Source organism: Leptinotarsa decemlineata, unplaced genomic scaffold, assembly GCF_025532065.1.
Source record: "Leptinotarsa decemlineata unplaced genomic scaffold, Ldec_3_MD MMD2_tig00002082_RagTag_RagTag, whole genome shotgun sequence".
In the NCBI taxonomy this organism is placed as follows: domain Eukaryota; kingdom Metazoa; phylum Arthropoda; class Insecta; order Coleoptera; family Chrysomelidae; genus Leptinotarsa; species Leptinotarsa decemlineata.
In genome coordinates, this window is record NW_027412573.1 from 7610521 (window position 1) to 7898878 (window position 288358).

Below are 288358 nucleotides of genomic sequence, written 5' to 3' on the forward strand. Positions count from 1 at the left end.
TTGTAGTCGATGCCAAAATGGATTTCCATCTCCATTATGAACATATCACTAGTAGAGCGATGAAAATGTTAGGCTTTATATGCAGACTAACAAAGGATTTCACAAATGTTAACTCCATAAAGGCATTGTACTTTTCATTGGTAAGATCAATTTTGGAATACTGCAGTTGTGTTCGGTCCCCGAAATATGAACAGTTATAACATAGAGAAAGTTCAGAATGAATTCCTGAAATATATTGCCTTCAAACTGAGCATGTCTCTGATCGATCACTCACTCTCAGACATCCGCTTCGAATCAGATATATCGATACTCAGTACTCGTAGAATTCATGCAGATATTATATTCCTCCATAAGTTGTTCAGTTCGAAAATTGATTGTTCAACTCTTCTTTCTGAAATTAAACTTCACGTTCCTCCTAGAAGGACACGGAACAATCAAATGTTTGCAATCGACTTCCACAGGTGTAATTATGGTAAAAATTCTCCACTTTCTAGAATAGTTTCTAATGGCAATAAGGTTGATCTTGACTTATTTTATATTCCTGAATGTTCTCTTAGAAATAGATTGAAAAATACAGGAATATGTGCTCAAATATTTCTATTTTTAGGTTATTAGTATAATTAAAGTTAGATTAGTATTAGTGTTTACTTCCTAAAATGTATTGAATTCGTGTATACAAATTGGGGTTACCCGTAGATAAATAAATAAATAAATAAATAAATAAATAAATAAATAATTAAATAAATAAATAAATAAATAACAAGATGAATCATTCATTTCATTTCAAGAGTTACGACTTTATCCAAATGTCAAAATCTTTTCTTATTGTTTTATAACTTGTTGTATAAAGCAATGACTTGAAAATCTCATAGAAAGTTGATGTTTTGTGCGCTATGAAGATATCGACTAGTCTATAAGATCTCTACACGTATACGCCATACGTCCTACATGAATAGAAACAACTCCCCGTTAATAGTAGTAAAATAGTGTACTAATTGTAAAATAACACTTCCTTATCCAACACGAAATCTAGCAGTACGAGATTTTTTCTCTCCCGATGGATACATCAACGCACTATCGGGGCACCAATCTTTATGTATTTAAGATTTATAAAGATAATTAAAAATGCTGCCTGATATAATTAAATGCAGATAGAAAGGTGAGATTGTTGTCGAGTCATCGAGTCATTTCGGCGCCTTCAATATCTTTTTGTTGTGTTACAAAAAAAATCTCGGCAAAATCATCGTCCGAACGTTAACGATGCGGAGTCCTCCGAAAAACTAGGCATTGAATTAATACAGGGCGTTTTTTGTGTGGTCGAATGATTAATCTCATTAGAGAGCGTGGGATTGGGAATATTAATTGAAAATGAAGTAAATTTACTGTTACAAAGATAAATGGACTGCGTTTACAGAGAAATCCAGTGAAAGGTACACATGAAGATGTTTTTAATGGGTTTAATAAATCAAATCTGAAGTGGCAAGTGTTCGGGTGACAGAAGTCAAAAGGAAGAGACAATCAATGGCAACAACTACCTACTTCAATAGAAAATTTACAGATGAGAACTTACAAGAACTTAGGACACAACTAAGTAATATTGTGTAAGTGGACTTACTACAAATAATCCATTTGAGGCCTTTATGAAGGAAGTGACTTGGTGTCTTGACGTATCATGTCCTAAAAATAATATAAATGTAAAACAAAAACAGAAAGTAAAACGAGAGACGAGAGAAGAGAGTAATGAGAGAAGTTAAGAATGAAAGCAGTCAGCACAAAAAATGATAGATGGAGAAGTGAGTGACGAGATTTACAGAGGGGGAAAAAAGAGAATATACAAATAGATTAAAAACAGAATATTACGCAAATCAAATAAAAACAGCTGAAAACAAAAAGAAAGCCACATGGGATATTGTAAATAGTTTCAGAGGGAAAACCAAAATTGACAATAAAAGAGAGATTCATCTTGAAGCAAATGGTATTCGGATCAATGATAAAACAGAAGTTGCCAATAATTTTGCTTGCCACTTTGCCAGAGCAGCCTCGGTAGCTCTGTTAAGACATGTAGGTCAGAACATGTCACTACCACATACGCTCTTGGAATTTAACGAAAACTCAATGTTTTTTGAAGAAGTACTAGAACCTGAACTAGTTTCAACAATGACCGAACTAAAAAATAAAAAATCGAGTGGCCTAGACGACATAACAATAAAAGTTCTAAAATATGTCATTCCATCTATATCTGAAATTCTATTGAATCTTGTAGATCACTCTATAATGGAAGGCGTATTTCCGAGTGTCTTCAAAACAGCCAAAGTTATTCCTATTCATAAAAAGGGTTCACATGAAGATATAGATAACTAGCGCCAAATATCATTACTGAGTATTCCATCTAAACTTATTGAAAAAATAGTAGCAAATAGAATTATTGCGTTTCTCGAAAAATACAAGATTCTAACCGATCATCAACATGGTTGTAGAAAAGCTAGATCAGTTGAGACTGCTATTGCTAGAAAATTCGAGTTTATTTATAATGAAATCGATAAGGGGAAGTACGTAGTTTCAATATTATTTGACTTGGCTAAGGCGTTTGATTCAGTAAATAGTGACATAATGGTTAGTAAGTTATATAACATTGGCATTAGAGGGTTCCTTCTGGAATGGATAAAATCTTCTATGGAAGATAGGAAAATGGTAGTGACTGTGAATGATGCAGTATCTGATATCCAAGATGTTATCCTTGGGGTCCCACAGGGGTCCATTTTAGGCCCACCGCTTTTCTCTATCTATATAAATGATCTTCCGAAGTATATAAAACAAGGTTACATTATCCTATTCGCAGATGACACTACCATAACAGTTTCCAGAAATACTGCGGAGGAGCTAGAAAACAACATTAATTCAGTCATGGATGATATTATTTCTTGGTGTGAAAGAAATCTACTAAAACTGAACCAAAGTAAAACAGTACATTTAAGCTTCGCCTTAAGGAAAACAGTGAAACTCAACAACATATAACTCTCGAAAACAGCCAAATTCCTTGGTATGTTTAAAGATAAAACCTTGTCTTGGGAGCCCCATATCGATCATGTCTGCAGAAAATGGAATCAAGCATCATTTGCAATACGACAGATCAAAGACGTGCTTAGTTTAGATGGTATCAGGTCTGTTTACTACTCATTGGCGTTCTCACATATGGCTCAAAATGTATTAATGTGGGGTTCTTCTGTGGGGGCAGAACGTGTTTTTATTGTTCCAAAAATAATAATTAGAACAATCTCTAATATGGCACCCAGGGATAGCTGTAGACCGCCTTTCTGCAAGCACAAGATGCTAACGTTACCGTGTATCTATACGTATATATAAAGCTCTGATCCATGTGAAAAATTATGTACCCAATCTGAGGAATGAATCAATAGTTCATAACTATGCAACACGAAATAGACATTTAATAACTATCCCAAAACATAAAACATCGACATTCAAGGATTCACTTGCATATAATGGCATAATATTATTCAATACGTTCCCTCAAGATATTGAAGATTTGCATATTATACCACTCAAAAAACAAATAAAGGAGCTATTAACTAATAAGGGATATTATAGCGAACAAGAATTCTTAGAACGGGATACACTGTTATGATGATTATTGCTTTCACTGCATTTCTTTCATCCTAAAGATTAATTTAATTTCATGTACTTTTATATATATATATATATATATATATATATATATATATATATATATATATATCTCTCTCTATATATATATATATATATATATAGAGAGAGAGAGATATATATATATATAGAGATATATATATATATATATATATATATATATATATATATATATAGATATATATATATATATATATATATATATATATATATATATATATATATATATATCTCTATATATATATATATATATATATATATATATATATATATATATATATATATATATGGTTGTTTCAAGTGTCCGATCTATGTTATACTGTGGACCGTTATTATTGTTTTATGTAATTTTCATATTTTTATTTATGACATGTCTTATATCATATAAATGATCGAAAAGAAGAATAAAGTTATTATTATTAAATTGTGTGAAATTTACACAAACAAAAGAACGGTCACAACTATCTGATTCGATTTCAAAATAGATAAGTACTCATTTACCTCAAAACAACATTCAAAAAATGCGACCGTAAAGCCCAGTTTTCCTAGCGACGCATTTCTTGCGTCACGTGCGACATGTTCCGCACAGCTTAATAGCACCATTTTCCTAAAGAGCGCAACACGTTCCACGCCGACGTGATGCGCTTATCGTGTTAGACCGGTTGCTTCGAGAGAAGTCTATTCCGTTTCACGCTGTGCAATATAGTCAGGTTTTCTCTGAGAACGTTTGTTTCAGTTAAGTATGATTGGTGTTATTAGTGACTTCTTAATGAGGATGGAGCCACAATCCTCACATGCTTCCCATTAATAGCTGCTACGCAGTTAGGCCTCTTTCACACGGGGAGCTTCACGTCTCTCGCTTCCGAGAGAGAGGAATCCTCTTAACGTCAAAATACAACGAGTCCAGTTGAGCTTCCAGAGAGAGAGCTGGAGCCACCACGTTTCGGGAGACCTCGAGCCGAGGAGCCACGTCTGCTCCTCGAAATGCAAAAGGATGATTGGGGGATTCCGCACAAAGGAGTGAAAACGACTCTCCCTGTTTTCCTAGTTATATTAAAATGTATCGTTCTATTTCAATGAAGTTCAATGCAGTTCCTTATGAACGAAAATTGAAAAAAAAATCTCATACAGTCTAAGTTATGTATAAAGCGTGGTAAAAGCTCCTTCCTCATCGTGTTTTTGGTTGATTCACATTCTTGATCGTTGGCATTTATGTCGTCTGTGTCGACGTTAGAGAAGGTATATGTCAATAGCTCGCGTGCGGTCAATTCTACGACTGACCTCAAGGAGCAAGGAGCCAGGAACTAAAAAGGCTGCTGCTGTGAATGGACGGTAGGTAGGAGTGATAAACGCTCCAATATAGGAGCGAGAGACGTGTGAAAGAGTACTTAGGGGAAACCCCAATGCTTCCAAAACTCCTTGGTTCTCTTTTCCCAGTCTATCTGGTTAGGAGGGGGCAAACAATAGGAACACACTTTTTTGAAGCACAGCCAACAGGTACTATCGTGCTTATAGCGGACGGCGATATGCGGTAACCAAAAGCCAGTGATCTGTACGACTCTCCCGTGACCAAAAACTAGAAACAAAATCAATAGTAAGGAGTTCGAACCATCATTCAAACATTACATTTATATATTTATACTTCTTTCCGGATTTATATAGAAGTATTTTGTGTGTAACAGGATATACGTGCAACGAACGGTGGAAAAGTGTCAGAAACCATTACAGATAAAAAAAAGAAGAATAAAATAATGATACAAAACTTTCAAAGCAAGCTTATATTCAAGTGCCCTAAAAATATCAAAATAAAATCTTAAATCACATCAACCACATTCATTTATGACTTTACAGAATTGAAATTATAATAAAAGCTTGTCGCGATAATTTCAATTTGTAATTGGAATTTTATAATTAGGTAGGCACCTGCTAAACTTGTAAGCAATTCATAATGTTTGTAATTAAATAAAAGTGCTTTGAATGCTTAAAATGTGGAACTTCAACATTGATTAACTTTTTTGCACACATAGGATTTCTCGGGTTTGAAATTTAAAATTTTATTTAAATTCCATCTGACTGAATATGTAGAGATTTCTTCTTCTAGGCATCGCGACTAGCTTTTATTATAATTTCAATTCTGTAAAGTCATAAATGAATGTGGTTAATGTGATTTAAAATTTTATTTTGATATTTTTAGAGCACTTAAATAAAAGCTTGTTTTAGAAGTTTTTTATCATTATTTTATTTTATATTTTTTAGTTTCAATCGATGGTTATCGATCAATACGAAAGTCCATCTATAAAACAGAAAAACTCAAGGAACGGGGAAAACTATTATCAGGATAAACTATATTCTATAGAAGTAGGTAGGTACCTACTTCTCCGGCATACCTTATAAAAGAATTGGCTTGTTATATTTCTTAGTCTGTTCAGTTCATTGCCGCCAACACCAGCGGGGGCGTCTCCCACTGTCCCATCGGGGGACTGTGTGGAGGCGCTTTTCTCTTCCGTGCGGAATTCTTGAGAGCGCAAATGTATCAGGGTCTCTTCCTGCCACTCCCTCTACCCCATTCACTACCCATCCCAATCCTTCCCACTGTCCCACTCCATTGGGGAAACCCTTGTGTACATTTTGTATATTTGTATATATATTTTTTCATTGTATATATTTTATAAACAACACAAAAAAAATACCTTAAAATTGTATGGAGAATAGTCAATAAAGAACATTTTGATTTTGATTTTGAGTTCATTGATAGCATCATTGTTACATGGTCGAATCCCAGCTAATTTTGAACAGTCTTATTCTTCTATCAGAAGGCCTTCTATTGATGTGACCCTAATACTTAAAGCCACGTACGCTTGGCCGGCAGCGAACAACTTTGAACCTAAGTATATAACAGCGTGGTCAACCGTACTACCCTGCATTTTGTGAACTGTACAAGCCTAGCATAAAACAATTGCCACCATTCTACGTTCAGCTGTACCAGGGCTGAAATTAGCCGGAAATTGCACATATTTCGGTTGAATAACGTAGATTCCATCTTTGCCGAAGTCGATACGGACTGATGAAATGTCCCTGTCATACATTTATGCTCTCCGGAAACAGGGTCATATAATTTACCGATGACACCATTCACTAGACCCTTAAACACATCAACATTGTATCGCAACATCACCTTGGCCCCCACAAATATTTCCAACTTTTTAGGCAACCCCCCAGTCTTGTTTATATCAGATTGAATTTTTTTTCCATAAATATATTTTTTAATTGTAGCCAACCATGGTGGGCTTACCAACTGCCTATCATGAACGAATGCGTATACAAAATTTCGTGTCTCTGCTATTTACCGCTGAGGAGATCTCTCGTACGGAGCTGATCCTGGCAGCAGCATCAGGTCACGTTTATGATTAACATGCATTGTTATCGGTTCTGGACCAACATATAAAATTTCAAGTCAATCAGATACCGGGAAGTGGATCTAATTAAACTTGCAAGATTTATTAACATACATACAAGTCAAGTTAAATAAAAGCTTTTGAAAAATCCACGCCTGAAACATATTATAGAGACTGCATAAGTCAAGTGACATAAAGAAGAAAATGAATCCACAGGAAGTGCCGCTGAAAAGAATAGGGGAACTTACTAGGAACGTTTGTAATTTTTGGATGGAAGATGAACGTAAGAGTTTCATGAACGTTTCATCATCCTCAAAAAATTAACAGCCAACTTTGACTGACTTGCGGAAGGCGATTTTTCTGATCCAGAAGTGATTGATGGAAGTGCTAAAAACCTATGAGAATGCGCATGAACCTGAAATTCGAGGGCTTGATGCTGCTCAATTTGCAGTCTCAAAATAAAAAACGGAAAGAAAATTCTTGTCTAAATCAATTTTTGAAAAAAAGAAAGACGGGGAAGTTTTTAAGAGATGCATTGATGAACTAGTGAAGCCACCACAAGAAGTCGATGACGACATGAGCTGTTTTTCAGATCCGTGGCAGCCACTGTTAACAAAATCCCACCAGACCTCGTCACTGGATATAGTATCTGACGCCTTGGTGCAAGCCTTCTATGACGAAGATGTTTCATAATGTAACTCAAAAAGTTAAAATGTTTATGTTAATGTTATTTAAAATGAATGTACTTTTTATTTTATTATTCTTTGAAGCTAAGGAAAATGAATAATATGGTTTCTTTCTTAATTTTATTGATTTTTCTACTCACCTCAGAGTTAAAGTCAGTTTTTTCTGCAGGTATTATAGGTAAACTGACTCTGCTACAGGAAGAAATTCTCAGTTTCTCTTCTACAACGTTCAGAACGTATGCGAACCTTTTACGGGACAGTCTATAATGCTTTCTGAACTTTTGTTCTTCATCAATGACATGGCTATTGATTGAAAGTTTGAAAAACCACTCGTTTTCCCGATTTTCATAAAAGTTATTTCTTCTCCAAATTTCGCGTGTTTCCAGAAAATATGATTCCCTCTTTATCATTTTTAATTTGTTCAAGGATGATCATTACAATAAATTTTTTCTTATTTGGGTTCGTTCCATGATGACACACCGCTGCTTAGGAAAACAAAATAGCGTGATAAGTTTCACGCCCCTGCCGTTGTCATTGGGACGTACCCGGTTCCTGCTGCGCGAAAAACACGTCGCTAGGAAAACAAACCTTAACCTTCAAGGTACAACCAACGCAATTACAATCTTTCGTCATCGCGCGTGTCGCATCGAATTGTCAGAGCGCTTGGATATCGCCCGATACTTCCAATTTTGTGATAGCTCCAAGACATAGAATTGACACAGTAACTAGTTCGGAGCTGAGTAAAAAGTTTGGACATCCGAAACAACTGCATGAAGTTCCTCATTTGAATTTTAATTTTTGCGGTTTGCCATGACTTTTGTTCGATGTAACATGTTCGAGAATTAAAATGATATACGATTTTACGTTCTTAGTCTCCGCCAATGGTTAGCACGCGATTTTGTAGACAAAGAATGCCGAAAGGCTCATTTGACGATTCGGACGACACTTAGGACTTGATAAAACAAGATATTTATTAGTAGCACTGTCAGTGTCCTCAGCGTTAATGGATTTGGTATGCAAAACGCACGTGACTTTTAATTTTTCTGGTGATCAGTATGTACGAAGCAAATTATGACAATTATCTTATCAGTGTAGTGGTAGTTAATGACGTCTAGAACATATTTTAGAGACAGCATAAGTCAGGAGGCATAAACTTTTCTAACAAAGGAGGAGCTAAGACGTACGACGTGGTGGTTTTTGTCCTCGAAATTTAGCAACATCTAGATTCACTTGAGTTGTTTTGATATATAATCCATTAATTGAAAATAAATCTGAATTTTTGTGTAGTTCTGCCCAAAAATTTAGATTTAGGTACTACTTACTTTCTACTTCAAAGTTAACCCAGTACCAGTACTTTGTGCTTCTACCCTGGGGCAAAATGCTACATTTTCTCGTTCATTTGTTCCATCAAGTTTTCATAATAATAATAAACGACTTTTATTGTTATTCGAGACAGTACATAAATGGTTCATTCAAAGACTGTTGGCTAAGTCTAGCCCAAAGCTATTTCACTTAAACAACAGAGGGACAGAGCCCAAAAAGAAAAAAAATTAAATAAATATATATCAACAAATCGACTGACAAACTTCAAATCAACAGAAAAACGTGAAAAAATACATTATGAATTGTAAATTATGGGTGCATGCATATCATGATGAATTTAAATGAAGTATGAGCTACAAATGCAGTAATTGAAGTAATTATTATGCCTCGTCGCATAAATATGCTTACTGCTCACCAAGAGAATGATGCTTCAATTTATATTCGAACTCATTTATATAAAATAATTTGAATTTATCCGGCAGTGTATTGTATATTTGGATGGCATTGAAGACGAAACACCTTTGAAAAAATTCAGTTTTGTGCTGAGACATGGTAAGGGTGTATTTGTGTCTGATATATTGTTAATGTATTTTGAATCAAGGAATTTTTTTTCTTTTATTTATTGATTTATTGAATTAGGATTCCCTAATATACAGGTTTGCTAACTTAAAATATAATATAATCAACAATTTATATAAATAATACAATTTTATATACATATATAATTTGAACTGAACAAAAAGGAATTTTTCAATTTTCATCATGAATATATTTCAACAGTTCGCTCATGAAAATCTTTAATGATAGAGTAGATTTAATTGAATCAGTTAAATCATTGAATTGGACAAAACCTTTAAAAAATAAACTGCTTATACTATTTCTTGTATTTGTTCTATTTATATGAATGTGACTGTTGTGCCTAATAGTAAGATGGTGATGAATGTCCTTATTGAAAGTTATTAAAGACAGCAAGTATGGTGGGACTATTTCATTTTATATTTTATAAATGAAAACCATGGAACAATAGAATAATCTTTTGGATACTGAGATCCATTGTAGAGCAGATAGCATGGTAGGAATTGGTGTACACCTATTACATTTTTAAATTATTTCCATTCATCGATTTTGTAGTTTTTGTATTAGTTGCACTAATTTAAAAAAGAATAAAATAGATGCACAGTAGTAAAAATGGGGTTGAATTATTGATTTATATACCATAAATTTTGTATCTGTTGATAAGTTATTGGCGATTCTTGAGAAGAAATATACTTTTCTTGCAATCTTTTTTTCAATATATTTGAAGTGATTGTCGAATGATAAGCAATTATCAAGTTGAAATTGCAAATACTTCACTGATGTCACTATTTCTATACGTTCATCTTCAATTTTTATATTTATGTTAATTGTATTTATTTGATTATATTTGAATTCAGTAGTGATTATATTTTTTTTCGTTGAGTTTCATTTTATTGGTTTTCAGATATTTTTCAACTTTCTCTAGAACTTTATTCATTCTGCCAACAGTTTCTTCTGAATTTATTCCAGTACAGGCCAATAAGGTATCATCTGCAAATAAGTTGATGAACTCACAGAATGTGAATAATTGAATATCATTCAGATACAGAATGAATAATTGGGGACCAAGTACACTACAACGTGGCACTCCTGTGTGATTTGTTATATATGATGAGAAATAATCGTTCACACGTACTCTCTGTTTCCTATTTGATAAATAATTACTTATCAATTTATAAACCATCCCCTCAAGCCCATATCTTCTCAGCTTCTGAAGTAAAATACTTCTATCAATCGTTTAAAAGGCCCTTTTGAAATCTAAAAAGACAGCTACAACATATTTACACTACCTCACCTGTCTGGTTCTTCTTGACTTTTGATACCTTAGATCATCACATTCTTAGCAAAAAGCTTCAATTTTTTTATTTTACATCTGCTTTTGTTAAATTGATAGAAGATTTCCCAACTGATCGCACACAAAGGGTAGTGATTAACAACGATAGATCTGAAGCATTGAATGTTACATATGTAGTACCACAGGGTTCAATCTTAGGTACCTTACTATTCAGTATTTATATATCGAATTTCTATGAATACATACAGAATAGTCAACCCCATCATTACGCCGACGACACATAAATATACTCCACTTTTGATTTGACGTCCATAACTCACTCCAGTCATTGTTGGACATATCTACGGTTCACAATCTGAAGCTCAGGATTTTGGGTAGTAAATCATCCAGAAATTCAGCCATTGGACAAACAAGAATTAAAATTGAAAAGGACTACCTCCTTCAGGTCAAGCAGTGCCGGAATCTAGGTTTGTATCTAGACAGTGAGCTGAGATTTTGAGGACATGTCAGTAACTTATGTGAGGTATCATAAAATACTCTCAGACAATTGAACCCAGATCGTGACCTTCTTACCAGAGAGATGAAGCTGACATTATACGAAAGTCTCATTTTTTCAAAGCTCTCATATTGTGATAGTGCTTATGGACCTTGCTTGCATAAGGTACTCTTACGGATGTCGCAAATTTGACCACAAAATGAAAATTCAGGTTGACTTTCAATGCAAAATATGAGAAAACTACACCTCCCACAAAACCATTCTAACACAAAAACCAGCTTATCTTTGTGATAGATTGAAGTTGTTTTCAAGCATATCCAACTCTCTCCACAGAATTTCAAGAAAAGATTGAAAGTCAAATTTAAAAAAAATCGGACTGACAATCTTGATAATCCTTATAGATTTCTGTTCTGCGATTACTCTTCTAGACACTCCCTTTATCATGGTAGGGATGGAAAATAGCTCAGGCTGAACCCCCCAATTCATCATTTATTGAAATAGTATCTTACTGTCAATGTAGCACGTATTCTATTGCATATTATGATGAATAAAGTCGATTTATTATTTTATTTGATTTTTTATTTTTTTCACCGTAGTGTGCGCTGGTCAGGCCCTATCCCCCGAAGCTCCGATACATTCGGGAGGGCGCGCCAGCATTATCAACCAATGACCACTCCCCACACCGTGGGGTAAGTGATCATTGGGTCCAAGAATCATGTGCCCTGAGCAAGCGCAGTGAGTCAAGAATGACAGCCTTCTGCATCTGTACGGCTAAGATTTCTGCCTTAGTGCGGCAAGCCGGTATGAATTTAAGATTCGAGAGTAGAGAGGACATCATTCCACTAAGGACTCCAATAATCAGAACAACCATCTTGGCAGAGTGATCTGGATAGAGTCTGCGGAGTTCGAAGAGGAAATCTCGATATTTTATCCGTTTTTCCTCCTCTTTTCTGACGATATTCGTCTCGCCAGGAGCTGAAAACTCCACGACAAATATCGTTTGGGTCTGGTGGTCGAGAAGGACTACATCAGGCTTATTAGCTTGTATGAGCCTGAGGGTGGGAACGAATAGTTCCAATAAATTCGGCACTTCTCGTTCCCTACAACGGATTCAATATCCCCCGGAGCGTAGGGCAACACCGGTGTCTCGTTAATACCGTAAGAGTGCCGTAGATGGTAATATAGCACTCTTAGGGCCGCGTTATGTCGATGGATATATGCCGAGACCGCAAATACTGGACATGCTGATAGCAAGTTCATTAGGGTCTCGGGCGCCTCGCGGCAGGCCCTGCACCATGTGTCAGGAACCTCTATTCCCATCACGCGACTGCGGTAGACTAAGGTGTTGAAGACACTATCCTGGCAAGCCATGATGAACCCCTCAATTTCCGACTTCAGCCCACGCGACCTGAGAAAAGCGAACGTCAGGCGCTTTGATAAGCCAAGGTCTTCAATATTATTGAAGACCCTATGCATTGGCTTATCCTTGTGTCTCCGCAGAAGTAAGGTGATCTCTGCGGCTTTTATCTGAGCTTTTTGCTGAACGGGTTCCAACTCGGTGACAGAGTTGTAGTCACCTCGTTCAGAGTCGAAAACTATACCGAGTTCATCAGCTGCTCGGGCAGCTGCCCTAAAGAAAAAAGCTCCAATTCCTGATCTCTCATGGTCACGGACCATGCAGAGAAGGGGATCCGAACTCCTAACGACTTTACAGGCTGTATCCAGGACCATTCTGTCATGTAGACACTCCAAACTCAAAAGTCCACGGCCTCCCTGTTATCGGGGAAGTAAAACCGTGAAACAGACGATTTGGCATGCAAACTGCTATAGAAATGCATCATTTTTCGTGTCTTTACGTCGAATTGATACAGTTTCTCCTGAGTTCACTTCACTACTCCAAACGAGTAGAGTAATATTGGAACGGCAAGCATATTTGTTGCAGCAACTTTGTTCTTCCCCGACAGTTCCGATGACCAGATCTGAGCAGGTTCTCTTTACATCCAGAGACTCCTCTCTTCGACCCTCTCTGCTTATATATCCGTTCGAACACTCGCTCAACTGCGGTGAGTATTCGTGTGTATAAGATGCTTGTAAAAAACTTATAACACGAATTCAAGCATGTTATCGGTCTGTAATTCTAACCGACAAATCTCCGCTTATTATTATTATTATTATTATTATTATTATTATTATTATTATTATTAATATGTCTTCTTTGAGTTGCTGTTCTGTGATTAATTGAAGAATTTTCAAATTCTTCAGCGCGTTACCGATTGCATGATCAATTGTTGACCTACCCTCGTACAGTTCGTTCGTGTTTCAAAGTAGCAGTTTGATGAATGCGCGGGTGTTGACGTAGACCCCCCGTCTGGGAGCCGAATTCTGCCCTAAACCATCGTCCGCCAACGCTGGGGCGTCTCCCGCGGCTTCTCGAACCCAAACACGAATTCGTCACGGCAAGACGTCTTCGGAACATGCATTTACATGTTGTCTAAAATATAAAGCGCATCAAAATCCAATATATTTTCCACCTCTGAAAGGGTTTGTGTGGGAACGGACAAGTCTTTTGTTACACTCGCGTCGTAGTTCTATTACTAGATCGTGGCGAGGTTGTTCAAAATTATGGAACGGAGATAAATAAGTGGTGCAGAGGATGAAGTCGTTGAAGAATTGGTTCGGACGGGAAATAGAATACAGGTTGCTGTAATTCCGGATCATTAGTCATGGGCACTTGCTACTGCTCTAAACAAAGAAGGTTCCAAGGTCTGCTTCTCTTAATGAAATACTTGACCTGGTGTAAAATAGCTATTTATGATATGAGTATTGAAAGTTCGTGAAATTGCTCAACTCGCTACGCACGTTCCGCAAACTTTTTCACTCACAAAATAAAACTTACTTTTAAAACAAATATCATACTACTATTTTCGGAATAATGGAGCCTGCCGGCGTGAACAGCTGTGCCATAATTAATAGAAGACTTTAAATTAATGGATGAATCATTGATTGTTCACATTCAAAATATAAAAAGGAAAATGTCGTTTTTTTTGCTTTGTTCAAAAAAACATTGACTATTTTGATAAACACGTTGGATTACGCTCTTCTGTTATCAATCATCAACGTTTTTTTCTGATATACTCAAATTATAAATCCAGTGTCAACCCAGTTGGTATAAACACGTTTGGGAAAATGCCCTCTACCATTGCTGAGTTTTTGAACTTCCCGGAACTAAAGGAATATACAGGTCACTGTTCCAGAAGGTCTTCCGCTTCTTTGCTAGCAGAGGCGCAGGCGCAAATATAACGAATATTAAGAAGCACGGAGGATGGAAGACTTCAATAGTAGGTGAGGGTTACATCGATCAATATATTTCTCATAAAAATGCTATTGCCTAAAGAATAATCCCTATACAGCTAGCTCCAGCGTTACAGCATCTCTCTTCACTTCAAGAATTAAATTTAATGCCCATGAAAGTGTCAACTAATAGTTGAAATATATTACAATACTCTTCAACATCGCAAGATATTAATATCAGCATTTGTTCTAATTCTTCTTTTCATATCAATGTTCATAAATAATTATAAAAAATTGGATTGAAGGGGTTATATTTTCAGGACTGAATAATTTTTGGGAATGAAAGTTTTTGGCTTTCTACCACTCTATCTTGATACATAAAAAATGTGGGAAACTTCCAAAGAAAGGAAGGAAGTAATCAATTTGAAAATGAGTAACTCCATACATGGATGTTTAGATTATGCAAAAGTGCAACTTTCAGACACAAACTGGAAGAAAGTCCTCCTGAAACAGCTGCTTTCATATAAACATTGAATTACACGAAAGAAAAAAAATATTTCGAAACAAATACTTTTACATGATAACTGAATTACACAGAAGATACTTGTCTCTACTCAGTTTGTATTCCGAACATTCGTTATGGAATTAAATTCAGCTATCATTTACAGGAGTTCTACTTCAAATGAATGGTAATAAATTGCACTTACATGGAATCACTGTCATCCTCACTGGTATACATCGATGATTCGCCATAAATTGATTACTTCCTTCCTTTCTTGGAAGTTTCCCACATTTTTTTTCGTATCAGGATGGAGTGGTAGAAAGCCAAAAACTTTCTTTCCCAAAAATTAATCACTCCTAAAAATATAACCTCTTCAATTCAAATAAGATTCCTCTTGGCTGAGATTTAATCAAATAGGTGAATGAATGTCATTACGATGTCATCGATGACATAAGTAGATCAAACTTATTCCGTGACATTAAAAATCGTAATTCATGAATAAATTGTGTGTATTTTCTATAATTATCCAATTTGGTACTGACGAGCCCTAAGGCAAGTGTCTTATGGCGAAACATCGATGTATACCAGTGAGGATGACAGTGTTTCATGTAAGTGCAATTTATTAACATTCATTTAAAGTAAAACTCCTGTGAATGATCTCTGAATTTCATTCCATAACGAATGTTTGGAATACAAACTGAGTAGAGAAAAGTATCTTCTGTGTAATTCAGTGTTCATGTAAAATTATTTGTTTCGAAAGAATTTTTTTCTTTCGTGTAATTCAATGTTCATATGAAAGTAGCTGTTTCAGGAAGGCTTTCTTTTAGTTTGTGTCTGAAAGTTGCTTCTTTGCATGATCTACACATCCATGTATACCTAGAGTTACTTATTTTCAAATTGATTACTTCCTTCCTTTCTTTGGAAGTTTCCCACACTTTTTTTGTATCAAGATGGAATTGTAGAAAGCCAAAAACATCCAAAAATTATAAAAATGTAATTAATGCATATAATACATTTGTAACAAAATTTGTATATTTATTGCTCATAATAAAACTTCCTTGAAAATTGAATAATTATGTTTTGTTTATTGCCATTTGGTCGAAAAAAATCTTATTAAAAATACTTTCAACATTAGTGTTGATCTCCACAAGTTTGTGTACATCAAATCGTAAGATGTAGTTTATGAAATTGAAAGAACCAAATTTAAATTGATGGATGTAGCCGTTACTACGTGGTAGGAAATCATAATGAAGAAAAGAGAATTGAAAATTTCTGTTTCAGTTTAATGTATAGGTTTGAAAATATCCTTATAGGACAGAACTGCAGTAACGTCACTTACAAATAAAATTGGCAAAAAACATAGAAAGTTTCATGTATCTCTCCTTTGAAACAAAATTTGGTTTTTTCATAAATCATACCCTTTCAATCATATGCCTGGTTAATTTCAACATTTTTCCCAGATTATAGGCTGCATTCAAGAACTAGACACATTTATTCCCTCCACACCGTTAGTCGAACCTCAAGTATCTCGCATCTCGTTTCTTTGTTGAAGTCGGCTATCAAAAGTTTTCGAAGCGCCACCGAAGCGTCGAAGAAAATATTGCGTGCTAATGTACAGGAGTGTTTCTCTCCCAGGAGCTTCTTTACGGGTTTGCCAGGGGGGTTTTTAATTGTCACCTGTCGTATCGCTGTGCCATGCTGTGCACTTAGTCCTGGAGACAGAACCGGCCTTAGATTGCTCTCCATGAAAACATTCAGTGGGAACTATGAAAATGTAGATGTCTGTGTAACGCAAATTGATACAATTCACTGTTAGATTTTTAATATAAGGGATCTTACACAAACGCGATTTGGTTTTGCCAAATAGTAGCTTGAGGAAGCCATTGTATAGCTATATACCTTTGTTCTGTTTGAAAGAGTCATAACTGGTGAGGAAAATTACGACACCAAAATCTAATGGTTTCAATGGAAGAGCCCAGGAGAGCCAAGACCAAGAAAAAAGCACGCTAAGTTCGATCAAATGTCAAGTTTGTTTGATTTCGATATTTCACAAAACTAATGCAAATCTTGAAACTAATCCGGCTACAAGAACCCTAGATCAAAGATGCCACACTTAACCTTGCAGCAAGATTATTGAATACCCTGCCAACTGATATTAAATATGAAATCAATAGCACAAAATTCTTCAGGACCAGAGTGAAAAACTATTTTTTTGGTTCAAATAGAATGGGAGCAAATGTAGAGGACTGTATGCAGGAGTTAGCTGATGTACTGGAATGAGTGTATTTGGAAACATCTACTGTGGTGTTAGTTGGTGATATTAATATTAATTTGTTAAACTGTGACTCTCGCGACACTCAACTATTCACTGCCCTAGTTTCTTATTTCGATATGAATCAAATTGTAGAAAATTCTACTCGGATTACAACAACTTCTGGATTTCTGATTGATGTCATTTGCATTAGTAAGGAAGTAATGGTAAGAAATTCTAATACACTTGATATGAATGGTATAACTTATCATCTGATGGTATTTTGCGATATTGATTTCGAAGGCAAAGATACTTATGATAACTTGATTTTTTATAGAAATTTCAAGAATTTCAATCATGAACTTTTTTCTCAAGATGCTGCTAACTTACCATGGGGTGATATTGTGACTATGCAAGATATTAATTCCAAAGTAAATTTTCTCAACGAATGCATCATTATGCTTCTTGACAAACATGCTCCAATTTGCACTGTAAACAGAAAACATAAAGCATCCCCGTATATAGCTTATAATATCAAATTGTTAATGAAAACCCGTGATAGAGCTCATGCCAAATATCTTAAAGAAAAGACAGTAGCTGCTAGACAGTACTATGTAACTCTAAGCAACTACGTCAATGACGCAGTAAAACGTGAAAAAACAGCATATATACAATTTGTTTTGAACAAAAATAAAAACAATTCAAAAATGACATGGAGAAATCTTGCAGATTGGGGTGTAACCACAAAATCATCCTCGCAAACCAATAGCCTGCCAATTGAACTACGAAGACCTGAAGAAATATATGACTATTTTTTAAACGTGGCTGGACATTCAATTGTAAATAATGACACTCTTTCATTCTGCAATAATAATAAATTGAACGCTCCTATGAACTTTTCCCTCACCGATATATGTGATGATGATATTTTGACTGCTATCAAAGAAATAATTTGTAATGCTCTTGGTATTGACAATATAAATATCAAGATGGTTTCTTTAGTGATACCACACTGTATTGATGAAGTTAAACATATTTTCAACGAGTCCTTCAGACAGGGTATTTTTCCAGATGTTTGGAAGGTTGCTAATATAATTCCAATTCCAAAAAAGAATGCACCTACCACATTCAGTGACCTACGCCCTATCAGCATTCTGCCCTGCCCTCATTCTCTAAAATATTCGAGAAAAATGTTTCCCGTCAAATAAGAGCTTTTCTTGAAGAAAATCGAATACTCCCGTACGAGCAGTCTGGGTTTCGCAAAAAACACGAAACACAGACTGCCCTCTTGAAAGTAATCGACGATCTTGCGAGAATCAGAGATCAATCGAAAGTCACCATTTTAGTACTGCTTGATCAAAGTAAAGCTTTCGATTTACACAATTTCGATTTACTCTTTAGCAAGCTCAAGTTCATAGGATTCGATGACATTTCTCTTAAATGGATGACCAGCTATCTCACAGGCCGATCACAGAGGGTCAAACTGAATGATTACTCATGGTCATACCTGAAAGAAATAATCTCAAGAAACAATTTTTGATTACCCCACTTCAATCAAGTGAATCCAAATAAAACTTTGGCCTTATGCATAGGGTCTCTAAGACAAATAGTAGAAACTCAGTGTAATTTTAGGCTCACTCTCGATAACTCAGACATTGACTGGGTAGACAGTGCTAAATATCTTGGCGTAACCATAGAGAGCTATTTGTCTTTCCATGAACATGTGATAAACATTTCCAGAGTATCATTCAAGTATCTGTTATCAGAAGAAATGAAACTCAGGTTAGTTAAAACTCTTATTTACCCCCATATCGAGTATTGCTGTTCGGTGTATTACAATTTTTTGCCGCAACATAACAAACAGAAGTTACAACGTATACAAAATGCTTGCATGCGATTCGTAAAAATTCGTAAAATAATGTTTTTGTTTGAGTTTTTCCAAACTAAAACACCTAGTTATTTATATAGTTTATTAAGCAGGCATTCTGATATACATATGGTCAATTTGTGAATTAACTCATTCAACATACCTAGGCACCGTACTTCCAAATTTTAGGGATGTTTTTCTTATATAGCCCCTTCTTATCTGAATGAAATTTTACCCCTTTCAAATCATAATATTCATTAATTTAAGAAAGAAATAAAATCACAGATACTTACTGCTCAGTGCTGATTTAAAAAATTCAAAATTCAATGTATGGTAGTGCAATGAAATTGTTAAATTGACCAAAATAATGTAAAGAATATTAAGAGTTATCAGCAACTATTTGATGTATTATTTTTTTCTCTTCTCTATTATTGTTATGATAATAAATAAGTATGTTTATAATTATTTTCTTATACTCACTGTATAATTTTTGGGAGGGGTTGAAAATAGCCTTTGGCTAACCCTTTTCCTTTTATGTATAAATGTATTTTTATGAATAATAAACGATATTATTATTATTATTATTATTATCATTATTCGTAATTTGATTGATCCGAATAATAGTTGAGTTAAAAGAATATGTTGCCTATTTTGTTAGGAAAAATATGTGGCTCAATTGACGAATTGAATATAACTTAAGAGAAGCATTTTTTAATGTCTATAATAGTAATAATAATAGTTTATTAGTTCTTTAGTTTATGTCTAGCATAATACAGAACAAGTCAGTATAGTACAGTATCAGTTATGAAAAAATAATTTCATTAAATTAATGTTAAAAACATTTTCCACAAATTGTAGTTAATATAACTAAGTGCATGAAAGCATATAAAAGGACTCAATATAATAGTAATGGTAGTTAATTATTTGTTATTGGGGTTCTTATTACTATTTCTTACATAATACAGAACAAGTCAAGTGTCAGGAATAGTTTGTCCACGCGAATTTTCGAAAATACAAATAAAAGACTCAAATTATAAACAGATTACAGATCATACATAAGAACATCTAGAAGCAATATAAAACAAGTGGTTTGATAAAATATAAAATATAAAAATATGCATTCATACATAACATATAAAATCAGTTGAAATCTATGTCAACCAAATACTCACTTATAGAGTAGGTAGTACGATTTTTTAATAAGATATTTTTGATTACTATTTTCAATTTATTCAAAGAAAGGTCTTTGTAGTAGTTTGGTAGATGATTAAACACAGTTATTGCCATATATTTTGGACAACGTTCTGTTTTTTGGAGACGGTGATGCGGCCTTTTCAGGATTGCTGCATTTCTTGTATGATATCTACTGTTTCCCAGAGCTCTGAATCAGGCCAGCTCTGTTTTGACATATATCAGTATATGCATGACATACAAAGAATGAAAAGTCTGGATTTTCAGCTGTACAAATATATTTTTACAGCCTATTCTCCTGGCCACTCCAACGATATTTCTAACTGCCCTTTTCTGGAGTTTGAGTACCCTATCGGCCTCCTGGGATACTCTCCATAACTATGATGTCATAGTAGTCAAAGATTCCGTATAAAATATCACTGATCTCAAACATTGTTATTGATTTCAGATTTTTTCAAAGACAGAACTCGTATCAATCTCCGAACTTATGTGAATTTTGCAATACGGTCCTGCTGACGAGTACTCATTCGCCTGATTTACATCGTGTTCGCGTGAGTTCTCATTAAATGTTCGCCATTTTTTTATGATTAGTGGTAAATTGTGATGTTGTTCTTTCGTTTATGCCAAGGCTGCATGGCATGGTTCGCATCTCGCGGGGTTTTCTTTTTCTTGCCAACCGCATCATGCCATATAAAAACTATTAAAAGTGCGTTTAAATCAATATTTATTATGAGCGCCGTCAAACTGGTAATGAAACGATTAATGGGACTCGGGGGTGGTTGATTAACCGAAGAAAAGGTTTGTCTTCGAGGTTTGTATGAATTTCCGAAAGAATGAATAAATATTTCACATACTTATATGTAGACCAGGGTCCATAATTTTTGAAACAAAAAAAAAATAATAATAGAATGAAACCCATCAGAAAAGGAGAAATAAAATATAAAAATGTAAGGAAAAATAAATTACGGGCGTAGTGGGAAGTGGAAGGGGGCTAAGAAATAGTTTATCTCGATTTCCGGCAAAATTACAAGTCCTGTGGAAAAAAAAGTTGTAGGTGATGAAAAGCTCTACAACTTTTGTACTCACAATTTTTTCACATAACCTCAAAATTTATGTGAAAAATTCAAATAACCCAGTTTTTGGTTTTCTAAGTTTATCTTTTTCAAAAGAAAGTTTTTTCCTACTAAATTTGGTGAAAACTTACCTTTCCACGTCCCAATATCATTGTGATTTATTTGATTTGAAATATTCATTTTTTTACCTTATTTTGACTTTTTATCAAAAAAGCACCCCAATTTTCAATTGAAAATTCTTGGGTCAAAAGATCAGTTTTTTCAAAAAGTTGGTGTGCTTTTCATTCGTTGAAATCTTCACTTCCTAATAGTGTGAACAAAAATATACATTACTATAGTAAATGTTCTCAGAAAATGCAGGAAATTTAAATAAAACTCGAATTCTATTTTTTTTTATCATCATGTACAATTTCATGATTGATGCAATTTCATTCAGCTACGTCAATCTTGTTATTTATAAATACTTCATCTTGAATTTTAATCACTTATCTGTCTCTGTTTAAAATCAGTTTTTCCGTTAATCAGCTGTCGCTCCCATACGAACGACAACTCTCAGAAGTTGAGAAACTTGTGCGAGCTAACGACTAACGAGGTCTTACCTTTTAACGTGTGACTCCTAACACTCAGTGTTATTTTTTCATTTTCACATTTATGAATAGTCTGATTCCGCCATTACTTGATGAAGATCCACTTATTAAAAAAAATTAAGACTATTAATTTTTTTTCAATCTAGGATAGTAGTTTCAGATTTTGTTGACAGAAAAAACACTTTGAATTCAATGTACATGATTACCATCATTATAATTAAGAAACCACACACTACATCGTTTCATTTATATTATATATTATATTGTGCTCCAATTATTGTGCCTTTTTTTACTAGTATATAGGTATGTATTAATATATTCATTTATTTGAAAGTTTTACTTTTATTCACATTGTATTTTACGTTGTGTAACTGAAATTTTCACTAACGATAGTTATATGTTAAACCTATATCCTTTTTACTATCGTTGATTTTATAGGTTTAACTTTGATATCTGTATATTATATCTGTTTTTTATCAAATTGTTGAAATTGCCCCTGTTATGCGAAGTAAGTGCTTTTGCACTTATCGCCATTTTTCTTCATTCAACTATTATCATGTTGTGTAAAACCTTCCAAAATAATGAATAAAGTTATTATTATTATTATTATTATCTCGCAGCGTTAAGGCCAAAAAATGTGTTTATTTACGACATTACATTAAAAACCTTCAAAATTATTAGTGTTTCTCTATTATATTATGCATGTTATATATACATATAAAACTTCCTTTTGAATCACTATATCTATTAAAAAACCCGCATCAAAATCCATTGCGTAGTTTTAAAGATCTAAACATACATAGGGACAGACAGCAGGAAGCGACTTTGTTTTATACTGTGTATAGTGATGAGCTAAATGAGAAATATGGCAAAATTTAAATTATCGCGCGAGAAAATGAATTCAAGCGGCCTCATGAACTGATGCGACTCGCATGATGAAGAAAGGTTGCAACTGCAATGATTTTGTTACCTTGTTCCATATTTTTCTCATTAGTTCTCAGTTGTTATAACTATTTCGAAACGATAATACAAAAAAATCTGGTGGTTATAGATAGATTTGATTCCGCTGAGAAAAATCATAAAAAGTATCGTGATTATCCATTTGAAGAACCCCAAAAATATCTTTGAAAACTCTATTATTTGGCATAATCGTTACTTTGGTTCGAAGATAGCACCACCTGGCCCAGGGTTCGTGCCCTTATAAAGAAAACTGCTGACGTAATAGAGGAATGTAATCCTAGGGACTAGGTCATCTGTAAGAGGGGAAGTCAAAATCAAAGCTGGAAGAAGCGTGGGAAGAATTTCGGTACGACAGGGATGATCTTTGTGGAAATACATCAGGAAGAGAAAGAATGAGGGTAAATAAATTCCAAAAAGATGTCAAATGGATAGAAAAGATGCAAGAGAAGGTGTCGACTCGTTTAGGTAAGATTCTGGTAAAGATAAACAAAAACCGAGATATATGCACAACTTTAGTGAACTGTATTCTATTGAGACGGTAATTTAAATATTTTCTTTACAATCATTTGAATATTTGTGGAATTCAAATCAATATGACAACAGTTAATTATAAGATACTAGCGAATGATTTTCTTTCAGTAGTCTTTTTGAGTCATGAACTGTTTCTGAATTGATTTATATAAAAAATTAGGTTAGTTTCTAGCTCGGTTCAGAAGAGGATAATAGTGAATATTACACCAAACCGTCATTTCAACACCTCGACACGTGTTTCGATCACCAAGTGATCATCTTCAAGATGTTTGATCTTCCTCTTGAAGATGATCACTTGGTGATCAAAACACGTGTTGAGGTGTTAAAATAACGGTTTGGTGTTGGGAAAAAACTCCAGTAATATTCATTACTACCATTACCAAAGGTTCCAAACAGTATATCACAAATGGATAATAGTGTTCAGTCAATTGACTAGGTCACAATAATTTTGGAAAAATGAGATCATTCTTTCATTTACAACTATCCGAACAAGCGAGATGATCTGAATATTCTTTATTGTCAAAATGTGTGATTTCAACAAAATTTAGAGTGAAGATTTTACCTATATTCATTATTAGCCACTTTCTCTTCAGAGAAGATAACTGCTATGTCATCTGCATATAGGTTCAAGATATTTCTTAATGGTCAACGAATTTGTATATATACTCAAATGATTTTCAACGTCTGTTATAATGTTATAGACTGTTATCACAAACAATACTGTTAAGGCACTACTACGCTATTACTTTCATAATCTCAATGTTTCAGGAATACATTCCAACGATCACTTGTCATACTATGTTTTATTCAACTTATCATTTTTATCCGACTATGAAAAGCTCATAAAATGATTATCCTGTCACTCTGGTTAATGTTATTTCGAGTCAGAAACATACCATTTGCAATAGGTTAGACTCAGAGAGCTGAACTCCAATTCGGTTATCAAATATCCACCTTTATGTTAATTGTCTAATGATTTATTAGTTACTCTGATAGTAAGGAATGTATTGTTGTATTTCTGTTTGTTGTATAGGTATAAGCAATTCGAGAATACTAAATTTCGAAGTTGTTCACTTCAGTTACTTGTCTATCAAACCGCATATGTGAACTTCAATTAGAAATACTACATGGAACTTCCACTGTAACACCCTTATATTTCAATAATATTTCAAACAGCAACTGACTAACGCACTACATTCAACGAACTGTACTCTTTCGAGGGACAAACATTAATGGATGAATAATCATAACCAATTTCCTGTCGCTACTAGTAATACGTTACATAACTCATAATTTTTCACCTCATCAAAATAAGCATTGTATCATCGAATTTCTCTCCACAGCCATCATTTGCCTCCATCGGCGCCGTCGGCAATAATGCCAGTTTACACATATTTCGGTATTTTTTTTGTTTTCAATGATCAAATTCGGTAAAAATGATCATAAAATGATTTGTAATAGAGTCATATTCAGTATCAAATAATATACGATATTATTATTATTATTTGTAATTAGTATTACCATTATCTGTATTACATTACAAATCAGGGGGTCTAATCTACTGCACTACATCATATTTGAACATTGTTCATTTCACATTACATTATAAAAAAATATAGACACCAACATAAAAATAACATTACACTTCCCCATTTCTATGCAAAATATAGTGATATTCCTACAAAGGAAGGAAGAAATCAATTAGGATCAAAATAAACTCTTCACAAAGATGTGAAAATCAATTTAAACCAGATTCCTACGGCTGGGAATGAATTAAATGAGCGTATGGATGTTATTACGTAGTGTCATCTTGACATGAGCCGATTTAACTACACATAAAGTCGTATAAATGAAATGAGTGATTCATCTTGTGAAACTATCCATGTAGGTAATGAGACAACTGACGTATTCCGAAACTTGGAAGTTCACCATTGAGGATGATAGTGTACATGTAAGTGAAATTTCATATCGGAACTCTTTCATATCATATCTGATTCATTTCCATTCTATTCAATGATCATATAAAAGTAGTCATGTCAAAAGTATACATTTTTTTGAGTTGTTCAATGTGCTTATGAAATTAGTTGTTTGGGGAGAGTTTTTTCTTCTAGTTTGTATCGAAAAGTAACTTCAATGCATGATCTACACAACTTTCTGATGGTGAGTTTATTTTAAACTTGATTAGTTTCTTCCGTCCTTTAGAAATTCTATCACAGTTTTTAATGAAGATGGAGAAGTTGAAGCCAAAAAGTATTTTTTCCAAAAATTATTTATCCAAGGAATATACCCGCGTTCAATTTTAAAACCATTACATCTACCAACTTTCTAGTAGGGTTCTTCTGAACCCTACAAAAATGTAACACGAAAACTTTATGTTTTGACAATTCTAACACCTTTTCTAATAGTTGCTACTAGGGGTAAGTACCACCTGGCTCAGGTTTCGTGCCCTCACAAAGAAAATTGTAGACGTTTGCGTAATGGGAAAGGGAACTACCTCGAGTGGCATCAACTATAAGAAGGGGAAGTAAGATCAAAGTAGGAAGTAGCGTGGGAAGGATGTGGGTTCCAGATCGAAGGCCTTTGTGGAAATACGTTACAAAAAGAAAGTATGAGGGTGAGGAATAAAGGTGTCCTACGAGGATATTAACCAAACTCTAAAAGTTTACGAGAGGGATGCTAGGCAGGTATGAGTATTCACTAGTCCCCTAGTTCCAGGTGGAATCGTAATAAAAGTGTGGATATTCTTCGATGGATTATTAGGATTTTTCATTTGATAACTCAGAGATTAATAACAGGAAGTTGTCCAGATTAATTTCTTTGTGGAATGATTTGAAAATTTAGTGAAAAAGGTGACAATGTGGACTTCCCTTAGAATTTTTATATTACTTTTCCTTCACTCAGTTAGGCTGGTCTTTTGAGGAGAGTTGAGTCTGAAAATGCATTTGTGGTTCAGCCTGGCACCACTATGGCGGGTCTAAACAGCGTTGTCTAGTATTGGATTATGAATACTTTGTTTTTGGGGTATAGTTTCAACTAGTTGCCTTGCAATAAAAATTGAAGCAATTGACACATAGATCCTTGTTCAGCGGTCGGTGTTGAACCTTGATTTTGCAGCAGACCGCCTTGAGGAGCCTCTTTTATCTTTGATAATCGTGGATTGAGTATTCTGTTGATCCCATAGATGTCATCGCCTTTACTTACTTAGATTGGTGGAAATTCAGTAATTTTTTTTGTTAGATTGGAAAAACATTATTTCCAAAGAAAAATTGAGAACCATTCGAAGATGTATTAGTATAATATCTGTTAACATCTGCAATAAAAAATATGTCTTGTGAGAGCGTTATTCGGAGTGGAATTTGAACATGGAGATCTGCAGTTTACAAAGCGATAAAAATAAATATACCCAGTAGGTTCTAACACTTTACATCATGGACTCAGCCACTCCAATTTGTGTTCGAAATGTGATGATATTAACAACATATCGCACATATTAAAAAACTCTCTAATTTCGAAGGTCACATGGCTATGGTGCTATATGAACATTTAAAAAAAGTTTATCCCGTGTTAGGAATCATACGTTAAAAGGTAAGACCCCGTTAATCCTTAGCTCGCACAAGTTCCGACTTCTGAGGGTTGTCGTTCGTAGGGGTGCGACAGCTCGTTAATGAAAAAACATATTTTTTTTAATGATAGTGGTGATTCAAACTTTCTTCAAGAAGGAAAAATATATAAATGTAAGGCTTTGGATATACAATTCAGAAAAACTCAGAAAGTTTCAAAGATTTGACTGATTTTATAGATTCAATTCGAAGAAGTAGATGGAATATGATATAAATGGTTAATATTGTTAATTTTTCTCATAAAATGTATTTCTTTTAATGAATTCTCATACTGTGATAATAGTTTAGTTTTCCTACTATCAATGTACTACTTTCATCAATTGAATAAAGTGTTGAAAAAATGATAATTTTATATTTATTCAACGAATTCTTTTCATTTGAACAACTCTAAAGACTTGTGAAATATCAGGTTATGATACTGTAGTTACTAAACATACAAAGATTCAGTCATCAATATATTCTGTTTCAATTAATCAACTGAAATGAGATCATCTTATAACTCAAATGAGTTTTATGTTTGAAACGTTGTGTTTGTAGAATGCGGTGGTATCATTATTATTATTTCAGACCTGAAAATCCAGGCTGTTTCATTATTTCCTATTGAAACTTGTTTCTTTCAAATGTCAGAAGGATTAAATTTTCCAGTTTGATTGAATGAAATCAATATGTGAAACTTTCAATAATATACAGTTAACTACTTTAGTGATCCAATAATTTTTCTGAAAAAAGGTCGGTTGTGTAACAGGATCAATTTTTTCTTGGAAATTTGCGTTGTTTGCAATGCTTTTTATTTTTTTAATATGTATCTGATATGCCTAATGGTTTCTAAAATAGTAATATTATCAACACAAAAAAACTACTTCTCGAGCCCTGAAGAAAAATTTAATTGATTTCGAAACGTTGGCAAGAATACAATTGTTTTTTTAAGAAAAAATTGATCCTGTTACCAAACCAACTTTTTTCAGATTTTCAATGATAATAAAGACTTTTCAATATGAATTTATTTCCAGAAATTGAATCCGTGAAAGAAATATTGGAATATTCAAATCATCTGAGCATCAATTTTTTTTCACGAATACACCTATCATGTTTGGATTACATAAAAATTCCCTGCCAAACGATTCGAAACGAATTTTTTTTTCACGCTAGAGTCAAAATTATGGTATATTTGAGTAAAGTTTCAGATTGTTCACTGAAAGTTCCACAACTCATAAAAATAATGTTGTCAACTATTCATTTCCACCAGTATTTTGTCTATGTGTGGGTTTTCAATAAATAAGTGATTAGATAGGTAGGGTTAGGTTAGGCCCAAAGTGAGTGGGTCTATTCAATCCTCCACCGCAATCCGCAAGGGTTTATTGTGGCTTACACCTATTCACACTCGACCAAATAAACCCAGCTTTTCAACGAAGCCAATAAGTTTGTATGTTGAGTGGTCTTTCAGGTCAGCTGATAAGCGTACGGCTCTGCCGATCTCCTAAAACCTGAATCGGTCTCCAGCGTGGCAGGTACAAAGTATATACTCTGCTCATTTTCCAAATAGAGGCGACTCACATTATTTTCCGACAGTCCGAGTCTCTGTATATGATGATTCAAATGAAACTGACCTGTAAAAAGGCCTGTTAGGCCTTCTGTTTGCCAGAAGTCCATCCAGGTGTTCAATCTTTGTTTGGCAAAGCCTAAAGCGATGCCAATGACAGGTTCTGGTTCGATGAAGCTGCTCGCAGCACCCTCCTTTGCAAGGGAGTCAGCAGCCTCATTGCCTTCCAGGCCAGTATGGCAAGGAAACCAGACTAGAAATAATCTGTTGAGTCTTCCTATCGAGAAGAGCAATTTGCTCCCATTTTAGATGTTGCTCGGTAGGAGCCAAGAGCTTCCAACGCCGCTGCTTGACTCTCTGAGAATATTTTTATTGACTTAAGTGAATAGATAACTGAACACAATAAATCAATGACACGTCGTTACTATCACACTACACTAATCTAATCTGTCCTACAGTTCAGAACTGTTTTGTAACTCACTTTCGAACATCCTTGTATATTCGCGATCTCATTTCAATATTTCTGCATTCTTTGCGAAACAAAATTCGACGCTTACATTGGTATGGATGTGAAGTCACGCACGATACGTTGTCAAAATTGTACCAGTAGCGGCTCGTTTGTTCGCTCCTCTCGAAATCCCTGCCATCGACGTAACATTAGATATGTTAAGCTTGATTTCAAAATAGACTCAACTGTGATAATAATGATTGATTTGTGTCATTTCTTCAACTTGTTCACAAGTGCTATGTCAGCACTTGTGAACAAGTTTTCCAGTTCATAATTTTATGAATGGTTGTTACCATTCTATTTAAATAGTACGAACTTCAATTTCAGAGAAACATTTTCCAGGTGTTTGCGTTATTCCACACTGCATTTAATGACGGCTATGACGCTTGCATTTCAAAGATAATTTCTCCCGTATGCTGTGGCAAAGAAGTTTTCAAATAACTCAACAAATAGTTCTACGACTACATCTGTATTCTGTTATTTTTTTGCTGATACCAATAAAGCATTTGGAATACAATCATTTTTTGTTCAAACATGTAATATTATAATGGGTTGTCTTTTGTTCAATGAAATTTAATTTTGTTCAAATAGCCCTTAATTTCTGTTACTAACATCGCTCAGTTATAAACTCAAACTGAAAAAAAAAGTAGCATTTTTGGGACAAAAACTGAATGAAAAAATTAACACGCGCTGCAGTCGAAGGCTTGACGAAGATGGTATATGATAAATTCGCGGCAAAATCTTCCGTTAAAAAATACAAAAGTAGAATAAACAACGTCTGGAGAAGATTGAAAGGACCCCTATAAGAATAGGGCACGTGGATGTAGGACACACATGAGGTATATAGAAGAAAGGTGCTGTATCACGTCGCACTAAAGGCACTTTGAAAAGGTAGAGCAAACGTTTATATGTAGGTACGAGAAAGTTTATAATTTTACTTTCGATGCAAGGACAATAAAATGGATTTTTCATCATTTGTAATGAAGCGAAAGTAAATATTCAATGATTAATTTTTACCAAAAACACTGTGGAACTTCAATTCTGTTCAATACTATTATTAGAACGATGGGAAGAAATTCCAAAAAACGACGACCTTCAACCAAAAAAAAAGTTACACTGAGAATGAGTATGAGTAAAATTGTTTTTTGTTTCTGGGGGCTATCAGTTTGAAATGAAAAAAAAATATTACTTTTGTGCTGAGTAGCAAAAATGTCAAATATTAATAGACGGAAGTGTTTTGGTACTTGATTCTTCCTTCTACAGATGACTGGAAATTATGCTAGTGAACATTAATTGATGAAAAAAGCTTTTTATAATGTTAATTTGTTTGGTAAGTCCTTCACGAGTAGTAGAAGACAAACCCAAGCGATAGGTATCGCTATAAAATTCTTGCTAATTATAATAGGGCCTTTCAATAACTACAGGAATTCAGGTAGGAATATGACTATAAATCTTGAGACTATCATACAATACAGAATTGTCAATTGAAGTAAAGTTAGGTATGGGAAGACTTTTTAGGGTCTGACGTGTGGCTTAGTGAGAGACAATTGAGGGAAGTTCTGTTCTAAGTTTATGAAACAAACTGTTCTTGAAATAAAAACCGCATACAGTGATACACGTCTTTTTTTGCGTCGAACAAAGGCCTACAAGAATCTCGCCGCCTGCTTGTACAGAGAAATCTCAACGCCATTTTCTGTAGGATAAAAAATGGCTCAAGTCGAGTTTGAGTACTTACACCCCAGAAAGGTATCCCATTAAACATAATATAATTTTATATTCAGCTCCACGGGATAACTCTGGAGAATGAATAACAAATAAGGTGTTCTATTTGAAAAGACCAATGAACACCTCATTACTCGAAAAAACTTTTTTTTTATATACTTTATTCAAAGTCGCATCAACCTCCAGGGTTATTAGCGACTGAACAATGAATCAGCTGCACGGGTATTATACAAAGTTGAACAAGTTGACATTTTCTAAAAATTTTACAAATATTTTCACTATTACACTTAGGTCCTAATGCGTTGTTAATTGAAGGCGGAATGCCATGAGTTAGTCTTTCGTTGGAATATAGCGCACACTTCGTAAAGATATGGTTACAGTATATGTAACAATCAGCAATGTCACTTCGCTTGGCGGGAGAATCGAATTATATACTATTGATATATTCGTGTCTGCACCCCAAGATTTCAAAGCAATGGTTCTCATGAGGTTCAAACCATTCTGGCATGACATTTTGAGGAAATGGATATGTTGTTTTCAGTTCAGCTTTAGATCGAATAGTAAAAAATATGGCCTGGTTAACGTAGACGCCTTGTTATAACCAAAAAAAGCACCTAAATTGGTTCAACAAAAATCTGAAAGAAATGAGAAACTTACTAGATGCTGTAAATATTGTAAAAAAATGCCATCCATCACAAGAAATATCTGGTATTTACAAGAGAATGAAATCAAACTATAAAAAAGAAATAGATAGAGCAAAACGCAATGCAAATAAAGAATTTATTGAAAACTCGACAAATAAATCCAAAGCAATCTGGACACTGATAAAGTCTCAAGTAGGCAAATCTGAAAGGAATGATTACAGCATTTCAGCTGACAATTTCAATAAATTTTGTGTCAATGTCGGAAAGAATATTCTAAACTTACTGCCCAAAGGTGATATGGATTCTATACAATCCCTGAAAAATACCCATAGTTCCCCATTACACCCATTACTGAGGATGAAATTAAGAGCATTGTGAGAAACTTGAAAAATTCCAACAGTAGGGATATTTATGATATAAATATTACAGTACTTAAAAATATAGATGATGAACTGGCACCTTTAGTATGCTACATTTTCAATAAGTGTCTGGAACAAAGAATATTTCCAGATGAACTGAAGATTGCCAAAGTGGTTCCCATTCCCAAAACCAATAATAAAACTGATGTGAATATATTCAGACCAATTTCAGTACTACCAGTCTTTTCGAAAATCTTGGAACAACTGCTTAAAAACAGAGTCGTTTCTTATTTCGAGGGTAAACAACTATTTGCTGAAGAGCAGTACGGTTACCGTACAAATAAATCAGCGACTAAAGCACTGATATCCATTCTTGAAAAAATCACAACGTCAATAGACGATAATAAACTTTTTTCTGCTACCATGCTTGACTTATCTAAAGCATTCGATTGTGTAACACATGATTATCTCCTGAATAAATTAGATTTTTATGGAATCAGAGGTGAAGCTCTTGAGCTCTTCTCCTCTTATTTGAGTCGGAGACAGCAAAGAGTTGTTTTACCCTCGGGCGAAAAATCAGAATTATTGCCTTTAGATATCAGAATTCCTCAAGGGTCTGCCCTAGGACCAATATTTTTCATTGTTTTTATAAACGATCTACCAAAATACCTGAACGCAGATGCAGCTATTTTATATGCGGATGACACGACCATTCTGAATGTAGCCCAAGAGGTCGAGGAATTAACTGTAAAAAAAATCTGAAACAGTAGCGAGAGCCACCAATTGGTTTACAGCAAACAATTTTAAACTAAATACTGAAAAAACAAATGAGTTACTATTCGGAAAATCTGATCAACAAAATAGCGTGAAATTATTAGGCATCCATATTGGCACTAACTTGAATTGGAAAAAACATATTGAGCAATTAGCAGCAAAATTGAATAAAGTAGTTTATCAAATCAGAAAACTTACAGAATTCACCACTTTTGACACGAAACTAACATACTACTACAGTAACTTCTATTCGGTCTTTTCTTACGGCCTTTTAATTTGGGGTAACTCTTCAGATAGTGAGAGAATATTCAAATTGCAGAAAATTGCATACGAATAATAGCTCAAGCTGGTTTCAAGGACCACTGCAGACCATCATTTAAAAAATTAAATATATTAACTCCACCATCAGTTTTTATATTACAATGCGTGATGTACATTGAAGAAAATGAGAATCCACTATCTCTAAATTCATCATATCAGTACTACAACACCAGAAATAAAAATTTATTGAGTATTCCCTACCATAGAATGAAAAGAACTCAGCAGCCAACAAATTATACTGCTCTGAAACTTTTCAATAAATTACCAAATGGACTAAAAAATGCTCCGATAAAAAGATTTAAAGCTGCAGTTATGGAAATTTTACTGTATAATGCTTTCTACAATCTCGACGAATTTTTTGACTTCTCTTTTGATGAAATACAACCATAATCCACTGAAATTGTTAATAATTTTGTTGAAAGTTTCTCAGATACTGTAAATGCCATGTACTGTTTGTCACTAAACTATATGTCGTTTACTTTTCTATGTTTTACACTGAATCTACGTTCTATACATATACCTCTGTTATGACAACCTTAAATGTACTTTACACATACTTGGGCTAATAAATTATGATTATGATTATGATTATGGTTATACATCCGTCGCCATGGTTTGGAGAAATGCATACTTTTCGTCTTCTCCAATGATATTTGTAGCCCGGAGCTTGAGAACCATTTTTGTAACTGGACTAGAAAATGTTGAAGGTAATCATTAACAGTCTTTAGGTTTTTACCCCTACCAATCACAACCAGATCGTCCGAATAGAGTCTTGTTTTCAGGGGGACCTCATAGTCATTAGTTATATTATAAATGGGATATCAAGAATTGGATGACACTTGGTGAACAGCCCTGAGGAACTCCGTTTTCTTGAAATATGTTTGAAGCTAGGGCTCTATTCGCACGGACTCGAAAACTTCGGTATTACAAAAAATTTGTGATAAATATCAGGATATATCCATGAAATTACCACTTGCGGAGTATGTTGATAATTGTATGTCTCCATACGAAAAAACTTCATCTTGTCTTTCAAATTTTTAATTATATTGATAATAATAATCAATTTATGCTTGAAATCATGGAGGCATTGTATATAATTCAAATACTTTGTTATTTTAAATTCTTGAACTGATCACTTGATTAATATTTTTTTTCCTAACTAATCGAGTTTATGTTTTTTGTACTTCTGATCCCTATGTTGTGCAGTTGCCATATATATGCATTTATTTTGGTACAATAATTTTTATAACTACAATACATAATTTGCTTATGTTGGATGCGACTGAAAACATTGGGGAACAAAAAAGTAACGAGAAAGAAATAATATGAGTAAAAGTTCAATATATCGTCTCACAATTTACCATTAGCAACTACATGTCTTAAACGCGTTACCTTTCTTATTTTCTATGCCTCCACACCACCGATTCGTTTACCAAAGAAAGCACATAGTCCCAGCCCTCGAGGATATCTTATTATGTTATTGTGCAGCTTTAAGGTTATTTGTACATATGAAAAACGTTACAATCGACAATTTTATCAAATCGGTTTAGATTTCCGACCATTCAGTGGTATTAGAAACACCCTCACTTGAAACTTTATACCTTTTCAGAAAAAAATATTCTTGGATTTCGAGGTGACTGCAATCAAATTTAATAAGATATTTTGAGTTTCAACAGGGAGCTTTGTATTTCTATATAGAATATGACAGTAAGATGAGATTGACATTTACATTGAGAGATTCTCAACTTCTATCAGTAGTAGGTATTTCAATGTTGGGGAAGGAAGGTTTTGGCTTTCTACATCTTCATACGAAAAAAATGAGAATCTTACAAAGAAAAGAAAGAAGTAACTAATTTCAAATCAAACTCTTCAGAAAGATTTGTAGTTCATGCAAAGAAGTAACTTTCACAAGGAATTTTTTCTTTCGTGTAATTCAATGTTTACTCGTATAAGAAAGTAGTTGTTTCTAGAGGACTTTTTTTCTTCCGATTTGTGTGCGAAAATTACTTCTTTGCATGATCTACATAACTCTGTAAAGAGTTTAGTTTGGAATTAATTGCTTTCTTCCTTTCACTGGAAGATTCCCACATTTTGTCTATGAAGATGATCGGAAAGCCGAACCCTTTGTTTCCCAAAAATTATCTCTCCTGAAAATATACCGCTTCAATTTATTTGATGGAAAAAGTAGATCATCCAAAATAAGATAATGAATTTTCTTTCAACACTTTCAAGAAACCCAATACGAAAAATTTCAAGGAAATGAACTTTTGAAACACAACTTGATTACCCATAAATATATTGTGTGGTTTTTCCTGCAACTATTTAGTTCAGAAACATTTTATTTGTTTATTGATTTTTATTTCGTATTATAACTTTGTGTTACAAAATTACCTTTTAATAACTGCATTACCGAGCAGTCGTCCAAAATATCCATCTGCTTGGGTTTTTCATGTTAATATTTTATTTAAATTTTTACTTATCATTTTTGTATTTCCTCATCGCATATCATTGGAAAGCTCTCTTCTCTCTAAACCAAAGTTTATTGCCGAAAAACAGATGAATATTTAGAACGATCGACACCACTTGGGATGTTTCGAGTAAGTGTTCATTGTTTTATGGATTAATACAAGGAATTCCGGCACAAGTGGTTGACCCTTCTCTACTATATTCATGACCCCGACAATTGTCAGTGAGAAAGTTACTTCGAACACATTTTTTCAGCCGATGTATTCATGATTCTGTTCTGAGATTTAGACCGAGAATTATTTTTTGTTCTGGGGTTTCCGCCGAGAACTAAACCCGCTCTACAGTCTCCTCGCTGATCAAGAAAAGACTTAGCGTTAGTTCCTCGAGGTTACCCTGCAATTTTCTGTTTCGTATTATGTTTGTTGTTAATAAATTTTGTTGTTGACAAACGCTGCGTTTGTCTAAATAATAATTTACGTATCACCAGTCCAGACAATATAATGAATACCAACACCAATAATAATCTCCATGATTTTCAACAGGCTCTGTGTTCCCTGTATTCGGAAAGATTCAATAATTCAATGTGTAGGTAGTTCAGTATACTGAAAATGATGCGTCGAACGATCCTAAAAAAATATAATTTTTTATTATTGATAAAAATGAGAACTTGAAAATTCCGTGAATGATGATGAACGATGACGAAGGTTCCAGTGAAACCCAGGATACTGTCAATATTTCTGCTGATAACTATCTTTAAGTTATCATCATAAATATTCCGCATAATTCATGAGCACAAATGAATCAGAACTTCATGAAAAAAATTAGGAGAAAAAAAAATTGAAATCAATTAGTATTTAGTATAACTAACTGAATTCTGATGAACTGAACTCCATGATGATAGTTAATCTTCTGTTTCTCTATGTTTTGAGTGTATAATTTTGTGCAATCTGAAAAAGGCCAACTTTTATTTACATTTTCAGTGTCAGAAATGTTTATGAAAAGTTTTCAGATCGTTTTTTTATGTACACGGTCGAACTATTGAAAAACCGTTGTCTAGAAGTATCGTCGTGCTAGGAATCACTCATTAGAAAGTAAGGCCTCGTTAATCCTCAGCTCGCACAAGATTCAACTTCTGAGGGTTGACGATCGCAGGGGGTGACTGCTGGTTAACGGAAAAACAGAGTTTCAACAGATTTTTGAAGATTAACATATTGGAAACTGAAACCTAGGAAAATCTATCAAGTAGAAAGTTTAGATGGGTGTCACCAATGCATTGGTGAAACCCAGAAAGTTTCACTTTGAAAAGTCTTGGAAGGCATTGAGAGAACAAACATTCTGAAGTTACACAAAGGAAAATAGTGGGGTTAATCTGTATGCGAAAAATTCTTCAGATGTGTTAGCCTGAGGTGATGACGTAGCCTTCATACCGCGCCATCCACTATCTCTTCATCTCAAATGCCGATAACTTCAAATATTGATTTATCTGGGAAGATCCAAATTATTTCTGCTTGGTTCAGCTTTCACTGTACGATATTTTCAGCGGATATTATAAATCAAGATAGACATTAAAAAATTAACTCGGACCCCGTTTGAAAGATTAGAATCGAACTATTTAAAAAGGCGTAATATTTCGTTATTAGCTCCCGATTTCTGTTCGCTTTCAATGCATTAATATAAAATAATTGCCATTTACACAAAACCGCACCCGAATATTATTATAAACTTCAGATATATTACATCTAATCTCTAGTATTTAATAGTCCACCAAAGGTTTGAAACATTCAATCTAAATTACCGGGCTAGTTGCAGTCAGGACAGTATCAAGCCGATTTGAGAATCAGATATTATAGGCCCATAATAGATAAAGTGAAGGTTAAGTTAGGTTAGCTCCAAAGTGAGTGAGTGAGTCTATTCGACTCTCCACCGCAATCCGCAAGGGGTTATTGTGGCTCACACCTATTCACACTCGACCAAATAAAACCAGCTTCCCAACGAAGCCGATCAGTTTGTATGGTGAGTGGTCTCTCAGGTCAGATGGTAAGAGCATGGCTCTGCTGAATTCTAAAAACCTGATTCGGTCTCCAGCGGGGCAGGCAAAAAGTATGTGCTCTGTTGTTCCATCATTTTCCAAACAGAGGCGACACACACTGTCTTACGACAGACCAAGTCTCTGCATATGATGATTCAAATGATAGTGACCTGTATGAAGGCCTGTTAGACATCGTAGTTCATCCCTACTGTAGTCCAACAACTGTTTGGTAACGAGTTTCGAAGGGTGAATAAACGCCATGAGGTGAGCCAATCCTGGAAGATTCTGCGAGAAGTCCATACATCTTCTTGCCATCCCGGTGTTCAATCTTTGTTTGGCAAAGCCTAAAGCAATGCCAATGATAGATTCTGGTCCAATGAAGCTGCTTTCAGCACTCTCCTTTGCAAGGGAGTCAGCAGCCTAATTGCCTTCCAGTCCAGTATGGCCAGGAATCCAGAGCAGAGACAATCTGTTGTCTTCCTATCAAGGAGAGTCGTTTTTGGCAATTTGCTACCAATTTAGACTCGGTAGGAGCTCGGTAGGAGCCAAGAGCTTCTAACGCTGCTTGACTGTCACAGAATATTTTTAGTGACTTGTGGATGAGTTTGGATTCTTTCACACGCTCACAATTCAATAGCGTCTGTCCTGGGTCTGCGACTGAAAACAGCTGCACCAGAACCGGTAATAAAGGAATCTAAACACTGATTCGAACTCGAAGGAGAAAATAAATGAAAACGCTAAAGAAAAATGTGAAAATCAATAATAACGTCATATTAAAGATATTGAGTTGAACAAGCTCAAAATTTCGAATCCATTCAATTTCATCAATCAATTATTTTCAGCAAAACACCTCAGTATTTGGCCTGAATATATAAAAGCAGGGTACTCAGCAGTCGGAATCAAGAGAACCATAATTTTATGTTAATTTCAAGGCAACAAGTGCTTTGTACTTATCCTTAATCACTTGATCACTCCATGCAATTGTACTATTCATATATTGTTTTTTTTTACTGTGAATAAAGTGTCCATTATTATTATTATCATTATTATAAGGGTTGGTAAACGATCGACAAATTATTTTCTTAAAATACCAGATACCAATATCAATATCAGATACCAGTAGTACAAAAAATTGAATATGCCGATTATTATATAAAAGCAGTAACAAAACGAAATTATTCATCAATTTAGTTTTTTTCATAGTGGACTTTTCATAAATTGTACCTACCTATTTTCTGGTAAAAAAATGAAGTACATTATAATTGAACAGCTGTCTTGAATTTTGTACAGTCACCATATTTATTACTTTTGGGTTGCGAAAACCATATTGTCAGTCGCTCAAGTTGCTAAAGCATCCCAAATATTAATGAAACAATTAGATCCTATGGATGACGTCTTCATCACCTTAGCACCACTACTGATTGATACCTATGTCGCTGTAACATGTGAAGAAAGTGGACAATAATCTAACTCCTCTTCTACTTCCAACTGAAATCTGCTTATGAACAGGTTAGCTACAAAGGGGTGCCTTTGGATCCGATATGTGATTGAACCAGGGCCTAGAGATTTATGTTTATAGGAAAAACATTAGGTATATTCCAAATAGATTACTTCAATATCCATGACACACGACACACCAAATAAACGATACTGAGAAAATCATCAAAGACAAAGCTGAAAGCAACGAATATTTTTCAGTTGATTGGAATACGTATATTTAGCGATAATCTAGTCAATTCTCAATGTTTTCAAAAATACACTCACTCAGAGTTCATTGTTATTCAGTAATAACCAATATGAATAAATAATCAGATTGCTTTTTTTTGAGAAGTTGATCGTGAAAGAAACCTTCAAAACAGCTTGGTCACTTGTTCAAGAGGAAGAGGAAGAGGAGGATATATGAAATGAGAAGTGGGGACTGTAACAAAAAAATATGTATCAGTCAGACTAAACTATTAGTCATACGAGTAGAACATATCCGATTTCGAAGATCATATAAGTCTATGTGTTGCTTAACACGGCCATGGAATAAATGAACAGTGTCTAGAACTGACGAAAGTGGTATAATATGACAGTAGAGTTTTGAATGATTGGACCCATTTGATATAGCCCATTGTTCACATTCATATAAATCACTCTGTTGAAAATTATCGTGAACTCTTACTGGAAAATTTCTCGATAACATCTACCTAACTTGTATGGTTGATCTCCTGATGACGCAAATTCGTTTGGTGAAACGCGTGTTGAGGAGAGTGTATACGCCAGAGGTTCAAGTTCTACTTTTCGTTTAGTATTATTCAGACTCGATTACCTTTCTCCAGAACGTTATAAGAAAATAGTTTTCATTACATTGAAAATCAGTAATTTTCATTATTTTGCTCGCCACTGAAGTTATATCGACTTGTTCGTGTTATATGCTATACATTTCTCGAAGATGCTATTCATAACAAGTCACGTTTTCCAACTTATTACAATTTTATGTGGAAAATTTCACTATGAAAAAGTTTCAATTTTTGACATTTAATTATATACGTTAGTTCAAAATGGACTCACGAAATGTGGACTTGAATAGGCACTCCATCTCTTCTCAGAATTTTCGGAAAGGCCTCAACATTTTTTTCTCATACTTCCAAGTCCGGCTCTGTGCCAAGTGCTGAGGCAACAAATCAAATTTTTTTGCCACCGCATACGCGCAGCACCAGCACCTTTAGGCCATATAATTGAACTGGTCTTTAATAACGGTCCAGATTTACGTTGTGCGTTTTGTTGATTTGTTTTCGAAACGCTTTGGTATTTTGCTTTCCTTTTCTTTTTTCACCATCGGCAACTCCGCAGTTGTTTAGAGAGTTTTCATTTCAGATTCCAGATTGTGAAATTGACAGTGGGTGCAAAAGTTTAATTTTTCACTTCCAATGGTTGAAAGACAAGTTGAGTGTTGGGCATTACTATTTTCAACGAATTTTTTTTTTCGGATAGGTAACCTGATTTATGAAAATAGTTGTAGGCCAGATGAAGATATATTCCTTATGAACTGTTGGTTAAATATCAATTGAAACAAAATTAAAATTCAAACAGCATACAACCAGAAAGGTAAAAAATGCCTATTGTTTTTGAAGATGATTTTCTCACAATGTAGAATGTAGCCCCGCTACTGAAAAAATGATTCCCTTGTTCTCCCACATTTTACTCATTGTGATATACAGTGAGCACCATATGTAAAGGATAAATTCATTTTTTACGTTAGTAGCCATTTTCAAAAAAAACACTGAAACACGTCGAATCATGTATTCGAAAAGACACTCTGTAATATCAAAAAATCCCGTCTCCTTCACCTTCCTCAACGTAACAGCCACCAATTTTTTTAAATGCAAAAGGGGGTCAAGTGATACCTCATTTTGAAGGGTATTCAGCCATATCTTTATTTTTTCATTTCTTGCATGCGTCATAATGAAACAAAAAATTCAAACTGTTGAAAGGTATCACGTAGGTATTCCATTGAATCCGTCCGCTGTACAATATGCCATGCACCTTCAATTTTTCGTTTGTTTTTACCAACCGTTGTTTGTCAGCCGTGACAGTTGAGTAAAAAATTGTATGTTTTCTGTGAACTTGCTGAAGAGAAACAGTTTTGCAGTTGTTGTTTATGTTTCTTGTTCAGTATTACTTTCAGAAAATAGGCTAAAAGTTCTAGTAATGTCTCATTTGACTGAACGTCAAAGAGTAGAAGTGTTAAGTCTACTAGGATGTGGGGACAAAACTAGAATCCAGAAGAATGTAAGTGAAATGTTCAATAACAAATATCCTGATCATCACATTTCTCAATCTACCGTTAGTAGAATAGAGAAATTGTAAACAGGAGTGTATTGATTGACGGTGGGAAGAAATTGGATATTTTGGTTGACATCGAGGAGAATCCACATAAACCTACCCGACAACTTGCCGCCGATTACGACTTAAGTCAAAGTTCGATATTGCGTGTTTTTAAAAGTGAAAAGTGTCACCCTTATAAACTACAATTGGTATATGAACTCAACGAAGACGATCCAGATCGCAGAACTGAGTTTTGCTAAATAATAGAAGCCCAGATGTTAGCGGGACCCTTCGTTTAAGAAAAATATATTGTTTTTCGACTAGTCAACTTTTTTTTTAATGGAACCATCAACAGACAGAACTGTCGATATTGGAGCCGAAAAAATCCCCATTGAATGAGGGAGGCCCACACTCAATATCCCAGAAAAGTAAATGTTTGGACAAGGATTATAAATAATCCCATAATTGGACCATATTTTTTCAACGAAACATCAACCGGTAAACGTTACTTGAAGTTTTTGACTAATTTCTCAGTTCCAACGCTGAAAAGACTTTTTCCAGATGATGATAATCTGAATTAAATAGATAGGAGCATCTGGTATCAGCAAGATGGTGCTCCACCACATTTTGGAGCTGACGTTCGTGCATATCTGAATGAAGTTTTTCCCAACAGATGGATTGGTAGACGAAGTGCCATAGAGTGGCCAGCCCGTTCTCCCGACATGACATCGTTTGACTACTTTCTATGGGGTTACCTAAAATCCAAAGTATACGTCAGTAGACTATTGAAAGTTTGCGAATCAGAATTAGAGAAGAAATAGAATGTATCACTCCCGAACCATTCAAGATGTTGTTGATAACTTTCAGCAACGCCATTATTATTGTCAAGAAACAAATGGCTGTCAGTTTGAACATTTGATCTGAAGACTTCTATTAGTTGCACATTGATTGCTACCGCTTCAAATAAATGATTTAGATAACACAATTTATTCAATTGTTTTTTTATGCATGCATGAAATTAAAAAATAAAGATATGACTATGCAGAAAATTGAATTCCCTTCAAAATGAGGAATCACTTGACCCCCTTTTGCATTTGAAAAATTTGGAGGGATGGCTGTCACGTTGAGGGAGGTGAAGGAGGGGGTATTTTTTTATGTCTTGACATGAGACCACAGAGTCGGCACCCGAGTCACCTGACTTATTTCACGCGGCTAGATGTATTCACTGTACGTCGCGTATTCTTTTCGATTTCAATGAAATTGCTACTATTCAGAAAAATATGTCTTATTGTACTCATGGGTTTCTATTATTTTTCTATCTGTTCATTATGTTGGTGAGTTTTATTTACTTCACATATCAATTTCAATATTCTCTGTGAAGTTAGGGTCTAGTCATTGTCATAATTATAATACCAATTGAATCTGTGCATTTCTGTTAAAACATTTGATGCATAATTTTGATATATAGGTAATAGTATATTTGAAGATTCGATTCCATTGGTTTAATTTAAAATTATTATTGCATAACCAGGCCTTTAGACCCACGTATGAGTCAAGAATCTATGTAAGAATAACGAAAGACACATGGATTCCGAGGGCCAAAAAAATGACACATAGCTGTTAGTTTCATGGCTGTTACTTTCATGGATGTCAGTTTTATAGCTGTTGGAAAAAAAGTTTTGCCATTTTAACTTTTTATCGTTGTGAAACTTTGCTTTGGTGGTGTAGCCTTCAATTTTTTCATCATTTTATCGGTTTATAGGAAATAATCGAGAACTTTGCCTTCTCTACACCTTTATGAAAATTTGTTTTCTTTGGCAAGTGAAAGAGAAAACTAACAAAAAAGTTGATACGAAATCCTTCACAAAAATGTTTTTTGTTCAATTATGGTGTATGCTCCACTGCTCTGATACAAGCCATTTTTCAATTAATTTTATTAAGTGGTTTCATTATGGATTTTCATCCAGTGTCGAATGATTCTAACCTATTTTGTTGTTATTGAAAACTTTTTTCTCAACAAACATGCAGAGGACAACTCTCATATTGAGGAATTGGAATTACTTCATTCCAAATCCAAAACTGTACTGGTAAGAAAACGTCGCAGACTATAAAACAGAACAATTAATTCTAGAAGGTTACACAAATGCAAGCCGCTGACTCCGATACCAAATACAAACACGAAACATATGTTCCTCTAGCCATAAATTATTTTTTATGCAGTTTACGCGCGTGCCTACAATCTTTAGAAAATTCACAATGGTTCCAGATACCCTCGGTCTCTTGGAAATGAGCAGTTGTTGTTGATGCCAGGATTTATTCGAGACAATCAATGGACCAGAAGCATCCCCGGACTGATCGATCCTCGAGATGCTCGACGAATTTTATGGTCCGCTGCATTGGATGTGCTTCCTTGTTCTTATAGCCCAGCGGCCAACTGATCGGCCAAAGTATTGCACGCACATTGGAATATACAGTGCATTTCAGTTAAAAAGCACCACCCTGAATGAGTAATTTAATTCTGAGACTGAAAAAAAAACGTGAAACACATCATCTTCAGTTGACATCCTTTTGAAGAAGACTGATAATTCTGTATCCACTGTATCTGTATCACTATAAAAATACAATTTGAACGGACAAAAAAAGCAACTTTCAGTATAAAAGTGAATAGGCAGAGTATCAGCCAAAGCTGTTTATCAACTCAACCTGGGGATAGCAATAATTAAATAGTAATAACAAAAAAAAGTCGAGTTAACAGTGATACGGTGATGACAAGATCAGGAAATTGATTAATGCAAGCGCTGTAGAAAATTCCCTTTTGTATTGCCACGGTCGGGGACAAACAAGAGACTAGACAGTTGAGTAAGTCTTTGGTATTTTTTTTTTAAGTATCCAATTTCATAATATCAAAACTCACTGTGTACTTGATCGTAATGTTTAGGTGCATTATACGAGAAGCAGGGTGTGAAAATTGAAGATTAGTATTTGGGGATGACGAAACTATCATTTGTTGGGAATGTCCTAAGCTTCTAAGTAATCAGATTGACGCGATATGAAAACTTCATGTGTGTTTCTGTATTGGTATTTAGATTGAGTCATGTGCATGACTGGGGATATATGGTCATAGTTGTGAAATTGGCCGCGGTGGTAGTGCGCCCGACTCACGATTGGAAGACCGTGCGTTCGATTCCTGCCTCGACCAGATATTTTTCTCGAGAGAATTTATCTGGTTGAAGCTGGGATGATTCTGTATCCGTATTAGGAATCACACGTTGAAAAGTAAGACCTCGTTAGTCCTTAGCTCGCACAAATATTTCCGGATACCAAACGAGAAACATAGACAGCTATTCCGGGTTAGGAATCACACGTTAAAAGGTAGGACCTCGTTAATCCTTAGCTCGCACAAGTTTCGACTTCTGAGGGTTGTCGTTCGTAGGAGTACGACAGCTGGTTAACGGAAAAACAGATTTTAAACAGATTCTGGTCCATAAACACTGTCGATATAGGAAATTTCTTTACATGCTCAGTGACTCGCATAGTCGAAGTTTTAAGTTTGTGTTGAGTAAAACACTACTTGGAAACAGTTGCCTGAGAACGTCACTAGAAGTTTGGTTCAGATAGCTGACATGTTTAGTGAAGCGAAACCCTGGATCAAACCACAATCCTAAATTTCTAACCTCGGTCACGGAGGGAAGTATTTCATTTTCGATGCGGACTTGGAAAGTGGAGTTGATGATCTCTATGTTTTTCTTAGGTCCAAAGATCATTATTGCGGATTTATCAAAATTGAGCTTAATAAGCTTATCGGCTATAGAAATGTCAAAGATATATACATCACTGAGCATAGTGATGTATATTGTATATTTTACAATCACATAAAAATCACAGGTATACATACTAAAAAGCAAGGGCCCAAAGCTACATCCTTGTGGTATTCCCTTTGATACTGATAGATCATCCGATACAACTTTAACCACAACTTTTTGAGTACGATTCTTCAGATAGTTTCCTAAGAGTAACTCTGCTGTCCGAGAAAAACGGAAGGTGACAAGTTTGTTACAAAATATCTGGTTAACAAAAGTGAAACAAAATTAAATGCTTATATAATGTTCGGACTGAGCACCATCAACTTGCATACAAAGGTATAAACGAGCCTCTATTTTCTCCCTTCTGAACCAGGTAATTTCTTCCCATAAATTATCTACAGAAGCTTGCGTCTCTTAGACTTTCGATTCCAACCATCCCCATAGAAGAAATACCGGTGGAATCCAGTCGGAGTATCCGACAAGTTATTCGATGGATTTGGTTGATACTTGATGAAAATCCATAACTTACTCAATTCAAACTCAAAATGAAAAAAAAGCTTGAGGGAGCTATTTTATAGCGAAACATAAGTTGTGGTTTTGTAAACTGTACAGTGAAAATCTCACAGAAAAATGTTTCTGGAATACGAAAAGTTTTATAGGGGAACTGTAGGATTGGTACTATGCAATGAGGAGCATCTCCAGTTGGGGATGGAGTTGTTAATGCCTGACCCAACTTGCGAATTAAAATATCATTCACCATTCAGGTTTAAGTTCATGAAGAAGGGTCCTATAATATTATTGGGTGTGAATTTTGCAAGCCATATAAGATTTGAATCACTCAAATTTCGAAATTTTTGACAATACATCTTTCTCTCTGTATAAAAGGTACATTTATGCAGTGAACATGTGCTATACAACATAGCTCGATTTCGGTTGACGGGAATCTCATAAACTTGTCGAAATAACCTTTGCTCAATTCATAGACCAGTTTCATTTCTAAGGTTAGAGTTAATTGTACGAGTCACTCCTAATGACTGGCACAAATGTATCACAGGTAACACGACTCAGAACTGTGACATTACTGGATAGTAAGGGAACCAAAAAAAAAATCCTTGCGAAACATCAGAGTTTCATATGAATCCTACAAACTTAAAAGAATGTAATTGCATGTAATTGAATTGCATGTAATGGCAATGGGCATTACATGCAATACTTCGTTATTCATCGTTACAGTTCATCGAGGCAGCCAATGCGGTAAAAAAAACTTAAGAATATAGATCGTTGAATGATGACCAACCTTAGTGACATACGTGTATAGCATCATATAAAACAATTTGAAAAACTTAAACTGAAAGTACACGTAATTACAGTTGCCATATATTTCTCAACTATGAATTCTTCAATATATTTTGATGCCAGGGCAAAATTCCAGACATTGTGGAAACATAATTTAGAGAAAGTTCAACTGAAAATAATTATTGACGAAGGTTTTGCGGAAAAAAAGGTAAAATGCTATCAGGGTAGATGTCCTTCTAGATTTTCATTTACTTCAAGTCTTGAGTTACTCAAAATGCTTCAAGAACGCACAAGGTTAGCATATCAGAGTTCGTTACATCATTCTGAAAATAACAGGATGGAGTATTAGAAGTAGATTCTAAAAACAATGAGAAGGCACTGGTAATGGTGGTCACATCTATTTTTTTTACATTTCACAACAGATTTATACCATGAAATTTTCAACCTTTTCAAATTCAACAAGAAACATTGTAAATCACATTCGAACAAATGTGTGTTTCGTAAAGCGAATTTCACATTCCGAATTAAAGCTATTCACACGAAATTCTCTGTATGCTCCTGGCCTATAACTTCGGCCATATATCTAATATGGTAAGAAATTACCGTAGTTCCTTGTAACTTTTTCTCGTAATGGTTACTGGCCACCGGTCAATCTGTACGTGTATTTAGCACCCTTGTTTGCAAGCTGTTTTGATCATTATGCCAATGTTTAGGTGTTTCGCCCACCGTTGTATGCCGCCTACGACAGGGGGTATAAATCTTACCCTCTTTCATCGATAAATCTCTGCAATAAAGAGGTATTGTTGCGTTATTGATTCCCCTTGTCTTGTACGCTTAGGGTACGATACTATTTAATTCTTTCCTCCGAACTCCTTTTTGGATAAGTTTTGAAATATTTTTATCACCAAAAATTAAAGTTGGAGATGGTGTTCAATAACTCTGAGTAGATTTTTTGATTGAGTATATACAGTATCATGAAAGTAACGTATGAATTAAGTTCCTGTCCTTAAGAAAATTTCATGGAAAAGCCTAGGTTGCGTACATAAGTTATTAGTCATCATCATACTCCGACAGTTATGATATATTACAAACTGAATTCGTCTAAGTGAAAAAATAATTTTTTATGATCTGTTTTTCATGAGTTTTGAAAAAAAATCTACTAAATATTGGCACACAGTCACGATTCCAGTGGCTGTAACTTTAGGAGGAACACTTTTCTTTAGCATAGTATATACTAATATTAATTTGGGTAATTGATGACTTGTTTATTGTGTAGAAATTCATGATCACTTTAATGAAATGAATGAAGAGTGTTGTGTCTAGTTCTCACTAGTTATTTTATTTTTACGATCGATTCAGCTTTTATCCCATTATCAAGTATAAAAATTAATTGATACATTTGAAATCTGAAAACGTGGTTATATAGGGAGTTTGTAGTTGAGCTGGATGGGGAGGTAATTGAGTGAACAGCGATGCTAACTATAAAATTCAACAATGGAGATTATAGAAACTACCGGGGTTGTCAAAGTTATAAATTCAAGAGTGGAGACCTACATAGATTGAGTTGCTCGCCTTGAATATATAAGTTTGACAACCCCAGTAATTTCTATGATCTCCAGTGTTGAATTTTATACTTTTATACTTTATATAGGTGCCACTGGGTCCTAAAATTCCAAAATTCCAGCCGCTTCTTTGGCTCAAGAGTCGCCAATGCGATTACCTCTACTCCTGTATTGCCCTTTAACCCACCTCAGGATAATGTTATCATCTACCGAGGCTTTGGCTAAATCTTGGTGGCACTCTAGTACTAGCCCTGAGGTAACACGTTGTCTAATAGGGCTTGTCTGCTATCAGTGCAGATTGTTATGTTATTGCCAGACATTCCTTTTCTGGTTATTTCTTTTTCGCCATACGCTCAGCCTCAATTGACCTATTCCTACTTCGAGGTTTACACCAGCCGTGCGCAATGCTAACATGGTCCAGAGGGGTCAGGCTAGTAATTATTTCCAGCAACATACAATAATTACTTTTTATAGTCTCATTAATAAATTTTCAGTATATACAGAGTACAAATGGAAACAATCACAATATTGCCAATTATGAATTAGAAATAGTTACACCAATGAAATGAATTGACATAATTCTCAGAATGAAAAATATTCTTTTATCGACCTTGGGTATTTTGAACTTCCACAGTATGAATAATATGAAAATTGTAATAAAATGAAATGTTTTTTCACTGAATTATGACACACAGTCACGATTTCAGCTACTGCAGCTTGAAGAGAAACACTTTACTACAATAGAATACTGTTGTGAACCAACCCTCGAAAAAAATAACGTCGACCGCCGCTGGTGTTCGTCAATCGATTGTGACTTGGTAGAGGTCGCGCTCAACTCGACTTGTACTTCGCTTCGGCTTCCAGAAACTTCCATTATTACGATATATAAAGACTTCAAACACCCAGATCGGGGAAGCTTAGTTGAATGTGCGGTATGAAGTGATCTATTAAGGCGATATACATTGGTCCGAAGTTTTAGTCGAAGTGTTTGTGTTATATTGTTAGTGTAGCAGTAAAGTAAAGTGAAGTTTAATTGTACAATGTACTCAATTATTGTCAAACCCACGGGAAATCCATAACAATACTAAAACTATTCTAGTCTATGTTCTCATCAGGTGTTTGAACTTGGAGCATTATAGACTTGTATCATTGAGACTGAGACACTACATTTCATGAGTATATAGAAAATTAAGTTCAGTTTCCTGGCTGTGAGATTGCAATGGTTTTTTCATCTGAGACCCCAAAAAAGTTGTTGACTGGATATTCTCCAGTCAAGATGAGTTCAGCTGTATTTTGAATCTACTGGAAATTTTTCGGCGATAAAGAAACTGTATCATCTGTGTTTCCGAACTGGTAAAATACAAAGAGTTTGTGCTACACCTAACCTAACCTACACCATGCAGACAGATTAGTCAAATTTTTGTAACATATCTCACATGATTCCTCATCATTTCCACTGATAATTATTGATGTTTCATCGGTATACTCCATAAAGGTTTCACTCTTCCTAATTTCATCCTAATCATTGGTATAGAGCAGAAGCAATATTGGTCCTAAAAGGGATCCTTGCGGAACTCTTATATCAACAAGAGATTGTTCAGACTTCTACGGTTTGTACATGAGTTCATACTTTATGTTATCTGACGAATTGTTATCGAATAGAAATGAATGATTCATCTCATTCTCCCCATACTCAATTATCCAACAGATTAACTGAAAAACAGATTTTAAACAGATTTTTTTCAAACAGATTTGAATTTTATGAACAGAACTTTTGGAGCAAACGTAAAAGCAGTCGGCGATACTGAGAAAGACCAATACTAACAATTCACACAGAAGTAGTTTTATACCCGTTGTTTAAAGATACCTGGCTACATATAATGTTTTCAGAACTAGATAAGATCTCTGAACAAGATTTTGTATATGTTTCTCCATTCCTAAATCACAGTCCATCTCCATAACAAAGTTTTTTGTAGATTCAAAATCTAGTTGGTGACCATCGATAGTGATTTTGAAATGTTGAGAAGGGAGTCAGTTGATTTTTGAAATAAATATAATTATGTTCACTTATCTGAAGAAAATGGTTTGATGGTTTTTGTAGAAATTTGTAAAGATATTTGCTGAACTGGCCACACTATCTCAATTAGGAATAATCGACAGCTTAGTTTGTTTCTAAAACACTTTTACCAATCGATTAGGGCTAAAAATTGACACTTCAAACTGTCGACAATTCCATCTGTCGGTTATGTTTAATCACCAGTTTGAACTGTCGAATTTGGACAATTGACAATGAAAATTGTCGTCATTTCAGGCTGATGATAACAATTAACCGACAGTAGAAATTGTTGATTACAGATAATCAACAGAACAAGATGATAATATGATCAACAGATGAATCGAACTGTCGAATATGGCTACTCGACAATTCAAACTATCGACAGTTCAGACGATTATGGTTGACCGACACTTCAAACTGTCGATTATAGTTCAAACTATCGATTACAAATAATCGACAGTTGAAACCATCGAATATGGCAAGTAAAACTGTCTGATACATCCAATCGACAGTTCATAATGCCGACAGTATGATCGATCAACAATTTGAAGTGTGGATTATAGATAATCAAAAGTTCAAACTGTCAAATATGGCTGATTGATAATCCAAACTGTCGAAAGTAGAAACTGTCGATAATAGATGAAAAACAGTTATGGATAATCGACAGTTTAATCTGTAGAATATAGCTAATCGGCAGTTCAAACTGTTGATTATAGATATTCAATAGTACAAAATATTGAACACGGCTAATCGAAAACTTGCTCTGATCAAACTGTTGATTAAGGCCTGATGGTAAACTGTGTGAACTGTTGATTAGGTATAGATAGTCAACATTGTGAACTGCCTAATATAGGTAACCGTCACTTCTATCTGTCGAATATGGCTAATCGTCTTTTTGAGCTGTCGAATATAATAAATCGATAGTTTGAACTGCTTGAACTGTCCATTAAGGCCCTATAAAGGAAAATTTAAACTGTCAGTATAGATAATTGACACTTTAAGTCGTCTACCTGTCAGTTTATATTGTCTAATATGATCACTCGACAGCTTGAACTGCTTGAACTGTCGACTACTGCTGAATAATGTATACACTAAACTGCCAGTTATAGATAACTGACACTTTCAGCAGTCTGATATATGTATCCGTCAATTCATACTATCGAATATGGCTAATCAACTGTTTAAAGTATCGAATATGACTAATAGATAGTTTGAACCGCTTGAACTGTCCATTATGGCCCAATAATGAAAAGAATGAACAGTTATTTATAGATAATTGACACTATGAGTTGCCTAATTTTGGTAACCGTCAGTTTATATTTTCGAATATGATTACTCGACAGTTTGAACTGCTTGAAATGTCGACTACCGTCAAATAATGTATACTCTGAACTGCCAGTTATAGATAACTAACACTTTGAACGGTCTGATATACGTATCCTTCAATTCATATTATCTAATATGGCTAATCAACTGTTAAAAGTATGCAAAATGACTAATCGATAGTTTAAACTGCTTGAACTGTCCATTATGGACAAATAATGAAAAGATTGATCTATCAATTATAGATAATTGACACTATGAGTTATCTAATTTTGGTAACCGTCAGTTTATATTTTCGAATATGGTTACTCTACAGATTGAACTGCCCAATAATGGACAGTCTAAACTGTACGTTATAGATAACTGGCACTTTGAACGGTTCAATAATTCCTACGGTCAAATAAGGATAATTAACAGTTAGAACTATTAAAAAATACCAATCGATAGTATGTACTGCTTGAACTGTCGATCATATCCAAATAATGACCAGCCCAAACTGTGCATTATAGATATAATTGACACTTCAAATATCCTAACTTTGGTAACCGTCAGTTAACGAGGTCCCACTGTTACTACCTTCAATGAATAAACATTTTGTAAACCATGTTGTTGACTCTGTTTGAAGACACCACCCCGTAGATTTGCTCACTGAGGTTCCACTTTGACTCGGCAATCAACACCGATCGATGTTGATTCAATTTGCGATAATAAAAATCGTGATTTGTTAAAGTGTACAACGGCAAATAAACGAGTCACACCAATTAATTACTGTGTAGTAACCTCGGCATTATCAATTTCTTTTGTTGCGTCGATCTCTGAGCTCGAATGAATACTGATGCGAGGAAAGCACATAACGCAAATGGGCATTGATCTGTTCGAAATGATATCTCAATATAGACCATATCCTTGGGCGGTTATGAATCGACCTGGGTAGCTGTAAAATAGTTCACATCATAATCGACTAAATAAAGAGTTGATCGTAGGGCCTTCTGAATGAACCAAGAGAAAATAAGCGGTGAAGCAAGGCAAGAAATAATTTTTTATCAGTATTTCTCCTGAGTACTAATAAGAAGTAGGAAAGTGAATCTGAAAATAAAAATACACACAAGTGTTATCCTGCATCATAATACCAGGTTAAACAAAATTACCACGTGTATACAAAGGAAAATTCCATTGTAAGTGAATATCTCGGCTAGAAAAAACGCACTGGATGAAGGATAGCGCACTATTTCGCCAAAGGTCAATTTCGGATTGTTGAAGAGAGATGAATGAGAGTGAGCAACTATCAAATAATGAATCATTTTCTAAACTACTGGATGCACTGAAGGTTGAAAGTGGAAAAATCAAGCAAGAAATAATGAAACATATAGACAGTGAGAATGAGAAATTGATGAGTGTGATTAGGGAGCAAGATAGTAGAATAGAGAAAGAAAACACCATTTTGGAAAGAAAGTTTAGGAAAAATAATATCGTCGTATTTGGCTTTGAAGTGGAAAATAACGGAAACCTCGCCTCTATCGTAATGGATAAATTGAGTCTTCTGGAACTCAATCTGTCTGAGCAAGATCTAAGCGATATATCCTTTCTGAAGGCTGGTAATAAACCCAAAATAAAAATCGAGTTCAGATTACATATAATAAAAAAATCGATATTTAAGAACGTCCACAAATTAAAGGGAAGTTCCGTTACAATTCCACATGATATGAGTTATGAGGATCGACTGAATAATAAAATACTTGTCAAGCATTTGAAGGAAGCCAAATCAAAGAATAAGCCCGCACAAATCAAAAATCATAAACTCGTGCTTAACGGTCAAATTTATACAGCTGAACAATTGGAGAGAAGTGGTGAAACCGAGGAAGGAATTCTGGAAAATTCCATATGCGAGCAATCGAAAAAAAGATATTGGAATCTAGACAGTGCTCCTACAACGCCTGGACCATCTGACGATATTCCCAAATTTCAGGAGAAATATGTGGAAGGAACAAAGAAGATTGAACCCCAATTGAAGAAAATCAAGAAACAGATATTGAAAAGAACAGAGATCACTGAAAGGAGAACTCGTCAAGATAGTGGTTCCTTAAACTAGAGACAACTCCATGAAACGATTACAACCTATGTAACTTCGTAGCTGAGTATGCAAAGTATTATTTCATTGAATGGTTACTTCATCGTTTCTGTAAAGTTCATAGACTCTCATACAGGGTCAGTAAAAAAATCATGAGTTTGGAAATTTGTCATCATATAAATAATACCCTGTATGATATATTGGGCTGACACTTGGAATCCAGGTGTTTCAAATATGCACAAATCGAATGCCTAAAATGCGATAAAAAATGCCTAATGGTCCTTCCTGAAATTTCGACCCATTTTGCAGCCAGGTCATAGTAAGCCTTGAAGATGATAATAATAATTCTTATCTGTCGACATATTTGGATAGAGCTCGTCGAGTAACATAATTTGAAATCGTCATTTTTGAAAATCGGTTCGTCTTCCTTCTATGTTCAATTGATTGTGGATTGGTGATAAAAAATTGCATTGTAGGCGTAAATGTTACTAATTATTTTGATAATAATTATTTTGATTATCATCTTGCATTGGATATTACAATCAATATAAATATTGATAGACATGAACAAAAGCAAAACCTAAAGGAATTCAAATACAATTACAAAAAAGCTGAATTTTATAGACTCTGCAAAATGGTGAGAGACACCGACGGTCTAATGTGACAACAGAAAAAAATGTTAATGTGGTAGTTGAAAATTTTTATGGTATATGGAATAAGATAATAGATGAATGTGTACCAAAGTACAATGTGTATGAAAAAATCAAAGAAATATAAGGTTTGGTTTACAAAGGAAATTAAAGAGTTGCTGAAGGAGAAAGAGAGGTTTAGGAAATTAAGATTTGTATCTGATTATTATGCAGTACAGTTCAACAGTATGAGAGAAGATTGAGACACTAATAAGATAAGAGGAAAGATTATTCATTGGGTTGGGTACAGATATTAATGATTTTTGGAATTGGGTGAATGACAGAAAAAATAAAAATGATAGTATAGGGAACTATGAATATAAAAAAAATTGAAGACAATGAAACAGCGGAAGCATTTGCAACGTTTTTTGCCTCTGTTTATTCAAAAAGAAAGTCATCGTATCAATCATACTCTGACTGTGTGAGTGGTATTTCAGTAACAAATGATACGTTCAACATGCAATCAGTTACACAGTCTGAATATGAAGAAGCAATCAAAAAACTGAAACCTAAGAAGGCAGCTGGAATAGATGGTATTCCACCCTATATACTGAAAGGTGTAAATGAATGGTTGGCAACACCTCTGCTACATATCTTTAATTTATTCTTGATAACAAATGAATTTCCGGGTTTATGTAAAACGGCTGTAGTTACTCCCATTTTCAAATCAGGTGACAAGATGGACATTGAAAATTTCAGGCCTATATCAATAATTCCGGCACCTTCTGAATTATTTGAACAGATTATATATTCAAGATTATATGGTTGAGAATAGTAAAATGCCTCAGCAATATGGCTTCGTTTCCAAAAAATCTGTTAATACAAATTTATTCAGCTATGTTTCTACAGGGTATGAAACACTTGAGAGTAAGTCACAACTTGATGTAATATTTACTGATTTTAAAGAGGCTTTTGACGAAGTCGATCACGATGTACTATTAACAGAGATGAATGAGTTTGGACTCTCTGATAGCACACTCAAAATGTTCGGAAGTTATCTTGAAAATAGATTTTTAGTAGTTAAGCATAATGGAAATGACACGGGGAAATATGAAGCTAATTCTGGAGTACCACAAGGATCCAATTTAGGACCCTTGCTCTTTGTTACCTATGTTTATTAATGACTTGCCCTCAGTTCTCAGGTATTCAAGATGTTTGTTATTTGCAGATGATCTCAAAATTTTTGAAAAAATTGAAACTGTCAGAGACAGTGTTATGTTGCAGCATCACTTGCAATATGTTAGCGAATGGAGTTGTAAAAATAAACTATTTTTCAGTCTAAAAAAAATACAGTGTTATGAGAATAACAAGGTTAAGAGATCCGATAATATGTGATTACATGATGCAAGGAGAGGTGTTAAAAAGCGTTATGGAAATGAAAGATCTGGGTATTACATGTGATGATAAACTATCCTTTTCAAACCATGTAAAAAATATAATTAAATCAGCAAACCGTATGTTAGGCTTCATAGTAAAACAAACATCATATTTTTCCAATATAGAAGCTATAAAGCTATAAAGATTTTGTACTACACATTAGTCAGATCGAAACTTGAATTCGGATCAGAAATTTGGTTAGGAGAATATCAAACTACACTTTTCGAAGTAGAAAAAATTTAAAAAATTTTTTTAAGATTTTTGTACTACAAAAAATATCGTATCTATCCTGACTACAGATTAGTTGGAACAGCACAATTGAGAAATTAATTCAGAATATTGTCTCTGGACAATAGAAGAAACCAGAATATATTGATATTGCTATTCAAAATACTGAATCATGAAGTCAACTCTCCTGAACTCCTTACACGGATAAGATTCAATGTGCCTGCAAGAAGAACGAGAAATTCTCTTATGTTCAATTTACCTTTAGTTTGTACTACTAGGTAGGTAACCGCTCATAATCATTTTGCAACTAGCCAATACATTCAACTTACTGATGGATATAGATTGGACAGTTTCATTCAGCGCTTTCAACAAACTCGTTACACAGTTCATAAAAAACTTCAATTCAATAAATTAGGTATTAGAATATTTAAAAAAAAATTTATTCTTGTAATAACGCCTTGTAGGCCTGTTTGAATAATAAATAACCACGTAGAGGCTTAGCCTATGTGGGTTTTTGTTTATTCATTTGCCTAACTGATAAATCTACTGATCATTCTGTTATAAATCCTTAAATGTTTTTAAACATTGCACATTTCATTGAATGGTAAATAAATATTATTATTATTATGCATTTACGGGTGTCAGAAACCATCCAATGCCAGGCATTTTGCAATATTTCCCGTTTCTTTTCCAGTTTTCCTGCACTGAAATTGCTAGCACCAGAAGTGAAGCCTCCAAAAACAATTGCTTCTTTTCTTAATTCCTGGACCCATTAGTTTCGTTCCTGCTCTGTGCTTTCCGACTACGAGCGTCGCAGTCTGAAAGCTGGCGAAACACACTCCACGTATTATGTGGACACACCGGCGTAAGTGCAATCGCCTCTTGGTGCAAAGTGGGAGGTGGGGGTCAAAAAGGCCGCGGAGGCAGAACTGCCACTAGCGAATCAACGCGGGCGACCCACCACTCCGGCAGTGGGTGCCAGCATTTCCGAAACTTTAGTCGGAAACGAACCATCGTTGGGTGAGAACGTGTCCGCAGTAGGCCATTCCCATTGATACCGCGTGGATTGTAGTGTTAGACAGTGATGTGACACTCTTTAGTGGGCTCGTTTTTAGTTTTTGTTTTGTTGCGATAGTGTTAGAACTGTTGAAGATCGTCTCTTGTTGGGTTTTTATCTACGAAAGTTTTTCGCTGGTGAGTACCACGCATTCTCGAACATTATGTGGATTTGCTCAGTTCAGTTGAAGACCCAGTGTGTGACATGCTTTTTTCATCATTTTGAGCACGAAAAATATTTTCGTCAAACCAGAATTGAATTGTATAAAAAATTGCAAAAAAACAAATTAAATCACGTCGAATAGCAGCATAACAAGTATATATCACATTTTGAAATACCTCAAATTCAATAAATCCTAACCTCATTGTGGAAATTACAAGTGTTACAATCAAACATCCAATACAATGGCATATACTTAAAAATATTTCGAATTAGTCTGATACATTATTAACAGAATTTTCAAGAAAGCTGTCACAGAAATTATAAATGAAAAATTAAAATCCATCATATACTGCCCCAACAATCAACTGTTCAGTATTTTGAGTGCGGGATTTAAATTGTTGAATTGTAATAAAACGTAGTTAAATTGAAGTTCTAATTAATTAGGTACATCAAATTATGTAGTTAGGTTTATTTGTATTCATCAAATAGCTATTTGATTCTAAAAACCAATATTTTTGATTGAAACAACCATCATTGAGTCTTGTAATTATCTGAAAATTGCTAGAGGCAATTGAACATTTTTTTAATGGAATTATAATCCAGTTGAATATTTTTATAAATGAGTTATCAATGTGACTTTTGACAAGTCAAATGTTGCAATAATTCTGCTTCAAATATATTCACTGCCTCCAAATGACTGATTTCAGGTTTATTCATCTAGGCATATTTTTTTATGGATACAAAATGAAGATAAAAAAATTGACTGAAGACATAATCAAAGTTAATAAATGTTAAATTCTTTGCGGAAACCAATTCCGCAAGTCCAATTCAAACGATCAATATGTTGACTAATATAAACCTAAATATTACTGGAGTTTCATCTCAACACCAAACCGTTATTTTATCACCTCGACACGTGTTTCGATCACCAAGTGATCATCTTCAAGAGGAACTTTAATCTTCCTCTTCCTCCAGTTATATTCATTACCACACCAAAGGTTCCAAACAGTGCAACAGTGCAAGTAATATAAACCTTTCGAATCAGTAAGAATATTTTTTTCCAAGTTATCAATGATACTATTGTCAATAACAAGTGAATAAGTGTTTTTTTATTCAATCCTTTCAGATTATCAAGTTCAAAATCTGTTTAATTATTGAAATATCTGAAATAATTTTGATCTATAGAATCTATACGGTATACGAGTATATAGTAATTTTAGTAAAGGCCCCCGTAGGATAATTTCAACATCTACTAATTTCCTTGAAACAATTTTTTATCAAAACGGTTGGAAAAGCAAAAATCATCACTTATTTCTTTATTTTTCTATACACTATCCAAATAATCAACTGTTCAGTATTTCCGAAACGAATAACTTTTTCAATGAATCATAATTGTTTTGGATTGTAGAAAAACATAATTCGTTTCAACTGCAGGTTTATTTCAATTTTCAATTAAATGTTTATTTGATGCTAAGAACAATTCAAACAATCGACAGCTTGACACATGTAAATCTTTGGAATTATTTTGCAACATTAGAAATTCTGAAATTTTTCGCAAACCTATTTTCTGTGGCATATATCAGTATTTTATTGGATAAGTAGTTGCTACATAGGTTAGATTTGAAACAAAAACACATCAAATCCCGGTGAAAAATTCCATAAACCATTGTTTGTTGTGTAGAATAAATATGGAATAGAATTTTAAGAAGAAACACCCAAAAATTTTTCGTGATTTGAGTTGAATAGTAAAATTCTAATTCCGATGATATCAACTTGCTTGTCGAAACGTCAGGAGAGATGAAAGATCATTAGACTCAGAAGTTCATTCAATTATCTATAACACCTAATTCAGTTTCGGATTCGATAGTGATGATAATCAATTTCAACTAACAGTCTGTGTATAAATCCATTCATTATTTCTATAAACAAACTAATTAAGTAAGCTTCATAAGCGTATCTTTCCAATCAAGAACACAACAAACACATCGCTTCTACTACGGAAACTGTTACAACATCCTGCAACCTGTTGATCGTCCTGAGACAGAGTTCATGATGAAGGTCATAGTGGATCAATAATCGAGTTGTCTGAAGTCCTGAAATGTTGCTGAAAATTTCAGGAGCTCGCGTCGGCACTTTCAGGAATGCAATTTTTCAGTACTTGATTAGAGCCTCTAGCTGAAGATGAAACACATTTATTCTAATATCTGTGGTTTATATGTAAATAGGTACCCAAATCCAATTCGAAAAAAAAATTTGAAATTAAGAATTTGAATATGCTTGTCTAACAATTATTTTTTGCCTGACGAACAGTGTACAAATAACATTTCAAGCCAACTATAATACAGAAATTTCATTGAACTTCAAAATTATTCATATTCATTTATTTTCATAATAGATACTTTTTTCATATTCATATCAATGATAATGACAATGACCTCATGAGATTTTCAATATACGAGTAATACGAGTAATTATTATCAGAATTAATATTTTCACGGAAGTAAGCGAGATATATACTAGTAGGTATTATGTTATATAGAGACGCAATGAAGTTTTTTTTCAATTTTTTTAAGATATTGGTGCAGATATTGAAATATTTAATATGGTATTACAAACATGTGAAGTGTAGTAAAATTATAGCGTTAAAACCCAATTAGGTGTACCTAATAGAGATTTTACTTGAACTTTATGCAACCCTGCCAACAAAACTATATATTTCATACATTTCTTCATTCAATAACTCCAAAAACTTTCAATTTATATCGACTAAACTGTTTTCAATGAAACAAGAAAAGGAATTTTTCTAAACGACTGCCTATTTCATAATATAAATTCAATTTCAAATTTCGAAAAGTTTTTGTGTGACTGAAAAATTACCAATAATTTTGCAGTTAAACGTCTGATCTTTTCAGTTATTCAAAATAGACTATACAGTATATTTTTAATGTATTTTTAACGACATAAGAGTATAAATTCTTATTTGGAATTCAGATTAAAGTAGTTACGACCGCTTTGGATGAAAACTACTTCACTTTCCGTCAGTTTCAGTAGATTTGAATCTTCTGATCCAAAAACTGGCAAAAACATTTGAAGAATTCCCTTATGTATTAATTAATCAGTTGATTGTTTTTATGAATGATTTATCCATGCCTCACAAGTTATATTTTGCAATACTTAACCTACATATGTCTTAACTGATTTTGTATAAAGAGTTAGTAACTGAAAACAGCAATAAAAAGTATTTACAAAGATGTTTTCTTCAAATCAAGAAGATTAAAGTTTTTCGTGTGAGTACAATTTTATATTACATGTTCTAATCTCAGTTTTTTCTCAAATCAGAAGTGAAAATTGTCAAAATTTATCGTACATGGTCACAAACATACGGACAAAATAAATAAATTTAAAGAAACATTTCAACCAACAATATGGTGGTGTCACAAAATTTTCAAATATAAATTTTGTATCAATTGTTTCACACTTTTCGAAAAGACTATTTTTCAAAACTTCAGAGTCTCGGCCACCATTTTAAACACGATAATGGCGCTGAAATATCTGCATTGAGCAGCTGGATAGAAACACGAAAAACTGTATGGGCAATCGTCAATATCAATCGTGTTCAAATAAGTTTATCTCGCCCTTACACGGTTTTGTATAATTTTGCCAGAAAAGATTGATGCCATATTCAGTCGTGAACTGTGGATAGAATCGCCCAGATGAAGGTAGATACTCTAAATATATTCTTTTGTGAAGTGCCGGTCATAGAGAAATATTTGTTTTGGGATTTTTCTCACCAAAAAGCCTCCAGTGTGAATGTGTTTTTCGGTGACGGTAAGGGATTATGTTTATTATTTATTAAATCGTAGCTTTATTAATCTCGATGATCGATTATCGATATGGCGGCTCTAAATTTCTGACAGATGACAGAACAACACATTGAGATTTCAATAAAATGAAATAACTTCTACCGAGAGTCCTATTCAACTGATGTTGAAATTTTTTTGAAAGTCCTGAAAATAATCGGACTGTAATATTCGGTGAAAGCAAAAGTAATCTCAAAGTAAAGAAAAATGAATAGCAAAAATTGTAAGAACGCTAATTCATAAAGAAAAACAGTTAGTGTGACCTGAAATGAAATTGAATCGATAAGTGAATTGTGAAATATATGCAAACAATAAAAAAGCAGAATGGAAGTACGTACAATACATTTTCTTAGTACAATCAGAAATCAGAAATACTTGAGTTTGAGAATGGATTTTGTAGTATTCTTGGTAATATATGTTGTTGAGTGAGGTTAACTTATACCCAAATACACTGTATGCCTGAATGTCTCTAAAAATTGTATTAAACTATTGTTTCATCAGTCATAATGAAGTTGTGCTCAAAAAGTTCAACTTGCGGAACAAGGATATCAATCTAGAATACGTCTGAATCTCGAAATCACAGAATGATCAATCACGAATTGTAAAAATAAACACAAGACGATAACAATGTATTCACTTTAATCAAACCACGCTGTTGAGTAATTAGTTTTTTAGTAGGGTTTTTAATTGGGCCCCTTATTTTATTCAAAGGCAATATAATGCCTATTGAAGAGAACACAAATGAACACAGGTGGTCTGTTTCTTTGACTTGAATTATGATACGCAGGACCGTATCAACATCAACCATTACTTTGCAATTGCTACTTGATACTATTTTTCAAATGGACTGTATCGCAATAATTTCACTGGAGTTTTTGGCCAAACATAAATACATTTTTTTTCAGATGAAATATCTTTACAATTAATAAAATGTAAACATGCCTATTTTGGTGTGTCTTAGGTTTTTCAGGGTTATAAAACTGAATTTAGGTATTCTGCGTGAAATCATCATTGGGGAATTATTAGACATGCTTAGGAATTTTGAATATATCAATACAAAATTGCAAAAGTCTGAAAACCAATCATGCCATGTTTATGAGAGAAATAATAAATGTTTCCCTACACGTTCATTAATAACGCATTACAATGAATAATATTTTAACCATTCCCAATTGTTGCTTGTGAAACCTTAGGTAATAGGTTATAGATAGGTTAACAAAATTATCGACTATATTTTTGATTGATTAACAAATAATTAAAAAAATCAAGCGTCTGGAATACTTTCGAGCAAGTAGCACACATTTTCGGGTTCTGATTAGCATCAAAAATAGCTGAAATAATGTTCAGAATTTTTTCATCCCTCCAGTGAAAAATGACATGAAAGATTTTTGTTTGATTCTGTAAAATCGATAGTAACCAAAATAAACCACTGAGCTAGGCAAATGAAGACGAATATAGATCTAAAATCAATGAACAATAATGTTACAATAACAGTTACTATAACTATCAAATCATATGGCAAAGATCCATTCATTATCAATCTGCATTACTTTATTTACTTGACGTCTGATTCCAATAATACCACCATGATGATTTCAATTGATACATTTCTTCGATGTTATTGTGTATTTATTCTTTTCATTGGTCAAATTCTCAGATAGATGTTTTCCCTTGCATATACTTCTTGGGGGACGGAAAAATAACACGCTGTATAAATTACTATTGGCCACTTTTACAGTAATTTTCTATGTGGCACTTAGTTCAACAAATTACAAACTAACGATGAGATTGGAACCTTTGGTGTGAAAGTTGAATAACTTTTTTCGAGATCAATTGCCCTAACACCAAACTGATATGTTTGCACTCGTCGCGCGTTTCGCCAACAAAGTTAGCATCCTCAGGAGAAGAAAATTGATACCTAGTCTAGTCTGATTAATCCTTATATACTAAAATTTGTTACCTGAGGTTGTATACCTGAAGTCCAATATGGAATTTCTCGGTAATTAATTACCTGCAAGTTCTTAGTAATTATTCTCTTCCTAACAGAAGATTAAAAAGCGGGCTAAACGGGATGGGTCCCTTATCGCCATTCATGCTGTTCTTACATTTTGCTATTTCTAGACTCTCACATGCATCGAGTAGCCTGATGTCATGCACATGCTTAATCAGTTTTAGATTGTTTTCACCAATTCTGTGGTACTTGTCTAGAGCATGTTGGGAGACCCTGGATTTTTCTATCCTTCCGTATTTCATGTGTGCACAATGCTCCTTGAAGCGGGTTTTAATCGCTCGTCGGCTCTGGCCGATGTATTTGCTGTCAAGATTGCAACAGCAAATACATCGGCCAGAGCCGACGAGCGATTTAAACCCGAAAAACAATTTTCTTCTCCTGAGGATACTAACTTTGTAGGCGAAACGCGCGTCGAGTGCAAAAATATCAGTTTGGTGTTAGGGCAATTGATCTCGAAAAAAGTTATTCAAACTACAAACTGTTTGAGATGTTCTTAAAATTGTGTATTGAAATATTCATCCTGCACTCAGACCTGTCGGATATAATCGAACGCCCTTCGTGGTATTACCCAGGGGAGTAGTTGAGACTGGCTTGAACGAATGGTTTCTTCCAGATGATTTGATTTATAGCCATTCTTCAAGTATGCCTATACCGACTATTTGTGAAAAACACATGATTGCTACACAATATAATGTATGAAAAATTTCCATTTCAATTACATGGAACACTGTCATCCTGTGTTTGAATTTTGTTCATCACAGATTTTATTTCCATTGATAACATAAGTGGATTTTTTTGGAATAGTTGCCAAAATTGGTCGGCGAACTTTGGATATCTTTGTGATCTACATTCAGAGTAAGGCTAATATCATGAAGGCTGACAGTAACCACTGCATTCTTTTGAGACTAAAATATCTTGATTGGAGAGGTTGGCCATAAACCAGTACCGTAGTTCAGATCAAAATGAAAAGGTGAATGGTACTATGTTAATACAATATTCTGCAGTCACCGCAAGGAAAATATTTAAGAAGAAAGATTTTTATATGATTGCTTAGTATATGATTTCCAGTTCAACTTATTATCAGTAAAGAAAGTCATTAAAATCACCGAAGTATACTATAATTCCAAAAAAGTAGGCACTAAATTCTCAAAAATGACTAACGTTTTTGCCTTGATTTGCTTGATCTGTCTGCAGTGCCGTACGGCATTGCAAGATAAAATATATAGAATCACAAATGTCAACAATGTTTTCATAATAATATTACTGAGAAGTTACTGCCTACTATTATGGAATTGTACCTACATACCCAACATATAATTATTGCTGGTAGAAAAAATGGGTTTTTGCATTTTATCTCGATTAATTTGAATTATTTGTAGTAAATCACGTACCTATTTGCTTTAGCTTCACCAACATGGTTGAGAACTCGTTTCAACAAATAATTCGATTTGATAATATTCCAATTTCGTTCAATCGAGAGCTAATTCAATTGTTTGATAAACGTCATTTGTAATTAGCATCCTGAAGATATAAAATTGTGTCATGTAATTCTCGAAAATTCCGAAAATGTTGGAAAAAAGTATAACATGAATTTGAAAAAAAAAACGTTTGACAATTTTGACATTCATGGTCATGGCATTCTCATATACTGGTTCCAAAGCAAGTTTTCGTGACGTTTATTTCCAGTTTTTGCTTGGCCTACTCTGCATCGTTCGATACCAATTACCTCACTCCGACCCTAGACGATTTTCCTAATGATAAATACGTCATCTTCGAACAAAGAGGTTATTAGTATATAACGAGTATCCGATAAAGGACCGGTAGCCCGATTGTATCTGTACTCGGACCATTCTAAAAGATCATTGACATACCTTTCGCGGCAAAGAATTCGATTTGTATGACCGACTGAAATGGCCACTTACTTTTTACTCCCACATTCAAAGAACTCACTGTATCTTTCGTTTTCGCTGCTGCAATTAGCATCGTGTTTTTTGCTTTTGATGAACATAATGCAGATAGGAGACTATTTTATTCGCGGTCCCTCTACTTACCGAGTGGACCATGTTAATTGATCTGATATAAGCCGATTGGGAAAAGCAGCTTGGATTTTGATTTGATTTTCCTTTGATATAAAAAGTTTATACCACTTTATAACCTACCAAGAACAACTAAATGATACTATCCATCATGATAATTATATAATACCACTTCATAAATTTTAATCAACACGCTATAGTTTCATTAGTTGCACTAGTATATACCTCAAACTATTCTAGGTACAATTTTTGTTATATAACAGTAGGTGGGTACAAAAATTAATTAGATAAATAAATAATTCTCAATAAATCATGAATATATATCAATTATTGCCATTCAATGCCAAAACTTATTTGGATGAATGAATAATTGGGGTAAAACAGGTAGATTTTGAAAAAAGAATTACAATATTTCTTTTGAAAAAATAGGTAAATCATAACTATTTATTTGCATTCAATGCCAAAAGTCATTCAGATAATTGAATGATTTGAGTAAAACAGGTAGATTTTGAAAAACTAATTACAACATATCTTTTGAAAAAACAGATAAATCATAAATATGTTCATTATTCGCATTCAATGGCAGAACTTATTCAGATAAATGAATAATTTGGAACTTTTGTTGTGTTGAGTTGCCAAAGCTCTGAATAAAAAAAAGTAGATTTTGAAAAAATCTAGATAAACAGGTGAATCATAAATATGGTAATTATTGGGATTCAGCGCCAAAACTTATCAAGATGAATGATTAATTCGGGTATATCATGTAAATGTTGAAAAAACAATTACAATACTTCTTAAAAAAACGTGTAAATCATAAATTTGTTGATTATTGGCATTCATTGCCAAAACTGAATGAGATAAATGATCAATTATGGTAAAACAAAGGGATTTTGAAAAAACAATTACAATGCAATGTTAAGCTGAGTCCAGGAATGTAGTTGTCGGTAAGCCTAACACCACTGCATTTATTCTTTGTCCTTCATTTTCTGTATGTAAGAAAAATCAAAATTGAAAGCTGAGGGGAAAAGACACCAGAAGAAAAAACAAAAAGAAGAGGAAAGGAAGAAAGAAGCAATCAAAACCGTTAAACAGAAAACGACAGAAATGAAAGGAACTTTTCAAAAAGTAAGGACACTATTGAAAGCAGGAGATGAAATTGATATTAGTTCAGGCACAGATGACGGATAGAATTGAAACAGACCTTGCAACAAAATATCTAAAAGGTTTGTAAACTCTTTAGGTCATGTTATGAGATAGGGTTGAAAAACTAGGAGGGAATCCGAATACTCTCCTGGAAAATAGGGACAAACAGGACATTGATGAAAGGAAAAGGGTTATGCTGGGCTGGTTAGTGTCTAACTTGAAGAAGTAGGAAGCTAGTTGAAGTGGTTGTAATTAACAGGTAGGGAGACGAGCATTTTCTATGTTTCTTCTCAACATGTGTGTCCCTATTCCTGAAATCAGTTGACATTTCCACAAAAGTTGTTTGCTTTGCGGACTTGAGCAAAAAATGCTGATTGAATGGTTGATGTGAATTTACTTTGATTTTCTCAAGACTAATCAGTTACCGCAATAACGTACAATTCCGACAAAAAGCTCATTGATATATTTTTATATGTGTGTTGTATTCTGATTATCGCTCACGCTAGTTTGTCAGCTGGGAACTCTGTGGTTCATCAAAAGCTGAGATTATGTCGTATCTCAATTGTTTTTCTAAACATTTCATGTTCCGAAAGAATTACCAAACTATATTACGTACGCTTTGTTTCCCCCCGAACGTCATCTTTTATAAATATGCGAGAGACTATAAAGAAGGAATCGGAACAGCAGCTATTAATAAGTCATATTATTCAACTTCCAACGTAAATTTCCGAGACTTATCTAAAAATAAATATAAACAATAATTTTATTTCCAGATACTAATAACGCACTTCGGCAAATTAATTCGTGCATTTGCGCAAATTCGCTTTAGACGTAATGTACAAGCGATAATCATTATCTGCTGATGTACAGGGCGGATAGAATTGGGAAAAGATCTTCATCATTTTCTTCTTTCGAATCTCTACACAAAAAATGTGGAAAACTTCCTAAGGAAGAATGGTGTCTGGTTCCGAAACTTCGAAGTACACTATTGAGGGTGATAGTGTACCATGTATGTAAAATTTACATCAAAACAGTAAAACATGTTATTTCAAGATACTGCTTGTCATGTGAGACCTTTTTGACAATAACTGATGAGGCATTACGAATGTAACCAAAAATATTACATATATGATGGAATTGGCCGATACTTGATGAAAATCCATAACTTACCTAGGTACCTGATCTAAAAACACTATTGTGAGATTTTCACTAAACAGTTTTTACAAAAACTCAACACGTGTTTCGTCATACAACGGCTTCTTCGGACGTGTCTTTACTGCCGTGAAGACACGTTTACTTCCGTAAAGACACGTGTTGCGTTGTTATAAAAACTATTTAGTGTAAAGTGTTTTTTGAATACGTCAAAGGTATTACATTTTTCATGCGACCTCTGCCAGAAATTGGTTAGCAACGATCAGTAAATGATTATTTTTGGAAAATATTTGATCATATTGAAATAATAATTCAAATTAGAATCTGCATTGGAGTAACAAGGTCATAACATATTTTATGTCATCATCACTTCTACATCTCTATTACTCTATTCCCTGAGGGCGTCAGCTGATCAACGCAGTTGAGAGTTCTATCAATAATAATAATAATAATGGTCGTAGGAATTGGCGCATCTCTCTTCAGGGCAGCTGGTGAACTCGGTTCAGTTTTGATACTGAACGAGGTCCCTGAGTTGGAACATGTTTAGCAAAAGGCCCATATGAAAGCCGGAAAGATATCTTCACTCCTGCGGCAATACAAGGATAAGCCAATGCATGGAGTCTTTTTCAACCATATTGAAGACCTTGGCTCATCGAAACGCCTGACCTTCGCTTCCCTTACGTCGAGTGGCCTGAAGTCGGGAATCGAGGCGTTCATCATGGCCTGCCAGGATGATGTCTTCAACATCTTAGTCTACTGTAGTCGCGTGATGGGTATAGAGATTCCTGACATTCGCGGCAGGGCTTGCCGCGAAGCGTCTAAAAGCCTGAAACGAGAAATGCTGAATCTATTTGAACTATTTGTTTTCAACCGTCAGGTTCATACAACCTAATAAGCCTGATGTAGTCCTCCTCGACCACTAGAACAAGACGATATTTGTCGTATAGTTTTCAGCTCCTGGCAAGACGAAAATCGTCAGAAAAGAGAAAAAAATTAATAAAACCACTTTGTTAAAATGTTGTTCTGATTATTGGATTCCTTGGATCTCAAAACCATGCAAATGAAGAAGGCTGCCATTCTTGGCTCACTGCGCCTAGTCAGGGCACATAATTCTCGAAACCTGCAACCTGTAACCAGAAAAAAAATTAGTTCGTATTGAGAAAATTTAAACGCATACTATTCAAAAGATTACAGTCGATATATCAAAATACAATATTAATAACATTAATTGTCAACTACTATCAGTTTTTGGAAATGGGGATAGAAATATAAGCTTACGGAAGTGACTAGGGTAACTTTCTTTCAAGTAAGTCAGCATTCAGTTTATTCTTGAACAAAGTAGTAATTCCATTGAGTGGGGGTAGTCGGTTATAGAGCCGGGGGATGTGAGAAAAAGAGCCACAATCAGGCTTTTTCTAGACAGCAATCTCAATTTTCTTCAACACTGGGATAATCTCATTAATATACTCAATAAGCAATGTTATCTGTTAAGAAACTTGAAGGAAATTCTAGCCAACTCTGGTCTACTTTCATATTACCACGGGCAGATACAATCATAAAATTGAAAATTTTGCCTTTGCCTGGTCTCTACATCCCGCAAGTTTTAATGTACATTCATAAAAATAAAGAAGTTTTTGAAAAAAGCCAATCTTTTCATGAATGTAATACTCTCATCAGAAATTATTTTCACATACCCGAAACACTTTTATCTCTACGTCTGAACTCGTTTGAGGTTTTGGGGCTGAGATTATATAATGCACCGGAGTTTTTCAAAATTATAACCAAGGAATAAGTATGCAAACATAAAACCAAACAACTACTTTTTGAAACTAGCCTCTATACAATCGATGAGTGTTGATTGTTTTAATACCTCTTGTTATTTATGAATGTGCCTGTTATACAGTGTGTAAAAGCCAAATGGAATAAATTCATGACTTTGGTTACGGTACATATTTTAAAAAACATTCCATAGCAATGTTCTTTTTAGATGGTATCCTTTAAAATACTGTAAATAATTTCCGTGGCAACGTTACTTTGAAACGCCTTGTCAACTTGTTTAGTATGTTACAATATTAGTTGTCAGTATTTCAATTCAAGTTAAAAGTTCGTTAACTTCAAGTCTGACGAATTGTTAGATTAACGGAAATGCAAAAATTACCGTTTTACATTCAACCCCCATTCGAAGGGGGTTGAAGGTAGGGGTGGCATTATTAAGTTGTAGGTAGAATGTAAAATTATAATTTACATTCGATGTGTTTCGGGATTTTTTTTTCAAATATGTACAGTAACCGAAATAATGAATTTATTCCATTTGGTTTTTACACACTGTATTATTTGTATTTTATATATTCTGTATTTGATATATACAGACTTATACCGTCGCTTCTTTAACCTCATTTCAATGCATCTATAAACAAACAAAAAAAAAACGAAAGCGATTTTTTATAAACTGGGGGTTTCTGTCAGAGCAAATTTTGTTTATCGAGCTGAATAATGATACTTATTTTTCATGGAAAAACCCAAACACTACTATTTTCACACATATCCTCTTTTTTCGTCAAATTCCTTGGAGATTATTGTGAATTTCGGGAGTATTCTACACTAATTCCGTTTTCAAGTTCTCTCTTTGGGTTGCGGCTCTATGCATCAAGCCGTGAGGTTAAATTATACCGAGAGGATAATCGATTCATCAATCACAAACCCATCAAGTGAGTCACGAAGTAACCTAGTAGAATCGATCACCCTGTTTATGTGCCTCGCTACTGATACCACAACTCTCACCCACTTGATTGTTGTCGAATGGTGATCTGATAACGACGAAAGCGGCTTGAAAGATGAAATTACGGCTGTTTTTATTCATTTTTTTTTCTAAACGAAGAAGCAGACATTGCGTGCTACGTATAACAGGTTCTTGTACCAGACTATCTATAACATTAAAGAGAGATTACTTTGAACGGTAAATAGCAGGTATAAACGATATTTTTCCGCCCGTAATTATAACGTTAATATTCGAAATATACGTATAATCAGCCGCAGCTTCGTTACGATGCGTTTTAATTGAGGAAAAATCACCAGAATCAGTGCAAGGTCTTCCTGCGCCAAATTGGTCCTGCTTCTCTGCATAATTTCGCTCTGCTGATTGCCTGCTTCCTTATTTAACCAACAGTTAAATTAAAGATCATCGGATTACCGAGAATCGAGGGATATTATTCAATGGAAGAATGTCGCGGCGGTACTGTCAAAGATAAGGGGGCAGAAGCATCGGAAAAAATGAAGATGCTTCGCAGTTGTTGAAACAAATACTTTATTTATGAGAAAATAATCCTCCAACAGTGTTATATTTAGAGGTTGATTACTCTTGGAACTCGTTTTTTTAATAACTACATTGATATTTCATAGAAAAAAATTCTTTCAGCGATCATTTTTAAAAGCCGCAAACAAAATATTCTTTGAATTTTTTTTCTGGTTGATTCGGCCGTTAATTTCAAAAACCTGTGGTTGCTATTGACCGAATCGACTATGTCTTGAATTTAGGAAATTTTGAAATGCTGAAACGTGATCAAACTAATTCTTTCCAAAGACAAGTGAAAGATGTTTTTGAAAAATTCAAACATACTCTTTACTCAAAGGGAAAAGTTCAAATGAACCTCCAAATTCGTAAATTATATTCACTTATAAAACTACACAGAGTTATCCAATTAGACCAGTAGTTTCTTTTGTCACTGCACCATCAGTGAAATTATCAGAAAGGCTGATCAATATCATCTTGAACCATTGTAACTTCCAACCAAAATTCAGTCTGCGGAATTCATATGACTTAATCAATAAAATAGAAAACATACCTCTACCATACAACACAAAATTATTATCCTTCAATGTGCAGAATGTATTTCCCAGCATACCTCCTGATGATACTATTACTTTAGTAATAGAATTATTAGAGAAAAATAAAGTGAACACAGTCATAAAACGAGAAATAATTGTCGATCTGTCGTTATGTCTCGAACAAAATTATTTTCAATTTAACAATAATATTTATTCCTCCTCAAAAGACCCTTACTTGCAGAAATTTTCATGGATAATCTAGAGAAGTCGATTCTTTGATTAACAATTTCTTTTATTGGCATAGATATGTGAGTGACGTTTTGTTATGTTTTACAGGCACTAAGACGCAATAAGATTCTTTTCATGAGGATATTAACAAAATTCTGAAAACATTAAATTCACTATTGAATTAGAAGCAGGCGACTCAATTTCTTGGACTTAACAATTAGTAGAATGAACAACAAACATGATTTTTCAATTTATCTCAAACCGTCTTATACGGATATTACTATAAATTAAGATTCTGCTCATCCTTATCAACACAAAGTAGCAGCTTATAAAACCATGATTCACAGATAAGTCAATGTTCTTCTCTCAATAGATAATTTCAATGAAGAACTTAATATCATCAAGCACATTGCGGTAAACAATGGGTTTAAAGCCGAATTAATAAACAAAATTCTTTCCTAAAAAGTCTACGCAAAAGCGATTTGAGACGTTTTTTCTATTGATAAGGTAGATAATCGAAATTATACAGCTTTAACGTATTTTGGACAAAACAGAAAAAGTGGCTTCATTTTTGAGGAAACGAGATATTAAAATTGCATATAGAACAAGTAATACGTTGGGAAATTTAGTTAAAAATAATAAAGACAGAACATCAAAATTTGAGAAATCAGGAGTATATAAATTGAAGTGTGGAACGTGTCCTAAAGTATATATTGGTCAAACTGGCAGAACATTTAGGAAGAATTCAGGAACATATGTAAATAAGAAAATAATTTCAACATATTCAAATCATCTTCCAGAAGAAAATTATATCTTTAACAAAGAGTTTGAAATTTTGTACATAGAAAATAAAGGTTTAAAACTGAATCATTTGGAAGCAATGGAAATTAATAAACTTAAAAATTCAAATTATTCTGATGAATGATCAACTTGATTTAAATAGATCACCATTATTGAACTTGTTTTCTTTAAAAAACCGAGAAAGAATTATTATTGATGTAGAAGTGAGGTAATAGGCTTCAGGTGATCATAATTGAAGATGTACTTCAGGTAAAGGTTTAGGTAATTTGTTGGAGGTAATCTCAATTATGGTTACTTCTAGTAGGTATATGAATATTAGTGAAGCAACTTGGAGAATGCAAATCACTAACCCTACTGTTTGTGGGGATCAAATCTTGAGGTGTAGTTTTTGAAATTTTTAGAATAGTCCAAGAAATAGTTCCTTGAATTTTTGCCGCATGTTTAATAAACACCTTGTATTTGAATCTATGCACTAATTATGAAATATTATTCCAGTTCCAATCCCACCTTCTCATTACTTTTCCCACACTTCTAAAACAGTGAAGCAATCCCAGTCAAAGCATGACAATTATGAAATATTAATTTTAATTTCGATAACCATCGTCATAATCTTGTAGTTTATCTATTATGTCATAGATGAAATTCCTGGCAGGGAATTAATCAACGCTTACCATCTAGATAGCGGGTTTTTATACATCGACGTTCATTTGTCATCAGAGCTTCAGCGAAGCGAATGCAAAAGATCTAGACAGCAGAGAGTATGTCTTGAGAAAGCACATTTTTATGGAGAAATGAGTAGGCGGGTCAATCAGATAAGATAGAATAAGAAATTTGTCACATATGGTCATCTCGAACGGTGTCCAAAGTCTATGTGAAACAGGTCAATGAAGAATATGCATTATTTCATGAGTATCTAGAGACAGTTCAAGCTTATTAGCACATTACCTTGTGAGCGGAGACACTTCAATCGAATTGTATATATTTGACAATGATTCAAATCGAAAGCTGAAATTGAATTTCAGAAGGAACTATTTTCTGGATGCTCATTACGGAGAATATTTGAACAGAAGCATTTTTATTGAACCCATACCTAATCTAAATAAATATTTTCTTTTCAACTAACTCAGTTTTTCAACTCAATAGTACCGAAAGTAAATGAAGCAGATGCCTCTAAAACTGAAGCTTATAAATCAACAATGAATAGAAGTAACAATTATTGGTCCGAAGAAGCGAGTGTTTTTTAAAAGGGTTATTATAAATGATAGTATATTAATTCACAAAAATGAATATAACACTTCATGAAGTTTTATCGACATTCTTTGGGTATTTTCACCTTAAATGATCTGTAAAAATATGAGAACTGTGATGGAAAACTTTATATACTTGTAGAAAAGGCAAGCGTCTCAGTTTAACCCAAAAAGTTACTGCGAAAATTCAACATCTTGAGCGATCATCAATATGGCTTTCGAAAACAAAGATCAACAGGCGAATTTGTATCGTATGTCACCAATCTTTGGAATAACGCAATCGTTAATCTAGTTTAATCTTCCTCTTGAAGATGACCACTTGGTGATCAAACCACGTGTCAAGATGTTGAAATAACGGTTTGGTGTTGGGAAAAAATATTGAACTAGTTGATTCTTCCTCTTGAATATGATCACTTGGTGATCGAAACACGTGTCCAGGTGTTGAAAGATTAAACCAGTTTAATTTTCCTCTTGAAGGTGATCACTTGGTGATCAAAATACATGTCGAGGTATTAGAAGATGAAACCAGTTTAATGTTCCTCTTGAAGATGATCCCTTGGTGATCAAAACACGTGTCGAGGTGTTGAAATAACAATAAGAATGATCACTTGTCAATGTGTTGAAATAACGGTTTGGTGTTGGGAAAAAAGAATAAACCAGTAAATTCTTTCTCTTGAAGATGATCACTTGGTGATCAAAACACGTGTCGAGGTGTAAAAAGATCAAGCCAGTTCCATCTTCCTCTTGAAGGTGACCACTTGATGATCAAAATACGTGTCGAGGTGTTAGAAGATTAAACCAGTTCAATGTTCTTCTTGAAGATGATCACTTGGTGATCAAAACACGTGTCGATGTGTTGAAATAACGGTTTGGTGTTGGGAAAAAAGATCAAACCAGTAAATTCTTCCTCTTGAAGATGATCTCTTGGTGATCGAAACACGTGTCGACGTGTAAAAAGATTAAGCCAGTTCAATCTTTCTCTTGAAGGTGATCACTTTGTGATCAAAATACGTATCGAGGTGTTAGAAGATTAAACCAGTTTAAGGTTCCTCATGAAGATGATCACTTGGTGATCAAAACACGATGTGTAGGTGTTGAAATAACGGTTTGGTTTTGGGAAAAAAAAGATAAGCCAGTAAATTCTTCCTCTTGAAGAAGATCACTGGGTGATCGAAACACGTGTCGAGGTGTAAAAAGATTAAGTCAGTTCAATCTCCCTCTTGAAGGTGATCACTTGGTGATCAAAATACGTGTCGAGGTGTTACAATATTGAACCAGTTTAATGTTCCTCTTGAAGATGATCACTTGGTGATCAAAACACGTGTCGAGGTGTTAAAATAGCGGTTTGGTGTTGGAAAGAAAGATCAAACCTGTAAATTCTTCCTTTTGAAGATAATCACTTCGTGATCGAAACACGTGTCGAAGTGTTAAAATAAAGGTTTGGTGTTAGGAAAAAATTACAGTAATATTCATTACTACACCAAAGGTTCCAAACAATTCATCACACGTTTCATTTATATGTTTTAAAAACAATAAATCAAACCCATACATATAGACATACAGTTTTTTTGGAGAAATGCTCATGTCAGGATCAAGTTACAACTTTGTATTCTTGTTTATCTATGGAGAAAAATCTCGCGACAAGTTCTTAATCATCTTATAAATTACGTCATTGAATAAATTCATCTGTTTATTATTTGAAGTTTATTTTCTTTGCGTGTTTTCAAAAAAGTTCCTCTACGGTTCATTTATGTTTAATTCTTCAGTTATTTATTGCAGGGAACGTTCCTTACTCCTTTCATTTCATTGAATGCGTCATTATTGCATGGCCGTTTGCTTGTTAATTCAGTACAGTTTAGTTCTTCAATAAGGAAACCAGCTCAGTTATTTGTGATTTGTTAGCCATCTCAAATCCATCATCTTGAAAGTTTTTTCCGACAGTAGGCCCTAGTTGAACTCTACATTTGTTCGAACACCACTGAACTATCCCTAACCTTTGGCGGCCAATTTGTTTTCCGCCATTTTTATGTTTCCCCTTTAAACTCTTTCAATCAATATAAATATCACTCGGATTCATGAATACAGTCCACCATATTTGGGACTCCGCTATGGAAGATTCTTTGTGACGCCATTTTATTTTTCATTATATCAGCAAACTCCTCCATTTTAGGTGAGTGCTTACAATAACAGTCCGCCATATTGTATTGACAATGACGTCATTATATGATTTGTATCATTTTCAGAAATACTATATCCAAAATATTGGATGTAGAATGACGTCAGTTTGCTTATCAAACATTGTCATCCAAATCAATCATTTAGGCACAATTTCAGCATAATAATTTGAGGATAACTGCCGGAAAATTTAGTTGCAAGAGTTGATAAATGAAAAAAATTATGAAATGATGGTGGAAAGCTTATGATGTTTCAAAGCCCCTATCTTTCTCGTTTTCAGACATTGGAAAATGATTGTATTGAACATTTATATCGAATTTGTTCGATTCATGACCTGTATATTGTGTAGAAATCTATATTGAATATAAGTTAAACAAAATACTTTTGGCTCTACTGAGTTTATTATTTGTTGCGTCCGGTAGAAGTATCATATATTTACATTGAAATACTGATTTTTGACAATACTTGTTTTTATTTCCTCAGATAGGTTTATTATTTCTTTAGGAAAATGACAATTTTAGCCATTTCATTTCGGAGAAAGCCACATAAATAAGAAAATCCCTGATCTTGAAATCGTAGAATGATGAATTTTGTGCTCGTAATTGAAAGAAGAAAGGCTTTCCTACATTACTAAATGTACCAAATTATTTTTAGTTGATTGTACAAACGTAATGAACTGAAATTTCTTGCTAGATTGATGGATTCATTAACTTACCATCTCGAGAGTAGTGTTGAACAACAGTTCTTCAACATTAACATGTGGTTTTGATTACAATAATTAGTAGTTGCAGATTAATTAAGTGGAAAGTCGGCGGGTAGCCGTGAACGCTTTTACACGAAATAATGATTTATTGTGATCAACGAGCACTTGTCTATTAGATCGGAGATTATGAAACGTGGAAAACAAAATAAAACCGTAAAGCGGATGATGATGTGATGATGACAAATTGGTTCGTTAAGTCTACCTTGCCAAGTAAATGAACCTTAGTGGAGAAACTTTGTGAAAACTATTCAGGAAAATAGAAAACTAGTGTCAAGGCCATCTTTTGTACAACATTCATGAAAATTTTCACAAAAAACTTTTTTTGGCTATCTATTTCTCAATCATTACATATAAAGTGAGGAAATTTCAAAGGAAGGAATACAAAATTGAATTCATTAATAAAAATACATAAAAGTAAAAAAAAAACTAAAAAACACGCTTTTAAAGAACATTGTCACAAAGTCCCCACGCTTTTTTCACAATAAAACTAGTATTTTTCGTTCGTTATTGTTTTAAGCTTATTTAAAAATATATTTTTAACTTTTTAATTCGATGTTTTTTAAAGCGTGTTTTTTAGTTTTTCAAACTACATTTATTTTTTAATTTCAGTTTTATATGCTATAAAAGCATGTTTTTTAGTTTTTTTACTTTTTAGTTTTTTCACTTTTTAGTCCAATTCATTGTCAAATAAAAACAAATCTTCAACAGACGGCGCACGAATGTAAAATTCCTCTCAAACAACAATAACTGCAGGTAGTATAGTAAATTTCCAACAGAGGGCGGACAGTTGTAAAATTTGTTTCGAAGTAAACAGAAATTTTGCAGTAATAATTTTAAATATCGTCGTTATATCAAGAAGGTTACCTACAGCGCCATTTGCCCGCGAATAGATCAAGCAATAATGTCGATATATCAAGGAGGTTGCGTACAGCGCCATCTGTCCGCGAATAGATCAAGCAATAATGTCGATAATTCTGTCAAATACAGATCCCGAGCTTGAGAGTTAAAAACAACAAACAGACAAATATACAGGTGAAACTAATATAAAGCGTGTAAAAAAATAATCACAAAGATATGCATATCATGCAAAATGTTTTTTTAGTTGGGTTTATTGATTCAAACCGAGATTCAAACTAATCTTCCGATATTTTGGCTGCTTGAAGGCTAGCTGAGATGCTCATTTTCACCAAGTCTTTGAAAATACTGCAGCTTCATAATTTTCTTTGTCTCTTTCTGTGATACTCATTCCAACAATTATGCTTCCTGTCCCAGTTAGTACAAATGATGATAATGATAAAAATGATGATTCTCTATTTCCTAGGATTTAGATTATTGAAGAGTCAGTGTTCAAAGAGTGGAAGAACTTTTGTTCAAAAAGTGCTTATAGAAAAGTTATTGTATATGTGTTCACAGGTATTCCTTATGATTTTCATTGACCCATGCACTGACTTGGTACCGTACAAAATATCCAGCCTTACAGCTGGTTTAGGTTTCTTCAATTTGGGTTTAAATTTCATTATGTATCATCATTCACCAATCCAAGAGGATAATTGATTCATCAATCACTAACCTATCAAGTGAGTTACAAAGTAACCACGTAGAATGGATCACCCTGTCTATGTATTCCTTATGTTTTTCATTAACCCATTCGTGTGTTAGGAATCACACGTTAATAGGTAAGACCTCGTTAATCCTTAGCTCGTACAAGTTTCGACTTCTGAGGGTTGTCGTTCGAAGGGGTGATACAGCTGGTTAACGGAAAAACAGATTTTAAACAGATTCAGTGACTTGGTTCCGTACAAAATATCTTGCTACCCCTACAGCTGGTTGAGGATATGGAGTTCCCTCAATTTAGATTCAGCTATCATTATTTATAATCATTCATCAATGCAGATTCTAGCACCCATATTTCTTTATAACTGCCTCAAGCTAGCATCAGTGTCACTTCTTTCACCCTGTATGAGTATTGGAATAGAGTATCACCCTTAGATATTGAGCTATCTTTGACAATTGTATCTCTTTGTCGAAGTTTCATAGACCTCTGTCTTGGTTCTCTTGGTGATTGCTAGTATGGTCGATTAGGATGAGTCTATGTTGAGACATTGTGTTGTTGTAATGTCTAGGACCTTATTATACGAACTAGACTGACTGAGTTATCTGCATAATCTTATACTTCATGTCAATATTGTAGTAACTTTTGTAGTAACTTATACTTCACAAGGTTCTCTAACGACCCAACTACTGTTTTAGTTATAATCTTCCTACATGTAGATGAACTATCCACCTGAAGCTTGTACTGCCGATTTTCCTTGTTTTAGAAGGCTGGATGATTGATTTTGTGGCTTCTGAAATAGTGTCGTAGAGGTAAATGGCACAAATTCACTGAAACCTGCACACCTTGACAATCTTGTCTGTTGTCAAGGGATTCGAAAACTCCTAGAATTAATGGGTATTCCTGAATATTTTTCAGACGATTTGAGACTATTTGCTGCCAGTTCTGACCGAAGATTGAAGTGATGGGAGAGTTCATCCACTCAGCTTAATCAGCAAATTGACTCTGAAGATATTTTCCAAAAAATTCGCGTTAACCTACTGCTGGAAGTCGGTCGTCTTAAACCGAGAATGGAATTTTTTCGAGCAGCGTCCTTCACAAAACCAACATATTCGAAAGGAAAACCAAACTAACTGTACCCTGCACATAAAAATCCGGACTCCCACACAAAGTTTACACACTTGACTGTACGTCGACTCATTAGAATGCTAAACGTTACTATGCTTTTACCATAAACGTTTATGTGTTATGTTTGCTTAGGTGCCGTGGTATTTCTTATTCTCCTCTGGCCTCAGAAGGTTGTGTTAAGCTAAAGAGCAGCACGACTCTCGAGGGAAACAAATATTAAAAAGTAGTAGTAATAAATCCGACATAATTGCTATTGACAGTGTTTGTCCATTCACCGAACTGTCAAGAATGTTAGCGGGATGGTTCAGGTGATCCTATATAAGATATAAGAATTTCTTCTTCTGATTGTTAATGTCTTTCATGTGTTGAATTCTAGTATTGAATACATGGCGTGTGAACAAAAACAAAAAACAAAGTTTGAATATGTTTATTACAGTTTTGAGTACCTACCACTCTCTAGAATCATTACATTCGATGGTATCAGTATAAATCAACGGTTCAATGATATTGTGATCAATATTTAATAACTTTAACTTCTGAAGTTCATCTGTGATAAATTGATGGACGTAGCCGTTACAAGGAGATCACCATGAAAAATGAGAACACAAAAAAACAGAAAGTTTTATTTCTCATTCGTCTGTGATTTTTTATTCAACAAATAAATAATTCTCCCATTAGTTTCAATAATATTTTTAGATTCAGTTTGCAGCAACCTACCAAGTGAACCGTTATCTTAATGACGAATTGCTCAATTATTTTTGACAGCTCACCATTTGTTTCGCATTATCTCAAGATGACTATCAGTTATTATTTGCCGATACAGCTGAAAAACCACAAACTATAATCTCAAGTCTTTTCGAAAAGAGTGGTTCTTATAGAGGAAATCGATTTAATAATCAATTACGGTTAGGATTTAGCAACATTTTATAATGGAATACGAATAAAGATATCTTTGGAATGGATCACTTGATGGTTTTATTGAGTTCAATCTAAATGTTGCCGATCTGCAAGAATGTTGTCTTTTATGTAACAGTAATGGCTATGATACGAAAAAAAATTCAAAATGCAATTCATTCCTATGAGACTATTTTACAATTCTATAATATATATACTAGCTGACCCGGCCAGAACGTTGTTCTGCCACATATATTATACTTACAAATAATGTTTATCCTTTGAGTGTCTACAGTGTGTACAATATTTTTGTTAGTACATGTTTAGCTTACACAAACTGTATGGTTTACCCACTCCAGAGCGTGCCACATATAATTGTCCGTGTGGAAACCAGGATGTGCTCAAATCCAAGCCACAAACAGACATTGTTTGCTTTCGAGACTCATTAATAGTAATTGCGAACGCAAATCTAATCCGAAATTGCAGTCGTTGAAAATGAATTGGCACACCTGTAGGTGTAATAGTTATTCGTGGTATTAATATATTTTCACCTCAGAAGTCGCCATTTAAAATGCTGGCTTAGACAGTGATGACTAATCTTGTGCTGTTGCACAGCCGTGGTGGATCCAACCTTCAGTTCTGAATTATGCGGAGGCAAGCCTGGCAATCCCAATGAGTTCAAAACCTCTTTTAGATAATTCACAGCTTCGGTGGCATCGCAAACTGTATCTACTCTCGATGGATAAACAGTAACAGTGGCCGAAAACTGTGAGGGGAGTGGAAGAGGGCTTATTGTTTGAGAGAGAAAGGAGTCTGGCTTCATTATCCCTACTCCGAACTGTTTATTGAGTGAGATGTGAGACCGTTAGACCCCTGGCGAGAATAACTTATCTATGATCAGGATTAAAAATGATCAAATTACTGTTGAAAAACTGAGGTTGGTGGTAGAAGATTGAAAATTGATTCAAATTTCGAATTTATTGATGTTCTTAACGTTCCATATTTTTGGTTTCTTTTCGTGATTCTTACTTTTATTTCTTCTTGATCATTTTCTCTCATTTTTCTTTGATTTACTGAAAAATGCAAGCTTATCCCTCTCATTTCTTTACTTTGAATTAAATTTTTTGTCATGTCCCGTTATCTTGTATTTTGTTGCTTCTTTTTCTCTGAATCAAATACTTTCGTTTCTTTCGTAATTTTTTACGACTTTTTTCGGCTCTTTGATTGCCCGAAACATTATTTTTTATTCATCTAGTCATATGCTTGTTCAAAATTTACAAAAAAGTTATATATTCAACTTTCTGTTTATGTTCTGGATAGAAAATTTTTCTTGTTTTTCTGTGAGGATAATAATTTTCGAAAGTAGTCTTTCCAACTTTCTAGTAACTTCTTTGTTTCACTCAAAATGTTTCCTCCTTTCAACTTACGATGCCCCTGATTTCATTTTCGTTTTGACATAATTTTTCCTGCCTTCCTTCACTCTTTTCCGTTCTTTATCATTCTAGCTGTGCAGTTCTATACTTACAGATCTGTATTGCATTTGGCTATGTCTTTCTAAGATACCATTATTATTATTATAGATTTCTCGTTTCACATTACATATGTTCCTATTTATCTTAAATCTAATGCAAGACTTTTAACTAATTTCAATATCATTTTTATCATTTCAACGTGACATATTTATGATACTAAACGTTGTGTGAATGATTAAAAATACTTCAATGTTCAAAGTGTCTGTGTTTACTATTCATACATTCTCTTAGTGGTTCAATAAAACAACTAACAAATATGGATGAATGAAATTCCGACACAATGGAAAGAAGCAATGACAATGGGAATCGTATTAACATAATTTAGTAAACAATAACCCATTTTAAAAAAGGAAATTAACTCCTTCGCTTATGATAATCACCATAGGATGCATACTGATGTTATTTCAGAAATAATTTTTATTGAATAGTGGAATTGCCAGTATATTGAACTTCAAAAGTGTAGGACTTTCTGAAATATGATACGAATAAAATAACCTTCAGTGAAGTTTGTGCTTTCAGACTTCTTGATACTGGATGTTATTTATGAAAAATACTAAGTTATGAAATGAGGAATTAGAACTGTTTCGTAAACTTCAATTAGACTCTGCTTGCTACTTGGGATATGAACAAATTTGTTAGAATAAACTTCTTCGTGAATACTTGCTCTATTAACTCTTCATGAAAAGTCAATCTATCCAAAATTGCGAGTAAACTAATGCTCCTCACACAATATTGAAAAAATTGACATTGTTATTGTCAAAAATAATTGATAAAACTGAGTTGAGAAGTTGAATCTGATACAACCTCTAAAAGGATAATTTAAGAGTCATATGGACATTTTTATATTCTGTTCGTGTAGTGGCAATTTGAAAGAGCCTTTGAAATTGAGAAGTTATGCACGATGTATGAAAAATTGCCGTTTTTGATTTCAGGGTGGATGTTGAATCCATTTTACCTGTCTTCAAATTCATTCTTCAGTTTGGGTTGTTCAAGTTATATATTTCACATTCTAGATGACCCTATAAAAAATTAGAAGGTGGGTTAGATCTGGATATCTTGCAGGCTAATTCCATTACATAAGTCATAATAAATTGTTGAATTATTATATGACAGGACCATAATAGTGCAGTGGGGTATTAGCATTGGTAAAAAAAATCCATTGTAATCTTCAGTAAAATAATAATGGTTCATATTATTGTCAGGGGTGAGTGAATATATGAAAAATCTATACAGAATGCAGACGAAGTATGTTAACCTAACAACATAACAAATAGCAGAATGAAAATTCAGATTCAGTCACTTGTGACATCTAGAAAAGTCTTCCATTCAACCAGATATCATTAAATCAATTTCTTCCCCTGAATAAAGAACTCTTTCATGTATCCCATGTTATCGTTAATCATATTTCAAACTCATTTTAGTAAAATGGGTCTGGTGAACCCTTTTACACTCTATCACACCCTAGACAGACTTCAGTTTTCATTACAATAAATATCCTGTGTTACATTAATCCCTTTTCCTCGATATCCGCCTACACTTGCATTTCTCATTTCACTAACCCACTAACCCAATTTCACCTCACCCTTTCTATACCGAACATTCTTCCACAAGCAACAGTTGTTTGCATGCAATGTTGTCAGATTTGAAACAATGCAATCAACCACATTGTCTTTTACTCTACATTACTCAACAGGAGAATGAAACATGTCATAAATAGGACACTAATACTGAGTAATATCAGTGTGGCATCCAGTAAAACAATTTTCATCACCCATTCCACGTGGACTGCAGAATTGGCGGTTCGATTGGATAATTTTACTAACCGAGTTTTATGACTGGCTGAAGAGTCAGAATTTGGGAATGCGAGGATGGTTATCGTCGTCGTGTTCACTTCAGGAACTGATCGCGATTTGAGTGTTGAAATTCAATATTGGTTGAGCTAATATTTACGAGGAATGGTTTGAAAACACATTGATTCCAAGTTTGGATTCGAATAGTGTAATAGTTCTTGACAATTGTTTCTTTCGTTCGCGACAGCTCATCAAAGTACTGAATGAAAATTCGAGTAAAGATGAAATACAAATACAAAGGATAACAATTTTTTTTTTGAAGATTACTATACCAAAAATCAACTACTTGAAGTTTTACAGACAAAATCATTTGAAAAAGTGTATGCCCTTCAGAGTATTGCTGAAAAGTATGGGCCGTACTGAGATTTCCTCTCTATTTTTGTGTTTTCAATCCCATCGAATTGATTTGGGAAAAATTCAAACAAAGCATCAGGCGTAAAAATAATTTTTCAAAATTTGATAGGAAGATCATAGAGCTAATTAAAGAAGAAGCATTTAAGATTATCGAAGAAGACTGGCAGAAAAGATTCAAAAAACCAATTTTGGTTGAAAAAGACTAAATGGAGATTGGACACTTCTATATTAGTGGTGGAAATATCATTGATTTAAATGAAGACAGTAATAGTGAAACAGAGAATATGGAAGAGGAATTATCAGAAGCTTTCGAAGAAAGTTAGTGAAGTGTTTCTGAAGCGATCGATTGTATATATGTGTGAGTAAGTAGTATTCAGAAGTATTTTCAATTATCACCCTGTTATTTAAATCCCTACTTTCCCACTCACTTATTTAAACAAAACATTCATCATATCGATTGAAAACATCAGCAACCTTTCGTGAGAGCAAATCATTCTGCTTATGGGAAATGTACTAGACGTATATTTCAATATAATCGTTCAGTATATAACGCAGTTCAAATGCATTATGGAGGTCTCTGAGGACATGTCGGAGAACTAACACTGCTGTCGTCAGAATGTCATATAACATATTGTTCTTGTGAAATTGTTATATCACAATTCATTTGCATTTCTGTTATGGTAAAAAAAGCGACATCTAGGAAAGATTCAAAATATCCACGTAGTCATTGTCATGCAAGTTTCTCAGTGTCGTTACTGCTCTACCAAAACTGATTCGAATTTTGGCGAAGGCGGTCGTTTTATACAGGTCGAAGGAAGTATAACATTTTAGTTTATTCAATTTGCAACATTGTTACATATAACGACAATAACATGTTTTTGATCGAAATCGACAATTTCATAGCAAAATTTATTTAATTTTTCAAATCATCATACACGTTTCAAAACTAAACGTGATCCAGACTCTTGTAGATTGTGAACTGTTGGTATTTGAAGTTTTTATCATCATTTTTTGCTACTTTGATCTAGATTTCCTGAATTTGGACAGTTCCATTGAAAATTATTTGAAAATAAGTAATTTGTTGTTAAGATGCTGAAATGTGGCTACCTTTGGTATTCACGATAGAAAACAGGTATTTTAATGTTCACCAATTGAGGTTTAAAACCAGCAGTGGTGAATTCAGAATGTTTTCCTGGAGGGCAAATAAAGAAGAATCCTATAATATATGAACAATTCATGTGCGTTATACGAAATGAAAATAGCCTGAGGCGCAGTCAATGATGGATAAAAATCAGTTTGAATTTTTTTTCTTGTTTTCGACTATTTCCTGGAGGGAGGAAATTTTCCCCCTTTGCCGCTTTTGATCCGAATTCGGAAGATTTCCAGAAAATACTACCAAACTGGCAACACTGCTAAAAGGATTGCCCTCGTCCCTATGAGAGGGAAGTTGTGACGTGGCGGTCGTTACCTCCCCATCGATCGTATCGACACGAGAATGAAGGTGAAGGTCACGAGAGCGCCGGGACGCATCGCTACTGGAAGCTTCCTTGTCCCTGTATACAGTGTTGACACATGTTTTGAATTTCGGAAGTAATAGGACTTTTCTGTTTTCATATCTTTGAATTTTTTCTGTGGTAACTCACAATATGCACATCATGTGGTTGAATGTGCTGAAAGAGCGTTCAGTAGTAGTAGTAATTGTAGATAATGAATATCTAGCGATTATCGAACACAATGCTCCCATAGTTCACCAATGAAGGGAGTGAAGTTTTTGAGCTGGTGACGCCAAAATTTGTCAAGGGAAATATCGTAACCTATGGATTCCAATTTTGAGAGGTTGTTTTGAGATGAATTTAATCAAATGCGAAGCTAAACGAAGCTAAAATGTAGCTAAAAATCTTTTCTCAACTTCTGTGAACTATGTTGTGGCAACAATGTTTGTCTTCCGAACTTGTGTACCTCCTGATATGGGGAATCAAGTAGAAATAATTATTCTTTCATCAGAAATTTACGAAATAAAAAGTAATTGATAATTAAGTTTCTTTCAGAAATGAATATAACGCAAAATCATGTTATAATAATTTCATATATACAAGAAATAAATCAAAAATAAATAAATGACCTCTAAATTGTGTACTCAATTTTCTATACCTCTATACAAAAGTTGAAAGCAGTTTGGATCGAATTATTTTAAGTTGAAAGGAGCCTTAAAAACTTATTTCTCACGTCAACAAATGTTAGGTAACTCTAAAGGCTATCTATCTAGCTATTAAAACAGGCTTCAAAGGACACGTAGCACGTATCCGATTTCGTGGACCACAAAAATTTAGTATCACTCTCTTAGATCTGGAGAACAGTCAAAGAATAAATAAAAACTGTCTAAAATTGTTGAGAACAGTAGATTTTTAAACTTTTTTGAAAGTTCAAAAATAACAAAGTGTTACATGAGAACTATGATGATAAAGTGATAACGGTGATAAAGGTCTTATTCAAAACAGCCTATTGCTTATCGTTATATGAATCGATCTGTCAAAATGAGTGTAAATTTTCAAACGAAAACATTTCCCACGAATTTCTATTCGAAATAATTCTGTGTTCGAAAGTGTAATTGAAAGTGAGCCCTGTTAGATAGAGACCAGTTTTAGAGTTAGGAGGTAGTCTTCTTCTTCTCCTGAAGACGCGAACTTGGTTGGCGGAACTTGCGTCGAGTAAAGTGTTTTAGTTCTGTTGTTGATTCTTTAAAGTTGATTGAATGTTCTTCAAATTATTTTTCTCAATTGATATACCATAATTTTTGTTTCTTTGTTGAGAATAATTTTTTGTGGGTGGATTTCAATCATATTAGAGAGTGATCGTGAATTATCTCTGAGGAGAATGCTTTGCATTATCATTATACAGAGAAATAATGCTTTCTGTATCGGTTTGCTAGCCTAGCGTGCTCAAGGAACAATTCAATAATTAATATTTCTTTCATTTCCACTTGGAATCATTGCGGACGCGCAAATAACTAAAATAATCGCCAATTAAATATCGTAAGATCTTTGTAATAAGTTATTTGAATTTTTATGCTGAGTAATCCCATAAACCAATTACCTGCGTCGAAGTGCACGCTCAATTCGATTATTACTTACATTTATCGGTGATCATTATCGGAAGGGAATGGATATTGATTGAGATCGGAAATTGAAGGAAGCATTTTTTGCTCGTTTGCCATCATATTTTCGAAATTATTAATTTGAGAATGTGCTATACTTATACTGGAAGAAAAATACCATGTATGCACTGTGTATAGAACCACATGCATAAGACGTGACTGGTGAAAAATAAGAACTGTTCATCAACTCAGAATACATATAATTTGGAAAAGCCCCTAGATACAGATTGCTACTTTTTTCAACACACAGATAGAAGATTCAGTAATTATTTAATTTTTTGTTCTATGTTTTGCCAGCAAAAAGTAATCATGAGTTTGATGAACGTTTGTTATAATTTATTTCAAATCCGACCCTTTATGAATACTCTTAACTATTTTTAATATTTATGACTTTGTATATGTGATGGAATTGACCGATACTTGATACAAATCCATAATGTATTCAAGAAAGACTTTATTGTGGGATTTTCACTATAGAGTTCCACAAAAAACGCAATACGTGTTTCGCTATACATATTTTTTTTTAGGCGTGTGTTGACACGCCTGTAGAAGCTATCGTATATCTTGTCTATATACGCCTGATGAAGATATTGTATATTGAGTCTATACACTCCTGAAGAAGCTATTGTATATCGTATCTGTATACGCCTGATTAAGCAATTGTATATCGTATATGTATAAGCCTGATGGAGCTATTGTATATTGTATCTATACACGCCTGAAGAAGCTATTGTATATAGTTTCTGAATACGCCTGATGAAGCTATTGTATATTGTGTCTATACACGACTGAAGAAGCTATTGTATATCGTGTCTATATACGCCTGTCTATACAGGTGTATATAGACACTCCTGAAGAAGCTATTGTATGTTGTGTCCATACACGCCTGAAGAAGCTATTGTATATTGTGTATATACACGCCTGAAGAAGCTATTGTATGTCGTGTCTATACAACCCTGAAAAAGCCATTATATGGCGCAATCACCACAGATAGTGAACTGGATACCTAAAAATAATGATATCTATTATTCTAGACTGCAAACAATGAAAATTTCATAATTGATTGTATCATCTTCCATTTATGGTGAAATTATATAATTAGGGTCACTTAGATATAATAACCATTGGGACTAATTTTCAAATATATTGATCATAATAATATTGAACTGAAATGATCTCAAACAAAAATGTCCTGAAGTAACTATAGTCTGAAAACCATAGCTTTGGCATATATCGTGAAAAAAATCATCTAATACCTATGTATATGCTACCAACAGATTTCAGAACGGAAGACAAATCAAAGAGAAGGCATCAAACTCAAGTAGTAATCAAAACAAGGAGATATTTACCTATAGAAGGTATTTACCATGTTCTATCATTTACAACGCTGATGTAATCCCACAATCAACCTGTTCTATTGCATATAAGAAAGAGAGAGGAAGAGAGAGAGAAAATCACTTCTTTTCTGTTCCTCTCTTCCAGGACAAAAGCGATAAATTGAGAAGGAGTCAGAAGCCAAGAATAAGCATTCTCCGACCTAAAAACAGCATAACACAACCCTGAAGTGCTTCATTACCATTGTTGGCACTGTTGGAATATCGTCAAAAAGAGCAGTGAAAATGAATGCCTCATTGAGATTTTCTCGTCAAACACCACGAATCACTGTGTGAAAATAGTTGTCTCATTATTGGAGTACTTGGTGAAATGATGGTGTGAGGAGTTGGGGAGAGGTCATAGGCTAATCATTCCAGCTCGTTTTCTGAAGGTGTCAGAGCTTCAGAGGAAAGACCTGACCAGCGTAACGATGATAATAATGAAAGTTTTTGATATTGATGACCTTACTTCAAGCCTCTGAGGGAAAATATCTCCATCAATCCTAAAGGGTGGTGGAAGATCAGACATATGCTAACGGTATGAGATTCCAAACTGTGAAATGGTTCATCACAAAAAAGGACCATCTGGCTGCTTGAAAAATTTCATAACTTCTATGTGGAACAACGCTATTCACTTTCCCTTTAGGGGAGAATTCTGTCCCCGGCAAGTAACAGCACAAACTCCGACGGATCTGGTCTGGGAAGAATGAAGCTTTCACTAATATGATTGTCATTCCAGTCCTACTAAAAACTTTTAGAATAATGAAGGGAGCTTGGGATCATCTCTACCAACTTGACGTGAACTTGAAAAATGATGCAACCCCATAGCAGGTTGCATCCCAAAACGTTTGTTCCACGGTAATACTTCCTCCGTCAACAGGGAAGCCATAATCCGGAATAGGCCGCGTCCACGATAGAGCAGAGGTCGAACCATTTCCTTCAAAGGCAACTGCCCGAGTGACTGTTGATCTTAGTTCAGTTTTCGACATTGAACGGGGTGACCAAGCTAATGAGCCCAATGAAGTCATTCGTTAGTCGAAAATAGATCATGAACACATAGGTGAATAGAACTGATAATATTTCTAGATCTTTGGGAAAAAAGTCCAGACGCCACCACTTTGGCAAATGATAATAACAGTAATAACGATAAGTACCTCGGGGCATATGATTCTCATATTTGGATCCAGTAATCGCTCACTTCACGGTATAGTAAGTGACCATTGGTATGGCTATCCAAATTTGTCGAGGCTTGGAGACCTGCAAACAAAATCTCTACGGTAAAAATAATAACAATGATTTGTTTTCTCCAAATGATATTTGTTTCTCTTCCCAGTGTGGTTATTTGGTGAACGTAGTCATTAGGAAAAGGCGATTTCTACAAAGATTTCTTTCAAATGGTGTCAGAATTGTTTTCTAGCTCTTTTCTTTTTGACTGAATTTGGGTACACAACAACACCTTTAGTGATTACAAAACAGTTGACATAAAAATGTCGCCATAGCACACTTTGAAAAGAAAAAGCTGCTGTTCTCGCCGTTTGCCTGCCAGATGTCGCATTTACAACTACGCGCGTAGGCGTTGAGTGTAACCACAGAGTTATTATTTGATGTGTGTGATATATCAGCATCTAGGAAAAGTCTGACGCAAATATTTTACGTAACGTGTCACAACTACACCTGGTGGGATGGAAGGAATCGCCACACATTCTCGTAAAAGTAATTTTAGTACAGACAGAGACTCAAATAACTGCGGTTGACCGACTGCCACGTGAAAAATAGCCCATCAGCTGTGAATGCGCTCGAAAACAACGAGAAATAAATTATGAGTTTCGCGGTATCAGGGTCGGTCTGCTTTGGATTTGTGGTAGAGAATTCTGAATTTCATGCTGTGAATGATGTATAGAAATAACCTGATATACTCTAAATACACTACGTAGAAGCTGAAGAGTTTGAAAAATCTCGACACGTAAATTCTGCTACTGCTATACACATAAACTGATTTATTACTTCAAAATTTTCAAAAACCATCACTGATAACTGATAACCAACAATCAAATGATGACTGGATAGGAGTTTCAATTAATTCAACTTAAATGATTTTTGACTACACTTGAATATCAATACTGTTAATAATGCGACCACGCTGTATTTTTTTATTTTATAAACTTTGGTGTAGGCGTACTGACAATTTATTTATTTATTTATTCATTCATTTATTCATTTATTCGTTTATTTATTCAACGGCAAAGCCAATTTACAGAAACATATTTAACAAAGTATTTTCGAATGCTCATGTCTGATGTCTACATTACAATTCTCAATTTTACAAAACATTCAGCGAAGTGTGAAATACAAAATAAATCCTTATGTCTAGTGACTAAATTACTTAAAGATCAAACAATTCTGGAACTTAAAAAGAAAAATATGTAACAAATCTGGTACTTACAAAGAAAATGATAGGGTACTGGAAAGCGTCAAAAACAATATAGCCTTTTCTATTGATTTTCAAAGACCTGAACTGATACATTAAACAAGTCTTCAACAATTTGATTCATTCTATCCATTTCACTCCTGAATTAGTGCTTGGAAAAATGAACACATTAGACGTCAATAAAGGTGCAGGAATCGACGGCTATCCATCGTATTTTGTTAAAAACTGTGCAGTCAGTTTATGCCACCCACTCTGTAAACTTTTCAATAAATCCATTCAGTCTGGTATCTTCCCAAAGATTTGGAAAACGGCTCTTCTCGTCCAGATTTATAAAAACTCAGGCAGTAGAAATCTAGTCAATAACTATCGGGGTATAAGTAAACTCTCTATTTTCAGTCAAGTATTTGAAAGCATAGTTTATGATTCACTATTTTATAGTTTAAAGACCTCACTCTGTGACATTCAACATGGTTTCTTCGCTAAACGTTCCATCGAAACAAATTTAGACATTTACACCGAATATATCTCGAGTGCACTGGACAGCCGTGAACAAGTTGATTCACTGTATACTGATTTCAGCAAGACTTTTGACAAGGTTGATCATAACATACTCATGTCGAAACGTGCTGGAATTGGTGTACAGGGCGATCTTCTTAGGTGGCTGTCCTCTTATGTATTTAATCGTAGTCAACTTGTTAGCATCAATGGATTCAAGTCGACGCTCTTTGTGATTACCTCAGGGGTACCTCAGGGCTCACACCTGGGTCCACTGTTGTTTTTAGTATTCATAAAATGACATACAGTCTTGTTTGCTTTATTCTAATATTTTGTTATATGCGGATGACTTGAAAATATTTAAAAAAATTACTTCCATAAGAGACTGTTTAAAAATTCAAGAAGACCTTGCTAGATTTGTAATATATTGTGATATGAATAAGCTGAAACTCAACGTGGAAAAATGTACATGTATTTCGTTTTATAGAAATCATTCACCCATATTGTTTCAGTATTTGTTGAATAGTATTGCATTGAATATAGTAGAATATATCAAGGACCTTGGAGTATACTTTGACACAAAATTGAATTTCAATCGTCATGTTGAATATGTCATAAATAGAAGCAACAGAACACTGGGTTTCTTCAATAGAATGTGCAGAGACTTCAACAACGAAGCCGCTATTAAAACTATCTATTATGCATTTGTTTATAGCAAGTTGAATTCCGCTAGCATTATATGGAATCCTTGCTATAATACATTCAAATTGCGTTTAGAACGACTGCAAAATAGGTTTGTTAGACATCTTCACTACCGAATCACTAATGTCTATGTAACTCACGGTATTAATCAAATCCGTAACTATTATAACATTCAGCCTCTAGAACAACGGAGAATCACTCCGGATCTAGTGTTTGGCTATAAAATTTTAATGAATCTTATTGACTCGCCTGAGTTGATAGCAATGATGTCCTTTCATGTACCCCAGAGAAACACAAGGAATAAATATTTATTAGCTACTTCCACATATAACACTAATGTGGGGAAAAACTCTCCAATAAATAGAATTACAGACTCATTCAACAGATACTGTTCCAATTTGGACGTTTTCTCCATGTCCTTACAAATGTATAAATGTAACATAACGAAAATATTTAATTTTTAATCATTTATGTTTTAGATTAAGCATTTAGATCATTTACCTGTTGAACGCCAGTTTTGTTAGCACAATCTGTATTTTAGTGGATACTTGTTTGGGTTCTTTCACCTGTATGTGTCCCGAATTTAGAATAAATAAATAAATAAATAAAAATAAAGTCTTAGTTATTATGATATGATTTCCCAACTTTAAAATACGAGGAATCGGACTGTTCAAAGCATAATTGGTACGGAAACAATTTATAAGAAAAATGTCGGGATTTCTCGTATCTTTTTATTTGATATGGAAAGTTATTAGTTGAAGTAGTTCTGAGCAGTTTAACTCACTTTCGAAACTGCATTGAAGTGTTTTGGTTATGTTTGCAACAAAAATAAAAAGGGTTTTTAGGTTTTTTGATACTTCTAGTTTCATTTTTTCAAGTCTATTATGATTTTGATGCAATTTGTTATATTATTCATAAGCTATTCATTTTACGAAAATCACGTAAAATACTTCCTTCATGGGTCCGGTGATGTTTTTAATTGATTTGAATTTCAAATTTGGAAATAGCAGGGATTCTCCTGGGCCAACCCTGTGTTAGACACAACGTAATTCCCGTAGATTAATGCTTTATTTTGACGTGGGAGATGTCTGTAAAAATGTTCGCTTTAATCTACATTTCTCCAATAAATTTCACGGAATCCAACACCGGGCTTTAATTCCCATTGGGTGATTTACTGCCAAAATAAAACAGATCACCAAAGACGTACACTTTGATCTCGCCACATCGAAGTTCTAAACTCCCTCGGGGCTCATAAAACATTGTAATCTCCTTTTGAATGTGACATTTCGTTTTGCATCTTATTTGCTATTTGGGTTCAATACACCTACACTGGAGTTATTCCTTTGAAACAGATTATTCAAGATTCCCGTTATTTTGAGCTTATTTCAAATGAATTCGAACTCTCAAATTTCAAATATGACACTTATTTTCAACTGGTGTTTCAAATTTCAATTATACATTGTCGATAACAACAATCCGACTGATAACATATAAGAAAAATGAAGAAAAATCGAAATGGTGGAATGAAGACACCAAGAAAATTCAAGATAAAAAAAAAACAATTCGAAAAAATTCACAGAAACGAAAAAGAAACAAGATCAAGGCCACATATACAAATAAAAAGTGAAGTAAGGAAGAAATCAAAAGTAGAAAGGCTGTACAAATTTGGTGAAGATTTATAAGACACAAAAATCAATACAGAAAATTCTGGAGTAATATACAAGCTATGCGAAAGAACAACAATAGGTAGAAGACAGTGAAGATTACTAAAAAAAGTATGAAATAAATAGGTGAAGCTACAAGTTAGGTTAGAAGTTCAATGAAAATGAAAATGATCACTTGGTGATCTAAACACGTGCCCTAGAAAAAATTTTCCCTGCTTTTTCAAGTTTTTCTTTTTCCATATTAACAGAGGGGTGGAAAGTCTGGAATGTTTTTCACAAAAATAATTTCAAAGAGAATTTTATAATTCTTTGTGAGGGAGCTGGCCGAAAGTTGATGAATATCCATAGGTGATACTTTATTGTGTGACATTTCCACTGAAGAGTTTACAAAACCGCAAAACGTGTTTTATCATACAATATTCTTCATGCATGTCCAATGTGGTGTTATTTGAGATATCTGTTACGTACCTATTGATGAACCTCATTTCAACTCGTGAAGAAATTCAGGAAAAAATATTGGAAACAATTTTTATTAGTAACGTCCTTGAATGCTTGACGACATGACGCTAGTGTCACTTCTCATTCGCTCGTCGCACAAATTATTGCGATTTCATGAGATGACTTTATTTTCAACACCCATGCGCCAAAATAATTACTGAGTAGGTTTATCTAATACGAATAGTCTGGATCTCAGATTCTATTCTTGAAACGGTCGCTGTTTGGAATTATCATTTTCATACACGTGTCACAATGATGTAATTCAAAATTAGGCCTCATATGAAGTACAATGTAGATTGCTTCCACATTTGTCTTATCGTTGCATAAATCTTTTGTTTCACGATATTTTTTTAAAAATTTTTTCTTAATCATAAATAGAGAGCAAATGGATATCAGATTTCAAACGTGACAGTGTGAATAGCATTATACAAACACAATAATTATAAAATCAGTCAATTCGTATTCTTTATTCGTAAAAATGCTCCTTTCATCCCTGATATTTGATTTGAATCGATATTGTTTCATATGCAGCTAATACTTTCCAAATTACGCGCCAAATTCAAGTTGGCAACAGTTATATCGGTACTACCGGAATATTTCTTAGAAAGATAATGATAATAATAATAATAACTTTATTCACAACGTATACAGATTAGAGTACAATTAAAACAAAATATGTGAACAAAGTGGTTTGGCGCAGTCTCCATAATTGTCAATTGTCATCAGTGTAAATAAGTTTTGGGCAGTTCATCATTTTCGCCAGGTCATCAATGAAAAGCAGAAATAAAAGATGCCCCAAGTTCGAGCCTTGTGGTACCCCTGAGCTGGGTGTGTACAAAAAGGACTGAAAACCTTCATGTTCTACGTATTGTTTCCTGTCAAAGAGATAGCTTGTGAACTTCCACAAAAGCCAAACGATGATAGTCGCTGAATGTAATCAATTTGGTCAAACGCTTTTTGCATGTCCGTATAAACTACGTCAACTTGTTGCTTTTGGTCTAAAGCATCTGAAACATGTTGTCAAAGGCATGCAAGATTAGTCACACATGACTTTTGTTCCACGAACCCATGTTGATCGTCCGATATTATATTTCTTATCGAGTGGTAGATAAAACCGTATAGAATTATCTCGAAAAGTTTCGAGAAATTGCTTAATATAGAAGTGGACCTGTAATTTTTTATAACAGTTGCGCCCCCTTTCTTCAAGATAGGACATACTCATGCTGTTTTCCAAATCTCCGGAAACGTAGATGTTTTCAGTGAAAGGTTGAAGATGTGAAGCAAAGGGCGTAATAAAGGGTGGATACAATCTTTTACTAGAAAACTCGGTATGTGGTCTGGTCCAACAACTAGTTTGTTTTTCAATTATTTAGTGGCCTTAATAATATCTATCTCATCAATATGTTCGATATTTATGCGTATTTCCATGACGCATCTGACGCATTTCTATGTTTATTTGTATAAACCTGGAGAAATAAAAAAAATACTACTATTATTCATGAACGATTGCTAGTGGAAAAATAGCTTTCCAGTGAGTTCTACATTTGACATATTGATGAATATGAGAAACACCTATTTTATTTAAATTATTTTCTTTCGTGTAATTCAATGCTTATTTGAAAGTAGCTGTTTCAGGAGGACTTTCTTTCAGTTTGTGTCTGAAAGTTACTTCTTTGTATGATCTACACATTCATGTGTGGAGTTTCAAATTGATTACTTCCTTCCTTTCTTTGGAAGATTCTCTCATCCCTTTTTTTGTATCAGATGGAGTAGTAGAAAGCCAAAAACTTTCTTTCCCAAAAAAACCTATTTTATATTATTCTTCTTCAAAATCAAGAGTTTTATGTTCATTTTCATATTCCAAAAACTGAGTTTCATTCGTTTATTGCTCCCATAGAGATTTTCAATTGTTTCATTCATCAGTTTTCAAAACGTATGTATTTTAACATCAAGAAAATGTTCCAAAAATAAAACTCAACGAAAAAATTACAAGTGGAAAATTTCAAAGGGAGCCGAATAAAGTGTGAGGAAATTTCTCTACCATATTGGGGATTTTGACAAATCCATATTGGCAACACTGATTGTGCCCTTCATCCACGGACGTCGCAACCCAGACCACCTTCTGAACGCTCCACCTCTCCCACCCTCATCCAGGACGCATCCCGCCACGCGGCAACAAACAGGTGGAAGCACTGGAGCGGGCAAGGAAAGTGATCGGTCAGATAAGTGCACTCTCTCGTCGCTTCATCGATCCCCGAACCATCATCGGGTCTGGGTCGACCGCGTGCTGTAGTGTCAAGGTCACGAGGGTGCCCTGCCGCCGGCACGTGTCAACAACCCAGAGCTGGATCCGCTCGGGGCCGGCCTTGCACCCGGCCTGCGACCTTCGCAGGGGGTGGTTTCGGCCAGGAAGGAGGATACGCGGGAGTGAAGCGTGCTAGGAGGGTGGACGGCTGATGTTGACGGGTGAAGCGATAGAGGATGAGTGCGCTACTTACGCACGGTTGGATTGTGTTCGTGTTGGTTTTCAAGTGGAACATGACTGTTTTCATATGGAAAGAGCTTTTTGGCTTTCTACTTTTCCATCATTTAACAAAAATAGGAGAAACTTCCAAGGAAATGAAGAAATGAATACTCTTCATGAAGATACGTGGATAATGCACAAACATTTCTAATTCTTATACAGGGCTATTCAAATTCGTTTCTGTACATGGAAATCTCGTAAACGATAAGAGATAGACTGTCAGTTGAATTGCAGCAAAGAAAGTTGTGTATTTTAGAGACCTATTCAATGATGTCAAAAAATCTAATATAGCTCTTTTGGTTCTGGAGGTATACAGGAAAAACCAGTAAATCCCAAATTATTTTTTTGCCTATATCTTTTTTATTCGCAGACATATTGAAAATCAGTCCACATTTTGCTATTGGCAAAATGGGCTCTCAGAATATATCCATAAATCTTTCATACAGGGTGTCATCTGACTTGGGCCACCCCCATCTTCGAATTATTCCCTTTCAAATTACTGCCCTGGAAATTGACTGAGTTGCATAAAAACATAATAGCAACTTTCACGTCTCCCTATGTATCGTAGAGTTTTTCGATGCATGTGATGGAAATTCTTGTGTTTATTTATTTTATTCAATTGTTCAGTTTTTGTTCTTGGACAATTCATTTTATTATATATGCATGTATTTTATCTTCAATGTGGGAAAGGTAAATACATGGTTTTCCTCCAATGGGTTGTGTAGTGTAAATTTTCTAACCTCTGGATTCCTCTTCACTCTACTGTTGTGAATGCTTCAAGCATTGAACTTGGACTGGATCTGGCTTATACAGTTTGGTTTTTACTATTTTTGTATTTAATTACTATTATTCAATATAATTATATATTATTTTCTAACTTTTCTATTGAATTTCATTTAATTTCCGGAGACAAAATTTTTGTGTGGCGTTCACCTTCGTCGCCTTAAGATGAATCCTCTTGTTGATAAAAAAGTTGGAAATCTCCCACCTTCCTTACTATAAATTCTCATAACTTAAAATTTTCAACTTTGATATCATAAAAACTATCTATTCTACAATTTTGCTACATGTTCCTAAATTCAAATACATCTTCACTTAACAATTATCTAAATAGATGGTTAACCTCACCTATGTCTAAATATAATTTTTTTTTACAAGCATCATCCGATGTCCGTAACTAGGGAAATGGTTTACAACAATAATATTCAAACTTTTCATCATTTTTGAATATTTACAAGTTTATGATGTCTCTTTCAATTTTATTTAACATATATCATTTTGTTTTCATTTGACATTAATTTACAACCTCTGCCGGTTGTCTGTTTTATGAAAATTAATAAAATTTGGGACACAAATTTTGAATTTTAAATTTTCCACTCTTTTTTACTTGTTTCCTGTCAAGTCTGCGGATTTCTAGACATGTACATGTTTCTAGACCTCGCTGTACTTCTTCATCTGAAATTTTTGAGATGTTGTGAATATCTCCATCCATTGTTGTTATTGAATCTTTTTATAACAATATTCAATTTTCAATTTATAAACTCAGATTACTTCATCCTGACGAAGTCTCTATTCATAGACGAAAGCTTGGCGATTTATGAAATGGAGTTAGTTTGTTTTTTGAACGTGTTTGAGTGAAAATCCCGTTAGTCCCTATCTAAATATAAAACGCCAATGACACTTATCATTCTCAATGGTGACGATAGTGTACTTTGAAGTTTCGGGACACGAAACTCATCTCATCACGTCATTACAAGACGAATCACTCATTTCGTTCACAATATTATCACTTTATGTCATATGAATTTCATTTGAATTGAAAAGGAAACATTTTTACTTCTCCATCATTATACTAAGAAAAGTAGGGAAAAAATACAATAAAATCTTCTTATGAAAAAGTTTTTGTCATATACAAACTGGAAGGAAAACCCTCTCAGAACAACTGCTTTCACATAAAAATTGGAATATATGAGTTACATTGAAGTACCTACTAAAAGGTGAGATTCAATGATTCTTGATAGAATGAAGAGTAGAAAAAGATTATGGCTTTCTGCTTTTCCATCTTGTGATGTTATCTAGATTAGTGCTGATGAAGCAATAAGACAAGTGTTTCATTCCGAAACATCGATGTCTACCATTGAAGATGACAGTGCTCCTGTTGATGACACCTGATTCAATTCCATAGCTAATGTTTGAAGTAGAAACTGAAAAGGAAAAGTTGTTTTTTTATGATTCAATGTACATACAGTGATTTTGAAAGTATTTCATTTCCGTTTGATTTAATGTTTTTAAGAAAATTTGTTTCGAAAGGACTTTCCCGTCCAGTTTGCAAGTAATTTATTATACACGATCTACACCAATTTGTAAATAGTTCATTGCGAAAGTAGTTTCTCTCTATGAAAAGCCAAAAACCTTTTTTTTCGAAAATTAATCTTTCCGAAAATTAATCTCTCCTAAAATATGCCTCTTTCATTTATCAAAAAACAATATTCCGATTCACTGAAAAAAATGCTAAATCATTCATTCATCCTTAATTGAGTTCTGGTTACAGAAAATAAAGTCTAGTAAAAATATATGTTTCGAAACCTAGTCGAGGCAAACAAGCCGGAGAAAAACAACAGTTGTTTCGTATAACGCCAAGCTCTGCGAATACTAAATCCGATTGATTCCATGCCAATTTTTCGACTCGCCTTTACTCTACAATTTTTCAGAAATCGATATCCTACGGCATTCGAAGAAAAATGACACTCGACCTGTCCGCGAGACCAGTTTCATAATAAGCCAATTATTGTCGTCATTATCCAGTGAAGAAATTGAGGACGTTCGGTTGCAATAGCAAGAAAATATAATTGAAGTATCTACAATAATGACGGTAATAATAAGGTTCGCCCTAATTATTGAGGAATATTTATAGATTTAATTTTTAACAGCAATTGCGTATGTTGTTTTTCAATAGGGCAATACCAAGTGATCCAAAATGAACATTGTGTTATGAGAATTGAAACACCAGTTGGCATGGATGTAGATTATCACCCAATAGAATGAATAGAATTTAATTTACTTCCGTCTCAGTGAATCTCACTGGATATAAGAAAGTAATATACACTGAGAAACAAACGTTCAAGGTGAAATTACGTAACTTCATATTTGCATCGATGTCTTCCCTAGTGTTCCTTTAGACAACAAAAAGGGGTCTCTTTTACATGAAAGCAATAAGTAGTAAACAAGGCCAAAGTCACAGGAAACTGTATATACAATCTATCGTGAGATAATCTTAAATGAATATCTGAAATTTAATTGAAGTCACAATTGAACAAAGAGGAGAATTGGAGCATTAGAATTGCCATACAATACGGTACTGTTGTTTGGAAATATCCAGGTGTCCAGACTCCCCAGAAAAATTGTTTGTTTTCCTTAAGTTTTGTTATATTTATTTCAGTACACTTCTATAGAACGGTATGACGAAAATCAACCAGAATATTTTGCAAAGTTCTCGAGAATTCGCTTCTCGAAAATGTATTCTCAACTCCGTTACGGAACTTTACAGAATGTTCGATTCAGTACTGTTCAGTTCCGGATATACTCAATTGTTTTTTCATTATTTTACAAAATGAAGTGTTGCCTATTCTCAGATGAACTCAATATTTCTGAGGCAGTTGACCGTGTGTGGCATGAGGGTTTGCTGGCCAAACTTCAATGCTATGGCTTCTTGGATCATTTTTGTGTATGGCTCTCCAGCTTTCTGAAAGAACGTTCCCTGTGCCCGTCGATGAATATCTCTCGAATACTTTCACCATCAACGCTGGTGTTCCTCAGGGATCCATATTTTCTCCAATCCTGTTTTTATTGTATACCAACAACTTGTTGGAAAAAACCAAGAATCCAATATGTTGCTTTGCTGACGACAGCACACTTGTCTCGTCATTCCATTTGGATTCCAGGACATCGACTGCGGATGCACGTCTTCACCAGCAGCAGGATGTTGCATATCTTGATGGGGATCTAGAGGTAATTTCCAAATAGGGGGGAAGTAACCAGGTTTGATTCAATGCCAGAAAAATCCAGGCATCCGTTTTCTCCAAAAAGATAAATGTCTCCGAACCAGATATAATGATGTCAGGGCAGACAATTCTGTTTTCTGCTTCGATAAGTTTGTTGGGGGTTAAAATGGACAGTAATATGTCTTGGCACAATCATGTCGCTGCATTACAATGGCTGCTTCTCGAAAGCTTGGAACACTCTTCCGAACCATATAACTGTGCACACTTCAGCAGATTTTGATGCTTCATAGAGCTCAGATCAGACCTTCTTTGGAGTATTGTTCTCACGTATGAAGATCCGCCCCCAAGCTTACCCTGAAGCTGCTAGATTCCATTCTGAAAAGAGTCATTCGTCTGATGGAAGACACAAACATCACCTACAACCTTGATAGTCTGGAACATCGAAGAAAGGTTGGAGATGTGTTACTCTTCAATAGATACTTTCACGGGGTGTGTTCAGGTGAAAGTACCATAAGGATAAATCCTTGATCTTCTACTTATTGAAATAAAAGCACTACACCAGACAGCGCTGTTTTGAGATCGATGGTGCTAAGCCCCAAGGAATAAGCATGTGCAAGTGAACGCATGATATTTCCTCTTACAAATACGCCATCTATGGGATTTTCTGAATACCAGTTCACGAATATCACTAATAAACGATGCTTCCCAAAGTTCTGGTTTGAACTAGTTGCCTGGCAGTGAAAGCTGCAGAGAAATACAGAAAACGGATCTCGTTCTGCTCCGATGTCGCGGCTCGGCCGCTTTGGGGAGCCTCGTTTATCATTCATATTCGTGGACGAAGTCTTCTGATGATCCCATAGATGGCGTTTTTGTTTGGAGAAATGTTATCGCCTTTACTTGATCTTTTACTTGTTTTCAACGGCACAAGGACTTTTATTTTCGTACCTCATCAAAAAGCATATTGATTTCCCGGAAATGAAGATTTCATAGGTACAACCAAAAACTGAAATGATTTGACTGAACTATAAATTTTAAATACAATAAGAATATTGAAATTATTTTGCAATAGAGTTGATATTTACCTGTACAATACAAGATTTACTCGACTTCAACAGAAACTTCAAAAGATGGTCCCCTTATCGAAATCTTCCTTTTCAACAAGTAACTCTATGCATTTGCGTTAATCTGATGATAATTTCGAATGGGGTTGCGGTTTTTACACTTCCCAAATCAATCAACTACTGAAACTTATCCAAAAAGTTGATCAAAATGAATTCTATGCTCTTTGGCAAATTCTTCATTACAAAAGACAGTATTGTCATCTCCGTAAGTTCTGCCAAGCCATGTTGTGCAATCCACAATATGCAAATTATCCAGTTATTTGAAATAAGCTATACGGTTTGTCATAACAAATATCCAAACGTTCAATTCGAAGGTGTTTGACGTGTGAACAACATATTTGTTTATTAGTGTGGCATAATTGCTGGCAAATATTGTAGTTATGTTGGCGACTCTGTGAAACTAATTTGTAAACGGAATAATTGGACTGCTTCACGATTTAATTCAATATTATTTGGATTAAGTTTCAGTTTGACTAATTTGGCTCGTCCAGCTCAGACGTTGTTTGAAAAGGAGTGTCATCTGTTTGAACTTTTCCATCTAATGCAGCTTGTTGGATACTACTCATGAACGTGGTTATCCGAATTTATTGGTCAGGATGGCGTTGAGATGATTTGAGGATTTATACGAATTTGAATTTGTTGAATAACAAACAAAATATAAGATTCAGTTTAGAATTGAAGGGGCATATTTTTAGGAGATACTATTTTTTGGGAAAGAAAGGTTTAGGCTTGCTGATTTTCCTAAGAAAAGAAAATAGCAATTATTTTTTTTTTGTTTTTTGTATGAAGATAGAGAAAAAATGCCAAAACCTTTATTTCCCAATATCATTCTGATTTAATTAATTATTGTCTTATAGAAATTGGAATTTTGAAAATACCCATTTCGGCTCTGTAAAAATGCCATTTTTAAAGAGTATCCGGATTTTTCACAGGCGGGTTCTTGTGTAAAAACCATCACTTTTGAGCTTACTTTTTGCAAATCAATTTCTTGAAATTCTTAGAAAATTACCTCTTCCTAAAATACTCGAGCTTTCATTTTAGGGTAAATTGATGATCCCAAAATAAGTAATAATTCCAATAATAAATGGTGAAAGTCGTGGATGAGTAAAAAAAAGATGTTCAGAAATGGTTGGAGTTGAAGAAATTGGTGGATGCGACAGTTTAAAAAGTAAATAGATACCTAGAGAAGTGAGTAATTAGTTTAATTGATTAGATACTTTTGAGCTAAAGGAGTGCCTACTATATAGTTGAAACCAAAATATGATCTCTTCAATAATGATTCACTCAACAATTTATATTGTGACATATTTGCCTATTTTTTATTCACAAGGCAATCGTTTTACTAATCATAGATGTACTCTTAAATTTACTGAACATTATTTTTAAAATTTCAACTTTTTTCATTCATGAACCGATTGAAATATATCCAGCAGTATTTACTGAGTGAAACTTAACACATGAGTTAAATTTTCACTGGAATTGGTTGAGGCGTTTTTGAGCTAAGCGCCGACAAATAGACAGCGATCTGTTGCACATTTAATATCTATATTGATTGGTGTGCGGCATAAATAAAGCATGTATATTACTGGATCTATAATTTTTTCAATTTTCCCCCGAAATTCAGTGTCTACCAGGACTTTTGTCTAAATAATTTGAATAAGCTCTCAAAAGGATTTTTTCATAATTTAACCATGTTGGTTCTTCTTATTTTGAACACACTGTATATTCAGAAAGTTCCATTTCACTACCAACATTTTCAAAACTCTGATCCCGTTTCAGCTAATCTCATTACCAATTCTCATCTCTCCAACCTTATAACATAATTATTACATCACACAGACCATTCATTTGTTTTCCAGTAAAAATAAGTAATGGTAACTTTGGCGAAAAAAAGAAAAATCGTTCAAGAAACGATAACGAAGGGGACTAACTGCAATGATCATTTATTATTATAGTTTTAATTGAGTATACGCCTTCCCATTGCTGAATGAGAAACAAAAACAGTTGTATTGGTTTTACTCGAGTAGGATAAAATCTCTCGATTCAATAACCAATTATGGGTTTAACAGATTTTTTCTTTATCCGGAAATATCATTCATTTATTACCCCGTCGCTGGTAATTGGTTTGGCAAGTGAATTTAATGGGTATCGATTATAATTTTGTAATAGACAATTTAGTCATTGAATTTATTCACTTAAATAATAGTTGAACGAATATTACTGGAGTTTTTTCCCAACACCAAATCGTTATTTTTAACACCTCGACACGTATTTCGATCACCAAGTGATCATCTTCAAAGAGGAAGATTAAACTGTTAAATCAGTTACATCTTACAACAGTTTAATCTTCCTCTTTGAAGATGATCACTTGGTGATCGAAACACGTGTCGAGGTGTTGAAAATAACGATTTGGTGTTGGGAAAAAACTCCAGTAATATTCATTACTACATCAAAGGTTCCAAACAGTGCATCACAATAGTTGAACGGATAATGTTCCATTATATGTTTTTTTATCAGAAAATATTATCTGTGGAATCGTATTGATATATTTATCCGAACTGTTCTCAAATCAGGAAAATAGAACACAGAAAACGGTTCGCTTGAATACTTCATATAAATATATCAGGTAACCCTGAAGCTTCTGTGAATTTTTGGACGACTGTCACTCCTGCAGAAATAACGCAGCTGGTTAACGAAAAAACAGATTTTGAATAGATTTTTTCAAACATGTGAGGTATAACTAGCTTTAAAATGGTAAAGTGACTTTTTCAATTGATAACAAAATATTATGTCATAGCCAATTTCAGTATCAAGATCTGTTGTTAAACACAGATGAAGGTTTGTATTAGATATTCCATTCCTGGAATATGTAATACATTATGATTATTTAATCGGTTTCTTCGCTAACTGGCACTTTTTCTCCAGCTAGAAGTAGTAAAAAAGCCGTAAGAAAAACATTGGTTTCAATATTGAACCCAACATATATGTGAATGAAATTTCCATGATATACTTTGATAGTTCTTACGACACTATTAAACATTAATTGTTTGTGTGGTTTGGCTATTAGTCCTATTTTACAGTTTTTCATCATTAGATGATCGACAGCAAAATGTTAATAATTGACAAAAAAGTATTGAACTGTCACAACGAAAAGAGAAAAAGTTGGAAAAGTTAGTTGAAATTGAGTATAAAATATACGAAGTCAGTTGGAATGGCATAAAAACTAAATAGTTACCGAACATCGGCAGTTTCTTTGTATGACATGGATGGCGTGGTATAATCACGAGGTCTAATAATTATTTTCATGTGGGAGGTTTTATATGGTATTAACCATTAAATTTATCAGACCCGGACATTTGTCTTTTATTTAGCTCTTTGGATTGTCTTCGTAGAAAGTATACCTACTTTTTATTGGAAAGTTAACGCATTGTACTTTTTCTGTGGGACCCGTTTGACCATTTCTCCTGAAAAAACAACAACGCATTTATCGTCATGATACACATTACAGCAATCTTGTATACATCCTAAGTTTGTGGAGGCTCTTTGGTGAATGTTTATCCTATTCTTCTGGACATACTTCTGGTTTCCAGAAATTGCCCACCTTCTGCTTTCGTTATGCAATCCTATATCGTTCAGTTGTCCTCTGAATGGACAATGGGTAACCCTGTAATCATTCTGGAACGATCTCTGCTAGAACTAGTAGCATAAATTTTGGAACCCTCATCGTTAACTCGAAGCCAGAATATGGATCTGATGATCTGTCTCCAGCACACCTTTTATTTTGGGGTTATGTGTCTGCTAAAAATGGAAAGGAATCTGAAAATTGAAGGCACGGGAGTTTGTAGATATCAACTCTGTAGTCCTTAGCCAGATACATCTCATGAAACAAGTAAAATAGAAGTTAAAAGAGTCCTCGGTATTGCAGACATAAACAATATCATGTAAACTGTTCACGCAATATTTCTGGATATGTTTCAAACTCATACGATTGTATTACCCCTAGCAAGGAGTGCATCTGGAATTATAATAATTTCAACAACTCAATACTCTGGACATTCATGCCGCTGCCTTCTCTTTGAAGTTCATTACTGGACTTCATAATAGTTTTCTTTAGTAAAAGAAGGTCCCAATTTACTCAGTGCCTAAAAAATTCTACTCCTATCACTTTCCGTTTACCATTTTTGCTTCACTCAGTAGATATGAAAAACAGTATCTCTGAACGTAGTTATTTGCTTGGAACGCCATTAAGAGCTCCGTACACGTGGAAGCCATTCCCGGTGTCCCAAGTGAATGTTTCGAAATGAAATCGGATTTTGTAATTGTTTCAAAAGTGAATTAATTCACCGTCCATCGGGACATTTTTCAAATAGTCGGTATTGTTTTTGAGAAAAACAATTTGCGAGTTTGGCATAACGAGACATTGCGGAAAACACTTGTTAGTTGATAGGCGACAGGGGAGCGATACGTTGAATTCAAAGTCAGAACATTAGAAGTTGTTAGTGCTTTCTATGCGCCTATAGTAGTTTCAACTGGAACAAAGTAATAGATGGCAGCTCAGTTTCAATGAGTAGAAATTATATATAGTCATATATAATAATAATGACGATATACCTATGTAGATCGGCATAAGGCGGCTCTAAGAGTGTTTCATTACAGCACTTTTACGGTATTGACGAGACACTGGTGTTGCCTATGCTCCGTTGTGGGAAATGGGCAGTGCTGAATTTAGTGGAACTATTTATTCCCGATCCTCAGGCTCATACAGGCCTCATACAGTTTTTCTCTACCATCAGAGAAGCAAGACAATATTTGTCATGTAGTTTTCAGCTCCGGGGAGATGAATATCATCTAAAAGTGGAGGAAAAACAGATGAAATATCAAGATTTTTTCTCCTTGAACTTCGCAGGCTGTATCCAGACCGCTCTTTGGCGGAATGGTGCTTTTTCTACTCTCAAATCTCCAGAAGGCTACAATTTTTTTTCCGATTCAACTTGTCCAATTCTCGTGCTTTATAGATTCAATGCGTTTTTCTTCTATCTTGTTTTTCCAAATAATTTTCCCAGTTCTTTCAGTCCTCCACAACATTCTCAGGAACTGCTGTATATAAATAGGTAATGAAGCATTTTTTATGATAATTATGTGTACCAAATCTGAACGCCAACATTAGAAATATGCTATGAAATTAAACACTCTAGTTATCCTTGTAAAACAAGTTAAAAAAAACAATTAATTTGTTAATTAACTACATAGTTAATATGTAAGAAAGATACCACGGAGTATCTAAATTCGGAAGTGTGTGGTAAGAATTAATAATTTATACTTCCTGATAAAAATTATCTACCAATTTCCTCTAAACTTCAGAGGAAACGTATGATATTCAACCGCATTAACCAGCTTGCTCAATGTAAAATGGCATAATTTTTTAAAATCGTTTCCTGCTCTACCGCCACGACCGGTTTTACCCAATTATAAGTTTACAGTGACCACCAGAAGTATGCAACACAACGTTATTCATAATGATATCAAATAATCCATTCATTTTATTATTCTAATAGGATAATTACGTAGGTATTCTGAGCTTAAGAATATTAGATGATTTTAGATGGGGGACAGATTGTTTGAATATTCAGCGTTCTTCGCATCAGAGATTTGATCAATTCTAGAAAAAATTGTTTGAATATTCAGCTACAGAATACTTTTACTCATAAACTATTCTTCATTTATGAAAAAAAAGGAGGTTACTCATGAAATGTGGTGGTCTTTTACAAGACAGTTGCGTTGGCATCAAGACCAGAGACCAATTTCCCATTTTGAACGTTCCTCACTAGCCATCAAAATTGGATAAATTCGTCATGGAGTTTATAGCTCTGTGTAATGCGAATATCATATGCAAAAAAGGGTAAACGGGTAGAATGTAGAGATTTATTTCGGAATTTACTTTTATAACTTCGTCCAGACCACTCCATATGAATTTTTTTGGTGAAATAATTTTTTTCTCGTACTTCCTAATGTTTCTAACGTACCTGAACTAACACCATCAGTGTTCTTCACTTCTATTCTGTTGAAAATCTGTTGAAAATCTGTTTTTCCGTTAACCAGCTGTCGTACCCCTACGAACGACAACCCTCAGAAGTCGAAACTTGTGCGAGCTAAGGATTAACGAGGTCTTACCTTTTAACGTGTGATTCTTAACACGGACACACAGATCATAATATTCAAAATAGTTCATGTTGGAGAACCCTGTATATCATTCAATCTGCTAGACATAATTTAACGAAATTTTCTGTTTCCAGATAACTTTCTGACGTCCGTCCCAAGTGGAACTAAAAAGGTAAGAATCAGCTCTTTGAATAAAAATCTTGATAAATCATCATTAGTGTTGGGAAATATAAGAAACATGTGGTCTGCCATTGTATAATTGTTATAAATACTTGAGTTATTAGCATAAATATACGGTGAAATAATTAACGTGGAGATTATGTTCAAATGGAAGCTATAAAAATGATTTATAATTCACATCCAAATTTCGATACTAGAATCACAATTCGGCAATGTGTCATGGAGGTTATACTACGAGAAGGAGACGTTTTAGTGCTATTCCAAAAAAGTTTGAGATATATGGACAGCTAGTAGTGAACTCACGTAGGGTTTTTTACAGAATCATCAAAATATATTCGAAATATCAGTAAGGGTTGAAAGTTCAGCTTTGAACTAACTAAATTCAATTAGAGCTGTCTAGAGTGTAATTCAATGATACTATTTGTAACTTATCTTGAGAAGGATTCTCCAACTCTGAAGTTGAAGTTAAGTGTGATATAGTGTTTATTTATTGGGCTTCCATAACTTTTTATGACAAGTTCCATCTATTGAAAAACAAGATGGAATTTCAATCATATCCTGATGATACTAACATGGTTGTTCTGGTGTGGAAAAATTATTTACAATGGATTAATTTTGACTCGGAGGTCCCAATCTCTACCTACCAAGACAAATCTAATGATGAACAGATTCAGTATAAAAGCTACTTTGATAATACGTTTGGGAATATTACCCCACTCTTCTATACACAACTGATTCAAATAAAATGAGAACACTACAGAAACTACAGAATCGCGCAATGGGGATCATTTTGCGTTGCGACAGGAGTGCTGCCCCTATATCTTTAATGGTGAATACTCAAGAATGGTTTCCTATTGAAAGTAGGCTTACATATTCAACGATGATATACCTATATTATTTACATGTTACATAACCTCCTTTCTTCACATTTTGACAAATTTGTAGTTTTTAATAATCAAATCCACCAGTATGATACTAAAATAAGAAATGATTTGTATGTAAATAATCAAACAAAAACATTCAACACTAAAACGATAATTTCTAAAGGATTTGTCAAGTATAACAGTCTACCTGAAAATGTAAAGTCTTCTACCAGTCTTATTCTGTTTTAAAGTGAATTTTATTGACCATTTAAGAGACCACTAAGATAATAACAAATTGTTATATATATATTTCATATATCATATGTAATACTTTTTAACAAATATTAGTAGATTTTTAAAAAATATTGTGTTTATATGTATATTAACATTATTATCATTGTTGTATATCATTAGGATGTAGGTACCCTATTTGAATAAAGCATTTTATTTCAATATAGATTATCCAGTCTCTCAGTCAAAAATATCGCTTAGTATAAACATTATTCTCATGTTATGTAACTTCATTACAACGTAGATTCTTCTCAAAATGATGCTTTTGAATTTGATTATGTTTTGATATCCCACATGCAAAAAATCAGTAAATAACAGTCAGATTTATCGAAATATACTCAGATATTCAAAAAAAAAGATAACTTTTATGATCTTTTCTCATGAACATTTCTCATATTTACTTATGAACATTTGGAAATATCGATATAAAATCAAATGTCGAAACTTTTAATAATTTTTAAAACTTTCAACGACTTATTGCTATTTCAGTACTTTTCATACAAAGTGATTGACGATACCGTGTTAGGAATCAGACGTTAAAAGGTAAGACCTTGTTAGTCCTTAGTTCGTACAAGTTTCTCAACTTCTGGGTGCGACAGCTGATTAACGGAAAAAAAAATTAAATATTGTCTTATAATCGGGAAAGGTATTCTCAAAAAATTTTTTTTATTCGCCATTCAAGTAAACAAAAAACACGTTGGAAACCCCTATTACTTATTTGTAAAAGGTATCAGATTCAAAAAGTTACAAAGATCTCTACTCAATTAGTATAATATATTATCTACTCTTTCGAAAATTGATTGTTGGAAAAAAAAACTCATGAACAATAGAGAAAATTGCCAGAATTTCAAGAAATGTTACTTACAACTACATCAATATAGTAGAGTGTATAACTGACGCAGTGGCACTTGTTGCAGATGATAATACTTGATACATTATAGTAGTTTTTTTAATCAATCGAAGACTTTTGATACTGAAGACTATGTCCTACTTTTTTATCTGTATTGGTTTTTTCGTTAACCAGCTACCGCCCCCCAACAAACGTCAACCCTCAAAAGTGTGTGCAAGCTAAGGATTAACAAGATCTAATATTTTAACGTGCAATGCCTAGCTCGGGATCGACGATAGGCAGTGAAAATCTTTCGTTGATCCACCTAGCGGTCGATTGAATAAGTTATAGCCAACTGGCTATTGTCCCGGCTATTGGTATATTCAATTGCTGATGGATTCATTCGTGGTTCATTTCTATACACCTTTCTTGTTACCATTTCGTTCAAAGATGTAATTTGTGAACATCAAATTAACAATGACGGCACTCAAGTATACCTTGCTTCTCCGTCATTAAAAGTAAACAAAAACAAGTATACAAAGGACATTTTTTGACCAAAATAACCGTCGCTTGAGCATCGCTCCGGAATCGTTAAATGGCATCAACCATGATGGAGATTTGTTCAAAAGGGTCATATTTGGTGACGAATCATGGATATATGGTTATGACATCGAAAGCAAAGTTGTGACGACACCGTAATTATGCCTCAGCCATGAGGTTTTGAATTCTTGTTTCTTTGAAACCGAATATGATTTTAAATCTTTGGTTGAGTGGAAGAACAAAGTGTGGGAATTCGCCATACACCTCAAGTTTGAGATTTTGTGAGTGACATCAACACAAAGGTTATTATTATCATTGATTACCTTAATATACATCAAGAAAAATATAAAAATAACACATCGCATCTGTTGAAAAAAGTCTGACCGATATTTTACCAGCATACAGTACAAATAATCAATCAACAGCTGGGGCATACCTTCCAGAGAGTTTATCGTAGGCACGCCTGTGTGTCCATCATTCAAATTGATGTATTTTGGTGATTTATTAATGGGTATGAGATGTGAGTCGGTGGACGCTTTGTTAGCGAGAATCATCGCTGCTATTTTAAAAATCGGCGTTTGTCACATTTTAAATTTAGATGTGTGCCAGTGCTCTTTGTATATTCTACATTTCTCAGCCTAATATATTGTTCCCGGACTCCGTTTAATCTACCATGAGTTTTCGAAAATGCTCCCTTTGATGTGTGACTTATTAACTATCCCGCAATGAGAGATGGAATCAGTGCAATGATTTTCTCAAAGAAATTTAATGAAACTTTCCTTATATTTATTACCGAGAACATGAGATTTTTTTTCTTTGATTAGCATTAAACGTCATTTTTAGTGACATTTATCGATCATAGAAGTGACATTTTCAATGTGTAGATATTAAAAAATAACTTTCCACTTCCTGGACGCCCTTTCTTTGAGAAAGTAGTATTTTTTTGGCCTAGTGCGGAAAGTACATTTTATTTTTGATTGGTTTTGCGTTGAAATATTTTGTCAATTATTTCAGTTACCATTCCGAGTATAATTCTCAAAGAGGGAACACGTCCATTAAAGTGTCTTGATAATGACTCTTGTACAGGCATTGTTTACATTCTCCTGTGATCTTTGTGTTATTAGTCCAACCAAATTAGTCAGCAGCTAGTAAACCAACATTTTCGAATGTTGTTTTCATGAAAAAGAACTAAAACAATAATAAAGAGCCCACAATTGAAACCATTCACTAGTTTAATTTCAGAAAGACATAAAAACTTAGGAGAAGGGGAACAAGAAAAATTTAATAAAGTATGGAATATTTTGCACCCAAATGATTTGGAATTTTTCTGGTTTTCTCAAATCGAAATTTTTTTCGCATTGTTGTTATTTAAACATATATGAAAAATAAATCATGTATGTGATAATACATATACAGGGTGTTCCAACGAAAACATCACCCTCTCTGTGAGTTAGAAACGGACATGTAATCGAAAATTTCAAAGAATGCGTCAATTTTTATTTCTAGGGACACTAATTCTGATATGGAAATCATACCCGAAACTTCACACCCCTGCGTTCAGCAACTACCCCCTATTTTTTTCAATGGCATGGAGGGTCGAGGGACCCCCCAAGGTTTTTGTCCCTTTAGAACTTCTGTAATTTTTTTGTAAATTGATTTATTCGTTATTGAGAAATTAAATGTTGAACGTTTTATTTAAGAAAAAACAAACAAATTCGCTGTCGCTCATTTTATTGAGAAAATCAACAACAAATAATATCAAAATGACCTCCACCTAGTTTCATGCAATAATATAGTCTACTCTCGAAAGCGTTCCGTACATTATTGAAGATGTCCGGAGTCAACAAAAGGCATTCCCGAACAATTCTCTGTCGCACAGAAAGAAGTCCATCGGTATAAGATCAGGTGATCTAGCGGGCCACTCCACTTCTGCCGATCCAACGCATTGGAAAACATTAAATTTCGGGATCTCATGTGGATTGGTATCATCCTAAATTCGACAATTTTGTTTGTTCATGAACTCCTTCATTTAGAAATGGACATCATCGCTCAAAATGATTTTTCGATGAAAATTAGGGTCAGTTGCCATCTGTTCCAGGGGACACACGTCGTAATCTATGGTCGTTTACCTTCAGTTCCTGGGTCTGTTGAATTTTGTACGGGTGCAGGCCTAAGTCATGACGCAAAATCCGCCAAGTTGTGGTCTGCGAAATGTCGAGTTCTTGTGAGCGACGCAAAATCAACTGCCTCAGATTCTGCTGCAGACTCTCACATATGTACGGGTGTTGATCGATCGTTTACTGCCCCTGTGTACTCAAATTTGTCCACCAGATTGCGAATAGTTCTCCCTGGAGGACGATTATGGCGACCGTAAAATGGGCGAAGCGCGCGGTACGTTGTCCAAACAGGATACCCATTTTGATAAAACAATATCATTATTTGCACGTGTTGTTCGATGCTTTTGTAAAACATCTGAAGCCGGCCCTGACCGATATCTCAGCCAGCAATTAAACACATGACTCATCGCGAAAGGAATCGACAAACCGCATCGAAAAGTATAGATGAATGCCGAAACGACTAGAAAGATCTGGAGTGCTATTTGCCGATTTAAAAGCCGGCTTCCCGTCCCAAGATAGCAGTCTGTATCTAGAAAGTGAATCGTGCGTTTAAATGAAGAATTCGAACTGTGAAGATAAATTAAGGGTTGGTTGCTAAGTGTTGTATATAAATTAGTTGTGATAGTGAAATATTGGTAAAATTAAATTTGTTCAAGACAAGTTCTTTAATTCGTTACACTATATTCGTCCATGGTAATTTGGCAAAACAGATGGAATGAATGACAACTAATTTGACAGCTAATGTAGCTCTAACAAGATGGCCGTTATCAATTGTCAAAGTTGAGAAGTCTCTGTTGGAAAACCCTATATAATATTCAATTCAAATGTAATTTTTTGAATATATTTCATTGTGAAACTTGTTCTCACCCTGCAGCTAATGATAAAATCAAATGGTAACTTATCGAGAATATCTCATCTGTCACTAAATTCTTAAGCAGCAGAAGCAGAATCTGAACCAGAAGAGGAAATAAACTCTATCTGATCGAGGAACCTTGCCGAGTCCCTCTGTTGCGGTAAATGTACCTTTTCCATTTCGGGATATAGAACTTGGGTTCTAAATCATCTCAATGGACCATCAGTTCCCTCACATCCCCATACCACTGAGAGGAATGATATTTGAACTGACTTACCCAATAACCATTGAAGGTTATCCGGATATACATCCAGTGGGGTCCAATGACTAATGGACCATTAGTCATTGGACCATTAGTCAATGGATCATTAGTCATTGGACCCCACTGGATGTATATCCCGATGAGTTACCCAAACCAATACCCTTGCTTGACTGAATCAATGTATCGTCAGGTATAGCTGGGTTACAGATGCCCTCAGATGACAAAGATGCTGCGGTCATTAAGATGGGAATCTTGCACTTCGAACATCCATTAAGGGTACTATGAAAGGTATTCCAGAAGATGGTCCAGAGGTCTTGTGAGTAAGAGAGTTCAGGTCATCATTAAACCCAGGAATATATACGATGGTCTCTCACCATCGCAGTGCATTATTCTTTTCAGGGAAATTCGTGCTCTGGTGGCAGAGCATATACTCTGTGCCTGCCTTGCTGTAGATCTGAACAGATTTTCAGCTTCTGATAGAGTCCCACTGGCACCAGTTGATCCGAAAGATCAACCAAACAAAAAATCGGCTTGGTCAAGAATCAGGATTCATTTGGTGTTTGATGTTATTATTCATCTCTAAAAATTTACTTAAAAGTGACTAATTTCTCCGTATAACCGGCCATCGTCCAAAGAATCCTATTGTGGCGGGGGCGCCTCTAATGAGGTATGTCCACTCGGCCTAGACTTTGTTATTGTCGTAACATTTTTTTCGTTGTGTGGGAGAAACACAAACTCTTCTGAAGTGTCCGACGGCAAAGTTATGCATTGACGGGCCGATAAATTTGTATTCAAGTCGGCGTTTAGGAGTCGATATAGTGAGGATGGCTTCTTCTGTAGCCCGAAATAAGCCGCACTTTCCAGGGGCGGACTGAACTGTATTTGTGGATCAATCAAATTTTTCATGAAATTTGTTTTCTTCGCAAATTATTGTTGGATGATATTAACTGCCTCTCATTGTGTACCAACTGCTCTAAATGGTCCAGTTAGACAGACTGGACACTAAACACTATTTTAAGCCCCCTTCAATAAAATTGCTTGATAAGGCAGTGAATTGAGCAATTACATTCAATTATTTGGTTCTTTCTGTGCTTCTATGAAGAAAAAATTAAAACGTTTTCCCAAGAAAAGTTATTCTGTTAGGATTTTCGTAAATTTATGTCAAATACTCTGTAATAATTTTAAAATGTCCACCAATTCCGTACGAATTCATATAATTGTTAGATAATTCAATTATTATTTTATATTTCCATTTCATATTTATACTGAATATATTTTTTAGTAGGTTGAGTTATATATTTTACATATATATATATATATATATATATATATATATATATATATATATATATATATATATAAATACCATATATATATATATAATATATATATGGTAATTTTGTTGCAAGCACCTTTTATTATATATGTAAGTTCTGGATTTGACTGCAGTTGTGTGACGTTGAGGGGCCTCAATTGTCTGCCCACCATTTTAGAAAATCACCATACAACTTCTCTCGAAATAGCCCGTCATAGGAAGAAGGTAGAATATCCCATTAGTTGAAAACTCATTTGGGTTTATCTTCACTACCCCATTTATTTCACGTATAAACGGTCTGACACCTTGCGGGAATTTGGTATTTCATTGAAACTACTGGGCGTTACTCTCACATAAAACAACAATCATTCCGAGGACTTTTCTGTATGAAAGATTTGTTTTTTTTGGGTTTTCATTCGAAATTTCAAAGCAACGTTCAAATTTTCAATGATTTCTGGGTGTATTTCAAATTCTGTTTCCCAATTGTTTGAAAAACTTTGAAAAACAATATATATATGGTTATGTTTTCATGACAAGACATTGTTTTCCGTTTTCCCTTCATTGTAGATTGTCAGGTGAAGAATAAAATAAATTTATATCTGTTTGTAGATTCAATGTTCCTTGACATATATATATATATATATATATATATATATATATATATATATATATATATATATATATATATATATATATATATATATATATATATATATATATATGTCAAGTTCATCTATTGATTTGACAGGAAAAGTGATAAGAAGACAAACTACACAATCAGTACAATTTTGAATCTCGTAGAATAACTAACTCAAATAATGTTTAAGCCAACCCTGTTCCCAATCCCTTTCTATTTGTTTATTCGCTTGGTCGTCATCACAGGGTGGTTCAGTTTATATAGCTGCAACTTTTTATGATTCATTCTGAAATTTCATTTTGTTTCTACAAGTTTGTTTCGATAAGTAATATACTAAATGTTCATTGAGTTTATTGTACACCCAACTGTTTCACGTACAAGCTGTACTCCTACAGCTTCTATGACTCGAATGTTTCATTCGCTCATTTCACAAGTCATTTCACATTGTTTTATATTGTTTTCTGAAGTCTATTCTATTCCATTTCATTCCATTCCATTATCTTTCAATTCATGCTAGTCCGTCTTGCTGGATTATATTATATTATATTATATTATATTATATTATATTATATTATATTATATTATATTATAATAATTATATATTATATTATATTATATTATATTATATTATATTATATTATATTATATTCTATCCTAGTTCAGTCCTATTGTCATATTGTAGTATACTAATCGTTTCTGTTCTGTTCAAAGATTTATCAAAATGCTAATTTTCAGATATCTCAATAAAAATGAAAAAATAAATGAAGAAATCATTTCAAACAAATTATGTTTGCTCTTATATATGTATCTGATATTAATAAAATAAAAAGTATGTTGACCACCAGGAAATTTATTTTGCCTATCAACAAATTTATTTTCAAAACTGCCTATATATTTTTGGTTATGCTGTTAGTACCTAACTATCAATTATTGTATAGGCGAAATTTCAACACACAAAATTCCTTTTCACTTTCACTTTCTGGTACAAGTTAATGGCTTTTGAAGACAGCGATACAGGTACGATAGTGGGTGGTGGAACAAAAAGTACTTCGAGGCAGATCAGCCGTCAATCTCATTTCACGCCAGATAAATCAAAGAGGTTTTTACCTGACCGTAAAATAAAATATAATTAGATATCTCAAGTCGACTGAAACACAATTGTGAGAGGTCCAGATGAAAAAGTGATTCCTGAGTTGAAAGAAAAGTGTTTTTCTCTTGTTTACGCGAAAGAACGAAGTGAGCAGTAGTTACTTTGAAATTATATATCAACAATTTTTTTTCGACTAAACTATCGTTCTGATATTTTTTTGGGGAAAATAAATGAAAGAAAGTGAAAAAATTAAATTTATCAGTAAAAACTGTCCACAAAATGTGTAGACTATGCACTAGATACGAATCGGAAAAAATAGGCCAAAATCCAAATATTTGTAATGGGATACACCACAATGTATGAAACATTGTTGACATAAGGTTCCACTCACAAGAGAAGCTTTTAATTTTTAGCTAGACCCAGGTTGAAAATATTAGGCTTCATGAATTTCATTAGTTCAGAATTTCATTGTCTAATATAATATAATATGATTTAAAATCTATGATAGAACAATCAGGAAAAAACCTGAAAATAAATTACAGAAAAATAAAAATCAAGCAAAAAATTCAACAATTTAAAAGAAACAAAACACTGAACAATTTCAAGCCAAGTTACTTCACGACGTTGCGATTGTTAGTATCCCACAATCGTGGGATACTAACATGGGGTGATGACTGGACTAATTCTCCGAGAGATGACTATTTATAGGTCATTTGAATGCTTTCATTTATCCCCTCTTTCTCTTCACCGGTTTAACAGTTGACCGTTTTGCGGAAGATGGCCGTTTTTTGCTTGATTATGGTTTTCCATATGTTGCGTATCTCTACGCTAGCTTGGCTGAATGCGTCATTGGACAACATGTATGCAGCTTCTTTGAATTTTATCCCAAACCAGTGTTTCCTCCTGTGGATAATCTGAGCTTGGGACCACTTGATGTTGATGGATCCAAACATGCTCTGCTATTAACGATTTGCTGGTTTCTTATCTTTTTATACTTTCGGACAATCCTCAGATGTAGGGTAGTACAAGAACTGGTTGTAACGGCTTCTCTTCCTTGTGAGGCTCTTGCTGTCTTTTAGCCATAGTCTGTTCCACCATCATTTTGGAGTAACTATTCCGTAGAAGGTCTACTAGAGTCTTGATGAGTTTTTTTGTAGTTCTATGGTGGTTGCATTCTTGATTCAGTTACTGTTCCATGTAAGTGGGTTTTCGATATACAGATATTTCCCACTCAGTGTCGGTCCTCTTCACCAATACGTCTGAGAATGGCCATTCGTTGTGGACTTCCTCCTCCATTGTGAAAGTGATGGAAGGTCTTACACCGTCTACACACCGTCTACACCGTCTTACAAGGTCTATATTCTTAAGGGTGGTCGTTAGACACCTTCAAGGGAAGTCCGAACTGATGAAATTCACTTTGAAACATTGTCAATCACCTTCAAACAAACTGGGCTCTTCTTCTTAGCGTCTGCAGAAAAACTCTAGATCTTTTTGGGATCCTTTTGACTCTTTCATTTTGGGTAAACATCTGAATTGAAACAAGAGTTTCAATATTTGCAAACAGGTATGTTATATCTACCTTGGTACCACCTGAAACTTTGCCTGGGTCACTGTTTCCTTGAGGTCTGGCCCTCATATGCAGTTCGGGGATACCAAAAACTTTGTTGCACTATATTCAGATGATTTAGAATTTTTGCTCATTCTTGGCAGCTTGGCTTCTCTCAATTGAATTTGTCAACGATTTCTCAGAAGAACTTCTTGAAAAAGTTGTCTATTCCCAAGGTGTTTTGCTTAATTTTTAACTTCGTATGTGTTCCACAGCTCCCTGACTCATCCATTAAATAGAAATTTGAAATCTTTCGTACTTCTAACCAATTCATAAGCTTGATCAAAGAGTTTACACTTTCACGGCCGAAAATTACTGTGTCAAACTGTGTCCGTGGTCTACAGGTTTTTTGCCTGGTGTTTCGTCTACTTCTGCGGTAGACATTATTGATGAGGGGATGAGGGGGGGTGAGTTCTTCGGAGAAGTAGAGACAGTGGTGGCGATAGATAGAGGGAAGATGCTCGATTGTAAGGCTTTCAGTCAGGGCAATAGAGAGCGATAATCTCAACGCAGAAACTGTTCACATCTTCCAAAAGTATAGTAAAGACCGCTTGTTTATTCAGGTCGGACATTTGTGGATTCGCATCATATCATTCGTGTATATTCCTTAAGCTCGATTCGTCGAGCCTCTCTGTAACTTGCTAAAAAACCAGGTAAATACGGAATGCCTCTCAAGTTGGCCAAGTGAGGCGACTATGCTGGTGACTGCTCCCTGAAAGACTTATGACGCGTTGTGCCGTTGGTGATGGCCTTTTTTGTGCTGTGAAATAACATCGAGGGCACAAGAATTACCACTTCTTGTCATCATTCCGGTATTCCGACTACTAAATTCTCATTGTGCGCCGTATATTCATTTATAATAAAGAGTTTATCTGCATTATCATCACGCCTTCATAAATAAAACATATCATTCCTATTAACTCTACTGCAATCACAATCAAAATCGCTGTATATGTGCGGAATTTCATGGCGATTTTAATTTTTAAACGAGGTTCGCCATATTTATCGCCGGGATTCGGTTTTTTATTCGATCGATCCACATTTTGGAATCGTTCTCGGCGATTTTTCTAGGTGTGGTTTTTGTTGATTCAAGATCAGCCGGAGATAAAAGTGGTGAAACAGATACTAATGGGAAACTAAACGTTTTTGTATTCTCACAGGGACTTATCAGATGTTGAAATTATTTTCTTGTATAAATAATCGTTAAGTTCCACAAGGAGCAGTGCTTGGCCTTATTCTCTGCTTCATATTTCTCTGCTTTCAATTTCCTGTAGGGGTTTTCTATTTATATATGTTGTTCTTCAAAATTAAACTTCCGTAAGAAAATTTGATCCGGTTTCAAAGAGCTCTATTGCTTCATCTCATCCATTGATTTAATTTACACTCCACAGTTTTAAGATTGTGAAGTTAAAAACTTTCCAGCCCAGGTAGTATATTATCCCTCTAGTCTTTTATTTTCGGAAACTTGGAAAGTTATCATTTCAGTAGGTACATTTGTTTGTTGTAGATATTCTATAATGACCAACCAAAATCCTCGGGATTCAACATCTCCATATCAACATGTAGGTACTTAATTTTCGTCATGTGGGATGCGATAATGACCATGTAATGAATGGAAGACGAATCGTCCTTGTTGATTGCCGTGTATACCCACCGTTTCAATATTTCCTCGAGCAATTGGTTAATTTTTGTTCTGAATTTATTATGAAGATAACCATAAAATATGAAGCAAACCTGTAACTTGGGTGAGGCTGTAGGAGTGTCTCAAGCTATCATAAAAAGTGTGTAGATGATACTATTTTAATACGCATACATATAGATGTAAATTAACAAGGTGATACTTCATACATTTATGCACGTTTCGCAGTTTGCTGATGTGATAATGTTTTGAAATATTGACTTGAAGTGTATATAACAATGAATACAAGTGTAGCGTGGCGGTAAAACCGGAATTGCGAAGGACTTGGAGCTCGATTTGCAGAAATAGGAATAACGAGCGATTTCGTCAGTTTTGCAATATCAGCTTCTCATGAAAAACAGGTATCGATGATTTTTTACAAATAAACTTCACAATCTAATCGTCACCGGATAATTAAAAATGGGAAAACTAACACATCAGACTTCTGTGACATCAGTCAATCGAAATTGCATATTCAAAAGTAAATGGCTATAAATTACTCTTCGTGTTTGCTTTTTGCGAATGGGATGATAACATTTTTTTTTATCGTGAATAAATATTCATTTTGGCTAGTTCTAGAAACTGTTTCATCACTACCAAAAATAGTATTTCGATAAATTTTCGATTTATCCACAAAAATACTTCATTTCAAAAGTTCATAATTTGTGGCTGAAACTTTTGACATATTCTGCTGAAATTGTTCATTTCTTTCACTGTTGATTATTTTCCGAATGTCTCATTGCTTCCCGATCATGAATTTTTCAAATTCATATATATTTTTCAGTATGAGTGACGAAGTAACTGGTAACGCTAACAAAAATTGCGAATCAACAGATTTATCTCTTTTATGTTTCATCGTTTATTCAAAACTTCTCAATCTGAAGACTACGCAAACATACCGAGATTTAAAAAATATAATGAAAACCCCAAATTTCAAAATCATAGCCTTTAAAACGGAATGGAAATGTCAGATTTAGTATATGAAATTTTCACAAAATAAATCCCCTGATTTATCAAATACTTCTTCATTATATCCAAATGCTTATGAATATTCAAATAGGTCGTTTTCTTAGAAAACAAACTAATCTGAGTTTCACATCGAACTATTGTCTATGTTGTTATGAACATTAGAATATCTTGTTTTTTCATCACCATTGACAGAGGTCAAGAATCTTTTGAATTTCCATATCATTATAGCAGTTCACATAAATTTGGATAGTTACGTTAAATTAGGAATATTAATTTCGAAATGTAGATATAATTTTGAATATGTCAATATAAATGTAAAACAGGGTGAGTCGATTGAATTGATAATAAATAGATGATTCTTTGAGAATAACTCACGTTTATTTAAAACTAGCAATTGGCACGGGTGCAATGTTGATACTAAATATAAATTTACCCACTGGAAGTTTAAGGGCAAGGAGAAACAGTGCTGAAGAGATAATTTTATTTTATGGAAGCTGAAAAGGTACTATTCATATGTAAACACGCCCCTTTTACCCCCACGGGGGGCGCCCCAGTTGGAATATTTGAACGTCCTTTCTTAGTGCACATCTTAAAAGAACCTTACACTTTCAGTAATAATGTCATTCCCTGTCATTATTTTCCGCACCTTATACATGTTCATTATTACTCACATTATTTTTCAAACATTATTAATTATCGAGTGGCGTAGAAATCACATAGACTGTGTTTTCATGGATTATGGTTTTTTAGAAAAAAGCATGTCTAGCTATAAATATTGCATTAAGTATGAACCGTTCTGTTGAACGTCGTTACTGGATGAAGGAATGGTTAACAAAACGCGAAGTTTATTCACATTTAGACTTACTGAAGGAAATAAGTGATACAAAGGAAGTGAGTGATTATAAAAATTATTTTTGTATGGGCGAAGAACACAATTTCAATAAATTATTGCTAATGGTCCAACTAATTTGGGTTTATCAAAAATTCCAGCACAGAGGAGGCAATCAACGGTCTACTAGAACAAACAGTCAGGGCATTGGACAGATCATCAAAATGTTTGGCAATTTTTCTTGACCTGGCCGAGGCCTTCGATACTGTTTCGCATCACAAGATAGTCATTAAATTAGAAAGGTATGGAATTCGAGGAGTAGCTTTTGACCTTATTAAAAACTATCTCACAAATAGAACTCAAAAAGTTAAAATAGGTGAAGTTTTAAGCAATGAACTTATTGTAGAGACTGGAGTACCACAATGGACAGTTTTAGGCCCAATACTGTTCCTTATTTATATAAATAGTTTGTCAAAAATCAAAGACTTCCTGGGGCACCTTATTTGCTATGCCGATGATACCACATTGATCTTCACCGGTGAAAATTGGAATGTAGTCAAAAGCTTTGAAGAAAGTGATTTGGAGAAGGTGCGACTGTGGTTGAATGATAATTTACTGAGCCTGAACCTACCTAAAACAAAATGCATAACATTATCTCCAACTATTGTTGATCAACCTTCAGAACTTGTTCTTCAAACTGCTCATAATATGCTACTGAAATTGATCTTCAGAAATAATGGACTTATTTCACTGTTTCATTATACAAAGAAGTGAATGTCATGAAATGTCGTGAGCTCTACGAATATCAGTGTCTTAAAAAGATAATTTTTTCAAAATAACACTTTTGAAAATCATAACAGTGGAATAACCGGATCAAAATCTAACGAAAATATCTATCCACACCTTTTAAAAAAATAATTACTCAAAGATAGTTTTTTTATTTCGCACCTAAATTATACAATGCCCTTCCAGTTGAACTGAAATCTACAAAAAAATTTAATAAATACAAGCAAGACATAAAAAAAATTATAATGAGTCATCCTGAAAAATTCGATGTTCTGTTTCAATAAACTGTCTTTCCCCTCCTCTCGTCGTCATCCTCGCTTTCTTATTGTTTCTTTACTCTGAAACACTCGTTGATTAAACATTTATTGTACAATTATATGAAGAAAGCAGTTGAGATTGGGTCATAGCACAGGCATTTCATGCCTAGATGCCCTTGTCTCTTACTGGTATTCTTCACTATTAATAATTTATAATTGTTGATAAATGTATACTTTACTTATTGAAATTGAAAATTGAATAAAAACTAAATATAAAAAAAAATTCTAACACGAAGAAATACGGTTATGCGGAACAGTTTACCAGTTAATGAATTTTAGTATAGTTTTATTTCTTTTCAATATTATACATTGACGTTTTCCTCTTTATCATTTGTACTTCTGCTCCTGTGGTTATACAGATCAATCTGAGTAAATAAAGAGATTATTATTATTGAAGATTGGCTTCAACTCTGAGATACATAGTCACAAGGAGAAGCTTTGAGGCATTGAGGTTTTTTTTTTCGGTTGCAATGTCACCGACTGTTCTTGAAATCTATGAAGTACTTATATATGCGCACGGAAGTACTGAACTGAGTAATGGCGAAATAATGACGCCCTCGCTTTACACATTTATTATTAATGAACCTTTAAGGTACCTATAAGACCTAAGAAGCACCTGTATACCAAATTTTAGCTTCATAGGGCTTACCAGTATGGAGAAACAGAGCTGTATGAGTATTAAGTGAGTGACTTACACGTTTATAAGTATAGATTAAAAAATTCAGATAGTAGTTAAAAGGATTGTTCATCAAACTTTCAGATCAAGTTCTGGCTGTTTTGGAACATTCCAGTTTCACTTTTTCTGTTGCACAGAAACCACTTCTGAATTTACACTAAATCTATATCAGAAATGATATCAACCGTAAAACTATATTTTGCTAATATTAATGATGGAATAAAATAATTACAAATGCTGTATTATAGTCTTACAAAAATGAAGGCAGACTCCTATCTGAAGAAAGGTGTTGTTCTTGTGGTGCTTTATTAATTTTTTTCGTTACGTGGGTCAAACTCTGTTGAATAATTCATTTGCAAAACACCGTGTAATCAATGCTTTCCGGAACCTAGAAAAGTGATCAAATGTTCATTTTTTAGGGATGTTGTTATCTTCTGACACCAATTTATAATCCGGAATTTTTCATTTCTGAGAAAGACCTGTACAAGATTCAGTGTCTTCGGGAAAAGAACATTTTTTGTTTTTCTACTTCTCCACCTCAATGCAAGAAATGGGAAAATTTTCCGGAGTAAGCAGTTGAGCTTGAAATAATATACACATTTAATCTACACATTTTTGTGAAGAGTTCATTTTCAAGTCAACAGATTTCTTGCTTCCTTCGGCAGTTTTCTATATTTTTTGTAAAATGCTTGAGAACTACAAAACCAGAAATATTTCTTCCCAAAAACTATCCTCATCTAAAAGTGTACCTTTTTCAATTCATGCAATGTCTGTTATCATCAAAGTCATCGAATATTGATTGCCCGACTTTCATTTTGAAAATTAATTCCTACTCTAGTTCCTCCTGTTCATTATTACTAAACTGAAATGGAAGGAATTTCTCACACACATTTGTTTAATGTTCACTCTGTATGAGTTATCATTCTACCTCCGCTGATTCCCACGGTTGAATCAAATATTCATAATCGATTCAGTGATATTATTAATGGCTGCCAAATTTCGAAGTCGACAATACAGTTAAAGTAGTAGAAACATTAAAACAGATGTTCCGTGGCAAATGTGATTCAGGATTCCAAAAATTCACTCAATAAATTAGGATTGGAACGAACTGTCACTTTTTTATATGAGATTAACTGCTTTTTAAAAGGTTAGGATACTTTCTAGTGGGTTGGCAGCTATTCATCTTTGTTTTGCATTTGAAAAACTCTCTTTGAATACATCTAAATACTTGTTTCGGAAAAGCTATGAGTTGTTCGAGTTCAACTTCAATTCTAATCGGATTGAATTGATAAAACAGGTTTGTTCTTTCATCCATAAAAAACAAAGACCCTGAAATAGCACCTATAGTCATGATATGCATGAAAACTGTGGTCATGTTGTTAATTATATGTTTGGTAGCAATAGCTGACGATTTTGTTTTGACTGATAACAAAAACATTGGTCACAGTCACTCCGGTCTGACCTTCCAAACTTCGTCCAACTCCGAATAGGTACAGTTAACATTGTTAATTTTATACTTATCAAAGTGGGGAAAATAACTGAAGAAATATTTGACAGCTGGGTGGAAGTTATGACCGAGTAACTTCTGTTTGGAAATAAGTCATACAGTGGTATAGTCTTCCTATAGATCAGTAGCTATTTATTCTTGGTTTGTTCAATTTGACCTTCGTAAAGATCTTCCGCCGTTTATGGAAAAATCTAATTACGTTCACTTTTATCTATTTCAAAGTAATGGCAAACATTTGTCAATCACTACAAAATATTAAGTCTTTTAGAATGGCATATCGCATAAGTGACTTTCCGATATGAAAGAACTCAATAGTAATTTTTGTATGGTGTTTTCTAGCCAATTTTTTTCGTGCACATAAAATTCATTGACCCATCAAAATATTCAATACAATTTAGAAAAACTTCGAGTTTAACCAAGATAATGAATTTATTTCAATTGGTCCTTTTCAATTGGTTCTGATAGCTGACATCCTACAAATTGTTCATTTGATAAATTTGATACTAATAATTACACCTGATCAACAGTGAAAGCAGATCTATGATATATATTTTCGGACTTACTATTAGATCTGGATCATATATTATGATAAGTATTGATGTAGGTGTATTGATCTTGAATAGAGAACTCAAATACAAGTGATGCAAGATCATTGTTTTTCTAATGACAGAGTCCTAAAAATTGCGTATTTTTACGATAATTTTGGTCGATCTTGATATCTTATCCCACTATGATTCTTCTAAAATCTTCTTCTAAAACATATTCATGTCATATCACAACCAGAGTTGCCAAAATTTCTTCAAAATTCCCAAGTTCTCAGACAGAGTTTTAAACAGATTCAAGTTTGCACCATAATATATTTACATCTTTTCCCATGAATTTAAGTAGGTTTAGTGAATGATTGAAATGGATAGATGATTGTCGTAAAGCTGATATGAGAAAAAACCATATTTTTATTCTATTTTATATTCCAGAGATTTACTCAGTTCAGCAACAGCTTAAATTTCCCAAAAAACATAAAAAAATCAGTCACGTTTTTATTACCCCACCGTACGATGTTGCACCCACAATATAATTGTGGGAAAAATGTGAACAACTGATCATTCATTCCAAAATTTTCCCATACACCAATCATCGATTTCACATCGAAAACATGAAATCTTTAATCATTATCATAAATGAATTACAAAAGAAAGGAGCTGATACATGTATGAAAGGCTAATGGAGAAAAACGGTTATCATCCATTATTTTCAACACTTTTATTGGGACTATTATATGTAATTAACTTATCATCGAATTGGGTAAGCCGTGAACATGGTCAAAACTTAAATTGAATACTGATGTCTCGTCTTATGATACGAAATTAATTTTTACGACTACTTTGTTGGTATAATCGGTAAAATTAACGCCGTGGGATATGGGTGGGCCTCTAATATCAGTATTTTATTGAAGCTGTCAGTCAAGAGAACATCGTATCATTCCTGAATAACAATGTTCAGGGAAAACCATTGCAGTCTGTGAGAATGGAAACTTGAATTCGATTACTCCAGAAGGTGTGAATCTGAGTCTAGTGACGTAGTGATAAATATTATCTTGACTGTCACAGGCAGAGGTAAACTTCAGAGACAAACGGTTTTATTACCTATGTATGCAACTATTACGTGGTGCAACATTAGTATTCAACGTTTTTCGTGATTCGAAAATCAATGGAGAGTTTTTAGAGAAGCTATAAAGTTCACGGTCTATTCCAAAAGTTGCTACACTCTCAATAACAGTTTTTTCATCAGGAACCTAGAGAAACTTCTCAATTTTCAAATGTGTCTCTATGCCGAGTTGAAATGAAACGATTATACAATACATTCACTTTCAGATAGAATTATTTTCAATTTGAATTAAAGGTTCAGGTTCTTGGAGCTAATATTTTCAACTGTGAAACCAAAAATGGATCCAAGTTGAGAATGTTCAAATATTGTATTTGTTTTCTAACGATTTGGTCAAATATAATGGTCGGTTTTAACGATATAACCCAAATGGTAATTCATATTCAGGGGGCGTAGGGTCCCTTTTCTCTAAATTAAAAATATGGAGACACTATGACGTCATCAATGGAAATATTGTCAAAATATTTGATGTAGTTAAATACAAAAGACAAAATCTTGTGAAATGCTATTTTATACCTCATACATGAAAAGTTCGTGAATGGTTGCACAATTTGAATTCTCAAATTTTGCATTAGAAACCAAAATAACAAATATTTGAATTGAAGGGGTTACATTTTTAGGAGTGATTACTTTTTTGGGAAAGAAAGTTTTTGGCTTTCTACTACTATCTGATACAAAAAAAGGGATGAGAGATTTTTCTAAAGAAAGGAAGGAAGTAATCAATTTGAAACTCTATACATGAATGTGTAGATCATGCAAAGAAGTAACTTTCAGTCACAAACTGAAAGAAAGTCCTCCTTCGTGTAATTCAATGTTTATATGGAAGTAGCTGTTTCAGGAGGACTTTCTTTCAGTTTGTGACTGAAAGTTACTTCTTTGCATGATCTACACATTCATGTATAGAGTTTCAAATTGATTACTTCCTTCCTTTCTTTGGAAGATTCTCTCATCCCCTTTTTTGTATCAGATGGAGTAGTAGAAAGCCAAAAACTTTCTTTCCCAAAAAACAAATATTTATTGGAACAAAATTTTCATTGTTTGTTTAAAGGTGATTGACAATGTTTCATGATGAATTTCACTAGTTCAGTAGTCATCACCCGAAGACGATTGTGGATACTAACAATCGAAACGTCGTAAACTAATGTGACTTGGAATCTCTCCACTTTTTATTTTTAATTTTTTTTCTTTTTTCATTTCTTTATTTTTATTTATTCAATTGTTTTATTTTTACTTGTATTTCATTTCACTATCATTTCATTTCAGATTTATTTTGGTTAATATAATTGTTATATTCAGCTATTCATTTTCAATTCTTCTTTTTTAGTTGTTTCAGGGATTTCAAATCATTTTATATAGTAGAAAATGGAAGTCCGAACTAGTGAAATTCAAAATTTTCATTACATATTCATTATCAATCAAGATATCAAACCATAAAGGTGTCAAAATCATAGAACCAGTCAATGGGCCTCCCTATTATTCCAGAATAATATACAAAAAATAACCCGAAAGATATTTTCCAACAGAATGTCGTAGATCAGAACCACAAAAATCTATATTATGGTTTTTGAAGAAAGATATTTCATAAAAATAATGCAAAATACCTTGTTGTAGAGAATGCTATGATAATTGAAACATTTGTTATGACTTTGAGATATTTCAATTGAGGTATAGTGTAGTATTGAGGTATAGTCTATCTATTGAAAACACTTTTATTAAAAATTTCAGTGTATCGATGTGCGTTTCGCCAAGAAGGTAAGCATCATCAAGAAATGATGTCAGATATTCCAATTCTACTTATTAAGTGATGCGCTGAGTTTCACTACCAGATAAGTCACTCTCAACAATATTTTCAAGAGATAAAAACTCTGATAAAATAGCTGTTTTTCAATGAAAAATATTTTATATAGCTCTCAAAAAAGGATATTTATCATGAAAAACTATTTCTCACATCAATTCCAGCTCAAAATATTCTGAAACTCATCTGGTTTTGAAGTACCTACTTATGATCCGTTTACAAAATGACTCACCAAATTGTAAAAGTCTTTATTTTGGTTTCCATCAGATGAAATTGACATGCCTGAATTGTATGAGATTTTAAAACCATTCATATACGGCATAGTACGGCATATAACAGAAACTGTTGACGATTATCTGCCTCTCAACGTTGATGTTGCAACGTTGAAATCAGCTTGTTTTTTCGTTTTCTGCTGATTCAGCTTGTTGAATAGGTTCGTGTTCAGTAAGTTGGGTTTGGTCCAAAGTGACTGGGTCTATTCGACCCTCCACCATAACCCGCAAGGGTTTATTGTGGCTCACTCCTATTCACACTCGACCAAATAAACCCAGCTTCTTAACGAAACCGATTAGTTTGTATAGTGAGTAGTCTTTCAGGTCAGATGGTAAGACGGCTCTGCCGAACAATAAAAACCTGATTCGGTCCCCAGTGGGGCAGGCAAAAAGTATATGCTCTGCTGTTTCATCGTTAATGAGGTAGTTGAATAGTCAAGGTGCAAGATTCATACTTTGATACCCGCGACAACCTTCCCATATGAGGGTTTTTGCACGTCAGCTTCACCTGACGATGCCTTAGATTTAACCGTGCAAAGCTTTTTCGCCTCTGGTGTTGGTTAATCATCACTTGATCGCAAACGTTTGCTAACCTGCTCATGGGGGGTTTGTTCCTCCACCTGAGACAGATTCTGCGTACGCCGCTCAAGAATCTGGTAAAAGGCGGTTTCATAAGGTACCCCGCGCTTGAGGAGACGACTCAGTCGTTTCCTGGCTGCACCAAAAAACCTTTTTTTAGGTTCATTTATTGAATCACGAGTTGGAGAATTGAGAAGCTCTCGCTCCTGATCTAAATTTACAGGGATGTCAGTTGGAGTCGTAAGGTCGACATACGCCTCCTCTTTAGACCTCCTCTGTCCATAAAAGTCCCACGAGTAACTAGAGAAAGCAGGCCAATTACGACAGAGCCCCGTATTACCGTGACAAGGCGATGCTACGACGAGAGGGCGGCCGGTATCTCGAAGGTTCTGTAGAGACAGCTGATAGGCTCAGTGTCATTCATCTTCTTGGCACGGATACACTCACCCTAGGATTGAGCCATCGTTGAAATGTCATTCATTTAGGGAATAACAGAACCACAAGTGATTCTGTCATTCCCGTATCCAGCGGGGCTACGTGGAAGCAGGCATCCGATGGCCGGTTTGGTCAACCCCCACATCCCAAGCCAAGCCACTCGCCAAAAACAGCATGCACGGTGCGGTGGTTCAGACAGTGAAAGATGAACAATGACAGCCACACAGCTTGTTTTTTCATTTCCTGCTGAGTCCTGCTGATGCATTAACGTATCTCCATAATTTTTGCACATGTATTTCCAGTATCCGTGCTGTAATACTAAAGCCCCTGTACCCTTTTTATAATGAAGTTCACGTATCGATTACTTGTTTTCTAGTTGAATGTAAAATAACAGTAAAAAAGTGAAAGTGAGTTGAAGTAAAAACGTTTGTTGATGTCAACCGCATGAAATTTGAAATAGTACAAAGGGTTGGATGGAGGAATTGCTGGCCTTTATATTGAGGTATCGCTTGTCCTCTCTTCCGTTCAAACGGCTGATCAAACTGCATTTTCCATATCATTCAGTTCAATTAATCATTTCGAGAGTAATATTTATTTGGACTGCTTAACTTAAATTTGATTGGACGTCAACTGCAATTTTATCAGTAGGAACAGTTTGATAGGGCTAGGTGCCAAAATATCAGCTTTGTTTAAATTACTGTTCAGGATCTTGCACTCTTACCATTAATCTTAGAGAGTGGGTCAAAATGGCAGGCCATAAAAATAACCAAGCAATGTTCACGTCCATATAAATTCACAAGTGTATTTTCCCATAAACATGACCGGCAATAAAATTAAAGCATTTACAAATCGAAAAAATCCCAGTCCGCCATTAAATCTTTTCCTAGACTGATTTCGAATGAACTCTTACAGTCCAATGGGTGTGTTCCGCAGTGAATATTGAAAGATAACTCGTTTAGGGCAATATCAATTACAGCATCAGCAAAACACGGAATTCCACTATTAGAACAAATTCCTTACAGGAAATAACGCATCGAGATCGTAAGTTTCTTTGCAAGAATCTTCACAATGAAACTAGCCAACAAGTAACCGCCTCATAAAGATGTCAACTATGATTCCATCGACAAGGGAAGCAATTTTGCTTTCTCGGTTTTGTCGAGAAAGCGTGGTAACAAGGCGAACATTTTTTTCAGTGCTGCCCGGATCGGGATAATGATTATGTGGTGACAAGAATTCAATAACACGAGTTTTCTCAGAACTGGTGGCATCTAGAAAATGTTCCTGGAAAGATACCGCTGATTTATTTATACTCCTGAAGAAATTCAACAGATTAGTTATTGAAGTGTTCAACAAACATTACAAGTTTAACAGTTTTCATCTTGGAATGATAAAAATTCAAAAAAGGCGATGTCGGGATTCCCTTTATAGAAAAATAGAAACGATTGGAATTTTTTCATTTTTAGTTGTCACGACATCACTGATATATTGTGTAAATGTTATTCTGGGAGGAGTTTCGACATATCTGGGTTTTGTGTACTATGAAAATGATTCAAAATAAAACAAGAATATAGAACACATAACTATTTCCCGGGAAGTAGCATTTTAATACAAAGCACATTGATTATTTCTTTCTCTAAGATACCTGCAAATGAACTAACATAATACTCACGATCAAGTTCGTGATCGAATCATCATAGAACTTGATGAAAATTTATGTTTCCTATCGATTATTAGTACACAGAATTTCGACGAATGCACAAAAAATAATTATTTTGATTTCCTATAAACCGGCTTGAAAATTATGTGTTCCTGACTCCGATTAATATGAAATTTGTGAAAGGATGTGACATGTTATATTCATGTCCTTACTATATGTGTTTTTTTCCGAAAAAAGGTACATAGTATGTCAAAAATGGGTTTGAACTTAATGATGGCTTCAGATACTTGAATCATTCTCGTTCACGTAACCTCCGTCAAACTTGCGAAAAAAAGTTTTTAAACCTTTTTTTGGTGGTTGTATGTTCAGAACCTTTCGCTGAAAAAAGGGACAGATACGGGTACGACATATTCTTCAAGTTCTATGATGCTGATGCGAGAACTTTCCAGTTGTGTATCATTCAAATCCTCCCCAAACTCAACGTACTCCGTTCCACAATTTTCTGGTGTATTATTTGAACCAGAACTGGCAGAAGATTCATCTTAAGTACATGCCACATCGTACATTTAATCAACCGCTTCGAACTCTTGATCAAAAACCCCTTGATTCATTTCAAAATCATTACTTGCCTTCATTTTATTCGACCAGAATTCATGAAAATTAATAATTCACAATGAAATTCTCATGAAAATTAGGAAACTGAAAGAAAACAATTGTGGTGATAAAATAGAAAACCCAGAAACGAAAAGGATACTTCAGAAACGGTTACCTTAATCAGCTGCATTGTAGCCAATCATAGACTCTCACACCATGTACTTTTTTTGGCGAACATCACATATAAAAAAAATAATGCTTCGTAAATACTTTACGCACAAGAACATTTGTAATAAAAAATCTTGTTCACTTTTAGTACATTCAGTGGTTCAATTCGTAAATATTTTTAGTGGTTTCATCGCCTTTCAATTTACGAAACTTCCACATGATTCTTCTTCTGCAAATATCTATATGGATCAAATTCGGTTTTTCCAAGAGTTGGAAAATCATTCAGTTTTCCATCGATTTACATCGATAACATAAATTATTCAATTTTTTAAACGAATAGATACGTAGAAATGCAAGATAACAGTTTTTCTTGATTAGGTTGATATAGTATTTACAGTTGAGGAAAGTTTCAAACAAAAATCGGTAGTCAAGCAATGGTGATTACTCTAAAGTTCAGAAGGGTGACGAACATGAATTAATTTTCCAGCAAATGCCGCGACTGACACTGAATATTCTCACTTTTTGTCACACCAGCCACAGCTGTTTTTTAAATGATATTCGTACAAATATCCATTCGGTTAGAAAACTGTCAGTTGATATAACTGTTCCTCTTATCACAAAACGATTCAATGTCCATTTCGCCGCCCCTTGATCAAAAGCTGAGGCATCCGATATCTTCCAGCAAGTTGCGCATTCTTCATCCCGGTTGGTTTCGGTAACAAGGCAGAAATTCCTCAAAGTTACACCTACAATTCGTCAAGGCGATCTAATGAGACCGGTCTCTGCTTGATACCTGATTAGCTCAAAGAACACCTGGCCGGTTAGTGCACCTGATCACTATCAGTTTACATTGTTTTATAGTCGTTACATCCGAATATGACGAAAATTAAAGAGATATCATTTCGTTAAAACGCAATGCTGCGTCGGTTTTATTATGATCTAGATGGCTATGCTATTAGTAACAGTGGAACGAATTTTATTCATTTGTTGGAATGATTTTAATCGCTCGGAAGTTCTGATGGACAGTGATAGAAAATGGGTTTGTAGTTGGTCTTTATTTTGTTACTTACAATGCCCTATATCGGCTGTCACTTAGGAATGAGACACCTGTAGAAGGGGCAGAAGAAAAGACCAGAACTTTATTTCTCCCATACCGAATTTGAAACTCTCACTACTAAATGAATAGAATTTGGAACCTCTGACTGAATCTATTGGAAGCACTTTCTCCACACTAGAACAAAAACACTGTTTCACGATGCGCGTTATGCTAACCAAGCTGGCATCATCAGGAGATGACTAATTATGTATTAGTGATCATTTCAGTACCGCCTTTGATGTAAGGGTTTTTCGAAAGCCCTCAATTTGTACTCTACATACCAAAAGTATAGATATTTCATTATCAAATTGAAAGATGATACGAAATGTGGCAAAAAATCTTAATCAATCTATAACATTCTGTCTTCCAATTGTAATCAGAATCCGAAGTATATGGGCACAACATCCAGAACTTTCAACGATTGAATAAATTCACACAAAAAGTATTATAGGACAACGAAATTCAACAATGTTAACGTATATACAGGGAAAAAAATAACAACTATATTAAGCAAAAAAACCTGAAATGAAATAATAGTGAAATAAAATACAAGTAAAAATGGAACAATTGAACAAAAATAAAAAATTAAGAGATTCTAAGCTTCCAAGCTTCACGACGTTTCGATTGTTGGTATCCACAGTCGTCTTCGGGTGATGACTGGACTGAATCATGCGAGAGATGACTATTTATGGGTCATTCGAGTACTTTCGCTTCCTCCGCTTTTCTTTTTCCGCTTCACTGGTTTAGTGGGAGATGACCGTTTTGGCGGGCGTTGGCCATTTTTTGCTTGATGATGGGTTTCCATGTGTTGCGTATCTCTACGCTAGCTTGGCTGAATACGTTGTTGGACAACATGTATGCGGCTTCTTTGAATTTTCTCCTGAACCAATGTTCCTCTTTGTGTATGATCTCAGCTTGGGACCACTCGATGTTATGTTGGTGGGTCCAAACATGCTCTGCTATTCCTGATTTGCTGGTTTCCCCTCGCTGTTTGTGTTTCTTGTGTTCGGCCATGCGAACATTCAATGGCCCCTTAGTTTCACCGATATTCGATTTCCGCACTCACAAGGTATCCGGTAAATGCAATTATTGGAATCGCAGTCTGCGTTTGGTAGCCTGGTTTTCGTGAGGCTGCTACGGATACTGTTTCCAGATCTGGAGCAGGTTCTGATGTTGTACTTGGGACCAATTCTTCTTTTCCTTTCCTCTGATGTAGAGAAATTCAAGCACTGGTTGTGACGGCTTCTCTTCCTTGCGAGGCTCCTGCTGTCTTTTAGCCACAGTCTGTTCTACCATCGCTTTGGAGTAGCCATTTCATTGAAGATCATTCCTTCGTATCTAATAGAGTCTTGATGATTCCCATTTCAGTCGATTGATGGTGGTTAGATTCGTGGTTCAGATACTGCCCTGTGTGAGTGGGTTTTTGATATACAGATGTTTCCCACTTAGTGTCGGTCCTCTTCACCAATACGTCTAAGAATGGCAATTCATTGTGGACTTCCATCTCCATTGTGAAAGTGATGGAAAGTCTTACGCTGTTGATGTGTTTCAGGAAGGCGTCTAGTTCAGTATCCCGATGGTTCCATATTATGAAGGTGTCGTCAACGTATCTCAACCAGTCAAGAGGTTTCTTATGGGCTGCTTCAATGGCCAGAGTTTCAAACCACTCCATATATATATATGTTGGCTATGACTGGTGAAAGTGGCGATCCCATTGGCAGTCCCTCATCTTGTGTAAAAAATTCGTTCTTCAGTTGGAAATAACAGTTTCGAACACAGTATCCTAATAATTCCATAATTACTTCTATAAGTAAATTCGTTTACCTATAGAAGAAGTTTACCTAGGTCCTCGTCTTCGGATAGCTTTCTCTGTATGTATACAAGTCCTCATCTTTGAAATTTTAGAAGATTGATTCATTGGTGATGTACTTTGTACTTTCAGTCAGACCTTGAGTGTTTTACCACGTACTGAAACATGAAAGATAATTACCATGTAAATTTTCATTTATTGTGTTTGTATTGCCATCATATGTTTTCTTGAATAGGGTCTATTTGGTCTGCAAGCTGCATTTTCTTCATTTTCTTCATTGCTACGATTACTACTATCTTTGCTGTTAACCCTTTTATTCCCGTCAGATATCACTCCAAGTGGACAAATTACCCTATTGAAATTCTAGATTCCACCTATCGATGCCACTAAAACCAATTGCCACTAATAAATTCCAATTACACCTGCTCCTATTTAATGAATTTGTAGCACGAACATTTATATCAATTAGAGCATGAACGGTAGTTGACGATTGTAATTGCAAGAAGTACATTAATTTTCCTTAAAATCGATCCAACACAGAAAACCAATTAAACCGTACCAAATAAATATTGTTACGCAACCGATTAATGTATTTTGAATTCACACCTATAACGACTTGAACGCCAAAGCTAAAAACTAATGAAACCCGTTTGAATTCCTACAATGACTTTGTGGGATTGTTATTGGTCGACTAATTCATGTTTTTTCCTACGCCAGGATTCGAACACATATATTGAGACATTTTTGTTGACCGATAGGTATTAGATAATGAAGTGATACACATTTATGTGACTTTGATGTATTGGAGGACGATGGATAACTAGTTCTGTTAACGTAGGCTGTTTATCATTTTCTAGCATAGAGCATGTTTTTGTTATCTTGGTGGTTGCCAATTTTTCCAGGAGTGTTGGATTTATTCATTATATTCAAATTCCTTCATATATCAAATCATCACTAACGTCTGTAGCGTGTATATTTTGTTGTGAGCATACAATGGAATGTCAAATATAGATTGGCAACTGAAACTGAAACACAGTTATAATTGGCGCCTTTTTCAATAGTCTACTACAACTAATTTCATAATTTTTAATATTTCTTTAGTGAAAACATCAATGAATTATTATGATAAGTCTAATTTTGTTCATCAGAGTGATCTTTTCAATAGTAGAAAGATACATTTGCGATGAGTATACCTTCATCGATTTCTCAGAGTCTGTTGGACTTTGGCGCCCAACGTGGGGCCCGATTATCTGACCTTGAAATCGATAACTCCATGATTTTGGTATTTTGCTTTTTCTCTCATTCATGTTCTCATCTTTTCATCTCTAGATGAAACGTAATTCAACTTATATCAGTTGAAAAGTTATAATATTTTTCGTCATCGAACCACAGAGATTAGAAAAGTTATCTTTCTAGAATCATTCATTACAATATTGTGTGTGAACATTTCCGCCATTTGAATATTTGAGTTCATATACAATGAGACATTTCTGGCTGTGATTTGAGTGAGACGAGCAGACGGTATGGAAATGGGGGGAGTCTTTGGAGAGATCACTGACCGTAATAAATGAGGCTGAACTCATGAGACTATTTGGTCAACTTGTATCTTTCGAATGATTTTGAGTACTGCGGATCACACATGGTGAATAATTATGGGGGTTGTTGAGGGGGTGAGTAACTTCTTGCCAGGAGGAACCATTTCGTGGTTAGTAATGTTATTTTGGAGATATATTTCATATGAATCAGCAGCTGTGTTGTTAAATTCCAACCTTTCTAGTTTCTCAGTTTTCATGTATTAAGATTTTTTTTGTTTACACAATCACTTGCAAGAGCAGCATTGAAAATGTATTAACGAGATTAGTCTTTTATATTTGCTACTATTTGATGTCATTCCTAAAATAACATTCGTAAACAAAGCCTTTCAATAGCCTGAAATTAGTGGATACCTAAAATTGAAAGTGTTTGGAAAAAAGCAAAAGTGTAAATAATTTAAATCGCCCGTGAAAGTTTTTCTTTAAAAGTATTTTTAAACTTTCGTTGAAGAACCATTAGAAAATAATGGTATTCGGTTGGTTTTCCGAATTTCATCTTGGTCGTGAATCCCTTCTGTGATGAATCCCTTGAAAGGCGACCAAAGTGGACTGTAATTCTAAAAAATATCGATGCCTCAGAGGGGAAAATTCAGAGAAACATTAAAAAACAAGTTTCACAACTTTCCGTAAGAACTAAAGGTTATCCCCGTTCATACCGGAAAGAAATCTTTTTTCTTATTGTCTCAGTTTACTCGAAAGTTCGAAATAACTTCCACCCAGGTGGTCTGCAACGGGACGAACGAATTCTCGTAAGTATCAGGCCAGCACGCGATAAATATCCTTGAATCTCGTAATTTCCATTGTCATTCGCGGACGAGAAAAACCGCATGATTATCCTCGTCAGCGACGATACCAAACAAAAGTAGTGATTTGCGAAAAAAGCACGCGTTCTAATAAAGCACGCTGTCGGTTTTTGCGTTCGCTCTTCGGCCAATAAGGGTATATCGGCGTTGAGGGCAATTAAGACCGGTGATAATTATACTGGAATCGCAGGAATTCTAGTCAGGTGGATGGTGTTCGCAGAATAGGCTCTCGGCCTCCCCATATGGGCAGCGAGCGGCCGACTCAAATGGACAAACTGCCTTCCTAGCCGTGTTGAATTTAGATACCGAATGCCTATTTTTACGATAAATCAAGGTGAATTATACCAGCTGAAACGAATAAAGATCGTTTCTCTGTACGCGATACAAATTGTTCGATTTTTTTAACGTTATCTTATGGAAATTCGCTTATACGGTCATATGAGACATCCGAATTCGTGGACATCGCCTGTACTCGTACGTAATGCCATTGATGTGAGTTAGTCATTATTTCAATGGAAGGAATTCAGTTATTTGTAACGAAATTCTTTATTGGTGGCCTTTAAGGGTACGTATACAAATGAGTCAGACGATTTTCGCTAGCCTAGTTGGTTTTTTACGCACCTGCTGCCACATATCAATCTCTCTCTAGTAGAGAAAGAGCGTACAGTAGAGCCCAGCAGGTTAATTAGATGACCGCTAAGATTAGATGGCTTTACTAAACTCAAAACGCAGTTTACTTTCACCACTGAACGTGTCATTGCTTTGCCATCAACCCACTACCTAGGGAAACACTAGACACAATGCCTACAGTCCATGTTTTACTTTTGATATAATGGTATCTTTCAGTTTGGTGCTAAACAACCAATATTTTACTATCTTTTCCCACAACTTTATTTTTCGTCGGGAGAAAGTCGAAGTTATATATGAAAAATGTTCACGTGCTAGCCATCTATACACCCCCTACAATTTGGACAGTTTCACATCTGTATCTGTAGAGTAGGGAGATTGATTGTGAGCCCTCAGCACTTAGGCCACATGTGACCCATTGTACATCCTCCCGAGGAGTTGTCCTCCTAGGTCATCGTCCATCCTGTCATTTCCAGGAAGGTGGGCAGGTTACTGGGAGACATCTCCTTCATATCGGCAGGTGTAGGCCAAGACTCGCCAAACGCACACTCTCTTATTGACAATAACTCCGGGCACTCGCATAGGACATGTCTGACAGTCTCATCCTGCATAGAGGTGTGTCCACTAGCCCCATATTGTGGAGGTGTTTTCTTAGTTGACAGTGGCCAGTCAAGAGTCCTACTGTTAAGCGTAGATTTTTGCTGGTCATCACCAGATATTTCTTCGGCGCCAGCTTCCCAGGGTCACCCAGGGTAATCCTGCCAAGATTGAATCCTTTGATTTCATCCTCCCTCTTTGAGGATTGAGAATGGGTGTAACTTTTGGCTACTTCCGCAATTATCGAAGTCATCAGGCCGCAGGTGCCACTGGGTCCTAAAATTCTTAGTCCAGCCGCCTCCGTGGCTAAAGAGTCGGCAATGCGATTACTTTCACTCCTGTCGTGCCCTTCAATCCACATCATGATAATGTTATTATTTGCCGAGGCTTTGGCTAAATATTGGTAACACTCTGGTACTAGCCTTGAGGTTACACTTTGTCTGTTCAAGGCTAATAGGGCTTGTCTGCTGTCAGTGCAGATTGCTATGTTTTTGCCAGAAATTTCTTTCGTGGTAATTTCTTTTGTGGCGATTGAGATACCAGCCAGTTCTGTTTGGACCACTCTGGTAGTTTTTCCCATTCCCCACTTAGTTTAATATTTTCCGAAAACCTTTTCTTTCGAAGTATAGGGTTGTTTAACAGGGACTTTGGCGTCTTATCTTTTGTCGTCGACCCCACGTCGACAAAAATCGCCGCTGTCTGTGAGGGTCTACAGCAGTGTTTCTCAAAGTGTGCGCCGCGGCGCCCTGGGGCGCCGTGGAACCTTTACTGGGGCGCCGTGGGCCACGGGTGAGTCTCAAGGTACACCATTTTACAACATAAATAACTGAGAGTAAAGGTAATACGTCGGTACCTATTAATAAAAATCATCTGATAATATGATAATATCGGTAATTGCAAAATGCAATCCGTTCAGACAGCCACCTACCTACTTTTATTAATTAAATATCTAGTGTAGTCTTCACGTTAGGGGCGCCGCGATAACCTTCAAAAAACATAAGGCAGCCGTGAATTCGATAAGTTTGAGAAACACAGGTCTACAGGCAGTGTATTTGGCGTCTCTCACAAGAAAGCGGCCTTCAGATGACCATAACATAACCATAACAATATGCCATTGGTCAAATTCAGCCTGATTTATGCGCCAGAGTCATTGAAAATTGGACGTTTCGGATGAGCTCCACAGAGAAGCCGTAGCGAACATTTGAACGATGTTATATTCCACACATAATGGCCTCAATAGGTCTCTCAAACGAATAAAACGTTTCGTTGTTTTATCTAAATGGAATTTGGCTCAGGTACGTGTTAATATCCTTAACTAAAGGAAGACAGTTTCTGTGTAGGGGGCCTATTCGATATAAAGAAGATGGATGTTCCAAAGGGGTGCCAGTATGAAGGTCTCGTAGGGTCAGATTTAGCCTTTTTTGTTTATTATGTGACTTACACCAATTCTTTTGAAGTTCGAAAACTTCTAGAACTGCCTAATTGAATCTTTCAATTTTAATCAGTATATTTTGAAAAACCTTGCAAGGTAATTTCTCAACTGTTTCTCATGTGTTGAAACTCACCTAACCTTCTTCTCTTTCCACATTCACAAGATGTCTTTTATATTTTTGTGGTTCCATCGCTTTTGGGTTCTGGTATTATCTAGTTCATTGATACTGATAGTTTTATTTTTGAATGCACTACAAAATGTAGCCGACAGAATTTTCAAGTGAAACACCGAGAAACCTCCGCCTGAATTATGGTTTTCCATACACTGTTAACACATTATTAATCTCTTCCCTTTTGAAGAAACCAAATACCTTTCTCGATATTTCAGCTATTTGCGTTATAAATATCCGCCTTCAAAGTAGGCAAATGATGCAGATAACCGTCTGAAAGCTTCTCCGAGCAAAAGTTTGCTATGCGCCTCTGAGAATGTTGCGTTTCCTTCCCATTTACGAGGAACATAAAAGGTGCATTCTGAACGATATGATGGTCTCTCTCCTACATTTCAATTTACGACGATTGTTCAAAGTTGAACTTTTCTGACCATTATGTTGTTGAGTATTCTTTCATTTTTGAACTGAGAAGCAATTGTCATTCTCTGAAAGAGCCTGTGTGTAGCTAACTCTTTATGGAGCCCTCGTATGTTTTACATGCTATAACTGAATATTCCTAGAGTGGTATAATCGAGTACCGTCTCATCAAAATTCTTCGGTTGGCCGCAAAAGCAAGCTTTGTGTACTTTATCCTGCTGGTTTTAAACTCTTGGTGGTTTCTTTATCGTTGGATAGTAAGTAATGTTTATAGATGTGTAAGTACCGAAGTTGTCTATTCAATACAATCAGTATAAAGTTGAATTTAATTCAATTTGTTCCCTGGGATTTATTTTATTTTATTATAAAGAACTGGACAATCGTGGATTTTATGTAGTGAGATTATTTATTAGTACTTATACATTGAAAATTACATGATATATCAGAAAATCAATTATCTGCTTACAAATATGTAGTGAACAAGATGAACCTAATGATTGGAACTTATTTAGTATTGTTTCGAAAATAATGCATGCATGGAACAAATATCGCCCCAGGCTGAACGTTCAATTTTCACTTGCTATCGTCCAACCCGTGTTAGGAATCAAACGATAAAAAGCAAGACCTCGTTAGTCCTTAGCTCGCACAAGTTTCGACTTCTGAGGGTTGTCGTTCGTAGGGGTGCGATAGCTGGTTAACGGAAAAAACATATTTTAAACATAGTGTTTTTCAAACAGAAATGCTGAGATATATTACTAAGTTTATCACTAAGCTAGGAACTTCGCTAGGAAACTAGAAAGTAATTTGTATGCTATATTAAACTTTGTCTCAAATGAATAATTCTTCAAATAAACAGCAAAGAACATAACGTATTCCAAAAACACTTTATTGTGAGATTTTCACTAAATTGTTTTACAAAAACGCAACACGTGTTTCGCCATACAATGGCTTCATCTGGCGCCAGATGAAGCCACCAAAGGTTCCAAACAGTGTATCACAAGTTTCAGATTTGCCAATCTGAAATGACAATCATCCGTACTTGAGGAATACTGCTGCTCAATAGTAGCATCAGGACGAAATCTGCATATCTTTCATTATATTGGTGTCAAAATCCATAATAAGTCATGTGTGTTTTGCTTATACCAACCTAAGAAGTTTGCTTAGAACCTGCATCTGTTAAACTGAAAATTTTCTAAACCGCGACACGATGATGATCATTTATGTTTGGGAAACGACCAATGGTATGGATCGGTTAGTTTCATTTCATTTTTGTTAAACTGCGTTTAATATTTGATTGTACAATGTAATACCATATTTAAACCAAGTTTAAGTAGGTGGAGAACAACTGCAAGCCTGGTCGTGAACTTTTATTGTACAACTGGGCCTAAAATTATTGTATAATAAAAATATTTCTCTTCATCAGTATTTGTTTTTCCCATCTCACATTCACCAGAAACTCTATGACTTAGCAGGTTTGGCTCGTCTAACTGTAATCTTCCGAAACTGATTACCAAAATATCTCGCACACAACAGACCATGAAGTGAACTATTAATCGTTCAACTTACTAGGAATACGTAATTATTCCTACCATCAACACCTCTCTTCTAGTACACAAGTAACGAATCGAACATGTTAACAATAATTTCACAGTTGATTGGTCACAATGAGATCTACGAATTAAAAGTCGAAATCACCCGAAGGTAGGCACGTTCGGTGGCATAGTTCGATCATTTCTTACGCTGACCGCTGAAGGCGACTTCAATTGCGTTGTCTTTTTGCAGTGGGAGGTTCTACATATTCGAACCGACTGCGAAATGAGTTTTTTCAGCGGTTTTCTCCTGGCCAAGATGATGATTCCATCGGCATTTACGGCGCACAAAGGGAAAAAATAATGATTGTTATTTCCTGGTCTGATATCGAGGCTGAATTATACTTTCAGTGGATGCAAATACGTCTGGAAACGAAACATGTTGGGGCAAACTTCAGGGAGGGGTTCAGCATGTTTTACTCAACTTCTTTTCTATGATATGAGATGGAATTGGTCGATATTTGGTAAAAATCCCTAACCTGAGGAAGCAATTGTATAGCGAAACAACGTGTTGCTCTTTTGTGACAATACAGGGTGAAAACTACTTTGATAGATACGCTATACATCAAGAAGTGTAAGTAAACAGTTGAAAAAATACCATTTCTCCATAGAAGTTATCAAAACTCTGGAGTCTTTGAACAATAGCACATGTCTACAGAAATGAACTTTAAACGTTCAAGCCAAACTCGGATATACCTACACGGTAGGTTGAATGGACTGACGCCTATCAGAAAACAACTACTCCACTGACTAATACCACGAACGGCGTTGGATTATATCCGACAGGCGTCAGTGCAAGAATCGTCACAGAAAATTTCCTGCATAGTTCATTTCATTAGATTTGTTTACTGCATGTCTTAACGCATAGCCCGCTGACTAATAAGACAGTTTTTCTTCCTTATTCAGAGGAATCGGGCAAATCACGGATATGCATTTGGTTAGTACCTCGTCCACTAGATGGAGTGACATTTTGTGATGTTCGCTCCAACTTCGGAAGAGGAATGAAATACTCTGAAAGAATTCCGATTTTCAATTCTGGAATATCATTGACTTTAGGTCGAATATGGTCACTATCTTGCACTGACGAGTGGCTAATGAGCCCGAAACCGGTCTGCAAGTGTGCCCGTTCCAAAATTGAGGGTCTACTCTTTCAGTTGTATTGCCAATTGCATTCAGAGGAATCGGGCAAATTTCGAATATGCAGTTGGTTAGAACTTCGTTCATTAGATGGAGTGACATTTTGTTGTTCGCTCCAACTTAGGACGAGAAATGAAATACTCTGAAAGAAAGTGTAGGTATATCCGAGACTGGCTTGAACTATTAAAGTTCATTTCTTTAGATTTGTTCACTGCCAGTCTTCAAGCATAACCCACTGACTAATGAGAAAATAGCACATGTACTAAAAAAAAAACCGATATATTTTCCAGGAGAAAAGGATCAATTGTTTAAAATGTGTTCAAATCCACAATTTTAGAATGTTTTCTGAGTACATTACTATTATAGAGTGTAAACGACTAGTGTACACGAAAGTATATATACATAAAGCATTTTTAAAACAATAATATAAACTCAAAAAACTTCAAGGATTGGGGTAGATTATTTCAAAATACTGAATATTAACACTAAAGACGTCTGGATTTCATTTTGTCGCATGGAGAGGATTATTTTTAAACAAGATGAACCCTGCAATTATAAATTTACGTAGCTTCAGGCTCAGCTACTTTCCGTGTTGATGAACTCATCTTCATGTTAGTTCGTGATAGAAAATTATTAGGACAAGTAGTTTGACTTGATTATTCAACAGCTGATATAATAATGTTAAATCATATGCATTGACAATAAAAACATGTTATCATGACATTATTATGGAAACGGGCCATTATCTTCCTAAAAACATTTTCTACAGGAAAAACAACTGAAGGGAATACATCAGTGGTTCATCGGAATCTTAACTCTCTCTTTGAAAAAATATAAATGATTGATATGAAGAGTATGCAATTTGATACCTAATCGTAATTTCCCATTATCTTCACAGATAATTTAATATTCTCAGTACTTCATTATAGAGTTTTAGTTGATTAATTTTTTTTGTTTCAGGTAATTTCACACGATATAACCCACTATTGGTATGTATACATATTGAGTTCTTGTAAAAATATGCCCCCTACATGACCTTGAATTCATATTACACAAGTTGTTCAATCAATCGGTAAGTTGATCGACAACCAAAAAAATATGACTTCATTGTTCTTGTCGCAGTAGAATCTGATTATCCATAAAAAATTAGTGAGTAAATGTTATAATATGTTGACTTTAAATTGAACTGCATCAAAAAACATATAGCTGTATGCAATGAGTTGAAAATAATTATTCCTACCACAGTTTTTAATAATGGAACAAAAAATTCTTGATTGGAAATGTTAATCCAAATATGGGATAACTAGCTTGAAATTGGCAGGTTCTGATTGTACAGTTTTTTCATGATATCATGGACTCCGAAACAAATTATTCAATCATCTCATTACTTTTGAAAAAAAAACATCTGAAATAGTTGTATTTATTCTACTTAATGCCGATCTATCAATTTGTCGATTTCCAATGCCGAACTGGTTTAGCAAAATATCAGAAAAACAATGAAAAATAAACTGCGTTCCCCGACATTTCGAACTTTAATGAGTTCATCCTCAGAGTTGCATTATTTCCAAATCAAAAGCAAATAAATTTGTACGAAATCACAAACAGACAGTTCATATGAAAATTTACGACCACAAAAGCAATTACTTTTGATCTCATTATAGAAATCTCAATTATAACACTGAGTTGCATACGTCAATTTGTTTGAAATAACTCACCTCATATTCATTAAATCATACATTCTCTAGCAAAATACATGTGAAATAAGATACAATAATTTTGACTCATGGTTGCAACAAGATGTATGTATCCCCTCATTATATATGTGGAGTTAACAAGTTTCATCACAATTAGTTATAATAAGTGAGTCAGACTGATTGAGTGGTTTACAGATATTACACTTCTCAATATTTTTTCTGAGGGGTCATTCGAAACAAAGGTTCTATAATTAATTAACTCCTGGAGTCACTCGCAATATAGTATCAAAAATCACGGTTCATCAAAATAGGTTACATAACCTCGAAAAGTGAAAACTGTGAACATTTTAACAGTTTTCACTTTTACTACATTGAGGGCGGTGCATGGTTCAATGCCCGTCGCAGGTAATAGCCCAAAGTCTATCAATTATCCACCGTAGCACAGATTTCGCCACCGGATTTACAGTGGCTAATCGCCAACTTAGTAGATAATTATCACCAGAGTTTCTGTTACAACAGTGTTGAAGATCACAGTCGCAAAGTCAGCGATCTCGAACAACGTAGGCAGTGGCAATATGATCGTCGAAAGAAGCCTCTGCGACTACCGAACAATTGTTAATTTATGTAAAACACGGTCGTGATTTGTGCTCGTAGTTATATCGCATGATAATGACTGGTATTTGCCAAGTGCCGTATCATATACCATTATAATGCAGTGAATTCCTACACCCACTTTCTTACACAGATCGCAATTAGCACGGCTGGACACGCTGCGTACTTGTGAAGGTGACTGCCAGTAAGTCACCGTAAGTTGCGAAAGATCTTTCACTTTTACGCCTACTACATAATCTTTGTTTCATCGGGAAATCGGTACACCTGACAGTTATTAGCGTAGAAATATTGTGGGAAACCTCATTTGGTAAACCAGTATCCGGAATTACAAACTTTGCGAAAATATTTGAAACCATCTTGAAATCACGCATTGAAAAATACCTACCAAAATATAAAATCTTATCAAACAATCAATTCGGATTTCAAAAGGGAAAATCAACTGAAGATGTAATAACACTCCTTACTAACAAAATCAGTAAATATGTAGACGAAAAATCACCATCGCTATGTATATTTGCAGACTTGAAGAAAGCATTTGATACAGTTAGCCATGATCAACTTCTAGAGGTATTTGAGAGTATTGGATTCAGTGGAACATCCCACCAACTCTCCATGAAAGGAATCAATGTGTGAAAATCAAAGACATTCTCAGTGTATCTCGAATAGGACAATGATGTGTACCCCAAGAGACAGTTCTGGGTCCAATTCTCTTCAACATCTACCAAAACGATCGTTTTATGCTAGAAGTGGAAGGGGACATAATAAGCTTCGCAGATGACACATTAGTCATTTATAAATCGGAAACATGGAGATGTCTGGAAGAAAAAGTTGAAGAAAATTTCAAAGCTATAATTCAATAGTTTGAAAGTAAACTACTGAGTATTATTATGGCTGAGTATTATATATATATAGACAGCTGTTTCAGCCTATTGGGCATCGCCAGTACCGGGCAGGCGGTCCTCGATTGAAGACAAAATGGGAAAAACCAAGAAAGTACTTGATAAAAATAGCTGCATAAACGCAAGCGAAACATAAGTGACTTACAGAGATTGAACTTGAGATTTTTCAATATAATATTTGTCTAATTAGATGCAGATTAAAAAGTACTTATCTATTAATTTTCAAACAATAATATAAACTCAAAAAACTTCAAGCGTCAAACTTTAGGATTAGGGTAGATTATTTCAAAATACTCAATATAACACTAAAGACGTCTGGATTTTATTTTGTCGGATGGAGAGAATTATTTTTTTCAAAACTTTTTTAAGACAACACAAAAATCAACATGAACTTAGAAAAATCCAACACATTTATGCAACTTGCCAAAACATGAATTCAACCTACTTATGTACCAAAATCACAGAAAACTACTTTACAAAAGTGTTAGCACATATCAAAACTATCGTTGGCATTCATCAAACCTTTCCTTTTCTTTTTGCAACAAACTCAACCTTGATTACATGCCGTTAGGTCACAGAGTCAACAGAAGCATTACTTCCACCTTCTCAACGAAAGCTAAAAAACCAAATACTCGGAACTCCTTAATTGTTCCTAATGTTGTCATAGTATTTTATAATTGTCATCGAGAGAGCTATTAGATTTTATGGGCGAGTAACTACGAGAAAAAAACAGATTTATTTCCACATGGCCGGTTCGCATTTCAAAAGTGGTATGCCATTAGATTCATTAGATTCACTTGTCGGTGAATTCAGGCAAGTCCCGGAGGATTTTGCTGCAGCGCCTTCAATCTACTTTCCTCTAATTAATGGTTTCAATTGTTTCTTTCTTCGATTTGCTGGCATCAATCATACAATCAGTAGTGTGTACTATTTCATCAAAATGGGTTGTTGTAAAAAACGTCGAAGTCTGGTAGCTATAATAGTGTCTTATTTGCTACGCTTTAATCGTAGGTTTTTATTTTGACTAACGAGGAAAACTTACAAATTAGGACTGGACAACTATGAAAAACCATCACCCAATTATAAATAGACGAACTGCTTGTCTGTCATGAATGAATCCGAAAATTAGGCTTATGGATAGATTTGAGGAAGCTGCATCTAATTAGACAAATATTATTGTCAGTTCAATTTTTGTAAGTCACTTCTACTATCAGGACTAGCATACTGCAATTGTTTTTGGGGTCTTGCTGTGAAACGAAGTAGTTGTATCAGGTTCTTCTATAGCATCTGTAATTACGATCGTATTAGATCGTATTAGACCCTCCTTTCAAGACTCTGGTTGGCTTTCTTGAAGTATCTAAGATAACTCCACTTACTCACTTTCGTGCAAGAAATTTTTCTTCAGTAATCTCACCTTTATCTACGGAAAAACCGGGTTTTCCTTGTAGTTCTTCTCACGATGAGCGTACTTCACACATTCCTACACATTTTGTAGTGCTTTATATATACTTGGAGTGAGTGATCATTGAGTCTGAAAATCATGTACCCTGAGCAGACTGAACCACGAATGTACCTTGTTAATGTCTAAGCCTGGCTTCGCAACTGACTTGGAGGGCCTCGTTCATCCTTGATGAACTTCTCTCGATCCCCTAGATGACGTCATCTCACTCAGGCTTGTCTTTCAAGGACACTTGGACACGTGGTTCAACCGAGCATTACTGATGAGACTTATAGCTGGTTGAAACATCTTTGCCTGGTGTTCGATCATGATTACTTTGTTTTTGGACTGCAGTTAAAGACAGATGAGGAATCTCGTTCGGCGGTCAAAATCTCCAAGTATGATTATAGGAAAACTGAATTCACCTTTCACAAAGTGTGATAACTAGAGCATTCAGTTTCAAACGGTTAATGTTTCATTTCATGTGATATTTGAAGAAAAAATTCATGGAACTGGTTGATCTGAAAATCGCTACGATTATTTGTGAGAAATTCCAAGGTAGAAAGGCTAATTTGAAAGTTAAATTGGATCAAAATACATCATTCCACGGTTTCATAAGGTCAGTTTGGGGATTATAATCATGAGCGTAGTAATAATAAATTACACGAGGACTTTTTGCTGTGACTACAAGAACCATGTTTTCAAAGCTAGTGGAAACAATAACGGGAAATACTCGTAATTCAAGAATGCCTGATATAGTTCCAAATACTAGTGACTTTTCTCCAATGTTCCTGAGAACTAACTGAATTGTTATTTTTTTATGAAATTGATGTTTTTCAATGAATTACCAAAAATTCCGGTAATTGATTTTTATGAAATTTCAACTTCATAACCAACTATAGTACGTACATCTGCCATGACCTAACCTTACACTGAAGTCATGCATTTTTCAATCATATATTTATCAGGAGTGTCAAGAATTTGATTAGGAACTGATTAACTTTGCTTTCTTTTTTCTTTGTTTTTTTTCACGTTGTTTTATTGAAAATCAAAAGAGTACTGGTAGGCTGTCTAACCTTTTTTTGACCACGGATAGGAAACTTCATGTATGTACAGTATATCACAAAATATATGAAAGATGATTTTTGTTGATAATAATAAACCAAATAGAAACATTCACACATATATAACTCATAGGAAATTACTTAATCTGAGAACTTCAATATTTTCTGGCAATGTTATGAAACATTTGTTATCTAATAATGAGAAGGAATAAACCAATATATCTGAAATTGTACATTGAGTCGTAAATGGAATATATCATGAATAATAATTGACAAATGAATTGAAAACAGGATCATGTTTTGAAAATAATATTGATTGAATTCAATATTTCAAAAACAATCAATTCAATATAATGCAAATGAAGAAATGAACTGAATATATTAGTAAAATGTATAGCAATAATATCAAATACATAAGATGATCAGAATCGTCCAACACTAAAATAATAATAATAATGACTCGAATTGGAACTCGAAACAATAAAAATCCACTTGCAAGCAATGAAATGATGATCATTCGAAGTGATAGGTTCGTCAATGTGAATATGCTTCACAACTTTCGTTGACTGAAGCAAATGAAGCAATCATAGTCGAAGCTTTTCAACTATTCCACTGATTTCAATATTTTTCATTGAAATCCATGTTTTTCTAGATATCCATGAGAAAAAAACGTGTTTATCGGACTACCGCAATGCTCCCTTCTAGGGCCCCTAAAATCGAGGACTGTTAGCTTACAATTTTGTTTTTCCGTATCGAATCATGAAGCTTCTTCTGAATTATTTGTATTGATTGAAGCAGTTGTGTATGAAGTGATCAGGACAAAGACAAGATGAACAATGACTCCGAAGTTGAAACATTTTCAGTGTTTAACTTGAACTTTTCATTCTTTGGTGAATTTTATTGAACATTGAATATTCGACGAAATCATTATAGTAAATCGATTCATGTCTATACGTGTTTTAATAATTTCCATCCTGATTACCTTTTGTAGCTAGGTTCAAATTGAATGTGTTTATGCTGGACTTTCCACTATTACCCTGAAAGTAATACATTGTAGTAATAATAGAGAATGTTTTGGATATTTCATCGAATTCTACTCTCAAATACATTTCGAAATGAAAACAACCTAATTATTATTGCGTAAATAACAATAACAACCTACACACATTGAATACATTTTTTTCCTAAATTTTCAACCTTTCATGTTAACGATTTCATTAAAAAATTATATGCCTATCGACAGCTGGTGTATTCTAAAATTATATGAAAACGTCCATCTGATATAACATTTTCAAAGTATAAAAGGTGTGAGAAATATAATGTTAGTATTACCAAAGTGATAACCACCAATTTATTTTTCCTGATATAGTGGGAAGAATGCTGATTAACACCAATTTAGAGCCCATTATATGAATTAATTTGAAAAATGCAAATTTCTTGCAGTTCAGCACCTGTCATGACCAAAAGATATCCTTATGATTGCACGGCCTGGTTGATGTTTGGTAAAACGTGAAACTGTGAATTTAATTGGTTCTTCAAAACATTGTTACAAAAATGAAAAAATCTTCGGTCAATTTTTATTTTTTTTTGTTACTGAACTAACGAATTAATTTTTGAAATTTTCCAATATGAATTGGCAGTGTTAGTATTGTGTCTGCTGAAGCATACTATTGGCTGAATAACAGCTCAAATTATATAAGCGGAAGAAAACATCCATCTTTGATTTCAATAATGTTCTCAATTTTTATTAGTTTAAAAATCCTCATTTAACGGATACATTTTCTCTTTTCAGTCCTGTTCCAGTCCTTACCATTTAGTATCAGGTTTGATGCTACCTGTTGAGTGGTTAAACATAAATTTAAATGAATACGACATCGGTACTTTCTTTAATCTTTTCTATTTTGACCAATGTTCATTAATAACGACCTGTGATACTTCAATACTTAAAAGAAACGGAAAGTGATAACGATCCGTGGATCGTTCTTTCTCATATGGCTTCGAAACTGTCAACACTATATTGTACTGTATGATTACTGAAATTGCATTACACTCTGGCTTTCTGAAGAATTATTCATATTTCTGTTCTGTTGTGTCTTATTAAGTTGGTTGGTAAAGATAATTATCGTTTGGTATTGGCTAAATCATTTTTCCGTCCAATCAATGATTCATTCCAATCAATCTTTTGAACATCGGTCAAAATTAGCGAGCTCTGAAACCATGTTTGAAAGAACACATTTTAGTTAGAATAAACCATACCAATTATATCGATCAGAAGTTGCTGCGCTACTGGCCAATTATGCAAGAGTTATATTCCATATTCTCCGAGATTATTATGAAATAACCGCGATTTATGCCATTCCTTAAGAAGTTACACTAACTACTGTATCTAGTCGGTTAGGAAACGTTGTCCAGTGCGGTTCACACGGTACCCTGCTAATTATATACAACGAAGTCGCCCTCATTAAAAATACATACACTCACAGAACTGACCTTAAGGTTGATGCGACATCTTACCTGTGTTTCTCAGGGAAAGTAGCGCATTCTTTTTTGTTTTCGCCCGAATTTCGTGGCCTTGCTCGTACTGCGGTGCACCTTTCACCGATGTTTCGAATGTGCATGCCGGCAATTGGGATACCCGAGAAAATGTCAGCAGGAAGTCGAGCGTTAACACAAAATAGACGTTTTATGTGGATTGAGCGAGTGGGCTTTGATTTACTTTATTGGCCGCGTCTTATGCATTATGCATTTCTGATAACGAAACTAATGCCTGGTTTATTTAGTCATTAAAACAGGTCAGTGTTTTTCTTGAGCTTTTAGATATGCGTGTACATGACATGGTAATGCCTAATCATTGGAAGCTTATGTAGATTTGAAGGACGACCGAGTGTTTATTTATTTATCGTTTAATGCGTTTGGAAATCGAATGAAATTAATGCTAGGTAATATTCCATGTGCCAATAAAAACATAGAATTGATTTGTCATATTGATAAACAAAAGGGTAAACGAGGTAGTTTCTTCATAGAGAGTTCATAGATTCTCTGAAGAATGTTTGAACAGAAACAGGTATATTCTTGAAAAACTGAAACTTGATAACGCGTCCAGTCTATTGTTTGAGGCAGTGATAGTTGAAGCGAGGTAACATTAACAAAAAATATGTTTTTCCGTTATTCATTTGTCGTTCCCCTGAGAACGACAACCCTTGGGATTCTAAACTTTTGCGAGCTAAGGATTGACGAGGTCTTATGTTTTATCGTGCGATTCCTATCGAATAAATCGAAAAAGAATTTGGACAGCTTATTACCAAAAATTACATGTAATGTTCCTCAATAACAAAGAACTGTTGAAAATGACTACCCCCGCTCGGATGCAAGGATCCAATCTTCTCCTCATCGACTCCCGAATTCTTCCAAAAACACCAGGATCGTTTCTGATTGCGTTACATCCAGCAATTATCCAATTTCTCAAATCTTCCACATCTTCCACTGGAGTAGTATGAACTAATGACTATGTTTCTCCGTAGGAAATAATCCAGGGGGTTTGAGTCCGGTGATCGAGCAGGTCATAAGTGAGATCCACCTTTACCTCGCCGGTAAGTCTTCCTGGTAGAAATACCGGTCCAATTAGGAAGTCACCTACAGTTCCCACCCAAACGTTTGAAGAGAACCGATGTTGAAAGCGATTTTCAAGCACCTCATGTGGATTTTCTCCAGGCCAAACATGTTTATGTAGAAATTCCTTATTGCATTTCTTGAGAACCAATGTGCGCAAGAGCCATTTACAAAATGCAATATGAGGAAGAAAATCTGCAGAAAGAAGCGCCTAAACTCGTTGTATGTGGTATGGGTACAACAAATAGTCTCTAAGAATGTACCAAATCGTCCCATTACTTTTTGGTAATTTTTCGAGTAGAAGTACCTAGATCTGTTCCTATCATGGCCAGCACATTCTCTTCTACTTCTACCGTTCTTATTGTCGAAGGCCTTCCTGGTCCTCCATTCCGCTTCAATGCTCCTGTTTCACGAATTCGTTGATGTATACTTTGGAAGGTTTTTCTGTTAGGCACATTACGATTACGAAATCGTTCACTGCACAACCGCCCAGCTTCTGATGAATTACCATCAGCAAGTACATAAATGAAATGCATGTCAATCATGTCTGTTACGTTAATAATTTCAAAATTACCAAAATTATTATTGTCGAAACAATTTTTTGCCTTCGGAAAAAAGTGCCGTATCAAAAATCTTCAACAGACAAAATATCCTTAGAATAGTCCATGGAATAGTACCTTAATGGTAGTGGTAGTGCGTCCGACTCACGATCGGAAGATCGTGGGTTCGGGGGATATTTTTCTCGAGAGTTTCTGCAACTGTGTTAGGAATCACACGTTAAAAGGTAAGACCTCTTCAGTCCTTAGCTCTCACAAGTTTCTCAACTTCTGAGAGTTGTCATTCGTATGGGGGCGACAGCTGATTAACGGAAAAACAGATTTTGAAACAGATTTTTAATTTTTGGTCGCATGTTTAATAATTACCCTGTATAATTTTAAAAACTGATATTGCACTTCGAATTATTCGGCTGGTTCAAGTCTACTGTTCTTTAAGATGTGAAACTTTTGTTTGTTTTACACTTTTATAGTTTTTAAAATTGTATACTTTTGTATAAAACTTTCGAAATGTAATGTGAATATTCGAAAAACAGCTCAAGCTGTCTCTGTGTTATTACCCATGAAGCCGGTTATTTTTTTCCAAGAAACTATAACCACCTGTTCAAATATTCTATAATAACTGCTGATGGTTTTTAATACCTTAAAAAATTAGTCTGAAGATCGCAAGTTTCAAATAATATTTCTGGGAAGCGTAATATTCACATAATATGTTATGTAGAATCCATATAATATTCAAAGTAGAATATGCCACTTGAGTGAACATCCAAAGTGTTACTAAGTTGCCTGGAATCTGTTTCTTCGTGTCTCTGAACAGTCCAATATTTCCTATCAGTGATATCAAAAATCATGGAGAAAGTCGTAAACCACCATATCCTCAAATACTTGGAAGGCTTCAACATCTTGAACGATTATCAATAATGCTTTCGGAAACAAAGATCAACAGGCGATCGAATGTTACACATATTTGGAGTAACGCAATTGAGAGCTGTTGCGCTTGATATTTCTAAGGCCTTTGACCGTGTGTGACATGAGGGTTTGCTGGCCAAACTTGCTATAGCTTGCAATGCTATAGCTTGTCGGATCATTGGCCGTCGATGGATATCTTTGGAATACTTTCACCATCAGCGCTTGTGTTTTCCAGGGATCCATATTGTCTCCAACCCTATTTTTATGGTATATCAACGACTCATTGGAAAAAAACAAGAATCCAAAATATTGCTTTGTCTCGTCATTCCATTCGGATTCCAGGACATCGGGTACGGAGGCACATCTTCACTGGCAGCAGACAACTCCGCTTTCTGCTTTGATAGGTTTGTTGAGGGTTAAAATGGACACCAATATGTCTTGGCACAATCATGTCGCTGGAATTGCAAAGGCTGCTTCTCAAAAGTTCGGAGCACTGTTCAGAACCAGAAAACTTTACACACCTCTGCAACTTTCGGTGCATTATAAAGCTCAGATCTGATCTTGTTTGGAGTATTGTTCTCATATATGAAGCTCTGCCCTCAAACATGCCCTGAAGTTGCTGGATTCCATCCAGAAAAGAGATATCCACCTGATTGGAGAAGCGAACTTCACGTGCATCTTGATAGCCTGGAACATCTATTTCATAGAAACTTTCACGGGGGGTGTTCAAGTGATTTGGCACATTTGATTCCACCAATAGCGGTACATATCAAGAATACATGACGGACTGTGGCTGCTCATCGTTTTGAAGTTCAACTCAGTACCTACACCTCGAAATTTACTATTTATTCATTCATCCGGAGATCTGCGTTTATGTTGAATAAACTTCCTGAGAACGTTTTTCCAAATAGATTCAACCTCCAGCGATTCAAATCCAATGTGAATCGCTACTTTCGCAATGAGAGCGCCTCAAGGATTTTTCTGCAGTGCTTGTGTTTCGTTTCGAATGCTTTGAGTTTTGGAAAACTTCCGCTTGCACTACATTGCACTCCTCCCTATCTCCAGCAACTACTGTCTCATTAGAGTTTTTACCAGTGATGTATGCCATCACTGGATGCCTTCATAGCATTATATAAATCATCTCAAATCATTTCCTGCTTTGCACAGACTCCGTTGCATCTTGAGCATTCCATTAAACAGGTGAGTATAGAGTTTCCCATCGTTAGAAAAATACCGTCTGATTTATGTATCAGTTTTGACAGGCCGTATCGGATAGATCTTGACAAGTTATACGACGCAAAGGTAGCCCGTTCAAAGACAACTCGTACACTTGACAAACTGGGATCTGGCAGCCACACCCAGCTATAAGTTTCAATAAATAAGCATATATGCATTTCACTCGGATTTATCTGTAACACTTCTGAGTTACGCCTACATTTTCTTTCGACGAAATATTAACGCAAAGGATATGTATCAAGCTGTATCTCAACATCTGTTCGATTATATTGGGTTTATTGTGGAGTCACTTCCTGGTGACCCTGATAGTAACTCAGGTGGGGTTATTCGTTATGATGGGGTCTTTTTTCAAACCGCTAGGTAGGAAAGAGTTGGCATCTGGAAAAAATATAGTACAGACGATTTTATAGAATTCAGCAACATAGCAACATAGAATTCAGCAACAATTGAAAGAGATCAGAGCTGCTATTGTGTGCTGTCACTTACACTACGATATGGAGTTTTTAGAGCAAAAAATATTATTCGTAATATGCTTGGAGTGATACAGAGCCATGTGAACCTTTTTTCAAAAATCTTGAAATACTGGAATATAAACTTGGGAACTGTGTTTATGTATACAAAAAAATATATTGAAGTGACTACTCGACAAAGAGATTCAGTTCATGTTTTACTAAACAAAGGTCAAATTGCACATGAAAAATGAATATTATAGGACCACATGTTTATAAAAATCAACCATCTACAATAAAGAAATGTACCTCTTCAAACAACTTCAGAGAAGAGCTTGGGCTATTTTTGTTATATAGTTGTTTTTGATCGACGAATTTTCCACACCGAACAAATTAGAGTTATTCAAATATTTTTCTTTCCTTTATGTTTACTGCTTCAGATTGAAGATTCGGATTACAGGCTCTCCTGACTATTCCTTGCACAATCCATTGTAGAATTGTCCAATTGCTATCATCACCTTCATGCCTCTACTCAAACTGAACGTTTTGTCTTCTTGTTTGTTCTTTCATGCGGTTGGAACGCCTTAGTACAGGTATTTGTCCTCTCTTGTCGTCTGGATGTCTCTAAATTTCCTGTATTTGGGTTACATCAGGTGGTAATATCCTTTGTGTTTCTCTAGTTTCATTATTTCTAGGAATGTGTATTGTATTTTGTAGTATATTGCATGTTAGGTATTGTTGTGTTTGATTTGTATTTGTTCCTCGATAAGTGAATTATGATTCTTGAATTTATGAATGTTTAGGTTTTCCCAAATATCCAAACGCTTTCCTTCATTGATTTGTTTTATGTGTTAGATGTTTTCTGGTAGGGGGAAGTAATGATTGTTTTGTTTTGATTCATATGTTATTGAGTTTATGTAAGTTTTTTTGTGCTCGTCGTACCTTTGAATCAGTTTTCTCGGTCAAACCAGCCTGCTATCGAAGGCGCTCGTATATAATAAGTATAAGTTATTGAAGCTTCAAATCCGTTTTGTAAACAAATGTTTATATATATATATATATATATATATATATATATATATATATATATATATATATATATATATATATATATATATATATATATATATATATATATATATATAATGTGTTGTCTACGACGAAGGTAGTACTATTTCTAAGTTTCAGATTGACTGGAAAACTTGATTTCATTCTCTTAAGGAACTAGGTATTTTCAACAGCAATAATTGCTAGTTTTTGATTAGGTAATTTGTTTTGTATATCGATTCTAATGACGTTGCAGATGGTTACTTGGTTTATAACTAAGAGAAAAATTGTGACACACCACTATTTTCTTTAAATTCAAATGAATAATTGAAGATACAACTATCTGATCCCCCGAGATTTTCAATCGATATCAATTCCTGAAAGTAAAAATCAAAAGTAATTCCTCGCACCACTCATATTTAACAGTATTTTACACAAATCATTATTCAAATGTGACCATCTCAGAGAATTAGTGTAAACCCTCGCCAATCAAAACGTTAAACTAATAAAATATATTGATGACGATATAATTCTCATTGGTACCCTCATGCGTGCCAAAGCTCTTGAGATATTTTACGACTTATGCTGGTAGGAACGTTTTGCATTCAGTGACAGATCTTTGATTATCCACGTCGACCTGTGGCTTGTCTGTTCTTTTGTTTTTGTGCAAGGCAAACAGCCGCCTGATCTACTTCATAATATCTTGTTAGCCGGAGCTCACGATTGCAGTCAATTATTTATTGTGGTTTTAGTTTGAGCAGTGTTGCCAACGGAGAAATCACTGACCACTAACTAGCCGTCATTTTCACTAAGATTTTCCGCGTTGTCTGTTGTTGTTAGATATTTATTTACATTTTTATGATTGTTAGATTTTTTCTTGAAAGATTTCTTCACATTCAACAATGGTTTCAAATGAAGTATAGATATTTCAATATTTTTGTTGTTTATCCTCATACTATCTAGAAAACATAGCAGGTGTTCATTAACAGGATTCAGTTCCTATTCGAATATATTCATTCAAGTAATCACATTATTCAATACCATCGGCTAGAGTCGCATGGAACAACAGTCTACCAGAACTCCTGATCTGATACCATTCGATTTTTCATAGGGCCACTGAAAACGTCAACAGAAAATATGCTTTTTTCCGATGAAATGACATTGATGGTGGTGTTAACAGTCACAGTTATGTCAACAGTAATAGTTTTCATTGATGACAAGAACATTTTTCCCAAATATTTTCAATTTTGATTCTCTAAAATATACAACAAAGTCGCAAATTCGTGTGAGTCGCACCATTTTTGATTCAGGAACAGTCGGACTCAACCCAAAATTCACTGCTAAGCATGAAAATTGCCTGGCAGCACTAGCTGTTTCAGATTTCAGAAAATAGCAAGGCAGAAAAAATGCAAGTAATATTTTCTCACACTTTTTAAAATTTTCACTTTCATTATTCATCAAGTGGTCAAGAATGTTGAAAAAGCGTTAAGAATATTTGAAACTGTCTACAAATGAATTCAAGTAACACATTATTTTGAGATTTCCATTGAATTGTATACAAAACCGTGTTTCAATATATAATAGCTTTCTCAGGCGTGTTCATATTGGCCAAACGGGGAAAACTTTTTCTCATAGAATTAAAGAGCATAAGAGTAGTTTCTTCAATGTGAAAACCAATTCTACATTTGCAAACCATTTTCTGGCAGATCGACATTTCAATCACGACTATGGCGTATTATATTTGAAAGAGATAGATTTTGAACTGAATCTTGTAGAATGCTTAGACACTAAGAGAATTTACTATTGCTCAGTGAAAATCTCACATTGAAGTGTTACGTTAGGGATTTTTAATAAGTGTCGACCAATTCCATCACATATCTACAAATATATATGAGATATATTATTTGTTCATTCATTTTTTGTTACTCATCCTCAATAATTTTCGAGTTACGACTTTTATTATTATCATCATTGATTTTCCATGATAACAACGCGCACCACTAAGTAAAGAAATGTATTAGGTCATACAGTTTTTTATATTCACAATCAATAAATTCCTAAAATTATTTGAAACATATTCTATTTAAGATTTAAATTCATATATATTCATGTATACTGAAGTTGGTTTCGTCAAGTTTTTCCAATTTTATCTCTCACTGGATAAGCGGTTACCTCAAAAACAGGTCACAGGTAGTTACAATCAAACACTTTGAATCAGAACGAATCATGGTACTTTCTGGAGTGCCACAGGAATCTGTTTTGGGACCCCTGCTGTTCACCGTATTCATAAACGATGTTATTCAATTCATCACTGTAAATTCTTGCTGTTTGCTGATTACCTGATGCTATATTTGCTCATTGAAAGTATTGAAGATTTTCATAAGATAAAGAATGATATCAATTCTCTATATGTTTGTTCTGAAAATAGTGGGATGTCGTTGAATCAAGGGAAATGCTGCTGAATAACGTTTGCTTGAATAAATAACAAAATCGTCTTCAACTATGTTCTTGACGACGTCAATCTAAAACGGCCCGATGAGATAAGATATTTGGGTATAATCTCAGAAGTGAACCTTTCATTCATCACCCACATCAACACCACCATCAATAAAGCTATTGAACTTCTTGGTTTGGTCTTTCAAAATCGTAAGGATCTAATAGTGGATGCCACCAGAATTATTTACCTAGCCTATTTAAGATTTATTTTGGAGTGTGCGTCATCAATCTGGTCCCCTCATTATATTGTACATATAAATAATATTGAAGCATTGCAAAATAGATTCCACAGACTGTTGCCTTTAAATTTGGTCTCACAATTGAAGAATATGATTTCCAGATATACTTGATATTGCGAATTTTCACAGGCTTTCTTTTCTTCACCTCATTTGCTGAAAAAATCCTCACTTGTTTAGTTTGCAGTGAATGTTCAAGAGGTAGTGAAAACTTATGTGAATTTCCGGAACTTCATCTAGCTTTTCCTAATTTGACTGATAACCAGTCCGTGCAAAGTTTATTGTTAAATCATCTGAAAATGGAATTTTTAACAGGCGATAATCGACTGTATTGCCAAACATACGCCAAACTAACTGACTGTTATAAGGAAACAAGTATAGCTGAGACACCAGTCAATCTAATAATAACACTGATGATCTTCAAACAAGACTCAACCTCTGACGGAAGCAAGAAACTCTTTCGACGGTTCGAAATAGATGAACATTTTAATCTAGCAGACAACTATTATAATATTCATGCAGTCATTGTTCACTGTGGTTCTGGTGTTGAATTTGGTCATTATTACGCCTTGGTCAAAGACGAAACGAAGTGGTTTAAGTTTGACGATAGTCAAGTCTCGAAGTGTTCTGGCGGTGTATTAAATCTATTGGAGCCTCTGGAGACACCCTACATTTTGTTTTATTAGAGAGGGGACATTGGCAGATCAAGATCTTCTGACGATGTGGTGCTGCAGGTTTTTCCGGGTTTTCCTGCAGCTGAAAAAGCAAATGCGCCACTGGAATCAATGAAGTCGCCCCGGAGCGCCAATTAATTTTTATTGTTGTTTTTATTTTTAGCGTTGTTTCATTTGAAATTATATATTAGGTGATATTAATTGTGAAGATCTGTTACATGAAGTCTCATTCCCAGTACCTATTAGTTCAACTAGAAACAATGTTTTTTTGCTTCCTCTAATCACCATACTAACTATGGATACTCCACACCTAGTTATGATGATAATTTTGAGTTTATATCATTTAAATTTTTTATAATTACATTGATATGTGTCTATAATTATGCATACATTGAGGTTAACTTAGTTTTAAGGAAATACTGTATTTGTATTAGTTATTTTTCCTCATGGTGATTTTTCGTATACATAAATAATTAAATAAATACATCACACAATCGGTTGATTTTTACATATCGATCAATCGCCATCTGTAAACAAATCTTGCTAATACTTTTCATACTGAATATCCTATTCATATTCTAACAGTCCATTCAGTTTATTTTCAATTAGATTATATTAGTAGAAAATTCTAGCCAATGGAGGTTGTTTCCATCCACCTTTTTCTCCAATATACCGAGCAGAGTATAATTAAACACGTCCAACTCGCGGTTACTCTCCGTGTAGGCAGTAGCATTGTCTTCTTTTTCTTTCTCTCCAGCCTAGATGAGTGAAATAATGGCCAAACGTACGTATATATTATGCCTCACGCCCCCTATTAAACAGTAATTATAGTCAACAACGCTATTGGCAGCCGAGGCACCTGCACAAGAAGCTACCAGTTTTCTTTCAGTATCGCGTTTACCTTTATTTTGATAAAAACAAGTTGTCTGCAACCTACTCAGATCTTGTACTTTTCGTACGGCTAACACTGAATTATAACTTTATCGCGTATTGTGATCAAATTGCTTCTCGTTCCGATGGTATCTCTGGCGAGGAAACAAAGTGCGCAAATAACGTAATCGATGATCGAGGAAGTTGGTGTAGCAATAAAATGGGAATCCAAATTGGTGCTGCTAATGGAATTATAATATGCAAATGGAAATATCATTTAGAGGAATGACATGCAAGGATCTTAGTTGAAAGTAATGAACGGAATAAAAAATTACATTTCAATTGATAGGTTGGATTTGTGTAGATCAGAATCGAATATTAATGTAGTAATAGAGAGACAGAGTGTAAGTATGACTTGATTTGAAAGTAAAATGTGCTTGAGGTGTTCAGAGAGAAAATCGAATCTGTCGTATTATGCTCAAGAAAGCATTGCGAACCTGATAGACAGTTTTCGATGTATCCACAAGTTGGGTTTCTCAAAGGACTGATTCAACTGATAGTAAAGATGTTCCAGAGACAAAACGAAACATACTTTTAGCTTTTGGGAAAAAGCTTGTGGTTCCTACTTCATCAATGTCAGCTTTGTTCATACAGACTACTGCGATATTACTGCTAAATACTATCTGATTGTTTTCTTTCAATACTTCTATAGAATGTGAGTTTCAATCTCTTTGCTTATGAAACTCTGCATACCGATATCTTCAACCAAGTGAATGGCTATCGGCTCCAAATTCTAACAGGGTTTCATGAGACTTTTGGAGTTGATTCCAAAGTTGTGATTTTAGTATTACAAACATACCATGATGGTATGGCAATTAATAACTTTGAGTTATCGATGGTGTATATAGTGAAACAAGTGTACATATGGAACAAAACTCAGAATATGGTTACAACAAGGTGCACCATCACATTTTAAAACAGGTACGGGAATACCACGATCATTTCAATAAAAAATGGATAGGTAGGGGTGGGCCTGTGGTGTGGCCATCCAGGTCACCTGACCTGATCAAAATGGATTTTTTTTATGGGGGTGTATCAGATGGATTGTCTACCAAACTTCTCCATCATCTATAGAAGACATGGAACGGAGAATCACTAGATGTTTCAGGGAAATCCCAGAGGATATGCTGGAACGTGTAGAGAATTGGTTTAAAAAAAGACTGACATTATGTGTTGCAGAAAATGGTCGCCATTTTGAGCATATTTTGGACTTCTCTATTCAGTAAAAAATTCAGGCGTTATTGTTCATATTGAAAAAAATTTTGAGTAAGTGAACGTAGGAATGTGCATTTTTGCGGCTGCAACAATTACTAAAACTTGGTTTAATTTGTAAAATATCAGTTTTTCGTCTAGTATACCTCTGATGAAAAATGTAGTGAAATGTTCAAACATTTCATACAAATGAAAAAATACAGGGTCTTCCATATCAGTCAATGTAAATATCTTTGCCATGCTTAATTTCGAAACTAATCAAATTTTCACCTGAGCTGATTGGAACAATCTGGTGAAATTGGCATTAGACTCAACATAAACTTTTGCCACAACTTATTTTTTATTACATTTTTCTCAATATAATGGAAATATAATTGAATATATTATATTTCATGTATTTGAATCCATTTTCATGAAAACTCATTATTTTTTTCGCCTTTTTTCTCGAAATCAGTTTCATTTTTGCTTCCTATTCATTGAAAATGTTTTTGTTTTGATTTTCGTTTCAACAGCATGGTTTCTGATAAACTCCACAATGTCGTAGCTGTCTTGTCATCAAATTCCATTTTTGAACTTGGTCCAGTTTTGTTAAATTCATTACAAAATTTTGATCCGATAAACTGAAATGAATTCTTTAGAATAGTCACTAATCGTGATACTTTTCTCTAGTGAAAATATGTTTATTGCAGAAGGTATGTAGGAAAATACTAAAATAATTCTAATATGAATATAGTACAAAATAATCTACAAATTTCACTCGAATAAAAGAACATATGCATTCACGGCCGAGGTTACGATGAAAGAAAATAAAATCCAGGTTAGTACCAGATGTTTCGTTTGCTACTGAGGTAGACATCATCAGTGGTATGTGCATTGAATGCGAGGACTGAAGTTATATCAGAAAATCTTAGCAACGACTGACTTAAATATTAATTGATAAGTCAAAACTTCGATAACGGGTACTTCGTGAGGTTTCATTAGTCAGACTGCACCAGTGATTTCAAGTATTGAAATAATTCACGTATTGAAATTGTTGTCTTGCATCAAATAAACACTCAACGATCATTATTCAATGAAAGTTCTTAGAATAAAAACAAAGGAATGGTAAATAGCTTCGACATTGAATTCCAAATATATTAAAACTGAGCAAACTTGAATGTTTCACTGAAATTCAATTCGAAGTATTTTATTGAGTAGCATATGGTTGACGGCGTTGATGGTCAAGGATAATTGCTAAAACAAGACTCCTACCGAGCAAAGACCTTATGTTTGATGTTTTGCTGTGACGAGATTCGATCATTTTCAATAATTTGCTTAGATTATTCGAGAGAGAAACTTGTTATTACTGTTAGAGGAGTTCAATATATCGTAATGAATTTCATAATGATAACCGCCAATGATATTCTTGTATTTTCTAATAATTAGAACATTGAATATATCTATTATAAACAGTATTTATTGTAATTCGAAAATTCCTCCGCATTTTTCTGAATCAATGATCCAACAAATAACACTTCGTCAGAAAGGTTCTCTGTTTCTATATTTAGTAAATTCATTTCACGGTTCAATTTTCTAGAATGGAGTGCGACACATCGTTTGTTTTTACGGAACCTGCGAAAGATATTTCTGTCTCACGGAAGATTTCATCAAGATGTGAAATGTTCTTTATTGTTATCAATACCTGATGCCAAAACTGCTTTGTATTGTAAAATTCAGAGATACTGAGACTCAAAATTTCATTATCATCCATCCAAATTGAATATAATGAGGTAGTTTTTGAGTATTTTAACGGAAGCAAAATCAAATTCTAAAAGTCCACAAGTTTCTTCAAATTATAAGGTTAATCAGTTGTGGAATTATTCTTTCGTTCATTTCCAAACAGTTCCAAAGTGTCTTTCTGCAACCGCTCTTGATTGCCATCCTCCGTAGTCTTCCGAAGCTACTGGAGACCTACATCGAATTTCAGATATCAAACATGTATAATTCGATAAGCCCACTAGACCATGTAATCTCAACGGATGAGTCTTCGTTTTCAGGTCAAAATGTTTTCATTGGTCAAAAGAAAATTTTAATACTAATGGCAGGAAACTCGTGTTGTTGTCTTAAAAAATATGAAGAGAAAATCACCCAAAAATGTTACTCAAATACGTTTTCAATTTTTCGTCATATTTCATTTAGGTTACTAGTTCCCACGACATCTCAAAAACAGACACTCAACGTTAGCACCTTGTTATACTGTACTATGAAATATGACGAATCCACAAAGCGGATTTATTGTGTACATGTGTGGTCGGCATCCCAATAGCTTCTCTTATCTGCGATCTCGTTAATGCAACCAGAGTTGTAATAACTGCAAGTACTTCTATATCTTCTGTTGCCGACGCCAGTTAGTAAATAATACATTACATTACTGATTCATACGAATATTTCTGCCAGACGGGTTTTTGTCGTATTGCGGCCGTTTTCTATTAGGTGTGTCAACGCCTTGATACAGTGCAGGCATGGCTGATCCTCTTTGCTATCAGCTCAGAGAGTCAAATCATTTGTTGAATCAGAGACTGGAATCCAGTGAAACATCATTTTCATGAATCATCTATCTATTTTGCATGGCATCTCACAGGGGTCAGTTCTGGGGCCGTTTCTATTTATAATATATAATATATGATCCCAGAAAATATCATGTCTCTTGAAGAGAAATTCTGTTTGATTTCTTCAACACACTTCCAGATATACACAGAGACGTTTGAGCTTGAAAGAAATTTTTTTAACATAATTGAAGTATTTTTCTTGACGATTCCACGGTATATCTACTCCAGAGGTAGCTCTTTTATTGGGATTGTGGGGAGTGGTAGAGATTTTTCTGTTCCATAACTTTCCTTATGAGTAAAAAATAATAAAAATTATTTCTAATTTTTATTATTAAACTATTAATTTGTTTTCTATTATAAAATCATCAGGAATAAAGTTAAATATAGTAGAGTTTTATATTAATATCCTTCTGGTGAGTCATAAGTTCTGAGTCTGTGAGAACATATTCTGAATTGATGGTTTAAAAATTAACTCTATACAAAAGTTCGGTCGGAATGTCTTCTTTTTTATGAATATATTTTTCAAATATCTCTGTTGTTCTAATATATACTGAAAATGAATACTGAATACTATTGAATACTGAAATTCATTTCTTGAACACTGAGAGTTAGGATTTGATAATAATATTTCATTGATTTCTTTTGGGATTTTTGAAATATGTAAGCTGCCTTTGAAGGGGTGAAAAAATTTGGGTTGTATGTATTCATATCAAACGGCTTATTATTTCATTTCAATTTCAACGATATTACTTTGAGGGCGATAAATTCAATATTTTTCATGTATTACTAGTCAATTCAATGGATCGTTTCCTATGTCTACATGGCTTCAACTATAACAAAGTATGTTAGTTAATTTATTCAACAATTAGCAGAATACTATTTAAAAAAACGACCACTGCTCATCCTTTCTATCATTCTCTTTATGGCATAAATTAGTCAAAATACATAAAAACTTCTCTGCAAAAGTATATCGTTAATTATGTAGCCAGGTGGTCAGATTGTCTCTGACTCCATTCATAAACAGACAAAGTAATACTGTTATAATTGCGGAACACTCTTTTTATATCGGGAAACGCCCAAGGCTTGGCGAATTTTTTCACCGAAGTGTTAATAGTATGTGTGATCCCGCATACCGGTGATTTTAGGTAATTTGGCAATTTCCCCGCTAGAGGGCATCTTGGTACCTCGGTAGTTCATTGGAAATTTGACCCATAAAAACGTAGCGAGATCTCTTGTCTGCCTTTTTGATTGATCATTGCCAATGCAGTGTTGCCATCTAGGCATGAAATACGCAAAACCTGCGTGTTTTCTATATGGTTTGAAGCTGCTATTTTCTCTCAGCAGATTAGTTTCATCTGGAAACGTCTCAGGCCCATCACCATTCAGTGGTAATGGACCTGAGACTAACTCTTCTGTTCTTTCATGTTCTATGTATCTATTACAGACAAACAGATTTTAAAACAGACAAATTATATATATTTGGCTATTCTACACATCTTCAGAGAGAAAGTAACAAAAACAAATAGTAAAACAAATATCATTTGATCTGACAGATTACTCACTGTCTTGATTGATTAGCATACAGGCTGCGATTAATAAACGCAAAATCAGCAAATAATCTATTTAACACCGGTCGTGAAAGCCGCCATTTGATGTCTCAAAAATATGATGGACCAACTACCATCTGAAAATTGTAACTTTTCAGTTGTTCAGAAAGTGAATATATCAAAAATTCTGTGTATTTACCACCATCATACTGGAGACAACGCAAAAACCTTCTCTTGTTATATGGATCTAACATTTTCACTAATGGTACGGTGGTTTATCAAAAACTGTAAAGATAAAAAACCCCTATTATTTCGCAAGAAACAACTGAATTGATATCATATAAAGCTCTTGAATAAGTCACTCAGAGGCAAATTCTAAACGAGCAACAAATTCCACAAGCTCAAGAAACATGTTATTCAGTTCATATATGTACCATACTTATAGCATTAGCACTAATGATTACCCAATTGAAGTAATTTTCAATAACCTATCGTTTTCACCGGCAATCATAGTAGCAGTGCAAATTCTGCTGATAAAGTCAAGAATGTGGAATACCTCTCAGTGAGTTTACCTCACTTCTAAGGAAATTAAATCATTTCATTAGGAAGCTTATTTCATCGTACCTATTTTGAGCTTTGCTTTCTGATGAATCTACACAGAATGATTCTGTCCAAGTCCAATTTTCATAGTGTCAAATCTCAAAAGTATATTACTGGCGTTTTCTTTCCCCAACACCAAATCGTTATTTTCAACACCTCGACACGGGTTTCGATCACCAAGTGATCATCTTCAAAGAGAAAGATTAAAACAGCTTTAATCTTCCTCTTTGAAGATGATCACTTGGTGATCGAAACACGTGTCGAGGTGTTAAAAATAACGATTTGGTGTTGGGGAAAAAAAAACAAAAACTCCAGTAATATTCATTACTACACCAAATGTACAAACAGTGCATCATAAATCTCAAAAGTGTATAAGTGGCCGGTAAAGTTAATACAGTTCGAAGTGACATCATATACTACAATTCATAATGAAACCGGTAGCATACGATGTACCCTCCTCTCTTAGATCAAAGATTCACACATTTTTATTCTACTAAGCTTAAATTTGGCTTTACTTTTTACTAATGACAAAGGTATTATTAGATGTGCCTGTCAGTTGAGTTCAGAAATAGGCAGAAATGGGCACATAAAAAATGAGGTTAATTGTTTTTTGGTTTATGTAAAATGTCACCTACATAAAAGAAGTCAATAAGAAAAAAGGGAGTCTCTAATAGAAAATATATACCTTTTTCTAGCTCACATTCACAAATGTTTTGAGACAATTTTACAAATTTTGGAACTGACTGATATATGGTCACACTTTATCCGGTCCAATTCGGTTCCAGTGGACGGCCGGCCTTAAAAGTGTGATCCCGTATACCGTTGATTAATCTCAATTTGACAATTTCCCCGCTAGAGGGCATCTCCGTTCCTCGGTAGTTCATTCAAAAGCTGACCCATAAAAACGTAGCGGGATCTCTTGTCTGTCTTTTCGATTGATTATTGGCAGTTTGATACCTCTAGCGATGTATAACAGTCGATTTTTTCGTTTGTAATTTCGGAACAACAAAACGAGGAACAATGTAAGGCGGTGAGATCGTAAACAGCAGAAATTGGGCCTCTGCCGGACGTGTGGCCGCTACGAGGGACGGGAAAAAATTTGATAATTTTGCGAAAGAAAATGATCGGACTTTTTTTATTTAGGTGGCCGTTGGACTTGGCCGCTTGACAAAGGGCTTGAGCAATTGAATCAACCAGAGAAGTCACAATCTGTTTTTCAAATTTGAACAGTGTTGCATTAATATACTGGAAAATTTTTAATATAATAATTATTCATGCAACAAGTGCCAAATACTTATATAAGTGTTGCTTATTGCAACACTTATATAGGTATTCAATACCACTTCATGGTAAAGTATGTAAAAAATGTTAACAAGAATAATATTAATACACAACTGTTCAAACTCACAGAAAATTAACCAAATTGTTCAGTTCTTCTACTGAATAAAGTCCAATGAAGTTTAGTAGTTTTTATGAGCGTATAAAAACAATATATCTTTTGCATTATTCCATCATCTTTATCATTCGAGGTGAAAAGAAAAGTTGATATTGGTAAGCAATATGATTAAAAAGATTATCAAGCTGTCCAGATACGAAAAACCACAAACCACTAGTAGGTGGTAGAGGACTGATATATAGACTAGGACAATTTAATTATAGTTTGGTTACGGTAATCAGTATTTCTATAAATTACCACCATTTATCAGTTTCAGTATTGCAAAAGTTGCTCATACAGAGTGACCGGTGTAAGTTCGCTTGTACTACATTGAAAACTCAGATATAAAAATATTTATTCTCACGAGATATTCGTGTAAGTCTGTCTGACAGCGATAAACTTAAAAACTATCAAACAGAAACTAGCGATTTTCATACGGATAGAGAGAGTGATTCGAAAACAAGGTTTATGTGAATGATTTATCATGTTTCGTATGAATTGATTGAATAGTGACGATAGTATAAAATTGATAGTCACAAGTCTCATTTTTTCTTGAATTCCCCCGATCTTCCACGATCACTCCGAATATTCAAGTTCATTCTTGTACAGTTCCAGAATGTTCTGAGAACTTCGTATATTCTCGAATAATCTGGACCGTTTTATAACTTTGTAGAGGTCTATACTTCCATGCTGTATATCTTCAAAAACAGCAATATTTTCATGTACAAACCTGTGTGACAGTATGAAAGAAAAAAAAGCTAGCATTTATGTTCCGCTATTCCTCAAAAACCAAATATAAAAGTGTGGATCAATAGAAAACTCAACTATTTTTGTGATTGTACTCCGAAAATCAAGTTGCATTTTGATAAAAAGTTTGAGTAGAAATTCTTCGGTGAAGTAATTTTTTCATACGTTTAGCGTGTTAGTTAATCAATTTCAACCTTGGTGTTTTTTTAGGGACTTCGCATTTGCATATACCCAGCAGTGTTGAGGAATAGGGGTTATCAAGCTTTTTGCCCCCCTCCCCCAACCTTTTAATTTGTCATGTATACTTTATAGTTGTTATATCTTGTTTGTCCCTGAGAGATCCGGTCTCCAACCGGCGTAAAAACCATTCAGTCGATGTCTTCACGTAACTAGTCAACTCAAAAATAGTTACTGAAACTTCCACAACATATCAAAATCGCTTTTTGAAAAATTATCCGAGTGTACAAGCCTTCATACCACACCACAGGCCATTTTCACTGGAGGTCTTGTTAGGTTATGACAGTTGTAATGGTGAGGTTATGACGTTTGTGATTGTGCGTGCATGAATAATGTTCGTCATAATAGAAGCAAAGTCAGCAATATCAATCACAATATATCACTATGTGCGAGAAGATCGAGCCTTGCACAACAAAGCTGTAATGCGATCAAGATTGCAGCACATTTCGAATCAATCCACTACAGACGAAGAAGAAATCGCAGGAGAGGAGCGCCGTGTTCAGTATTGCAAGGTGTACTGTTTCTGCAATGAATTTTTTTTTTGGCAGTCGAGCTACTGACTTAACAACTCAAAAAAACATTCAGTAGTTTTGAGGTGGTGTCAACTGATAATAATTATAATTTGATTTGATCATCGCATCAATTTCACAGAGTTACTCTGAAAACTTAACGATATGTGTTAGAAAGCAAAAGTAACCGTCCTGTACAGATGTCCTTCTGATAATATATATAAGGATGCGGTCTCAATTTCCGTGTGATACCGTAGAGAGTATGCGAGTGATTTCAAGGAACAATGCGGTTGGATTTTTTATTGCAGATTACATTTTTGGTTTTGACTTCCTTCTGTTATATTTAATTCAAAGTCACTGAGTGCGATTTTGTTGTGATCTCATTGAATTAAGCGCCACAAAGTTGGATTTTCCTGAATGCTGTGGGTTTTCTTAGAAGACTGTTTACGTTTTCAGACTTACACATTCAATCCACATGTCTTCCGTCACATGTCACAATTTCAGGCTGTACATTTTTCATTCACTAGTTAGCACTGTGGACTGATTCTCACACAGGAAAACCTACTTAATTATTCATTATGATTAATTTTGGATAGATCGTAAAAAAACTATTCATTCAGTAGTCATATTCATGGATTTCAAATAACAATAAAAGGAGTATTGAAAAAGGAATATTTTTTACAGAAAATTATAATAATAATAATAAAGGGGTTCATCATGGCTTGCCAGGATGGTGTCTTCAACACCTTAGACCACCGCAGTCGCGTGATGGGTATAGAGGTTTCTGACACAAGGTGCAGGGCCTTCCGCGAGGCGCCCGAGATCCTAATGCACTTGCTATCAGCATGTCCAGCATATGCGGTCTCGGCCTATATCCATCGACATAATGCAGCCCTAAGAGTGCTATATTACCATCTACGGCTCTCTTACGGTATTGACAAGACACCGGTGTTGCCCTACGCTCCGGAGGATATTGAATCCGTTGTGGGGAACGAGAAGTGCCGAATTTATTGGAACTATTCGTTCCCCACCTCATACAAGCTAATAGGCCTGATGTAGTCCTTCTCGACCACCAGACCAAAACGATATTTGTCGTGGAGTTTTCAGCTCCTGGCGAGACGAATATCGTCAGAAAAGAGGAGGAGAAACGGATAAAATATCGTGATTTTCTCTTCGAACTCCGCAGACTCTATCCAGATCACTCTGTCAAGATGTACCAGATGTACCAGAAATTCAAATCAAGTTCATAAACTACACCTTTATATAATTATCATCTACTCAACTTTTACACTAAGCTTCCTACATCCTCAAATTATGGTTACCTTGAGCATATTATATCAATTCTAAAATAATACAATATCGGTTTCTGAGAAAGCAAACGTGTTTTCTCGAAAACAAAGTTTGTAAAGTTCAAATCGTGAGGTGTAGTTTATGAAATAACTATGGATCTTTATCAAATAACGGCCAAGTCAATCAGACAAAAAAGACATGTTTGTTTTTTAAATAATGGTATAAAATGTATATTCGATGTTTCTACCTCTAATGGGTACTTTAAGGTTCTGCTGTGAATTTTACTTACATTATTTATCATCAAACGCATATATCATACATAGTTTTGTCAGTTGTGCTTGCCTCTGTTGTCTGTATCTCAATATAGATGTAGATTATTTTCATTTTATACGGTATAGATTGCTTTTTTTCCACCTTCTGAACTTATTTGCAATATATATACGTCTTCTCATCGAGTTGGTTGTTGGTATGGGTTTCGAAATTGAATTGGTATCAGGTGTTTATCCTCATTTATTTTTTCAACAATTTTATCAAAAAGTGAAACTAGAAACTTTGTAGCATAAACAAGCAGCTTTCCCAATCATCATAAATGCAATACTCTTCAACAAAGCTGGCGTCTTTAGGAGTTTTTCATCTCCTAGAATTTTTTGCATTTCTATGAAAAAATATACTTCTGGTTCAGTAAAAACACTTATTTGTGCTTTTCATTATTCATCTCTCAACAGATATTCTACCGCAATATGAATGGGCATTACCTTTTTGATAATGAAACATATATTCACCTGCTCGTAGCATAGAAATAGACGTCTTTCACATCATTATCATACGCGACTCCATTCAAGTGATACCAATCAAAGAATCGTTTTAAAAGTGAACTGTCGCAAGAAGATGAAAAGATAACCGCCTCGAATTTGTATTCAAAGCGGTACGCGGATTTAAACACATACGCTATGTCCAGTTTGTCATACTTATAAGGAGAAACTGCTTAAAAATATTCAAGTAAAGGAAGGTGGGTGGTTTTTATGAGCATCCACATCGGTATCCGTCTATATTCAGATTTTGCCGGTGTACAGCATGTTTTAGAAAGCTCTGTATACCTTAAAGGGTATGCGCTGCAATGATGATGAAAATTTTCTCTTCTTAGAGATTTTTTGCTCAACAAAGTTATTTGGGTCTGTCAAATGTTTCGAATTTTTAATAGTGGATGGTTTTAAAGTTATGACTTCAGCTTCAGCTGTGGACATTATCAGTATTGAATACGACTGTCATAATGAAACTGACAGGAACTGTAAGAGAAAACAAAATTCGAGATGGTACAGGAAACCATCCATTGAAAAATATGTATTTCGTCAATAATCGTATTGACTTTCATCTCTGACATTTACAATAACTGTATAAACAACCTAAATTAACCTACATCCTCTTGAATCCTTACTTTTATTACCCCCTTTTTTTAGCATTTTTATGACAGTTTTAATTCGTCCAATGGAATTATCCATCAATTACTAACTAGTTTCTGTAATCCATGTTTATATTTATTTCAAATCTGTTCGTCACAAATTCAAAACTAATAATTTCCATAACAACTTTTCAGTGTATGATACCTACTAGTTATTGCTCGCGGCTTCGCCCGCATAGAATTTGGTTTGTCACTTTAAGTTTCGTGACAGACCATTTTGAATAAATGGTTACATTTTTCTATCAACCAAAAATTTGAGGTTTCCAACTTCAAAACTGACGAAAGTCAATACCATTTTTCGACCCCTATTTTTGCCCTTTGGGGGTGAAAATTCCTGATACCCTTTCTTGATGCTTATTTACGCTATACAAAGAACCTACCTGCGTATATCAAGATTCTACGTTCAGTAACTTCGACTGTACGTTAATATAAGTCAGGGCAACAGCTAGTAATTCATATTTGAAAAATACAGTACCTGAAAAAAATATGCCAACTGCACTAAGTAATAAATGGCTTCTATAATCGAATCATTTCACCTATAAAGAAATTAGCAAAACTAACACGACCGTCAACGACGTCTGCCCGCCTTCGGGTCGCGTTTTCGGCGATGGTGCTTAGGCCTCCTTCCTACCCCCGCACATCGTCCTCCGTCGTCTTACAGTAGACGCGACGCGTAATGGCTTACTGCGTTGCGTCAAGTTAATCTTGTCGTCATAACTTTCAAAAGATTTGTCCCAATTACCTAGTGTAACAGACGAAGTTTATCTATATTAAATACTTAAAACGACAATTGTATCAATTGTAATTTTCAAGAAACAAATAATAAAAATATGTTGCCCTTCTGCGCTTCCGTAGAATTACACTATATTCAGAATATAAATCACAATAATATCGTCGCCAGATCACCCATTTCGGGAATATGATTCGACTTTAATCTCGTAATTTTAAAATTACGACTTTAAACTTGAAACTTCGACTTAAAAGTCGAAATTTTGGGATTAAAAGTCGAAATTTCAAGATTAAAGTCGAAATTTCGAGATTAAAATCGAAATTTCGAGATTAAAGTCGAAATATGGTGATTAAAGTCGAAATTTCAAGATTAAAATCGAAATTTCGAGATTAAAGTCGAAATTTCGAATTTAAAGTCGAAATTACGAGATTTAAGTCGAAATTTCGAGATTCAAAGTCGTAATTTTCAAGAAACAAATAATAAAAATATGTGGCCCTTTTGCGCTTCCGTAGAATTAGACAATATTCAAAATATAAATCACAATAATATCGTCGCCAGATCACCCATTTCGGGAATATGATTCCTGCAGAGGAAACGTGCCGGATCCGCATTTCCCCACCGAGAAACTGCCGAAAAGAGACCGAAACAAAAAGCTTTTATTTTCTTTCGTCGAAATGCGATACTTTGTCTACACGTTCGCAGCTAATTTGTCTGTATTAAGAGTCCTTCCGCGTCTTCGGAAATATGTTTGACGCTGCCAACACTAAATAATAGCGTATCCGCAGCTCGGCTCGTAAAGCCGGCGGTAAATGGCTTGCAGTGGTTGAACCGCCGCCTCCACCGCACTGCAGTGTGTCTGAGTGCAATGCGCCCGCCCCCGCCGCAGTGCACCGCCGTCGAAATTCGTTTGTTTTTCAGCGGATTCGCGGATGGAGCGATCCGCGAAATATCGTTCTGGGTGACGGAAGTTTAATTTTGTGTTCATGAAGGAAGGTTTGTTCTTGTGAGTTTCATACAAATTCCGATGATAGTTGGGAAAATTCTAATACTAATATCAAATGTAGAATTTTTTTTCTGATTGTTTCGGCCGTTACTTGATGAAGATCCATAGTAATTTCAAAAATTACACCTCACGATTGTGGAGATCAAATTGTGCGGTGTAGTTTTTGAAAAAATGTAGAATAGCTATTGTACGTGAAAATATTCAAATGACTCATTAATCATCTTTTTTTTGATAAATCAATCAAGAGTTTACCAGCTATACATTCAAACAATTGATAACTGACTGAACAGTGATTTCTGTGCATTTTTTCTTCCAAGATCAGTAATCAAATGAGTTGAGTTGCTATCAGTGATATCAAAAATCATGGAGGAAGTCTTAAATAAAAATATCCTCAAATATTTGGAAGGCTTCAACATCTTGAGCGATTATCAATGCGGCTTTCGAAAACAAAGATCAACAGGCGACCTTCTATTGTATGTCTAACGTATGTCACCGTATGTATATTTTATCACTAGCAACCACGTTTACAGCTTCTGTTATTTCTTATTTATTCATTCATAAATCTTATATAAATAATGTAAATTGGCATGATGAATAAACTTTATTATTATTATTGATATTATTATATATGGAATAACGCAACTGAGAAACATAGAGAGTCGAAAGCTGTTGCGCTTAATATTTCTAAGGCCTTTGACCGTGTGTGGAATGGAGGTTTGCTTGCCAAACTTCGATGCTCATATTCTGCCTCATATTCTCCTGCACACTTTCACAGACAGCGGTGATGTTTTCGGCAGATCTTACGTTGCGTCGACGTACGGATGTTGGTCGATCGTTGCCTGAACAGAACACCCATTTTTATAAAATAATGTTATTATTTGCACGTGTTGCTGAATGCTATATCCATCTATATCCATCCATGGTGATTTGGCAAAGCAGACTGACTGAATGACAACTAATTTGACAGATGTACGTCATCAATTGTCAAAGTTCGGAAGTCCCAGTTGGAAGACCCTACAGTAGTATCCGTTGCAAATGTACGGTCAATCCCTGAGATGTTTTCCAATTATCTGCCCGTTTTGTTGGTTCGTAGAAAGAAGTAATTACCCCCATCATCCCCCTTAGATACGCCCTTGGCTACCAAACTATCACCACGGCAACTCCCGTCCAATCTGTACCTACATAGTTGGTTAGTTTTCTGTTGATTTTGTGGTCGTGCCCGACACCGTCCTCGAGGTGGTTCGTGCGTGCTGAAGCATCTTTCGCTTCTGCTTCTGTCTCTTCATCTCCATTCATATTCCGTAACGAGGTCGGGTATCAGGTGCGATAGCCCAGACATCGAGGTACAAGGTGGAGCAACTCGCTACCGGGCCTGCCCGACGGTGACAGGTTCATTCGTTTCTGTCGACTGACAGTTTTTCATATGCACTGCAAAAATATACTGTTTTACTTTTATAGTTGTACCAAAAATTCCGCGAAGGCATATGTCTACTTCTCAAAGATAGCTCACTATACCCATTTCAATGTTTATATACGAGGGTTGCCTTTTATATTTCGGGATTAGAGAACAAAAACAAATATTAGTCATTGAAAATCACTGTATTGTTTTTCAAAATATTCCCCATGAAGATCTGTACACTTTTGCATGCGTTTGAACCAATTGTTGAAGCACTTTTGTCACCATGCTTCTTCAGGTGTTGGGAAACGTTGACCTCTCAGTTTGTTTTTTACGTGCGGGAATTAAAAAAGTCATTCGGTGCCTAGGAAGATACGGCGGATGACTCATCAAATCAATGTTTTGGGTGCTCAAAAATGCAGTTGTTTGAGCCGATGTGTGAGAGCTCGCATTGTCGTGGTGAAGAGTGAGCCGTCTTCGGCGGTTGGTTTTCCTGATTTCTTGGAAGAAAACTGGCAAACAAATGGTTGTGTACCACTCAGAATTGACTGTTCTGCGTCGTTCTAGTGGTACGGTTGCGACATGTCCAGGCGACCATTTGCTTGGAAGTGCTTTGTGCGCGAACAACTTTTGCTGGATTTGGCTCATCTTGAGACACCCATACAGTCGACTGCTGTTTACTTTAGGGCTCATACGCGTAAATCCACGATTCATCACCTGGAACGATGTCATAGACGTGTTTAGAAGCACCGCGATCGTATTTTTTGAGCATTTCCTTCGACCAATCGACACGAGCCTTTTTTTGAGCGATTGACAAATTGTGTGGGATCCAATGTCAACAAATTTTATTGACAGTCGAATGTTTATGCAATTTCAAATGTATGCTGGTCCCACTAATGTCTAAGGTTGTCTCAATCTCACGATAGGTCACATGACGATCTTGCAATATCAGTTCGCGCACAGCAATCAATGGTTTTCGAAACAACAACTGATTTTGGACGACCTTCACGAAATTCGTCTTGGAGTAAACTACGACCACGATTGAATTCACCATACCATCGATAAACACTGGTCCTTGATGGAGCTTCATCGCCAAAAATTGAATTAGGTTCATCCATGCACTGTTGCTGAATTAATCCACGTCGAAAGTTGTAAAAAATAATCGCACGAAAATGTTCACGATTTAATTCCATTTACGCCGAGATGAATTTTTTAAGTTACTATAAACACAAATAACGCACGTACATCAAAACGTTCTGAGTACCTATATGCTCAAAAATGTCCAACTTTACGATAGAGCGATAGAGCTGTCAGTCGCCAGATTGCAACACTAGGGTTGCCAAATCTCGAAACATAAAATGCAACCCTCGTAATACGTTATTATTCGTTGTCAAATCGAATACATCAGTAAGCTTAAGCATTTCATTCATATTAGGATCGCCCCATTATATATATTGGACATGTCTAATATCATTCCCAACTAGCTATTTTATATTTTATAATGGTTGTGAAAACGTTTCGGAGAAACAAATTATAAAACTGTATTTCTCCCAGAAATGTTTTCAATGTGTTTATAAAACAGCTATAAATAGAAAATTGGCACCGTTTTATAAAACATTATAGTCTTTAATAATATTTTGTAACGCCTTTTGCAAACACTACAAAACAGTTTTATAAACATTTCGACAGTCACTACAAAATTTTTCCAACACTCTGGAACAACAGTTTCGTAAAGAATATTATGAAATGATTAAAATACAATTTTATAAAAGTTTTTTTAAAAATTCCAAGTAAGGGTTGTAAAATATAATGCAGGCGCAAGAAGTGATTTTGTATTGGACACTAGAAAAATATAATAGATGTTACCAACTGACAGGTTGGGGCCATTTTAATAACTTCACTTTTGTACGTATAAAACCGGTGAAGACATTGTTTGTGCTTCAAAGATTGATATTTCAACTGCGAATGAAATTTTATTGACAAATATATTGCCTATTATTAGTAAAATTTGAGCGCGCCACTCTTTTGTTAAAATTTTTGGAAAAAATTATCAATTTTACAAAAATTCACTCTGTTGACGTATTCATTTTTTAGTTGCAAATCAACTCAGTTTGTTCTAAATAATATAATCTTATAAAACTATGTACTTTTCATCTGCAAATATTACTATATGTGCAGTATTTCATATTTTCAACTTATCTAATGCCAGTATTCCGAGTCGTTATCATTTTAAAATGGCGTCGTTCTATAAAATAATTTGGTATCAATAGCAAGAGTTTTAATGGCTTTTAGCTTTTATGTTACCCCTATAAAACTATTAAGAAACACTTAGTCATTAATAATCCTGTTTTTAGCAAGAACAAATTTGAAACAACTAGGTTACGTAGGTCTTCGTCTAAAACGAACCACTTTTCTTAATTTTTTTCCAGTGACCAATATTACACGACGTTATTAGGCATATAGTTATTGGGACGCTAGTCAAATAAAACTTGACAAATTATACTTCATTACACGACCTACCTCTAAAATCAATGTCAGCTAGTTCTTGTAAAGTCTTGGCGATAGCAAATATATATTAGAGAAATCAATTTGATTTCATAAGTTATTTTATTGTTTCGGAATTGTAGTAAATACACCATACTATGAAATACTTGGGAAATTATCATCGAAGTGACAGTATGGCAATGAAAACAAAATTGTTTTTGAAAGCATTCCAATAAAATAATTTTATTAAAACTTCAGGAAGCAGTTATAAAATGATCTTGAAATAGTTTTATAAAGAGCATAAAAACCTCACAGAAAAGTGCTGTAAATCTTCTACAAAACAATGTGATTTTATAGGAGAATATGTTTTATAAGTTAGTTGTGAAAAAGTTTCTGTGATAATTTCGTGACTATTTTATAACGTATTTATAATTTTATTTTATAAATGTTTCTATGACAAATTTATAAAACACTTTTATTGCCTACAACTGTATTATATTCAGGGCTCGTCTAATATAATCAATTAGCATTTTGGAAGTAATTATAAAATACCAACAAAATAAAACTGTTGTAGCACCATGAAATTATAAAACAATTTTGTTGGTTGGGTTGTGATATGAAAGATGAATAAAATACTACTAATAATACTATACTACTATCATTATAAATAGTATACTCCTAAGGTCCCATACCTATATTTTTGTATTTTGTGTAAGCTGCTTCATTGCACTAATGCCCTTTTTAGGTTAATAACAAGTGAATACATGTGTGACCAACTGAAAATTATCAACACGTTAAAAAAACAATACAAACAATTCTTGTTCCGCACATCATAGATTATATAAACCCGCAAACACTTCGAATTCCGAGTATAACCCCCACCTCACTACTTTTAAGTGTTACGACTCCTCGAGACGTTGCGTGCTTGCTGCAGGGCCTTAATTTTCGGCTTCTGCGTATCCATTCATACCTTGTAAGGAGGTCGGATATCAGGTGCGATCGGGCCACTATACCACTCACTTGAAAGTATACAAAAATTCACGCCATACTCTAATTGTCGCTCCCGAGGCGATGAACAACCGAAAATCTTCTGTTCAGCGGTAGGCAGGAGTTTTGCAGGAAGTGAAAACATGATGTGAGCAGAAGCTTTGTTGTTTTATGATACTTTTGTGGTGAGCATAGTGGTCGGTCAACAGCTTTTTCATTCGGGTATCCAAAAGACTGTTGATTTTGTGAAAAAATATTCGAACCGACTTACGATGGTTACCCGCTATGTTTTTAATCAATACACTTTATATTAGCTTCACCTGTATATATATATATATATATATATATATATATATATATATATATATATATATATATATATATATATATATATATATATATATATATATATATATATATATATATATATATATATATATATATATATATATATATATATATATATATGTTTGTTTATAACTCTTCTTTCCCGTTTAAATGCTCGGGATCTGTATTTGACAGAATTATCGACATTATTGCTTGATCTATTGGCGGGCAGATGGCGCTGCACGTAACCTCCTTGATATAATTCGAACTCACTTTACATGTATTTCTTCATTTGAAAACACGCTTTTATAGCATTCAAAACTAAGAAATGGAAAATAAATATAGTTTAAAAAACTAAAAAACACGCTTTTGAAGAACATCGAACTGAAAAGTTATTTTTTTTCAATAAGTTTAAAACAATAACTAACGAAAAATACTAGTATCATTGTGAAAAAAGCATGGGCGCTTTGTGCCATATTTTTTGTATATCAAGCGCCCGTCCCTTTTTCCATAATAAAACTAGTATTATTCATTACATTGTTTTGAGCTTATTAAAAAAATATTTTTAACTTTTCACTTCGATGTTCTTTAAAAGCGTGTTTATTAGTTGGTTTAAACATTATTTATATCAAATGAACTCCAGATGAAGCTACTGAAATAATCAAGAGCTGCTTAGTAACTGACTAAGTGGATAGTTGCCAGAGAAAAAAAACAAATATGCATGTACGAATTCAGAAAATAATGTACCCGAAAAAAATTTATACAGTCGCTTCATTCAACTTTCGAGAATGAAATATCTTCGGAGAAAATTGTGATATGATGAGTGTAAGATCTTCAAAAAGTTTCTCCTGGCGCATAATATACTATGTTCAATACGAGCTCGATTTTGCATGAACATTGAGTGTCAAAAAGTTCTGTTTAGGTGAATCAGTATTCAAAAATTCAACTTGGGAACCATGGGAATGCAGAACTAGACATGCACTTTCCTGAAGCACATCAATAACGTAAGTCCTTCCATCACTTTCACAATGGAGAAGGAAGTCCACTATAAATGGCCTTTTTTAGACGTATTGGTGAAGAGGACCGACACTAAATGGGAAACATCTGTATATCGAAAACCCACTCACACAGAACAGTATCTGAACCATGAATCCAACCACCATCAATCGACTAGAAGAGGAATCATCAAGACTCTATTAGACCGTGCTTTCGGGCTCTGTCATACAAAGGAAGGTCTCGAAAAGGAAATAGGCATCATCAAAAATGACCTTCAGCGGAATAGTTACTCCAGAGTGATGGTAGAACAGGCTTTAGCTTGAAGACAGCAGGAGCTCCACAAGGAAGAGAAGTCTCCACAACCACACTTGTACTACCCTACATCAGAGTATTATCGAAAAGAAAGATTGGGTCCAAGTATAATATCAGGACCTGTTTCAGATCTGGGAACACTATCCGTAGCAGCCTCACGAAAACCAGGCCACCAAACGCGGACTGCGATTCCAAGAATTGCATATACCGGATACCCTGCGATTGCGGAGAATCATAACCGGTGAACTAAGAGGCCATTGTGCTGAGCATAAGAAACACACACAGCGTGGAGAAACCAGCAAATCAGGAATAGCAGCGCATGTTTGGACTCATCAACATAACATCAAGTGGGCTCAAGCTGAAATCATCCACAAGGAGGAACACTGGTTTAGGATAAAATTCAAAGAAGCCGCGTATATGTTGTCCAACCACGCATTTAGTCAAGCTAGCGTAGAGATACGTAACATATGGAAACATCTAATCAAGCGAAAAACGACCAACTCCCGCCAAACGGTCATCTCTCGCTAAAACCAATGAAGTGGTGAGAGGGAAGAGGGGATAGGTGAAAGCACTCGAATGACCTATAAATAGTCAGATCTCGGGGAATAAGTCCAGTTATCATCCGAAGACGATTGTGGATAATAACAATCGAAACGTCGTGACGTAACTTAGTTTGGGATGTTTTAATTTCAAGTTTCATTTCTTGTTAATAATTTTTTAATTTTCAATTTTTTGATTGTTGCTTGAATGTTATTTCTTTGTAACTTCTTCTTTATAATTTCTATTATATTACTGATGAAATACACGACGAAACATTGTCAATCACCTTCAAACAAACTTGAAAATCTATTTACAAATCTCACAATAATTGTTCGTTCACCAACCACTTCCAAGAAGTTTGTTTTTTCTGGCTTCACTAGACATGACGCCACCAAGTATCAAAGAACAACTGATGTTTGAAGGCATACAATTTTTTCGCCAACAGTATTCGATCAATTCAAAAAATACAATTTTTTTCTGATTTATCGCCTATCAAGTTTCATAACCTCAAAAAAATGTTGAAGTTTTCCTCAATCACGTTTTGAATTATCATTTCCAGAGTGAAAAACAATTGTGTCATTCTTGAAGTCAGAAACAATAAAGCAGTTCATTCCAACAAAATCTTACTTTATAATAAAACTTTGAAACTGTTATGACTCAGATTTTGGTGAATGCGCCAGTTATCCGACAATCTGTCAACAGGATATTTCAACAAAGGAAGGTGACAAAAAGATCACACGACAATCAACATTACGAAGTATATTATTCAAATCACGAAAACATACCTTTCTTTCACAACTTCCTTTTCGTGCTCTTATAAAACTTTCACCTGGAATTGTGAGTAGCTTCAATTCTTTTGTCTAACTGCACTTTCCAGATAGATGAAGTTGAGCTTTTACGGAGAAAGATAAGGGTGTCAGATGTATTTTTCGTGTTTGTTTGATGTGGTGTTAAGGTTCTAATTTCTTAAGTTTTGCCTACAGTTGCAGTAAACGTCATCAGTCATCAGTCATCAGAGACTGTCTTGAACGTTTAAAGTTCATTTCTTTAGATTTGTTTACTGCCAGTCTTCAAGCATAGCCTCTGAAAGTCATCAGTCTTGATGAGGCAAAACTATGGTAGGACTTACAGTGCACATGCTACATGGTAGTTATAAATGTACCCATAAGTTTTAAGTGAGTAATATGTAAGAATATTTTACACCTTTCTTCGCAGTCTTCGGTTTAGTATATTTAAAGTAATGAATACATTTCAAAATATCACCAGTAGCGGATGATTTGAGAATAATGCATTCATCAGGTAGTAACACACTTGATGTGGATCAGAAAAGATTTTGTTTATATTTTTTGAGAAATTTCTGCGTTTCCTGAAATATCTATTCATGAAATTGAGTTTCTTTGGGAAGTTATTGACTGATTCGTTTTTACTCTTCGAACAAATGGTCTCAAGTTCTTTCTCCATGTTGGGAATTATGCTTAATATATCTACAATTTGAGAAATAAAAATATCTAAACATAGAATGTGAACAAAAACGTTCACCTTTGAGGGTTAGTGCGTAATATAAACCTCTAAAGCGTGTTATGAGTCGATAAAGTTTACTTATGAAACTACACCTATGTAAATTATTTTTACAATTCATTCTATTTAGTAGGCAAATTTTATGAATACAAATTATTCATAAAATTCATTAGACCCTCTAGGAATTTACATTACGCAGCAAATTTTTTGAATTAAGTTTTTAGTTTGCCCTTCATTATATTTGAGTAGATTCTCTTTTGAACAATACTGATTCATTTCACAGACTGTGGAAGGGTGGAAATTTAAAAATGTTTTAAGAAACAACACAAAATATATTCTGGATTCTTCCCAATGATTCCTGGATTCTTCAGCACTATTTTTGTATGGAGACATGGCCGCATTTGCCCTCGGATAACATTTCTAAATATTTGCTCAAATTTGAATGAATTATTTCCAGATATTTCTAACGGACTCTTCTTTTTGTTTCAGTAATCAGCTTACCGCCACCCGTCCGCCCCACGCTGAATCTCCCGGAGTTCCCGGAGTATGCCATCGACCCTAAAGGTCCCAGTCCGGAGTACGTAGGATCCGCGGCCCTCTGCCGCCTCGCGTCAATGACTATGGCCGAGAGCGCTATCGAATCTGCCGCCTCCACCCACGACAAGGCGAACAATAACCACCCCCTCGTCGTCAATCACAACCACCGAATGGCTGCAAAGTCGAAGAAACGGAAGAGGCTTAGCCAGGTCCTCGATAAACTTACCGGTAAGTAAAAATGATACATGTTTCTAAATTGTCAGCCTTGAACATAGTAATAATTAACGAAATGAGTATTGTTCATCACCAAAAATTTCATCTCGATTCATCAAAAACTTTTTTTCACACGGACTTCTTTTGTTTCAGGTGGAGGAACGCCGCCCCAAGACAACGAACCCTCTCCAGAAACCCCTCCATCAAGCAACAACGTCCAGCAACTGTACAACAACAACGAAGGCGACAACATCAAACTCGAAGAGCTCAAAACTCCGCATCAGTACCGCCCGCAAGTGTTCAAATTCGACATGCCCGACAGAGAACGCTACAAAACCATCAGTGAAGACGAAGACGTCTTCAGCCCTGCCAGCTCAAGCAACAAATCCCCCCACAGTTCTACCGAGTCTCCGCGAATCAGATTCAGCCCTCTGCGCATCAACGACCCGAGCCCTAGCCCCCCTTCGATACAGCGACCCCCGTTGTGTCCTTGCTACCAGTGTGTGACTGGAATGGGACATCACCCCCCGCCTTTGCATCCGTATGATAGGTTTTTTCCCGCTTCTCCAATATCACCTCTGACCCCAGCTTCGCCCGCTCCTAGCTACAACTTTGAACACTACTTTCAGTCCAAATACTTGCCGGATATTTTCCAGAAGAGGAGCCGATCTGACTCTGACATCCCCCTGTGGTTCGAGACGGCTAAAGCAGAAAGGGCCAGGGCGGCGCCCGTTTGGCCCCATCCTCTCACGCTGTCAACTGGTTGCGGTAAAGGGTCGCTGGAGTCGGATACTTTATCCCCTCAAGAATCCCCGTTAGATCTTTCTATGAAGACTTCTCGTCGAGAGCGTTTGGAGGGGCTGGTACCCTCCCAGCTCCAACTACTGACTCCAGGCTTCATGCCACCTCGCGGTCCAGTTTCAGTACCTGTAGTGAAGGGAGATGTGGCTTCGCCAACGACGAAGGAATCAGTAGCGTCGCGTTACAACCTGGAAGTCTCTCCAGTCGTTGAAGAAATGCCTCCTGGTTCCGACGTAGCTTACGTTTGCCCGGTCTGTGGCCAGATGTTCAGCCTCCACGACCGCTTGGCCAAGCATATGGCGTCCAGACACAAGAGCAGACAGAGTGGGGGAGACGCAACGGCCAAGGCCTACTTGTGCGAAGTGTGTAAGAGGTCCTTCGCTCGCAGTGATATGCTAACGCGGCACATGCGCTTGCATACGGGTGTTAAGCCGTACACGTGTCGAGTGTGTGGTCAAGTGTTCTCCAGGTCGGATCATCTGTCCACGCATCAGAGGACCCACACTGGTGAAAAGCCGTACAAGTGTCCACAGTGTCCTTACGCAGCCTGCAGAAGGGACATGATCACAAGACATATGAGGACTCATACGAGGTTTGAGCCAGATCCTGTCACTGCTGGGCAACCACTCAAGGCTGAGCATCATTGATTATTGAATTTTTGAAAGCCTCCCGGTGTTGTTATTATTATTTGTTACTTAGTAGTTTTGGATTTGACGAGGTGTTTACCAAAAATACTTGGTTGGGACCAAATTTATATGAGTAATATGATGTTGTTGAGGATTTCGTCACTGTGACGTAAAATATTGTTTTGAACAAATTGTTATCTAGTCTTAGCGCCTACTGGAAATTTTCCCGATAGTATTTTTGGTTTCACCGCTAGCAAGGACTTCCACAAAGCAGCGGCAGTAAACCTCAGCATACTTTTTCACTTTTGAATGTTCGACAATTACAATACCGAGCGACTTATTGACATTTCTTTGGTGGAACTCCTTGCACCACACCTATGCCATTTTTTGCCTTTTGATGGAGATCTCAGACCATTCCACTAGCTTCATAATATTGCCAGGCCAGTTTGATTATATGCATTGACTAACAGCTGTTGCAAATTGGTATTAGTGCCAAATGGATGGCCAGCGGCAATAATTTGATGCCAGATTATCACTCGTTTTTTATACACTCCCTTTTCAAGAAACGAATCTCGCAAGAAATAATTTGAATTTGGACTGAGTGATTTTAAGATGATGCAAATGTATGGTCACTTTTTTGCTAGCTGAAAATGTTGGCATACTTTAAACTTTATCAGATCGAATAATATCTCAAAATGTTTTGTTTGCATGCTAATTTAGAAAATTTTGAAGGATTTTTTGTGACATCAGATAATCTTCTGACATGAAAACCTGGTAGAAGGAACCGTTCATAAACAGTGATATTGATACATTTTTATGATCGACTATTATGGTCAATTTTTTTAAAATTTGTGAATATTTGAAATATTCAGTTTCTCAGTTCGTTTTTCCCGTATCGCTTGAAGTTGCAATCTTTTATTTTCATCGGAGAATTCGTTCACAATAGGTATTCCATATACAATATAACTCCACCCTGAATCCCAAGAATTCATTCGTTTCACCATTTCTGAGTTTTAGATTTCGAATGTACGCTTGTTTCAATGCACTTTTCAATATCTATTCAGATGAATATTAATGGAGTTTTTTCCCAACACCAAACCGTTATTTTAGCATCTCGACACCTGTTTCGATCACCAAGTAAGTGATTATCTTCGAGGAAGACTAAACAGTTTAATCATCTTCCTTGAAGATGGTCACTTGGTGATCGAAACACGTGTCAAGGTGTCAAAATAACGCTTCCTGAAATATAATCGAGATAACATAATATTTATCCAACTTTTCAATAACACTGCATTGTTAATTTTTATCAATTAGCATTTTATAGGAATGTTTCTGTATACTGATTAACCTACGCCAGTTGCCATAGCAGCTCTTTCGTGCCGCTTCTCGTTGCATAAAAAACTATATTGGCTATAACTTCCTTCTTTTGACTTGTCAGCACTTTACGATTTAGGTTTGATTTAAACTCCATCCTGGTTAAGTTACAATACTCAAATTGTGACATTTACGCTTCATTTCTGCTTAGACTGTACATTTGGTTAACCCGCGATGCTTACTTCACAACAGACAAATTCGACTGACTGGGCTGTGGGCGTTTCCACTTCTGTCTTCTGCGCACAGCTAAGGCGGTCTTTTTCCTATTCTTGACAAACTGTACGTACAATCGCTCTGAATTCTTCGAAGTTTCCAATTCAGAAAATAGTTTGAAAAATATTTGAAAATTTCTTTAAATATTGAAATACCTACATCCCCGTAATGGTATGGAATTTTTTTAAATATTTTGAGTGTTTGAGTTCAATTTCTTATTATTAGACTGACATGTGGACAAATCTCGCGTGTTTTTGATTGAAGGCAACAGTTGAATGTTAAAAAATTGAGAGAAAGAGAAATACACTTTACTGTTCAAGAAATCGAGTTCTTATTGACAAGACATGTCAGGAAAAAAATTTTAAAGAGAGCTTTTTTAAATATATAAAAGATAGATTTGCAGAAGTAGAACAATCCTATACTAATCAGTTGAAAAATAAACATAGGTATGTCAAATATAGATAAAATGAGTTAGTATATAAAAAAATATCTCATACAATAAAAGAATATCCAAAATAAAATCATAGCAGAGTTTCACTATAAAATTCCTCGACATCATAGAATGTTTTCTTGACTAGAGAATATTTCATAATTTTTCTGAATTTGTAATAAATATTCCCATTTTTGATTTCGGAGGGTACGTGATTATATTTTCTTGCTTTCATAAATCGGAGTCAAAGTAGATTTCGGAATAGGGAGAGGTATTTTATTTTCCGATGCTTTGTAACATATTTCATTTTACTGCTTGGTTTTTGGGGTATCAACTGTATTGAGGTTTTTGTGTATTAGACATACAGACTCTAGAATAATGTAGGTGAGGGTTAGAATGACCTTAATGATAAATAAATAAATAATGGTCTACAGGGTCGAGGTGTTAAAAATAACGATTTGGTGTTGGGAAAAAACTCCAGTAATATTCATTACCACACCAAAGGTTCCAAACAGTGCATCATAAGTACTTCACATAGGTATCTAACTGCCCTTTTTTGTAGGACAAACAGTGATTGTAATAATTGTTGACTACAAAATCCCGAAAGGGCAATTCCATATCGGAAGGATTTTAATGTATCAATAACTGCTTTGGATGAATACATTTCTATGTTGGTTAATTCTCAGAAATGAATCTGCAAAACTATTGCGTAAGATTTCCGCTATGATATGATATGTTCCACTGATCAAACGCTATTTATTATGAAAATCAAATGTTTTTTGATAAAAAATCAAGCCAAAAGGTGTTGCTACATTTGCATCTTCTTGTAAGTAGTTAGGATTATCAGTTATGGTTACTTACAGTATACGATAAGAAAATCGACTGATTATTTAATCTTTTAGAAATACCCTGTCTTCTGTGTTCACCGTTCAAAATGCTTTGCCATGTACTAACCGACAGAACGATTAAAAGTGTCGTGAATTTCTCACGGGACTTGGGAATGGAAGGGGTTTCAACATTGTGAATGATTGATAGTGATCCTAAAGAGCCTCCCATATAAAAAGGGCTCACAATGTTTCAGGAATCATTACTGTTATAAAATGTAAGTTCAAATGACATGAAGACAGCAGCACATAAAGACATTTTAATTGGATAATAAAATGTTTATAAGATATTCGTCCAGCTCATGATGTAGTGTTTTATGAATTCGACGAAATACACTGCACGCCATATACTCAGTGATCAAGTGACAACGTCCATTTTCAGTCTTCTACACAGTTTGGCTTTTACTTTACAGTTTTCGTGGCGAGCAGTGTATCTTCAGTAGATATTTCAAACGATATACGAATACTGTGATATTTGTACATTTCGTTGTTTTTTATTTTTGTGAGAGTAGTTGATAAATTTATTTTCTATTTTTGATATTGACAAATATTAATATTGGAATGACAAAAATCGTCTTTATCTGTTCTTCATGTAATTCTGTTTCCATTGGGCATTATTATATACGAAATTTTAAGTTTTATTATATGTAACACGGCGTGGAATCGGCACAATTTTTTCTATTGAAAATTAATGTTTTTCGTGTGCCACGATTAATGTTACCTGTTGAGAAATGTTTTAAAATTATCATGAAGTTGTGCCACAATTTTGTTGTATATGTTAATGTTAAATGTACTTTTATACTGTATAATTTAAGTTAAAATTTTAAGATGTTCAAATTGTTAACGATATAATACTGAATCGGTTTCAAACCTGCCTTTCAATAATTTATGTATATTTATTTTTTCGTTTTATGGTTAACTGCATGTACAAAGACATAGCTACTTAATTATTTAATTTGTTACAGTTTTTATTTAATTTTTCTTAGTTAAGATTCTGTGAATCTGTTTTTTCATGATTTTCTGTTATTCTGAAGAAAATAAATAAAGTGATTTGAGTTACTTATTTGTGTTTCATTCATTTCACTTGTATTCCAATATAATTAATTAGTCTCTCAATTACTTATTCTATGTACCTTAATAATATTTCCACATTTATAGTTATCAAGTTTCAAGTTTATACGAAGTCAATATGAATGGCATAAAAATTGAATAGTTACCTAACGTCGGCAGTTTATTTGTATGGCATGGGCGGCGTGGACCGCATACGAGGTCTAATCATTATTTTTATGTAGTAGGTTTTATATGGTATTAACTAGTAAATTTATCAGACCCGGTACATTCGTTTTCAATAATATCGACAAGTGAAAATTTGTTTCTTGTATGGATCAGGTAGTCTACTTTCTACCATCTACTTTTTTCGAGTAATGTCTTTGTACACCAACACGAATGTTTCTTATTCGTTGTGTAGTAATATATATTTCTTTCTTTCTGGATACTTTTTTTTCAGCCAGTTTGCCTGATTGAAAAAAGGAACTGAAAGATGTGATAATTTGACAAGAGCTCAGGCTAAACAAACCCAACAAAGCACTGATAGTTTCGTTGGTAGCCTTGGAGGGGCAGTGAGTAGATTCGGACTATATAATTTTTTGACTCTTGATAGGATCAAACATTCTTTGTTTAGCTAATCGAGAAACTGAGTTATTTTGGTTTTGAATAAACATACAGTGCATTTCTATAGTGTTCCCCCCTCTTGATTTTTGAACAGGTCAACTCAAAAAATTGAAATTTGGGATAATGAAATTAATGCATGAATACTTTATTTTGAAGTGGAATTTACAGATTGAACTTTCAAGATGGCGACTGGGCGCTATCTGGGAAAAAAATTCAATGGAAAGGGGGGTCATGTGACCCATCATTTTGAAGATCCTGACGAATACTTTACAGCCCTAGCATATGGAGTTAATATCTTCACCTATTACAGTTGGATGGCGTCAAATCTACGAAAAATGTCAGTGCCACCATGAATATCATTGTTCAGTTGGAATATTCTCGTTTAGTTTTCGGTTTCACTAGCAGAAAGGTACAACGACAACAATCTATAAAATGGTCAATTCTCGTCCATTGGAAGAAAAAATTGAATCGATTTTTATTTACTGTGCGACGCGTAACTTTCACGAGACCGAAAGGATTTTCAATGAACGTATTCCGAATCGTCCTATCTGTAGAAAATATTTGAGGGAAGTTGTATCCAAATTCACAACTACCGGTAGTGTACATAACAAAAAGCCCCCAGGTCATCCGTCCATTCCGGAAGAACAGCAAGTGCAAATAATTGGTGAGATGGTAGTAAATCCTGATCAGTCTACTTATTCCGAAAGGAATGTTTGTGAGGTGTCTTCTTCTACTGTGTGGAGACTTTTGAAGAATAATAGGTATCATACGTACAAAATTAAAATGGTACACCAATTAACTGAAGATGACCCTGATCGAAGAACAGAATTCTGCGAAATCATGACGGAAACCATTGCAAGACATCCTACCTATCTCCACAATATTTGTTTTCGTGACGAATGTACATTTTTTTCAAACTGCAATGTTCACAGACAAAATTGCCGTTATTGGAGTGACACCAACCTTCACTTTTTTCGGGAAACACATACCCAATATCCAAAAAAAATTAACGTTTGGGCAGGAATATTGGGAAACCATATTGTAGAACCTCTATTTATTGATCAAAATTCAACAGGAGAACTGTATTTGAATATGCTGGAAACTACTGTTGACCCTCTCATCACTGAAATCGTCGAAGCGAATCCCAATCAATCGATATGGATATTGTATTCCAACAAAATGGAGCACCACCACATTACTCCAGACAAGAAACTATTTGGATACTACTTTTCCTGGTCGTTGGATTGGCCGTCGAGGTCCTACAGAATGGCCAGCCCGCTCGCCAGATTTGACACCTTTGGACTTTTTTATGGGACTATTTGAAGCAAAAAGTATACGAAACTGAACCTACTTCAATATTGGATACACGGCAGAGAATAATAAATATTTGTAGAGATATTGACGTTACTGTGTTCGAAAATTTTCGGCGTAAAATATCGGAGAGGCTGTTCATATGTCAAAAAGTTCAATGCAACCATTTCGAGCATCTTCTGAGCTGACCTCAAGCTTATTACCTCATATTATGGAGTTAAATGTCAATGTATTCAGGCAATTAAAAAAACTTCCGCCATTTTGTAGTAGGTGAAGATATTGACTCCATAATCTAGGGTAAGAAAGTATTCGTCGGGTGCTTCAAAATTATGTGTCACAAGACCCCCATTTCGATTTAATTTTTTTTTCCGGATGGCGCCCAGTCGCCATCTTGAAAGTTTCATCTGTCAATTCCACTTCATAATAAAGTATTCATGCATTAATTCCATTATCCCAATTCTCAATTTTTTGAGTTGCCTCGTTCAAAAAGTAAAAGGAGGGGGGAACATTAAATAAATGCACTATATATCTCACAATTCACGAATAATAACTACCTTTCTCAATTGAATAATGTCTCATTCGCTCAGTTTGCGACTCATTATTTTTCATGTTTGTGTTGTCAGTATGCTGTTATTGATTTGCAGAGATCTTGAATTGTTTTGTACTGTTTGGGGCAAGTCAGGCTTTTGGGAGCTTCAAAAATGTTCGGGTAGTGGTTACAAATAGGATATAACAGTTATATCAAAATGTAATAAATCATTAAGTTCTGCAGAATGAAACAGTGAATACAAAACGAATAATAGTTTGGAAAAACTCATTGAGAACAATGAAAGCAAACTTTCAGTGCTGGATAGAGCGGGACTTGTGGTTCTTGTGCCAGCCTTTATATTGGTCAAACGGGGATAACTTTTTCCAGTGAATAAATCATAAAATGATCCCAAAGCGGTCAGACATAACTTATTTTAATATAGATGAAACTTTAGGTTCTCAGTAGCGTCTCGTGTTCTTTGAATACCTGCGTGTTGTGGAGCTCGCCCTGTGACACATGGGCAACTACCAGGTAAGAAAGGTAACTTGAATTTATGTTGCTAAATTTTATATATTTTTTGTAGAATATTACTCTAGAATAGTATTGTAAGTGTCAGACACTTTCCATGGACCAAAACTTTTGTCAGACGCTTCAAAGCTCCACATAAAATAAATGAACTTTATGAAGAAAATAGAAATAAAACTTTCTATATTTTTTCAACACTTTTATTTGTGCTAATTTAAAAACTGGTTGGATCCGCAAAGTTTATGTTTGTGACTTTCCAAAGGTCCTAAATAATTGAGTTTATAACCCTTCCTTGCATAGTGCAAAATTTCATTTAGATTCGGAAACTTGTGGTTGCATGCCAAGTAATGGTTTGAAAACGTGGAATCATTTTTTCCTAGTCTGAAGGACCTTTCTTGTTCAGCATACCGTTTTTGGAAATTTCGTCCACACTGTCCCACATAAACACTATTACTGCCCGGGTATATTAATCTCTAAGTGAATTTCCGGCTTTGTTTTTCGACTACTCGAACCCTCAGGTCAAACAACCAGAAATGAAGAAATGGATAACTCTAGCATATTTTGGAAAAAGAACAGATATAATTGCGGGTTTCTTCAGAAAATACAATATGGAAGTGGCATTCAGACCACATGCCAGGTTATCTCATTTTCTTTTCAATGCCAAAGATGAGGTGGACAAGTTGGAGAAATCTGGAGTTTATAATCTTAAGTGTCCGGAGTGTAATAGTGTTTATGTGGGACAGTATGGCCGAAATTTCCAAAAACGGTATGCTAAACATGAAAGGTCCTTCAAACCATTCCTTGGCATGTAACCACAACTTCCCGAATCTAAACGATACAGAAATTTTGCACTATGCAAGAAAGGGTTGCAAAATTATTTGGAATCCTTGGAAATTCACAAGCATAAACATTACGGGTGCAACCCGTTAAATGATCAAATCGATTTAGTTTACTCACCGGTTTTTAAATTAAATTAGCATCAGGCCATCGCCATGGGGGGATGGGGAGGAGCCTCCCCCTGCTCTTTCGACTCGGAGAAAAGTTGGGAAGTAAAGATAGAAAAAATTAATAATGAAAAAATGAATAAAAATTGGAAAAATAAAAATGAGAGAAAAGAAATGGAGAGATAATAACATGCATAAATTGGAGATCCCATACTTTGAAATTCTGAATTCTGAAAACTTCAAAAAAGTTTAATTTCGGGCCGTGAAGATAGAAAAAGTAATAGTAGAAAACAATATGCACAATATTATTTGAGTGTTGTTTCCTTTCATTTGTATTGAATATTACTATACATGGTCAATATGGTGGAAGACCAAGGACCTTGGTCCAAAGTAGAATATTTCCCATTATTATTTTTATAATTACCAAAATTTATTTTTATTAGTGCATACCCTAACGGGCATAAGCATTCAGCCAATCATTGGATAGCTAAGTAAGAAAATTAATATATTATAGTAGTAACTAATTCCTCGGCTTTAATTTTTTCAAAAGTTGGTGAATTTTGCTGATGGGGTTAGGAAAATTTGGATTCCCTCCCCCCCTGGTTTTTCTTTTCGCTACGGTCCTGATTAGCATATCCACATTGTCACTAGTAAACAAAATTCAGGTACTCAAGCCAAGTACCTCTATTAGTACCTATAGGGATGGTATATAAGGGCTATTGTAATGAACCATTGTTAGTTTATTGTATACGTTTGAAAATGTCCGTATAGAAACGAAACTGCAGTAACGTTAGTTACAAATAGAAGTGGTAAAAAACATAGAAAGTTCCATATCTCTTTTCTCCAATATGATTTTCTATCACGTAGTAACGGCTACATCCATCAATTTATTGTATGAACTCTACTTATTTTTAAATGTCTCATTTTCAAAAATGTTATTGAGGAAACTATAACCAAGTTATGTTCCGTCAGTCAGACAAATTATGGTGACCAAACATTGCCCAAAGACAAAAATTATTCAGACGAAAAAATGAGCACTATAATTTTGCTGCTAGCAGTTTACCACCATGCAAATCTGAGTTAGTTCAAGAATTCTTTCGAGCTAATCACTTTGCTAGCATATGGAATAGTGCAACTCAAAAGCAACCTATCATTTTAACTCCTGATTGGACCAATTTTAATGTTTGTTTTCTTTTTGAATTTGTCTCCGCCGAGAATAGAATAATGAGTATTGAAATATGATATTCCATCAATAAAGATGATGATCATAATAACTTGGAAACTCAAGAACGGCTGGATCGAATTTTATGATTTTTGTGTTTTAGAATTCGTCTTCGTCTAGAATGTGATAGTGAGTATCAATAAATAATATTTTCATCAGTTCGAACTCCCATTGTCTAATATGATAAAGTTGATTTAAATTTCCTGAATCTGTGAAAAATTTAAAAGATTAGCTGAAAAAAACAATTTCATTAAGCAAAAAACTGAAATTACAATGAAAGAACATGCAAGCAATAACCAAAAAAATCGAACTATCAACACGAGCTGAAAAACTAAAAAATTATTAACAAGAAATGAAATTTAAAAATGTAAAATTAAAAGATTCCAAACCAAGTTACTTCACGACGTTTCGATTGTACAATTATTTCTGAATGTTATGAGTACTTATAATTGTACCAATTCATATGTGACGAAATTGGCCCATACTTGATGGAATTATAACACTCCATTGCGAGATTTTTACTTGAGTTCACAAAACTGCTTCATCAGCTATTGTACAACAAACGATGTGCTGTGGCTTTGTAAACTGTTCAGCACAACAAAGTTTGTATAAAAATACACAGAACTTTATTACTTCCAAATTGTAGTGGGAAGGGTTCAGGAGTTATGAGTTGTTTGGACAAATAATTTTTGTCTTTCTACTTCTCTGTTGTACTCATTTTCCTTCTTCATTCTTTGAAAGTTTCTCATACTCTTTGTTCAGTAATGGAGGAGAAACGCAAACACATTTTCATTACATTATCAAGCTCCAAAAAAACCGTTTTCTCAACACACCGTACATTCATACCTTTCAATCATGCTATCGAAATGTCCTCACGTTTGTCGAGCGCAATAATAATTTCTCCAGTCAAGGCATTCATCGAACTCATAAATGAGTAATAAATCTTCTCGGTGTCAATGGGCACCTCAATTTCTTTTACTAACTCATATAGATAATTAAAATAATTGCAGATAATAAATACGGTAATTATTAATTGCTGAGCTATCTTTCCATCGCTACGCATATCATTTCATTAGAAATTACAGAGGGAATAAAGCGTTTAGATGATGAAGTGGGCGTTGATACTGGTCAGGCTTTCCACTTGCATGGTCAAGAGAACAAATTCAATTTGAGTGTGTGCTATTTAATAAATATGATAATTATGCAAAGACTGTATCGAAAGTTATACCTACAACTTACTTGTAATAGTGGTTCTGTAATACGTCTAAATCATGAAGGGACACTAAGAAACTGGAAAAATAGAGCGGGAGTCGACAAAATATGTATTATTCTTCCAAATTCATTATATCGCCTTCAAAGTAGGCCTTTCTGAAATACTACACTTGCGCCAACGCAGTTCTCGCTGCGAATTCTCTTCTATATAATCTATCAACTGGAAATGGGTACCTTCAAGTGGTAATAAAAGTTTCGGAGCCATATCAGGTTGATAAGGTGGCTGGCTGTTTGATGAGAGTTGTTGAGTTTTTATCCAGATATTTGTTCACTCTGATTTATTGACTGGTTCGCGTATCTAATTCCTAAACGCATTCCTCAACACCAGCAGCTAAAATGCGATTTTTGAATGTGAAGTTGTTTGAACATATCTTCAGCGACTTTTACGTGATTGAGTTTCTGCAGAAAATGCAGGTATTTCGGCACAAGTAGCGCAGCAACTCGTTCCACACTTAAAAAAACGTTTAAAACGGTACCAACTGATTGGTATGCCGTAGAAATTTCAGCGGCAATCTTTCCCAGATTTGAACGACAATTTTCAGCAACCATTTCTTTTACTTTAACGATGTTGAATTAAGCTGAAAAGGTTGAGGGCCCACCAGAGCGAGGCAACTCTTCCACCACATCTTGATCGCTCATACGCACGTAGCTTCAGAATACGAAATTCCATTCACAGTGCAAAATTTCAGACAAATTATTTGTGCAATAATAGCAAACACGGACAATTTTTTCATGCCTACATATGTAACAAACACGTTTATCTGACATATTCATGACATGCTATCTCTCTCTCAGTTCAATTCGGCGGTCGTCTAGCACCATTTGGTGCAGGACGTCCAAAAACAGCAACGGAAGTTGCAGATTTTGGACGTCCTGGAAGTTCATCGTCTCCCAATCTCTTACGGCCACGTCCAAATTCAGCTGCCAAAAATTTCACTGTGATAAATGTTGGTGCAGAGTCCCCATACCCAGAATCCAACTGATCTTTGATTTGCGTAGGCATATTGCCGTTCAAAAACAAATATGACAGCTCGATACTCGATTTTGTCCATTTTCATACAAACAATCATATCAACTCGCTCAAACGACTGTTACATAACAACTACTCGTCCAAAATGGCTGAAACTTTGGTGAGTAGCTGCCAACAGATGAGCAACGAAATTCAGTAGGTTTTATTTGCGAGTGCTGCTCTGCTATCTTCATTTCGAGGTCAAAAACTTTGCAGACACCTCTCGTATTTCATCCTTTGAGAAAATCGCAAAACACGTTTGCTGTTAACCAATAAATTCAGTAAACAAATTTAATGATGGATGGTAGATTCCCAGTTTTTTTTTATAGAATGATTATTCGCACTGCTTCCGCCAGATGAACTTTTTGACAGGCATGGACGTATAAATATAATAATAATATAATAATATATGTTATTTATTTAAAATCTAAATACAAATGAGAAGTACAAATTGAAAGTTCAAATGAACAACGAGATGCTCGATGAGTAAGTGAATACTTGTGAATATTCCTATTACAGTCATCAGAACATGACGGTATAAGACCAGCCCTACTTCAATGGAAAATGAATAGTCTTATGCCGCACCTGGTTGGAATATTCGAAGCCTCTCTAGCTCTGAGGTGTATTCCCAGTAAGTGGAGAGAAGTACGAGTAGTATTTATACCCAAACCAGGTAGGATGGACTACACCTTACCGAAAGCATTCCGACCAATTAGTTTCACATCGTTTTTTTTAAACTATGGAGAGGCTATGTGAGCGGTACATAAGAGATGAAGTTCTAGTTCACAACCCACTTCATCCAAATCAGCATCCATATACTACGGCCCTTCACCATGTGGTTGGCAGAATCGAAAGACCATTGGACAACAAAGAATCCACCCTGGGCATATTCATAGATATCGAGGGAGTGTTTGATAAAACAACCTTTTCAACAATTAACCAGCAATTAAACTCCAAAAATGTACCCCTGATAGTAGGAGAATGGATACTCAAGATGATCTCTAGTAGAGCAATAAGTATCAATGTAGGAAACATCACAGTAGGGGTACTGGTCATGAGGGGATAGCTCTTATCACCTCTCTTTCATCCTCGACAAGAAGCTAACATGGAACTCTCATCTACAGAGTAGAGCAAAAAGAGCATACGTGGCTTATGAGCAATGTCGGAGGACAGTGGGACGCGCATGGGGTCTTTCACCCCGTGTAGTCGCCTGGATCTACACTGCAATAATAAGACCTATGTTAACGTATGGAGCTATTGCATGGGGACCGAAAGTTCTACAAGCAACGGCCATCCAAAAATTATATCAAATACAGCGACTGGCTTGTTTGAACATCACAGGAGCCATGAGAACAACACCAACCGCGGCAATGGAATTAATGACTGGTCTGACCCCTCTGGACCTGTACGTTAAGCAGGTTGCGTTAATGGCCATGTTACGACCATGCACGGCTAGTGTGAACCTCGAAGTAGGTCAATTGAGGCTAAGCCTATGGCGAGAAACGCTTACTGCACAACCTCTGCTGCAGATAGCCAGTGAAGCAATTGAACCCGGGTTCGTGTTTAATAAACCCTACAAAATACAGACAAAACAGAACACAGAGCCAGATCACAGCATAGGTAACAATCAGCATGGACACTTGACCATGCCGCCTTTGATGTGGAAAAGTATCTAGAAGCCATTTTGGGAAGTGACGATAAGAGGGCAGGACTCGCGAAATGGTTTTGGACAGGTTCGCACTCAAACTTTCTCATATCCAAAATGCTCATTTGCTAATTTTGATATACCTTACGGAATGGACCCAAATTCATTCGTTATCATAATTCTCGTGCAGGCATTCTAATTTCAGATACAGTGATGTGCAACTGAAGAATTTACAAAAAATGACTTCAGAAAATACATACAAAAAACTAACGAAAGAAAATGAGTGCACAGATTGATTTTCAATGGCAATACACATAAACAGTGTATAAAACCCAAATAGAAAAATTCTTCATTTTCGTTACTCTCCATATTTGAAAAAAAAATCCCGAAACACATCAAATGTAGATTAAAATTTGACATTCTTCAACGTAAAAATGCCACCCCTACGAACCCCCTCCTGACAGGTACTTCTGATATGGAATTCCCAATGACAATCATCACTGAAATAATTCAGTGAAACAGAATGTAAAATTCTGTTATTATTTGGTCATCCTCAAACCAGTTAAATTATTATGAAGGGAACAGTAACATTGTAGTTTCAGGGTTAAAAAACATTGATAATATGAATAATAAAAAACTATACATGAATTTTCGAATACTGAAACTGTCACACATACCACACCAGGTGAAGAGTTCATACTCTGAACTCACCAATAAATCAGATTTTTGATGAAAAGTACATTAAAATAGTGTTCTGGGTATAATTGAGAGGCGGATAACTCATTTGAAAAAGTGAGATTTGATTTACTTCGTCTAATGAAAAATATATTTCTCTCACAGCCCCTCCTGTGAAAAGCATTATTTGAGAGATTAAATGCTAAAGGAATTGAGACAATGAAGAAATTCTATGAATTGAAGGGGTTATATATTTTTTTAAAGAGTGATGATGAAAACATTAAGTATTTCTACAATTGCAATGTTGCTGTTTACAAAAGTAATAGGTAGGCTCTATGAAAACAGATATTAACTTAGTGGAGAATGTTCTTCCCTCTCTTGGTCCTTCGGAAACATGAAAAAACTCATTTTGGATTTTGATCTGTTACTTTTACAACTATTTACAGCACAAACGTGTCCACCACCTATTAGTTTTTCCATTATGTTGAAAAATAAAATTCACGATACGCCCAGAACACAGGGAACATATACGTCCTAACAAGAACAAAGTCAAAAGCAGAATGAGAAAGCCTGTCACTTCCCAAAATGGCGGATTCATCATGAATATATATTTAAGGATATTGTATTATGCTATGAATATGCCATGGATATATATATCTTCTGGAGAATATTCCCTGGAAGTGCTCTTGGCGAACTTTTGATATATTTCAAGAATATTCCTTGGGAATATTTTTGGAATATCTTATAATATTCTTAGAATATTTAAGGTATATTCTATTAAGAATATTCCAGGAATAGAACCCGATATTCTTAGTTTATTGTAGGAATATACAATAGGGAAACACCATAGAATATTCTTTAAATACATTTTATGAATATTCTAGGAATATTGGGAATATTCCAAGAATGTGACGAGTAAACGCTATTAGGCATGTATATATTGTATTTTGATGCAAGATTCACACAAGTAATAAAACACATAATATTCATAAACAAATATATTTTAAAAACAATATACACTGAAATATTTGACGTTTCAACCAATATTAAAAATAAAAAATTTAATTCAAAATATTTGTTCACTGAATAAAATATTCCTGAATACTGTCATATTACAAATATTAGAAATGTATTCAAATTAGGATGTTCCTACTCTCAAACAAATGTATACTAAAAAATATACTAAAATAACAACTCTGTGAATTCATCAGCACTAATTAAAAAATAATAAATACATCATTTCATTGAAAAAGAAAAAAATGAATTACATCAAGAAATAGGTTAGGTTAGGTTTCTCACTTAAAAAAATAAACCCACCAATGAAGTATTTAAAATGAGTGGTATGATGGGTTCTTCAATGAATTTCACCTACTTAAAGTTATCCAAACTTTGCTCACCAGAATAGTTTTCCTTATATTTGTCCAACAATGCATCAGCCAGTGTTTCAATAGTAATACCTGGAACAAAATGTACATTAACGTTCATTATCACTATTTGAAAGTGGCACAATAAAACTGGAATAAAAATCAAATAGATATTTTTCGCATAGGTTACTCATGAACATTTACAACATTTTATGACTTGGATAGCAACTTGCATTGTCTTGTTGAAAAGTACTCATTACGTTTTCAGTTCCTTGGCGCACCTGCCTGTACCAGGTACCACTCTGTTTCCTTTTGGGCAAATTGATACTATCTTAAAAACGAGTGATAAAAATTATGAAAACAAATGATACAAAAGAATGTGTCATTCACTTACTTTTCTCTATTGAAGATACACAACTGAAATCACTCTAGTTCAAACATGTACTTAGTCAAACCAACAAATCCCACACACCAACTCTCCTCGAACCTAAAATGAGGTATAGTAGGTTGATCACCATGACTTTACTATCGATACTATTGCATTTTACTTACTTTTCTTGAAGACTGAATATATGCAACTCTCCTGTTTGAAGATCCACTTCCCCATTTCTCTGTTTCCAGGATTTTTCGCTTTGTAATTAAATAATTTCAAATACAAAAAGACAAATAGGATGAGAATTAACCAATTTATTGATGCAATTGGTTCATTTATTGGCCCATTCAAATTTTTTTGTCGTTTCCAACAGTTTCTGTTGGAGCAATTCATCCAGAATCTTCGCGTTGAGTTCAAAAACTGGTTAACACTATCAGGGTTATATACATTAGGTTATGCATAAAATTCCATTGTATAGAATATTCCAAAATATACCGTGGGGATATATTCTAAGAATATACCATATGGTATATTCGATCGACAATATTCTTAGAATATTCATGTGAGAATAATCCATTTATAGACATTCTATGCACATTCTTTCGGGAATAATCTTGCCATATTCATTCAAGCATATTCTATGAATATTCTGAAGGCATGAATATATTCCAAGAATATTCTATGAAAACGTTCGTTTTATGATATACAGGGAATATTCCATGAATATTTGGTGCTGTGTGGGTGGCTGGATGCTACAAATGCAATACGCATATATACAGACGTCTCAAAAACCCAAGAAGACTCAGGATGTGGAGTTTACTCCAGATCACTACGCCTAAGGATTAAGTGGGGAATGGGAAAAAATACCAGCGTGGTTCAAACAGAACTGGCTGGTATCTCAATCGCCACAAAAGAAATAACCAGGAAAGGAATTTCTGACAATAATATAACAATCTGCACTGACACTAGACAAGCCCTATTGGCCTCGAAAAGACAACGTGTTACCTCAGGGTTAGTACTAGAGTGCCACCAGGGCACGACAGGAGTAAAGGTAATCGCATTGCCGACTCTTTAGCCAAGGAAGCGGCTGTACTATGAATTTTAGGACCCAGTGGCACCTACGGCTTGATGACAATTGAGGAACTAGTTGTTATGTTACACCCATGCTCAATCCCTGTAGAGATGGGATGGAATCGAAAGATGCAATCTTGCCAGAATCACCCTCGGCGACCCTGGGAAGCTGGCGCTGAAGAAATATCTGGCGATGACCAGGAAAAATCTACGCCTAACAGTAGGATTTCTGACTGGCCACTGTCAACTAAGGAAACACCTCCATAATATGGGGCTAGTGAACACACCTCCATTCAGGATGTGTGAACAGGAAGATGAAACTGTCAGACATGTCTTATGCGAGTGTCCGGAGTTATCGTCAATAAGAGAGTGTGTGTTCGATATAAAGGAGACGTTTCCTAATAGTGACCTGTCCACCTTCCTGGAAAGGACAGAATGGAAGATGAACTAGGAGGAAAACTCCTCGGGAGAATTTACAATGAGTCACATGCGGCTTGAGTGCTGTGGGCCTACACTCACTCTCCCTACTCCACAGTTACAGATACAGATTCCTATTACATTTACAGATACAGATTCCTATTACATTTATAGATACAGATTCCTATTACAGTTTGATGTGAATAAATACATTTTCAGCCACTAAAATATTCAACACCGGTCCTGCCAAAAAGCGAATCTGGAGTATTTTATAAGAAAAAAAAAACAAGACAAAGCGGTCTTTCAGTTTCAAATAAGCCCGACCCAAATAAATTCGTACATTGTGATCATTCCTCGATAACGTTTGAGAAAGCTCGCGCGCTAAAATAACCCGCTCTTTTCCGGATCCGAATATCATATCAAATTTCATAATTGAACGAGCCCACAACACTTGTACATACCTATACAAACAAGCTACCTATAGTCAGCAATGTTTTAGATTAATTAAAATATAATTTATTACGCCAACAAGATTTTATCTACGGCTAAATAGTGTCTCTTTCTCTGCAGGTAGCTGGTTCGAATGAAATATTTCATCTCGGAAGATTTCGAAATGGGCATAATGAATTTATATTTACGTACCAAAAATATGGGGTCGCAGCAGGAAGTTCTTGGTCTACTGACGTTCGATAAATTCTCATTAATTGATTTATTCAAATTCACGTAGATATATCTTGTATTTTCGGCGATGAAAGCTACACACCAATCCCTATTATGGAAGTTTTGGATGTTTTTAATAAATATATGACGATCATGTGGATGCTGATGTTACTTACGAAACTTCAAGACTTATTAAAAAAATTAGTGCGCTTCACAAGTTGTATTTCACATAATTTCAATTCGACCTCATTGATAATTATAATTAATATGCTCTTAGATTCGTAACTCAACACAGAGTGATTTACGATTTGAGCCAAGTTGTATTAGCAAAGCTTAAGATATACACAATTTAGTTAAAAGAAACAGTCCAAGTACCTCTAATAGTACCTAGAGAGGTGGTATAAAAGGGCTAATAATAATGATGGACACTTTATTCACAGTAAAAAAAAACAATATATGAATATGAATAATACAATTGCATGGAGTGAACAAGTGATTAAGGATAAGTACAAAGACTTGTTTCCTTGAAATTAACAGATAAATAGACAAATAAAAAAGGAAAAATATATGTATAAAAATTATCAAATGGTAAAATTTTAAAAATATACAACTCTAAAACTAATATATATATATATATATATGTATATATATATATATATATATATATATATATATATATATATATATATATATATATGAAGAATTTAAGCTGACTATATATATATATATATATATATATATATATATATATATATATATATATATATATATAGTCAGCTTAAATTCTTTAAAGAATACAATTCAAATAATACAAAAAAGTTAAATGACATACATTGGTTGTATTCCACTAGGGTTCAAATAGTTGGGAGAACATATTCCTTTCATTTTCATTGATATATTTCTTTTTCTTGAAGTTTTGTTTACTTTTACATTTTTTTATTTCTTCTGGTAGGGTATTATAAATTTTTATTGAAACATAACAGTATGCTCTTTGAGTTTTTGATTTTGTAGCATGCGGTAGGATGTGTTTGTTACGGTTCCGAGTATTGTATTCATGGTTAGGAATATCAGCTTTATGTTTTTGAAAGTGGTATCTCATATTCACACAAAGGTAGAATAATTGCCTAAAATCCATGATTTTAATTTCTTTGTAGAGGCTATCAGAGTTGTATCTAGAGCTTTTCTGTAGCATTAATTTCAAGAACCGTCTCTGTATCACTTCTAGTCGATTGAGATGGGTTTTGAGCGCACCACCCCAGGCTTCAATACCATATCGGATATGACTTTCTACGAGAGAGGAGTATATTACTTTCATTTCTTCTATGGGTAAGTAAGTGTTCCGATATTTGAATTTATATAAAATGGTTTGGAGTTTTTTGGTCACGTATTTTATATGATAATCCCATTCAAGATGTGTGTCCAGATATATTCCTAAATATTTTGTTACAGTTGTAGTATTCAGTTTCAATATTTTTCCATCTATATTTATTTCTAGGTGGCGAAAAGGAGGGATGCCAGATTTGTTGCAACTGAAAGAAAGAACGTGAATTTTTTCGAAGTTGACTGTCAATAGTTCGTTATCGAACCGGTCTTTAATAAATTTGAAATCTATTTCTGTAGTATTTTTTAGTTCCTGCCATGTTGGAGCTTGATAAAAGATAACGGTGTCATCAGCATATCCTACGATGTCACCTCTACTAGCAACTGAGAACAGTTCATTCACATATGAGTTGAATAACAATGGACCCAGGACTGTGCCTTGCGGTATTCCATACTCAATGATTTTTGAGTTACTAGAATCATCACCAATTTTCACTTTCTGTGTCCTTTCATTCAAATAGCTTTCAATGAACTTATAACAATTACCTCTTATTCCTATTTTTTCTAGTGTCTCTAGGAGTAGCTTATGGCTGACAGTATCGAATGCTTTTTTTAAATCTATGAATAAGCAAAGACATGGTGTTCCCATTTCCAGAGCTTGGTGTATTTTCTCTGTGATGTATAGGATAGCATCCACCGTGGAGATTTGTTCTCTAAAGCCAAATTGTTTACAAGAAAGAAGTTCAAATTTATTTATAAAAGATAAGAGTCTGGTTTTCAATAATTTCTCCAATATTTTTGATAGATTCGTTATCAGTGAAATGGGTCTATAATTGGTAACAATGTTTTTGTCCCCACTTTTGTGTATCGGGATTAAGACTGATTTTTTGAGAGAAGTTGGCCATATTCCCTTATCTAGACATCGCTTTAAGGTATGAGTGAGAGGAATAACGATATTGCCTGAGATTTGTTATAGTGTTTCTGCTCGTATTTAATCTTCCCCTACGGATTTTTTATTTTTCAGTTCATTACTTCAGTCGTATCGGTAGGACGGATACTTATAGAATTTATTAGTCGTATTGGGTTTGTTTTGAAATTTGGGTTCCTAATAATTTGTTCAGCCAATGTTTTACCAGTTTCAATGAATCTGTTATTGAATTCGTTTGCAATTTCCCTCTTTCCATTCAATAATTCACCTTTGTCATTTTTTATGCTCTGTATTTGTTTTTCTGATTGTTTTTTACCAGTGATGTTCTGCACTGTATTCCAGAGTTTTTTTAAATTGCATGAGTTATCTTTAATTTCTTCTCGGTAGTAGTCGCGCTTAGCTCTATTCATTAAATTGGTGAGTTTATTTTTATAATTTTTGTAATAGTGTTTCAATTGTTCGTTGTGTGGGTTGTTGTTCAGTTCCGCAAACAAATCGTTATATAATGAAATATTGTTAGTTTATTGTATGAGTTTGAAAATGTCCATATAGGACGAAACTGCAGTAACGTTAGTTATAAATAAAACTGGTGAAAACATAGAAAGTTTAATTTCTCCTTTCTTCATTAAAAAACAGGGGTTCGTTTTTCCCCAATGTCTCATAAACTATTGCAGATATTCAAAATTGAACAGGAAGTCTGTCTCTCGAAACTTATTGTTTTCATTGAGCGGTGAAAATTCAGGCATAAACGCTATTTCAACCTATTAAGTATTAACATTGAAAAAAGGGTATTATGTCGATAGTTCAATGAACGATAATCCTCAAACATAAAGAAATCATCGCATTTTTCTTGTTAATTATGCTTTCATTGATTTTTTTTTTAAATTGACGATACATTCATAAACCTTGATGATTTCTTATATATCCGTCTCAGCTTTTTGCCTTCCCTTCAAATTAGGTTGATTTGAAAGTTAGTTTTGATGAGTTTTTTTCAAACTGTAATATCTCAGTGAATACTTATTCAGTTTCAATACTTATTCATTTCAATCAACATCTAACTTGACCTCTGAATTGTAAAAGGAACGTATTTTCTAATATTTAATTTTTTTTTAAATATCTCTTCTCAACATTCAACCTGACCACCGAATTATAAAACGAACGTAGGTATTGTCAAATACAAGTTTTGGAGACAACTATGTTCCTCAACATTTAATCCGACCTCCGAATTCTAAAATAAACATATTTTCAAATATTCAATTTCAAATAAAAATATATTTCCTCAACATCTGACCTGACCTCCGAATTCTGAAACGAATATATTGTCGAATATTTCTTTTGGAGAAAACTATTTATCCTCAAATCTAATCTGACCTCCGAATTTTAAAAGAAACATATTTTCGAATATTCAATTTTAAAATACTATTTATTTATTTATTTATTTTCAAACAGGTAAAAACCTCATTACATGAAAATAATTATTCTTATAAAAATGTCAATACAGTCTAAATCATAAATAGAATTCTAATATTTATACGTGAATACAGTTACATTGTATCTACTAGTAGTTACTACATAAAGCCGAATGGAAGGAAGGAACATAGTTATTCTAAACTTGAAAAGTATTTTTTTACACCACTATAAACTTGTTTGGGAGGGAGAACAAAGTTGATATCTGACATTAACAGAAAGTTGTTTGTTATTTTGATCATTGTAATGATAGGTGAACAGTTATTTGTTGATACATATGGTACATCAAAGAATTGAATGAGTCTTGTTGTTCTTTTGGGAATTCTCTCTTTCAGTAAATATTTGAGATTGGGACAGTTATATTTTTTTTTATATATTTTATAACACAATAACACTATAGTTGCCTGTCTTCTATTTTCTAAACTGGGTATTTTAAATTCATTTCGTAGTGCTACTGTTCTAATTGCATTATAATCCGGGTATACTTTATATTTCTTGTAATATAAAAGTCTCAGAAATCTGTTTTGAATTTTTTCTAATCTATTTTTATGAACAATATGGGAAGGATGCCATACTACAGCCCCATATTCAAGTTTAGGTCTGAGCAAACTGTTATAAAGTATAGTAATCACTTTAATATCATTGAAATGTGCACTTTGTCTCATTACAAATCCCATAATTCTTGGTGCCTGAGATGCTATGTAATCCAAATGGGGTTTGTACGAGAGTGTGGAGTAATAGTATATACCTAAATCTTTGACAGTCTCTACCCTGGATGATTCAATACCATTCATTAAGTAATTGTATAGTGTCTTATTTAGTTTTCGGGTACAAGACAGGACAGAACATTTGGATATATTGAACGGAAGATCATTTTTCACACTCCATCGATAAACACTATTGATGTCCTCTTGTAGTTTGACACAATCTTGTAAGTTTTCGATCTGTCTATAAAATTTAAGGTCATCTGCGAATAAGAGTACTTTATATTTTGAGTTAGATCATTAATGGTTACAAGAAAAAGTAATGGACCCAAGTTTGATCCTTGAGGATCCTTGAGCGCGAAATTTCCCTATACAATTACCTTCATATTTGACTCTGAAGTGTCGATTATTCAAACACGATGCCAGCAATTTGAGTGCTTGGGTATCAGCGCCATTTTTATGTAACTTTTTCAGTATCACATCATGATTAACTTTATCGAATGCTTTTTGAAAATCTGTATAAATAACATCAACCTGTTTATTGTTATCTAGATGGTTGAGGACATGATGAGTGAATGTTAGTAGATTTGTTGACGTCGAATTTTTTGGTACAAATCCGTGCTGTTTATCACAAATGTTTTCGCCAAAACCCCTTAACACTCTTATATAGATGATCTGTTCAAACAGTTTCGCAATAGCACACAGCACTCCTATTGGCCTATGATTTTCAATATCAGAAACCCCGCCAAACTTATGGATAGGTGTCACTAATGCTTCCTTCCATAAGTCTGGAAACGTATTTGATTTTATTGATGAATTATAGATATAAAGAAGAGGTTGCTTAGTCATACTCCACATCTTTTAATAATATATGGTGGTATTTTATCACTTTCTGCAGATTTTTTTGGCTTAAGTTTTTTTAAAGCTTCAAAGTAATCGCTGTCGGTTACTTCATCGATTTTTCAACGACGGGTTTCAACATCACCTGCAAAGTTGATGCTGTAAGTCGCCTGGTCATTACTGTAGACAGATTGCAAATATTTGCCAAAAGAATCGGCACTCACTTTCTTTCACTCGGGAGCCCTGTAGCTTGAGTATTAGGGAAGAATTATTAGTTTTTTTGTTACTTTTCGTATATGACCAGAAGTGTTTTGAATCGTTATTAATGTCATTTTCTATATTTTTTATGTATTCTTTATAGCACTTATCAATTAGTTTTTTCAATGTTCGTCTCTCCTCAACATATAGCTGCATATAATAGTTGGATAGATTTTTCAACTTTTTTAGTTCATTTTTCCGTTTCAAACATTTTTTTACTTCATATTTAAACCAAACAGGAAACTTTCTTTTTTTATTTTTCACTCGAGGTACTAATTCATTGAGAACGTCATATATTTTACTATAGAAAAAATTTACCGCGTCATTAACATTTTCTATTTCAAACAATGCGGTCCAGTCGATATCTCTGATTTTATACGAAAGCTGTAAGCAATCACACATTTGAAAATTATATACAGTTTCTGTTCCAAAGAAGGTATTCTCCCTATTACTCTTACTATTTTCTAGTTCAATGTCAATTAATAATGCAGGGTGGTTTGCATCCTCTTCTATCAATGGAAAGTCAGATCTAGATACTTTTAGAAACTCGCAATTTTCATCAGCTGTTAGCACGAGATTAAGTTTTCGATTATTATTATTGAGAACTTCATTCATTTGTTCCAAAGCGTTTAAGTCCGTGAAGTCTGAAAAAGTCAAATGTCTGTCATCCAAGCTTGTTCGCACCGTTAACTGGGATGTCAAATTTGGTAGGTTGAACTCACCAGCGACGAACATATTTCTGTTATCATCGACCATTTGTTCATAGAAATCAAGAAAACATTTGTAATTTTCAACAGCTGATTTCGGAGGAAAATAAACTACAAAAAGAGCTATTACTATTTTTCTCAACCTCACTTTAACATACAGAGCGTCGAAATAACTTTTTTTTTCTCCCAGTCTGAAATTTTAAATTTTTCACTTACCCCTATCCCTCCTCCTCCCCTGTCTTTATTCGTTATATGCGGATTTCTATCGCATCTAACTATCTCATACCTGTTACAGTTAATAAATTCAGAACTGTATATTTATTCATTCAACCATGTTTCTGTCCCCAGTATTAGGTCATAGTTTTCTCCTTCAGTACTTAATTTGAAATTATTCAACTTTGATCTCAGCCCCCTGAAATTCTGATAATAACAAGTTATATTTTCCATTTCGGCTATTGTGTATCTTTCCACTACATTTAACCTGACCTCCGAATTCGAAAACGAATGTATTTTCAAATATTTAACTTTGAGAAAACTATCTTTTATCAACATCTAACCTGACCTACTAAATTGAAAACCTCATGTATTTTGGAAAAGAGATAGAAAAAGGTGCGACGTAATGGAAAAAGATGAGTGAATTGCAATCGTTCATTGTTGTAAAAAAAAGGTGAAATATGACATCATACAAACTTTGACAGGCTATGTAGAGAACTAATTGAGTCGGACAAAATATAAAAAGTGTTCTGAATTTCTACCATCATCCCAAAAAAAATTACGATAATCCGTGAGTATCCCATTAGGTAATATTTTATTTTTTTCACAAATGACATTTGAAATATTGAAATTCAGAGAGAGAACAGCTAACCAAAAACATACAACTGCTTGACAGATAAACGTGCCCAACTAGGCACCAACAATTCAACAAATAGGCACATATTTTTCAATATTCTATTTATCCATGTCATTTATTGTTCTGATTTTAGGTATGAATATCATACTCAAATGAAAATTAAAAATTTAAAACGTCATAAGTTAACTGATTTGAGGAAGATGTGTTGAAGAAAAAATATGTGGATGGCAATCGTTTATTGCTTAAAAAAAAGGGAAAATATAACATCATGCAAAGTTATATCTCTGTGATAAATGCTCCTTTCTGATTCAATTATTCTTTTCAAATCAATTTTGGCAGCTGCTGTCACCTGATGCATATTTCTCCACATCAAAATTTGGATGTAAGGCAATTGTAGGGGCTGTAGGGTTCGTGCCGGTCGCACGAGGGCCGGTCTTTTTGAAATCTGATCATTTGGTATACCTACTTATATTCCCTCTCATTATGTGGTTTCAGAACTGAATTTCAATTTTAATTAAAATGTTTTTCATTCACTATTCTCTTCTCGATAGAGTGACAGAAAGTCTTTTAGGTGTATAAGTCTCTTAGGGAGAGTGGTGTATAACTTTAAATGTTCGTCCTTTTTGGTAATTGTATTATGAACTTTAGTTAAGCAATCAGCACTGGGAACCCAACAATATATAACCTCTTTGCAAATAGAAAGTGGACTCAGACAAAATATTATGTGAACTCTCTCTCAATATCAACTGGTTAGTAAACAAAAAGAAACACTCACATAACACCTCTTTGGGTGGTTCATGGTCAACCATAGATTCCGTTGACCCGGGGTGTCTTCAACATCAACACTTTTATTTCAAACTCCCCTGTATCCATTACCGGTTCATAATTTCACCACTGATTTTCCCAAAATTTCGCACCACGCGTTTACAAACAAAATAACTTCTCTATTTAGGCCGCCTCCCTCAGCCTTGAAGGCTGAGGGATGAGACCCCCGATCTCGTCTCGATGGGCTCCGGTGACCGACTTTTTGTCCTCGCAAAAAACTCTCAAGCCCTCGTGTCAGCATCGCTAGCCACCAAAAACCTCCTTCCAGCATTTCCATCCTTCCCAATCATTTGATCATCGGCAGGATGTAATATATTCATTTGTCTAGTCTAGCCCAACTTGTACATGACTACAACGACGCTTAAAGGTCCGACAGTCATAAAGTAATTCAGCGCCATTTCAACTGGAATAATATCGGCACCGAAGAAACGGGTGATCGACCTCGATCTCGATGAATGAAATGATAATTTTCGTTAGCCATCGCAATGGCAGTTAACATCTCGAAAAATCCGACTGAAAATAAAAAGTGTTCTGAATTGCTACCATCATGTAATATCATCCCAGAAAAAATCGCAAAAATCCGTGGGTATCCAATAAAGTACCATTTAGGCCCAATTTCTACCAGGAAGTGCGCCCTGTTAGACATAAATTGGGATTTATAGATTCCGTAACTTTTTTTTTATCTCCTGAAGACGTTAGATTAGGTTAGATCAAAAGTGAGTGGGTCTATTCGACCCTCCACCACAACCTGCAAGGGTTTATTGTGACCTGTATTAAAGCCTGTTAGACATCGTAGTTCATCCCTACTGTAGTCCAACAACTGTTTGGTATCAAGCCTCAAAAGGTGGATAAACGCCTTGGAGCGAGCCAATCCTGGAAGATTCTGCCAGTTGTTCAATCTTTGTTTGGAAAAGCCTAAAGTGATGTCAATCAAGGACAGGTTCTGGTCCTCCTTTGCAAGGGAGTCAGCAGCCTCATTGCCTTCCTGAAGATGGTGACTTGATTGATGAAACACGCGCCGAGAAGAGTATTGTATTCCTAATGACTGAAAAAGTACTCGTTTTGGATTTTCGAAATATGACCCTCGTCAAATATACCTTTCTCTCACTTCTCAATTATTTCCTCAAAACCAATTGGCAACTTCACGGCGTCAGAGTCGCTTTATATATGCGCACGATTATCATGTTATTCACAACGGCAATAGTCAATAAAATTGTTCTTTTCCACAAGTTATCTAATTCGTAAATTCGAACCGCGACAGGCGCATCTTGGCCACAATATTGAAGATAAGAGGATAACGTACGGTGCAACGAATATCCATTCAAAATCTTGCCGAAGAACATGTTCCTAGAGAATAGCACATAAAATCCTAGTTGCTTGATAACAAGAAACACACGACTGATTGTAAATCTGGAAATCGAGGAATAAGAGAGATATCTACCGAAACGGGGTCACGTGATTGCATTTCTTATAAGATATCTTCCACAAGGCCCTAAAATAACGTTATTTTGGACGACAGTTGTTTAGATAGTGCTTTTTCTTTCAGTTTGTGCATGAAAGTTACTTATTTGCATGATCTCATATTTTTGTGGAATTTTTTTTCTTTCTTTCGAGGATTCCCACATTTTTCGTATGAAGATGTAGCAGTAGAAAACTGAAACGTTTTTTCCCAAAACTAATCTATCCTGAAAAGATACCCCTTTCAATTTAAACAAGATTCCTTTGGCTGGGATTAAATCAAATAAGCGAATGAATTTCATTACGTACTGTCATTAATGTCATGCTGAAGAGATAATGAGACAAGTTCCTCATTCTCAAACATTTTTTCGTATACTATACTAGTTGTTGTCACATTAAGTTTCATGACAGACCATTTTAAACAAATAGTTACGATATTTTTTTATTAACCCAACATTTTAGGTTTCCAACTTCGGAACTGACGAAATTCAATATAATCTTCAAACTCCTATTTTTCTCTCTTAGTGATCGAACATTCTCTTGGTGTTCATTCACGCTATACAAAGAACCTACCTGCATATTTCAATATTCTAGGTTCAGTAGTTTCGGCTGTACATTAATATAACAGTGTCAGTCAATCAATAGATACCCAGTTACACAATATTGAATAGTATCAGCCAAAAAACTGAAATACATTGGTAATTCTACTAATGCTACTTCTACTGATATTATAAATGCGTAAAGTTTATGGGTATGGATGTATGTAATGTACGTATTTACGTTTTTTACTTTTTCACGCCTAAACAGCTCCACGGATTCAAATGTAAGTTGGTATATAGATTAATCATGACCTGAAATAACACATAGAGTAGTTCCCCACGGTAATGCGGGTGAAACAGCGAGGGATAGCAAGTATTGTTTAATTGGGTAACTATTGAATGACTGGCACACTTATATTAACGTACCTACAGCCGAAGCTACTGAACCTAGAATCTTGAAATATGCAGGTAGGTTCTTTGTATAGTGTAAATAAGCATCAAGAAAGGGAATCAAGCGGAAATCTATGCTATTGAAATGCGGAGAGATTGGTAGAATCAAATCCCATACACAAGTCAATGAAAATATTCTCGGACATTCAAGCGGCGTCGGGAGCTCTTGGCTCCTATCGAAGAACGTCCAAATTGGTAGCAAATTAAAAAAAAAGCTCTCCTCCTGGACCATACTGGCCTGAAAGGTAATAGGTGTGAGCCACAATAAACCTTTGCGGATTGCGGTGGAGATCGAATAGATCCACTCACTTCTGACCCAATCTCACCTAACATGTTTCATGTAAGTGAAATTTTACCTCTTTCATATACTATATTGTATAGCAATTCTATGAGTGATATCTGATTCAATTCCATTTTGATTGTTTGAAGTACAAACTGAATATGTAAATTTTTTCTGCATAATTCAATATTCATATGAAAGTAGTTGTTTCGAATGTTTTTTTTCTTTCGCGTTTTGAGAAGGCTTTTCTTTTGCATGATCTGCATATCTTTGTATAGGATTATTTTTTTCTAAATGATTGTTTTTTTCTTTCTTTGGAAGATTCCCACATTTTTTCATATGAAAATGGAGGTAGAAAGCTGAAACCTTTCTTTCCCAAAAATTATTCTTTTCCAAAAATATATCTCTTTCAATTCACGAGTACATAATAATACTTTATTGGGTCCGTAGGATCAAGATATGACATGCGATACGTTCATACGTGATTGATAAAATCACAAGAGAACACAATAAATAATAACAAGAATTGAAATTGCATCATCATTGAAGTGATTGTTTCCCTTTATGTCACTCTGAATTTCTCTGTAGAGTTAACTACACAAAAATATAATTATTTGTTAAAGGTTTTTCGTATCTCCAATCCAATTCTTGAATTATTTTCACACGAACATCCACTTGAAAACGAAATCCACCGTTCTTAGAACTTGTTTACTGTAAAGTAAAATATTATCATATGTAACAAAATTGTTTACAGTGCAGTTACCTGATCCTGAGTTGTGTCTGAGCGCCACTTCCCACATTGTTATCAAGTCATCATCTTGTCATTGTACACCGACAACAGGACACCATAAACAACGGGCAATGATCCTTTTTTACGACCTAGACATTTTATTTCCTCTTCAGGTTTTAATTGTAATAACTCAATAATAACAATATCGTTAAACCGCTAAAAATTAAAATTTTCATATCTTCATCAGTTCATCATTCATCATAATTACCAGAATATTGATTTATTTCTTAATTTCTGGACTTTCAATCATTACATCCTAGCTCTTACTACCTGCGCTGGGCCTAACATATAGATGTCGCTAGTCTTACTGCATTCACCGCTTTTTCAGTTTGTACTAAACTTCAAAAGGACGGGTTGGCTGTTCTTGTTTATCTTTTACTGCCTGACCCACTGTCCTTGCTGTTTTTGGCGAGTGCTTTGGCTTGGGATGTGGGGGGTTGAGAAACCGGCCACGTAGCCCCGCTGGATACGGGAATAACAGAATCACTTGCGGTTCTGTTATTCCCTAACTGAATGGCATCCCAACAATGGCTCAATCCTGAGGTGTGTACGTATCCGTGCCAAGAGGATGAATGACACTGAGCCTATCAGCTGTCTCTACGGAACCTTCGCCTTGTCACGGTAATGCGGGGCTAATTGTCATAATATTAAACATAAACAGCGGCAACGATGCGGTGAGCGATCTGCCACTGACGCCATCAAGCTAGAATCAGCTAGAACCGACCAGCCGGACCAGCGCGTTAGTGTTCGAGAACGATCTGGATTGCTTTGAACGGGATAAATACGCACGGCGCGGCGACATTGCGCTTAGTTTAAAACTGAACGCGTAACCAACGTCCAGCGGTTGGGTTAGTAGAGAACAACAAAAATAATATTATGGCAAGCAGTTGTAAGAAGGTAAAGACATACCACTTTCATTCGGAATGGGAGGAACAATACTTTTTCACAGAAGTTAAAGATAAAAATGTGTGTTTGTTATGTAATACTTCGGTCTCCGTTGCTAAAAAGGGAAATATTGAGAGACATCTTAAACTGTACATTCTAATTTTGAAAAATCATTCCCACTACATTCTGCCGCCAGAAAGGAGAAACTGAAACAGTTAAAAAAGCAGTTAATTGGACAACAATCAATATTTTTAAGAACAGTCGACAAAAATAAGGCTGCAACTGAAGCATCGTACCGTGTGTCCCAGATAATTGCACAAAAAAAGAAACCTTATGAAGACGACGAAATGATAAAACAGGCGTTTTTAGAAGCTGCTGATTCGGTATTTGCCAACTTTAGAAATAAAGACGAGATAGTTTCAGCTATAAAATCTATGCAACTTTCTGCTAATACAGTGATGAGACGTGTAGAAGTAATGAGCAATGATATTTTTTTACAGTTAAGAAGTGACTTAGATAACTGTGTTTATTTTTCACTTCAACTTGATGAATCAACAGATGTCGTTGACACTGCCCAGATGGCCGTGTTCGTCAGGATGGTTTTTAGTGATTTTACGATTAAAGAAGATCTTTTGAAGTTCATTCCACTGAAAGGACACACTACTGGACATGAGTTGTTTTCTCATTTAAAAAATATTATTTCTTCCGAGAAAATTCCAATATCGAAAATGGAAGGCTTGACAACCGATGGCGCTCCAGCTATGGTGGGTTGTGATAAGGGTCTGGTGGCGTTATGTCGTAAAGATGAAACTTTTCCGCAATTTCTCTGTTACCACTGCATTATCTATCAGCAAGCATTATGTGGAAATTTCCTGAAACTAAACAACGTTATGAAACTGGGGGTGAAAATTGTCAACAAGATTAGAGCTCAAGCGTTACAGAGAAGATTATTCAGAACCTTGGCCGATGAAGTTGACTGTCAATACGGGGACCTACTTCTTCACTCTGAAGTCCGATGGTTAAGTAGAGGACGGGTGCTGAAACGTTTTAATGATGTCCTATCTGGCATAGTTCAATTTTTCAAACAACGCGATGAACCGACTTCGGAACTAGAAAATTCAATCTGGCTTAGAGATTTTGGTTTTCTCGTGGACATTACAGATAAATTAAACGAATTTAATTTGCAGCTTCAGGGGAGAGACAAAGAACAAGCGGAAATGATTTCTGATATAAAAGCATTTATCAAAAAGCTGGAGTTTTGGGAACAAAACCTAATTAACAGCGATGCCAAGCATTTTCCTACTCTTTCAGAAAAATATCTCAAAATCCATTAGAACCCTATGACAACAAATATCATGTGGAAATAATTTCTACCCTGAAGAATAACTTCAAAAATCGTTTAAGGGATTTCAATGAAATGGCTTTAGTAGCGCAGTTTGTTGTTTCACCCTTTACGGAAATTGATATCCAACAGTTTGCAACTTGTGTTATGCAGAACTTTGGCGAAGACATCGCTGCAACAGAAACGGAAGTCATTGAGTTTCAAAATGATTCAGCCTTAAAATCGTTAGTCTCAAGCACTGAATGTATCTGGCCTATTGTAAGTAAAGACAAATATTCAGTTCTATGCCGTGTTGCCTTGAAAGTGAAAGCATTATTCAGTTCAACCTATTTGTGTGAATCTTCTTTTTCCAATATGAAGTTTATTAAGAACAAATATCGCAATCGACTTACAGATGAACATTTGGATAATTGTATTCGAATGGCTGCATCAAATTATACTGCAAACATTAAAAAAATTATCGATTAGTCTGAGTGTCAGCCTTCTTATTGAACGTGCTTTTTTATTTTTCAATGTTTATGTTCATGATAGTGCGTTACTTTTTTGTTGTTATTATTAAATATTTTTAAATCATACGTGACATGCCGTTGTGGCTAGATAAAAGTAATGATAATGGCTTCGTTAAGGAGCTGGGGTTATTTGGTCGAGTGTAAATAGGTGTAACCCTTGCAGGTTGCGGTTGAAGGTCGAATGGATCCTCTCACTTTGGACCTAACCTAACCCTCAAGAGAAAGCCGTTGAAATTTCATGATATTCTACTCATAAGTTTGTGAGTTTGTGTTAAGAGTGACACTACTTTGGTTATTTTCAAAACAATGGATAAATAACAAATTTCATGTTTTAATTTCCCACTGATTCTTGGAACTCAATTGAGTTTAGTACCTCTGTTATTAGTAGTGTTCAGTTAAATAAAGGCCAGCATTATTATTTATTTTCAGTTTTACTGTATACATTCAAAAATGTCCATATAGGATGAAACTGCAGTAACGATAGTTACAAATAAACGTCGTAAAAAACATAAAAAGTTTCATTTCTCATTTTTCATGTAGTAACCGCTACATCAATCAATTTATTATAATAATGATAATAAAAATAATGTTTATTTGCGTAATAAAATAAAATATTACAAAACCAATATAACACATGCAAAAAACAAATAAACAGAAAAATCACAGAAGCAGTTCAATCTGCTTGTACGTGATATAATGACACATCCGGGTAAAGTCATATTTGGGTTTTTTGATAAGTCACATGTTGGGTATATTTCACACTTCGGTAAAATGACATAATCAGGAGGTACTCTTTTTTCATTTTTTATACTCATTTGGAATTTATGATATTACTGAAAATATTACGTTCCGTCTTGAGAATCCATTCAGTTAAAGAAAATTTGAATTTTCTAAATTTCTCAATATTCAGAATCTCATGAGGTATTTGCTTGTATATTCGGTGCCAGATAATTGACACTTCGTTGTCCGATCGTTTTGTCACATCGGGGTAAAAATAAAGAATAATTACTTCGTGTATTATGAGTATGTTCATAAACTTGTAATGAAATTTTTTTATTTTCAATGAATAATAATATTTTCATACAGAAAAGTTGTTTGATATCCATGATTTTAGCTTCTTCATATAAGAGATCACTACTATAATTACGTGTCTTGCTAAATATTAGTTTAAGAATCCATTTCTGAACCACATTTACGTTTTCTGCAAAACAATCACTAACACCCCCCCATCCTAGAATTCCGTATGTAAGTTGTGACTGTATTAGTGAAAAATAATATTAATTGTCCGATGTCCATAAATTCTTTAAGATATCTAAATTTCGGAAGAAACCCTCTTAATTTTTTGAGAAGTTGTTTCATATGTAAATCCCACTTCATATGTCGATCTATCGTGACAACAAGGTATTTTACCGATGTTGCTGAAGGGATTTGTTTGTTCAAACCTACTTTGAGAGGACCTAGGTTCGGTAATCCGCTAATATAAGATGTGAATGGTAAGTACCAAGTTTTTTTGTAGTTAACAGTCAATTTATTGAATTGGAACCATTCCAAAATTTTTGGAAAATCCTCTTCAAACAGACTAATCATATAGATAGTGAAAAGAAGTGGCCCCAGTATAGTGCCTTGAGAAACACCATAGGTTACAGTTCTGGGAATACTCAGAACACCATCAATTTCAACACTCTGTTCACGATCTCTTAAATACTGGACAAAAGATCGTATGTATTCCCACGGATACCATAGTCATTCAGTTTTCGAAAAAGGTTTTTGTGACATACAGTGTCAAAAGCCCAAAAGTCTATCAATATTCCAAGTATGGGTATTTTTTTATCACGAGCATTATACACAACTGTAGTTAGTTTATAACTACAGGAATTAACTAAGTTAGGTTTGCCCAACAATTTATCTGATTGGTTTCAATCATATGACGTAGAGAAGGATGGTATTTTTTTCAGGCTCAGACAAGAACACACGTCATTATCTATGGTCGTTCACCTTCAGTTCCTCAGTCAAAATTCGCCAAGCAGTGGTCTGCGAAAGGCCGAGTTCTTGTGAGCAACGTGAAATCGATAGCCTTGGATTCTCCTGCACACTCTCACAGACAGCAACTATGTTTTTGGCAGGTCTTGCTTTCGTCGACGTATGAATGTTGGTCAATCGTTTACCGAACCAGTAGACTCTAAATTTATTTCCTCTCGGTAGGACGATTATGGCGACCGTGAAATGGGTGAAACGAGCGGTACGTTGCCCGAACAGAAAAACCATTTTGGTGAACCAATTTTATTATTTGCACGAGTTGTTGAATGCTATATCCATCCATGGGGATTTGGCAAAGCAGACTGAATAAATAACAACTAATTTGACAGATGCAGCTTCAACAAGATAGCCGTTATCAGTTGTCGAAGATCAGAAGTCCCTGTTGAAAGGCTCTATAAAAACATCAAATTCCAAACCCTTGTCAGCGTTTTACATAACTAGAATATCCAAGAATTCGTGTCTGAAATGTCAAGTACCTCATTCAAGTGTCGTTCCAATTCCATGGAAAGTAATCTAACTTTTCTCTTGCTTCCGTTTCGAATATGCTTATGAATAGATTAGCAATAAGAGGAGAATGGGGTGGCCCAATGCCCTACCATCATACTGCTTGTAAAAACAGTTAGCAAACTGGAAGCAATTCTATCCTATGTTAATTTGTGTGAGTTGGATGAATTCTTCACCACTTCACTACATAGTCCACTTGTTTTTAAGAGATCGTTTAGATATTCTTTTTCAGCAGTACAATCTGAATATTTCTCCAGCTCACCATGTAGTGGATATTATAAACCCTCAACATATCATCATCTGTTTCTGCAGAGTACTTGATGATTCTGTATCAGCATAATAATGGACGATATATTATGTTTTTCTATGGTCATTAATAAATATTTCAGCATACGTATAACGAATACATCTGATTTATAACCAGTCTCAGGAATTCAGTGTATCCGTACTCAAGTTATCATATTTATATGGGAGAGAGAAGGTGGTATGTATAACAAAATACCATCGACTTTAAAGAATAATGCAAGCCTACATATATGCATATCCGTTCCGAGTAGCTTTTAAGTTGCTTTTATGTAATTGGTTTGAACGAACTGCATAACTTATAAAGTATCGTGTACATTAAGAATACGTTACATAGACGTTCAATTAAATTTGAATTTGTTGCTGGCATTCCGATAGTTTTTGAAATATCTCTCAAACAGGCGACTGCAATCAATATTCAATTGAATCTACGATGTGGGGCGATTTATTTTCGCAATTAGAAGTATTCCTTGTCGATGAAGTGGGGTTAATAAGCTAGTGGTCTTTTAGAGTAAATAACGTATAGGCAATAAATATATTTTCTTATTAGTTGAAGTGTCACCGAACATGAATAAGGACTAATAAAAACGGTTTATGTTTAACGTATCCCCAAATGTACTAAAACATAAAATACTTCATATGGTCAAAAATAATGAATAATAATAATACCTTATTCAATTATTTGATACAAAAATACATATATGACAACAACAATAGTTTGAATTGGTGAGTACAAGAAAAATTTATCCCTGTACGTGGGTTAGAGTGAAATTTTACTGAATGAGAGTGGAGGTATCTAGATGTTAATTTCGCATGCCGTTCAATGGAAGTAGATCCGATACAATAATAGTATATTATGCAACGATCATATAATGATGGTTATTAAGACACGAGCATTAACCGGGATACGAAACGAGCCGAAGGCGAGTTTTGTATGGTATATGCGAGTGTATTAATAACCATTACATGAGAGTTGCATACGCTATTTTTTCTATACCCGATAAATAATGAGAAACTATAAATATTATATTTGTATTGAACACATTTACAGTAATTAACTCATATTTTTTTTTAAAACACAAACTTAATGGTATTATCATGAATATATGAAAACTATAAAGATTATAATTATATTTATATTGAATATAACAACTGTAATTAATCTGATCTTTTAAAAATATTGGAGTCGATGGTATTCCTTCTATATCACTGTTTTTAGAAATTTTGATAATATACGTAGGTAATATGAAAACTGATTTTGACAAATAAAGCAATTAGTTACTTAGGTTAGAATCTAGGACAAACAAAGGAAAAGGATTCTTGATAAAAATTATGGGTTTCTATTGGTTGATAATCTGTATCGTTATGAAAAATCTGTATCATAATGGATATCATTATGAAACGGATTATGGTCATATAAGTGTATTGTTAGAGTACGGGTGTAGAAAAAAAAATATTGAGACTAGTGAAATATGTGATAAAAAATAAATAATTTCATGATTTGGTATCAATAATGTGGAAAACTAACAGATAGTGAATGTTTTGGACATTTTTATTGAGAGTTTTCATTAAGGGAGAAATAAGTATGAGAATATAAGTATAAGTATGAATATGAGTATACGTATCAGTATGATTATAAGTACAGTATCATCAACAAAGTATGCACCATATCGGAAACTTCTTCATTAAGGGTTTTTTGACAAAAAGTTATTCCTGATAAAAGTTTGTTCATCCCCTAAAATCGAACATGCACCAACAAAATACAGTAAAACGCACGTAATATACGAGGAGTCTTCAAATAATTGATTTTAAGACAGGAGTAAAGTACTCGAGAAATGTTATTTAGAAAAGTTGCTCAGCATTGAAAACTACATCTAGATTTGAAGTCACGGCCATCTAAGTGGAGTTTTATTTTTTTACCCATTTTTTTTATATAGGCACTACGAAAAAAATATTTGCTGAAACGATAAATAGAAAGAATCCTATATACGACGTTTCATTCTAAAAGCCTGCAATATTACAAATCACACAACTTTGGTGTTAATCACGGGGAATTTTTCTGAAAAGTAAAATAATTTTCAAAGTTTTTGGTGCAAAGTTATTTTTATTTTTTGTCAACACCGAAAATTACTCAAAATTATACAGTATTGTAACAACAACTCAATATTCAATAATGTCAAATCTCAAAACATTAAAATAAAATAAGTATTTTGGAACAGACTTATTGATTTTCTGGAGATTATTTTGGAGAATTATTTTGGACAAGAAAATCTTCAGAAAATCAACGAGTTTGTTCCGAAATACTCATTTTATTTTGATGTCTTGTGATTTGATATTATTGAATATCAAGTTCATGTTACAGTATTGTATGATTTTGAGTAATTTTCGGTGTTAACAAAAAATAAAACTAACTTTGAACCAAAAACTTTGAAAATTAATTTACTCTTCAAAATAATTGTCCGTGGTTAACACCATAGTTGTGTAATTCGTAATATAACAGGCTTTCAGAGTGAACCGTATTTTACAGGATGCTATCTATTTATCGTTTTAGCAAAAATTTTTTTCGTGGTGCCCATTTAAGAAAAAGGGTAAAATCATAAAACTTCACTTAGATGGCCATGACTTCAAATCTAGATGTTTTTTTCAATGCTGAACAACTTTTTCAAATAACATTTCTCATATTTTTAACGAAATATAAACAGATATCGTATACTATAAAATGGCTAATGACCTCAGCAGTCGATGCCAGAATAATAATTAAAAAAAAAACCTTTCTCAAAATTTTTCAAAATGAGAGTACTTTACTATTGTCTCAAAATCAAATATTTGAAGGCTCCTCGTATATTACATCTGTTTTACTGTATTTTGTTGGTGCATGTTCAGTTTTAGGGGATGCACAAACTTTTATCAAGAATAACATTTTGTCGAAAAATCCTTAATAAATAAGTTTCCCATATGGTGCATACTTTGGGAATGACACTGTATAAGTACAAGTGCAACTATGAGCAAAAGTTCAGCTATGAGTATGAGAAAATTGAAGAATACTCGAATAATTTTTTGATATGAGTATGAGTACAAATATAAATATACGTATAAGTACAAGTGCAAGCATAAGTATGAGTTCATGTATAAGTACAAGTATGAGAAACTTGAGGAATATTCGAATTATTTTTTGCTATATTCGCAATCTATTACGAGACTGATTCGGTTCATTTCTCAATTTTGATCTGATAATGTTTCATCGATTAAATGAAATTATGAAATATTGATGTGAGTACATAGTAATATTTCCTTTCCATCAACTCAACTCGGGAGAATTTGTTTTCTATACATTCATAATGTTCATTTTTTTTTCCAAAATTCCAATTTTTTGCAAGTTTTCAGCTCATTACTATGATGTTAATCAATTTTCGGCCAATTTCTCTATGCAAACTCAAATTGAACCAAAACGCCTTTGAAACAGCACAAAAAATCAACCCCAAGAAGATATAGATATAGACTGCGAATATATAGACCATTGTAAACCGTTATTTATAAATCACAGAATTTTGACTCTTACTTCCCTTTTCATACTTGAAACTCTATGTTTGGAGCATAAGCACAAGTCCTACGTCTCCGATACTGAGCACTCTGGAACAAGACATAATACTCGTCAAATAACGAGAAAAAACTTACCTCTCCTCATCCCCCACTTACAAATAATGAAAATATCAATGATGTTGAGAGTAAAAAGATATATAGGTAACAATTTGCCACCCTGTTTAAGAAAAATATCCATATACCATATTTTTTGAAAAAAAGTCAAAAAAAATATTTTGCTCAAATCCTATTATACCCTACAGGAGTTTTACGATGATGCTCTTGTATCGTGATACATTTTTTCCTTTATCAACTGTTTACAAATTCAATTATAGGTACCTATTCATTTTTGTTTTGTGAAAATTTTTGTATTTGTCGACCTGTGGTATAAAGAATACTATTTGTCAAATCGAATTTAATTATGTAGGTACTCACTGTTGAGTCTCATCTCAATTATTATATTGATAGTACAATTTTTATTAAATTCACATCTTTATTATTTTTATCATATTGCGCCTTTTAACGGGATTGAGTTATAAAATACCAAGCCGTAAGATTAGTACTTCGAAATTCTTAAGCATTTGAATTTTAATTAGATTTTATACCTAAGATTGTATACCTCAAAATCCTTAAAAGCTTATAAATGGCCAGCTTATCTATTGCTCCGTAATCCATCACAAATCTAGAGAAATATTTGAAATTAGTAGAATTATGAAAGGACCCTATTGTATTTGCTCTCTTGGGTTTTTCTAATATTACACAAAGGATTAAGTCTGGTTCTGTAATATTTCTTTCATGAATATTTCCATCTAGCTGTAGCAACTGAAAAGGTTGGCATCTGTGAATCTTTTCATCTGTGGGGTGGGCCTTTTCAAATGTCTACCCAATGAGGTGCCTTCACCCCTGAATTATTCTCCTACCATAGTAAGTTGCTCAAATCTCAGTTCGATATTGTAAATTTAAAATTAAGTTAGTATAAGTTGAACCTTTGTAGAGAACAGTTGAAATAAACACTTGTCTGTGATATCTTCGCTTTTCCTTTTATTTGACACAAGACTTAGTGCAAGCCTTGTGTGTAACTCAAATACGGACGATAAAACAATCGTACGTCAAAACATTGGTCCTTCGAGCCGGATAGTGTAAAAATAATCAGTGTTGTTTCTATAATCTGGAAAGCAGTAAGCTTTAGTCATCGCAACTTCGCTGTAATTGCACAGTGATCATCCATATTCATTTGTGAGTCATTCATCGAAAGCCGCAGGTTCGCGCAACATATCAGAGTCGAAAAAACCATCCAGTGTTCATCGACAACTTGAAGAAAATTATTGCAATTTTCATCAATCATCATTCATTTGCTGACACTCCGACGAGTTCCGACCAGTTCCCGGTTCCAATAGTCAATCATAATCTTGCCGAGTCAAGTTCAATTACAATTGGACAACAACAGTATCAGGAGATACATATTCAGCGTGCAGGTAAGTCAGTTGGTACCACCTGAAATATACTTTTTCCATAACTCCTTTTTACTTTATCGCATCTACTTCGTACCGTATTGTTATATACCATAATAAGATTCCAGTAATTGTATTAAAATGGCAGCGGAACAAATCAAAGCCTTGAAAAACAAACGCGCAGGTGCTAAACGATCGTTAACCAGGTATTCAAATTTTCTTAAAGCATTTGATCCATCTAGGGATTTTCCCGCTCTGGAAAAGAGATACAAGGAAATTGAAACAACTCGCGAAAAATTTGAAAGCGCTCAATCAGAGCTCGAATCGCTCTGTGAGCTTAGCGATGAGCATCACGAGTATGGAGATGAATTCGAAGATCTATATTTTGAAACTTATTCAATTGCTACGAACCTTTTATCTAACCGATTGCTTGAAACTACTGTCACAGCAACTCCTATAGATAGTCAAACTAACAATATTGCCAACCCTGTCACTCAGGTTAATGTCGATTCAGCACTCACTAGTACCGTTTCATTACCATCCAATGTCAACCCTGCGTCAGTAAGCGCAGATCAGCCTCAGCAATCAATTACACAGCAACAACAGTTTGCTTCTGTTATTCCAAGCTCGCAACTTAGCGCAAACCTACCAACCATTGGTCTTCCTACATTTGATGGATCCATTAATACATGGTTGGATTTCCGTAACTTGTTTACTTCTTTAATCCATGAAGAGCCTAGTATCCCGCCTGTTCATAAGTTATTTTATCTTAAAGGCTGTTTACGCAAAGATGCCGCTCGAGCGATATCATCTATGGACTTGTCGGCTCAAAACTATCTCATAGCTTGGAATTTACTTAAAGAGCAATACGATGATCCAAAATTCATTCGCGATAGCCATATAAATACACTACTAGACTTACCTAGTATATCGAAAGAATTTTCAATGCGAGAATTCGTAGATGGCATCCAAACAAATATTCGGATTCTTCAGACGTTGGGAGAACCCATCGATCAGTGGAATTCAATTTTAGTTTTAGTATTTCGAAGAAAGCTTGGCGAGCGTCTCCAAGAGCGTTGGCAAGATTACAGCATTGACATTCCTAACCCAACACTTTCGCAGATGCTCACATTTCTCAACCGGCACGCTCGTCTGGAGGGTACTAAATCTCATAATCAAGCACCGTTAGTCAAACCGCATATATCTCGAGAAAGGGGTAAGATTGCTTACCAAAAGGCGGACTCACGCCCTCAGAAGGTCTACATGGCTGCTACTTCGCCAAATAGATGCCTTCATTGTGAAGGTGATCATTGGATATACTATTGCCCTGAATTCCTTACACTTACGCCAAAACAGCGTCATGAAATTGCCAAAACGAGTAATTGGTGCAATAACTGTCTTCGCAAAGGTCATCGATCAACTCAATGTTCCTCTAGTAATTGCCGCACTTGCAATCGGAAACATCACACTCTATTGCATTTCGACAGCAACAAGCCAGCAGCTCCTGAAACTTCACCGTCGACAGCGGCTGCATCTTCCACTTTAACTTTACACACTCGCGTTGCTTCGGAAGCTGTTCTAGCCACAGCGCTTATTGATATAGTTAACATGCATGGTAAAACTAAAACATGCAGAGTCTTTCTTGACGCAGGCTCTCAGGCTCACTTCATTACTGAGAGCGTCGCAATGTTCTTGAATTTAGATTGCAAACCAGTAACAATCGCAGTCTCAGGTCTTGATAATACATCAACTACCGTAAACCAGGCTACTACAGCAATTATAAAATCTCGTTATCAAAAAATTGTCCATCGGGACCATCCACGGGCTGTCATTAACACCTATGTCCTCAATACTCTTACTTACGGTACAGCTTGTGCATCTCATTTGGCTGTTCGATCATTGTACCAGCTAGCACAGGACGAAGGTCATCTATACCCTTTGGCGGCTGTCGTTCTGACTAGGGACTTCTATGTTGATGACGTCCTCACTGGTGCCAACACCCATGAGGAGGCGTCCTGCTTGCGAGATCAGCTCGTCGAGCTTTTGGGGAAGGGAGGTTTTAACTTGCGCAAATGGGCCTCAAACGAACCCTCTCTTATTGTCAATGGTGCCGAGCATCCCACTTCTACGCATATGTCTCTAGACCTCGAAGCTTCCATCAAAACTCTCGGTATACGGTGGAATGCTCGGAAAGATACGCTATTTTACAGCGTAAACATAGTAGCGCAAGGATCACACACCAAGCGAAGTATCCTTTCCCAAATTGCTAAATTATTTGATCCACTGGGTTTGCTAGGCCCAGTGATAGTATATGCCAAAATAATTATCCAACTTTGCTGGAAGTCTGGGGTTACCTGGGATGAATCAGTCCCTCAAAACATACATGATATGTGGATCGCATATCAGAAACAACTTCCACTCCTGGAAAAATTACTCTTTCCTCGTTGCCTCGTTAGCCCGAACGTTGTAAGTATTCAAATGCATGGATTCTGTGACGCGAGTGAAAAGGCCTACGGGGCTTGTATTTATTTGCGCACCACAAACAGCGAAGGTATTGTGCGAATTACTCTCGTATGTTCTAAATCTCGCGTAGCGCCCGTCAGCACGGTAAGTCTACCTCGCTTAGAGCTGTGCGCTGCAGCTTTGTTGGCAAATCTTTATTGTACTGTGCAAGAGTCACTTTGATGCCTATTAACGAGGTTCATCTGTGGTCAGATTCCACAATTTCCCTACATTGGCTGCAAACACCCCCTCATCGACTCAAAACTTTCGTAGCCAACCGCGTGGCAGACGTTCAGCGGAAAACTTCAAGCTGTCGTTGGCGCCACCTTTTTTCTCATGACAATCCCGCCGATTACATATCTCGTGGCCAGCTGCCTAGCGAATTCATTCGAAATGGTTTATGGTCACAAGGCCCTTCTTGGCTGCCTCTAGAGTCAAGTGCGTGGCCCGAAGGAGCTTTACAATTAGTCGAGATTCCCGAGTTAAAAACAAGCTCTGAAAAAATAACTGCTTATATCGCTTTAAATTCAACGGGGGCAAGCATTCTGGAACGATATAGCTCATTCGGTAAATTGCAGCGCGTAGTGGCATATATTCTACGATTTATCTTCAACACGCGTAATAAAAACCAGCCTCGTCGCGAAAACTTATCATTGAAGGATATCTCGGAGGCTCATACGCTAATTATTAAGCTTATTCAGTGCTCGACATTCTCAAAAGAAATTAATTGCCTCAAGAGAAACGAAAGTATTTCCACGAATAGCCGGCTAATCCCGCTCAACCCCTATCTCGATGATGTCGGCTTACTCAGGGTTGGTGGGCGACTTCAACTCTCGGAGCTACCAGAAAAAACTCGGCACCGTATATTGCTGCCCAGCTCTCATCACGTAACAGATACGCAGGTACCCAAGCTACCCTCTATTCTCTCCGTCAAACCTATTGGATTGTTAACGGTCGTAATACCGTGCGCAAGGTACTTCATCGTTGTATACGATGCTTTCGTGCTAAACCCCGCTTGGCTGATCACGGCTCCGGCATTCTTCCTCAAGCTCGGGTATTAGCTTCACGACCGTTCCTGAAAACAGGAATTGATTACTGTGGCCCTCTATTTATAAAAGAGAAGCGATACCGCAATCGAAACAAGATAAAGGTTTATGTAGCTATATATGTATGCATGGTCACCAAGGCCGTACATTTAGAATTGGTGTGCGACCTCACCACCGAGGCTTTTTTAGCTAGCCTTAGGCGTCTTTTTGCCCGACGGGGAAAATCCATAGAGATTCACTCCGATAACGCGGCTAATTTCGTAGGAGCTAATCGTGAGCTTCAAGAGTTATTCGAATCCACAGATCATAAAACTGCTATGCAAAAGTTTATTGAGCATGAACGTATAGTTTGGCATTTTATACCACCCAGAGCACCTCATTTCGGAGGGCTTTGGGAGGCCGTCGTGAAATCTTTCAAGTTGCATTTGATTCGATCTGTTGGCGACACACTATTAACTTACGATCAATTGGAGACATACGTTGTCGAAATAGGAGCGATATTAAATTCCCGACCACTTTCCGCCATGTCTTCCGACCCTAACGATCTCCTTCCTTTGACCGCTGGTCATTTCCTCATTGGTGGTCCACTGACTTCCTTTCCACAGGAAAATTTGGCGGACCTTCCTGCAAACCGCCTCTCAGCTTGGCAGCACGCTCAGAAGCTGAAACAGCACTTCTGGAATCGATGGCATCATGAATATCTCAACAATATCATCAGTCTTCACCGTCAAACCAAAGGACCTAAACTTCAAGTTGGCGATCTAGTTATCATGCATGAAGACAATCTGCCACCATTGGCCTGGGCCGTTGGCCGCATCATAGCTGCACATCCGGGTCCGGATGGCGTCATACGAGTTGCAACCGTGAGGACCAAGAACGGCGAATATAAGCGGTGCAGCAAGAAACTATGCCCACTGCCGATAGACTAGCGGTTCCCTAATGCTCTCATTTCTTTGAACTCAGTAGTTCAAGGGGGGCGGCAATGTTGAGTCTCATCTCAATTATTATATTGATAGTACAATTTTTATTAAATTCACATCTTTATTATTTTTATCATATTGCGCCTTTTAACGGGATTGAGTTATAAAATACCAAGCCGTAAGATTAGTACTTCGAAATTCTTAAGCATTTGAATTTTAATTAGATTTTATACCTAAGATTGTATCCCTCAAAATCCTTAAAAGCTTATAAATGGCCAGCTTATCTATTGCTCCGTAATCCATCACAAATCTAGAGAAATATTTGAAATTAGTAGAATTATGAAAGGACCCTATTGTATTTGCTCTCTTGGGTTTTTCTAATATTACACAAAGGATTAAGTCTGGTTCTGTAATATTTCTTTCATGAATATTTCCATCTAGCTGTAGCAACTGAAAAGGTTGGCATCTGTGAATCTTTTCATCTGTGGGGTGGGCCTTTTCAAATGTCTACCCAATGAGGTGCCTTCACCCCTGAATTATTCTCCTACCATAGTAAGTTGCTCAAATCTCAGTTCGATATTGTAAATTTAAAATTAAGTTAGTATAAGTTGAACCTTTGTAGAGAACAGTTGAAATAAACACTTGTCTGTGATATCTTCGCTTTTCCTTTTATTTGACACAAGACTTAGTGCAAGCCTTGTGTGTAACTCAAATACGGACGATAAAACAATCGTACGTCAAAACACTCACTTTAGATCAGCGTTTCCCAAACTTTATTTCCTGGGGACCCACCTTCACTGTGAATTTTTTTCGCCACCCACATATTGTATAATCATCATCACTAATGATATTTTCATTATTATTATCGTGAAAGTTCACTATTGAGAAATACACCTCTAAAAAAAATGCTGAAGATGCTATAATTGAAGATAAAATACAGTACGAGAAAAGACTTCCAATTCAGAATTTCAAAACTAAACAATCATGTAATCAATGTGATTTGTGGAGTTGTGGAGCTGGTGCTCACTCTTTACAAGATATTCTATAGCTGGGTTGAAAGTTGAAAGCTTTAAACGCATATCTCTTTCCACACAGCGCCTATTTCTGTATTTATTTTTTGATTATACCGAAGTGGAGAATGCCCTCTCACACGAATATGTTCTTTTCAACCACATATTGTGGTTGTCACAATATTGTGGTTGAAAACCACAATATTGTGAAATTAATTTTTATATAGCTGATAATTGTTTTATATGAACATATATTGTAGAATGATAGATAAGGCAAACTTTTAAAATTAATTTAGGTTGGTATACGTGTATGGTTGGTATGCCTGGATGGTTTACCTGTATGGGTTACTTTTATAGCATAAATAGGTCTCGCATTAGTTTCTAGTTTTGATCTTCCTCTTTGAAGATGATCATTTGGTGATCGATACACTCGAGGTGTTAAAAATAACGATTTGGTATTGGGAAAAAACTCCAGTAATATTCATTACTACACCAAAGGGTCGGAATGGTGCATCATAAGTCTTTTAATGGTATGTTCGAAAGAACTGGATAGCCTTGATTCAGAATGGGAAAAAACCATTCAAAAGTATTAGGTGTTTTTGATATGTTTCCGCAACCCACCCAAATTGCTCCCGCGACCCACCAGTGGGTCGCTGCTCTAGATTATAGAAAGCTTTGTCAATAAGAATATCTTTTCTTGGACAATGAAGTATGAAGTATGAGCCTCGAACTGGTCAACCTACAATAATCCAGGACAATGATTTGAGGCCCCTGGTGGAGACTGACTCATCACAAATGATGCGTGATATGGCGGAAGAACTGGGCCTCAGCTCTCATGCGGTTTTTGATGGTTTGAAACGTATTGGAAAGGTCAAAAAGCTCGAAAAGTGGCACGATTTGAACGATGGATAGAAATTGTCATGTTTCGACGTTTGTTCTTCTGTGCTTTAGCGCAACCAAAACGAACTCTTTGGATATAATTCTCACGTATGATGAAAAGTGGATCTTCTACGACAACAGAAGACGTTCAGGACAGTTGTTAGAAACCGATGAGCTACCCAGGAACTCACCAAACAGTAACCATGGTTACTGTATAGGGGTCAGCGCCTGATGGAAATCTCTATAATTTTCTGCAACTGGGCCAAACCATCACAGCAGATTCCTATTGTGATGAAATCAACGAAATGTACCGAAGATTGCGTCAGTAGCAGCCGGAACTGGTTAACAGAAGAGGTTAGATTCTGTTCCACGATAACGTCCGTCTATACGCTTCACATATCACCGTCGGAAATCAATTCAGCGTCGAAGTTTCACCTTATCCACTATACTCTCCAGACCTCCAGCCAACCGACTACCATCTTTTCAAACACTTCGATAACTTTCTCGTCGGTAAAACCTTCACCAATCAGGACCAGGCAAAAACGGCCTTCGTCGACTTCATCGAATCCCGACCACAAAATTTTCATGCTTACAGAATTGATCGACTTGTGTTACTGTTCGGTCTCGAAATCTTGCTATCGAAATTATTATGTTTTTCAAGTGAATCTTCATTTTTTATTATTTAGCCTAGAGTTGTCAGCTCTAAAATTTTTACAACAAAGGAGATTGTTTTATGGCATTATTTTTATTTTATGTATTGTTAATTAATCTCGTTTAGTTATTTAATTTTTCATTATTCCTAATCGGGGTTTTCCAGTTGGTTTTCTAATGTACGAGTCTTTTCTAATCCACTTATCCTCATAAAATTCAACATTTTCGAATATCTTTTATCAAGCAACCCGTACATTTAAGTATATTTCACGTAAATTTTGTAAGCTACAAATAGCTAGATTTTCAATTCCTTAATTGTTTCTTGTATCCCTTATATTGGGAATTACCCGCTATTATAACCTTTCCTACCTACTAAACCTCTGTCTATCCCTACAATGACGAATCTGACTCCTTCTCTAATAACCGACATGAAACATTTCATTTTGTAAAATAATTCATTACGTTCCAAACCTTGTGAGAGTACAGTTAAAATTAAATTTTTTCTTGTCTACAGTACATCTTGCCAGTTATTTTTCATATCCTATCTTTTCACAAGAGTTATTGTAATTCTTGTGTGCTTCAAGCATTCATACTCACGATAAAATAATCGTGGGTCAAAACAGTTACGTTGGCGAAACTACACTGATTCGAATGCCACTCATTTCGATTGAATTGAATGAGGATTCACTGAGATATTATAGTTTGAAGTATTTAAAAAAAACACACTCATTTTTTGAAACAACCTATAGAGTCATGAGATGTAATCAATTTTCCACTCGTGACTCGGTATACGAAATCTTGTATGTGACGCATGTTCTCTGAAGGCAAGACCAGAGGAGTCTGGTGTTGCTCAAAATTCTTGAGAGAACAACTACAGAATAAACGAGGAATGCTTGAAACTGTTAAGATCGGTACATGACATGTTTTATCATACTCATAAAAAAAGTTCGAAACTCGGAACCAGTAGAATAAACTATTTTCCATTGGATTGGAATTTTTCATTTTTTCTTTCATCCGTCTGATTGTCGCCAATATCACAATATTACACGATCACAAATGCTGGAGATGGATTCTCGTTACTTGGTTGGAACAATAAATGTCAAAGTCACATTGAAAGTCTACTTCGATGTCACGGTTCGTTAGACGTTTGCCTCGGCTTTGTCGTAGATATAGTTATCATAACATGCAACAGACTGACCATCATCTTCCACGAATTAATTCTTCAGTAATGAGGAATCCCTTTCATTAATCTTGACATACACGACTTTGGCATAAAGTGTGAGTATGATGGTAAGAATATCGTGGAACATTCATACGGTGAGTGGAATGTCTTAGACTAATGATATGTCAATTTGAAGACACACACTTCGTGCATGTCGAAAACAATAGAACAATATGTGACTATTAAATTATTTATCGTATCACCCACACGCGCGACCGCTTCATACATTTTACAATGATATATTGAAATTACACCTTCAATTATTGTGGTTTGACGTTCCAGACGTCATATAGCACAGGTGTTAATCCTGGTAAGTTTTTCAGTCTATTGAATATGCATGTTCGAATAAAATTATGGGCAATATTATGCTGTATTTTTACTTTCCGCTTCAGTTACCTCATTAAATGAGAAGGAGGTTCTTAAATTTACCGTATAGAGCCTTATATTTATATGTACAGTGTGTCAATTTGAAAACTTCCCACCCTCAATATCTCCCTTCCAGTACATAATATGAAAAAATGGTCAGACAGGTCAACTTTATTTGCAAGGGGGACACTCTGAATGAATATTTTCATCCCTCGGGGTTCAACCCCCTAGGAGGGGTGGATGTTACCCTCAGAATTTCAAATGGAAAGGGGGGTCAAGTGGCACATCATTTTGAAGGGCATTCAATTCTCTTGCCAATGATACCTTTTTCATTAGTTTTTGATGAGCAGTTTTTGAACAATAACGTTCCAAACGAACGGTGATTAGAAGTGAATAAGAATAAATGATTAAAACTCGCCCGCACTAGATGTTTGGTATTCAGGTTGGTATTCAAAACAAATGATTGTAATGGACTATTGGAAAAGGTGAGCATCGTACTAGGTAGCATCGTTCCAACCCTTGAGCAATATTCGAATTCGTGGATGTGAGAGGAATGTAGAACTACTTAGTTAACGAAATACGCATCGAGTGCAAACAAAAAATACTAAATTGCAAAAAACAAATTTCAACCATCTTGTTACGCTTTATCTGATAATATGTTCAAAATGTTGTCCATTCTGCTCTAAACAGTAATACAGTCTGTTTTCGAACTCCTCTCGAACATTTTGGAAAACTTCACCACTAATTGACCGGCATGCTGCTGTAATTCGTCCTTTGAGGTCATCCATATCAGTGGGCTGTGTTTTATAAACGACAGATTTGAGATATCCCCAAAGAAAAAAATCTAATGGAGTCAAATCCGGTGATCTCGGTGGCCACTCAATTGATCCCCTTCTGCCAATCCATCTCTCCCGGAATCGCTCGTTCAACCATTGTCGGACGGGGCGAAAATAATGAGGTGGCACACCGTCCTGTTGGAAATGTAACAAATCTTCCTGCAACAGTAAATTACCGTGTGCATCAATTTGAGTTTCGAGCTCGTGAGTTATAAGTGGATCGATAGGTGCTTGAAGCATATCTAGGTACAGATCACCATTCAAGTTTTCTTCAAAAAATAAAGGTCCGATAATGGCATTTCCAAGAATACCAGCCCAAACATTAACTTTTTGTGGGTGTTGTGTATGTCCTTCTCGAAAATTGTGAGGGTTTTCGTCACTCCAATAGCGACAATTTTGCCTATTAACATTGCCATTCAGGAAAAATGAACATTCATCACTGAAACAGATATTGAACAGAAGATTAGGTAAAGTATTGATTCGAAGAGTCATGATTTCACAGAATTCTATTCTTGTCATAATCATCCTCATGGAGCTCGTGGAGAATCTGCATTTTATATGGATGAAATTTGTGCATTTTCAGTGCTTTCCTTACAGTCTCGTGTGACATTCCCGTCTGTTCTGCTACTGATCGTAAGGAGCTAGTCGGCTCTGCAGCAAATGTTCCCAACACCTCAATTTGAGCATCCTCATTCAGTACTCTGGGGTTATTCCTTTTTTTATTCTTCACCGAACCAGTTTCGGAAAACTTTGTCACCAAATCAAGCACATACCGGTGACTTATATTAAGATTTGGATTTCTTTCATTAAAAAGAGATGCCGCCCTTCGTGCGCACTTGCCCACCTCTCCATAAATAAAAATTATTTCAATTCGGTCTTGGATAGTGTAAACCATTCTTACAATTTATACACTTTCTAAGGTATCGCTGATCAGCTCAACAAATGAAACTGAAATGATAGTACTACCAAATGGCTTGAATGCGATGAACACCTTTTTTGCTCAAAAAACGATACTTTTTATAGCAGAAGTAACAAAAAAGGGATAAGAGTTTTAAATCCGATAATAAACCCAAATGAAAGTCACCGAAATCAGATAACTAATTAATGTAAATTTTTTGAGGCTTGTCTAATTTTACCCCTGATGGAAAGTTGAAAAGCTGACCCGTCATCACAAGTTTTACTTATAAGAGAGTCAATAAATTGTATTTCTTTGCATACTAACTTGATAACCAGGCATTTTAGTATAGGCCAATTCTAATTACTTCTATTAGTTTAGAACTACATTTTCGGATACTGCTGATCGGAAAATAATAAATGAGGGCACCGTCGGCAAGCGAATTGAATGCCCTTCAAAATGATGTGCCACTTGACCCCCCTTTCCATTTGAAATTCTGAGGGTAACATCCACCCCTCCTAAGGGGTTGAACCCCGAGGGTTGAAAATATTCATTCAGAGTGTCCCCCTTGCAAATAAAGTTGACCTGTCTGACCATTTTTTCATATTATGTACTGGAAGGGAGATATTGAGGGTGGGAAGTTTTCAAATTGACACACTGTATATAGTGTTTCTGAAGTGTTTGAATAAAAGTAAATCTATATTTATCTTGGTTTTTGAATGTACGCATGAGGACGCCACTATGTAACTGTACTTGTATCACGTTGGCAACCATGTATTATAGTAAAAGTGAATAAAAGAATACTTACCTTACCGGAGGAAAGTCATCATCATCATGTCAGTTGTCTGTTGAAAAAATAAGGTGGATTTTCATTTTTTCAAAAACTATTTTGTACCTTTCGAAAATAAAAAACAAATCCTCCTCGGGATGGGGCGATATTTCAGTGAATATCCTTCTCAAATTACCTGATATAGCCCTGAATGTACTAGCTGTCCCGTGAGACATTTCCGTCATGCCTCAAATTGGCAACTATCATTCCCTTTCACAAGGGTGGTGATTTCGAGTCGCCTTCCAGCTACAGACTGATTTCTATACTACCTGTTCTGTCAAAAATTGTCGAGAAAATTATGAAGAGGAGAATGACAGCATTTCTCAAAAAATTTAATATTCTAAGTAACCGCCAATATGGATTTCAATGTTCTAAGAACACTCAGGACGCCATTTTCACTTTCTTAGAATCTCTTTATATTAATTTAAATGAACGAGAGGCTGCGGCGGCGATATTATGTGATTTATCGAAGGCATTCGACTGCGTAAATCATGGAATACTGCTCCGCAAACTTGAAGTTTATGGGTTTCGAGGCACGGTACTGTCCTGGCTCAGATCGTACTTATCGGAGCGTGGCCAAATTGTAACATTTAATGGTATCAAGTCTGGAAAGCAAGTAATTGAGAGTGGAGTTCCTCAAGGATCAGTTTTGGGCCCGACTATATTTCTCATTTATATTAATGACCTCACCAACTTAGACATCAATGGTGAAATTACTATTTTTGCAGATGATACATCGATTCTATAGCACAACAAAAGCTCTTTAGAGCTTAACTACCACATAAGCATAGATACAGAAAAAGTCAAGAATTGGTGTGATTCCACTCTTCAAGCTTTCAATATAAGCAAAATAAATATCATAACATTCAAGGGCGACTTAGATGATGTTTATTTAGACACGGAACAAATCTCCATTTCTACGGATAATAAATTTTTGGGACTTCTGATTGATGATAAATTGAAGTTTGGTAACCATATTACAAAACTATGCAATCGATCAGCTTCAGGTTGCTTTGCGGTTCGTGTCGTTGCTAATGAGTTGAATTTTGGTATAGCGAATAACGTATACTACGCACTAATATCATCTTCGTTATGGAATCTGCTTCTGGGGCGCTTGTGCTCAGTATTTATTTCAAAGAGTATTATCTCTCCAAAAAAGGGCAATTAGATACCTACGTAGTTCTGATTACCGTGAATCCTGTCGTCCCTTGTTTATGCAACATGGAGTTCTGACATTGGTTTGTATTTACATTTTGGAAATGACTTGCCTCATGCACAAGAAATACCAAGCTATAATTACTTCTGAGTCAACCTATAACACTCGCTCCTCTCACTTGATCTCGCTTCCAATTCCCTCCTCAACCTTAACTCGCAACTCGCTGATATCTCTATCTTTGGCGGCGGTCATATAACGTATGCCTAATTCTTTATATATGTAGAGGTAGTCCTTGTTATTTCATGTACAAAATGTAAAAATTTTTTCTTTTTGTTTTTTCGGCATGTAACTTTATTCATTTAATTGGCACATCGTAGTTTTGTTGTTCAATGTTATTTGGCATAGTAGTGTAAATCTTGTTGCTTTTGTATATGTAAGTTTGTCCGCTTATTGTAAGTGTGAATTTATGTGTATTTATGATCTCCTTCCTAAATGTATATTTGTGATGTTATCATAGTAACTGTATACTTAGTCATGAGAATTGCTATTCTTGGACAATGAAAAGTATATTTTGATTTTTTTGATTTTGAAGTAATCCTTCTCAGTGATTTGGTTTTTATCTCCTCAATCGTCGCAAAACGCCATCCTTTCATGTGTCTCTCCAATCCTGAGAACATGAAAAACTCACAGGAGGCCAAATCTGGTGCATTTTCATGATGCAAAATCCATGAACAGTTTTTTCACAACACCGGACATTTTCTTCATATTGCTTCTCGCAAGCTGCGCATAACTCCAAGATAGTACTTCTTATTAACCGTACCACAGATTGAATACAGATGTGAAAGCTAGGCCTCTTGCCAGAACCTAGTTTTTATACGCATGTGCGGTTTCAGATGGTTTTAACTTCAACCTCACTTTTCACTCAACGTTCCTTTGAGTTTCTTGTTTACAACTTTCATTTCAGTAACTATTGAAATATAATGAAATTTGTGAATAGGTGAAATATCTTTTACACGGGAGAATGTTTCGCAAAGGAGGAACAGTTTGCGTTGTTCATAGTTGTTTTACAAAAACTAGGGAAAATACAAGTTTGTTCAGAATTCCAGACAATTCTACAAGGTAGGCAAATGTTAATAATTTTCATTTCACAGCATTATCTCAACGCAGCTTTTTGAACATTGTATTTATAATCATTTGGAAATGTCCAATGCAAATAAACTTATATTTTGTTCATGTTTTTTAGGGCTGTTTGTTGGCTGCGGTTATGTAACAGAGAGGATTTATTATGTAAAAGGATCCATGCCTTGCATGGAAACTATAGGGTATGTGAAAAACAGTTTGCCAAATAAGTCATTTTTCAATCTGGAACTCGTAAACATCTATTCCAAAATGCAGTTCCATCCATATTTCCTCACAGTGCCACTAAGCACTTCTTGGAAGTTATCGATGATGATAATTGCGAAGGACCTCCTAAGAAAATTGCTCTCTTAGATGGAGAGTACCATTTTGCATGTTCTTAGTACATATTTTTTTGATGGATACGGATACCTATGTTGTGTCTCAAGTTTACATATTGATTGTAATATCTTCTACATTTCTGAATGATCATTTGTTATTTTTGGACATTACTAGTAACATCGTCATGCACGCAGAAACCATAACTTCTCCTCCAGCTGCTACAGACGTCAGGTATGTTTTTATGAAATATGAGTAAAGAAAACAATATCAATTATTATTCTATGTGGGGTTATTTTGATTTTCTTAAAAATAATGTATTTCTTTACACACAAGATGTATGCACCAGTTTAAAAAGAAATTAGGGTAAATCAAGAGTTTTATCAAACATATATACCCTCACTATATCAATGAATTACATTACAGTTTTTTTCCAGTCCCAGGTCAGAGTTCGTCACCTTCTTCAAGTGAACGTAACGTCAAGTAATGTCTCTCCAACAATTAGTACTCAAACACAAGCATTTTTGAGCTGTGGAACTCCACGAAAGACGAAGTTGCGTGAGAAACTAAGAGCTATGACAAGGAAAAAATGCATGAAAACATCCAGTCATGAGAGAGATCCGACTCTAGAGGACTTCAATGAGATGTATGACAAGTTTCTGAGTGAACCTTTATCAGGAATTGTCAAAACAAGCCAAATTGAAGGAATTAAAACCATCAGCAAGAAGGTATTCCACCGAATACAAACAATTTGCATTAATATTTTATTTTTTGGGGCCTCGAGCATATCATTTCATGATTAAATTGTTCGGTCTTCCAACAAAATGTTGTTTGGAGCAATTTGACACCAAAGTTTTATCACACACAAAACTTTGGTGTCGGATAGATCAGGAGTATATAAGCTGACTTGTGGCTCTTGTCCAAAACTGTATATTGGCCAAACAGGAAGAACATTTTTCCAACGAATTAAAGAACATAGGAGTAGTTTTGTAAATAGAAAGACCAATTCCACATTTGCAAACCATCTTTTAGCAGAAGGACATGAGTTCAATCATGAGTACGAAGTGTTACATTTAGAAGAGAAGAGTTTGAAACTTAATCTTCTAGAATGTTTAGAAATCAATAGATTCAGGAATTTGGGTAATTTACTGAATGATCAATTAGAACTCAATAACTCTCCGTTACTGAATATATTTTTTCAAATGTGAAAATGGAACATAAGTGCAGGTAATTTAATTCGTTAGAAACTCAGGTAAAATATCAGCTACTTAAAATTCAGGTACTTCGTTTACAGGTACTTTGATTTCAGGTACTCCATAAACTATATATATATATATTTAGTATTGAATGTGTAGAATTAGTTGAAAGACACGCCAGATGAAGCCATTGTATGGCAAAACACGTGTTGCGTTTTTAAAACAATTTAGTGAAAATCTCACAATAAAGTGTTTTTGGAATACGTTAAACTAAAAATACTTCAGAATTTTCAAGCTCAATCTAACAATATTTCCATACAAAAACTTTCGAATGAATGCAATTTCGCCATCGAGAACTTTTGAAGTGAAATTCCAATTTGGACCAGTGTAAACCTTTCTCTTTAAATGTATTTGTTGATATAACCTGAAAAGTGAACACACTGAAGTAGCCCACACTTTATATTTCTTCATAGAGGTAAATGACATTCAATGAACAATTACTTTGATAATTACCCCCTGTAACGATAACAATGGAATGGAAATCAATTATATTATCTTAGATTGTTATCGTGTCAAAAAGACATTCACGTCGTACGTTTAATATTGGTTAATTGTTACAATAACCAATTATAGGCAAAACGGTATTCGAAATTTTATTGTTACAGTTGAAGAAACCCGGTTAGGCGACAAAAAGGAAATATCCTGTTAGAAGGTAATGAAGAAATAGCCCAAGCGTTGCAAAAATAAATTTTGATACTGTTACTTTCTTTGACCAGTATACAGGGGGATTGCGTTTGCTCAACAGAATATTCATGTACTGATTTATAAAGATATACAAGGCATGTTCAAAAATAAGATGAATTTTCATTTTTCTCAAAAGAACTTAATTCATTTATCATTATCTATCTTGTCCCCTCCAAAGTAGTCCCCCTCAGATATAAAACACTTTAAAAAAATCCCTTTAAAGTCCTAAGCGATTCGGTTTTATCTCCTCAATCGTCTTTTCATGGGTCTCTTCAATCTTGGGAACAGAAAAAAGTCACAGGAGGCCAAATTTGGTGAATATGGTGGCTGATGCACGATTACGTTGTGGTTATTGGCAAAACCATGAATGACATTTGATCAAACGTGGCGTGCTTTTTTGGTGTTGGCTCTCCTGGGTTCTTCCATTGGTACCATTTGACTTTGGTTTCGATGTCATAACCATATACCCGTGATTCGTTACCAGTTATGACAACCGATGATACTGTTGAGAAAGTGAATGGAGTATCGTCAAATCACTATTAGATAAGTTGCTGAGGATGTCGGCATGTCGGTTGGCACATGCCATGCAAGTTTTTTGGCAAAGTTCATTCTGAAATTGCTGAATTTTGACCAAAAAACCGTGGCATGAGCATCGCTCAGGAATTGTTGAAAGAAGTCAACGGCGATCCAGATTTGCCTAAAGTGATCATAACTGGGTATATGGTTATGACATTCAATTCAATTCAGTTTATTGTCCCAAGAAACAATAAATGATTATAATTAGGAACTGTAAATAACCACAAAGTATAATGAAACAACAGAAATAACATATTTTACAATGAACATATATTATTATATCTAGAAAAAAACCAATGAAATGCAATCAAATAATGGAATTGGTTACGGAAAGTATATGTTGAAAACAAATTCAAGTGTAATAGAAATGAAATGCAAACTATGAAATTCCACTAATAAGATTTTTTTTCAATTGATACCTAAATTTTTTAATGGAATAATGCTTCTTTATTTTTTCTGGAGTTGAATTATATTTAACGATCTCATCATGATATATCGAGTTTTTTCCAAATTTTTTTGTATCTCAATTTCGTTGTTCTTGTGGCACGATTGTGAATATGTCCAGTTGGAATGAAATTTGAGTTTGATTTCTTTGTATTACTTAAAACAGAATGAATGTAGCAGCAAATTTTGAGTAAATAGAGTGAATTTAAGTCCAATAAAAAGTTCAGTTCATATGAGTTCAATGTTCGTTCAAAATATGATAATTTATAAATGCTTTTTATTATTTTGTTTCGTAAGGTTTTCAGAGGTTCATTATAGATTCACTTACTGTTCCCCAAACAGAAATGAGATAGTGCAAATGTGAATGAATGAGACTTAAATATATATTTTTTTGAAATTTCAAAGGTGAAAAGTTTCTAATTTTGTAAGAAATTCCAATAAGAGATATATTTTTTTTCTAATTTTTTCAATATGTTCATTCCATGACAATTTTTCATTAATGTATGAACCTAAAAATGTTGTTGTTCTTGTTCTGTTTGAGGCATAGTTGTCAGAATAAAAGAAATGTTATACTTTTATTGACAGTTCATTCATATGAACATTATACTTAGTAGAGTATTTGCCTTGTTAAAAAGAGTATTTGTTTTATTCTGGAGTTCTTTTGAATATCGTTGGAACAAACATGGAGTTGACGGTCACCTAAAAAAATACAAACCCAAGTAAATTTTACAAATACACTTTAATTTGATAAAAAATACTCCAAACTGATTTGATTGTGGCTACTTCAAATACATATTGAATCAAAATAGTAAAAATATGTATCATATGGGGGTAATTCAAAATTTTACAAAAGAAGAAAAAGTCGAATAGCAGGCCATGACTTTGTATCTGAACATAACTTTTAATTCTAAGCAACTTTTCTCTTCAACATATTTTTATATTTTTTGAAATAAGGGTACTTTACTCTTGAACGAACTTTATATTTTTTGGCCTATCCTGTATGGTGTTTGTCATAAAGCCATTTCAGGTACACTTGGTATAGTTTTGGAACATGCACCAACTTTTGTCAAGAATAAAATTTTCTGAGAAATCGATAATAAAAAGGTTTCCTTTTTGATGCACACTTAGTGGACTACACTTTATAACAAAAGATTGACATAATGAGGATTTGACAAATTGGGAAAAAAAGATGACATATTAATGATTATTCTGTCTGTTTTTCCGTTAATCAGCTGCCGCCCCCATACGAACGACAACTCTCAGAAGTTGAGAAACTTGTGCGAGCTAAGAACTAACGAGGTCTTACCTTTTAACGTGTGATTATTTGTGAATAACATGAAATGAAGACAGTAACGCTTATCGCCCACTTGTCCAGCACAGCACGGCACGTCCCGTCAAAATACGGATAGGATGGAAAATGTTCCTCCTGACGAAAATCAAGTGGTTTTCATGAAAGAACTTTACAACGCATTCTAAACTTATTATTTCAAACGTTTTCTTTAAAAAATTATTTAAATACTTAAGTACTTCTCGTTAGATTTCCATGATCCCACGGTCCTACCGCTGTTTTGATTTCTTCTAGTTTGGATTGTGTATTTCGCCATTTCCTGTTCCTGTCCCTCAGCATTTTTTCAATATATGATTTCAAATCTGTGTAGGGAGTGAGCTGTGAGGCTTTCTGGTTCGAGTTTGTTATCGCACCATATGGGAGGGGACCCAAAGTAGGACAACTTGCTCATTCAAAAGTTGCAAATTATAAAGTTCTCTTTTGATAATTTCACCGATTGGATGTCTCACATACATTTTTACGAGTGTTTGTAGACTATTGAGCGAGCATGAGATTATTATAAATTTTTCAGCTTCATCTGATTTTGCATAGAGAAGTGCTTGAAGAATGGCAAAAAGTTCCCCTTTGAGGATTGTTACCGTTTTCGGAAGTTTAAAAGTTAAATTCATTTGATCAATTACTACTGCGGCGCCTACTACATCAGTTTTTGAGGAATCTGTGTGCATTTCTTTGTTTGCTTTCTAAGTGCTCTCAACCTTATTATGAAATTGTAAATACTACCTAATGATTTGTAATAAATACACTCCGCCGCTAATAACCATCAGGCTGATGCGAATGATTAAAAAATATTGACATTACGTGTAAAGGAGCAAACTTTGCACTTTTTAACATTCATTGCCAATTTATTGATTTGACTCCAGTTAACTATTAGGTCTAATTGTGATAGATGAAAAGATCTTCAAGTCGTCTGCCACACGAAAGCTCGGAGGTGAGATCATGATCATGAAGATGAGTAAAAGCAAGGGTCACAGATTGGAGCCTTGTGGCTCACCGAATGGTGATAAGTATGGTACAGACGCATATCCATTATAAAGAAACAACAATAAAATTTGAGTATGAAATTAATATTTCTTGTATTTCGCATTTTTCATGAACAGACAGCGTATAAGTCTTCTTTGTGAGTATGAGAAATATTTAATATTGGGTAAAACTGAAATACAGATAAAAATCTCGAAGGTGGTCCCATTAGGCTAATGTCCCATGTTTTTTCTATTCTACAACATATTACGTGTAGATTCTCATAAATTTCGGACAATTATAGTGATTTATCTGTTATTTGATATATCTATGCTAATGCCCGAATATAACCGGACCAATATAATCCTTGAAGATTCAACTTGTGAAAGGATCCCAGGACATTAGTACTAGCAGACCACCAGGTGAGAATAATGTGGGTATAGAAATTTCATGGTGTACGTTTATACGTCTGACGAATGGAAAAAATAACGTCGAATTAAATTTCTTGAAATTATACAGGCAATAAATTATACGTGGTGTTTCTACGAATATATTTTAGAATGATGAGAAGAGAGAGGTTGCAAAAAAGTCGTTATCTGCTACCGCGTGGAATTTTTGATTATACATATCAAAATGAAGAGCTATTGAAACTATTCTAAACAATAATCATAATTATGAATGTTTTTTTTGTATTGTAGATAAAATCGGTTGAGTATAACTTGTTTGCGAAGTTATCCACCTACTCTCTTCAGTGCTCTTATGTGCTTGATATAATATGCTTTATCAAGAGCCCAATTTTTGTTTATATTCAGTTTTATTTTCATTCCAAGTGATAAATTCTTATAGGAAGGTGAACAGCTTCGTAACCTAACGCGCAACGGTGCCAGTTTGTCTGGCTTTCCTTTCTCTCACGCGTACGTCAGCGAAAGGCAGACTCCTCCTTTCTCGTCGGACAGAAAATCAGTGTTTAGTGTGCGTTAGACATGTAATGTTGACAGTATTGTAATAATATAACCAGCAAGCACGTAATATTCTTTCATTATGTAAAACGTGGCTTAAAAATTATGATACTAATTTTTTGAATGTACATTATTAGTATCATTATTTAATTCTACAAAGGTAACAATATTAATGAATAAATCATATTAATATACATAAAATTTAAGAAATAACCTAATATAAATTCAAACGTAAAAATAATGTGGTGTCCCCTTCTTCAGCTGTACAACTATTACTGTTAGCAATAAACAGGTAACTTTTGATCCTCTAACACTGTTCCACAGGTTGTGTGTCTTAAAACAATCGAATGATGAATTGCAAGAGTTCTTCACTTACGAACTGTCACCAATCCTAATGTCACTGTTCTCTGTAGAAGGGATGAGAAAAGGCACAAAATCCACCTTGTATTCAGGATTTCAAACTGTAACCTTAAATGAGAAGCAAGGATTAACGAAGTTTGTAGTAGTGGATGGAGAGCATCTACTTCACAAAGTTGTGTGGCCTCGAAGTTCATCATTTGGTGCGATGTAATGGTCCCAAATCGAGAGAAATCGAGAGGATTGAGATCCGGGGATCAAGCGAACCAGTTCTGTGGTCCTCCTCGACCTATCCACTGATTTGCATATGTTTCAGTTGAATACTGATGTGCTACTTGACTAAAATGGGCGGGAGCCCCATCATACATAAAAAACATATCCCATCCGACGCCCAAAGGAACTTTCTCCAGCAGTGCTGGATGCACTTCTCTTAAAAATTGACCGTATGCCTCACCATTTAATCGAGGAGGTAGAAAATGAGGCCCCAGTAAAACATCCCCAATAACTCCGAGCCACGCGTTAAGAGAAAACTGTTCTTGATGGTTAGTTTCGACAATAGCGTGAGGGTTTTCATCAGCTCATTTGTGGCAATCATGAAAATTATCAATCTTGTACCGAGAAAAACTACATTCGTCTGTGAATTCTATCGTCTTCAGAAAGTCACAATTTCTTCTAATCATTTTCAGCATCCAATTGCAAAATTCAAGACGGTTCGGAAAGTCTCGCGGTAACAGTGCCTGTACTCGTTGCACATGGTAAGGGTATAAGAGTTGTTCCTTTAAAATTCGAAATACCGTCATATGATCAACATTTAGCTGCAAAGCAATCTTTCTAGTACTGGTAGTAGTTGTTTTTCAATCAAATTAAGTGCCGCTTCCTCAAGCTGTGGTGTTCGTACTTCTCGATGGCGACCACAATCCTGCGTTCTTTTGTCGAATGAACCATATTCTCGTAATCGTTGATGAAGTCGAACTAATATTTTATGTGAAGGATGCTGCCGTTAGGATACATTTCAGCATATCTTCCAGAAGCTTCTTACCCAGCCATTTACTTATTTGTGTATGCCATTTTAATAACAAGTGAATTTATAAAGTAACAAAACAACAACAACAACAACAGAACAACAACACACAATTAGTATTAATTCAATTTCGAAAATTCACAAACTGACAGCGTCATACGAATTTAATTGTCACTATCGCTAATAGCGACCTACTAGATAGATTAGTTTCGTATTTTCGCATTTATGACGATGTATCTCTGTAGTTGTCCCTAAAATAATTTTTTGCTGCGAACTTTTTTATTTTGGGCAAAAAACCCAAGAGACATTTTTTGTTTAGAATAAAACAGGCTATCGGAAATAAATGTTTGAATGAAAACAAATGATAAAACAAAAAGTTACATTGGAAATAAATTTTAGGGGTTGCGTTTCCACCCCTTACAACCATGGGGTGAACCAAATAAATTTCTGGCTAAGTCTCTTCTTGGTAGTACAAAACGTCAGGTTAATTTCAATATTGTAACTTTTTTAGTGCTTGTGAAAAAATTGTTATACAAATTGTATGTACACCCTTTAAGGGGCTGAATCTTAACAAGGGATGCTCCAATGAAATTTCTTTATATGAAAGATCGTATCTTTTTTTCGATGAGGAATCACCTCCTCGAATGTTTTACACTTATTTAGTTACACCCTGTATTTTCATATTGTAGCAAATTTAGTCTACTTTGAAAACTTACCGAGCAAGTTTTTTCAAAAACTAGTCCTTCAGGATTTTAATCGCGGTTTTAATTGCGATTTTTTTATTTTTGACAAAGTTGCTTTCGGCACTCAATGTCACAAACTTGGATTATTTATTAAGGCAACATCATACAAGTCTGCAAAAAACCAGAACTACCAGATTTGATGCATGCTGTGATGTATAAATTTACTGGACTATAAGCTTTTTTCAAGTCAAAAAATTTCAATATTGAATAGTTCCACTTAGATTAGTTGCGTCCCGAGACGCACACGTTTTCATTTTTTACTTGTCTAATTCATTATATATTTTTCTTTGATTTCTCATAATTTCTGCATTATCGTTCAGTTTTTGAACCAAATATAAAAGTAGCTAACTTCTACGAGACTAATAATCTCAAATTATATACTACTGTCCTTGACATATCTTCGATGTCATTCCTCGAATATTCCAATAGAGGCCTCTGCAGATTCACCGCCAGTATTCAATATTCTTCAGAGGTCTTCATTTATCATTTTAAAATTTCAGCACCTGCTGCAATTACTGAACATATTTTTCTTTTCAATTACTTGTTCAAACACCGGGATTACAAATTGTGCATGACGAATTATTGCAGACCCAGAAGTGTTTCATACCACCATCAGTCAGATTTTTTATTTTACCGGCAGGTGAAGTTGAGGGTATCGAATCGGTGAATTCCCTGAAATGAAAAGTAATGTTTTTGCTACCATGGATACTTTAATATTTTTGCCCGGTTGAGGGTTGTCACAAAACATAATTGTTCTTCCTGACGTTTCACCATTACACATGGCAGAACGCGACTGCAAAATTCATGAATCACAACTTTTGGACAAAGAAATGCGATCTGAGTATGAAACTTTCCGATGAAACATCTGGGATTGAGGAGATCTTGATGCCCAGAGCTTCAATATGCTAGACTTCGAATGGACAACCGAAGATTTGAGAATACATCGACTCGTTACTTGATGAAAATCAATGAATAACACTATCTCATAATAATTACACAATTTTCTATTTGGTTCTCTACAAAGTAGTTTCTCTCAGATAAAATACATGTGTATCATCGTTTTCTTCAACCCTCCATGGGAAAAGAAAAAAGTCGCATGGGGCCAAATTTGATGATTATGGTAGCTATGGCATGATTACGCTGTTGTTTTCGGCCAAAAAATTACTAATGAGCAGTGTGATGATATTATTGTGATTCAAAAGCAATTAATTGTTTTCCAAGCGAAAGCCCGAAACAGAGAACGGAAAGTCATATGCCAAATAGCGAACGAAAACGGATAAACCCAAAAGACAATAGATAAACTAGAAAACAGAATAAAACAAAAAATACAGAACAAGGATCAAGCCACCCCAACAGACAAAACAACACAATGATGGACAGCATTTATGTACGTAGGACACCAAACCAAAAAACTAACAAACATCTTCAAACCACTGAACATCAACATCACATACAAGCCGAACACGAATATAACACAAAAAATAAACAACTATGAAAAAGAAGAAGACAAAGACCAAAACGGGATATACAGTATACAATGCTCAGACTGCAACAAATTCTACATCGGCCAAACCAAGAAAAAACTAATCCAAAGGTACAATGAGCACAAAAAGGCATACATAAACCCAATAGTATATAAATCAAACCTCGCAACAGACGCCATACAAAACAAACATAATTTCCTCCTACCAGAGAACATAAAACTCATAAAACAATTTAACAAGGGAAACCGCATGGACATTTGGGAAAACTTGAACATCCATAAATTTAACAGTCATAAATCACTTATCCAGGAACAAGTACAAATCAAAACACAACAAGACCTCACATTCAATATATTAAACAAAACCATACACATTCCTAGAGAAGATCTAACACAAAGAAGAGTACCTGATGCAGTACAAATACAGGCAAATTTACCTAAAGTACCTGAAATACCTGAGTTGAGACGCTCTGGCCGTATAAAGAGGCAGACGACAGGATGACAAGTTCAGTTTGAGGAGTGCCTAGAATAGAAAATATTTGTCAACATCGTTTATACATTTTCTTCATAGTGCTTCTCCCAAGCAGTGCAAAACTTTCAAGATAATACTCCTTATTGATCGAACGATCATGTGTCAAGAACTTCTTATGCACTACGCCACGGTAATCGAAGAAAACAGAGAGCAAAATCCTGAAATTTTATATAACCGTATAACCATGATCCGTCATCAGTTATGACCCTTTCAAGCAAATCTGGATCGGAGTTAAGAAATCTCAAATCGAGAATATTCGAATACAAAAAAGTTATGAACTGAAGAAATCCAATTCCACCTTAATTTGCTACTTTTTACAACACGATTACGCTTTCAACATTACATATATACAAAAAAATAGAAGATAAAGAGTAAAAGAACACAAACATCCAAATTTTCTATTAAAAGACCAACAAGAAGTTCTTTATCTGTAGAGTAGGGAGGGTGAGTGTAGGTCTACAGCACTTAGGCCACATGTGACCTATTGTATATCCTCCCGAGGAGTTGTCCTCCTAGGTCATCGTCCATCCTGTCCTCTCCAGGAAGGTGGACAGGTCACTGAAAGACATCTCCTTTATATCGGCAGGTGTAGACCAGGACTCGCCAACACACACTTTCTTTGACGATAGCTCCGGACACTCGCATAAGACATGCCTGACAGTTTTATCTTCCTGTTCACACCTCCTGCATAGAGGTATGCCCACTAACCCCATATTAAGGAGGTGTTTGCTTAGTTGACAGTGGCCAATCAGAAATCCTACTGTTGAAAGTAGGTGTTTCCTGGTCATAGCCAGATATTTTTTAGGCGCCAGCTTTCCAGGGTCGCCCAGGGTGATCCTGGCAAGACTGCATCCTTTGATTCCATCCCATCTATTTAGGGATTGAACATGGGTGTGACATTGTGACATTTGGCTAGTTCCTCAATTGCCGAAGTAATCAGGCCGCAGGTGTCACTGGGTCCTGAAATTCTTAGTCCAGCCGCTTCCTTGGCTAAAGAGTCGGCAATGCGATTACCTTTACTCCCGTCGTGCCCTTTAACCACCATGTTATTATCTACCGAGGCTTTGGCTAAGTCTTGGTGGCACTCTAGTACTAGCCCTGAGGTAGCACGTTGTCTGTTCAAAGCTAATAGGGCTTGTCTACTATCAGTGCAGATTGTTATGATTTTGTCAGAAATTCCTTTACTGGTTATTTCTTTTGTGGCGATTGAGATACCGGCCAGTTCTGTTTGAACCACGCTGGTCTAACAAGAAGTTATTCATACATCATTGTTGAACTTGTGTTCATGAAACATCAATAATTAACATATTAAAAAATTACCGGTTTTCCTAGAAGTCATATTGTACTGTATTCGTTTTTTCAAAATCTATTTTGCCGCTGTCCATCCCTATTTGCAGAACATTTAAAAAATAAGGACGTAGCGATCCGTCTTTTCGAAACTCCACTGCTATTCATCAGTACTTTTAACATGTTGCTCTGGACATTTTTTCCTTGATCAGTATCCATTTCGGCTCCTACACTAATTATTCAAGTAATTTGATATTCTTTGAGTGGACTTTATAATTTTCACAAGAGAACTACATTTTTTGATGGTCTTTATTAGCAAATTGATGTCACGACATTTTCAATTCTGAAGATTTGAGTTGTCAAAGAGGTCTTTGAAATATTACTCTTTAATCTTTTTTCCACCCCAAAAGTCACGAAAAATATCATTTTTGTATACCAAAATATATGTTTGAGCATAAAATGTTAGGGTTTATTATCAGGCAAACTAGAAATATCAGCGATAATCATTCGATCAAACTGTTGCATTATACATTGGTTAGAAGTAAAAGAAATTTGGCTCGAATATATGGTTTGGCGAGTATCAGTCCACATTATATGAATTAGATAAACTTCAAAATAATTTTTTAAGATATCTCCACTACAATAATTATCACGTATGGCCAGACTACCGTTTAGTAAGAACATCCCACTTGAGGAATGAAATCAGGACACTGTCTCTCCAAAATACGCACAAAATATGTGTAATATTATTTCTTAACCGGCTTCTTGATAATAGACCAAACTCACCTCATTCATTATCGTTAGTTAAATTTCACGTTTCAACCAGAAGAACAAGTATAAATGACATGTACGTTCGAGAAAAAAAATTTCCCGAATAATATTTATTCATCAATGAACATTACTGATCTACATACACACTTGGAATAATATATTATAATGTCCTTTCAGACCAGTTTCCCAAAAAAAACTTCTCGATCTTTTCGTAAACGCATAAAAAGAAAATATAAAATATATCAAACAAAAACAGTGGGGTATCCTATTCAATAATACATAACATCATCCTTCCCTGTAAACAGATTTTCATGAGAAAATCTCTCTGGTTGTTTGATTTGGTCTCGAGGTCTCAAGTTTCGTGAAGAGCTGTCCGCAGAGATAGAAGAGGGTTCATCTTGAGCTAGATTTACTTCTCAACTGAGTATTGCATCATTTGAATTGAGAATATCAGGCTTTCGAAGATATTTCCCAGTATTATGTTGAATGTCATATGCAGCATCCGAAAACAATGAAAGAGATGAATTACTGTCAGAAGTTTTGTTTCCTGTGTTATGACATTTGTTATTATTATCTGCCAATAATTGTTTCTTGTACTTCAAGTTGGTGTTCTTATTTTTTACTATATAATGTCTATCTCCCAAAATATTACACACTGTACCGGGTACCTGAAAAGATTCATTGCCCCTACTATATTCTTTCATTAGTATATCATCTCCCTCTTCAAAACTCACATTTCTGTGTCCCTTGAAATTTATTACTCGACTATGTCATGACTCGCTGGAAACAATAAATCTAATCGTGATCTTAATTTTCTCCCTAACAACATTTTTGCTGGACATTATCCAGTGGTTGTATGTGAATGAAAAATGATTGATAATGAATTTTAAGTCCGCTTCTGGATTTTCGGATTCCATACTAGATGGCATTTTCCATTAATTCAACTGTATTCTCAGCAGCCCCATTGCTCTGAGGGTGATAAGCAGCAGTTTTTATGTGTTTTATTCCATTCAATTTCAAATAATGAGAAAACTCTTCTGAAGTCAATTGTGGACAATTGTCGCTCATGATAATTTTGGGCAATCCGAATCTAATGAAAATATCTCTCAATCTATCAATTGTGGTTGAAGAAGTAATGTTTTTCATTTTATAACATTTAATCCATTTCGATGTTGAATCTATCAATACAAAAAAATAGTTATTATATAATAGACCAAAAAAGTCAAAATGTGACCTAGACCAACATTCTTTAGTATATTCCCATGATTTTAGTATACTTTTTTCTGGATTTCTATTGAATTTTTTACAAATTTTGAAGTCCTCCACTAACTTCTCGATATACTCGATATTAATTGAAGGCCACCATACACATGGTCGGGCAAGAGATTTAATTTTCACTATTCCCATGTGTGAATTATGCAATTCTGACAAAATCATATTTTGGAATTTCTGCAGAATTACCACTTTATATCCCCACATGAGGCAACACTGCTCTACAGAAAGTTCGCTTTTACGCCTGATAAATGGTAACAACTCAACAGGTAATTTGGAATTTGGCCCACCCTGTCTCACATGTCTCACAATATTGGATCCCTACCACTGACCAATCTAATTTATCAATAAGTTATAGGTCAGAATTCTTGTACATAGTGGAGATATGAAATATCATTCTGAAAATCCGGTTGGAAACATTGTAGTGGCAACCTTGACAACCCATCCGCTATATTATTTTCTGATTTTACATATTGGATATCGAAATCATATGCTAGCAAAAAATGAGCCCATCTTCACAGTCTATTTGCTGCAATGAGTGGAATTCCTTTTTGTGATCCAAAAAGGCTTATTATTGACTTATTATCGGTTACTGAAATGAAATGGCGGCCATACAGATATTCGTGGAATTTTGACACTACCCATTTGATAGTAATGGCTTCCTTATCTAGCTGACTGTATCCCTTTTCTGCGTCCGTTAATACTATAGCAAACGCTATATTACTGCTGCTATCCCATAAGACAAGTCCCGAAACACGTCATACATACTTCGACGGAAAAATGCTATCCCTTCCTTCAAACCCCGTCGAATTACAGGTAAAACCCCCAATATTTTGAATAGGAAGTATAGGCTTGTGATATATCGTTTGAAAGGTCTCATCATTCTCTATTCAAAAATGTTATCACTTTCAAGTTTATTGCAACAGTTAAGATAAAATAAATTAAATTCATGTGGTAAGCAAAATTCGATAAATTACACTCATAACTAATTGCAATATACTCAAAACTTATTTCATGTGTAGGTATTGATAATGAGAAAGTAAGCAAAAACCATAGCAAGGTTCTTTTTTGATGGTATTCTTTGAAAAATTGTAAATAATTTCCGTGGCAACGTTGGTTTGAAACACATTGTCAACTTGTTTTGTATGTTACAACATGAGTTGTCACTATTTTAATTTGAGTTTAAAGTTTGTTAACTTCAAGTCTGACAAATGGCTGTATTAACGGAAATGTATAAAATAACAGTTTTACAAATTTTAATGATTTGTTACGGAGATAAAACCCGAAGACAACAGGAAGTAGCTCTTCTCTTCATGAGAAATTTCCTAATTTACCGCCAATATCTCAAGGAATAATAAGCAAAATAGGGAGGCAGTTTCGCATGTGGGGCAGATAAAAAAGCAGCTGCCATGCAATGAGTGATGAACTCAAATTAGATGAGATGCTTGAGTTTGAGGAAAACCCACATACATCGAGTAGACATCAAGCATCCACTACATTCAGTGTTAGCCATACATCGATAGTAAACATTTCGAAAGAAAATAATATGCATCCCTATAAAATGAAACCTACTCAGGAGCCCATGGAAGATGATTTTGATAAAAAACTTATTTTTGTAAGCAAATGATGGACATGTTGTCTAACAATATCATCCAATCAGAAGACGTTATGTTTTCTGATGATTCTTAACGGTTATGCTAATCGGCAACATTGCCGCTACTGCTCAACGGAAAATCCTCACTGGATGAGAGAAGAACACAAGCAATACCCTCAAAAGATTAATGTTTGGGCAGGGATTGTAGGACACCATATCATTGGTCCCTTTTTCATTGAGGTCAACTTGAATGGCGATAATTATTTGGCACTACTTCAAAATAATGTCATTCCAAGTTTAGCAGATTTATATCCTGATCCAGGAAACCCTCAAGTTCCAGTGAATACGATAAGGTTTCAGCAGGATGGAGCACCACCATATTACCAAATTAATGTCCGGCAATACCTCGATACAACATTTTCAAATCGATTGAATGGCCAGCGCGATCACCTGATCTTTCATCATTAGATTTATTTTTATGGGGATATGTAAAGAGCAATGTGTACGAAACTATACTTCCAGATTTGAATGACTTAAAAGAACGCATGACGCTTGCGATTAGGTGCGATTATGTTAAATAATGTTAGAAGACGGTTTTATTTGAGATTAGGATGTTGCCAAGACGTTCGCTGTGAACATTTTGAACATCTAATTCGTTAACATCCATATTTCTTTTTAGTATCCTACATTTCATTACGTTTTGCATTACATTTTAGTTTTTGACTGTATTTTATAGAATTTCAATTTATTTCATCTTGATTGTTGCAATAAACTTGAAAGCGATAACATTTTTGAATATAGAATGAAGATATATCACAAACCTATACTATAAATTTAAGAAATTGGGGGTTTTACTTGTCATTATGGGTAGCATTTTTCCGTTGAAGTATGTCAAATTATAATATACAGTTGACGTCTTTCGAGATTTTTTTGAAATATGTACAGTAACCGAAATAATGAATTAGTTCCATTTGGCTTTTACACAATGTAGATTGGACAGATTCCCTAACAAAATCAAGAAAAAAGTCTTTATACAGCTAATGGCAATGTCTTTGTAAGATCATCAATCGACCCCGTCTGTAACTGACTTATGTTTTTTTTCAGTGTACTATATTGTAAGTAATAAGATCATCCTTGTAATAAGACTTATGTGGTCTGTTAGGGAGAATAAATAACTGAATAAATAAAAGTTAATAAATCTGATGCTACAACAATTATATTTATTCAACAATATTCTTCTCAAGAACAAATAGGCGCAAAATTTTCTTGCTATTTTATCATCGAGGATCTACGGCAGGGGGTCGGATATAATTGACCGCTTGCACGCGGTCAACTACTACTAATACGGATTCTATTCGCCTTTCTTGCTTCCGTCTGAAATTACATTAGCAAAGACCTGCAAAATGGCCTTCCAGAGTTATGTATTAATATAGCGGCACGCATAGCGATCTAATAATTCAGAATTTTGATATATTATGCTGATTTGTTATTATTGCGGACAATGGCAATTTATTCGAACGAGATTGTTGAAAAAAACAGGAAAATATGAGAGCATCCGGTGATAAGAACAGGAGCTGTAAACAGTTCCAATGCTTTGGAATTTTTAACTTTGAAGTATTCTAGAGGATGCAGAGATGATTGATGAGCTGGTTTGAAATCTAATATGTATTGAATTATAGGACAATGAAACATGGCGTTCGGTTGTCGGTTGAAATTCTCTGAATGCCTTCCACTTCACGGTTTTTACTCATTGTAAGGAAATTAGATTATTATGAATTTCACAAAAACCGCTTTCGTAAAGCGATAATGAAATACATTGATGGATGTAGCCGTTAGTACGTGGATGAAAAATGAGAAATAATACTTCCTAAGTTCTTTTTACCGCTTGTATTCGTTGAAAAATGTTCTTATAGGACGAAACTGCAGTAACGTTAGTTACAAATACAAGTGGTAAAAAAACATGAAAGGTTTCATTTCTCATTTTCCATGATAATGGAATAATAATAATAACAGCAGTGAAGAACACTCTCCGCGGCAAGTATCAGCATAAACGTCGACAGAGCTAGTCATCGGGGAAGAACAAAGTTGCTGCAACAATTATGCTTGCCCTTCCAATCTTACTCTACTCGTTTGGAGTAATGAAGTGGACTCGGGAGGAGCTCTATCAACTCAACATAAAGACCCTAAAAATGATGCATCTCTATAGGAGTTTGCATCCCAAATCGTCCGTTCCATGGTTGAACTTCCCCCGACAACAGTGAGGCCGTGGACTTTTGAGATTGGAGTGTCTACATGACAGAATGGGTACTGGATATAGCCTGTAAAGTCGTCAGGAGCTCGGATCCTCTTGTCTGCATAGTCCGTGGCCATGGGAGAGCAGGAATTGGAGCATTTCTCATCAGGGCAGTTGCACGAGCAGCTGATGAACTCGGTAACTGAGGGGTGCATCATGGCTTGCCAGGATGGTGTCTTCAACACCTTAGTCTTCCGCAGTCGCGTGATGAGTATAGAGGTTCCTGACATAAGGTGCAGGACCTGCCGCGAGGCGCCCAAGACCCTAATGCACTTGCTATCAGCATGTCCAGCATAAGCGGTCTCGGCCTATATCCATCGACATAACGCGGCCCTAAGAGTGCTATATTACCATCTACGGCACTCTTACGCTCCGGGGGATATTGAATCCGATGTGGGGAACGAGAAGTGCCGAATTTATTGGAACTATTCATTCCCCACCAAGCTAATAAGCCTGATGTAGTTTTTCTTGACCACAAGAGTAAGACGATATTTGTCGTGGAGTTTTCAGCTTCTGGCGAGACCAATATCGTTCAAAAAGAGGAGGAAACACGGATAAAATATCGAGATTTTCTCTTCGAACTCCGCAAACTCTATCCAGACTACTCTGTCAAGATAGATGTTCTGATTATTGGAGTCCTTGGTGGAATGATGCCTTGTCTACTCTCGAATCTCAAAATCATATCGGCTTTCCCGACCAAGGCAGAAATCTTAGCCGGACAGATGCAGAAGGGTGTAATTCTTATCTCACTGCACTTGCTCAAGGCACATGCTGCTCGGACTCAATGATCACTCACCCACGGTGTGGGGAGTGGTCGTTGGTTGATAACGCTGGCTCACCCTCCCGAATGTATCGGGGCTTCGGGGGATAGGGCCTGACCAGCGCATACTACGATAAAAAAAATTATAATAATAAAACGTCTGTATTCACCTTCAGTAAGAACATACATAATATACGTAGAAATGTTAAGATGAATGGACGGAGTGTCAGCAAAGCTGTTTTTGAACTCAACCTTCCTTGAATTTCTTGCATAACTTGCTTTCCATTTATTTCTCATTCATATTTTCATTCCGAAGTGAATCAAATAAGATTAATGAAAATTTTATGTAATCCTATTCATTCTCCTTCTCTTTCTAGGAAAATCGAAAATATTCTGGAAAAATCTGGATAGGTCGAGGTCAGTAGCTCCATTTGACCCTCCACTGCAACCAGGAAAGATTAATTTTGGCTCACACCTAATCAATATTGACCTTATGAGTACAGCTTCTCAAAGAAGACTTTCAACTAATGTTGAAAAATGTTGAGACAAATGTTGAGAAGTCTTTCATTCCCAAAAATTAATGTCTCCTGAAAATATACCCTATTCAGTTCAGAGTAGTTCCCCTGTGACGCTTTTTTTTCATGGAGGCGTTCATCTTGGCGGCAAGGTACTGACTGCATTTACCAGCTACTCAGGAATTCTGCGGCTATCCAGGCCGAAATGTGCAGCTCCAGTATTGTAACTGCAGACCAACTTCTTGAATACTCTCTGCGGCAGTCCTAATAACACGCTGAAATTCCATTTGATTAGTCAATTCTGAGGTTTGGGAAGGTTCAAGATTCTCATTCTGAGTACCTCACTATACGAAATCATCTAACAATACATAAAATTCAGCGATCCAGGGCATTTTTCGCCTATGGTTTGGGTGAATCATTATTTGAGCATGAGCATTTGGTTATCTAATCAGAGAAAGTTTGTTTCCTCTTTTGTTGGAGACATGCAGATTTAGCTCCCGCTCAATTACTGAATACAGAGTAGATCCAGAAGATATCTTGCTATTGAGTAGGTAATAAGCTTCTCAACTGGTGCATAGGTTTGAGAAATGTGATCTTGTGTCATAAACAAAGTTGGTCTTTCAATGGGTCCAGCTGCCAGTCCAACCATCAGGAAATATTTGGTCCAGGTTTTTTCGAATTGAACGTGTACAATGTGAAGACTATCTTGCTGTAAATTCTATGATCGGGTACATAGGATCTTCTACATACCGCTTACAGCTTGTGAAAAGGTGAGGAAGTGTTCACCATCTAGCTTTCCGTCAAAGAAATATGGTTCAATACAGATCCGCCTAGTAATAGAAACTTTGTTTATCACAGAATAATGAAATATTGGCATATGAGGAACTACGATACCTGTGATTGAATAAGGATTTATATCGAAGAGTTCCATCATTGTCCCACTCTTTGATCCATATTATCACGGAAAAATTTCTGGACCACCTTATTTTAGCATTCATTTGTTGAAAGTTATCCAGACTAGACAGAATCAATCTGAGTACTGCATATCTTTTATTCCGACATCTGAAGTTCTTTCAAATTTGGTGGGAAAAATTGTTGCACTACCAAATAGTTGTTAATTCAAACTGGCAAACAACATCCATTTTTTTTTACAAATTCTTACCCGATTTTTTTTTGTTACAAACGTTCCTTCATTTTGTAATATTCATTCTACACATTTCATTTCAATACATTCGACAAAAAGCCTCTACTTGTTATGAAGACGACATCGATTGTCTCCATTTCTAGTCTTATATCACAAATTTCACAAATCCCCAAAATATTTTTGATTAATTATATTGGCACGATTATACAGTGCTTTTTCAATGCTAAAACCCCGTCTTATTTCGAACTGGTAACAAATCACACATACATTCGTGAAGGAGTAAGTAAACCATGTGCTACCAATTATTTGAAGTTGCTTTTCTTCCGGAGGGCTTTTCGTTGTGTGTAGTAGTTGATATCGTGATAGTTTCCTCCCAATGGATGAGGATGGACCATTTTAAAAATAGTTCACCAAGTATCACCACTTAAACCGAAACAGTACTTTACAAGGATAATGAAATAACCGCTTCGTTGAAAACTACGTCTATAATAGTACCTAGTTTTATATTTTCTACAATTTTACAGTCAGCAGTCATGCGAAAACGATGGTCGTCACATCAGTAACATTTGATATGAACTTGGAAACGCCGTAAAACTTATTCATATTGCATAACTTATTTTCTCTTTTTGCTTGTATTCTTGTTGTTTTGACATGTGAGCGCAAACTTATTTTTGACGACGTCTAATTGATAGTTTGTCACGAAATTAAGAAGCATTTCTTATTAGAAAACCAAGACTTCCGATTCCGATGAATAAATAATTGCAGTGTCGTCAGCGAAACTGATTATATCACCTTCCACATTCAGTGAGGAAATATAGTTCAGGTAGATGTTAAAAAGTAGCGGACCCAAAACGGTTCTCTGAGGTACGTCGTACTCAACAGATTGAAAATCAATCTTCGCGTCTTTAATGTTCACACATTGTTTTCTTCGATTCAGATACTGTACAGTAGTGAGTACGGTTGCCACAAGACTTTCGTTTTCATTTTAGGTTTTTTTAAGATGGTGCCCAGCCCTATAGTATTAATGCATCAATTTAACTATCTTGAGTTTTAATCTTGAGAATTGACCTGTTTGAAAAAAGGGACTGTATATTGTGTCCGTCATATCAGGAAAATTTTGCCTCAAATCTATTGACGTCCACCCATTAAAACCTTATAATTACAAAGAGTAGTCTTGATGATTTACTGTCTATTAAACTATGTGAGAATAATATTAATAGTCAATGCCTATCAGCAATAACACTCTGAATGAAAATGATGGATTAATATACACCTGCATCGAGTAATTTAACCGGAAAAATGTTTCGATTACAGGATAATTACCAATTTAATGAAGATGATTACATATTTCACTCTTTCGTAATCGGAGTCAATTACTTAAAATGGAAGTTGACTTCTACGTGGAATAGCTTTTAAGTAGTCTACTGTTTCTACATTTTTCGATCTGGTTCAGATATTTTGTATGATACGAGGTTCAAATGAAATTTTGGTGGATGGTGAGACGTTTTATGAATATTTCAGCTGCTTCAAGATTGGGATTAAGCATGTATTGAACAATGCCCGTGGTTTGGGCTAACTATCGAGCGCGTCCCTAGGTGGCGGATAGGGGAACGGTCAGGGGACTGGAGGCCCTGTCCGGGAAGCCAATGTGGCCTTACGGACGGGGTCGCCAGACCCCTGGTCAGTGGCAGGAATAAGTAGGGTGAGGGGAACTGAAACTCTCCAAAAGCCTTTGCAAAACATGCCACCGTGGACCAGCCTACACAAGCAAAGGTGTGAGTAATCGCGCCGACAGCAGAATGACCACAGGTCAACAAAACGTACTACCTACCAATTTATGGTTCTGCGCGCTCCTCACCATCTTTTACTTCCCTCAATGTGTCCAGCTTGTTTAATATCACACCTGTTAAACAGTTTAAATATCTCGGGATTGTTATAGATGACCAACTCAAATGGGAATCCCATATAATCTATGTAATAAAAAAACTCCAATTTCTAATGCACCGTTTCAAGGTCCTAAGAGACATATTAGACAACAAAACACTCAAAACGTTATATTTCGCTCTCATCCAAACGCATATAACTTATGGGATACTGGCATGGGGATCAGCTGGAAAGACTACTATGAATGAACTGATAATAACACAAAAAAGAATCCTTAAAATAATTTTCAAAAAAAAGAGGAATCACCCAACAGATGTTCTTTATCACGAAACAAATATATTTGATCCCGTGCAGCTCTTCTTTCTGCTTACTAATATAAAATGCTTCAAATCAAAACAAAAACAGCCCAGGATAGAATACGAATACAACACTCGAACAAAACAACTCAACTTCAAAATGCCGTTTATGAACAAAGTTGTGGGACAAAAAAGCTACAGCTACCTCAGCCTCAAATTTTTTAATTCGCTACCCAATCAAATAAAAAGTTCAAAAAACCAAAATGAATTTAAAAAACGATTAAATGACTACATTACTAGTTTGCCACGTACAGAGATACATAAAATAGTGTATTGATAATATTTCTGTGTCTATACATATATAGTTATTAACCTCAAATAGTGTTCCGTTATTATATAAATATATCTTTAAATCGAAAAACAAACTGATCATATGTATGTGTATATGTGTATGTATGTATGTATATATGTGTATATGTATGTATGTATATATATATATATATATATATATATATATATATATATATATATATATATATATATGTGTATATATGTATTTTAGCTAATGTAAGTGTAAATAAGGATATATCTAGGGTTGAATATGAATGTTGTATTTTTATTATTTTATTAGTTTTCTTTAAGTGATTTTAACTTTGATTGTAATTTTCAGAGTCACACACAAACTGGAAACAGTTTATGTGCCTTCTTAGTTTATTAACTTAACTTGTTTTTACTATGTCTATATTCTATATTTTATATTGTATCTGAAGTTAATAAATAATAATAATAATAATAATAATCATCCTCAGGTAATGAGGGATTCTGCCAGAGGTGACCAACTCTTCCCTTGCTACTCGTTGGAACACACATGAATGAAACAAACACAAAAACAGGAACAACAAAAACCAATCCCGAGGCTCGACAGAAGTGCTCACCTCAATCTAAGGCGGTGGCTGATAATGAACAGAAATGTCCACCCCAATCTACCACTTGGAATGAGGTTGGACATAGCGGATCACCTAGTGATGTAATACAAAGGTTGACGCGTAAGCGCATTTGTGGCGCTGAGGCCAAAAGGAGAAAGAGAGCGAAGGAGGCAGGATTGGAAATAACTCTACCTCCAACAGCAAGAGCACTTCCTGCGGCGGGCGCCAAGAGCTCCGCCTTGAATAAAGGCAAGAAAACGACTGCTCTATAGGGAAGCTCCCTCACTTATGCACCTTCATGGAGGAAACCCCAAGAAGGTTGAAGAAGTCGGGCAACGACAGTAATGTCGCTGCACCTTCCAAACCCTTCGCAGAGGCCAACGGCGAGTCTTGGCCTACACCTGCCAATTTGAAGGAGATGTATCCAAGTGACCTGTCCAGCTTCCTGGAAGGGACAGGATGGACGATGACCTAGGAGGAAAACTCCTCGGGAGGATGTACAATGGGTCAGATGTGGCCTAAGTGCTCTGGGTCTACCGCCACCCTCCCTACTCTACAGATACAGATACAAATATTGAACAACGCTGAAATAAAATTGAGAGAGATTCAAAAGGTAACTATTTTTTATTTTTTGGGATTGTTGACCGTTTGTTTATGGTAAGGAGAAGGTCGGATAGGTTGACGATTGCATGGAGTTTCAATTTGGTTATTTCTTGTGAATTCCTTTGGAGCTACAAGTAGTAACAAATATTCAAGAGCAATCAATACTCCCACTGATTCATTGATGCAGTGGGTAATTTCACATTCAACAAGAATCAATTTCAAATTTATTATTATTCAATAGTGCAAGCAAGATGATGACCATGACGAATAATTTTATTGAATGAAAATCAAGAAATATTCTTTGTGAAAAATAAAACGTAGGTGAAAGATGACTAACTACTTTCATTTGTCTCAAATCAAGAACAAAATCATAATCAATAGAAAAAAGCAATTGTACGTAGACTTAGCGTGTGCTCACTTTCATCAGTTTGCACATCAATGTCAGATCTTGTTTTCCCCAATTTCGTTGCATTTATTTTCAAGTTAAATTAACTGAAGGAACAATTTGTTCAGGCCAGCCTCGACTGACCTACAGTGTAGGTTAATGGGCTGACACCTATCAGAAAACAACTATTCCCCTGGCTAATACCACGAAGGGCGTTGGATTATATACAACTGGTGGCAATCAGAATCTTCACAGAAGTGTCTGCTACATATGCTGTTGGCGATACAACTGTTTAAAAAATCTGTTTAAAATATGTTTTCGTTAACCAGCTGTCACACCCCTACGAACGACAACCCTTAGAAGTCGAAACTTGTGCGAGCTAAGGATTAACGAGGTCTTACCTTTTAACGTGTGACTCTTAACACTGGTTGGACGATAGCAAGTGCAAATCGATCGTTCAGGCTAGGGCTTGAACCACCGACCAACATGGCAGTCAATTCGAGTGAGTGAACAAAGCACCCACGTCGAACCGCCTGGCTACCGACCGAAATGCTTGAATTGATTTTGAATTATAGGAGCACTTGCAGACCGGTTTTGGGCTATTTGGTCTCTCATCAGTGCAAGGTGGTGGCCATCATCAACCTAAAGTCCATTTAGCTGTAGGTTAGGTAAGTCGAGTCTGGCCTGAACAAATTGTTATTTTATAGTTATAACAAGTTCAAAAATATGGAAAATAATAAAATGAATAATAAAAATAATACTTAATTATAATAAATTACAAAAAAATGTATGACACTTTTTTATATATAGCTGTTTTTATAATTTTTTTCTGCTTCTGAAAAAATTTGTTTGTAACAAATTGTTAAACTAATAAAAAATTGAATAATGAATAATGTTTTTTGTCAAACTTTTGACTGATTATTTAAACAATCGAAATTTTAGAATATCAATTTTAAAAATTTAAATATTTATTAAAAATTAAAATTAAGAAAAACATTTTTTTCAAATCATGATTATCTGTAGACAACAAAATAGTAAAACATTTTTTGGAAATATTGAATTTCTCTATTCGTCTAAAACAATTTAATGAACAAATTACGTAAAAAATTCATATCCTATGTTAGTAAATGTCATTGTTTAATGTGAAAACAGGCATAGCTAAATATCAATTGAAAAAGATTAATACATTTTTATGAACTTTTATCGCAGGATCGTATGAAGTTTATGTATCAAAAGGGCTCCATGAAGTTTAAGATTCATAAGCCAATTATTTATACCTTTTATCACATTATTTATGCCAACGGAGATTGGGAAAAATTTGTTAGTTAACAATTGAATAACTTTTTGGAAAATGGTGATAAAACTTTTTTTTCTACGGGACTCGATTCATTCAAGTGTTAAGAAGATACTAGATTTTTTTCAAATTTTCAAAATGACATTTTATGTTATGAAAAATATTTTTTTTATAAACTCTCTTCAGCGGCAGCGCGCGCGTGCCGTAATAGCTGCGCGGAACCCTATTTTTAACGTCAAATTAAAATTATAAATAATGGAGAGAGTTCCGGGAGTCGTGACTTTTTTATCGGAAATTTCCTCGTCTTCAACGAGCTCTTTTCCAAATTGCTCGAATATTAATATTTTTTGAATCTTTAACGAAAATTTAAACACCATTTTTTTCCAATCTTACGTTGTTAATAACAATTGAAATTTTTTACCTGCACCAAAATCTTTCAAAAAAATTTTTCTAGAGGTGATTCCGAATCGAATGAGCTATCGCTCATATTTTTAGGGCCTTTATTTCTATTTTTCATGTTTTTAAACTTGTTGTTTAGACTATTAGTTGATTTGATTTACAGCCAGTCTCGAGCATTTTTAACAGGGTTGCTAGTAATGCGTTGACACGATTGTTGTTTCTTCAACACAATTGGCCTTTGGTGCTGCCTCAGAGTACGACGGGATAACATTAACCAGAAAAGAAGCAAATTATGTTATTGGAGGGATAGTAGATACTTCTGACTAGGCGCGACTGGGCGTCAGCTCCCATTCCCCACGATTTGAATGATCGACAGAAGTAGTCACATTTCGAGGTCAGTTTTTCTTTGCTTTTGCTCAACCAAAACGATCCCTTTTTGAATCGGATCTCCACGTGCGTTGAAAAGTGGTTCATCTACGATAACAGGAGGCATTCCTGATAGTGCTTGGATATCGATGAGCCACCTGGGCACTTTCCAAAGGCGCAAACCCTCAAAAAAAAAATCACTGTATGGTGGTCAGCGGCTGGTGTGATTTACAATAACATTTTGCAATCAGGTCAAATCATCACAGCGGAGTCCTATTGTGAGAATATCGACGAAATGTACCAAAAATTGCGGCAGCAACAGCTGGAACTGGTCAACAGAAACGGTCCGATCCGGCTCCACGACAACGCCCTCCAACACGTTCCACAAATCACCGGCCAAAAATCAAACGAATTGAGGGTCGAAGTTCTGCTTCGCCCGTCATACTTGCCAGACCTTTGGCCAACTGTCTACCCACCATCTTATTAAGCACTTCGAAAACGGCCTTCGTCGACTTCATCGTTTCCCGAGTACGACTTTTAATGCTGGCAGAATTGATAGACTTGCATAACTTTGGCAATAGTACACTGATTCACTGAGATAGTACAGTTCTCAGTTGACTCATGAAAACGGAGGAAACTCTTGAAACAACCTAATGGTTGAAACAATTTGAAGTAGGTTTGTTGTGATCCACGGTTGTTCTATCGTGATTATGAATGCGTAATGCACACAAAAATTATATTAACTCATGTGAAAAGATAGGATGAGAAAAATAACTAGAGATATACTGTAGACAAGACCAGATTTATTCTGACTGTTCTCATACAAGGTTTGAAACGTAATGAAATGATTTTACAAAATGCAATGTTTCACATCGGTAGTTGGAGAAGGGGTTCAACTTGGTCATTGTGGGGAGAGGCTCGGATTAAAATAGGTAGCGGGAAAGTCCCACGATAAGGGACACAAGGAACAATTAAGGAATTGAAAATCTACCTATTTGTAGCCTACAATATTTACGTGGAAGAAGGTCTAAAAATATATGGGTTACTTTGGTAAAGATATTCGGGAATATTGATTTTTATGACCATAAGTGGGTTAGAAAAGATCCATACATTAGAAGACCAACTGGAAAACTGAGAGACCCTTGAAAATAATGAAAAACGAAATAACTTAAACAAGATGAGTTAGCAATACCCAAAATAAAAATAATGGCATAAAACAATCTGATTTGTTGTACAAATTTTAGAGCTGGCAACTAACTCTAGGCTAAATACTAAAAATTTAAAATTCACAATTCACTTGAAAAAATAATAATTTTGATAGCAAGATTTTGAAACCGAACAGGATTACTTTTTCAAAACATAATTACCTGACGAGCATCAAACACTATAAACTACGGGCATTCCACAAACCGGAATAAATTAATTGAAATTCAATTTTTCTACACACACCTCATACCAGCGCCTGATTTCTGCAATATCCTGTTGTATTAGGTATTTAAATTAACGTATTATTGTCTCAGTATTAAGTACACTATTATTAAAGCGGCAAAAATAGACATTCATGTGGATTGGTAAACGGCCTAGATAGAGATATGCCTTGAAAAGCACGCCAAGAATTCTAAAAATTAAAACCATATGTCACCCGAGACCGGACCGCGAGAACGGCTCAGTTTTACTAGGAAAGCGTATCATTTACGTTTCTTAGTGGCTAGATGACATAACTCGGCTTTTGATAAGGAAGGTCACTAACAACACGGTTATTGCTACCACGTTAATGAGTAATACTGCTAGAAATTGTGGGAAAGTCTCTAGCGAAATTCAGTAAAAAGTGTTCAACCCTTTTGTTTACTCATGATTTTTCATTTATAAAAATTGAAATATGAAATTTGATATTTTTTCATAATTATTTTAATGATTTGTAGATACATGCAATTAGCTCAGTGCCTATTGTCAGCATCTTTTGAAAAATTTCATCGGCACCAAATTCCTTTCTAATGAATATTTTCTTGTGGTCTGAGAACAGAAAAAAGTCGCTGGGGCCAGATCTGAAGAATATGGTGGATGCGGTAGCAATTCAAAGCCTAATTCATTCAATTTTGCCGGCATTTTCATTGATTTGTGACACAGTGCATTGTCTTGATGGAACAGCACTTTCTTTTTTTTTTTGTTAAGGACAAAACATAAGCACTACAGAAAAAGTTTAAAGGCGCTCACAGAGCGGTGCCTTTGCGAAACTATAGGAAAAACTATAACACTGTGTTGCTATCGTTCTCCATCGGGAGATTTGAATGTTTTTTTAAACACCATTCAAAACGTTTTGGATGAATATCAAATCAGATGTGAATATCTTTTTATGTGGTGATTTCAACGCGGATTGTTATGAATCAGTCCAGCATTTAACAAAATCTGTGATGTTTTTGTGATGTTTTATGGAGTTGAGCGAAATGTTAAAAGTAATAAAAACAGTATACAGAAGGCGTTTTACAAATGATAGTATAAATCAATTCAAAATAAACATCGGCTATGAAAATTGGTTTGAAGTTTTGAATAAAATTGATATTATTCTTGCGTTTCAGGCATTTTTGTCAACATTTTCGTATTATTTTGAGACCAATTTTCCAAAATTACCTACTCGTTCAAAAAATCAGAATAAAAAGAAATGAAATAAAACAATCTAGTCAAAATTCAAAAGACCCTTTTAACCCACAAAAATTTTATTCCGAACTGAAAAACATCTATAAAGTCAGATAAAAGAGTGACGATAATTTGATAATTAAAACCAAAAAGGAATATTGTCAAAACAAAATAAAGAATTCAGAAAATCCTTTAAGATCTGCATAGCAACTAGTGTCAGAGCTACCTACTAAATCGAATGCTATTAAATCAAACATAACTATAGACGATAATAACACGTTGCTGAACTTTTCAATAAATTCTATACAGATGCGCCTAAAAGATATTGAGCAATATAGTCTCCTGTGACAAAGACTTCAATCATTTTCTGCGTAACGTACTAGCCCATACTAGCCAGGGCAGTAAATGTTTTCTGATAGGCGTCAGTCCATTCAACCTACTGTGTAGGTATATCGAGACTGGCTTGAACGTTTAAAGTTCATTTCTTTAGATTTGTTCACTGCCAGTCTTCAAGCATAGCCCACTGACTATTGAGAATTTTTTTCTTCTTTATTCAGAGGAATCAGGCAAATTACAAATATGCAGTTGGTTAGTACCTCGTCCACTAGATGGAGTGACATTTTGTTGTTCGCTCCAACTTTGGAAGAGGAATGAAATACTCTGAAAGAATTCCAATTTTCAATTATGGAATATCATTGTCTTTAGGTCGATGATGGCCACTATCTTGCACTGATGAGTGGCTAATAAGCCCGAAACCGGTCTGCAAGTGTGCCCGTTCCAAAATTGAAGGTCGAATCTTTCAGTTATATTGCCAATTGCATATGCAGGAAATTTTCTGTGAAGATTCCTGCACTGACGCCTGTCGAATTTAATCAAACGCCCTTCGTGCTATTAGCCAGGGGAGTAGTTGTTTTCTGATAGGCGTCAGTCCATTCAACCTATACTGTGTAGGTATATTCAAGACTGGCTTGAACGTTTAAAGTTTAAAGATTTGTTTACTGCCAGTCTTCAAGAATAGCCCACTGACTGATAAGAAAATATATTATATATATTGAAAAACCGAGTTTTTCCTGAGTCACTCAAGCTAGCATCAGTCAAACCCATATTGAAAAAGGGGATCCCTCTGAACTAGAAAACTTTAGACCAATTAGTCTACTGTCCTCTCAAAAATGTTTGAAGCTGTATTATGCAAACGGGTGATGGATCTCTTCAGGCGAAGTAATCTTATCAGTAAGTGGAAACACGGATATCAGGAAGAAAAATCATACATAATTTTTTCAGTTCATTCAAAATATCTTGTTACAACTTGAAAACAATATTTTGGAATTGGGATTATTTCTAGACCTGTCGAAAGCTTTTGATTGTTTGAACCACACAGTTCTTATAGAAAAGCTGGAATCACATGTCATACGTGGCCCTGCGCTGAAATAGGTTAGAAAACAAATGGTGTTAATTAACAAGGAAAGAATCAAAGCTGAATCAGACATAAAATCAATTGATACTGGGGTACCACAAGGTAGTATAATTGGCCCAATGCTGTTTATCATTTTTTTAAATAACCTGGAGGAGATTTGTGAAGATAATTTCAAAATGACAAATTATGACATAAACACACTGGTCAATGCAGTAGACTATCCAGGTATGATATCCATAACTGAAAAAGGAGAAACAAACCCAGATTGAATGACAATAAGACCAGTACTCTAATGTTCAAAACAAACCATGCAGGGTTTGACTTACCTCAAGAAATTCGGCTCACGAATATTTCACTCAAAATAGAAAATGAGTGCAAATTCTTAGGAATGCATATAGACAGCACACAAGTTTCAACAGTCACATTCAAAATGTTTGTCAAAAGTTGAACTCAGTGTTGTATTCAATAAGAGTTATTGGTCAGTATGTTGACACAGATGTAATCCGAATGGTCTATCATTCAAATTTCGAATCTGTTTGTAGGTATGGGAATATTTTTATGGAGGTAGTAGAAATGCAAAGCAAATTTTCATCGTACAGAAAAAAAAATTAGGAACTATGCTGAAACTTAACTCGGGAGAATCATGTGTATACAAATTTAGTAGTCTTCAATTACTTACACTTATAGGAGTCCATATACAGAAACTCTTGTTATTATTTTTTAAGAAACAAACATCTTTTTGGAAATAGTCTAGCACAAAATGTATATAACACTAGAAATTTTGACCATGTATACCCAAAACATAAACTAACTGTTACAGAAAGGAGCCCGTTCTGTCAAAGCATGAAAATGTTCAACAAACTCCCCACCAGCATCAAACAAATAAATGAACTTAGTGAATTCAAAAAGGGAATTCATAATATTCTACTGCATATAGAACCATATACTATTGCTGAATACCTCAGCCATACTGCCTGACATAATCCATTTTATTGGTGACATTATTTCTGTTTTTGTATCCTTTTGCGATCATTCTTCAGAAATAAAGATATTTATTATTATCATTATCATTAACTTAATTTGTGATTGAATATAAGATCTACATTTGAAATAACAAAGTTTGAGTGTACTTTTGTTATAACCCAGGGGTCTCCAAACTTTGAAGCCTTCGGGCCATAATGATTTTTTCAGTTTGTCCCTGGGCCAATTTCTGCCCTCAACTATATTTCTAGACTAGGATAGTCGCAAAGTGCAGCATTGGATGAGTCAAAGAATGTGTCAGATACTGCTCAGGTGTTGATTTTTATTTGCGGAGTAGATGAAAGCTATGAAGTGTATGAAGAACTTCTTGATATTGATAGTATTCACGGCACGACAACTGGGACAGATATTTTTAAAGGAGTTGAAAATGCTATTAATAAAAATGGAGATGAAGAAATTTGAAATCTATAACAACTGATGGAGGCAAAAATATGTATGGTAAAAATAAAGGAGTGGTTGCACTTGTGCAAAGGCTGTAGGAAATGATGGTGGTTCAAAACCATTAGTCTTACATTGTATCATTTATCAACAGTCCTTGTGCGGAAAATGTTTGCATATGTCTGAAGTTCTAAAGCCAGTCATATCAGTTGTTAACTTCATCAGATCCACTGGACTGAATCACCGATAATTCCGCGAGTTTATTCAACAGATTGGAGAAAATGATTTACCATATCATACTGCCGTACGCTGGCTTAGTTGCGGAAAAGTCCTCAAGCAATTTTTTGAGCAGAGATCGAAATTTTTTTAAATGAGAAGCAGCGCCCTTTTGCCGATTTAGAAAATAGTGAATGGATGTGGAAGTTAGCTTTCTATGTCGATTTGACAAATCATATGAACGAACTGAATTTGAGATTGCAAGGAGAAAATCTGCTTCTCCTTGATTTAAACACCAATATCAAATCCTTCAGGCAGATAATAATACTATTTCAATCGCACATTTTGAAACATGTGAAATATTCAGCCACACTACGGAGACTGAATTTTCCGTCAATTTTGCAATCGAAACTTCGAGTGCTTTGAAGAGAAATTTTGATACTCGTTTTTCAGATTTTGATGTCATTGCGAATGAAATTAAGCTTTTTCAAAATCCTTTTGATTCTGACATTGAAACCCTGGCTCCGGAAGTCCAAATGGAAATTATTGATTTACGGTGCAGTGATATGCTTAAGAACAAATATCAAAATTCATCTTTGTTGGAATTTTATAAGAGTCTTCCACTGGAACAATTTGATAATTTGCATAAATTTGTTCGTGGGTTGTTTTCTGTTTTTGGTACTACTTACTTGTGTGAGAAAACTTTTTCCAAAATGAAGTATAGAAAGAATGTTTACAGATCTCAATTAACCGATGAGCATCTTAAATCTCTTTTGATAATCGGTACAAGTAAAATTGATCCACAACTACAAAGTATTGTCGGTGGAAAATCAGAATTACATGAATGTCAATAGTGTTTTTGTTTTACTGTGATTTCAATTACTTGTTAGTTATTAATATGCTTAAACTTAGATACTCAAGTTAAGTATTCTTTGTCATCATTTCTGTGTTAAGTTTTACCTTGCAAGTAAATAAAACCGAGTAATTATCATTCTGTGGTTTCTTCTTCAACTTATCACAGCAATAGTAACAACAATTAGGTAATCATTGCCTGTCGCAGGCCAGATTGATGACAGTAAATCATTGGCTGTCGCGGGCCGGATTGATGTCACTGGCGGGCCAGATTTGGCCCGCGGGCCGTAGTTTGGAGACCCCTGTTATAACCGAAAGTGTTTGGAACGTGGAACTAATTCAGTTGATTTGCATTCAACGCCATTTGCATACTACCAAATTTTCGTATATATCCTACAAACTTTTTGAAATACCTATCGACGAAACTCTCCGAGATTCACCCTGCACATCTGTTCTGTAAATGTTCTAGGAGCAATTTGAAACCTTCCTGTTGTTATACTTTCAAGAAAGCAGGTGTGACATTTAATAAAGCAATTTTATTCATAATATAAATAAAAGTCTTCAGTTGGTTGAAATTACTGTCTATTAATACTTTATATGAATATATTACAGAGTTGACAATATTTCTTAATATTAGAATTCATGCTGTTTTATGTCTTGAAAACCCAATCGACTGACACTGAGGAATGTTGGAAATGATTTGAATCAATTTCAGTAGTGAAATTATTTTAATTGCCTTTTTTTCTGGGAATCGACTTGTTGCCCTGCGGGGATCCTTAGAGGATACAGGATATTTGTACAGTTGTCAGGATTGTTTTATCAAGATCGAATATGTCAACAAATAATCACCCATTTGAATATTATTTGTTTATTTTCTATGTTGAGCAGTAAATCCTCATTTTTTTTGTAGCAATACAGTTAGGAGTAATACAGGGTGGACCTTCGAGAATGTACCGCAAAGCATGGTTACCAGAAACTTTTCGTAACTTTTCAAAAGTAGCTTTCATTTCGATCAATTCAATGCTCATGTGAAAGTGGTTTGTATGTGGAAGTAACTTTCATACACAATCTACATATCTCTGTGAAGAGTTTTTTTGGCACTCAATTGATTTATTCCATTTGGAAGCTTCCCACAATTTTATCTGAAGAGAACTGAAACCCGAGAGTTTTTCCCAGAAAATGATCTCTTCTGAAAATATAACCCTTTCAATTAAAACAAAATTTATATGGTCAATATATCTATGTTAAAAGTTTATTTGAACTTAATTACTTTCTTCCTTCCTTTGGAAGTTTCCCACAATATTTACCACAGAAAAAACGGAAATTTCGTCATAGCTTCTTTTAATTCTCAATATTTCAACACCTAATTTTAATCACCTTCAAAGTATTCGCCATTGACCGCAACGCAGTTCTCCAAACGATTCTCCCATTCTTTAAAACAGTTTCAAAATCTACTCATCGGGATGTCCTTTGAGCCTTCCAGCGATTTTTGTTTCACCTCCTCCACAGTGGCAAAACGCTCTCTTTTCATATTCCTTTTTAGTCGGAGGAACAAAAAAGTCACAGGGGGCTAGATCCGGTGAGTATGGGGATTGGACAATCGGTGTCATGGCGTTTTTGGTCAAAAATTGCTTCACGGAAAGGGCGGTGTGGGCCAGCGCGTTGTCATGATGGAAGAACCAGATGCCTGCCTTTTTCTTCCGGACCCTCTCTCTCAATCTTTTCAAAACCTCCGGCGACGGTCTTCACGAACATTGTTTTGTCGACGTTTTCATCAGTTCTTGTCGTTGAGGGGCGTCCTGAACGAAGTTGGTCTTCAATAGACATTTCTCCATTTACAAAACGTGAAAACCAATCGTAAACAATGGTTTAACCTAAGGCAGCATCGATCCCTATAAGCAGTCTCAAGCAATACAATAGTTACCGCGGCCGATTTCCCCAACAGGAAACAAAATTCCACAGCCGCGCGTTTTTCTCCACAATCTTCCATTAAGTTTTCGCCGAAATGTAAAAAGTTGTTTTACTAAAAAAAATCTCACAGGCAAACTGATGCACTCACAGCGACACAACTTTAGACACTGACGCAGGTGGCGTGACACTAACGGACGTGTAGTCAAACAATAGTCCGTCCTCACCACAGCGTATTTCCCGTTTTTTTTTGTGTGCCCCCTCGTATCTTGTAAAAAGATCGGGAAGTGAGAGACGAAAGTTTTTTCCACCCCAATTTTGTATGTGAGGAAAGAATTTTTGACCTCAAAGTCATTGCTAAACTTCCAACGAAAGAGATATTTCAAAAAGAATGGTCCACCATAAAATATCCACAGGATATCCACGAAGTCCAATTCGAATATCCGTTGGAGATCCAGTGGATGTCCTTGGGTTCACTGGGAACAGTCACGATTGAATTCATCTTCGAATCTCATTCGAATAAAACTTGTACTTCTTTATATTCTCTGGGTGTTTGTATACCACTGACGCCCGAGGAAATGGTCAATTTTCTTGTTATTGAACACTTTTCTTACACTACCTCTTTTCATTTTGTACCTATCCAGTTTCAAGAAATTTTTTCACCAAATCACGAACAACTTTCCCAGAAAAAAGTTTATTAGAATGCTTTTGTCTGCTTCGAGAGCCGATATCTATGATGATTATTTTTTGAAGGGAGTCGAAAGATGGTTTACAAATGAGGAATTGGTCTTACTTTTCCAGTATGTTCTTTTATTTATTGTGGAATGGTACTCTCTGATTGACCAATATGAAATTTTGGGCAAGAACCACAGGTCAAATCATATACTCCTGATCTAGTGATGCACTGTTCGGAACCTTTGGTGTAGTAATGAATATTACTGGAGTTCTTCAAACTCTTCCTCTTGAAGGTGATCACTTGGTGATTGAAACACGTGTCTAGGTGTTAGAAATAACGAGTTTGTGTTGGGATAGAATTCCAGTAATATTCATTATTTACTCCTGATCTATTTGCCACTGAACTTTTGTCTTTATTATTTTCAATAAATTTGTCGAAATCTTATTCATCCGGAAATCTACGTCCAAGTCAGTCCTTTTCAGAAAACGAGCGATGTATTTGGTGAGACAAACCTGAGTGACAAGGGCAATGCCATCTCTACTAATAAAGACAGCATATATGGGATCAACAGACTATTCACGAATATGAAAAATAAACAAGGCTTTCCCAAAGCGGTCAGATATAGAACCAAGCTTCAGCATCGATCGCTGTTTCGTTCTCTTTTCCACACTGCAGACTTCCCTGCAAGGAATCTATATGAAACCAGAGCATGAAGCATTCGTTATTCCACACCAGATAGCGCTGTTTCGACCTATCATAGGTCTCATCAGTGGTGCCTGGCTGAAAAACAAAAGCATTGATGGAGCCTCATTTATTTTTGATATTCTCGGATTCAGTCAGTCAATCGCATAGATGCAGCTTCTTGGTGATGCCGCCAGGCTTGTCCTTTACGGATAGTTGAGTTCGGCAATGTATTTGTGGTTCATTCTAGAACAACCGAAAAGATCTATGTGGGAGGGGGTTCTGAAAAGCACTATCTAATGCTTAATCCGGAATACTTTGTACTTTGGGATCTGGTTTTTTCAACGTTGATGTAGTTTTGGATAATGTTTTTCAAGAATCATTCCTCTACGGTACGTTTTCAATGGACCACCCTGTACAATGAAGTATTGGTTGAAATTACACTGCTTGCATATAATAAAAAGAACTAGGAAGATTTCAGTCCACATGAGCATCCAATTTGTGTGAATTATTTTTCATAATTCATTCATAAATCATTGTCTCTTCGGATCCAGATTCCAGCTATCATAAATCAAGTTTTGTAGAAACTGTCAATGGGGACGATTACGTGAAACTCATCCGGCAGAGTGCGCTGAGTGTTTGTCACATTGGTCATTAGCTGTCAAAGTTTTCACCGTTATGTATTGATTTATTTGAAATTTTCCTATTTAAATTGCTTGCAATTCAAGATGTATTCTACATGGCGTATTGCTCAGTTGAAGGAGGAGTTGCAGAGGTGAGGTACAACCCTAGGAGAAAGCTGATGTAGTGGAAAGGTTCATAATTTTCCATATTTGAACAACTCTCTTATTATAAAGACAGTTTTTTGCATCCAATTTGCTCCCAAGAAATATATTAATGAAAAAAAAAACACAAATTTTGTGTTTTTTTCACTAATAATCAATGAACATTATTCTAACCTCAAAAACATGCAAGTTTTAAGGTTCAATTTTGTTTTCAGATTAGAGGCTTATGATAGACATTTTAATTTCGAGAATATCCCTCAAGAGAGAGCTGTATAATGAAGAACAGTTTTTTTGTTCATTAGAAATTCATCATTGGAAAATAATCGGAATAAAGTTGGTGTTTGTGTGGACTGGCTGATTAGGTGGCTTTCCTCATCAGGATTATCTTCCTTGGGGTGGAAAGTAACTTCTGAGGCAATTTCTTGTTGGAGGTCCAAATAATTTATATCTGAAAATCAAATGGAATATAGTGGTGGTTGAGCAGTCAACATAATAAATTTATTTATTGGATACTTACCATTGAAAGGAAGCTGGTTATCTTTATCTTCGAAAATTTCAGATGATTCACTACTAGCTGGCTTCAAATCAAGTTTAGCATTCCTTTTTTCTAATCTCAACATTCGCGGACTGATAGAATTTGAAGTACAGCGAAATATGGAAGGTACAGCTGATTTTTCAATAAATTTTCTTTGGAGTGAAAATCCTATAAAATTTTATAAAATCAATATCACATATAACTAAGTAGAATGAATGCTACTTACCAGTTGTCTTTGAAGTAGTCTCAAAATCAGAATCTTTGAAATGTTCACCATAATACCTAGAATTATCAGTACATTTGAACTTTACTATCCTCAAAGATTTTTCCCATTTTCTTCTCATAACAGTATCTTCAGGAAACTTATAAACTCCCATTTTTTTGCACCCGAAAGAAGCACAACGACCCATTTCTCTGAATAAAAACGAAAAATCACAAATGTTCCCATACAACCAATGTATCTTTTGATGACAAACACTTAGCGCCCTCTATGTACAACAAATTGACAGTTTGCTTCCCCATTGCTTCAGCTGCGAATATTTCTTGAAAAAATCCAACTGAATATTTATAATTCTAATAATTCTTCAGTCATACTGATGGTAATCCGGGGACGTTTTATGTATCATGAACAAATAAATGATGCTCCAGAAGTATCGCTAATGAGTATGTTTATAATAAGACAGTTTTATGATTTTTTTCATATCCACACTTATTCAGATTATCAACATAACGAAACATTCATAAAATTTACTTTGTAGTCCAATTAATCTCAAGTTTTTACATGGAATTCTTGATATTGCTCAATTAACTTTTTTATGTCTTCATTAAAATTATTCAACTACGCATTACAATTTTAATTACTATGGCAGTATGGTTCAAATTAGGTACTAGGGTTAAGAGAACACGGAAGATGCTGAGTCAATCGTCAAAAACCTACATCTTTAATAGTTTTGTAGGAAAAAGAAGGGGGTTATCCGAAGTGAAGAATGCTTGAGTTGCACTCAATAAAGATGAAAACTTTTGGCGAAATTCAGATGATAGTTTCATCACATTAGTTAGTACCAACCTACAAAAGAAAGCTGTTGAAATTTCATGATATTCTACTTATAAGTTAGTGAGTTACTATGTTAAGAGTGACACTACTTTTGTTATTTTCGAATCTTTGGATTGAAAACAATTTCGCGTTTTGATTTAACACTGCTTCTTAATAGGAAAAAATACTGTTCAAGCAAAGAAATGGCTTGAAAAGTGTTATAAGGACTTTGCTCCATCAGAAATCACAATTGAAAATTGGTTTGCTGACTTCAAACGTGGTTGTAGAGACACCGATGCTACAGAACGCAGTGGACGTCCAAATGAGGCAGTAACACCAGAAAACGTGATCGAGAAGTGAAGTTGCATGAGCATTTGACTATGAGAAAGCTCTGTTCAAAGTGGGTGACGCGCGAGCTCACTGTTGACCAAAAATAAGAAAGTTTTAAAGATTTTGAGAAGTGTTTGGCCAAGTTTAAACATAAGAAACCGGAATTTTAGTAACAATGGAAGGAACATAGATCCATCACTGAAGCGTAACGATCGTCATATGAGTGGTGAGCAACTGATGAACCTTGTCCAAAGCACAACGATTGGCTGGAGAAATTATGGCGTCGGTATTCTGGGATGTGCGAGGTGTAATATGATTCGATTATCTTGGGAAAGGAAATACCATCAACAGTGAATATTATGTACCGTTACCTTACTTTTTTCTGAATTCAGAGTAAGATAACGGTATAAGTTCCACGACTAGCAGTGGATTATGCGGAGGCAACAGCGTGGTTTGGCTCAATACTGGGTGCTGAAAAGAGTTACCAAATCCAAGTCCTTATTTGGGCGTCATCTACAGAAGTTTATAGAAATAGGGCACTCTTTTCAATTCTCATCACTGTAGATCAACGTTGCTATACAGGAATAGGAGACACTTCCAGACTACCAATAAAACAAGAAAAATACGGTCAATATAAAAATTCAATAAAGCAAATATAAAAAATAGGACTGATTCTTATATAAATGAACCAGAGTATTGGTGGTTAAGAATGAGTTTTTGTTCAATGATGGCCTCGATAAGATTTAATAAATACAAGATCTTACCCAAGGGTTTGATGCATTCAACCTTACAATCTCAGATGGAAATCCTATCTTCTGAAACCATGATCCAAATGATCTGTGATTCTGGCAGTCTCCCGCAGCTACCCTAGACACTCCCTTAACGGTCTCCCCCAACTCTCATATATTGGTGCTCCAAATCTCAACCGATTTTGATTTCATCCTTTCAATAGTGTGTATTACATATTTTTTTTACTACGATTGACTTCTGTCTGAATGTTAGGTTCAGTTTTTTTTTTGTTTACCGATTCTGATTCAGTTTTTACCTTCAAATTTAGATTTAAATTTACATAACATTATTCAATATTATCCTCACCAAGTGAAAAAGGTACACCTCCTCAATAACGCTGGATGTGATCGTTTTCGAGATATTTACAATTTTCTATATTGATGCATATTACTTAGCTCCTAGGGCGCTAAGTGAAGTTGCTGAGAACATTACAAAAACTAAGTATGTGGTGAATCTCGTCAAAATAAACAACTGTTTCCTATAAAATGTTTAACGAAGAATGATTCGTTTTCGAAATACAGATTGTTGAAATTTTTCAAAATATGGTAGGTTTTTGCAATTTTAGTTATTTTCATCAAACTTTATACGCAGTATACCCGTACAGACTTCTTCTAAACTAAGCACTATCGAACTGCTTATTCAATCCAAATTAAAAAAAATTGTCTGGTTTAATTATTCAATTAGAAAATGCTCCATTTAGGAGTTTGTAAAAAAAACAATTCGTAGACGTATTATGTTATTTATTAGGAAAATAAATATATAAAAATTGAACGAAACGACTATTACAACAAATATCCAAAGTAACGACCCCCAACAGTAATACAAGTTTCTGCCCTCCTCATCAAAGAATTCCGCATCCGTTGAAAAATGCCCGGAGTGTTTCTTATCGTTTCGCAGCAAGCTATGATGAGATACCTCAACATTTCCTCGTTTTCAATGATGCTAGCATAAACTAGTGATTTAAGGTGTCCCCAAAAGAAAAATTCGACGGGATTAAGGTCCGGTGACCTCGGGGGCCAATGCTCAGTGTCTCCTCTTCTTATCCATCGTTGGGGATATGATATGTCTAAAAAATGTCTTGTTGTCACACTAAAACACATTTGTGTTTGCATTCTGAATTTAACAGAAATTTTATTTCAGTTATGAAAGAATCATCAATTGTTGATATTTCAGTTGGGCATACTCTCTATTGCTTTCAATCTTCTTTTCAATTGATTTGAAGATTCTAGTACTTGTAGATTATCTTCAGTTGTTTTCCATTGTATTCTAACCAGCATGGTCTGATGTTCCAAAATTGTCCTTTATTTTAACATTTTCAGTTTGACTGTTAGCATAGACGCAATTCATGTCTAAAAACAAGCTGTGGATATGTACATTGTTCGTGAAATGATGAAATTATTATGTTATTGCTCAATAAAAAAAAAGCACCGCAATGATTCTAATTCATTTACTACAAGACGAAAGTCTTGATAGGATCGAATAAAATTTTCGGAGTTTTTCAAAAATATTTTGAACAGTCTAGTATGACTTGAAAGTCTTTATGGACGGTAGGTTTTATTATCTACTTAATATTCTCGTAATATAACAATTATTTCATTCCCATTTTGTATGAACTTCAGTCTTCTTTTGAATGACATATTTTTTTGTCATTGAGAAGTCTCTCGATATTTAAAAAAAATTTTTTGATCTTCGAAGGAGTGAGAAATTGCTTCAGATGGTTTGACAGTCAGTTGGGTCAACGCATTATTTTTATTACCTGTTCCCATACTCCGATTATTTTCATCATTCCTAAAAATTCATTTGATTTTCTCATTGCCTTATTTTCCCATACATAACCTATCAGAATGACAGTTTTACGATAACATATTTTTTTCGAAAGAATCACCAGTATGTCCGCTGATAAACATAATGGAATTATTTCGAAAGGATGTTGATAGGAATCTACGGGCTACTAATTAATTTATTAATTAAATCAGTATTCCCAATTACAGTCAGGTTGATATAGTGAAGTACACGTTTTGTTGAGTCATTCCGAATTCAATCATTTCTAGATGAAATAATGCAGTATAAATGGCGTCTGTTGAATTTTCATTTGAAATAGTAATAATAATTTTTGTAATTTATTTAATTTGGCTCACCATATAGATGTATGGAAGAGCAATGTAAAAATTTGAGAGACATATCATAGACTGTTTTCAGAATTGTCGAGTATTGTGTTCTATTCTTGAATTTATTCATTATATTGAAGTTAAATTAAACTTCTTCAAACATTTCACACACTCAGAACATGTAAGAAACCGTAAATCCTGGACGATATTTACAACACAAATAGGCTTTATTCAAAAATACAGAGAAATACATTTGATAAGAGAAGGAATTTAAAAAAAAATTAAGTAGATATAGTAAACGATATAGTGCAACCTACCTTTCAACAGCTTCCCTTCAATAAAATAGTTAGGGAGCTAATTGAAAATACTTCTGAATACCACCTACTCACCTATATACAGTGTCACACATAAAGTCCGCATCAAATGGGATTTTTTTTGTTCATCTCTTCAAGCAACTTTTGATATCTCCATTAGGTTGTGCTTTAAAAATGATGCCAAATGACATGCATATGACCGATCAAGTGATTTTTCTTTCCTGTCCAATTTGACATTTTTTCCAAAAAATGTTCAGAAAAGCAGTTATTGCTCGAAATTTCGAATATCGGTCAAGAGAAAAGATGATTGTTTTTTCATTTTTTAGCTCTCTAGTACAAATTGAGTTTTTTACAGTTTTTCGAAAATTTGACAGTTGCTGATTTCTCAAATTCAGCCAAACCTCAACAAAGTTAGTGCTTTATGCCTAACTTATCTTTCCAACGCATTTTTGTTACCAATTGCAATTCTAAATACAACTTATCTCGCAAATATTTAAAACACCAGAAAAAATTATGCCAAAAATGATGCAAAGTTGATACAGTTTTTAAAAACAGATAAATATTTCACTTTATTTCTACTTTTTGCGAAATAGCTTGATACATAAGCATAATTAAAAAACAATATCAATGAAAAGTCAATAATTTATCCTTTACTGCACTTTTCAAACAGTTAAACTTTGATTTACTAATTACGAAAAATTACAACGGAATTAAACTAAGGGTACTGTGGAAATAATTGAACTGAATTGAATAAGCAAAATATTTTATTGTCATATGACATTTGTTGAATTACTCAAAATAGTGTTTATCAGTTTCAGATTTAAAATATTTTATTCGTTGTCTATTGTGTTGTTAAAAATGCTGAATCTTCAAGAGAAAATTGAAATTGTTTTAATATGCGGCGAGAATACCGGTCACCGACAAGTAGCTGATATTTTCAATGCCAGACATCCTGCAAGAAATATTCATCAGTCAACAGTTAGTAGGATAATAGCTTAGTTTAAATCTACTGGCTCGTTTGAGAGTAATTTTAGAAAAGCACATCAGCCTTCCAGACATACTGAAGGAGTGGAATTTGAAATATGTTTGGATGTCGTATAACATAAAAAAAAACAAGTATTCAAGATATTGCAGATAGAACAGATGTTAACCGAGAGAGTGTACGACGTATTTTACACAAAAATAAATTTACGCCTTATAAACCGAAATTTATCAATACATTAAAAGAAAGGGACTTTGATATGCGATTGTATTTTTCTTTTTGGTTTCAAGGGGAAAAAGAAGAAAATTATCATTTTCCTTATCAAATTTTATGGACAGATGAAGCGACCTTCTCTTCAAATGGCGTTGTGAGCTCGCAAAACTGCAGGTGATGGGCAAAAGAAAACCCACATGTCGAGATCAATATTCGTTTAAGACGAATGTATGGTGTGGCATATTAAACGATCAAATTATAGGACCATACTTTTTTTAGACATAATTTAAATTCTGCGGACTAACTACACTTTGTGAATAACAAACTATCTGAAGTTTTGGATAATATGCCCCTTCAAGTAAAAAATGTTGTGTGGTATCAGTGTGATGGTGCACCTATTCATACTACAAGGGTGGTTAAAGAGCGTCTTTTGGAAATATTTAGGGGCAAAGAAATCAGTCGCAATATGGAACACTTTTGGCCGCCTAGATCTCCTGATATAACCCCACTAGATTTCTTCTTGTGGGGTTACTTAAAACAAAAGGTGTATAAGCAAAGACCTTTTCGAGATATAGGTAAACCATTTAGAGGCAGTTATTCGAGAATGTGTTGTAAGTACGAAACCCCATAGTATAAAGAATGCAGTTAAAGATGTTTTAAAAAGGACAATTGATTGCATGAACGTGGTGGAAGGCACACCAAATTGTGACTTTTTATTTTGTATTTCTATTGGTATTTACATGGTTTAGGCATATGTTTCGATTTGATTTAGTGTTCTTAATTTAAATTATAACTTTATTTTAAGAGATGTTTGTTAGAATTTTTTACGGTTTAGTTTGCTAGGCAACAAAATCTAAATTGATTTCTGAAGTAATTTTGTTCATTCATACCTCATAAAAGATATTTAGTGAATGTGAAATTACTTTCGTATAATTCCTTCCCTTAGTTTAATTGCGTTGTAATTTTTCGTAATTAGTAAATCAAAGTTTAACTGTTTGAAAAGTGCAGTAAATAATAAATTATCGACTTTTCATTGATATTGTTTTTATTTAGGTTATGTATCAAGCTATTTCGCAAAAAGTAGAAATAAAGTGAAATATTTATCTGTTTTTAAAAACTGTATCAACTTTGCATCATTTTTGGCATAATTTTTTCTGGTGTTTTAAAAATTCGCGAAATAAGTTGTATTTAGAATTGCAATTGGTAATAAAAATGCATTGGAAAGATAAGTTAGGCATAAAGCACTAACTTCGTTGAGGTTCGGCTGAATTTGAGAAATCGGCAAATGTAAAATTTTCGAAAAACTGTAAAAAAACTAAATTTGTACTAGAGAGCTAAAAATTGGTATATGGGTAAAAAATGAAAAAACAATCATCTTTTCTCCTTACCGATTTTCGAAATTTCGAGCAATAACTGCTTTTCTGAACATTTTTTGGAAAAAATGTCAAATTGAACAGGGAAGAAAAATCACTTGATCGGTCATATGCATGTCATTTGGCATAATTTTTAAAGCACAACCTAATGGAGATATCAAAAGTTGCTTGAAGAGATGAAAAAAAAAAATCCCATTTGATGCAGACTTTATGTGTGACACTGTATATAAAATTGATCGCTTCAGAAACACTTCACTAACTTTCTTCGAAAGCTTCTTATGATTCACTTTTATATTCTTTGTTTCACTATCACTGTCGTAATTTAAATCACTAATGAATTTACTTACACCATCAATATGGAAGTGTCCAATCTCCATATAGTCTTTCTCAACTAGGGCTTACACTTTTTCGAATGTTTCTGTCTGTAAAACTTCAAGTAGTTGGTTTTTGGTATAGTAATCTTCAAAATACTAATTGTTATTCATTGAAAAACTGTGTATGTCATCTTTCCTCGACTTTTCATTCGGTACTTTGATGAGCTGTCGCGAATGAAAGGAAGCGTTTTCAAGAACTATTACACTATTCGCATCCAAATTTTGGGATCAATGTGTTCTCAAACCATTCTTCGAAAATATTAGCTTCCATGTTCTTATGATAGTCAACATTGCAGTCCTCAAGATTTTTCCACATGATTACAAAGAATTCGAAACTCATCCTTTACTTTCTCCGCAATGAACAATGATTAGTCGCGATCCTTTGTTTGCAGGCATGTTAGGCGTACACATTCTCGAAACATTAGTCCCCCTTTCGCAACTGTGTCGTGAGTGTCATACCAAGTTTCGTCCAAATAAAAAATTTGCCGTTGTTCTTGTATTTATTCAGTTATTTGTTTTGAGTATTTGTTATGCAATTCCACTATTCTTCTGCTTTCCATAACTGCTTGATGATTGTTTATTATTTTGAATCTAAATCCTAGTTTCTTCATCCAATTCTGAAGAGTTTTGTCACCGCAGCTCAAGTATTGGCTGGAAGTATTCAATTTCTCACTTATTATTTCAGTTGTAGGAATCTCATTGCTTTTGTAACAGTCATATATTGTTTTTTTTCAATGATTTTATTAGATTAACTTTTAAAGGTTTTGGAAATCCTGTATCACATCGCGTCTTACGTTCATAAGGTTTGTTTTCGACTATTTTACGTACAGTTTAGAAAGGAATTTCGGTCAAATCTGATGTTGATTGTAATAGTTTGTTTCCCTCGAAACCAAACTTGAGACATAGATTTTTATATACATTGAAACATACTCTCTGTGGTTCAATATTCGTATGCATCTGAATCTCATTCACTCATATCTCTTTTCACATTGTTTAGCATAATTATTGGAATCACTACACTGGAAAAAGTCTGCGTTGTTATCACATTCGTTATAACTATTAGTAATTGTCCAAAGACGCCACATTTTGAACAGATAACAATAATTTTAAGTGATTATAATTTCAACAATTCCAAATTTCAACACTCAAATCGCGATCAGTTCCTGAACTGAACACGATGGCGATAACCATCCCCTCATAAAACTCGGTTAGTAAAAATTATCCTATACGAACCGTCAACTCTACAGACCACTACTTATCAACGAAGCAGTCTTAATGATGAGTATGAGGAATAAGTTGTGGGGACTTTGACGAAATATATATATTGGTCAAATTGGGTGAGCAATATAAACACGTTTCATAGAACACGCAGCACAAATCCTATTTTCAAGACCGTAGAAAGTGTGTGCCGCTCATAATGCATTGGAAAAGGCTATAGGATGAATGAAAATTGCATGAAATTGTTGAGATTGGTACTTGACACTACTGGTTGATTTTTTGATGTTTCCGAAAATCTGGAAATAGTTAAGTGTGGTATGAGTCACTATGTTGGAATTTACGGTGAATTACCTGAGATGATTTCCCCCAAATGTCTACTCATTGACGTATGTCGAAAAGTGATAGTGAACGTGTACCCTGTTAGAAATGAATATCGACCAATAATAGAGTTGGGAATCAGTTCTTCATTACCTGTAGACGCCAACTTGGTTTGTGAAACGCGCGTCAAGAATGATATTGCAGTTCTGGAAGTTCCAGTTTTACCTTTCACACGATTTAATGGTTTCTAAATTATTCCAAAAATACTCGGTCATTCAATAAAAACCTGAAAAGTTCTACGACACGGTCTCGACATAATAGTAGGACGACAAATCAAACACTTATAAATGGTATCTAGTGACCGATGACCGGGCTAATGGGAGAATGTCTTTAGCCCGCGGTCACACATAAATATAAGTTTATTTGCGTGGGAACTGGAAATTCAAAAAGGCACCGACAAACGCGCAGGCTTATGAAATTAGCCTACCAGAGTGAACAAGTTGTACACAAATTAATTGTTTCTCGGAATCTTGGACATTCTGTAGTGAAATACTTTTGGAAGAACATCGCAGCAGCGGCAGGAATGGTGTGAGAATTTTTATTATTATGGTCGGAATGATGTGAGAAATATCTCTTGCCTCACTTTTTTCAGGCGGAGGTTCAGGGTTTATAGCCCAAATTTATATATCAAATGTTGGAAACGTCAATTTGGTTTAAATCAATAAACGTTTCGACTGCAACTGCGGCAGTCATCTTCAGTGGCGTGATCAAAGTACCTATAGGTACAAAGTACCTATATATATATATATATATATATATATATATATATATATATATATATATATATATATATATACACGTATATATATATATATATATATATATATATATATATATATATATATATATATATATATATATATATATATATACACGTATATATATATATATATATATATATATATATATATATATATATACACGTATATATATATATATAATCCTGTTGGTGAAGTTTTTCATTTTTGGCAACCAGTTGTTGTCCATCTCGCCAAAAGCCCAAAAGCCAGAAACACGTGTCCGCGGTTTGCCTCCATTTTTTGAGTGTTCTGTCCACAAATTTTCCCTATTCGAGAGGTGTTACACCTCTCGAAGCGAAGCAGTAACTCGTCTTGATAATGCCATCTGAGATGATGGCGAAACGTCGACTATCGAATAGTACACAACGGATGAACACCCGGAAAAACAACACATCATATATATATATATATATATATATATATATATATATATATATATATATATATATTTATATATATATATATATATATATATATATATATATATATATATATATATATATATATATATATATGTATATATTAACATTATTATATTTTACAAAAAGGATTTGAAGCTTTATAATTCCTATTTATTATATGCGAGCGCTTTCGACAGCTGGTCGTGCTATCAACATCAAGGCTCTACTCAAACTGAACGTGTGTCATCTTCTTGTTTCATTATCTTTTTTATGTATCACATAAAGTCCATAGACTTGACTTGTTTGAAGAGTTGAAGATTTCCAAACAACTTTCCAATAATGATCATTGTTTGAATATTCAAGAAAACTTAAACAGAGATTTCCTTCCCCTTCATAAAAGGATTATGATTTATTAATTAATCAAATTAATTCTAATATTTGATACTTCGAATACTTTAAATCCATAATCGAACACTCCTCAAGTTGGTATCATTATTTTTAACATGACACTTGACACATCCTGTCTCAAGTTGTCCTTCTTTCATATTATACTTTGACTGAACCACATGGCCTCAATCCAAAAATGTATTTTCTTGGCTATCAGCCTTTTTTGTTTTATATAAGTCAAATATTACAAATGTGCCATGTACCTATTTTGACATTTCCTGTTGCCTGGCAAGTTAGTTTCATCTCATTTGAACCACTGTGACGCTGTTCATCATTCATGTTTAGACAAGGACGACAGGTGTCGCATACAAAAAAAGGAAAACTCTTGCAATAGGTTAGTATTTGGTATCGAAATTTCACACAAATTAGCAGAGTTGAAGTGGTTGAATATGTTTAATCGTAGACGTTTTCATGCAACATGCTTATTCTTTGAAATAATCAAATATAGGAAACCTCCCTGATTAAATGAACATTGTTCTTGTAGAACAGATATCCATAACCTGAATTGAAACTGTTGAACATTCCTGTACATAAAAATGAAATATATAAACGATCTTTTCCATTATAATATCTCCTCCACAATGAATTATCTCCATGAATGGGAAAACTATTATTTTAACAATTGTTTTAACTGTTTTTAAAAGTATGTTTTAACAGCATCTGTTCACAATTCACAATAACTAGGTCCGCGGCAGGAATCCTGGAAAGGTTTCAGTTCTTTCTTTAGGGCTTCTTCAAGCCCTTATAGAATATCTTATTTTTATAAATTTTCGCCATTGGTGGAAGAGGAAATGCGAATGCAAATTCGCGATCTGGACCATTCGCTCATCAAACACAAAGTGTTTTCATTTTTCTTTCTCTTGTATTTTTTGTTGTTATCTTGTTATTTTGATGGGCAATAAATTTATTATTTTTTTACCGTAGTATGCGCTGGTCAGGCCCTATCCCCCGAAGCCCCGATACATTCGGGAGAGCGCGCCAGCATTATTTATCAACCAATGACCACTCTCCACACCGTGGGGTAAGTGATCATTGGCTCCGAGGATCATGTGCCCTGAGCAAGCGCAGTGAGCCAAGAATGCCAGCCTTCTGCATCTTTGCGGCTAAGATTTCTGCCTTAGTGCGGCAAGCCGGTATGATTTTAAGATTCGAGAGTAGAGAGGACATCATTCCACCAAGGACTCCAATAATCAGAACAACCATCTTGACAGAGTGATCTGGATAGAGTCTGCGGAGTTCGAAGAGAAAATCTCGATATATTATCAATTTTTTCCTCTTTTCTGACGATATTCGTCTCGCCAGGAGCTGAAATCTCCACGACAAATATCGTTTTGCTCTGGTGGTCGAGAAGGACCACATCCGGCTTATTAGCTTGTATGAGCCTGAGGGTGGGAAACGAATAGTTCCAATAAATTCGACACTTCCCGTTCTCCACAACGGAT

General features: G+C 34.9%; 2 protein-coding genes across 2 annotated transcripts; both read left to right on the forward strand.

The window, feature by feature from the left end:
* The first annotated feature begins 56858 nt into the window (after positions 1-56858).
* LOC111502363 (uncharacterized) lies at positions 56859-189465 on the forward strand. Its single transcript, XM_074176933.1, has 4 exons — positions 56859-57093; positions 107923-107960; positions 183818-184093; positions 184232-189465. The coding sequence occupies exons 3-4, from the start codon at positions 183943-183945 to the stop codon at positions 185524-185526; spliced, it is 1446 nt and encodes a 481-aa protein (XP_074033034.1). The 5' UTR covers positions 56859-57093; positions 107923-107960; positions 183818-183942; the 3' UTR covers positions 185527-189465.
* A 39331-nt stretch (positions 189466-228796) lies between these two features.
* Positions 228797-229597, forward strand: LOC141482856 (uncharacterized). Its single transcript, XM_074176718.1, has one exon. It carries the CDS (start codon positions 228797-228799, stop codon positions 229595-229597), a length of 801 nt encoding a protein of 266 aa, XP_074032819.1.
* The last annotated feature ends 58761 nt before the right edge of the window (positions 229598-288358 follow it).

Coding starts and splice junctions, on each gene's coding strand:
- LOC111502363 (XM_074176933.1), top strand. CDS start 183,943: ATGACTATGGCCGAGAGCGCTATCGAATCTGCCGCCTCCACCCACGAC. Junction 184,094..184,231: donor GGTCCTCGATAAACTTACCG/GTAAGTAAAAAT, acceptor CTTTTGTTTCAG/GTGGAGGAACGCCGCCCCAA.
- LOC141482856 (XM_074176718.1), top strand. CDS start 228,797: ATGGTCACCAAGGCCGTACATTTAGAATTGGTGTGCGACCTCACCACC.